Here is a 288,358-nt window from a genome sequence, read left to right on the forward strand (position 1 = left end):
AAAATCCTCTCCTAAACCTAACTTATGGACTAATTACAAAAGCCCATACGAAATTAGGCGGAAAATAATCTAAAACAGGATAAACCACTCGATCGAGTAGAAATAAACCACTCGATCGAGCAACTAATCATCAAACCTCTCGATCGAGTGGAAATAACCCACTCGATCGAGTACTCCTTGCAATGTCTTCTCTTTTGTATACTCGAACTGCTCGATCGAGCAACCTTCAGCATATAAAGCATTCGATCGACTAGAAAACTAGTCGATCGAGCTATTTAGGCACGCTAGACATTGAAACACCTCTCGAAACCAGCTCATGCGTCTTCCAAGTGTTAGATTTCCAAGCTCCGGCTCCTCGTTCTCCATAAATGCATGCAAATGGGACGAATTAAAACTCGATTTAGCTCCTCTTTGGTTAATTTCTGCAAATTACATAAAACGAACCAAAGTAGAATATTCGGGGGTATTTATAGCCAGATGCTACATAAATAGTACAGAAATGCGTGTAAAAATGAGGTAAAAACCCTATATAAAATGCACGCATCAATGCCTATGATAGCTCGCGCATTTATAAAGAAAAGACGAAGAGATGGCATGACAAAAGAATTCTACCTCGGGAGTTTCATGTTGGGTAAAAGGTGCTGCTGTTTAATGCCCGATTGCGATTATTTCTGGCAAGTCAAGTCCAGGGTGGAGTGGTCCTTATACGGTGGTGACGGTGTTATTGCAAATTTGGATCCGTGGAGCTCGAAGATTCCGAAGGAAGTAGGTTCAAGGTGAATGGGCAATATGTGAAACATTATCACGAGGCAAATGAAGCAGACAATCGTGTTGAAGTATTGTACTTCGACGAGCTAGATGCGCCAGTTAATTGATGCCAGAAAGGTCGTGTGAGACCTCTTAAACCTGCGCTCTCCGGGAGGTAACCCGGACTGTTTTATTGTATTTTTGTTGAACTTTTTATTTGCCTTTAGTTTTTTGTTGAACTTTAAACGCTGTTTTGTGCACCCTATGTATTTTCCTTGGTCTTGATGCGTGTTCTGCAGGTACTGTCACTCGATCGAGTAGTTTTTCTACTCGATCGAGCACTTTTGGGATAATATTCACTCGATCGAGTGATATATATACTCGATCGACAAGCTGCAATATCACGTTTACTCGATCGAGTGATTATTTTACTCGATCGAGTCCTTCCAGACACTAGTTCACTCGATCGAGCTATTCCAAGCTACTCGATCGAGTAGTTTTGTCTTTAAGCTACTACTTTACGTCTATTGAGCTGCTGCTTGACTTCCTTTGACCTCCCATGTTCATGGTCGGTTTGGGGAGGTCCCTCTTCATGACGTTTTGTAAGTCTTCCGACTCCACTTATCCTTTTCTCCTTAGTTTACATTTCTTTCCCTATTTTTGGTACAATGAGGGCAATGTACGGTTTGGTTTGGGGAGGTATGCATCCATATCTATGTCTGCATGTTTTATTGCATTTTCGCTTGCTTGCACGTTTCATTATTTTCGCATGCATTGTCGTTTTTAATTCAAAAAAAAATCCACATAAAATTCAAAAATTTTCACGTTTAATTTGAGTCGGAACGTTTGAACTTTGACGCTACATTGAATCCTTTCCTCTGCCTTGCATATTCTTGACATTTAGTTGGCATGATTATGTGCATGATCTACGATTTTTTGTTTCTCTCTTATCTGAATGAATAGACTTGACTCATATATCGGCAAGCTACATTACATTCTGAGGTTAGAGCTTTATAAACTCGTGACATTCATGACCGGTTTCATTTAGGATGTGATTAGTACTCTCTGTAAGGCATGTAACATCAAATTGCATAAGCATGAGTCTAGTCTTCTTAATACCTGTATGCATTCGGTCTGTGGATGGTGACACATGTTAGGAGAGCCAATTCCCTTTTATTCTACCCATGAACCCCACATAGCCAAATTGCCTTTTTGTCCTATTAGCTACATACTATAATTTTTCCTACCCTAGCCGAGCTAGTGATGTGTAGCTGTTTGGAATGCTTTACTGCAGTTTGGTTATTTTTTTATCTGATTTCAGAAGATGATGGAAGAATTGAAGGGAATGAAAGAAAAAATGATGGATGAAAATGAAAAAAAAAAAGAGGAAGAAAAGAATGAAAAAATGGAAATATGAAAAAAGAAAAGAAAAAGAAAGAAAAATCATGTGCGGAGAATTGAGAAATTTGTATAATGATTTTCGCTCCCATGTCTAATTTACATCTTATGGGGAGTTGACAAGCGTTTGGTGTATTGTGAGTTGAGTGCATTGAATTGACACCGTTTTGATTTGTTTTATTGAGTACGAAGTTGGGATGCAGTTCAATATTTGGATTCGTTGTTGCTAGCCTGGCTATTAACCCCACATATCCAAATTCATCTTAGCCCCTTCTTACCCATTACCTCACTTACCCAAATGTAAGTCCTCGGCATGTGTCTTGGTCATTAGTATGGTTGGAATGCATATGTACGGTTGTAGAGACTTTATTCACATTAACTGCATGCATGTTCTTATAGGTCGAGTTAGGTGAGTGTCTTTACTTCTTTCTATCTTTCACATATATACCCACCTTTTGCCTAATTTTGAGTGATGAGCGACTCGTGAGAGTCCGATATCTTTTGAGTCTTGCAAGGTCGACGATTCAGTAAGTTGGAAACATTGATTTAACTCGTTTGCACTTCTCATTTGCCACTTTGTTAGTTGTTGCATTAAACTGGTTTTGGTGGGTGATTTGTAGCTGATACGTTGGTCCCGTTCCACTGTTTATTCTTAGTTGCATTCATAGTTTGCTTGGGGACAAGCAAAGGTTTGGTTTGGGGAGATTTGATGCGTGTATTTTATATAAGGTTTTTACCTCATTTTTACACGCATTTCTGTACTATTTACGTGGCATCTAGCTACAAATACCCCCGAATATTCTACTTTGGTTCGTTTTATGTAAAATTGCAGGAATAAACCAAAGAGGAGCTAAATCGAGCGTAAACTCGTCCCATTTGCATGCATTTATGGAGAACAAGAAGTCGGAGCTTGGAATCTATCATTTTGGAGACGCGTGAGCTGGTTTCGGAAGGTGTCTAATGCCTAAACGTACCAAGATAGCTCGATCGACTACTTTTCTAGTCGATCGAATGCTTTATATACTGAAGGTTACTCGATCGAGCAGTCCCAGTATTCAATCGAGTAGGCATTGTAAGGAGTTACTCGATCGAGTGGTTTATTTCCACTCGATCGAACGGTTTGACGCTAAGTTGCTCGATCGAGTGGTTTATTTCCACTCGATCGAGTGGTTTTACCCGGATAGGAGCTTTTCCGCCTAATTTCGTATGGGCTTTTGTAATTAGGCTATGAATTTGGTTTAAAGGGGATTTTCGTATACTACTTTATACAGTAGATTGCGTAACTCTCTCCTCATTCACTTTTACTCTATCATTTCCTACTGTTTCTTGGATTTTGCTCTCTTTCTACCCTTTTGCTACTCAAATTCGGATTTGTGATCGGTATTATTATTCCTTCTTGATTCCTTAATCTTAATTGTTGCTTTCTTTCTTTCTTTCCTTGATTGCTATCATCTTTACCCTATTCAATTATTAGATTTGTTAGTATGTTTGGTTTCAATTATCTATATGTTGTTGTTGTTAATTCGATGATGATGCATAGCTAATCCCCTTTTGCTAAGACTAAGGGGATCCATGATTATGAAGGGATAGTAATCGATTCATTAGGTTAATGCTGGTGTAGTCTTTGTGTTAATTGCTGCATTTGTCTGTATCTGTCTAATTGAGTCGACGCAATTAGGCATTTAAATCATAGTAAACCTTGACCTGGACCGAAAGGTTGGAAGGGGTGAGACTCGTAGCGAACAATAGGGCACTTTAGTGAGGGCGAAAGCTAAGCTATTTGTGCTTTAGGGCGATCTGAGACCGAAAGGAGATATTCACTGCTCCTCAGACCATACTCGCATTGACCTGAGACTTAGATTACTTGACTGAATGATCATGGTGAACCGTTTGTCTTAGCTGCTTTCCTTATCTGCTTGATCCTTTTTCTCTGCCTTATTTTCTTTCTCACTCTCATTAGTTTAGAACAATACAACTAAAAACCCCCCAATTTGGTTACCGTGACGAACTTAGACAAAGTTGACATTTTCCCATCTCCCTGTGGAGATTGACCCGACTTCCCTAGCTATATTAGTTAGAGCCAGTTGGTTATTTTTTATAGGTATACGATAGCCCTGTCAAAGGCGAAAGTCAAAGTATAGCCATCAGGTCAATCGAAGATTATAACCTGACGACTATGGCGACTCGAGGCGGCTCAAGGGGTCTGAGCCAAGGACCTGTCGTCGGGAACATTTGAGAGTCTGTCGACTATCGGGGGGGAGTCGTTTAAAGTCCATTAGACTACGTAAGGAAGCTCGCCAGCCATAAGAAGAGACCATACCTGAAATTCCTTGAGATTCCTTACTCTGTCGGACTCCAAGGGGAAGGAAAAACGTAAGATTGAAGGATTGAAGGGGGCAGCAGGACGTCGGTAGGAACTGCTGGGAGAAATCTGCTTGGGTCAGTCTTCATACAAACTTCGGAAAAAAACTCGAGATTGATGTTGAACTCCACGTGTTGAGAGGGACGATTGGCTGTCCGGAACTCTCGCTGGGGGAACATAATCGAGGCTGATCTCTACGTGTTGAGAGGGACAATTGGTTGTCCGGAACTCTCGCTGGGGGAACATAACCGAGGCGTGTCAAAACACCTGTCAGAGGGTATTCGCTCGTTGTGGCAAGCGAGGTCTTGATAAAGTACCACAACAGTTCGCAGTTTGCTCGAAAATACGGGTCCGGGTGAAGAATAAACATCAAATGGACCAAATATATGATATATGGTGTTGAGGAAGAGGCGCACCAAAGATGGGCCCACAAATAACGAACTTATAACGAATTTTCGAAAATTGACTTAGAGGGGAACGGAGGAAGAGGCGCAGCAAGAGCTGCGTCTCTTGGAAGAGGCGCAGCACCTACTGCATCCTTTCTTGGATGTGTCCTTGTCTGAGTAAAAACTCGATAAAAATCGTGTTTTATTTATAATTTTCGAAACATAAATCATCAAATACTCTCTCAAATTCCAACCATTTCTTGTCAAAATTTGATCAAAATCTTGCATTTGCCATGACTAATCGAGGTATGTGTATTATTTTTGTATTAATCTTCTGCATTTGAACAATTTGGACCGACAAATTAGGGTTTCCCACCCTAAAAATGTCGAAAATTTGGTGCTTTTCCCCCAAACGATTTTCCCTTGTAAAATTGACTTTGTAAATGGATAATTGGCAGCATAAGGATCATAACCATGTGTTCATTTCAAATTTTCATTGAGTTTTGAACGTTTGAGTGAAATTGTGACGGTCTCACAGCTGAACCGTAAATTGCTTCGAAAATAGCCTTAGGATTGCCCATTTGTGATGAAACTCGATATTTGGGATCCTTGTATGATGGGTAAACTTCTTACCATCTCGGAATTTTGATTTGTGACGGCTTTTTCAGGACACTTTTCTAGGGCATAATCACCGTTATAACGAAATGCTGTCGAAATTCCGACTCGAACCCATGACTAGGCTTCAAATTAGACTTGACTTGACCCATATTACCACATGAGCGGTCGGTTTTTTTGGTAAAATGGCCAAGGATGGCGAGAAAAGAGCGAGTTCGGAGCTTTGAAAGCTTGAAAATCCCCTAATTAAGGCTCGTCGTCACTTGACGCGGCCTAATTACCCTACTCTTGCAGGTGACGAGGCTTCTACGTCAGGGGAGGTCCCATAGACGTAGACACTGTTCTTAACCCTTCTCTTACGCTCGAGGAGGCGTTAGAGGAGTCTTTTGCTGCTGTAGTGGCAGCTGAGGATGAGGTCGTCGAGGAGGAGGCTGTTGAGGAGGAGGCCCCGAGGCGGGCCAATGTCGGACGAGGCGGTCATTAGCTGAGGGAGCACCTGAGTGGGCTGAGAAATGGGATAGCCGACATCTTATCTGGGCAGCGGAGAGTCACCTGTCCTACAGGACGGTGAAGAGCTTGGTAAATCGAATTCACTATTCATTTATTCACCTTCTTTTATTTTCATTTGCTATCCCTTTCCTCTTTCATTCGAGCTAAAGATAGCTCTTGTTTTGAATCAAAATAGAAGGCCGGGAACATCTGGTCTTTCTCGGGTTACACTACGATGATAGAGGCTTACGGGAGACTGTCGGCGGAGGAGCAGACCATCATCGAGCTGGGAGCGTTTGGTGCTTTGCTACGAGCGTGGAGGGATATCAAGGGAAGGAAGATTCGGGCTAACCTTTGCCTGATTCGAGCTTTCCTTGATCGGTTCTGGGACACGACCTCGACCTTTCACATGCCTTTTGGCGAGGTTGGGGTCACGTTGGAGGACTACGGAATGATTTCTGGCTTGCCGTGTGGGACCGAGGCTATGGTGTGGCCGAAGACAGCCATGAGAGTGGACTCGGCTGAGGCTAGGAGCTTGATCGGTTGGAACCTGGCGGCGAAAGCTGCTGCGGTTCCCGGGTTGGTGCTGAGTTCCTACGTCAGGGATTACTTTGCTGGGAAGATCCCGACGGTGGTGACGATCGATGGGAGGGAGAAGGCTCCTCCTCCCTGCACTGCGGAGCAGAGAGCTCGTTTGTGGCTCTGGTGGTTTTTGTCTTCGCTCTACCTCGGAGACAAGGGAGAGAGGCTGTCGATGAAGCTTCTTCCCTTCCTTTCTGACCTGAGTGGCCTAGGTCGTTGGGACTGGGTCACTTCTGGCTTTGCAGTCCTCATTCGCTACATGAGGGCCATGGTTCGTCCGGAGCTGGTGGAGAAGGGGACTTCTCCCCGCCCGTTGGTCCCTGATCGCTTTGGAGGAATGAACCTTCACTTCGTATCATGAAAGATCATTTCCTTTCGTTATCAAATCACGAAAGATCGTCATTGATTACCTTGTTTGCAGGCGTGGGTGTACTCCTACTTTCCGGGCTTCGCGCCCAAGAGGACGGAGCCAGGGGAGAGAGCCTATCCCGTCATGAGGGATTGGGTGATGTGTCGCAAGAAGGGTCAGCGTTCTTCTCACGACGTCTGTCGACGGGATGTGAACGCCTTGCAGCTGAGTGGCATGAGTATCACTTTCCTTTATTTGCTTTCTTATCGCTTTCTTTAGAACTGATTATAAGAATGACCTCTTGTTTGCTTATCTCAGTGGGTGCCCAGGCCTTGGGCGGACTACACTGGTGTCCCTCCTTTCGTGGCTGAGGTCCTTTGACCTAGGAGCTCAAGCCGGTTGCTGCTAAGGACGTCGATGGGTCCTGTGTGGTACTTGGGCGAGCGTTTGACTCGCCAGTGCTCTCGAGATGCCTTGACGGTCTCCATCGATCCCCCTCGGACGATGTTCAGGGAGCCTTCTGATGCTGAGAGGGAGGCTGACTTGGCAAACGTCGGTGGCGACGCTCTCCTTCTTCCTGGTGAGGACTACTCGGCGTTCCTCTACCGGAGGTTGGCGTACTGGCTGGTCGTGGTAAGTACTTCACCTTTCTTTCGATTGGTTTGAAAACATGATGAATGATCATCGATTAATGGAAACCATTTGAATTTTGGTCGAGGTTGAGGCGGCGGGCGTCGAGCCCCCAGCGTACCCCGAGACCCTCGAGTACACTGATGCGACGGGGATGAGGACGATCTCCGAGCTTTGCGACTTTGGCGAGGCGGTGATAGATGCTGGCCTGGACGAGTGGCATCATCTGATTCGGAGGGTAAGTTCCTCAACTTAATTAACTTTTTTGTATAAGAATACATTTCTTTAACTTTGCCAAATCATTGAGAGTCCTTGTTTATTGAAATGCAGGTAGCGCCATCTCGGTTCGTGGCTTTGTGGAGGGTAGCCAACCGGCTACGGGCTACTACCATCGAGGCACTTGCTGGCGGTCGAGGACGTCAGGTATGAAACTTTCGTTTACTTCGTTTTCTAACTTTCTTTATGTTTGAAATGATTGACATGAGCCAATTCTTGTCATTTGCAAAGGGAGCGTGACTTGGAGCGAGAGCTAGCGCAGTCCCGAGAGGAGACAGCTCGCCTGCTGAGGGAGCTAGAGGTCCGCGACGCCGAGATCGCTGCTCTCGAGGCGAGAGTTACTGAGCTAGGCGGCGACCAGCAGTAGTTCATTTGTTTCTCTGTTGCTTTTGTTGTTGGCTGCACTGCATACACTTTTGTACATTTTTAGGACCTTTATTTTGGACTTTCGGACTTTGTTTCGGGCACGAGCCCCCAGTTTGGTGTACATATTTCTTTTTGGTTGTGTATATGACGGCCTGAGTGCCTTTGCTGCTGGGTTGTCTTATTTGTACCTGCAGGTTAGCTTTGAACAGGTTTGGTAGATGACGGTTTATGCCGTCATACTGCCGAAATTTTCATAGAAATTGCACATAAAACACGTATTTGTATACATGGCCTAAATTAGCGCAAGACAAAGACTCAAAAAAATGCAAAAAATTTGCCGAACATGACCGGACGGTAGGGAGGATTACCCCCTAAAAAAATGAAAATGAAAACATATAATTTTGAAATGTGATATGAAACGGGAGTGAAATGATTCCCCAAAAAGAAAAAATTAAAAAGAAAGGGATAAGTTTGAAGAAATAAATAATTAAATTGGTGAAATGATTCCCCAAAAAAGAAACTTAAAAAGAAATGGATAAGTGTGCTGAATTGACGAAAATGCCGATCTCGCCTCGAAATACGTGCCCGTGGAATTAGGAAACTCGAAATACGGTAATTGGACGGAATTGCCAAAAATAATAACCCATACGAATAGGAAATTATGCTTTAAGGAATTAGGAAACATCCAACGCGGAAAATCACAGAAATACAGTTGGGGAAGAGGCGCAGCAGGTGCTGTGCCCTTTCCCTAGTGTGTCCGTCCTGACAGATTTTAGGAAACAGCTTTTAATATAAATATAGACGTCGATGGAGGTTTTATTCACATAATTCTTCCGTCTTTCTTCCGTCTTTTACATAAAAAACTCTCTAATTAATCATACATCATGAATACTTTAGAAATCCGTTTCAAAGAATGGACCAACGAATTCTCAAATGTGGAGAAACACGATATGGGTGCCTACAACTCTGGATCGATTTTGAGCTTGAAGCTAATTAAGGTCGTCAAACCGTTCTTGGATGCTTGTCTTGAGTATTGGGACCCGAACTTCCACGTGTTTGCCTTCCCTGGAGGTGATATCTGTCCGTTTCCCGAAGAAATTGCTGCAATTGGCGGTTGGGACCCAGAACATATGCCTGCTATTCCCTCTACTTCTCAAGGATATAAGAATAAATTTAGGGATTTGCTTGGATTGACAAGAGCTGAGGTTGATCGTCTTGTGACCTCAAAAGGAGTCCGAATGCTTGATTTTATCGATCGATTCATAAATAGGGCAGATCCTTCTATCTCCTATGTGGCGAGGCGTAGGGCATTTGGGTTTTGCTTATTGTATGGTTATATCCTTCAAGGGCATGTTGACGAGGATATGAGAGGTGATCCTCGCTATTTGAGTCTAGTTGAGCAGATGGAGCTGCGCAGGAGCCCAGCTTGCCTATGTTTAGGAGAGATCCTATTGGGGTTAGATAACAGGAAACCCAACCGTGACCTTCCTTATTTAGGAAGTCCCATCATCTTGCAGGTAAAAGAATACAACTTTTCTTTCTTTTCTTTTTCTTTCTTTCTTCTTTTTTTTTTCCTGTTCTTTTTTTTTGTCTTTTTTTTTCGTTTTTTTTGTGTGGGGTGGATACTAATACCTGCTTTGGTAGGTTTAGCTTATGGAGCGTCTTCGATTGATCGAGCCCCCAGTTAATGTTCCTGCTTATCATGCTCGCTCAATTGCAATGAGGACCAGGCTTTACATGGTGGATTTTACAAGGGTTTGCGACTACTGGGAGAATAAATTGAAGAACGAGGATGGACCCCTGATTAGATGGATTGTGCCCTGGTGGCATCTTAAGTCTGTCACTGGAGTATCGTCTCTGGATCCTACCCGATCGGTGTGCATTCCTGGTTTGGAATTCATGATATGCATCTTCCCCGAGAGGCTGATGAGGCAGGTTGGATTAAAGCAGACGATTTTGAGGCTTGACACTCTTCCTCATACTGCCATGGCGCTTACTTCCGAGAGCCGAAGAGAGTGAGCCATCAAATGGGTTCAAAGAAACATGTGGTTCCTAAACTCTTCTGTCAGCGCATTATGGGTGTCAGATTCCTACTTGCAGTGGAGGAAGGCTACTACTCCTGAGGAGCGCGAGAGACTAAGGAAGCGCGAGCCTGTTGACTTCAAGGTTCGTGACGTAGAGAAGGAGAAAGAGAAGCACTTGACCGAGGGAGAGGAAGAAGCCGGATTCCGAGTTATTCATCCGTCGAAGAAACCGAAGACCTCTCCTGTCGTCGAAAAGGTGGTTGATAAGAATAGCAAGGCTAGACCACGAGAGAGACCATTAGTGATTAGATCTGAGATAGCGCAGGAGCGCCCGGCTCATGGTCGAGATAGGAAATATGACAAGAATGACAAAGGCATAGGGAAAATGGAAGAATAGCCCAAGTCTTAGTATTATTTATTATTATTATTATTATTATTATTATTATTGTTTGTAATAAAATGGTGGGGTTTTTAGAATCCTAGCCTATTTTTTTTAGCATTATTTTTATTATGTGGCATACTACTATTATTATGGAAAGAAATAAATAAAAGGTTAATTGGTTATGAAACCGTTGTGATTTTCTTTTATTATTCTTGTCGAATTCCAAATGTATATGCAAATGTCCTTCTATTTACATTTAAGAATAATAGTGGGTTGTATCCTGTGAAGGATTGCCTACGTATTCATTTTTAAAAATATAAAATTAAACCCTTGCGCGTAGTTCAAGTAAATGTAAAAGAATAATTGTTCTAAGCAAGAGCTTGTAATGAACTAGAAAATAAGCATGAGCTTTACTTACTCCTAAAGCACAATTCAATTTATTTGATGATATGAGGATGACGATTTGTCAAAATGCAAGAGCAAGGTGACATAAACTTTATTTCAGCTGGCCAGGGGCCGTTTTTTATTCCGTGCCATAGGAGCGACACGTGGTGTTACGCGAGACGCGTTTTTGTTCCCATTCTAGGCATAGTAACGTTTCAGTTGGTTGAGGTTAGTTGGGTTAGCAAATTCATTCCCATCTAGGTTTGTGATTCTAACCGCACCCCCCGGGAGTATGGACTTGACTAGAAATGGTCCGGCCCAGTTGGGTTTGAACTTTCCTCGTGGATCGACAGGTAAAAGAGCTCTAACTGATTTGAGAACTAAGTCTCCTTCTTTGATGTTTCTTGGCTTAACCCTTTTGTTGAAGGCTCGTTTGATACGTGCCTGATACGTTTGCACATTGTGTAATGCGTGCAATCTTCGTTCATCCAGGAGGATGAGTTCTTCGTATCTATCCTTCTTCCAATCAGCTTCTGGGATTTGACTTTCAAGTAGAATACGCAAGGATGGTATTTCGAGCTTGACTGGTTGCACGGCTTCCATACTGTAAGTCAAATAGAAAGGAGTAGCCCCGGTGGGCGTCCTAACGGATGTGCGATATCCCCACAAGGCAAATGGTATCTTACTTGGCCAATCTCGATAATTGTCAATCATTTTCTTGAGGATTGTGACAACGTTTTTGTTTGCTGCCTCTACTGCACCATTAGTTTGTGGTCTATACGGCGAGGAATGGTGAAGATTTTATGGATTCAAGTACCTAAGAGGGGGAGGGGGTGAATTAGGTACTATTTAAAAATTTTAACTAAACTTAATTGATTTAAGTTAGTTAAATGAAATGATATCTCAAGTATCTAACAAACACCCCTTTTAAATGAAAGTTAAAAGGCGTATTGTTGACCTGACTAGAGGAACAAAGGAGACAGATTTGTTACTAGTTGGCTTTGCAAATGTTGTAAGCAATGACCAAACCGACAAAGATCATCAGATCGTTGTGTTTAAGAACAATGAATGAATTTAACTAAAAATTTCAACTTAATCTTTATTGTTTTAAAGTAAGTTGATTGACAATATGAATGTTAAATGGATACATCAAATAAATTGAATGATTAAGAGTGTATCACAATTCCCAAAGTAAGTTGTTGAAATCAGGAAGCAACAGTTGTTCTGACTGTTACTTGTTTGTCTTAGCAAGTGAAGTAAAAGCTACGACCGAAGTATGTGATATTCAGGATCATTGCTAACTAAAACGTGAATGAAGAACAAATAAGATAAATTGCAGCGGAATTAAAAGCGAAGTGAGATCAACACAATGATTTTTGAATTGGTTCGACAAGAACTCAAGTGCCTACGTCCAATCTACTTTTTATTGGTTGATTTAGTGATCTACTCCGACTACTAATAACCCGTACAATAAAAATAACTCGCAACCTACTCCGGTTGCCACATAAGTTCAAGGACTACTCCGTCCTAGAACTCAACCACTCACAACCTACTCCGGTTGCCATAAGAGTTAGAGGACTACTCCGTCCTAGAAATCAACAACTCACAACCTACTCCGATTGCCACAAGAGTTAAAGGACTACTCTGTCCTAGAACTCAACACTCTAACTTAGAACGTTTGAAAGGATCAAGTTTCCACGGACTGATTCTTTAACAAGAATTGATATGGACAACTTACAAATCAAACGGTTCATAAGTGAGAGAGTTTAATATTTAAAGCAACAGTTGTTATGACTGTAACACTTGAAGACTTTGAAAGCTTTGCAAAATATCAAAACGATTGGAAAACTTGAAAACAATTTTGCAAACTCTGCACTCTAACTAGAATGTTTTCAAACCAAATTTCCTTAGACTGATTCTTAAAAAGAATTGAGAAGGACAACCTATTGGTACAAACGATTTCTAGATGAGAGGGTACGGCACTGTGAAGTAACAGTGATTTCGACTGACTCACTTGAAGACTTAGAAGATTTTTTGCAAAGAAAATTTCGAGTTCTTAAAACTGATTTTGCAAAAATACTTTTGATTTCTCTGAAAAGTATTGCTTTCAAAGTGAGGAGAAGGATTCCTTTTATAGAGAGGGTAAACAAGGTAGGTAAGCTAGGGTTTGTGAGTCAAAGGTCTTCACATGTGATGAAGACCAACTCTTTCCCAAACTTACACAAAAGAGATCACTCTTTTAAAAAGCAAAAGAAGAAAAGAAGGATTTTAATTTATCCAAAATAAGCCTTTGATTTTTCAGAAAACAAAGAGTGGAAAACAAGTCATAAGATGACAAGCTTATACAAAAATGGCATAAAGCAAACTTTGTTTTATAAAAGACCAAGGAAACAAATTTGCACAAAGAAGGAAACAATTTGAATTGATAATTATTTAAACCTTTTGTTATTAGAGACCCAACTCTTTAAAAAAGAATCCGAAAGTTATCATTTAAATCCAAGCTATTTAAAGTGATACAAAAGGATTTTCGAAAAGTGAAACCGAGTTTCAAGTGTTACGGACCAAGGTAACAGTCCAGGCTATTGTTACTTGCAAGAGTAACAGTAGTCTTGACTGTTGTTGTTGCGTTTAAATACTCTACTCCCTAACTTGTATATTAGATAACACAATTGACTCTAAATCTTGGGTAGCAAATTATCAACCATTCTTGACTTTGACATTGATTAATTCTTACTTGAGGAGGGTGCTTTATTCCTGAAATGGTACACTTAGAAACTTGATTAGATTGGGCATGTCATCATCAACAAATAGGTCCTAAAAAATTCCCCCTTTGATGATGACAAGCCCCATGAAATTAATGTTCCCATTGAGTTCCCCCTTAAGTGGTCAGTCCAAGATAAATCATGAGAATAGAAATAAGAGCAATGTAGACTTAAGAAACACACGAAGCCTAGAACAAGATTACTAACATATATAGTCCACCACATAGCAAGAGTTTAATCAATAAGCAAGTAGAAAGAACATGAATTTTCCCTTTTCCCCCTCTTGACATCATCAAAAGGTAAGAGGCTACCTCCGGACACAGAATAATCATGCATGAGACGTCACATGAAAGACAACCATGGTTGCATCATAATAACAAGGTCAACACAAATCAAAGGTTTAAACATGAGTTCAAACACAAAGTTCAACAAGGCTAAACCATAGTTTAATGAGTACACCACCGAATGATAATGAGAGAGGGACAAGAGGTGTAAGGCAAAAGACAAGTTTGAGTATGGGCAAATTCAGGGTGCGGAAGTTTAGTCATCGTTTTTTAGGATAATGAAGAAGATAGCAAAATGGTTGAGGTTTGACAATGAAGGTCTGGGTCACAGTCATATCTACTGTTGCATTTGACTTTGTATATTGAAACCACCAAGGTATGCACGAAATAAGTTCTCAACATGTGATGAAGGAACATCAACTTCTTATATTTTCTTTAGTACACAACATGTGATGAGAGATCATCAACTTCTTATATGTTACTCTCATTTCATGAAAATTCTTGACAAATTTGATCTTGACCTTTGAGCATAGCAACAGTGGCATACACTGTGACTTCCTTTCTATTTTTTCCAAATTTTCGATTTACTTCTTTTCTCAAGACCCTCAATTGCATCTATCTCGTTTCCAATAATTACAATCACTTTGACATTTCGCATATTGCCTTCCCATTTCTTTCCACTTTTTTTTTCTCCAACTTTCCAACCAACTTCAATTTTCAATTTCATCTATCTCCGTTTTTCTAACCAACTTCCCAATCATCTCTTGATGCATATGTAGAACATGTAGTTGTTTGGTTCTTTGTTTCACATAGACCTTTGCAAGATAAGGGAATTGAATGTGAAGGAGTGAGGTCTTTGGGTATTGAAAATGATGGATTGTGAGCAATTTGAAGAGTATAAGAGACATCCATTTGAAGGTGGTTGAAAGGGTTGGTATTCGGATTGATTTGAGAGGGGAGGTGTTCTCATTCAATAGTGTATGTACCATTAAACACAAGACTAGACATGCGGTTGAGTGATTATTAAGCACAAACACGGTTTATCGATTATGGACATAACATGGAATGAATAGACTAGAATAAAAGATAGCAAACCCGTTCTAGTCAATCATATGAGGGATTAGTTGAATTCACACAAAGACTACATGCAATTAATTAAACCAATTTGTAACCTAAGTTTTTCAAATTGTTCTCTTGCAAATGGTTTAGTAAATATGTCGGCAATTTGATCTTCGGTTTTGCAAAAAATAAGTTTAATATTCCCTTTTTCTCGCGATCACGAATAAAATGGTGACGAATCTCAATATGCTTAGTCTTAGAATGTTGAATCGGATTTTTGGAAATATTTATTGCACTCGTATTATCACACATGATGGGAATGGAGTCGTAAATAATTCCAAAGTCAAGAAGTTGTTGTCTTACCCAAAGAAGTTGAGAACAACAATGTGCGGCACTAACATACTCACTTTCGGCCGTTGAAAGAGCCACCGTATTTTGTTTCTTTGAGCCCCATGAAATGAGGCACGGACCCAAGAATGTTGCAATACCGGATGTACTCTTTCGATCTACCGTGCAACCCGCATAATCCGCAACGGAAAAAACCTATAAGGTCAAATGGACAATGTAAGGGGTACCACAAGTAGAGATCTTGTGTTCCAATCAAATACCAAAGAATTCGTTTAACGGCTTTGAAGTGAGATTCTTTCGGATTTTCTTGGAACCTAGCACATAAACAAACGCTAAAAAGAATGTCGGGATGACTTGCGGTTAAATAGAGAAGTGAGCCTATCATACCTCTATACACCTTTTCACTAACATTCTTACCGAGTCCATCTTTGTCCAATTTGGACCCGGCTACCATAGGTGTATCATGAGACTTACCATTAGTCATCCCAAATTTCTTAAGCATTTCCTTAATGTACTTTTGTTGATGGATCATGATTCCATCCTTTGTTTGCTTGATTTGGAGCCCAAGGAAAAATCCTAGCTCACCCATCATGCACATTTCAAACTCCGATTTCATTAGTTCCGAAAAATACACATAAAGGAGTTCATTTGTTGCACCAAATATAATGTCATCAACATATACTTGGACAACCAACAGTTTAGCAGACTGTGACTTTAAAAACAATGTTTTGTCAACGGAGCCTCTTTTAAAACCATTTTCAATAGGAAATTTAGACAATCTATCATACCAACACCTAGGTCCTTTTTTTAAACCATAAAGAGCTTTGTCTAATTTGAAAACATGGTTAGGCAAATCGTTGTCTTTAAAGCCCGGAGGTTGCTCCACAAAGACATCCTCTTCCAAATATTCATTTAAGAAAGCGGTTTTGACATCCATTTGGAAAAGTTTAATGCCTTTGTGAGCCGCAAAAGCTATAAGTAATCGTATGGCTTCAAGTCTAGCTACCGGTGCATAGGTTTCATCGTAATCAATACCCTCTTGTTGGTTATAACCTTGCACCACTAGTCTAGCCTTGTTTCTTACGATTTCTCCCGAGTCATCAAGCTTATTGCGAAAGACCTATCTAGTACCAATGACGGTACGATTAGATTGTCTAGGGACTAAGTGACATACCTCATTCCTCTTGAATTAATCGGGTTATTCTTGCATAGCTATTAACCAGTCAGCATCACTCAGGGCGACTGTCACATTGGCTGGTTCCACTTGAGAGAGAAAAGCATTGTGGGTACAATACTCATCAAGATGGGCAAGATTGTTGAGAGAGGCTCTTGTTCGAATTCCATAATTGAGATCACTTGTGAGATTTGAGAGTGGATGGAAGTTTTGATGTTTCCACTTCTTTGGAACAATGGTTTCTTGTTCCCCCTCAGCAGTGACAGTCTTAGTAACATTTCCTCCTAATTAAAGTGGTCATCCTCAACACTATCCTGAGTTGCTTCATTTCTGGAAGTGGAGGCAACAGTCGTTGGGTCTGTTGCGTCCGGAGAAGAAACAGTGGCAGTAGAGTTACCACGTGTTCCCCCTGGATTGTTGCTTTTATTTGGAGGTCACAGTCCCTGAGGTTGTTGCAGATTAGAACTGGGGACTTCAATGGGGTCTGAATGCTCGCCTGTGGTGACAGTGTCTTCCATTGTTGCTGTTCTGGAGGTGGATGCAACAACGGTTGAGTCTGTTACTGCTTGAGAGGAGGAACAGGTAGTACCAGTGTTACTGACTGTTCCCCCTGAATTGTTGTTGTCATTGGCAGGTAACAGTCCGTCTGTCTGTTGCATGGAAGCGTCATTTGGAGCTTTCTCATCCGCAAACACAAATTCTTTTCTCACAAGACCAATCTCAAATTCATCCTCATCATCTTCATCATCGTCATCCTTATTTTGTACCTGTCCAAGAATGGTAGATTCATCAAATATGTCATGTACACTTTTTGGATTTAAAGGAGCTTCTAACATGTTTGCATCTAGCACATTCATCACATAACTTATCAAATTAAAACTTCATGTTAGGAAAACCTTCAACTAGGTGAAGTCTTCTAAGGGTATTAAGAGTTTTAGCACTAACATGTCCAAATTTTTTGTGCCACAACCAAAAGTCATTTTTCATTACACTTATGCAAGACATAGTATGACCGGATAACATGTTCAAAACGGTTAAGTAAACATCTTTGACACGTCTACCTTCAAGAATCAACTCATGGGTTGTAGTATCAACAATACGACACAAATTAGCACTAAATTCAACAATATTACCCTTATCACAAAGTGGAGAAATACTAAGGAGATTATGCTTCAAACCTTTGACAAGCCGCACGTTGTCGACACAAAGTAACGATGACTTACCAACCTTTCCAATGCCTATTAATTCACCTTTTTTGTTGTCACCAAACGTTACCGTGCCACCATCATAAGCTTTAAGTGAGAGAAATTGGCTTCTATCACTCGTCATGTGACGAGAGCATCCACTATCCAAGTACCAATTGCTGGCGCCTCTCACCAAGCCCTACACAAGATTAGACTTTGAGTTTAGGAACCCAAACAAACTTGGGTCCCCTTTTATGATCAACATATCACACAATGTCTTTCCTAAACCACATTTGATTTACAACTTTAATGTTCTTGTTAATGTCATTATGTCTTTTCTTTCAAGCATTAAAGACATGACCATTCTTACCACAATAGTTGCAAATAATGTATTCGGGAAGACCAACATATTTCTTTCTCCTAAAGTCGGGTTTAGGCTTCAGGATGTAACAGTCGGACTGACTGTTCCATTTAAAACCTAGACCGGTAACCTTATCACATTTTTTGGGCTGATTTGTTGGAAAGTTTAAAACATTTTGGCCACCTTCCCAATTCTTTGAAACATTCTTAGCCTCAACAAGTTCCTTGTTTAGTTCCTCGACTTTGAAGGTGAGATACTTGTTTCTTTCTTTAGAGCTTTCCAGCTCCCTTTTCATTATGTCCTACTCGGATTTAAGCTCCATGAAAGTTTCAGATTTTTGTTGAACATTAAGCTTAAGACACGAGATGCATTTATCTAAGTAAATGATTTTAGAACTAGATGAACTACATTCGGGAGAATTATGTTGAAATTTGACAAATTTTTCGTGAAGCATTCTAATTTCCCTTTTGTAGGCATCTATGTTAACCTTAAGACATTCATTCTCCTTGGATAATTTAGTAACAAGTTCATTTGAGACTTCATTGTTACTGTCAGAGGTGACAGTCTGAGACACTGTTACTTTAGGTTCTTCTACCTCATCAACTAGGTCATTAATGACGCCTTTGAAAACAGATTTTTCTTTTAAAAGTTCATCATTCTTTTCAACTTCTATAGACAATCTTTTTTCCACTATGAAGTCATGAGTGTGAGCATTGAGTTTCGACACAAGGTATCCAATTCTTTCTTTAGAATCCTCATACTTAGATGTCATTTTATCAAGACGTTTGTTTAGATCAACGAATTCTTCGGATCTTTTGTAAGCATTAGACTTAGAAGTGCTACATTCGGGCATACCCTTTTTGAAAAAGGCAAGCTTTTCATGAAGAACTTCTATTTCTTTCTTATGATCACATAATTCAATTTTAAGACGCTCCTCTTCATTGACAAAATGTTTGACATGTTCATTTGACTTAGCTAGATCTTTGTTGGAAGCAACATTTTTAGATACTGTTTCTCTTAAGTCAATTATCTCAACCACTAGGTCATCCGATTCATTTTTGAGAACATCTTTGTCCTTCAAAAGGTCATCACGTTCCTTGGTTAGCAAGGAAACTTGCATCACCAAGGTGGTGTTGACATTTTCAAGGTCAGAGACATCCGTGGGGATCATTTTAAGACACTCAAGTTCTTTAGTCAATTGTTTGTTCAATTTGTTGACTCTTTTTACTTCATCATATGCCTCAGAAGTGACAGTGACACTCTCTGTTGCTTTCAGTTCATTTTTAAGGTTAAAGTTTTCTTGTGCAATTTCTTCAATTTCGTCTTGCATGATATCAAGCTTATCATTTTGTGAACGACACTTATCAAAGAGTTTGTCAAGAAGCTTACATACCTTTTCTTTTGAGTAAGATCTAACCTTGGCTTTTAGATGTTTTACCTCATTGTCGGAGTCCGAGTCGGAATCATCGGGGTGAGCCATGAGACATCTAAGATGTTCAATTTTAGAAGTTTTTGAGACTTTGTCCTTGAGATGACTTGTAAGACACATTTCAGACTCTAGTTGCTCCTCGATGAGTTCCTCATCTTCCTCGGAGTCGGACATTCCCCAAATAGCACTTATGACTCTATGTTTGTAGTCCTTTTTAACTTTATCTTGTTTTTCCTTTGATTTGATTTCATCCCACGTGGGACATTCTTTAATTTGGTGAGTTTTATCACCACACTTAAAGCATCCCACGGTGGAACTAGGTCGTTTCTTAGGAAAGCATTTTTTCGAGTAATTATTATTGAACCTTTTATTTTCTTGACCATTTACTAACCCGACTAGATTCCTTGAGAACATAGCAAGCTCGTCTTCCTCCTCGTCTTCTCCATCGCTTGGAGAGGACGTGAGAGCGAGACTCCTTCCCTTTGAAGACTCACTAGAATGTTTGTCGAGATTGAACTCGTGAGCCATTAGTGATCCCATTAGTTCATGAGGAGATAGGGTTGACAAATCTTTGGCTTCCTCTATATCGGTAACTTTGGGTTGCCACTTAGAGGTGAGACTACGAAGGATTTTCCGAATGATGTCCTCGGACTCGAAATCCCTTCCTAGACTTTTTAGCTCATTAATAATACAAGAAAAACGTGAAGAAAAGCTATTTATGGACTCATCCTTTGACATTCTAAACATCTCATATTGTTGCATGAGAAGGTCAATACGGTGTTTTCTAACTCTAAGTCCCCTCATAAGCAAGTACAAGAGAATCCCAAATAGATTTTGCCGTAGGACATCCAGAGATTCGACTAACTTCCCCCTCACCAACACAACGTTGAAGAATCGACATTGCCTTGGAGTTATTTTCGGCAAGTTTGAAATCATTTTCATTGTAATTTCTTTCCTCTTTGGTTTTGGTAAAACCGGTTAACATGTCGGTTTCCACAATAACAAGAGGTCCATTTTGGATGATGGTCCAACATTGATAGTCTATACTTTTGATGTAATGTTCCATTTTGAGTTTCCACCATCCAAAATTCTCACCAGTAAAGACCGGGATCTTGGAGTGTTTTTCGGAATCCATTACCTAAGAATCAAACTCTAAGGCGATTAGCCTTGATCAAGAGCACGAGGCTCTGATACCAATTGAAGAGTTTATGGATTCAAGTACCTAAGAGGGGGAGGGGGTGAATTAGGTACTATTTAAAAATTTTAACTAAACTTAATTGATTTAAATTAGTTAAATGAAATGATATCTCAAGTATCTAACAAACACCCCTTTTAAATGAAAGTTAAAAGGCGTATTGTTGACCTAACTAGAGGAACAGTGAGACAGACTGTAATTAGTTGGCTTTGCAAATGTTGTAAGCAAAAGACCAAACCGACAGTATCGCAGACTGTTGTGTTTAAGAACAATGAATGAATTTAACTAAAAATTTCAACTTAATCTTTATTGTTTTAAAGTAAGTTGATTGACAATATGAATGTTAAATGGATACATCAAATAAATTGAATGATTAAGAGTATATCACGATTCCCAAAGTAAGTTGTTGAAATCAGGAAGCGACAATTGTTCTGACTGTTACTTGTTTGTCTTAGCAAGTGAAGTAAAAGCTACAGACCAGAAGTAACAGTATTCAGGACTGTTGCTAACTAAAACGTGAATGAAGAACAAATAAGATAAATTGTAGTGGAATTAAAAGCGAAGTGAGTTCAACACAATGATTTTTGAATTGGTTCGGCAAGAACTCAAGTGCCTACGTCCAATCTACTTTTTATTGATTGATTTAGTGATCTACTCCGACTACTAAAAGCCCGTACAATAAAAAGAACTCGCAACCTACTCCGGTTGCCACATAAGTTCAAGGACTACTCCGTCCTAGAACTCAACCACTCACAACCTACTCCGGTTGCCACAAGAGTTAGAGGACTACTCCGTCCTAGAAATAAACAACTCACAACCTACTCCGGTTGCCACAAGAGTTAAAGGACTACTCCGTCCTAGAACTCAACACTCTAACTTAGAACGTTTACAAGGATCAAATTTCCACGGACTGATTCTTTACCAAGAATTGATATGGACAACTTACAAGATCAAACGGTTCATAAGTGAGAGAGTTTAATATTTAAAGCAACAGTTGTTATGACTGTAACACTTGAAGACTTTGAAAGCTTTGCAAAATCTCAAAACGATTTGAAAACTGGAAAACAATTTTGCAAACTTTGCACTCTAACTAGAATGTTTTCAAACCAAATTTCCTTAAACTGATTCTTAAAAAGAATTGAGATGGACAACCTATTGGTACAAATGATTTATAGATGAGAGGGTACGGCACTGTGAAGTAACAGTGTTTTCGACTGACGCACTTGAAGACTTAGAAGATTTTTTGCAAAGAAAATTTCGAGTTCTTAAAAACCGATTTTGCAAAAATACTTTTGATTTCTCTGAAAAGTCTTGCTTTCAAAGTGAGGATAAGGGTTCCTTTTATAGAGAGGGTAAACAAGGTAGGTAAGCTAGGGTTTGTGAGTCAAAGGTCTTCACATGTGATGAAGACCAACTCTTTCCCAAACTTACATAAAAGAGAGCACTCTTTTAAAAAGCAAAAGAAGAAAAGAAGGTTTGTAATTTATCCAAAATAAGCCTTTGATTTTTCAGAAAACAAAGAGTGGAAAACAAGTCATAAGATGACAAGCTTATACAAAAATGGCATAAAGCGAACTTTGTTTTATAAAAGACCAAGGAAACAAATTTGCACAAAGAAGGAAACAATTTGAATTGATAATTATTTAAACCTTTTGTTTTTAGAGACCCGACTCTTTAAAAAAGAATCTGAAAGTTATCATTTAAATCCAAGCTATTTAAAGTGATAAAAAGGATTTTCGAAAAGTGAAACCGAGTTTCAAGTGTTACGGACCAAGGTAACAGTCCAGGCTATTGTTACTTGCAAGAGTAATAGTAGTCTTGACTGTTGTTGTCGCGTTTAAATACTCTACTCCCTAACTTGTACATTAGATGACACAATTGACTCTAAATCTTGGGTCAAATTATCAACCATTCTTGACTTTGACATTGATTAATTCTTGCTTGAGGAGGGTGCTTTATTCCTGAAATGGTACACTTAGAAACACAATTAGATTGGGCATGTCATCATCCACAAATAGGTCCTAACAAATGGTGATGTTTGATTTTGTACTTAGCTAGAAATTACTCAGTCTCAGCCTGGAAATGTGACCCATTGTCACTGATGATCTCATGTGGGCAACCGTATCGACAGATGATATTGGTTTGTATGAATTTTGCCACGTTCTTGGCTGTGAGACTAGTATAAGAAGCCGCTTCTACCCATTTGGTAAAATAGTCGATAGCCACCAAAATAAAACAGTGACCTCCTGTTCCGGCAGGGGTGATCTTTCCGATGATGTCGATTCCCCAAGCAGAAAATGGCCAAGGAGATGTCATGGTTTAGAGTAGTGAAGGAGGGGCGTGTTGCACATTCTCGAAGATTTGGCAGTTATGACAATGTCTGACATACGTGATGCAATCAGATTCTATTGTGGTCCAATAATACCCCAAACGCGTGATTTTCTTTGCCATCATTGGTCCACTCATGTGAGGGCCACATTCTCCATCATTTACTTCTTCCATCACTTTCCGTGCCTGTGAATGATCAAGGCAACACAGGACTACACCAAGAGGTGTTATTTTATATAATTCTCCTTGCATGAGGATGTATTGGGAGGCTAGTAAGCGTATAGCACGTTGTCCCCTTTTGTCCATGTCTGGTGGATAGGTGCCATTGAGTTTGAAGTTCAGAATTGCTTGGAACCAAGGTTCCTCTTGGCTTTCTTCTTCATCTGTAATTTGGTGCACATAAGCTGGTTCTGACCGTCGTTCGATGCATACATGCATTTCTACCATATCATCCGGCATATTAATCAAAGATGCAAGTTTTGCAAGAGCATTTGCAAATTGATTCTTTTCTCGAGGTAGGTGTAGGTATGTTACTTGATCGAAGAATTGGGAAACTTGGTCTATCCTGGCTTGATACGGTGGTAGGCTTTCACTTTGAATTTTCCAAGATCCCGTAATTTGGTTGATGATCAAAGATGAATCTCCATGTACCCGAAGATTTTTGATGCCTAGACCTACCGCTGCTTGTAGTCCAATGAGGCAAGCCTCATATTCTGCCGCATTATTTGTCACCTTGAAGTCGAGTTTGACAGAGAGTGGTGTATGCTCGCCTTCAGGAGAAATGAGCAACACTCCTATTCCAAATCCTCTTAAGTTCGACGCTCCATCAAGATAAAGGTTCCATGAGTCTACATCTGTTTGGAGTATATCCTCGTCCGGAAACGACCAGGTGTCTATTGCTTGTGCATCATTGATGGGATTTTCTGCGAAGAACTCGTCGACAGCGCGCCCTTTTATAACTTTCAGAGGTACATACTTGAGATCAAACTCTGAGAGCATCAAAGTCCATCTCGCTAGGCGTCCATTGAGAACAGGTTTTTCGAAGAGGTATTTGACAGGATCCATTTTGGAGTATATTTTGACGGAGTAGCTAAGCATGTAATGGCGTAGCTTCTTTGTTGCCCACACAAGATCGAGGCATGTCTTCTCGAGTGGTGTGTACTTGCACTCATACTTCAAGAACTTCTTACTAAGGTAGTAGATAGCCCTTTCTTCTTTTCCCACAGTCCGGGCCAGCATGGCACCCATGGCTGTTTCAGTTACTGTGAGATATAAACCAAGAGGTTGATCTCGTTGGGGTGGCATGAGCACTGGTGGCTTGGCTAGTATCTCCTTGATTCGGTCGAATGCCTTTTGACAGTCATCATCCCACATGGTGTGATCCGTTTTCTTTAGCTTTTTGAAGATAGGTTTACAGATCATGGTGAGTTTCATTATGAATCGACTTATGTACTGCACCTTACCCAAGAATCCTCTAACCTCCTTCTTTGTTTGAGGTTGCGGCATTTCGATTAGAGCTTTGATCTTGGAAGGGTCTATTTCTATCCCTCGTTGGCTAACGACATATCCCAGGAGTTTGCCGGATGTTACCCCAAATGCACATTTCTGTGGATTGAGTCTCATGTTGTACTTTCGTAGTCTTAAGAAGAATTTGCGAAGGTTCTCTATGTGCCCCTCTCTATCCTTGTACTTGACAATCATATCATCTACGTATACCTCAACTTCTTTATGCATCATGTCACGTAGTAGTGTAGTTGCGGTGCGTTGATATGTAGCTCCGGCATTGATTAACCCAAATGGCATAACCATGTAGCAATAGGTGCCCCATTGAGTGACGAAGGCGGTTTTGTGCATATCTTCTATGGCCATCTTGATCTGATTATACCCTGCATATCCATCCATGAAGGATAGCAACGCGTGATCCACTGTATTATCCACCAATATGTCGATATGTGGTAGAGGAAAGTCGTCCTTAGGACTTGCTTTCTTTAAGTCTCTGAAATCAACACAAACACGGATTCTCCCATCTTTCTTGGGTACGGTTACTATGTTGGCTATCCAGTATGAGTATTCAGATACTTTGATGAACCCGGCTTTGAATTGCCTATCAACTTCTTCTTTGATCTTAAGAGCCCATTCTGTCCTCATTCGACGAAGCTTCTGTTTCACGGGTTTGAAACCTATTTTGATTGGTATTCTGTGTTTTGCGATATCCTTGTCGATCCCTGGCATGTCTTTGTAGGACCAATTAAAAACGTCCTTGAACACGTGTAGGAGGTCTATAAAACTGGCCCTTTCGGCGGGGCTCAAAGTTGTCCCTATCTTAAGTTCTTGGGGTTCTAGTTCGGTTCCCACGTTGATGGGTTTGATGTTTTCTATAACTGGTCCCCCTTCCCCCTCTTGTAGTATTTCTTTGGCTATGTAAGGAGGTATTTCGATTGAGTCTGGGTCTGGGTCATCCTCATTATCATCGTAAACAGAATTGCATTTAGAATAACACAAAGAGTAAGTAGAACCTGATTTATTCATATTAAAATTTAAAAAGAGTTGAAACAAAGAGGTCATCTGTTCAGTAGTCAGTGGCGGTAAAGGGACAGCTGTTGGGACATTTCCCGAACTACTGTTACTACTCGATGCTAAGCTAGGAGGAACAAGGGGAGTGGGAGTGACGACAGGAGGAGACTCTCTAGGGACTTCTCTAGACTCTGACTCGGACTCCGACTCTGACTCTGACTCAAATTCATCGTCTTCTGGTTCTCCTTTGAACATCTCTCCTTCTCTAGTGGTTAGCTTGAAGAGTCTTCCTTGGTTGTTCGTCCACTTGATCGATTTTCTCCATCCTTTCTGTTGATTCGAACTAGTTTCTGTGATCAATGCGGTAGGGTTGAAGTGATCGTCTTGAAGTATCATGGTAATGATCTCATCCTGCGCGGCTCTAACAAACCGATCTTCTCCAAATAGTAAGCTAACAGCTTTTTCGTCTAAGCAAGGTGCTTGCGAGTCTTGACGGTAGGAATCGTTTATGTGGGAATAAATTAGCAATCGTGAAAGATCTCGATTCCAGCCAGTTGCTTTCCTATGTAGTGCCAAGGCTCGGGAAACCCATGAAAGAGTTCTTGACTCCCTTCTCTAACGAAGTATCCATTTAGGGTAGGGAGGTAGGGCCGCATTTGGATTCCCACATTCTTGCGGTTTTGGAATTGAGTTAGCATTTCCAGGGCTTCCTCCTTGGTGGGTTTGTATCCTAATCCTAGTGGTATCCTTTGTGAGTTACCTTCTTTGTAAGGTGCAAAGGTATTTCTTTAGACAGGATTCAATGGCATTCTCGGGAAGTATCCCTGAGATTTGAGTATGTGGTTGACCACTAAATTAGAGTAGGGATCAAAATACAAAGGTGCCAACTCACTCTCTACAAGGTTTATGTTATGGAAGCCCCCAAGCTCATATACTGGATCTGCAAGTACTTGGTTGCTTGACCTCTTTTCTATTACTGCCTTGATGGGTGACGAAGTGATCGTCACTAGTTTACCATCTAGTGGGATCTTGATTTTCTGGTGGAGGGTGGATGTTACCGCTTTGGAAGCGTGAATCCAAGGTCTTCCCAGAAGTATTTTGAAGGATGCTTCAAGGTCCACTATTTGGAAGTTAACTTTTCGTTCAATTGGCCCTATGGCTATGGTAAGGTTAACTAGTCCTACCACTTTTCGTCGTGTACCATCATATTCGCGAACACCTTGGTTGGTAGGGGTCCAATTTGACTCTTTCATGCCTAATTTGTACGCTGTTTTTAATGGTATGACGTTGACTGCCGAGCCATCATCTACCAAAGTCATTGGTACATTCTTCTTAAAGCAAATGACAGTAATGTATAGAGCCAAGTTGTGACTTGCGCCGAAAGGTGGCAAATCCTCATCCGAGAAAGTAACAGGGTTACTTAGCTTATGCGAATCTTGGAAGACCAAGTTGACTACGTCATCGGGTGTAGAGTTAGGTGCCACGTTTAATTTGGCCAAAGCTTGCAGTAAAGCTTGGCGATGTGGGAACGAGCTTGCAACTAGTTGCCAGACTGAAAGATCAGCCTTTCTCTTCTGTAGTTGCTTTAGTAAATGGTCAGTAGAGGTATCGTCGTTATCATTTGGCGTGACGACGTTGGTATTGGTGATTGGACCATTTGCTATGGGACCATTTTGGGAAATGTTTTGATATGGACGCCCCGAACGAGTAAGGTGGTCTGTATCTTGGTCCTCACTATTTTGGACTATCTCCTCACTGACTTTGACTAGGTAGTGTTCGGTGAGGTATTCATCTTCATCATCGTCGGCCCATACTCCATTGACAGTAGCAAGTTCTCTCAACCTCATGATTTCGGCCTCCAATTGGATGATTTGGTTGATTAGTTCATCAACCACGGCTATTACTTCTTGCATTCTAGCATTTTGAGAGAGATTTAGTGGTGCACGTTCTTTGGGTGTTGTATTTGGATCACGCAGGGTTTCTATGATACTTTCTAATTCTGAGACTTGCCTATTCACACTCTTTGCCCATGCGAGAAAGTCGGTGATAGTAGGGGAAATGGTGGAGTAGTTCCCTTCATCTTCTTTTGCATGGATCTCATCTTCGACAGGAGAAATGAGGTGTGAACAATCTAAGGTAGATTCTTCACTTATAATCATCAGAATTCCAAGAGGATTCTGCGTATTGTGAGGCTTGCCTCCAGGCGGTATTGGTAGGCGACCGTCTTCAATCATGTCTTGAAGTACATGTTTTAGCTTGTAACATTTTTCTGTATCATGTCCCTTACCTCTATGATATTCGCAGTACGAATTCTCGTCCCAGGACTTGGATTTCTTTTCTGGTCAGGTGTAGGCCCTATGGGTTGAAGCTTACCCTGTTTCATCAATCTCTTTAGAGCAGTGAAGTATGTATCCCCAATATTTGTGAACTTTCTTTGTGGGATACTCTTCTTTGATGGTTCGAGAAGGTTAACCTCATCAGTCTTGCTAGTAGAGCCGTATGAACGACTTGTTGAGCCTTGATATTCACGAGCTATCGTTTTGGACAAGAGTCCTTTACGGATGTCATCTTCGATCCTTGTCCCTAGTACAGTTAAGTCTTTCAAGGTCTTAATGTTTTGGTACCTCAAATGATTTGCATAAATGGGCTTTAAATTGTCCACGAATTTTTCCACGTGGGTAGCTTCATCTGGACGTTCGACAAGTTGGGTACTAGTCTTCCTCCACCTACTTAGGAAGTCGGTGAAGCCTTCTTTATCATTTTGGATAAGAACCTCTAAGGTGCGCATATTGACTTGGATTTCAGCATTATCCGCATATTTCTTAGCAAACTCGATCGCGGCATCATCCCAGGTGGCAATCTTCTTGTGTTCTAGGGAATAGAACCATTGCTTAGGAATGGTGTCAAGAGATGAAGGAAAGATCCTTACGAACATCTCGAGTTTAATTCCTTTGATAGACATATAATCCTTGAAAGCACGGATAAGGTTCAAAGGGTTTTCGTGCCCCTTAAATTTCGGGATATCCGTCATGTTTAAGTTGGTTGGCAATTTGGAACTCACGGCCTCATACTTGCGATTGTTTTCCCTATAGATATCATCCCCTTTGAGGTAAATCAGTTGTTCCTCCAAGTATTGGAGTCGTTTTTCACTTGAGTCGGACCTATGGGAGGGTTGACCTCTTTTGCTCCCACAAACGGTGGTGGATTTTCATTCGCGAAGTCATTCACAAAATCATGAGGCACTTCATTTTCTGCAGGAGGCAACCTAGTTTCTACAGCAACAATTCGTCCCTCGATCATGTTGAGGCGATTATACACTTGGTCTTGGCTAGGTTGGAGATGAGTTAACGCGGCTAGGATTAGACCATTACCATTCGGTGGTTGTCCATTGACACTTGCGTGACTAGTGCTAGGCATCTTGAAAAATTGGATAAGAGATCGACGACGAATCAAAACACGATCGACCATTCCAAAGACACTTACTTAAAGAAAAGGTTCGACTTGCGAAGTGGGAGTGTGCCACTTGTGTCAAGTGAGGTTTGAATAAATGACAAAGTTTGGAAATGTTGGTCCTAGTCAACTATAGTGTAGTTGTAGGAGTGGACTCGAAGTGAGGTTTTGAAATGGGCTTGAAGCCCGAATTTTGACTTGACAATTGGATGAGTTTCGACTAGTTTTGCGCTAAATTTGGCCTATTTTCGAAAATTTACATTTTAAAAGAGGTTTTGATTTTACAAAATTCGTCATGGTTTCGTTTAGAAAATGGTGATCACATATAATACAAGCATTACAACAGGCATTATAACGGGATGCTGAGTGCATTTAAAAGGGTTTTGGTTTAAAGGGTGGGTTGCCATACCGAACAACCAAACAGGAGTAAGGCCGGTTCCTAGTCCATTTCCTCAAGTAGTGAAAGCCCTTGATACAAACAGGAGTAAGCATCATGGTATGGTTGACATCAATCGTTATCTATCCTTAGGCCCAAATAAGAATTTGGACCGTCTCGACGGGCCGATTGGTCGAATGGGTTGGGTTGGGCCTAGGAAGGCCGAATAAACGATCTAGAAGGACCGAGTTATGAAAACCGACAATTGTCTTGTACAAACAATTCCCTAACCTAGTTCAAGTTTCACCCTTGGCTACACGTAAGTGTATTAATCCCCAGCGGAGTCGCCAAACTGTGGACGCGGGCCCACGGGGGTGTCGCTCGGGTAGAAAGCAAGCAAGCTTTGCATTTGTGGAGTAGCCACCAATTTATTGTGGAAAATTGGAAACCGTTCGAATACCTCATGCCATGTCAAGACACAAAGTAATGACATGAACACTAAGAACTCGCTACCCTTAGCATTCTATGTCTAGAATGACTCTCGTGGATGCCAATGAACACGGATGTTCACAGAGATCTGGAGTAAGGGGTGAGGGTACGTATTAGGAAGCTCTTTTGATCGAACACCTAATCCCGCCCGCCTCGATAGCGGCCTCTACTAATGATTAGGGAAGTCATCTATACTTGATATGTTGTCGATTATATGCATGCAATGCAACATCCATTAGATTAATCCTAGCATGTGAATTAATACTAAGTCGGTAAACATGTAATTTAACATGCATTATTGTCGAGGTAGAAATTTAAGGTTGGTTACATGTGAAAACATACAAACAAACGATAATCAAGAATACAAGAAAATACAATAATTGAAATTACAATAATTACAATAGTTAATTGATTTACGTCGAAAATACACTTAAAACGGATAATTTGAGAAAAGAATAGAAAATAAATTAGCGAACAGATTAGCAGCGATATTACAATTAATAGTTAATTAATACGTAAACTAATAACTAGGTCAAAGCAACAACGGAAGGTCAGAGACATAATTCAACCCGGAACAGGCGCAGCAGAGCTGCGTTCTTTGAAAGAGGCGCAGCAGTTGCTGCGTCTGTTCCTGACCTGAATTCTGGCTGTGAAGCCGAAACTGCGTGTTGTTAATATTCATTGGTGAGTTTAATGCTCGATTATAATATTTGTCTCAGATAGAAGTGATTTAACAGATCGTTTACATGTGAATTGGTCATAAAAACAATAAAACATGAATAAGGGCTAATTAGAACATATTAATTACAAGACTAATGATAAGATTAATAATGAATTAAATAAACTAATTAGGTTAACTAGATTATTAATGACGAAATAATGATGATAATGATAAATAACAGATGCAAATATACCAAAGATGGATTTCAGAGGATCAATATTGATGAATCGAACCTCTAAAAACCCGAATTGATTTTAATGACGAAAACCCGCAAATATGAATTATAAGGGATTTTAAGTCGGGAATTTAATGATGATAAATTATTAATGATATTATATGCCAAGATTAATATGTGAATGAAATAAGAACAAACAAAGACAAAACAATAAATAATGACGAAAATAACGAGAAGACGAAGGAAGAAGAAGGAGAGCAGAGGCTGGCGGCCTCGGGAAGAGGCGGCAGCAGTCTTGCGTCCCTTCGAAGAGGAGTAGCAGTTGCTACGCTCCTTCTCGACGTCTGTCTCCCGTTAATTCGTAAAAAAGGTTTGAATAAAGGTTTTGTAAATCGGTTTTGAATATACTTTCGACGTAAACCTTACAATAATGATTACAAAAATAAAAACAATAATAAAATATGGGATTTACACCCTCAGACTTAGATGTTTGACGAAACGAGATTAACTAAGTTAACGTTTAGTGATGCTTGACTCGAATGTACGACGAAAGTGCCCTCTAAGAGGAAATTAAACAAGATTGATTAAGTTGATTGAGGTGGAGTTGGTCAAATTGGTCGGTCATGCAAAACGAGGCTGGTACTCAGAAGGATTCGAACTTACGTGGTCGAAAGTTCAAGCATGTAGACGCCAAAAAGCAAGAGCGTGGTCTTAGAATGCAAAGGGAGAAGAAAAGGGCGGACACTCGCGTGAAAAATATGAGGAACGAAGGTCCCTATTTATACTAATCACACGGAGGAATTAGGGTTTCGGTGAAACTTTGAAAGTAAATCTCGAAAATATTTGAAAATACGCAGAAAGGAGCTGGGGAAGAGGCGCAGCAGCCACTGCGTCTCTTGGAAGAGGCGCAGCACCTGCTGCGCCCTTTCCCCAATGGTTTCCTCCTGCGGAAGAAAGATTACCGCATTTCTATTATGGAATTGCGGTTTGATCTTGATTTCCTTATTATTTATAAAATAATTTCGGGATATAATTTACGAAAGATTAAAATATTGAAAATATGGAATAGAAATATCCGGAACATTCCAGAATATTCTGACTCGGCATTTTTAAATGGTTATTAGAAAATGGAGACGGTTTTTTACCTGGACTTCAAATATACTCTAATTACTGTCAAAACGATCGTAATGGTGCGTAGATGACGACTAAGGGGTTGACACTAGTTTTTGAGCTATCACTTGATGATAAACTTACGAACTGTCATAAATCATTCCGTGTACCCAATATGCGGCCCAATCATCACCGGGTGGTTTGCGGGAGGTGCAGAAATGAGGTATCTACATTAAGACACGCCTTTGTTAATACATTTATATCCCCAACGACAGTTCATGACAGCCAATGCACTTCTCAAGAAGCGGAGAATGTTTGAAAGCAGATACAAGCAGATCCCCCAAGAATGACTCAATCCTGATAGAGTCATCCATATGTTTCCCCAGCAATATTTTGTAGTGTTGCTCATGCCGATCAAGATGTTCCTAGTCATCAATATATACTTCTCCAACAACATTTTCAGTGTTGTTGTTGACAATAAGAACATTATATGTTTCCCCAGGCGAGATTTTGTTGCCGTTCACAGCTCACGAATTTCTCAGAAGCAGAGTTCGCTTGAAGACCGACGCAAGCAGATTCTCCAGCAGTTCTCCCGACGTCCTGCTGACCCCCTTTCAAAAACTTCAGACCTTTCAGATAATCTTTTATCTTTCAGGTAATCCTTTAGCCTTCAGACACCCGAGTCATCTTCAGACCCAAAGTTTCGCCAAAACGCCTTCAGTCCCGTTTCACCAGGTAAATTCTCAGGTATGATTTCTTCTTATGGCTGGCGAGTTTCGTTAGGTAGTCTAATGGAATTTAAACGACCCTCCCCGATAGTCGACAGACTGTAAAATATTCCCGACGATAGGTCCTTGGTTCAGACCCCTTGAGCCGCCTCGCGTCACCGTAGTCATCAGGTTGTAATCTTTGATTGACCTGATGGCTATACTTTGACTTCCGCCATGTCCAAGCCTCAGTCAAAGTGAGGGCTCTGTAGATACCTCATTTCTAAACCTTCCGCCAACCACCAAGTGATGATTGGGCCGCATGTTTGGTACGCGGAACGATTTATGACAGTCTATAAGTTTATCATCAGGTGATAGCTCAAACACTTATGTCTACCTCTTGCTCGTTATCTACGCGCCGATACGGTCGTTTTGACAGTAATTAGAGTTCATTTGGAGTCCGGGTCAAAACCGCTTCATTTTCTAAAAAACCGTTTAAAATGCCGAGTCGGAATGTTCTAGAATATTCCAGATATTTATTCCTAATTAAATTTTATATCTTTTGGTAAAATATCTCCCATATATCATATTTTACGGAATAAGGAAGTAGAGATCTACCGCAATTCCATAATAGAAACGCGGAAATCTTTCTTCCGGAGGAGGAAACCTGTGGGGAAATGACGCAGCAGGTGCTGCGCCTCTTGGAAGGACCGCAGCAGCTGCTGCACCTCTTCTCCAGCCCATTTTGGGTGTTTACGGAATATTTCCGTGATTTCTTTCCAAAGTTTGTGTCATTCCAAAACTCTTCACATTTTTTGGTATAAATAGAGACCTGCAGTCTCCATATTTTTCACGCGAGTGTCCGCCCTTCTCTTCTCCCTTTGCATTCTAGACCTTGCTCTAAGCTTTCGACGCCTACATGCTTGATCAATCAACCACGTAAGCTCAGATTATTCTGAGTATCATTCACGTTGCATGACCGACCAATTTGACCACTACACATCAATCAATTAATCTAAAATCCTCCAACGAGGGCACTTTCTACATACATTTGAGTCGAGCAATCACCAACGTTAACTTAGTTAATCTCGTTTCATCAAACATGTAAGTCTGAGGGTGTAAATCCGATCTTTATTTATTGTATTTTATTTTCGTACCCATTAATGTAAGGTTTACGTCAAAAGTATATTTAAAACCGACTTCGAAAAACCCTTTTTAAAACTGTTTTTACGCAATAGCGGATACCAGACGTCGAGAAGAAACGTAGCAGCAGCTGCGCCTCTTCGAAGGGTCGCACCATCTGCTAGGCCTCTTCCAGAGGCTGCCGCTGCTCCTTCTCTTCTTCTTCTTCCTCGTGTTTTCTGTTGTTTCGTTCCTATTCGTCTTATTTTCTTGTTTTCTTCCGTTCCTCAATACATAAACCATGTTTTAATAATTCCTTTAAATTATAGCGTTTTATTTCGACTTAAATCCCTTATAACTCAATATTTGTAGGTTTTCTTCATTAAATCAAACCCGGATTTTAGAAACTCGATTTGTCCATATCAAGTTTATGGGATTCGTCTTTGGTACATAATTTCCTTATTTGGTTTTGGCTTATCAGTTCAATTTCAAACTCTTTTCAAGATCGTCCCCTTTGTATTTCCGACATCAAAAATAAATCCGATTTGTTCTAACTCGTTTTAATTCGTTTTAATCCGTTTTTATCGTTTTTATGACGGTTCCAGATGTAATTAACGTGCTAAATCACTTACACTTCAGTATAAATATCAATAATTAATCGTAAACACGCCAATGAACATTAACAGACCACGGTTCTGATTTCACGGACAGAGCTCAACTCAAGAACAGACGCAGGAATAGTTGCACCTCTTCCAAGGGAAGTAGCAGATGCTGCGCCTGTTCTGAGATGATTTCTTTCCCTGAACTTCTTTTCTCGCTTTGACGTAGCCTTTAATTACGTGTTAAATTAACTAATAATCATAATATCACCCTTAATCTGACCTATTTTGTTACTTTAATTTCTAACCTTTTATTTTCCTTTCTTTTTATCTTCAAAATTCCGTTTTAAGTGTACTTTTGACGTTAATCAATTAAATCATTGTAATCAGTTGTAACCTTTTATTATTGTTTTCGTTTATCGTATTCATTGTTTATGTATGGTTTATTTGCTTGTCTCTCACATGTAATCAATTCTAAATCCCGATTCGACATTAATAATTGCCTAAATTATTTGTTCATCGACATAGTTTAATTCACATGCTAGGATTAATCTGTGGATGTTGCATTGCATGCATATAATCGATGACATATCAAATATGAACGATTTTCCTAATCAATAGTAGAGGCCGCTATCGAGGCGGGCGGGATTAGGTGTTCAGTAAAAGGACTTCCTAATACGTACCCTCACCCTTTACTCCAGATCTCTGTGAACATCCATGTTCATTGGCATCCATGAGGGTCATTCTAGACATAGAATGCTAAGGGTAACGAGTTCTTAGTGTTCATATCACTACTTTATGTCTTGACATGACACGAGTATTCGAACGGTTCCAATTTTCCATAAAAATATGTGGCGCCTCCACAAATGTAGGCTTATTCAACCTTTCACTGGTTTCAATGCCTCACAAATCGGTAACGGCCCATGACGTGCTTTGGCTATCCAAGGTTCCGTGGGAGAAGTGCCGCCGCCTTAAACATACACAACGCGCGGGTGGCCCATGTCCACAATAATAAGATTGGATCTCCTACTTACTACATACTTCACACGTGATCTATATGGTATCTAGGGTTTTATGGTAAAGATCTTAAATAAATATTTGTTAGAGATATTTTATCTCCTTATATTTATTTTATATCTTTTATCTAAGATATTGTTGGATTAGAATAGGAAAAAGATAAATCTTATTCCTTCCTTAATCTACACGAGATATTCACCATATCTAGGGTTTAGGTAAAGATCTTAGGTAAAATATTTATTAAAGATATTTTATCTCCTTATATTTATTCCATATCTTTTTCTAAGATATTATTAGAATAAATAAATGGATTAAGATCTTTTTCTTGATTGAATAAGAATCATGGTAAATCAAAATAATATTTGTTGGCGATTTCTTATTTCCTTATATTATTTTTATTTTATTCTTTCTTATCTTCAAAGATTTTATGAGTTGTAAATGATTAAATAAAATCTAACCTAATTCCTTCCTTGTACAACAATCCACACGACATCTAGGGTTTCTTAGATGAAAACCTAGATCTCCTCTCTACTATAAATACTACACATAATAATTCATTTAAAATAATTTTCAATATTTGAACAAAACATCCTTTGCAAACGTTTATAATTTTATTATTCTTTTTGCAAGTTAAAATTGTTTTTGAAAAGTCGTGTGCTATATTATATTGCAATTATTTCTAAGTATCGTCATAAGATAATAGCGCTTAAATACTATTTTTTACTCGTTCATAATGTGAACACTAGAAGAACAATCAAGCATTTTCTTAGTAACTTAAGATAGTCAAATCGAATATCTAGTGATATTCAAATCGAGTTATAACTAGAGTTAGTTATACGAGTGGGTTGATAATTTTGTAATCCAGAGAAAGGTACTAAAATTATTAATCGAGAATAGTGGACGTAGGCTTCGACGTGTGTTTTGAACCACTTCAAATATCGTGTGTCCTTGCAATTTTCTTTATCGTTCATTTCATTACGTTTATAATCGTTTAGTTAATTAGTTAAAGTTTAATCAAACTTTAAATAATTAATTACTTAGATATAAAATAAAAAGTGGGCATAAGTTTTTAAATACTCAATGCACACCCCCCCCCCCGCCTCGAGTATTTCGACTTGGATAGACTCTTCACTATGCCATTTTGCATGTGGTATCCAACTTTTTAAGTTTGTGCACATGGTACTCTTATACTTTGATTTTCAAGTAGGAGGTGCTCTTTTTATCGTTCTTAAAATTTTCAATTGAGCATAAATCGTAGACCGAAATCGAATTGACCAATATTTTTAAAAAATTATTATCTATTCGAGATCTATAATTTTACAAAACGAAAAACGGTCATTCGATAATTTAAGATTGAAATTGTGGTCGATTTAAGATTCTCGGGAAAAAACCCTATAAAATGTCAGTCGACAATTTTTTTTTTTTTTATCTCAAATCGTAGATTCTGACAAGATAATCATTTAAGAACAAAAAAAATTGCCGATTTCGAATTTCGGCGTGGAAGTTACGCTCAATTAAATTTTTTTATAACGACAAAAACGGCATATTATGCATGAAAATGAAATGTGGAGGGTACAATGTGCACAAACTTAAAGTATTAGGTACCATGTGAAAAGTGCCAATGTTAAGGGGTACCACGTAAATTTTCCGTTTATTTTAATATAAGAAACCGGTTTTTGGAGGGAATGGTTTCAAATACTAAAATAAGACACCAATTTTGCTTATCACCGGTCTCTCTTATTAGAGAAACCTGTTAGGAAATCCAACCGGTCTCTTACAAATGGTCTCTTATCACCTTTTTGTAGTAGTGTGGGTAAGTGGTATTAACATCCCAATGTCATTTGGTTGCATTAGAACATGAATTGGGAAGGTTATTGGTTGATTTGTTGGTTTAATAGATAATACACATGTGTATTCTTGTTATATGATGGCTTATTATTGTGTGGAAAGACATATTGACATATTGTGCATATTTGGTTATTTATGGATGTTGGAGGAGACGGTTGGAGGAGTTAGATGTGTTGTGTTGGGTTGTTGAGGAGACGTAATGTAATACCTCGTAGTTTCTAAGATGTTTACTCGACCGAGTAGACCGAGTGAAATGAGTATAACCAATACTAGACTTAGTGGAGTTGTTATAACGTCTGCCTATAAAGGGTCGTCTTAAAACTGTCATAACTTGAGATCTAGAGATGCTATTGATGTGATTCCAATTGGAGGTGATAGCTTGTTCTCTTAAGATTCCAAAGGTAGGTCACACGTTCAAAATGACCAAGAAACGAGTAAGATATGACTGTTTTATGAAAACTGGTCATTGTTGATAACTGTGTCGCACTCGACCGAGTGAGGTTCACTCGACCGAGTGGACTCGCCACTCGATCGAGTGATGCTTTTCAGAACACAGGATTAAACCCTTTATTCCCTAACCTTAAAATCACTTCTATCTTCTTCCTTATCTCTCCAAACTCCCCCCCTTCTCTCTAAAACCCTCACAAACACCATATTAGGGGATTCAAGCTTGGTTTAGTGGATTGCTCACCTCCTCTTGATTTTTAAGTTAAGATCTACCCTTTTCTAGTCTTATGAACCCTAACTTTTTGGGGTTTTCAATTGGGTTGATTAATTAGCAATTAGTATGTACTTATGGGTAATTAGAGGGTAATAATAAGGGGTATTGTATTGTATAATAGATTAGGATGTATTATGATAGTTGTTATGTGATTATTGTAAGATGAGACGGTTTTATGAGATGGATTCTTGTTGTCTTGGATTGGCTTATGGAGTATGATAAAAGGTAGGTTAATCCTACTCGGTTTCAATAATGTGGTCATTACATATGTTGTGGTTAGTGTTATAATTAGTGTCACATAATTAGAGTAATTGCATTATAACATATTTAGTGGATAATAGCATCATTAAGGAGATAAGTATGTTGGTTGGATTGCATTATAACATGATATTGGTCAAGTTGATTGGATGAGTCGGTAATTGGTCTATTATATGGTATCTTCCATTTATTATATTGTCTTGTTTGTCAGATGACATGGTGGATTACTTGTTGTTATAGAGACGTGAGTGATACCCGTCGTTGTGAGTACCAAAAATAAATTTATAATTTCCTATTAGAACTAACCTAGGCTAGTGGTAACAGGGTCGAACCACAAAGGAGGCGAATGTAATTTCTAGTTGTCTAATTCAGTCTAAGGTAACAAGTGTGGGGGTTGATTTGAATTGGTCTATAGCTAAGGCAGTAAAAGAAATATAAACTAATGAAATATAAGATATCAAATATAAAGAAGGGTACTAGGATGGTCGGTTCACTATAGTTTCGGCGGCAGCAAACTAAGTCGGTCTAAATCAAGCACATGAGGCGGGAAACAAGAGGTCCTCTCGGTCCACTCTTTACAGATAGCATCTTTCGATCTCGCTATAAGTCCCTAATATCACTAATATTGACTCTCGTTCTGAAAAGTGACTTAATATCTAAACTTTACCTATCTTTCGATCTCAGCATAGTTTAGTCGTCTTAATTGGTGATCTAACAACTGTCCCTATCTCTCGATCTAATGGGTCAGTCGTATATTAAGCATTCAACTAGTCGCATGCATTAGATTCGTCAAATACAACATTTAAAACAATTAAAACGAAGGTAAACCTCACGTGGTCAGTCGATCGACCAAGTATGTCAGTCGATCGACTGACACGCGATTCAAGCCGTGTTCATTCTATTGCCGCCTACACTATAATTCCCCTACATCCTAGCACAAATAAATTAGCTACCCATACTAAGAATGATAACAACAATAAGATTGACTATTAAATCTACTGAATTCATGATTGATACGGAAAGATAAATAAATAACATAAAACAATAAAATTGGCTTCAGGAGATCTAACTTAGCAATTCTATACTACGAATGAAAACTAAAAACGAAATATCAGAATAGAAGAATACCGCGTATAGGAATTGTAGAGGAAAGATCAAACCCGATTGCAAAAGTAAACTTTATTGATGAAAGAATAAACTAAAACTAATCTATTGAATGGTATGTATAGAACTTGATGAATAAAACTGGATGCCAAAACTGAAACCTAAAGCTACGTTATATAGGAATATAACATCACACTTATTCCTAAACCTAAGAATACCTTGGGCTTTCTAATTCTCGATCTTTTATTTTGCGTCAGACCCGTTGTTCAGTCGATCGACCATAAGCATCAGTCGATCGACCAACAGCTCTGTACAAAATTGCATTCTGACGATTCCTACAGCGCGCACCGATCTTAAAACAGCTGCCATTTCTTCGTTACTTGGTCAAATCAGGCGTTCTATGCGGCGTTGGAAAGCTAAGAGGATAAGCTTTCATCTCCAATTGAAATCACTCGATTATCTGCTCTAAAACTCGAGATATAGCCATCTGAAGCAGGCTGCAATTATGTGAAGTGCTTCTTTGCTTGTTAAACTCGTACGCACCCATGCTTTTGCTATCTTTAGGCCTTGAAACGTGCACCAACCTCATTCCTCGAGTCACTACTCCATGTCAAATGCAATGCTAAGTACTTAGGGACGGATTTGGCTTGATTTCTACTCATTTCCGCATAAATCTGCAATATTACATAAAAATACGAAAGTAGACAAAATGGGGCAAATAGTAGCATAAACTACATAAATGAGCTCTGAAATGCGTGTAAAATAGGGCGTAAAACAACATATTTAGGACACGAATCAAACTTCTCCAAACCAAACCCTTGCTTGTCCCCAAGCAAGAACTAGACTCGATCTAAAGGAACGAGTTCAAGCTTAGAGCGAAATGCAATTGAATAGCCTAAACCAATTTAATGCAATAACCAACAATCAATTAGCAAATGAATCATGCAAACGAGTTATGGAGTCGTTAAAAACATGCTGAACCGTCAACTATAGAGACTTATCAAATTGGACTCTCACGGGTCGCTCAAATCACTCAAATAAGCACAAGTGAATAATGTAAAGATAGAAAGAATTCATTTTGTAGTGACACTCACCTAACTACGACCTATAAGAACATGCCTGCAATCTAATATGAAAGTAATCTCTACAACCGTACATATACATTCCAACGAAACAAATGACCATGACACATGCCGAGGTAAATATGGATATGTGAGGTAATGGGTAAGAAGAGGCAAAGATAATTATGGGAGTGTGGAGGTACAGGTGATCAAGCTAGTACCTAACAAAACCATATGACAACATCCACTTCTTGCTCATAATCAATAATGAAACCCGGTGCAAATGATTAGCACTAATCTCGCAATCTCCATAATAATAAATCAATCAACTCCCCATACGATATAAATAATACATGGGAGCAAAAATCGCCAAATAATAAGAACTTTGACTTATGCGAATTGATTTCTTTCTTCTTCTTCTCGGGTTGCAGTCGATCGACCAAGATGGGCAGTCAATCGACTGCCTCAAACAGTACAGAACTCTTTTTTTTTTCTTTTCTTTTTCGAATCATTTTTTCATCTTTTTTTTTCTTTTCTATTTATTTCTTTCCTTCTTTTCATTTTCCCAACAACATCTCAAACATGAGCATATGCCACCAAAAATGAAGTAACAATCCCGAAAACAAAACTACTAGCTTGACAAGGGCAGACTATATGTAGGATGTAGTAATGGGACAAAAAGGCTATTTTTGGCAGTGTGGAGCTTATGGGAAAAAATGAATAAAGGAAAACCTCTACCACATGTGTCAACTAACCACAGACCGAATGCATACAGGTATTAAGCAGATTAAGTTCATATTTATGCATATTGATATAACATGTCTCATAAGGAGTACTACTCACATTCCTAAATAAACCGGTCATAGATGTCACCAGTTATAGGCTCTAAATCTCAGAAATATGATGTAGTTTGCCAATATTCTAAGTCAAGTCTCAAGTTCAGCAAATATTTAACGAAAACTCGTAGACTATGCATATATGATTCTACTAATAACATGCCAATTAGCAAGGCTTAGGCATAAACAGCTGCAAATGCAATGTCATCATTGAAATACTACCGTTCCGACTCGACCTATATGCTAAATAAACGTGCAATTTGTTTGAATTTTTGAATTTTTTTCAATTTTTTTGGATTTTCTGTATATATGGATGAAATGAAATAAACAATGCAAAACAAAAATATAAACGTGAAACAGAAATGCAATAAAACTTATGCAAATGCGACGCAAAACCCTTCCCCAAACCAAATCACACAATGTCCCCATTGTGCAAAATCATGTAATGAAATAAAAGAGAAACGGGAATTTGCGATAAAATTAAATAAATAAGACATGAAAAGAAAGTAAGGAACTCACAAGACTTTAAGCGCAGCAAAGGAAACCTCCCCAAACCAGCGTGAGCTAGGAGGTTTCAGTAGCCAGCAGTGCTACTAATAAGGTACCTGAAAAGACAACAAAACCCACGCATAAAACCGAGACGACAATTTTAAAGCGGTAAATATGTGCACAAATGATAAAATTTAGAAGAAATAATTAATTAGACGGAAAATAAAGTGGAGTAGAAAACTCCCTTAAGTCCGCATATCGACCAAACACAGCAGGGGAGAGGTCGTGAATAGGTAAAGCAGCGTCCCTGGTCGATCGACCACAAGGGGCAGTCGATCGACCACCGTCTCAGGAACAGTAGCTCCTGGAAAGTGCAACTCAGTCGATCGACCAATGTAGCCAGTCGATCGACTGAAAAATACTGCTGTACTCCTTATTTCTTCGTATTTGCTCAATTACTTGAGCTAATGAGGTCTAAAAACCTGCAAGTGCACAATAATACGCGCCCAAAACTGCGCAAAACCCAGAATAAAGTCTAAAGTACTTAAAAATCCTAAGCAAACAAGATAAATGCGAAGTTTCGCGCACACAAAAGCAATAAAAAAAAATGTCTTAACAAAAGCAAATAAAATGAAGTTTATAAAGAGCTCGATCAACTAATAGTTGATCAAGAAAGACCACGGTATGGCCCACTTCGTCGGCTTCTGGCTACTAGAGGTAGCCTCAACGGTGCTTATTTGAGCAGCTGCACCCTTCTTAGCTTCCACGTCCGTATGGCTCAACGGATCAACATTCTCATCATCTCCCCAGTCAAGGATCTCTTCGGGCTTGTCAGAATCCAAATCAGACTCTCTGGCTTTGACCGGCTCGTCATCAACTACCTCATCAATTCCATAGCTCAGGCAACCCAGACCTCCTCTTTGAATGATCGGCTTCTTTGCTGCGGAAGCAACAAGCGGCTCGCCCTTCCCCAAACCAGCTCCTGCAATGTCTAAAGCAACAGAATCTTCCTCCTTTTTGCTCCCAGCCTGGGGCGGTGGTGTTAACACAGGAGTAGTAATAGAAACAGGCAATTCAGGAAGCACAAAGTACGATTTCTTGTCAGAAACTGTATTGCAAGTCACAGGCCACATGGGGTCCTTTTTCTTAGCTTTACTGGGCAAAGACAATAGAATGCTTTCCCACTTTAAAAGTCAAGGTACCTAGACCGACATCTATGACTGCACCCGGCGGTGTGCGAGAAATGGCGTACCCAAAATAATGGGAATATGAGCATCCTCGGGCATGTCAAGGACAACAAAGTCAACAGGGAAGAAAAACTTCCCTATTTGGACAGGGATGTCCTCTAGGACTCCTATGGGTTGGACCGCAGAGCGATCGGCCATCTGGACGGTCATATCTGTCACTGCGAACCTAGTCAATTTGAGCTTCCTAGCTAGACTTAAAGGCATGACGCTTATACTAGCTCCTAAGTCACATAATGCCTTCTCAATAGAGAAGGTACCTATATTGCAAGGAACAGAAAAGCTACCCGGATCCTCTAGCTTAGGGGCGCGATTGCAGAGACAAGTAAGAGCAAGACTCTTTGGTTAAAGCGACCGTGTGCACATGTTCAAGCGACTTTTTCTTAGACAGGAGTTGTTTCATAAACTTAGTGTATGCAGGCACTTGGTTGACCAACTCAAGGAAAGGTACTTGCACATTCAAACTACGGATAACCTTTTCAAATTTATTGAAAGATACCTGTTCTTTTGTTGGCACTAGTCTCTCCGGATATGGGGGTCGTAAGAAGTACCTTAGCCCTCTCCTCTAAATCGCGCGTGCAGGTATCCGTGGACTTAGGCTGAAAGTCCATCACCTTCTCCTTGTTGAAGCTTGACCCCTCTTGGACCGTCGCAAATGTGAGCCATTTACCGTCATCGATCGAACCGGAGCCGGGATCGACCCATCAAAGATTTTCGGTCGGCCCTAACACCTTTCGGAGCTGTCGTGCCCGAAACAAATAGTCCCTTAAGTTATCGGGCATCGGAGGACGCACAATCTCGCTTATCGCTGATAATCTTGGTCGATCGACCACTATCCTCGTCGATCGACCAAGGTGCACATTCGAAAGGCTCTTTGTAACCCGCATATGAGTCGATCGCCGGGTGTATCGGTCGATCGATTTGGTATACAGTAGACGCTGTTTCTTTGATTTATTCGTTGAAGCTCTCTTTTGACTTGTTTCCGGCTCATCTTTTTCAACGGCGTCTCGACCATGGCGGGACCCTCAAGGGTGGACCCACTCCTCAAAGTGATGGCATTTAAGGTCTCCTTTTGGTCAGTTTGAGTTGGTAAGTGTCCGGGAGCTCGAGTGGTACTCTTACTAGCCAATTGAGCAATTTGGCTCTCTAGTAGCTTCATCCCGGCCTCTCTTGCTTGGGACTCCTTCAGCAACAAGTTCTTGAACTCAGCAAAATCAGAATTATGGGATTGTTGTTGCTGCTGCGGCACATAAGGAGGTTTTTGATATTGTTGTTGCTTTTGATGAAGGGGCACATAGGGTTGCTGCTGCTGTGGTGGAGGTTGAGTCGGGTTCAAGACATTCTGGCTACTCCATCTCAAGTTGGGGTGGACATTCGGCTCATTGTACGTGTTTGTCTGCCTATAGTGTTGAAAGGCAGCACAAGACTCAAAGGGACTAGGGCAATTCTTCGAAACGTGTCCCTCAGCTCCACACCTTTCGCAGACGAAAGGACCGTCTGACACAGCATTTACTTGATAAATACCCCCCTTTGAAGCTCCTCCTAGTTCATACTTGTCAAATCTCGCAGTAAGAGCTTCAAGCGCAGCAACAGAGGAAGATTCAAAAATGACTCTCCTCCGGTTCCCCTGGAATTCCCATACTCGGCCTTGTGGGTGGCTAGATCGTCAATGATCTTCCACCCTTTGTTGCTCCCAAGTTCTCAAACAAATCGGCCATTGGTCGCATGACATCCAAAATAGCCCTCGATCGTCGTAAACATGACCCATTATAGAAATGATTGCATAAGCTCCATTTTTCGAAACCATGATGCGGTATGGTTCGCACCAACTTCTTAAAACGGACCCATGCTTCGTGGAAGTTTTCGTCCGGCCCTTGTTTAAAGCTCGTGATTTGAGCTCTAATAGCAATCGTCTTTGAAGCAGAAAAGTACTTCTTGTAGAATGCCAATGCCAAGGAATTCCAGTCGGTGATCCCATGAACGGTTCGGTCCAGATCTCTATACCACTCCCTTGCAGCATCACGAAGGGAGAAGATGAACATGGTCTCCTTGATCTGGTCTTGGGTCACGCCAACTGGTGGGGGTATGGAACAGCAGTAGTCAATAAATGTTTCCATGTGCTTAGCTGCATCTTCATTTCACTACTACAAATGAGCACTTGGGCCACGGCTAAATTTGTGGCGCAAGTATTAAATTTACGTGGCTAAATCATTTTGCCACGGGAATACCTTCCGTGGCGCAAGTGGCCGTGGCAAAGGGATAGCCACGGGAATAACAAGAACGTGGCTATTATTGAATTTTTGGCCACGGATTCTCTCGTGGCTAATAACTCCCGTGGCCAAAGAAATTTTCCGTGGCGAAAAAATAATTCCCGTGGCAAATAATATATATAAAAATTAAATAAATAAAACGTAAAATAATTTATTTATTTTTCACAATGGGTATTTTATCATATATATTTAACCGTGACAATCTAGGTAATTGTTTCGCTAGTTAACTTGATTCATTTGAACGTTATTTCGTTTCACGAGTCATGCATTTGTGAGCATCGGAGAGGCTTCCCAGGAGGTCACCCATCCCAACACTACTCTCACCTGAGCACGCTTAACCGTAGAGTTATTTTGATGTGCCACCGAAATTGAATGTTACCTTTGTTGATATAATTAGCACTTTGAATCCTTTTAAGTTTATTTTTTTTCTTTCAAATCTTACCTTTAGTACTATTTAATTACATAAATGTTACATGTTTTACAATTTTTGCGGGAAAAATATTATTTTGGCCGAAACAATTAAATTTTCGACATTAACCTCCTGATTAATGATTTTGACATCATTTTTTTGCCCAAGTCAGTAAACCATTTTCTCCAAAAAGTAAAATTAATTGTGTTTTCCTAACATTTTTTTATTTCTTTTGTTTATCGACATACTTATTTTCATTTCCCGTGTACTCATTTTTTCGTATATTTTTCTTCGCAAATTCTATTGTATAACCGTTGTACCTGCGATATGAAAAATGAGACCATTTTTTGGTAAAATAATGACCGCATTTTTATAATTAAAGGGCTTTTTTCCCCAAAGTGATCACTATTAACCAAAAAATAGTCACTTTTTTACCCAAAAACCACGAAAAAGATTATTGTACAAAAGAATCGCTTATTTTCCTAAACTGATTTCTCTTTGTTATGATTTATCGTTTTTTTCTTAAAATTTTCACATTATTTGCACATGTGACTTTAAATTATTATAATTTATATATTTTTCGTGTGATGCGCTCATTTTCAATGAAAAAAATCTCCCAATTTTTTTCTCGGCAAGTTAAATTTTACGTAAATTTTTCACGGTACCCTCGAATTTTGACAGATTACATATGATACCCTTTTTTTAAAGTTTTTACATATGGTACCCCTGTATTTACGTTTTTCAGTCTCAGAATAACCTTTGACAAACTTCCGTCATAACGCCGATACTCATATGCCTTGTGACGCCTTTTTTTGTTATCTAATTCTAATACACTATCAATTCATCATCTAATAATACCTAAATCCTTATTTTGTCTAATAAACTAACATTTAGTACCTAAATAATATAACAATAACAACATAACATACACAATTACTCATCAAATTATTTATAGAGTGTGACGTTATGACGAAATTTCCCCAATGAGTATGCGGGAATGAAAAAGGTAAACACAAGGGCAACATATGTAGAAACTTAAAATAAGGGGTACCATGCGTAATCTGGCAAAGTTCGAGGGTACCATGGGAAATTTCCGTAAATTTTATATCAAATTCAAATTTTTCTATAAATATCCTACAAATAAAGTTGGAAATAAAATTTTGAATGAAATAGTTTAACAATATATTAATTTTGGATTTTCAAAGATAGATGGTAAATAACTTTTTTATTCAATTTGATATGCTATATCTTTAAATGTGATACGATCAATTAAGATTGTTATTCAAGATTATAAAGTTTAATTTAAAAAAGTAAAAGAAATTCACGACTTTAATAAACATAGTATATATTAAAACAATTTTTTTAAATTATCAATATTTTGAAAAACCTACAAAACATAAATGTGATCTGTAAAAAATCAAAAAATTAGACGATAAACTTTCTTTGCTTGCATATAAGTTTATAAACTTTTAAAATTTCTTATTAAAGTAAATAAAACAATAAAAAATATTAATTAAATTAATCAAAGTGTTTCTAAATTTTTATATTCAAATGTATTTTCATATTATTATATTTGATTAAATTTCATTCGGATTTAAGTCGGAAAAGATACTCGCCACGGGTGTTTGTTTGTTCGTGGCTAAAAAAATATTTGCCACGGAACAATTCGTGACTAAATAAAATTTCGCCACGGGTGTGACATAGGCCGTGGCTAAAATGATTATTTGCCATGGGTGTAGCCTAATTCGTGGCGGAAGTGACTTTTTGCCACGGAAAAAGTTATTCCGTGGCATAAATTTTTTTCCAAAATAATGAATAAGTTTTTCCCGTGGCTAAGCAAAATTTAGCCACGAATTATGAGTTCCCGTGGCATAATTCGTGGCGCAAGTGATGATTTGTTGTAGTGTTTGCAGCTCCCCCGAACTGGTTTCTCTCAACCATATTAATGTATGAAGGCTTTGGTTCGAACTTCGGCATCTCCGGTAATTCGAACCCCTTATATAAGTTTTCGGTTGTCGACTCGGAATGACTAGCTATACTTGCTTCCTCGGCCATGACCGGAATTTGGAGAAGTGACTGTCTTGGGTGAAGAAGTGGAAACGGGTGAAGAATGTGGGTCTTCCTCGAAAAGCTCGTTCTCGTAATAGCTTGACAGAGTACTCGGCTCTTCCTCTGTCGGTAATACCCTTTGTGATCGTCTCAACTCGCGCAAAGATTTCTCTATCTCGGGATCGAATGGTACTAGTTTACCACCCCGTGACTGCGCATAAGAAGAAACTACGAAAGAATATAAGAAAAGTTTAAGGAACGGATGTCCCTTAAACTAAGAAAGACTAAAATTAAAACAACTAAAAATTAGAACTATTGCCGCCCAAACATGCGCCAAAATTTGATACCCGTCGTTGTGAGTACCAAAAATAAATTTATAATTTCTGTTAGAACTAACCTAGGCTAGTGGTAGCAGGTCGAACCACAAAGGAGGCGAATGTAATTTCTATTTGTCTAATTGAGTCTAAGGTAACAAGTGTGGGGGTTGATTTGAATTGGTCTATAGCTAAGGCAGTAAAAGAAATATAAACTAATGAAATATATGAAATCAAATATAAAGAAGGGTACTAGGATGGTCGGTTCACTATAGTTTCGGCGGCAGCAAACTAAGTCGGTCTAAATCAAGCACATGAGGCGGGAAACAAGAGGTCCTCTCGGTCCACTCTTTATAGATAGCATCTTTCGATCTCGCTATAAGTCCCTAATATCACTAATATTGACTCTCGTTCTGAAAAGTGACTTAATATCTAAACTTTACCTATCTTTCGATCTCAGCATAGTTTAGTCGTCTTAATTGGTGATCTAACAACTGTCCCTATCTCTCGATCTAATGGGTCAGTCGTATATTAAGCATTCAACTAGTCGCATGCATTAGATTCGTCAAATACAACATTTAAAACAATTAAAACGAAGGTAAACCTCACGTGGTCGGGTCGATCGACCAAGTATGTCGATCGATCGACACGCGATTCGGCCGTGTTCATTCTATTGCCGCCTACACTATAATTCCCCTACATCCTAGCACAAATAAATTAGCTACCCATACTAAGAATGATAACAACAATAAGATTGACTATTAAATCTACTGAATTCATGATTGATACGGAAAGATAAATAAATAACATAAAACAATAAAATTGGCTTCAGGAGATCTAACTTAGCAATTCTATACTACGAATGAAAACTAAAAACGAAATATCAGAATAGAAGAATACCGCGTATAGGAATTGTAGAGGAAAGATCAAACCCGATTGCAAAAGTAAACTTTATTGATGAAAGAATAAACTAAAACTAATCTATTGAATGGTATGTATAGAACTTGATGAATAAAACTGGATGCCAAAACTGAAACCTAAAGCTACGTTATATAGGAATATAACGTCACACTTATTCCTAAACCTAAGAATACCTTGGGCTTTCTAATTCTCGATCTTTTATTTTGCGTCAGACCCGTTGTTCAGTCGATCGACCATAAGCATCGGTCGATCGACCCGGTATTTGTCTGCATGCATTCGACGATTCCCTACGAGGCGCACCGATCTTAAAACATTTTGCCATTTCTTCGTTACTTGGTCAAATCAGGCGTTCTACGTGACGTTGGAAAGCTAAGAGGATAAGCTTTCATCTTCAATTGAAATCACTCGATTATCTGCTCTAGAACTCGAGATATAGCCATCTGAAGCAGGCTACAATTATGTGAAGTGCTTCTTTGCTTGTTAAACTCGTACGCACCCATGCTTTTGCTATCTTTAGGCCTTGAAACGTGCACCAAGCTCATTCCTCGAGTCACTACTCCATGTCAAATGCAATGCTAAGTACTTAGGGACAGATTTGGCTTGATTTCTACTCATTTCCGCATAAATCTGCAATATTACATAAAAATACGAAAGTAGACAAAATGGGGCAAATAGTAGCATAAACTACATAAATGAGCTCTGAAATGCGTGTAAAATAGGGCGTATAACAACATATTTAGGACACGAATCAGTGAGGTGGTTGGGAGACCGTCTCACGCTCGAGTCGCCTCTTGGAGTATCCCACTCCAAGAGGGATGTGCACATTAATGGCTTGAGTTACAGAGGGACTCGTGTGGTTGAGACACGACGTCTGGCAGGGAATCCGGTTGCCTTCCGGACCGGTACGTCCGGGCGTGTCCCGGTACCTGTTTGTGGTTGTTGGTATGTTTGGACGTGTCCGTGCAGTGTGGTTGTCGGTATGTCAGGCGTGTCCCGATGCGTGGTGGTGGTAATTTGATAGTGTGTCATCCATATCATAATCATGTTGCATATTCACACACTCGAGTCTGTCACACTTTATTTGTTGAAGCTGACGTTTGTGTGTCTTTGTCATTGTCACCTATTTCTGTTGGGGTGGCCTGTGTCGATCCATTTGATATCCTTTGGTCATATGGGGAGCAGGTTAAGTACAGGTTATTTGGATAGCACGCGGAAGACGGGATGAGCTTGATGAGTCACGAGACGAGTCTAGTTGATTAGAAGAATATATATGTCATGAGGTGTACTTTCATTCATTTGTTTACATTTATGTAATAATTAAACATTATGTTTTTTTACAAAATGTTCTTTTATCGAAGTTTTGAAACACTACCTCGGGAAACTCAGATGGTAACGCTCCAATTATCTTGGCCCGGATTGTTGGGGTGTTACAAAGTGGTATCAGAGCGACGATTTTGGAACCTAAACCAATGAACCAAAATGAATTTAGGAGCGACTAATAAAATGAACCCGACATGAGTACAATAGGAGGTCGGTTTTGGGTGAGAAGGATCCCTCATTTCAAAACTAGATCCTATTGTTTTGGTTGGTCACTACGTGGGTGGCTATGAGTCGGGAAACGTGAAGTGAAATGTTGTTTGATTTCATATGTGTAATGTTAATTTGGCAAGTTATCGTATGACGTGGTTTTGTATATGTTGATACGAGTTCATAGATTTCTTGTCTTGCTTGATATAACCTTTCATTGGCATATGATAATATGTGATAGTTGAAATGATGCAATAGAAATGTGTACTTGGATGAGGTGTAATTGATATGAGTAGAGGATCGTTTCATGTGAAATGCATTTACTTGTATGAGCGTTGCGTGCTTAAATATGATGAGTTTTGAAGCTATAATTTGCATAATTAATAGGATTCTTACATGATGTAGTTATTCATATAGTACAGGTTAATATGTGAAAATTGGATGAAAAGAGTAATGTGTATAACATGTTTTGAAAATGGTTGTTACGTGTTGGTTTGTGAGGGGCAATAACCCCGTCTTTTAGCATTTCAATACCGCATAAATGTTTTGATTTCACTAATGATATAGTTAGAGCAAGATTAGTAATAGTTGATAGTAAAGTGGTCACTAGTGTAAGAAGTAATCGCTAGTCGGAAATTGCAAACCATATAGAGGTACCCAGCCGAGTACGGGCTAGTACTCGACCGAGTACCAGTCACTCGACCGAGTGGACCAATTTACAGAAACTTGAAAATTTATGGAAGTGAGTCACTCGACCGAGTGGAGAACGCACTCGACCGAGTGCCAACTTCTAGGTTGTGAATTTCGCATAAATTGTGTTATTTCCTTATTTTATCTCTTTATTCCTCCATTTAAAATCATTTTTCTTATAAGACTTCATTGTTGATTGTTTATTGCTCGAATTCAAATTTTTACTCTAATTTTTAGCCCCTTAAATTGGCTAATTTCATCTTGCAAGTGACGCTTTCTTTCCTCTTATTCTTCCAATTTGGTTTTGTATAAATCTATGTTAATCCCTTCAAATTTTGTCAATTAATGACACATTTTGTTCGATTTAAGGTATTAATCACCTTTTTCGATATTTACGATGTCAAATATGAAATTTCATGATGAATTTTTACCCAAAATTTCTTTTATGAACTCGAAACTATATGTTCTTGAGTCAATAATTCGATTTTATATTTGTTATTTGGTTAATTGTTTAACAAGGACCAATAGTTTGGTTGTTGTTTCTAACTTTTGTCGTATCTTTGAAAGTTTGTCTTGAAAATCGTGTTCCAAAATTTTCGAAACTTTAATGTTCATTCTTAAAATTGAGTTTTCGTGTTTGAAACTTAGTTCAATTTACTAATAAGGCACATCTTTGTTAGTAATGGCATGTATCATTTTGAATCGAAAGTTCATTTTTAAAATGTTGCCCAAAATGTTTTGAAATTTCATCTCAAAAGGAATAATTTCGGTTGTGCTCTCAATTGTGACGTAATTGTTTGTTGGTACTTGGTCTTTGTTGATGTAGTATCGAGTTGATCCAAATGTTGTTTAACAATGTTGGGTATGTTCTTAGAATCTGAAAATTTCATTTTTTTAAAATTTTCTCGATTTGATTGAGTAATAAGACTTCAATTTTGTTAATAATACTATGCATTGCCTTAATTTGGGAATCTTATCTCAAAATTTTGCTAAATTTGTTTTTATATACCATATGGTATATGATTAAATTTTAAATCTTCATATTTAAAACATGGTTTGCTTGTCTCGTAGTGTTGCAATCTTCGTTAATAGTGTGATGTTTGCTTATATATATATATATATATATATATATATATATATATATATATATATATATATATATATATATATATATATATATAGAATTAGGATCACATGAGTCCACCCTAACTATTTGAGTCCGTGAGTCCTAATAACAACCGTTAGATCAAAGACAACAACGGCAGAGATCATTCACACAATACTAAGGGTATTTTTGTCATTTAACAACTTATTATAAATACTCTTAAAATCATTCAATCAGTCATTCTAATTCATTCACTTTCTCTCTCTACTCTCTCTCTCTCTCTCTCTCTCTTCCGACGCCCAGTTTCTTATTCCGTGATCTTCTTCTCGGCTCGTGACCTAATCTTCTCCGTCAACTTTTTTGTTCTCAATCACGCTATACAATTTGATTTTCTTCATCATGTCTACCACTTGCAATGTGATAAGGTATTATTCATAGTCCTTGTTATTAGAAATTTTCAGTTTCAATTATATACACTTTAGCATGTTTTGATTATCAATATATGTATTTCGTTCTAATGGATGCATTGCTATCATCATTGTGGTTTTAATTAAGGTATTCTTATCATCTTTCTTCACTTTATTTGATGAATTGTTATCATCTATTGGTGTACGTATGATTTGACCATTATTATTATTATTATTATTGTTTTTTCTCTTCTTTTCGCATTATTATGATTCTTATGCTATTTTAATTGATGTTTTTTTCTTCTATTTCTCGTTTAACCAAGTTTTCATCCAAGTATGAATTATCTTCATTATTTTTCGTTTCCTAATTACATGTTATTCTTTACCTAATTAATGTAAATTAGTATCAGATCTCATTCTTAATAGTATCGCACAGTGAAATGTCTTTTGCAATACATGAATATTTAACTAATTAATTAATGTAAATTAGTATCACATGTTGTTCTAAATAGTATCACATGTTATTCTAAATAGTATCACACTCAGCGTTCGAGTCCTGGCATGGCAGAAAGTCTTTTTAAGTCTGGGATTTTTTTGGGGTTAATTGAGTCTTTTAATTTCCAGAATTCTGTTTTTTTTGTTGGTTTACGTTGTCTGAAAGAACCATCCCGATAGTCATATATTGGGAAAGTTTAAGTCAACAGTTGAAACTCGAGGACACCATGATTATTGTTATTCTGCTTTGTGGTCCTTGATTAATAAGAACTGACAAGTAGCAAGTTACATGATTGACTTGAGAAGATGAAGATAATGTTTGATAAGGTTGTCTTTGTTTCTAAGCTTTAAAAACTCATGTTGGGTTTTGAAGTGAGAAAAAGTGGTTTGTCTTTTTGTCTTTCATTTTAATCAACTAGTTTTTTTTGTTTTGAGACATTACGAGATATTGAGAAGCTGAGAGGAAAAGTGGACTATACTAAAAGATCATCAAGGCTTTGGGTTAAGGCCATTAGGTACTCTGTACTAGGTAGAATCGGTGATGGGAGTACATTGCCATAGAGATGAGGGAGGTCATTCGTTTGTGTGATGTTGTGTAATGTTGTAAAATTCTTGTAAAATTCTGCAAACCACTGTAAGGTGTTGCTCTAAATGTTGTAATCTGATGTCTTTGTTGTAAAGTGTTGATGCTTTGCATAAAAAAATCGCAACATGTTGCTCTAAATGCTTTAATATGGTGTTTTATTTGTAAAATGTCGCTTCTTTGCGGTAAAATGATGTAAAATGTTGTTGTAAATGCTGTAATATGATGTGTTTTTTTGTATTTCCTTTTGTCTGAAAGATGATACTAAGATGATGTTTTGTACTATGTTTTCTTTTTTGCAGATTTCTTCGCTTTTGGAGGTTACTTAAGAGTATGTGTACATGGTGACGAAGTCTATAGTCCATCATCAATTGACCAATTTCTTTATTCTTAGATATCGTTCTAAGCGGTTATAATTTTGTATTATATTTCCCTTTTGAGCTGGCACGAAAATATCATAGTAACAATATTTATAGTTGTATCAGGATTTACCATTTTTTATAATATTAAATAAATAAGATATATATGTTTTCTAAAGTATTTCATTTTTCGGTATATAATATCACACGATTGTTTTAACAATTTCACAAGTTGTAGTAACCAATATCACACTTAATTAGTAACAATATCACCTTTCATGGCCCAATATCAAATGACTAAGAACAATACTACACTATTAGTTTAACAATATCACAAGATATAGTAAACAATATCACAGTTTATAAGAAACAATATCAAATGATTTGGTAAACATATCATACTATTTGGCTTAAAAATATCACAAGTCGTGTAAACAATATCGCACTTTATAAGAAACAATATCACACTCTCGACTTAAAAATATCACCTGAACATGATAAAAATATCATTCTTTATACGAAACAATTTATTGTGTTAATAATATCAAATGATTTGGTAAACAATATCCACTTCTATATTGTGTTAATAATATCACACTCTAATATTAACAATATCATCATAGATCTATCTTTATTTGCCATTTTCCAAACAGTTATACTTCCTCCCTTCCATTTTGATTTTTCCCACTTCTCTAATATATGTGAGGAGTATTTTATTAAAATGGGAAAATCATAGTGGAATGGAATAAGTAAGAAACAATATAAAGACACAATGGCATCATACTTCAGCAGAAACAATATAACATTCACAAGGAATCTTGAAACTCTCTAACTTTTTACCATTGAGAAACAATATCACAAAGATATAAGATAAAATATCATTCTTTGATTCTAAACAATATCACAAAATACCAGCAACAACACTAATTTGACAACTACATTAGTTTACTATCCTTCCAAAATTACATCAATCAATGCATATTCAATTAATTTTTTCTGTCAACACAATCTTAGTATGCAATTTAATTCATTTCTCTTCCTCAACCTTTACCATTTCTTCTACCCTTCCCTATACCTCTTCCTCTACCACTTGCAAAAATCTTACATTGTCTTGTTGTCTTCTCCTCTTGTCCATGATAAGCATCTTGGCCACGATCAACACCAATATAAATGAAACGCAAATAAATCTCAGTTAGTATAGTTTAGAAAATTTGTTCATTTTCTCATTTTACCATCATTTTGACCTCATCTATAAATCAAACGCAGAGTTTAACCTCATTGATTTTGGTATGAGTATTTTTAAGCAAGTGTGAGTTTTTTCATTTTGTTCTAACATTGTGATATATGCATAAAAAAATTAGTAAAATATTAGCATAAATAAATTTATTGAATCATAAATATATATTATTTCAATCCTTATTAGGATGGTTGAATATCACTGATGCTCACATTCAATATCAAGGTTTACTAACAATATCACAGTTTTTTTCTCGGTAACTAAACATTACAAAAGACATGTTGTATAACCAAGAGCAAAACACAACTCCTCTTTAGGTTTTTCTAGTTCTCTCAATTAAGAGAAATGTTAGCATTTGTAATCATTTTGCCCAATAACATTCAGAAGATTCATAGTAGTTGTCTTTATGATCTTTGATAACAACACATAAGATTTAAAAGCTTAATATTATTAAGGCAACTATTGACATTTTTTATCCTTTGCCACTGATATCCAAAAACTTGAAAGTAGTTTTTGAGAATTAAACAAAATTAAACCCTAGGTATCATAACTAAACATAAAAACATATAATAAACAATTACAAAATTCAATTAATTATACAACCATTAACAAAGAATATTGTACAACATCACAACTATTAGTTCGATTTTTGTCATTTAATCTTATTAAATTCATCAAATTCAACATCTATACAATTATTTCGAACAAAATCGACATGTATAATCAATTTAATAGCATATAAGTATTAGAAAAATCGCATAAATTAAAAAAAAAATGAGAAACGAATATACCTTTATGATTTTTGAGAGAAATCTTGTGCGATAATTCATTGTAGTGATCGAATTAATCTAGAAAGTTGAAATCCAGTTCAATTCCGCTGAAATTTAACGCATTTTTGTTGATTATAACGAATTTTAAAGTGAATTTTATGAGATTTTGAGTGATGGCCATCTCGTTTATGATTTTGGTAAAAAGAATTTAGAGAGAGAAAGTGTGATTTAGGGGAAGTTTGAGGGTGTTTTGTTTGGTTTTAATTGGGACCAACGTGGCTCAATCTCAGCGCTTCATTATTTTTAGATCTTACATTTGTTATTGGGACTCATGGACTCAAATATATGATTTGGACTCACCGAATCCCGCCTATATATATATATATATATATATATATATATATATATATATATATATATATATATATATATAGTGATAAGATCATTTGAGTCCATGTCTTACACTTGAGTCCATAAGTCCTCCTTATAGCCATTGGATGAGGAAGATGGAGGGTTGAGATTGGAAGCAAAAAAAGGATGGTTAATGTCTAATTAAACACTTCCCCTCTCTACTTTACTAATCCATACTAATTAAATTTTAATCCACTATATAAGATTTATTTTTCCACCAACTTCTCTCTCATTCACACAATTCACTTCTCTACTCCCTCTCTAAAACCCAAATTAATTCAAAACCCAAATAATTCTCTCATCCAAAAAAACCCAAATAATTCAAAATCTAAAAAATAAAAAAAATTCCCTCCATTTTACCACCACCGTGACCTCACCACCCCACTACCGCCTCCTTCCACCTCGCACCTCGCACCACAAACACCACCCACAACCGACACCACCTCACCCATCGCCACCACCAATCACCTCCTCGGCTCCTCCGCCTCCCTCCTCCTCGTCGCCCACAACACCACCACCACCTCACCCATCGCCACCACCAATCACCTCCTCGGCTCCTCCGCCTCCCTCCTCCTCTCGCCGCCCACAACACCACCTCACCCATCGCCACCACCCATAACAAACAACACCACTCACGGCAACCACACCCCTCACGACCACCAGACACTCACGGCCTCCCTCCTCCGTCTTTCAATTCCAGATCTCTTTTTTTTTTTTTTTTTTTTTTTTTTTTTTTTTTTTTTTTTTTTTTTCTTCAGTTTTGTTCGTTTGTGTGTGTGTTTTGGTTTGTGTGTGTTTTGGTTTGTCTGTCGTTTTTTTTTGCTTTTTCTGATTTTTTTTTTCTTTTGTTTTTAGGTTTGTCGGTTTTTTTTTTTTTTTTCCGATTTTTTTTTCTTTTTTTTTTCGATTTTTTTTTTCTTTTGTTTTTACATGTTTTGTTTTTTTTCATTATGAACTAGATATTTAAAATTTTTAGATCTCACATAATATCTAGTTTTAAAAATTTCAGATCTTAAAGTTTTGTTGTTGTTGTGAATTGTTATTATAAATTATATTATATTTTGATGTTAATATTAAATCTACTAAATATGAAATATTTTCTTTATATTTTTTTCCTTAGTTCTTATTTTTATTTTGTGAGATATTTTTATTTTAGTTTTAGATGTACAAAATAGATCTAAGATTATTTGTTGATTTTAATCTTAGATATATTTAAAATATAGTCTTATTTTTAAGGTATTACACTTTTTCCATTAAAATTACACTTTTTTTTATTAAAATAACACTTTTTTCGGCTAGAATAACACTTTTTTCGGCTAGAATAACACTTTTTTCGGCTAGAATAACACTTTTTTCTGCTAGAATAACACTTTTTTCGACTAAAATTACACTTTTTCTGCTAAAATTACACTTTTTGTTGTTGTTAGAATTACACCTTTTTCGGTTAAAATCACACTTTCCTCCATTAAAATTACTTTTTTTCGTTAAAATTATACTTTTTTTTGCTAGAATAACACTTTTTTGGCTAAAATTACACTTTTTGTTGTTAGAATTACACTTTTTCTGTTAAAATTACACTTTTTTTTGCTAGAATAACATTGTTTTCGGTTAAAATTACACTTTTTGTTGTTAGAATAACACTTTTTCATTAAAATTGTACTTTTTTTTGCTAGAATAACACTTTTTTGGCTAAAATTACACTTTTTGTTGTTAGAATTACACTTTTTGTTGTTAGAATTACACTTTTTTCTATTAAAATTATACTTTTTTTTTGCTAGAATAACACTTTTTCGGCTAAAATTACACTTTTTGTTGTTAGAATTACACTTTTTGTTGTTAGAATTACACTATTTTCTGTTAGAATTACACTTAACTCTATTGGACTAATGTTACACTCTCATTGGACTTGGTCATATTCTCATATTCTCATTGGACTAATGTTACATTCTCAATGGACTAAAATTACATTCTCAGTGGACTAAAATTATACTTTTCTGGACTAAAATTACACTTTTCTGGACTAAATTTACATTCTCCTTGACAAAAAATAACAATCTTATTGGACTAAAATTACACTTACCTGGACTAAAATAACACTTTTTGTCATTAGAATAACACTCGTAAAATGCTAAATTACAATAACTTGTGATAAAATGACAAAAATTCAAAATATTATTCGTTAAAATCACTCGAAAAAAATTGAAGTTAAACTTGTAAAACGCTAAATTCTCGAAAATATTTCTTAAAATTACACTTTTTGCTGTTAGAATTACACTCGTAAAATCCTAAAATGTCGAAAACTTATCTCGAAAAAAAAAAAAAAAAAACGAAACAGTCGAAAACTTGTCTCGAAAAAAAAAAACGAAAAAAATACCGAAACAGGAAAAATGTTAACAAAATTTTCATAAACTTTGAAGTATAAGACAAAATATGGTGTTAATTGTGTATGATAATGAATTAGTGAATGTATTATTAAAACTAGAGAGAGAAGTGAATTAATTAGTGTTAAGTGTGTTTTTTGCTTTCAATCTCAACCTTCCACCATGCATGATCCAAGGGTTGTGGGAGGGACTTATGGACTCAAAAAAAAAAAAGGGACTTAGAAGAACTTTGCTATATATATATATATATATATATATATATATATATATATATATATATATATATATATATATATATATATATATATATATATATATATATATATATATATATATGAGCGATTCTAGTAAGTCCACCTAAAAATTGAGTCCATAAGTCCTTATCTATGCCATTTGATCTTGGAGATGCATGGTTGAGATTGAAACACAAAAATCACACTTAACACTAATTAATTGCATTTTCTCTCTCTAGACTTAATTAAACATACACTAATCTATTATCCCACTCACTTAAAACTAATCTTTGTTCTTCTTATGTTTTTAACTTTTTACAAAATTTATGACACTTTTACAAGTATAACTTCTGTGTTATACGAGTATAACTTTAATCCAAAATAGTATAACTTTATACTAAAATGTGATTTTGACGAATATTTTTTACTTTTTGTAATTTTAAGACAAATTTACGACATTTCAGTATTTTTTTGAGTATAACTTCTGTGTTATACGAGTATAACTTTAATCCAAAATAGTATAACTTTATACTAAAATGTGATTTTGACGAATATTTTTTACTTTTTGTAATTTTAAGACAAATTTTCGACATTTCAGTATTTTTTTGAGTATAACTTCAATGTTTTACAAGTATAACTTTAATCCAAAATAGTGTAACTTTATACTAAAAAGGGATTTTGATGGATATTTTTTTGACTTTTTGTATTTTTACGACAAGTTTACAACATTTCATTATTTTTAGAGTGTAACTTTTGTGTTTTACGAGTATAACTTTAGCCAAATTTATGCAACTTTAGTTCTTTTTGATAAATTAATGGAATTTATTTAATTTTAAGTCAAGTTTATATAATTTAGTCTTATTGTATTTTTAGTCAATTTTGTATAACCTTTGTCCAAAATTGTATAACTTTAGTCCAAAATTGTGTAACTTTAGTCCAAAATTATAACTTTAGTTCATATTTAAATTCATATTTGAAACCAACACAATAAGAAGACGAGATTGAAGTTGCACATAATGTCACTGAAGTTACGCATAATGGGCATTGAAGTTGCACATAATACCACTGAAGTTGTGCATAATAGACATTTTTTTAATACTTCATATTTAATAAATTTTAAGATTAAATCAACAAATTATATATATATATATATATATATATATATATATATATATATATATATAAACTATGATCTCACCAAAAAAAAATATATATATAAACTATGATATGGAAAGAAAATAACAAAAAGATCTTAAAATGTCATGATTCGCCAAAAAAAAAAATAACAATGAAAAAAAAAATTGTTACTAAAATTTCAAAAGTAGATCTGAAAAATTCAAAATGATAGTATAACTTTTATAGTATAACAAATTGAGTAGTATAAAACAGATCTGTAACTTTTATATTTTATGAGTATAACTTTAGCTCATAATGATATAACTTTTGTGCTAAATAGTATAACTTTAATATTTGAAGGGTATAACTTTAGTAAATATGAAAAAACAATAGGAGATCAAAGTGTGTTTTTAATCAATAAAACCAACTTGATCTCTAGATAATGAATCTAAACTATACGATATTAAAAAAAATTAACTAAAAAACAAATCTGAAAAATCAAAAAAACTTTTTTTAAGGGTGTAACTTTCGTCATAAATAGTATAACTTTAGTTGTAAAAAGTATAACTTTAGTCGTAAATAGTGTAACTTTAGTCGTAAATAGTATAACTTTAGTAGTAAAGAGTATAACTTTAGTCAACAACACCACACAACATTCATCCTCATCATCATTTTAAAAGGAATTTAACAAAAAAGACAGGGATATGAAAATTTAACAAAACACAAGTAAATAACAAAAAAAAGAGAAAATAGCAAAAAAAAGCCACCTTTTAAAATAAAACAAATAAACGGATGAGTCATGCATTAAGTTCAATACTAGCATTTATCCTCATCATTTTAATGTTTTAATGGTATAACTTTAGTCGGAAAATAGCAAAAAAAAGCCACCTTTTAAAATAAAAAGCCACCTCATTGCCGCCATCTCAGCCCCGATAACAACACGGTCGTTGTTTTTAAAAGAAAGATCGGTGGCGGCGCCAGGAACCCCACCACCAACCAAACCCGATACACCCACCTCACCAAACCCGACACACCCACCTCACCAAACCACCTCACCAACCTCACGCAACAACCCGACACACTCTTAACCTCGACACACCCCTAACCCACCAAACCCGACACACCTCTATCCACGACAACCTCACGCAACAACTCCGGTGACACGGCTATCGTATACCCTGTCAAAGATAAACCTAACGGTCTCAACTAAAAATGTGAAGGAAAAGTAGATCTATATACTTACATATTCATATATGTTATAATTTAATTTGTCATAAAATTAAAGATTGATCTTATGCATGCAAACATTAATTAAAGAGATGGAAAAATCTATTTCTCACCATGTGATTTTCGGATATTTGGGCACTAGTAAGGTCACCTACCTTACTTAGTTCTTGAGCTTTCCTTATGGATGAACAAGATTCAAGTATAGAATCCCTCCCAAAAGCATATACCCAAGGAATACTCATAATAACTAATATTATTTAGATCTAGTAATAATATTAGTTTTGCTATAAAATGATACAAAATAAATTTTATTTTGGCTCTTGAATCACTCGGTCAAGAGGGAGTAAATGTGAGATTTTATTTCTCTAGAAAAATCACATATTGTAGAGATTGTTTATTTTCTTACTCTAGAAAATTATGTTGGTGAAAAGAATGAATAATAATGTGAAAGAGAAAAGCTCTTCTCTCTTTCTTGTGGGATGGTCGAAAATGAGCATTGGGTAGTATGCCCAATGCCTTTTGTTTTTGCTTTTCTAAAAAGCTTGTAGGGTTACATGGCTAGAGATTAGGCTTTAATAATTATGTTTTCTCTTATTAAAATAATCAACATAATTATTCCACTAATACTCCTTCTAATTTTCGGTACATACAAGATAAAATGGAAGGTCCATTTTATTTTGTCATTTGTCAATTGTGACATATGTGATATGTTACTTGACATGTGAATTTGTAATGTATTTATAACATAATAAAAATCAACATACTCATAAAATATGTCATTTACAAAATCGACTAGTAATTCGTAATTACTCGTACCAAAACTGTTCCCGAATTATAAACTACAACATTCTCGTATTTATAATAATTTATTCATTCCGTTTCAATTGTTTCTTGTAAACAATAATTTCATCTAAGTAATAAAACAATTCGATTACTTAGACCGTGTCTCATTTAATCATATTTACAATAAGATACGTAAATTATACTCACAAAATCATCCGTCAATTTTAAGCAATTTAATTAACTCGTATCGGTATAAGATTAATTAAATAATCAATTAAGAGTATTTCCCTATAGGTATGACCTAAGGGGATCAACTGATCACCACCGTCGCACGACAGTAATGTCAAACTCTAGTCAGCCAATCATTACCGATATGTGTGGACCAGTTGACTGTAAAATATTACATCCCACATGTATTCTTAAAATGAGATTTAATAATGATATTTAAATCATGTGATCGCACTATTGTTGAGGACACATTTCCCAACAATCTCCCACTTGTCCTCGACAAGTGTGCGTCACCAATTCTCTTGTCCTATTACTATCTCCCACTCAATGCAAGGTGTCTTTCAGGTCGTACTTGCAAGTGATCATATTGAGAGTGGTTTCCTCGATCTGGAGAATAACTGTTTGACCGGATTTATCCACTCTGGATACCTTCCGAGCGTGGCCACGCATTTCCAGTTCATTACTCCTCGAGTGGCCCTGAGATATTGTTATAACCCTGACAAAGGGGTGGACAATTCCTATCGCACTCATTCCCTTCGACTAGCCACAGCCATCATAACCCAAAATATGCCCATTTGACCCCATTTACGAAGGTCGTAGTAACACAAATCAAAGTTAATCTGAAACTGTGCCATCTTAGGCGAATAGTCTTTAGTCAAAAGAATCGACTCATTTGAATACTATAATAGCTCTCGCCACGACCAGGCTATATAAATTTGCCAGAACTCTATAAGCGGTCATAAGGCCCGACAAAATGTTCCTAACAGTCTGCCTATGTGATCGACTAGTCATCTCACATGACTCTATGGCACTTGAACTTGCCATCAATCGCATCACACTCTAGTCACTTCGAGACGTCACCTCATACAAGTGACTATGGGCGAATACAAGGCTAATCCGTGTTCACTTTAACGGGGTTCAATGTTGTCTCTACAACCCGTTTGGATGTAACAAAGTATAAAGGAGCTTTTAAAGTAAAAACTCGAACGACAAATGCGATTATCACGTATGAATAGTCAATGCCTGATTACTATTTCATATTCTATAATCTAATTTGATCTTGAATGTAGTTATTCATCTCAATTTAATTGAAATGACATGACTCATCATGTTAAGCCTATGAGAAGGCTTTGGTTAGTAGGTTTTATCAATTTCTTGTACCTTACTCAACCTTACTACATACTCGTTTTCCTTTGTAATGTATACATTTGCATCACAAAACTTTCTGAGTACGTGTCGAGATCCAATCAAGACATAGGTCCTCTAGCCTAAGAATAGCTCCCAATGTTTTCACAGTGTGCGGGACCCATCCCTCTTGCACATCCCATGATTGCAAGTGTACTCAATTTCCGTTATAAATATCTCTCATTGTTCTTTATTGCCTAGAACGATTCTAGAAAATCTACTTCTTAATTAACATAGCCGCAATGGTATCTTAACCATCCTAATGTGTTTTGATTATGGTTTTGTCGGAAACCATGCGCAATCTCAATTGTCAATTGTCACTTGTGTAACACCCTTACACAAAATTGCATCATAAACACTTTGCTTTACTTCCTTAATGCTTCTGCAAGCACTTAAGGGTAATCTTTATAGCTTACTAGGTAAAGATTACTTAAATTCGATTTTGAAAACAATTCATCATACTCAAAGTATATGAAGTGTTATACATCATTACTCATTTAATTGATCCGGCAGCGGAAGCAAATAGAATCAATCAAATATGTTCAAATTAATTGAACTAGTCATGAATCTTATCAACATAAGACTTCTTATTGACGCTAATATCATGTGGTCTTATCTTCATAAATCCGTATATTAAAGATGTATCATAATACTCCAAAAGTCTTAAATCATTCGTAATGATCAATATGTCATCCACATATAAGACTAACAAAATTTCCGTAACTCCCACTAAACTCCATGTATAAACACAACTTCTCGACTTATCGAGAAAAGTTTTATAACATGATCAAAACATTGATTCCAACTCATTGATGTCCTACTTAAGATTCTCTCTTAAGTTTCACATTATCTTAGGATTGCAAGAATCTACTAAACTCGAGACATGTATTGAATACATTCCTTCTAATTGAAGAAGTGAGTTTTAGATTCACTCGCTATGTATTTCATAATAATGAAACACAATCCCTAAGAAGATCCAAATAGACTTAAGCATTTCAACTGGTGCAAAACCCTTTGCAACCAATCAAACTTTGAAATCTGTCTTTATTAGTGCAAAACCCTTTGTCACTGATCAAGCCTTTTGTTTCGGATTTTCATGGCTCTAAGCCTTGTATTGAGTTGTGACTTAAACACTCTTATGTATGTCATATGTTCATTACTTTCTAGAAGTAATCAATCTTGAATCAAACAATTTCTTTTGTAAGTTATAAGCTCTTTACTTTCTGAAAAGTAGCATGAATTCATCATTTTTAACAAGTGACGAATTTAACCTCCTAGGTTTTGAAGAAACAATGTCTTACACAAAACGTCTCATGTAGCCAAGAAAGACCAGTTTCTTGCGACATAACATTCTCTGTGGCATTCTTTGTGGCTCTTGAATAATTTCTCCCACTCTGTCTTCTAGAAATAAACTTGTATTTTAGAAAGACAGCTTCACGAGCCGCAAACCCGTCGTACTCGTGATAATTGAAAAAGGGAAAAATGAGCATTTGTTTCTTGTGAAAACTTACAAATATGGTACCCTTACCATTTCATATCTCATATGATTCGATTTAGTGGAAAATTAATTTAGACAAAAATGATAAAATCCCCAAAAGGATCAAGTAACTCAAAGTAACTTGATTGAAGTCCAAACCATATCGAATAGCGTTTGATTTCTTATCCAACCACACATTATTCCATAATGCGTGCTAAGAGAGATTATCTTGTGATACTATATCACATTTCCTTTGGCTTATATCAAAGTCTTCACTTTGATAATCCCATCACGACTAAATCGTGCTTCTTCGAACTTTTGAACTTCTTCAAAAATTTCCCTATTTACCTTATTAAGTGAACACAATAGTGTCAACCTAAATCGTTGGTAAAAGAAAATGGTTAACCTATTTTGGATCAATGATTTACAACCTCGATTTCCTTTTTCAACCAAAAAGGCACGAGACATCTTGCTTTGAATACAAGATACGCATATACCATTAAGAATCTGATGGTTTCAAGAGTACTCGATAACTCTTTGCGTTTATCATTCCAAAATTTAAGGTTTAATCTTGGGTTACCAATTTTTGAGTCTTGCATCATCTTCATGATATATCATTCTAGTTTGGTTTAGAATATAATCACCTTGATAATGGGCTAGCCATACATCAATTTGTGGTGTATAGGGTCACAAAAGTGAAACCTCTTTTGTATCTTAACAAGTTTATATTCTCATTTAGAGTTTATGTACTTAATAGTCACAATTAAGTATAACTCCAAATCCAAAAACTAGATTGAGTACACAATTACTCTATCTCTCGTCATTATTGATGCTAATCGTCATATTCTAATCATCTTATGTGTCGAAAACAATGATGAAAACCTCCACTGGTTTCTAATATTGACGAAGTAGTACTAGCAAAATTTATGTTTAATCAAATAAACATTTAAAGAAGAAGGTCCCATTAGATGTCCCACAACTAACTTGTTAATTCTTCAATAATTTGGGGTAGTTTCCTTTCTTGTGTCCAACATTTAAGACAATGGAAACTTTATCGGTCGGGATTGATAGGTTTAGTATCGTCATTCTCAATAACTTTACTTTTAACATTACCTTGTATCAATTCCATTATTATCTTTACTTCTTGATCCTCGTCCTCATCTTAACGGTTTAAGAGAATGCTCCCACTCATTTCAATGAGTCTTTGCTTTGAGAAGCAAAATTGAATTCATGAAGATTACTCTTCATTTGTTCGTTTTAGTCTTAAAACTTTCATAGAAGTGGTTGCGTTATTTTGGTCAATTACGAATTCTTACAAATCTAATTACCAAAACAATTTATCGCTTCAAAGTACTTAATTCAATTAAGTATATGAAAAATAATCCATTGTAAGTAGATGTGTTAGTCAAGAATCAAAAACCTGTTTGATAATGAATAACTTTAATTTATACTCTTTACAAGAGATCCTTAGCAATGGATAAAACGAGGTTTTTAGAAGAAAAATTCAAATTTTGTCTTTAGTTACGATGTTTTAATGGAGATTTGAATCAAAAATCGAAATGATATCGTATATGAATTGTGGTAAAGAAATAGAACAATATAATAACGGAATAGGGGAAAACTTTCACAATTATCGTTTAATTAATACTTGTAAATAACAAGTAAAGCATTTACATAGTGACCACTACCCAACTATGATAAATGATTCCAAGATCCAAATTCATATTAACTTGGGGACGGTAGGGCCGATTCATCCCTTATCAATATAACTCGGTGGATTAACGTTTTAATCGATTCTACTTTTAGAACTCTTGGTCGATAAAATTACATTAACTTTTATCTTTAGCCCAAAACACATCCGACAAGGGCACGGTAGGGCCGATACATCCCTTATCAAAAACTTTTGTTGAGTTCAACCCAAATTTCGAATAAATGTGTCCATGATCCAAATCCACATCAACTTGGGCACGGTAGGGCGGATTCATCCCTCATCAACATGAATTCGGTGGATAGACATTTATCACCCACTTCCCCTACGTAACAAGGTTTGTACCCCGGTAGGGCCGAGTGCACTCCCTCGCCAAATAGGTTTTCATGGTTTCTACTATTTGGTAAGGCTAAGTCTCAATTGTTTGTTTTAGCGAGAGGTCGTGTCAATTTATTATCTATCACGTTTTAAGTGAACTAAAGCGGTGAACTACGATAATTGTAATTGACACGGTCGATAAACTCGATGAGATGAGGATGCATGTTTTTAGTTATGGCGATTTAGCGATGCATGTGACATAAAAATAAAATGCAAGCATAAAATAAATAAATCCTAGTATGGCCTTCCTAAAATAGAAAAACTATTTAACTATTACAAATTCGAAAACCAACTCCATTGGTCCCTTGAACTTCGGTTGTGGCACGTATCTCGAGGTAACACCGTCTTTATGTATCGCCATCTAGAAGAAATCCGTCTTTCGGAACTCTGAAATAAATAAATTACATAATAAATTACATAATTTCCTATTATACATTTGTAACTAAAATAAAATAAATCTATTAAATTACAAAACGGTGATACGAGATCACAATAAAATTACAACCGAATCGAGATTCCCATACATTTCGGGAAATACCAATTAAAAACTAAGGCCATACTAAGCAAAATTACATAATTCAAAAATTACATAAATTAAATTATGACAATCATAAAGAAAATGCAGCATTATAATATGTATGAACATGCTCAATTTTATGCTAAATCGCCTTTAATTTGCCAATATCGTATATTACTCGGTTTTTTTGATTTGCGTGATTTCAACATTTTATAATCACAAAAATTACATAAATTCATATTTTTGCATAAGTTAATTACCCTAACCTCTTAGGACTCAAAATTTAGTCTTCACTAATTATTTGACCATAATTAACTCATATTTCTAAAAATTGTTCATTTATGGACTAAAATTTCAAAAATAAGCTATAAACTTCAAATAAATCACAAAATTTCAAATAAATTCAAAATTTGAAATTTAAACTCATGAACATTCTGGAAAACTACCATGACACTCATAATGTTCAAAAACTTAGGTTAAAAATTTCGACATTTTTCCGGAAAAACAATGTTGCGGTTTATCGGTTTTTAACAAAATAATCATAAAAACATGAGAAAAATTATATTCATTAACTTTTCAATTTTAGATCTGAAAAAGATAATAAAATGCAACATTTGATGTTTTTCCTTAAGTCATAGAGTATTTTTTATCAATATTTCACTAATAAAGTCACTATTCATGCCATTTTTCTTCAAAAATCCATAAATCATGCAAAAAGACTTCACTATAGCCCATTATTTTAAACACATCTTGTAAAATTGCATGTGACATCATACTAAATTTCTATGACCAGATTCGAAATTTATCTCATATTAACCTATTTTTCACTTAAAACCGAATTTAATAATGAAAAATCCATTTTTCGAGCATAACAAGTCCAAAAATTATGAAAATTTACAGGTTATCTCAAAATAATATATGTGACAACATATCCAAAAATAACTGAAAAATTCGAAGTATAGCTAATTTTAGACCGAAAATGACATTTTTACTCATAAAATCATATTTAAATGCCATTATTGTATAATATGAACAATAAAAATCCGTAAATTAACCAAAAATATCCTAAAACATTTTAGGATCAGAAATATTAACATGCATGGATTAATTTCGTGATATCTCATAATAACACAAATTTTACAAGTTTTATATGTTATTCTTATAACTCGGAAAAACTTTTAACCGATTTGCATGCAAACAACCTTGGCTCATGATACCGATTGAAGGAAAAGTAGATCTATATACTTACATATTCATATATGTTATAATTTAATTTGTCATAAAATTAAAGATTGATCTTATGCATGCAAACATTAATTAAAGAGATGGAAAAATCTATTTCTCACCATGTGATTTTCGGATATTTGGGCACTAGTAAGGTCACCTACCTTACTTAGTTCTTGAGCTTTCCTTATGGATGAACAAGATTCAAGTATAGAATCCCTCCCAAAAGCATATACCCAAGGAATACTCATAATAACTAATATTATTTAGATCTAGTAATAATATTAGTTTTGCTATAAAATGATACAAAATAAATTGTATTTTGGCTCTTGAATCACTCGGTCAAGAGGGAGTAAATGTGAGATTTTATTTCTCTAGAAAAATCACATATTGTAGAGATTGTTTATTTTCTTACTCTAGAAAATTATGTTAGTGAAAAGAATGAATAATAATGTGAAAGAGAAAAGCTCTTCTCTCTTTCTTGTGGGATGGCCGAAAATGAGCATTGGGTAGTATGCCCAATGCCTTTTGTTTTTGCTTTTCTAAAAAGCTTGTAGGGTTACATGGCTAGAGATTAGGCTTTAATAATTATGTTTTCTCTTATTAAAATAATCAACATAATTATTCCACTAATACTCCTTCTAATTTTCGGTACATACAAGATAAAATGGAAGGTCCATTTTATTTTGTCATTTGTCAATTGTGACATATGTGATATGTTACTTGACATGTGAATTTGTAATGTATTTATAACATATTAAAAATCAACATACTCATAAAATATGTCATTTACAAAATCGACTAGTAATTCGTAATTACTCGTACCAAAAATGTTCCCGAATTATAAACTACAACATTCTGTATTTATAATAATTTATTCATTCCGTTTCAATTGTTTCTTGTAAACAATAATTTCATCTAAGTAATAAAACAATTCGATTACTTAGACCGTGTCTCATTTAATCATATTTACAATAAGATACGTAAATTATACTCACAAAATCATCCGTCAATTTTAAGCAATTTAATTAACTCGTATCGGTATACGATTAATTAAATAATCAATTAAGAGTATTTCCCTATAGGTATGACCTAAGGGGATCAACTGATCACCACCGTCGCACGACAGTAATGTCAAACTCTAGTCAGCCAATCATTACCGATATGTGTGGACCAGTTAACTGTAAAATATTACATCCCACATGTATTCTTAAAATGAGATTTAATAATGATATTTAAATCATGTGATCGCACTATTGTTGAGGACACATTTCCCAACAAAATGTAGTAGAGGCAGTCGAGTATCGAATCCACAGGGAGGCGGTGCAATTATCAGTTGCCTAATTCTAATCTTAAGGTAACAAATGGGGGTTGTTTGAATTGGTTGCTAAACTACGAGGTTTAACGGAAGAGAAAAAGAGATAAAAGCAGTAAAAGCAAGAAATAAGTTTAAACTATCAAGAGAGAAGGGACATGTCGGGAATTCGGTTCACTACGGTAGTCTAGTGACTCATCTGTAAATGATTCAGACGAATTATATGCGAGACGGATGTTGAAAGGTCCTTTCGGTCCACTTTCTATCCTAAATGGTGACGAATCTCAATATGCTTAGTCTTAGAATGTTGAATCGGATTTTTGGAAATATTTATTACACTCGTATTATCACACATGATGGGAACGGAGTCGTAAATAATTCCAAAGTCAAGAAGTTGTTGTCTTACCCAAAGAAGTTGAGAACAACAATGTGCGGCACTAACATACTCACTTTCGGCCGTTGAAAGAGCCACCGTATTTTGTTTCTTTGAGCCCCATGAAATGAGGCACGGACCCAAGAATGTTGCAATACCGGATGTACTCTTTCGATCTACCGTGCAACCCGCATAATCCGTATCGGAAAAACCTATAAGGTCAAATGGACAATGTAAGGGGTACCACAAGTAGAGATCTTGTGTTCCAATCAAATACCAAAGAATTCGTTTAACGGCTTTGAAGTGAGATTCTTTCGGATTTGCTTGGAACCTAGCACATAAACAAACGCTAAAAAGAATGTCGGGATGACTTGCGGTTAAATAGAGAAGTGAGCCTATCATACCTCTATACACCTTTTCACTAACATTCTTACCGAGTTCATCTTTGTCCAATTTGGACCCGGCTACCATAGGTGTATCATGAGACTTACCATTAGTCATCCCAAATTTCTTAAGCATTTCCTTAATGTACTTTTGTTGATGGATCATGATTCCATCCTTTGTTTGCTTGATTTGGAGCCCAAGGAAAAATCCTAGCTCACCCATCATGCACATTTCAAACTCCGATTTCATTAGTTCCGAAAAATACACATAAAGGAGTTCATTTGTTGCACCAAATATAATGTCATCAACATATACTTGGACAACCAACATTTTAGCAGACGGTGACTTTAAAAACAATGTTTTGTCAACGGAGCCTCTTTTAAAACCATTTTCAATAAGAAATTTAGACAATCTATCATACAAACACCTAGGTGCTTTTTTTAAACCATAAAGAGCTTTGTCTAATTTGAAAACATGGTTAGGCAAATCGTTGTCTTTAAAGCCCGGAGGTTGCTCCACAAAGACATCCTCTTCCAAATATTCATTTAAGAAAGCGGTTTTGACATCCATTTGGAAAAGTTTAATGCCTTTGTGAGCCGCAAAAGCTATAAGTAATCGTATGGCTTCAAGTCTAGCTACCGGTGCATAGGTTTCATCGTAATCAATACCCTCTTGTTGGTTATAACCTTGCACCACTAGTCTAGCCTTGTTTCTTACGATTTCTCCCGAGTCATCAAGCTTATTGCGAAAGACCTATCTAGTACCAATGACGGTACGATTAGATTGTCTAGGGACTAAGTGACATACCTCATTCCTCTTGAATTAATCGGGTTATTCTTGCATAGCTATTAACGATCAAGCATCGATCGGCGATCATTGTCACATTTGGTTCCACTTGAGAGAGAAAAGCATTGTGGGTACAATACTCATCAAGATGGGCAAGATTGTTGAGAGAGGCTCTTGTTCGAATTCCATAATTGAGATCACTTGTGAGATTTGAGAGTGGATGGAAGTTTTGATGTTTCCACTTCTTTGGAACAATGGTTTCTTGTTCCCCCTATAGCGATGTGAGACTTAGTAACAGATTTCCTCCTAATTAAAGTGGTCATCCTCAACACTATCCTGAGTTGCTTCATTTACGGAAGTGGAGGCAACAAATCGTTAGATCATTGCGTCCGGAGAAGAAATAGTGGCGAGAGAGTTACCACGTGTTCCCCCGGATTGTTGCTTTTATTTGGAGGTCACGAGTCCCCGAGGTTGTTGCAGATTAGAACTGGGGACTTCAATGGGGTCGAATGCTCGCCTTTGTGGTGACAAAGTGTCTTCCATTGTTTTGTTACGGGAGGTGGATCTTTGTTGGGAAATGTGTCCTCAACAATAGTGCGATCACATGATTTGAATATCATTATTAAATCTCATTTTAAGAATACAATTGGGAAGTAATATTATTGTTTGTCAACTGGTCAACATATATCGGTAATGATTGGTGACTAGAGTTTGACATTACTGTCGTGTGACGGTGGTGATCAGTTGACCCCCTAGGTCATACCTAAAGGGCAATACTCTTAATTGATTATTTAATTAATCGTATAATGTTGCGAGTTAATTAAATTACTTGAAAATTGACGGACGATTTTGGAAGTAAAATTTACGTATCAAATTGAAATGTGATTAAATGAGATACGGTCTGAGTAATTGAATTGTATCATTACTCGGATGAAATTATTGTTTAAAGAAACAATCGGAATTGAATGATTTATTATAAATACAATCTGTTGTGATTTATAAATTGGTAAAATATTTTGGCACAAGTAATTATGATATTACTAAGTCGATTTTTGTATGTGACGTATTTTTATTAATACGTTGATTTTTAATATGTTAAAAATACATAACAAATTTATATCACATATGACATGTGACATATTGACAATTGACAAAAATAATATGGATACCATATTAACATATGTGCCGAAAATAAGAGGAGGTTTAAGCTAATATTGTGGTTGTTTTACTAAGTGGTAAACACAATCATTACATGCTTTAGTAGCCATGCAAGCCTACTAAACATTGTGAAGACAAATGTATGCATGCATTGGCTCCCCTCCCACTCACCCTTGGTCCGGTTTTTAAGAGGGAAAAAACTAATTGTTTTTTCCCCTTAATTTACCTCTTAGACTATAATGTTAGAATCAATCATTCATTCAACTATTCATCTAAAAATAAGAGAGTTTTAGAGAGATAAAATACTCCCAAAATTCCTCTCCTCTACACGGTTTTAGGAGCTTAAAACCAAAATAATTTTGGTTCAATTTTCACTACATTAATATTATACTAGTACTTATAATATTAATTAGATTAAGTGTTAAGCCTTGGGTATAAAGCTTAGGGAGAGATCTTATACTTAGATCTTGTTCATCCATAAGGAAAGCTCAAGAACAAAAGAAAAGGAGATTTCTTTTGTGCCTATTAAACCGAAATACCCATTGTAAGGATGTGATTTCTCTTCTATTTATATTTTGTTTGCATGCATAAAATCCGTTTTAATTTTATGACAAATTAGTTTAGACATATATGAGTATGTTATTAATGTATATGAATCTACATTTCCTTCAATCGGTATCATGAGCCACGGTTGTTTGCATGCAAATTGGTTAAAAGTTTTTCCGAGTTATATGAATAACAAAATAAAACTTGTAAAATTTGTGTTATTATGATATATCACGAAATTATTACATGCATGTTAATATTTCTGGTCCTAAAGTGTTTTAGGATATTTAGGTTAATTTTTCGGATTTTTATTGTTCATAATTTACAATAATGGCATTTAAATGTGATTTTATGAGTAAAAATGTCATTTTTGGTCTAAAAATAGCTATACTTCGAATTTTAACTTGGTTTTTGGATATGTTGTCACATATATTATTTTGAGATAACCTGTAAATTTTCATAATTTTTGGACTTGTTATGCTCGAAAAATGAATTTTTCTTTATTAAATTCGGATTTAAGTGAAAAATAGGTTAATATGAGTTAAATTTCGAATCTGGTCATAGAAAATTAATATGTTGTCACATGCAATTTTACAAGATGTGTGTAAAATAATTGGCTATAAAGAAGTCTTTTTGCATGATTTATGAATTTTTGATGAAAAATGGCATAAATAGTGACATTATTAGTGAAAATTAATAAAAACATAATCTATGACTTAAGAAAAACGTCTAATGTTGCATTTTAATATATTTTTCAGATCTAAAATTGAAAAGTTGATGAAAATAATTTTTCCATGTTTTTATGATTATTTTATTAAAAACCGATAAACCGCAACATTGTTTTTCCGGAAAAATTTCGAAATTTTTAACCTAAGATTTTGAACATTATGAGTGTCATGGAATTTTTCCAGAATGTTCATGAATTTAAATTTCAAATTTTGAATTTATTTGAAATTTTTAGATTTATTTGAAGTTTAATAGCTTATTTTTGTATTTTTGGTCCAATTATGAACAACTTTGTAAATAAAAGTTAATTATGGTCAAATTACTAGTGGAGACTATATTTTGAGTCCTAAGAGGTTAGGGTAATTAACTTATGCATAAATATGAGTTTATGCATTTTTGTGATTATAAAATGTTGGAATCACGCAAATCCGTAAAAACCGAGTAATATACGATATTGGCTAATTAAAAGGCGATTTAGCATAAAATTGAGCATGTTCATACATATTATAATGCTGCATTTTTCCTTTATGATTGTCATAATTTTAATTTATGTAATTTTGAAATTATGTAATTTTACTTAGTATGGCCTTAGATTTTAATTGGTATTTCCCGAAATGTATGGGAATATCGATTCGGTTGTAATTTTTATTGTGATCTCGTATCACCGTTTTGTAATTTAATAGATTTATTTTATTTTTAGTTACAAATGTATAATAGGAAATTATGTAATTTATTATGTAATTTTATTCATTAGGAGTTCAAAAGACGGATTACTTCAAGAATGGCGATACATAAAGACGGTGTTACCTCGAGATGCGTGCCACAACCGAAGTTCAAGGGACCAATGGAGTTGGTTTCCGAATTTGTAATAGATTAATAGTTTTTCTATTTTAGGAAAGGCCATACTAGGATTCATTTATCTTTATGCTTGCATTTTATTTTATGTCGCATGCATCGCTAAATCGCCATAACTAAAACATGCATTGTTATTTTATCGAGTTTATCGACCGTGTCAAATATGATTATCGTAGTTCACCGCTTTAGTTCACTTAAAACGTGATAGATAATAATTTGACATGACCTCTCGCTAAAACAATTAATTGAGACATAGCCTTGCCAAAGAGTAGAAACCATGAAAACCTATTTCGTGAGGGAGTGCACTCGGCCACACCGGGGTACAAACCTTGTTACGTAGGGGAAGTGGGTGATGAATGTTAATCCACCGAATTCATGTTGATGAGGGATGTATCCGCCCCACCGTGCCCAAGTTAATGTGGGTTTGGATCATGGACATATTTATTCGAAATTTGGATTGAACTCAACAAAAGTATTTGATAAGGGATGTATCGGCCCCACCGTGCCCTTGTCGATGTGTTTTGGGCTATAGATAATTGTTAATGTAATATTATCGACCAAGAGTTCTAAAAGTAGAATCGATTAAACGTTAATCCACCGAGTTATATTGATAAAGGATGTATCGGCCCCACCGTGCCTAAGTCGATATGAATTTGGGTCTTGGAATCATTTATTATAGTTGGGTAGAGGTCACTATATAAATGTTCATATCTTGTTAAAATTGCAAGTATGATTTAAAAAGACAAATGTTAATATTTCCTTTCCTCCATATTTGTAGTGCATTACAATGAATCCAACAAATGCTACCGCACCAATTACTATTGAGTCATATCACCATGTTCTTGACGACGTATGCTCCAACAATAATTTCGATACAACTAGAGAACTTCATTTCGGGATAGGTTCGGATGGAAACCTTAATTTCATCACCTCTTCTAAACCACCCACTACTACTAGACCTCATGTGAGTCCGTCTCAGGAAGACTACCTCATGCAAGCTATAGGGTCTTTGTCTCTGGAAGATAAAGATGCCAAAGCTAGTGGGAGCTCTAGCAATCAAGTTCTTGCTACAAAGAGCAAAAGGTTCAAGAAGAAAGGAAAGAAAATCAAAAACTTCAAGCAAGTTAATGATGAGTGCCATTATTGCTATGGCATGGGACATTGGCTTAGGAATTGCCCTATGTATTTGCGAAATATAAGGGAAGGACTCATTACTCCAAAAGGTACAATTCCTAAAGAAATTTATGTTATTGATATAAATTATACTTCCACTACGACATGGGTACTAGATACCGGTTGTGGTTCTCACCTTTGTAATCATTTACAGGGTTTAAGAGATGTGGAGAGGCTTAGCAAGGGAGATGTGGATCTACGCCTTGGAAATGGAGCTCGGGTAGCGGCCGAATCCAAGGGAACTTATGTTTTAGCTTTGCCAAATGGATTTGAGTTGTATTTGCATAATTGTTTTTATGTACCTACACTCTCTAAAAACATTATTTCAATCGCCATGCTAGACGTGGACGGTTTTTGTTTTGCCATTAAGAACAATTGTTGTACTATTTCTAGGAATGATTTGGTTATTGGCCAAGCTACTTCCATCAATGGCATTTACATTTTAGAGACCTCAAAACCGACAAGAGATATTTATAACATTCAATCAAAGAAACTCAAAACAAGTGACCCAAGTGAAGCGTTCATTTGGCATTGTCGATTAGGTCACATAAACGAGAATCGCATCAAAAGATTAATTTCGACTAATGTGATTACACCATTTGATTATCAATCATATGGTACATGCGAATATTGCCTACTTGGCAAAATGACTCGTAATCCTTTTAGTGGTAAAGGGACACGAGCTAGTGAACTATTAGGACTCATACACACCGATGTATGCGGACCAATGAGTATCACCGCTCGTGGTAATTATGACTACTTCATAACCTTCACCGATGATTTAAGTAGATATGGGTATATCTATTTAATTAAACATAAGAGTGAAGCGTTTGAGAAATTCAAGGAATTTCAAAACGAAGTAGAGAACCAATTGAATAAAAGGATTAAGGCACTACGATCCGATCGTGGTGGTGAATACCTTAGCCTTGAATTTGATTCACACTTGAAAAGTCGTGGTATTATATCACAACTTTCTCCACCCGGAACACCTCAACTTAATGGTGTTGCCGAAAGGAGAAATCGAACCTTACTTGATATGGTTCGATCCATGATGAGTCAAACCGAGTTACCGAACTCGTTTTGGGGATTTGCGATACAAACCGCAATTCGATCTTTGAATAATAGTCCCACAAAGTCCCTTTGAAAAGACTCCATGTGAGATGTGGACGGGTAAGATCCCAAATATATCCTATATGAAGATTTGGGGATGTGATGCTTACGTCAAAACTAAGAACGACAACAAGCTTGCCCCAAGATCCAAAAAATGCATCTTTGTAGGTTACCCTCGACCTCTCGAGGATATTACATCTACAAACCTCAAGATCATAAAGTGTTTGTGTCTTGCGAGGCTGTCTTCTTAGAAAAGGAATTTATTTCTAAGAGACATAGTGGGAGAAATTTTGAACTTGATGAAGTTCAAGAGCCACAAACCGAATTAGAGACGCAAGAAGATGTTCCTTCGTCGTCTAACGCGGTTGTACCTCCTCCACTAAGAAGGACGGGCCGAGTTATTCGCCATCCCGATCGATATGTGGGACTTATCGAAGAAGATGGAACACTCGATGTGTTGCTTATGGAAAGTGACGAGCCCGCCACCTACAAGGCCGCAATCTCTAGTCCTAATTCCACCTTATGGCTTGAAGCCATGAAGTCCGAAATGGATTCTATGCTTGAAAACCAAGTTTGGGACTTGGTAGATTTGCCTAAAGGGGCAAGACCCCTCCAATGCAAATGGATATTCAAGGTAAAAAATGGCATAGAAGGACATGACGATGTCTACAAAGCTAGGCTAGTGGCAAAAGGATTTACCCAAGTCCAAGGTCTCCATTATGATGAGACCTTCGCCCCCGTAGCCATGCTAAGATCCATACGGATTTTGTTAGCGATCGCCGCATTTCATGATTATGAAATTTGGCAAATGGATGTCAAAACCGCTTTTCTAAATGGGCATTTAGAAGAAGAGGTGTACATGATACAACCCGAAGGTTTTGTTGATTCTAAAAATCCTAACAAAGTGTGCAAGCTTAAGAGATCCATTTATGGTCTTAAGCAAGCATCAAGAAGTTGGAACCATCGATTCAATGATGTAATAAAGGAAAATGGTTTCACTCGAAATGTTGAGGAACCATGTTTATACATGAAATTTAGTGGGAGCAATGTTGTGTTCCTAATCTTGTATGTCGATGACATACTACTCATTGGAAATGATATTCCAATGTTGTCTTGAGTTAAGAAGTGGTTAGGTAACCACTTCCAAATGAAGGATTTAGGAGAGGCACAACGCATATTAGGTATCCGGATCTATAGAGATAGATCCAAGAGGATATTGGCACTAAGTCAGGAGTCTTATGTTGATAAGATTCTTCGACGATTCAGCATGGACAAATCCAAAAGGGGTTTGGTACCTATGGTAACCGGAACGATATTGAGCAAGACTCAATCTCCCTCCGAGCCCCATGATGTTGAACGCATGAAGTTGATCCCTTATGCTTCCATTGTTGGATCAATCATGTACGCCATGATATGCACACGTCCAGATGTCTCGTATGCCTTGAGCATGACGAGTAGATATCAAGGAAATCCAGTGAGAGTCACTGGATAGCCGTCAAGAACATCCTTAAGTACTTGAGAAGAACTAAGGACTCTATCCTTGTGTTTGGAGGAGACACCGAGTTGCGTGTTACAGGATACACGGACTCAAGTTTTCAAAGAGATAGAGATGACATGAAATCACAAGCTGGTTTTGTTTTCATGCTCAATGGTGGTGCCGTGTTTGGAGAAGCTTCAAGGAAGTCAGAATCGCGGATTCGACAACGGAGGAGAGTACATAGAGTACATAGCAAAGAAGGCTGCCAAGGAAGCTATGTGGATCAAGCAATTCACGGAAGGTCTAAAAGTAGTACCTACCGCCGATGATCCCATCACACTCTATTGTGATAATAGTGGGACGATCTTCCAAGCTAAGGAGCCAAAGTCTAGTAATAGATCTAGACATGTACTTAGAAAGTATCATGTAATAAGAGATTTCATTGAAAGAAAGGAAATTGCGATTTGTAAGGTTGGGACGGATGACAACATTGCCGATCCGCTCACCAAGCCTTTATCGCAGGCTAAGCATGATGGACATGTTACGTCCATGGGACTTAAACGTGTACCAAATTTTTGTTAGATTTTGAAATGAAATAAAAGTGTTGTTTTTGTTCATGTTCATAATCACATTTGTCTTTTATCTTTAATTTATACTTTGTTACATCCAAACGGGTTGTGGAGACAATTGAACCCGTTAAAGTGAACACGGATTAACATAGTATTTGCCCATAGTCACTTGTATGAGGTGACGTCTCGAAGTGACTAGAGTGTGAGGCGATTGATGGCAAGTTCAAGTGCCATAGAGTCATATGAGATGACTAGTCGATCACATAGGCGGACTGTTAGGAACACTTTGTCGGGCCTTATGACCGCTTATAGAGTTCTGGAAAATTTATATAGCCTGGTCGTGGCGAGAGTGCTATAGTATTCGAATGAGTCGATTCTTTTGACTAAAGACTATTCGCCTAAGATGGCACAGTTTCAGAATAACTTTGATTTGTGTTACTACGACCTTCGTAAATGGGGTCAAATGGGCATATTTTGGGTTATGATGGCTGTGGCTAGTCGAAGGGAATGAGTGCGATAGGAATTGTCCACCCCTTGTCAGGGTTATAACAATATCTCAGGGCCACTCGAGGAGTAATGAACTGGAAATGCGTGGCCACGCTCGGAAGGTATCTAGAGTGGATAAATCCGGTCAATCAGTTATTCTCCGGATCGAGGAAACCACTCTCGATATGATCACTTGCAAGTACGACCGAAAGACACCTTGCATTGAGTGGGAGATAGTAATAGGACAAGAGAATTGGTGACGCACACTTGTCGAGGACAAGTGGGAGATTGTTGGGAAATGTGTCCTCAACAATAGTGCGATCACATGATTTGAATATCATTATTAAATCTCATTTTAAGAATACAATTGGGAAGTAATATTATTCTTGTCAATTGGTCAACATATATCGGTAATGATTGGTGACTAGAGTTTGACATTCTTTGTCGTGTGACGGTGGTGATCGATTGACCCCTAGGTCATACCTAAAGGGCAATACTCTTAATTGATTATTTAATTAATCGTATAATGTTGCGAGTTAATTAAATTACTTGAAAATTGACGGACGATTTTGGAAGTAAAATTTACGTATCAAATTGAAATGTGATTAAATGAGATACGGTCTGAGTAATTGAATTGTATCATTACTCGGATGAGATTATTGTTTAAAGAAACAATCGGAATTGAATGATTTATTATAAATACAATCTGTTGTGATTTATAAATTGGTAAAATATTTTGGCACAAGTAATTATGATATTACTAAGTCGATTTTTGTATGTGACGTATTTTTATTAATACGTTGATTTTTAATATGTTAAAAATACATAACAAATTTATATCACATATGACATGTGACATATTGACAATTGACAAAAATAATATGGATACCATATTAACATATGTGCCGAAAATAAGAGGAGGTTTAAGCTAATATTGTGGTTGTTTTATTAAGTGGTAAACACAATCATTACATGCTTTAGTAGCCATGCAAGCCTACTAAACATTGTGAAGACAAATGTATGCATGCATTGGCTCCCCTCCCACTCACCCTTGGTCCGGTTTTTAAGAGGGAAAAAACTAATTGTTTTTTTCCCCTTAATTTACCTCTTAGACTATAATGTTAGAATCAATCATTCATTCAACTATTCATCTAAAAATAAGAGAGTTTTAGAGAGATAAAATACTCCCAAAATTCCTCTCCTCTACACGGTTTTAGGAGCTTAAAACCAAAATAATTTTGGTTCAATTTTCACTACATTAATATTATACTAGTACTTATAATATTAATTAGATTAAGTGTTAAGCCTTGGGTATAAAGCTTAGGGAGAGATCTTATACTTAGATCTTGTTCATCCATAAGGAAAGCTCAAGAACAAAAGAAAAGGAGATTTCTTTTGTGCCCTATTAAACCGAAATACCCATTGTAAGGATGTGATTTCTCTTCTATTTATATTTTGTTTGCATGCATAAAATCCGTTTTAATTTTATGACAAATTAGTTTAGACATATATGAGTATGTTATTAATGTATATGAATCTACATTTCCTTCAGATGCAACAACGGTTGAGTGCATATCGCTTGAGAGGAGGAGCAGGTATTATCGGTGTTCTTGTTGTTCCCCCGAATTGTTGTTGTCATTGGCAGGTAACAGTCCGTCTGTCTGTTGCATGGAAGCGTCATTTGGAGCTTTCTCATCCGCAAACACAAAGTCTTTTCTCACAAGACCAATCTCAAATTCATCCTCATCATCTTCATCATCGTCATCCTTATTTTGTACCTGTCCAAGAATGGTAGATTCATCAAATATGTCATGTACACTTTTTGGATTTAAAGGAGCTTCTAACATGTTTGCATCTAGCACATTCATCACATAACTTATCAAATTAAAACTTCACGTTAGGAAAACCTTCAACTAGGTGAAGTCTTCTAAGGGTATTAAGAGTTTTAGCACTAACATGTCCAAATCTTTTGTGCCACAACCAAAAGTAATTTTTCATTACACTTATGCAAGACATAGTATGACCGGATAGCATGTTCAAAACGGTTAAGTAAACATCTTTGACACGTCTACCTTCAAGAATCAACTCATGGGTTGTAGTATCAACAATACGACACAAATTAGCACTAAATTCAACAATATTACCCTTATCACAAAGTGGAGAAATACTAAGGAGATTATGCTTCAAACCTTTGACAAGCCGCACGTTGTCGACACAAAGTAACGATGACTTACCAACCTTTCCAATGCCTATTACTTCACCTTTTTTGTTGTCACCAAACGTTACCGTGCCACCATCATAAGCTTTAAGTGAGAGAAATTGGCTTCTATCACTCGTCATGTGACGAGAGCATCCACTATCCAAGTACCAATTGCTGGCGCCTCTCACCAAGCCCTACACAAGATTAGACTTTGAGTTTAGGAACCCAAACAAACTTGGGTCCCCTTTTATGATCAACATATCTCATAATGTCTTTCCTAATCCACATTTGATTTACAACTTTAATGTTCTTGTTAATGTCATTATGTCTTTTCTTTCAAGCATTAAAGACATGACCATTCTTACCACAATAGTTGCAAATAATGTATTCGGGAAGACCAACATATTTCTTTCTCCTAAAGTCGGGTTTAGGCTTCAGGATGTAACAGTCGGACTGACTGTTCCATTTAAAACCTAGACCGGCAACCTTATCACATTTTTTGGGCTGATTTGTTGGAAAGTTTAAAACATTTTGGCCACCTTCCCAATTCTTTGAAACATTCTTAGCCTCAACAAGTTCCTTGTTTAGTTCCTCGACTTTGAAGGTGAGATATTTGTTTCTTTCTTTAGAGCTTTCAAGCTCCCTTTTCATTATGTCCTACTCGGATTTAAGCTCCATGAAAGTTTCAGATTTTTGTTGAACATTAAGCTTAAGACACGAGATGCATTTATCTAGGTAATGATTTTAGAACTAGATGAACTACATTCGGGAGAATCATGTTGAAATTTGACAAATTTTTCGTGAAGCATTCTAATTTCCCTTTTGTAGGCATCTATGTTAACCTTAAGACATTCATTCTCCTTGGATAATTTAGTAACAAGTTCATTTGAGACTTCATTGTTACTGTCAGAGGTGACAGTCTGAGACACTGTTACTTTAGGTTCTTCTACCTCATCAACTAGGTCATTAATGACGCCTTTGAAAACAGATTTTTCTTTTAAAAGTTCATCATTCTTTTCAACTTCTATAGGCAATCTTTTTTCCACTATGAAGTCATGAGTGTGAGCATTGAGTTTCGACACAAGGTATCCAATTCTTTCTTTAGAATCCTCATACATAGATGTCATTTTATCAAGACGTTTGTTTAGATCAACGAATTCTTCGGATCTTTTGTAAGCATTAGACTTAGAAGTGCTACATTCGGGCATACCCTTTTTGAAAAAGGCAAGCTTTTCATGAAGAACTTCTATTTCTTTCTTATGATCACATAATTCAATTTTAAGACGCTCCTCTTCATTGACAAAATGTTTGACATGTTCATTTGACTTAGCTAGATCTTTGTTGGAAGCAACGGTTTTAGATCTTGTTTCTCTTAAGTCAATTATCTCAACCACTAGGTCATCCAATTCATTTTTGAGAACATCTTTGTCCTTCAAAAGGTCATCACGTTCCGTGGTTAGCAAGGAAACTTGCATCACCAAGGTGGTGTTGACATTTTCAAGGTCAGAGACATCCGTGGGGATCATTTTAAGACACTCAAGTTCTTTAGTCAATTGTTTGTTCAATTTGTTGACTCTTTTTACTTCATCATATGCCTCAGAAGTGACAGTGACACTCTCTGTTGCTTTCAGTTCATTTTTAAGGTTAAAGTTTTCTTGTGCAATTTCTTCAATTTCGTCTTGCATGATATCAAGCTTATCATTTTGTGAACGACACTTATCAAAGAGTTTGTCAAGAAGCTTACATACCTTTTCTTTTGAGTAAGATCTAACCTTGGCTTTTAGATGTTTTACCTCATTGTCGGAGTCCGAGTCGGAATCATCGGGGTGAGCCATGAGACATCTAAGATGTTCAATTTTAGAAGTTTTTGAGACTTTGTCCTTGAGATGACTTGTAAGACACATTTCAGACTCTAGTTGCTCCTCGATGAGTTCCTCATCTTCCTCGGAGTCGGACATTCCCCAAATAGCGCTTATGACTCTATGTTTGTAGTCCTTTTTAACTTTATCTTGTTTTTCCTTTGATTTGATTTCATCCCACGTGGGACATTCTTTAATTTGGTGAGTTTTATCACCACACTTAAAGCATCCCACGGTGGAACTAGGTCGTTTCTTAGGAAAGCGTTTTTTCGAGTAATTATTATTGAACCTTTTATTTTCTTGACCATTTACTAACCCGACTAGATTCCTTGAGAACATAGCAAGCTCGTCTTCCTCCTCGTCTTCTCCATCGCTTGGAGAGGACGTGAGAGCGAGACTCCTTCCCTTTGAAGACTCACTAGAATGTTTGTCGAGATTGAACTCGTGAGCCATTAGTGATCCCATTAGTTCATGAGGAGATAGGGTTGACAAATCTTTGGCTTCCTCTATAGCGGTAACTTTGGGTTGCCACTTAGAGGTGAGACTACGAAGGATTTTCCGAATGATGTCCTCGGACTCGAAATCCCTTCCTAGACTTTTTAGCTCATTAATAATACAAGAAAAACGTGAAGAAAAGCTATTTATGGACTCATCCTTTGACATTCTAAACATCTCATATTGTTGCATGAGAAGGTCAATACGGTGTTTTCTAACTTCGGAAGTCCCCTCATAAGCAAGTACAAGAGAATCCCAAATAGATTTTGCCGTAGGACATCCAGAGATTCGACTAACTTCCCCCTCACCAACACAACGTTGAAGAATCGACATTGCCTTGGAGTTATTTTCGGCAAGTTTGAAATCATTTTCATTGTAATTTCATTCCTCTTTGGTTTTGGTGAAACCGGTTAACATGTCGGTTTCCACAATAACAAGAGGTCCATTTTGGATGATGGTCCAACATTGATAGTCTATACTTTTGATGTAATGTTCCATTTTGAGTTTCCACCATCCAAAATTCTCACCGGTAAAAAGAGGGATCTTGGAGTGTTTTTGGAATCCATTACCCAAGAATCAAACTCTAAGGCGATTAGCCTTGATCAAGAGCACGAGGCTCTAATACCAATTGAAGAGTTTATGGATTCAAGTACCTAAGAGGGGGAGGGGGTGAATTAGGTACTATTTAAAAATTTTAACTAAACTTAATTGATTTAAATTAGTTAAATGAAATGATATCTCAAGTATCTAACAAACACCCCTTTTAAATGAAAGTTAAAAGGCGTATTGTTGACCTAACTAGAGGAACAGTGAGATAGACTGTTATTAGTTGGCTTTGCAAATGTTGTAAGCAAAAGACCAAACCGACAAAGATTATCATGCGAAATTTGTTGTGTTTAAGAACAATGAATGAATTTAACTAAAAATTTCAACTTAATCTTTATTGTTTTAAAGTAAGTTGATTGACAATATGAATGTTAAATGGATACATCAAATAAATGGAATGATTAAGAGTATATCACGATTCCCAAAGTAAGTTTTTGAAATCAGGAAGCGACAGTTGTTCTGACTGTTATTTGTTTGTCTTAGCAAGTGAAGTAAAAGCTACGGACCGAAAGTGTGATTCAGGATCACAGTTGCTAACTAAAACGTGAATGAAGAACAAATAAGATAAATTGCAGTGGAATTAAAAGCGAAGTGAGATCAACACAATGATTTTTGAATTGGTTCGGCAAGAACTCAAGTGCCTACGTCCAATCTACTTTTTATTGATTGATTTAGTGATCTACTCCGACTACTAAAAACCCGTACAATAAAAAGAACTCGCAACCTACTCCGGTTGCCACATAAGTTCAAGGACTACTCCGTCCTAGAACTCAACCACTCACAACCTACTCCGGTTGCCACAAGAGTTAGAGGACTACTCCGTCCTAGAATTCAACAACTCACAACCTACTCCGGTTGCCACAAGAGTTAAAGGACTACTCCGTCCTAGAACTCAACACTCTAACTTAGAACGTGTACAAGGATCAAGTTTCCACTGACCGATTCTTTACCAAGAATTGATATGGACAACTTACAAGATCAAACGGTTCATAAGTGAGAGAGTTTAATATTTAAAGCAATGATTGTTATGTTGTAACACTTGAAGACTTTGAAAGCTTTGCAAAATCTCAAAACGATTTGAAAAGCGGAAAACAATTTTGCAAACTCTGCACTCTAACTAGAATGTTTTCAAACCAAGTTTCCTTAAACTGATTCTTAAAAAGAATTGAGATGGAGAACCTATTGGTACAAATGATTTATAGATGAGAGGGTGCAGCCTTTGTGAAGTGTGATGATTTCGATCGACGCACTTGAAGACTTAGAAGATTTTTGCAAAGAAAATTTGAGTTCTTAAAAAGCGATTTTGTTGGAGCCGGTGTCCTCCAGTTAGTGCGGATAACGTTATTGCACGTACACTTGTACGGACAAGTGGGAGCTTGTTGGGGCTGGTGTCCTCTACAGTTAGTGCAATGACATATAAATCTCTAAAACGATCAAAGGGTATACTTTTGTATTATTATCAGTTGGTCCACGTTTATCAATAACGGTTGGCTTGCTAGATAAGCTTGACGTTATTGTCATACAGATGGCGGTGATCAACTGGTCCCTAAAAGTCACACCTATAGGATACGTTTGAGAGATATGACAATATGAAAATACAGTCATGTGATGCCTATTTTGACTAAGCAGTTAGTCGGAGTTATTGACTAATAATTAGTCAAACGCGATGTTGAGATAATTATTTAATACGGATTAAATAATAATGGCTAAAGTGAATTAAGCAGTTAATTCATAAATTGAATATAAACGATTATATTTAATTAATGTATATTGAATTAATTAATTATACAATATTGTCATTGTCGGACAAGTATTAATATATCGACTGAGTCATGTTACTAGTTGATATTTTAATAACCGATAACCGATGACGATTTATAATAAAATCCCGTCATATACATTTTAGCATTTTGAGTCGGACCACGAGTTAAAAATAAGGAGAAAGTGAAAGCCCACTCTCTCCCTCATACTCGGTTTGGCCGAATCAACAAAAGGGGAGGACTCTCTCCTTTTGACCTAATCTTTTGTCATTTTTGCACAAAAATTAGGGTTTCGGAGCAATTTTCTCTGAAATTCTAGATCTCTCATCAAAAACCTCACAATAACTCTCTCAATATTGCAAGGCAATTAGAGAGTACTTTCTAGCACAAGGGGCATAGTCTCAGACGGTCTTGGGTGCAACGATTAGGAAGAAATCTATATTGATTTCTGTTCTTAGGCCGTATTCACAAAGGACCCGAGGTTGATTCTTATACCTTTATCGTTTCTCTTGTATTTTTCGTTTATGACAATAATCACATGTTAAAGATACGTTATAGTCCTAAAATTTAAGGGAATTTTACGGATATTTCCCTACAAGTGGTATCAGAGCGAGGCCACGTAAATTTTTCATTGTGTTTTTCATTAAACGATTTGAAACGATCTTGTTTTGCCTTGAAAACCGTGCCATGTATACACGGTTGTTGTTTAATAATAAAAAAAAAAAAAAAAAAAAAACCGTTCGGATTTTTTTTTGTTCTTCACTACTGTTTTTTATTTTTTTGCATTGGAAGTCGTGCCACACACTTTTACCATCACGATCGATCTCAATCGTCTGACTTTGTTTTTCGATTTGTTCTTTGCATATTGTTATTTTAAACGATAATCATAGCAATATGTTAAAGATTTGTCAATTGTAATTTTTGTTTTAATACGGATTATGTTCAAATTGCAATTGGTTTTTGTCAAACCGATTTTGTTTGGCCTGTTTTTGCTCACGGCATGAGCCATTGAAAAAAATTTTTTTTTTTGGGAAGCTCTCGGTCAGGCCGTGAGAAAAAGAAAGAAAAAAAAAAATTTGTTTTTTTGTGTTTTTTTTTCTCTCGGCAATTGCAGATAAAATAAAAAAAAAAAAAAATTTCGGTATTTTTGGCCATAACATGTACATTATACGGATGTTGTACACTCGCTTGATAGTGAAACGGTTCACTCACGTACCATTTAGTTATTTTAAAGCGATTTAAAGTAACGGAGTATCATGAATTAAAATTAAGTTGATAGAAGCGGTTTTGTCACATAATTTTAATTGTTAAAAGGTGGTTTGGATAAATTTAACATAATTACGGAATTATGTCACGAATAAATTTTGTTTTAGTTGATGCATTTTATTTATCGTTACTTTTGAATGCCTTGAATGTTTTATTACGTTTTTATTTTTACAAACGGTTGTAACTTAGTGTAGCCTTAGTAGAAGGTGTTACCGTAATGATGGAACACGGTCTTGGTTGTATTTTGAGATCTCGCATCTCCGTTTTGGTTTTTCCTTGTAATTACAGTTTTTTTATTTAGAATGTAAATAGGTTTATATTTTGTAAATTTTAAATTGTAATTTTGAGAAGACCAAAGATGGAGAATCGGATGCTCACTCCCGCTACATGGATCAAGATGGAACATCAAGACAAGCTTCTCGGGTCCAACGGTGGATTCCAAAGTTGTATTATGTTCTTTTTACTAGGATAGGCCACACTAGGAATTTTTATTTACGTTTTGCATTCTTTTATTTATTTTATCGTAACGATAGTTTGCATCATATTCCGCCTAAAACCAAACCACCTAATAATTGCATGAAAACTGACTCATATAGAGGTTACGCGTTAGTTTTCTTTGATATACAGATATCACACGTTTTTCATAAGCCATCACATAAATTAATTCATTCACGTAATGCTAGTTTTTCGTTCACTTAAAATGAATTAAAACTAAGTTGATGGGATCTTCCTCGTATAACCAAAAATTGAGAATAGTCTGTATAGGTCAAACTCCAATGAATCCCTTCTTCGTCGGTAGGCATAATATGACCCCTTCTACGTCGGGTAAGTTGGAACTGATTGACCTATTTTATCTCAACACTATGGTCACTCGTACGATCCTGTGATTATGGTGGACTATAGATAGGATTTACGGAAATCTATCGACCAAGAGTTCTAACGGTAGAACTAGCTAAACAGTTGGCTTATCAATTTACGGAAATTGAGTCTTGGGATCACTTGTATTATTCTTGAGGGAGATCAATTATGCAAGTGCAATGAGTCTACACGTTAAAATGAATTTTAAATAGACTTAAATCACCTCGATGAGTTGCTTATTTCGTTTTGTTTTTCCCTTCTTTTTCAGTGTAGATCACGATCATTTAAACTGCTAATAACAAAATGGCTGGCCGTGCTGACGACCCAATGCCAAGTGTCACATTGGACCGTGAGTCCTGGCTTCAGATCTTCATGGATCAGATGAATCAGTCTACTCGACTGAAGAATGATGGATCAAACTTCGCGGACTGGGAGGCGGCATTACGGAATGCTGCCATTGCTGACGGGAAGCTCAAATATCTGACTGAGCCCATCCCGCCAAACCCAGGCCCCACGGCTGGAATTAACGAGATCGACAAGTATAACGATTTCGCCATGGAAGCGGGTGCGATAAAGAACGTACTCATTTTTGCAATGGAACCCAATTTGCAGAAACGCTTCATAGCCCAAGGTGCGAACAAGATTTTCACCACGCTCACTAAGGAATTCTCGAAAGCACCGAGAATCGTGACCTATGAGCATACCTGTCGCTTCTTTGAGGCGAAACTCCAGAATGGCCAACCGGTTAGCCCACACATTCTCACCATGATTGAGAATGTCGAGAAACTGGAGGCGCTTGATTGTAAAATCAGCGAGAACATTGTGATTGACCGCATGCTTCATTCACTCCACGATGGTTTTGCGCTCTTTAGAGCAAATTACTATATGAATGATTTGAAGAAAAGTCCTCATGCACTACACTCCCTTCTCGTATAGACCGAGAAGGACATGAAGTTTAGTGGGAGCCTGAAACAGGATGTTCTCGTTGTGTCAAACAAGGGCAAGGGTAAGGGCAAAGTTCAGCCAGACCTAGCAGTAGGTAAGCCGAAGTTTAAGAAGTCGGGATCAGGTAAGAGTGGGCCTGGTGAGTCGAGCACCTCATCAGGCGCGACAAAGAGAAAGACCGGTAACATGGAATGCCATCATTTCCACAAGACTGGGCATTGGAGGCGTACATGTCCTGTTTACCATGAGGACATAAAAGCAGGTCGCGTTAAACCTGTTGGTATGTCTTCTTCTTCTTCTTCTACTTTTATTCATATGATTGAGATTAACCACGCAAGTTACGGAACTTGGGTACTAGATACTGGTTGTGGTTCTCATCTGTGTAATCATGTGCAGGGGCTCCGAAACATCGAACCCCTCGTAAAGGGTGAGGTGGACCTGCGTGTCGGGAATGGAGCACGAGTGGCTGCCGTCTCGAGGGGAACATACGTGATCCAGCTTCCTAGCGGATTTGAGTTATTTTTATATAACTGCTATTATGTACCCAGTCTTTCTAAAAACATTATTTGGTTTCGCACTTGACAAACTTGGTTTTTCATTTGTAATAGAGAATAATAGTTGCATTTTCTCATTACACGATATGATTTATGGCAAGGCAGTCTCTTTGAACGGAATTTATGTTTTAGATCAGACCACCGAAATATTGCACGTAATGAATAAGAAGTTAAAGGTTGGTGACAAAGATCAAACGTATCTATGGCACTGCCGTATGGGACACATTAATGAGAAACGCGTTAAACAGCCTATACAGAATGGAGCTATCTCGGCCTTTGATTTTCAATCATTTGGCACGTGTGAATCATGTCTCATTGGTAAGATGACTAGAATTTCCTTCAAAGGTGTTGGAATGCGCGCTGCTGACCTATTAGGACTCATACATACGGATGTGTGTGGACCTATGTCAATCACCGCACTAGAAGGCTATAGGTATTTCATCACTTTCACGGACGATTTAAGTAGATATGGCTATGTCTACTTAATGAAGCACAAAAGTGAATCCTTTGAGAAATTCAAAGAATACTAGAATCGGGTATGAGAACCAACTGGGTAGAAAGATTAAAACACTACGATCGGGACCGTGGTGGCGAGTATCTTTCTCACGAGTTTGATCAACACCTTAAGGACTGTGGGATTGCCTTACAGTTAACTCCACCTGGAACACCTCAGTTGAATGGTGTGTCCGAACGGAGAAATCGAACTCTACTTGATATGGTTCGATCCATGATGAGTCACACCGTGTTGCCTGATTCATTGTGGGGTTATGCTCTTCTGTTAGCTGCTCTAATACTTAACCGAAGTCCGTCTAAAGCTGTTGACAAGACTCCATATGAACTATGGAAGGGAACGGTCCCTAACTTGTCCTTTATACGGGTTTGGGGCTGCGAGGCTTATGTCAAGTGGAGACACGAGGATAAGCTCGGCCCGCGATCGGTCAAGGCATACTTTATAGGTTATCCTAAAGGAAAACTTGGTCATTACTTCTATTCGCCAACCGAACAACGTGTATTTGTTGCGGCTAGTGCGACATTCTTAGAGAAGGAATTTCTCGAGAATGCAAAGAGTAATAGAACCTTCGAGCATCGGAGATTCAGAACCAAATACCGAGCAACCATTGGAGGAACCAGTTCCTTCAATCCCGGCTGCGGTGAATATTCCTGAGGAACCTAGGAGGTCGGGAAGAGTCTCTATTCCTCCGGACAGATACATTGGTATGGTCGAGGAACATGACATAGATGACATTCTACTCTTAACGAGTAGTGAACCCGCAACCTATAAAGGTGCCATGACTAGTTATGACTCAAAGCTATGGCTTGAGGCTATGCAATCCGAGATGGACTCCATGTATGAGAACAACGTATGGGATCTTGTTGACTTGCCTGCTAAGGTTCGTCCCCTTCAATGCAAATGGCTTTACAAGATAAAGCATTCTGTGGAAGGTCAACAAGATATCTATAAAGCACGACTAGTTGCTAAAGGTTTCACCCAAGTGCCAGGTTTGCATTACGATGAAATTTTTGCACCCGTAGTCATGCTGCGTTCCATTCGGATTATCTTAGCGATTGCCGCTTTTCATGACTATGAAATTTGGCAGATGGATGTGAAAACCGCCTTCTTAAACGGTTATTTGGAGGAAGAGTTGTACATGGTACAACCCGAAGGTTTCATCGATCCTGAACATCCTAAGAAAGTGTGCAAGCTTAAGCGTTCCATTTATGGACTTAAGTAAGCTTCTCGGAGTTGGAATCATCGTTTCGACCAAGTGATAAAAGAAAATGGATTTACTCGATCGGTCGAGGAACCATGTCTATATATCAAGTCGAGTGGGAGCAAGATTGTCTTCCTAATATTGTATGTCGATGACATACTCCTGATTGGGAATGACATACCTCTCTTAACTTCGGTAAAAGTATGGTTGAAGAACCATTTCCAGATGAAAGATCTGGGTGAGGCACAAAGAATTTTGGGCATCCGTATCTATCGAGATAGATCACGTCGGATGTTATCTCTCAGTCAGGAGTCTTACATAGACAAGATCCTAGAGAGATTCAGCATGACTAACTCCAAAAAGGGGTTTCTTCCTATGGCTCCAGGGGTGCATTTGAGCAAGTCTCAGGCACCAGAGACACCGGAAGAGAAAGAGCGCATGACACGGATTCCTTATGCCTCGCTATAGGATCAATCATGTATGCCATGATATGCACACGTCCGGACGTGGCATATGCATTGAGTATGACAAGTCGATTCCAACAAAGCATCCGGTGAATCACATTGGATGGTGTCAAGAACATTCTTAAGTACCTACGGAGGACTAAAGATTGGGCATTGACTTATGGAGGCGAACAAAAGCTATGCGCAACCGGTTACTCAGATGCTAGCTTCCAAACGGATCGAGATGACTCGAAATCTCTGTCTGGATTCGTTTTTACTCTTAATGGCGCTGATCGGTGGAAGAGTTCCAAACAAAGTGTTACAGATTCTACGATCGAGTCCGAGTACTATGCCGCGTACGAAGGCTGCAAAGGAAGCGATATGGATGCGTCGGTTCTTACAAGGACTATCGTAGTGCCTAGTTCGAATGACCCGATCACCATCTATTGCGACAATAGAGGTGCCATCTTCAAGGCTAAGGAGCCTAAGTCTAGCAACAAGTCTAGACATGTACAACGGAAAGCTCATCTAATCCGAGATTACGTGGAGCAAAAGGAGGTAGTGATAGAAAAGATTGCTACAGATGATAATATAGCAGATCCTCTCACTAAACCATTACGACAAGATAAGCATGAAGGGCATGTTAATTCCATGGGAATTAAACGTGTTCCTGAATTGTAGTACTCTTTTATGGATTAGATTCATTCTCTTTTGTACTCTATACGACATCATCGTTTTGATATTTATATATTTTGTTTTTCATGTGGATTTGTACGACAATTTTGAACACCACAAATTGAACTGAACAAACATTATATTTTTGGTCCTTAATTGCCCACGTGAGTGATAACTCGGCAATTATTTTGTGACGTTGGTTGATGATGGGTTCAACGAGCCATAAGTCAAACGGTTGGTGACCAATCACGGAGGCGAGTTATACGAGATATCTCGTAGGACACAATTGTTACAACGACGTGGAGTCCTAAATGTTTTATAACATTCGGTGCCAGGTCGTGGATAGGACCTCCATGGTGATCCTAAGAGTCGATTCTTTTGACTATCGTTGTCTCTTGAGATTAAGGCGATTTTAGGTGACTTTGGTTTCTTTCTCACGGTCATCCGTAACAGGGGCCAAGTAGATTTTTACGGGTGATTTCATCTTTGTGCTTAAATCGGCGGGAGTCGAGTTGAAGGAAATATTCGGCCTTTATCGGGTACTCGATATTTCTCGGGGCCACTCGAGGAGTCATGAATCGAAATGCATGGCCATGCTCGAATGCGGATTCGTTTTATCAGTTAAGTTACTCTCTAGTCGGGGAAACCACTCTTGATACAGATCGATTGTAAAATACGACCTTTGCGGATCAGGATCTGCAAATTGTTTTACATTGAGTGGGAGAAATTTTAAATGGATATGAGAATCGGTTATCGCACATACACTTGTACGGACAAGTGGGAGTTTGTTGGAGCCGGTGTCCTCCAGTTAGTGCGGATAACGTTATTGCACGTACACTTGTACGGACAAGTGGGAGCTTGTTGGGGCTGGTGTCCTCTACTGTTAGTGCAATGACATATAAATCTATAAAAGGATCAAAGGGTATACTTTTGTATTTGATGAAGAGTGTCGTCGTGGCTCTCAATCAAACACATTTATAATACTCAACAAACAACTAGTTAGCGGTAAGTCGAGGTCGATCCATGGGACGGTGTGCTTTGGGTTCTAAGTCTATCTATCTCAAATTATGCTAGTGTCACGATTGATTTGGGGTTTGTAGTTGTGTCTAGACTAATGCAAACAATAAAGTAAAGCAAGCAATAAAGGGAAAGATGTAAACAAATGATTAAAAGTGCTAGGATATCATGGGGTCATGGGGGATTCATGGTGTTGATCATACAAACATGTTTACAAAGTTGCAAGCAATTAATGTTGTGGAGGAACCGAGTTGGGTTATATCTTACGGTTCTTAGGAAGAGTTGGGTCCCGGAGCCGAATCGATTAGATTGTACAACACCTACAAGTCGACTTACTTTCCTCCTAATCAACTTCTATGCATGGTCTAACAAGACTCGAGTTGGTTTATGTCTTACAAGTCAAGTTGAGTAGATAAGAGATGGTTTTAAATGCAAGGATTCATAGGCTTGGCATTTCATCAAACACAACATGTGCATAAAGTTGACATCACAACAAGCAAGCAATTTAATCATGTGAACATATTAGATTAAGCATGAATCAATCCCATGTTTGTTTCCCCCAATTACCCACTAATCCTAGCTAAGTAACTACTCACTCATTATCATGGGAAACATGTCATTAATGGTGTCAATCATCACAACAAGTATAAACATGATAATAGAATGAAGAAATGAACAATAAAGATTAAAGAGTAAAGGAATTATACCAACTCAAGATGATCCAAATAATAAAGCAAGAATAATAGGAGAAACTTGATTGATTGATGGAAGGTTGTCAATCTCCCAATAATAACCCAATAATCTTCAATTACCCAATAATAAACTTGAATAATAAGCTTGAACAATAATTAAAGAGAGATTAATGTGTAATTTGTGGAAAGATTAAAGAGTAATCTATTCTAATCTACTCCTAATCTAATCTAAAGAAGGATTTTCTACTCTAAAACAACATAAAGAGCTCCCTAATGAAAAACCTCTTCCTTTTGATTATTACAAATGGGTTATTTATAGTGGAAATTAGAGAGGATGCATTAGGGTTAACTAAGGGCTAAACTAGTAATTACACTTTTTAAGTTGAGCAAGGAGCCTCCGGGATTGTCCGAGAGAAGGGCTTCTTCATTTCGTGGCTTGAAGAACGAAAGCTGTCTTTGTCTTTGTGATCCGTGCGGCCGGGAGTCGGGACGGCCGGATTCAGTAAGTGGATCCGAGCGGATTCGGGGAATCCGGGCGGATTCAAGCGGGCAATCCGAGCGGATTAGAGAGCGGGACGCTCGGATTGTGGTGATGAGACGGACGGATTTCGGACAATCCGTTCGGATTGTTCTTCACATGATGGTTCTTCTTCGTTTCTTCCCTTTTTGCTCATTTCCATTTTATTCTTTCGAGATTGGTCTTTAGTCCTTGCTTCCTCTTCATACTAGTCCATCTATTATCGTCAAGTAGCTTCCAAATGTGCACGAAAGACGGGAATTTCCGCCTCATTTATCTCCTTTTCTACAAAACATATGAAATGCGATAGAAAAGCAAATAGGAAGGTTTTGATGGATAAAATGGCCAAAGAATGTTATAATAGTATGCAAAATAGGCTCAATTAGGGGACTAAATGTGCGCAAATAATGTTCACATCAGTATTATTATCAGTTGGTCCACGTTTATCAATAACGGTTGGCTTGCTAGATAAGTTTGACGTTATTGTCATACAGATGGCGGTGATCAACTGGTCCCTAAAATAAAGTCACACCTATAGGATACGTTTGAGAGATGTGACAATATGAAAATACAGTCATGTTGATGCCTATTTTGACTAAGCAGTTAGTCGGAGTTATTGACTAATAATTAGTCAAACGCGATGTTGAGATAATTATTTAATACGGATTAAATAATAATGGCTAAAGTGAATTAAGCAGTTAATTCATAAATTGAATATAAACGATTATATTTAATTAATGTATATTGAATTAATTAATTATACAATATTGTCATTGTCGGACAAGTATTAATATATCGACTGAGTCATGTTACTAGTTGATATTTTAATAACCGATAACCGATGACGATTTATAATAAAATCCCGTCATATACATTTTAGCATTTTGAGTCGGACCACGAGTTAAAAATAAGGAGAAAGTGAAAGCCCACTCTCTCCCTCATACTCGGTTTGGCCGAATCAACAAAAGGGGAGGACTCTCTCCTTTTGACCTAATCTTTTGTCATTTTTGCACAAAAATTAGGGTTTTGAGCAATTTTCTCTGAAATTCTAGATCTCTCATCAAAAACCTCACAATAACTCTCTCAATATTGCAAGGCAATTAGAGAGTACTTTCTAGCACAAGGGGCATAGTCTCAGACGGTCTTGGGTGCAACGATTAGGAGGAAATCTATATTGATTTCTGTTCTTAGGCCGTATTCACAAAGGACCCGAGGTTGATTCTTATACCTTTATCGTTTCTCTTGTATTTTTCGTTTATGACAATAATCACATGTTAAAGATACGTTATAGTCCTAAAATTTAAGGGAATTTTACGGATATTTCCCTACAGATTTTGCAAAAATACTTTTGATTTCTCTGAAAAGTCTTGCTTTCAAAGTGAGGAGAAGGGTTCCTTTTATAAAGAGGGTAAACAAGGTAGGTAAGCTAGGGTTTGTGAGTCAAAGGTCTTCACATGTGATGAAGACCAACTCTTTCCCAAACTTACATAAAAGAGAGCACTCTTTTAAAAAGCAAAAGAAGAAAAGAAGGTTTGTAATTTATCCAAAATAAGCCTTTGATTTTTCAGAAAACAAAGAGTGGAAAACAAGTCATAAGATGACAAGCTTATACAAAAATGGCATAAAGCGAACTTTGTTTTATAAAAGACCAAGGAAACAAATTTGCACAAAGAAGGAAACAATTTGAATTGATAATTATTTAAACCTTTTGTTTTTAGAGACCCAACTCTTTAAAAAAGAATCTGAAAGTTATCATTTAAATCCAAGCTATTTAAAGTGATAAAAAGGATTTTCGAAAAGTGAAACCGAGTTTCAAGTGTTACGGACCAAGGTAACAGTCCAGGCTATTGTTACTTGCAAGATTAATAGTAGTCTTGACTGTTGTTGTCGCGTTTAAATACTCTACTCCCTAACTTGTACATTAGATGACACAATTGACTCTAAATCTTGGGTCAAATTATCAACCATTCTTGACTTTGACATTGATTAATTCTTGCTTGTGGAGGGTGCTTTATTCCTGAAATGGTACACTTAGAAACACAATTAGATTGGGCATGTCATCATCAACAAATAGGTCCTAACAAATGGTGATGTTTGATTTTGTACTTAGCTAGAAATTGCTCAGTCTCAGCCTGGAAATGTGACCCATTGTCACTGATGATCTCATGTGGGCAACCGTATCGACAGATGATATTGGTTTGTATGAATTTTGCCACATTCTTGGCTGTGAGACTAGTATAAGAAGCCGCTTCTACCCATTTGGTAAAATAGTCGATAGCCACCAAAATAAAACAATGACCTCCTGTTCCGGCTGGGGTGATCTTTCCGATGATGTCGATTCCCCAAGCAGAAAATGGCCAAGGAGATGTCATGGTGTAGAGTAGTGAAGGAGGGGCGTGTTGCACATTCTCGAAGATTTGGCAGTTATGACAATGTCTGACATACTTGATGCAATCAGATTCTATTGTGGTCCAATAATACCCCAAACGCGTGATTTTCTTTGCCATCATTGGTCCACTCATGTGAGGGCCACATTCTCCATCATTTACTTCTTCCATCACTTTCCGTGCCTGTGAATGATCAAGGCAACACAGGACTACACCAAGAGGTGTTATTTTATATAATTCTCCTTGCATGAGGATGTATTAGGAGGCTAGTAAGCGTATAACACGTTGTCCCATTTTGTCCATGTCTGGTGGATAGGTGCCATTGAGTTTGAAGTTCAGAATTGCTTGGAACCAAGGTTCCTCTTGGCTTTCTTCTTCATCTGTAATTTGGTGCACATAAGCTGGTTCTGACCGTCGTTCGATGCATTCAGGCATTTCTACCATATCATCCGACATATTAATCAAAGATGCAAGTTTTGCAAGAGCATTTGCAAATTGATTCTCTTCTCGAGGTAGGTGTAGGTATGTTACTTGATCGAAGAATTGGGCAACTTGGTCTATCCTGGCTTGATACGGTGGTAGGCTTTCACTCTGAATTTTCCAAGATCCCGTAATTTGGTTGATGATCAAAGATGAATCTCCATGTACCCGAAGATTTTTGATGCCTAGACCTACCGCTGCTTGTAGTCCAATGAGGCAAGCCTCATATTCTGCCGCATTATTTGTCACCTTGAAGTCGAGTTTTGAGAGTGGTGTATGCTCGCCTTCAGGATAAATGAGCAACACTCCTATTCCAAATCCTCTTAAGTTCGACGCTCCATCAAGATAAAGGTCCCATGAGTCTACATCTGTTTGGAGTATATCCTCGTCCGGAAACGACCAGGTGTCTATTGCTTGTGCATCATTGATGGGATTTTCTGCGAAGAACTCGGCGACAGCGCGCCCTTTTATAACTTTCAGAGGTACATACTTGAGATCGAACTCTGAGAGCATCAAAGTCCATCTCGCTAGGCGTCCATTGAGAAACGGGTTTTCGAAGAGGTATTTGTGGGGATCCATTTTGAAGTATATTTTGACGGAGTAGCTAAGCATGTAATGGCGTAGCTTCTTTGTTGCCCACACAAGATCGAGGCATGTCTTCTCGAGTGGTGTGTACTTGCACTCATACTTCAAGAACTTCTTACTAAGGTAGTAGATAGCCCTTTCTTCTTTTCCCACAGTCCGGGCCAGCATGGCACCCATGGCTGTTTCAGTTACTGTGAGATATAAACCAAGAGGTTGATCTCGTTAGGGTGGCATGAGCACTGGTGGCTTGGCTAGTATCTCCTTGATTCGGTCGAATGCCTTTTGACAGTCATCATCCCACATGGTGTGATCCGTTTTCTTTAGCTTTTTGAAGATAGGTTTACAGATCATGGTGAGTTTCATTATGAATCGACTTATGTACTGCACCTTACCCAGGAATCCTCTAACCTCCTTCTTTGTTTGAGGTTGCGGCATTTCGATTAGAGCTTTGATCTTGGATGGGTCTATTTCTATCCCTCGTTGGCTAACTACATATCCCAGGAGTTTGCCGGATGTTACCCCAAATGCACATTTACGTGGATTGAGTCTCATGTTGTACTTTCGTAGTCTTAAGAAGAATTTGCGAAGGTTCTCAATGTGCCCCTCTCTATCTTTGGACTTGACAATCATATCATCTACGTATACCTCAACTTCTTTATGCATCATGTCATGTAGTAGTGTAGTTGCTGTGCGTTGATATGTAGCTCCGGCATTGATTAACCCAAATGGCATAACCATGTAGCAATAGGTGCCCCATTGAGTGACGAAGGCGGTTTTGTGCATGTCTTCTATGGCCATCTTGATCTGATTATACCCTGCATATCCATCCATAAAGGATAGCAACGCGTGATCCGCTGTATTATCCACCAATATGTCGATATGTGGTAGAGGAAAGTCGTCCTTGGGACTTGCTTTCTTTAAGTCTCTGAAATCAACACAAACACGGATTCTCCCATCTTTCTTGGGTACGGTTACTATGTTGGCTATCCAAAGTATGAGTATTCGAGATACTTTGATGAACCCGGCTTTGAATTGCCTATCAACTTCTTCTTTGATCTTAAGAGCCCATTCTGTCCTCATTCGACGAAGCTTCTGTTTCACGGGTTTGAAACCTATTTTGATTGGTATTCTGTGTTTTGCGATATCCTTGTCGATCCCTGGCATGTCTTTGTAGGACCAATTAAAAACGTCCTTGAACACGTGTAGGAGGTCCATAAAACTGGCCCTTTCGGCGGGGCTCAAAGTTGTCCCTATCTTAAGTTCTTGGGGTTCTAGTTCGGTTCCCACGTTGATGGGTTTGATGTTTTCTATAACTGGTCCCCCTTCCCCCTCTTGTAGTATTTCTTTGGCTATGTAAGGAGGTATTTCGATTGAGTCCGGGTGCGGGTCATCCTCATTATCATCGTAAATGCAATTGCATTTAGAATAACACAAAGAGTAAGTAGAACCGATTTATTCATATTAAAATTTAAAAAGAGTTGAAACAAAGAGGTCATCTGTTCAGTAGTCAGTGGCGGTAAAGGGACAGCTGTTGGGACATTTCCCGAACTACTGTTACTACTCGATGCTAAGCTAGGAGGAACAAGGGGAGTGGGAGTGACGACAGGAGGAGACTCTCTAGGGACTTCTCTAGACTCTGACTCGGACTCCGACTCTGACTCTGACTCAAATTCATCGTCTTCTGGTTCTCCTTTGAACATCTCTCCTTCTCTAGTGGTTAGCTTGAAGAGTCTTCCTTGGTTGTTCGTCCACTTGATCGATTTTCTCCATCCTTTCTGTTGATTCGAACTAGTTTCTGTGATCAATGCGGTAGGGTTGAAGTGATCGTCTTGAAGTATCATGGTAATGATCGCATCCTGCGCGGCTCTAACAAACCGATCTTCTCCAAATAGTAAGCTAACAGCTTTTTCGTCTAAGCAAGGTGCTTGCGAGTCTTGACGGTAGGAATCGTTTATGTGGGAATAAATTAGCAATCGTGAAAGATCTCGATTCCAGCCAGTTGCTTTCCTATGTAGTGCCAAGGCTCGGGAAACCCATGAAAGAGTTCTTGACTCCCTTCTCTAACGAAGTATCCATTTAGGGTAGGGAGGTAGGGCCGCATTTGGATTCCCACATTCTTGCGGTTTTGGAATTGAGTTAGCATTTCCAGGGCTTCCTCCTTGGTGGGTTTGTATCCTAATCCTAGTGGTATCCTTTGTGAGTTACCTTCTTTGTAAGGTGCAAAGGTATTTCTTTAGACAGGATTCAATGGCATTCTCGGGAAGTATCCCTGAGATTTGAGTATGTGGTTGACCACTAAATTAGAGTAGGGATCAAAATACAAAGGTGCCAACTCACTCTCTACAAGGTTTATGTTATGGAAGCCCCCAAGCTCATATACTGGATCTGCAAGTACTTGGTTGCTTGACCTCTTTTCTATTACTGCCTTGATGGGTGACGAAGTGATCGTCACTAGTTTACCATCTAGTGGGATCTTGATTTTCTGGTGGAGGGTGGATGTTACCGCTTTGGAAGCGTGAATCCAAGGTCTTCCCAGAAGTATTTTGAAGGATGCTTCAAGGTCCACTATTTGGAAGTTAACTTTTCGTTCAATTGGCCCTATGGCTATGGTAAGGTTAACTAGTCCTACCACTTTTCGTCGTGTACCATCATATTCGCGAACACCTTGGTTGATAGGGGTCCAATCTGACTCTTTCATACCTAATTTGTACGCTGTTTTTAATGGTATGACGTTGACTGCCGAGCCATCATCTACCAAAGTCATTGGTACATTCTTCTTAAAGCAAATGACAGTAATGTATAGAGCCAAGTTGTGACTTGCGCCGAAAGGTGGCAAATCCTCATCCGAGAAAGTAACAGGGTTACTTAGCTTATGCGAATCTTGGAAGACCAAGTTGACTACGTCATCGGGTGTAGAGTTAAGTGCCACGTTTAATTTGGCCAAAGCTTGCAGTAAAGCTTGGCGATGTGGGAACGAGCTTGCAACTAGTTGCCAGACTGAAAGATCAGCCTTTCTCTTCTGTAGTTGCTTTAGTAAATGGTCAGTAGAGGTATCGTCGTTATCATTTGGCGTGACGACGTTGGTATTGGTGATTGGACCATTTGCTATGGGACCATTTTGGGAAATGTTTTGATATGGACGCCCCGAACGAGTAAGGTGGTCTGTATCTTGGTCCTCACTATTTTGGACTATCTCCTCACTGACTTTGACTAGGTAGTGTTCGGTGAGGTATTCATCTTCATCATCGTCGGCCCATACTCCATTGACAGTAGCAAGTTCTCTCAACCTCATGATTTCGGCCTCCAATTGGATGATTTGGTTGATTAGTTCATCAACCACGGCTATTACTTCTTGCATTCTAGCATTTCGAGAGAGATTTAGTGGTGCACGTTCTTTGGGTGTTGTATTTGGATCACGCAGGGTTTCTATGATACTTTCTAATTCTGAGACTTGCCTATTCACACTCTTTGCCCATGCGAGAAAGTCGGTGATAGTAGGGGAAATGGTGGAGTAGTTCCCTTCATCTTCTTTTGCATGGATCTCATCTTCGACAGGAGAAATGAGGTGTGAACAATCTAAGGTAGATTCTTCACTTATAATCATCGAAATTCCAAGAGGATTTCGCGTATTGTGAGGCTTGCCTCCAGGCGGTATTGGTAGGCGACCGTCTTCAATCATGTCTTGAAGTACATGTTTTAGCTTGTAACATTTTTCTGTATCATGTCCCTTACCTCTATGATATTCGCAGTACGAATTCTCGTCCCAGGACTTGGATTTCTTTTCTGGTCAGGTGTAGGCCCTATGGGTTGAAGCTTACCCTGTTTCATCAATCTCTTTAGAGCAGTGAAGTATGTATCCCCAATATTTGTGAACTTTCTTTGTGGGATACTCTTCTTTGATGGTTCGAGAAGGTTAACCTCATCAGTCTTGCTAGTAGAGCCGTATGAACGACTTGTTGAGCCTTGATATTCACGAGCTATCGTTTTGGACAAGAGTCCTTTACGGATGTCATCTTCGATCCTTGTCCCTAGTACAGTTAAGTCTTTCAAGGTCTTAATGTTTTGGTACCTCAAATGATTTGCATAAATGGGCTTTAAATTGTCCACGAATTTTTCCACGTGGGTAGCTTCATCTGGACGTTCGACAAGTTGGGTACTAGTCTTCCTCCACCTACTTAGGAAGTCGGTGAAGCCTTCTTTATCATTTTGGATAAGAACCTCTAAGGTGCGCATATTGACTTGGATTTCAGCATTATCCGCATATTTCTTAGCAAACTCGATCGCGGCATCATCCCAGGTGGCAATCTTCTTGTGTTCTAGGGAATAGAACCATTGCTTAGGAATGGTGTCAAGAGATGAAGGAAAGATCCTTACGAACATCTCGAGTTTAATTCCTTTGATAGACATATAATCCTTGAAAGCACGGATAAGGTTCAAAGGGTTTTCGTGCCCCTTAAATTTCGGGATATCCGTCATGTTTAAGTTGGTTGGCAATTTGGAACTCACGGCCTCATACTTGCGATTGTTTTCCCTATAGATATCATCCCCTTTGAGGTAAATCAGTTGTTCCTCCAAGTATTGGAGTCGTTTTTCACTTGATCGGACCTATGGGAGGGTTGACCTCTTTTGCTCCCACAAACGGTGGTGGATTTTCATTCGCGAAGTCATTCACAAAATCATGAGGCACTTCATTTTCTGCAGGAGGCAACCTAGTTTCTACAGCAACAATTCGTCCCTCGATCATGTTGAGGCGATTATACACTTGGTCTTGGCTAGGTTGGAGATGAGTTAACGCGGCTAGGATTAGACCATTACCATTCGGTGGTTGTCCATTGACACTTGCGTGACTAGTGCCAGGCATCTTGAAAAATTGGATAAGAGATCGACGACGAATCAAAACACGATCGACCATTCCAGCACACTTACTTAAAGAAAAGGTTCGACTTGCGAAGTGGGAGTGTGCCACTTGTGTCAAGTGAGGTTTGAATAAATGACAAAGTTTGGAAATGTTGGTCCTAGTCAACTATAGTGTAGTTGTAGGAGTGGACTCGAAGTGAGGTTTTGAAATGGGCTTCGAAGCCCGAATTTTGACTTGACAATTGGACAGAGTTTCGACTAGTTTTGCGCTAAATTTGGCCTATTTTCGAAAATTTACATTTTAAAAGAGGTTTTGATTTTACAAAATTCGTCATGGTTTCGTTTAGAAAATGGTGATCACATATAATACAAGCATTACAACAGGCATTATAACGGGATGCTGAGTGCATTTAAAAGGGTTTTGGTTTAAAGGGTGGGTTGCCATACCGAACAACCAAACAGGAGTAAGGCCGGTTCCTAGTCCATTTCCTCAAGTAGTGAAAGCCCTTGATACAAACAGGAGTAAGCATCATGGTATGGTTGACATCAATCGCTATCTATCCTTAGGCCCAAATAAGAATTTGGACCGTCTCGACGGGCCGATTGGTCGAATGGGTTGGGTTGGGCCTAGGAAGGCCGAATAAACGATCTAGAAGGACCGAGTTATGAAAACCGACAATTGTCTTGTACAAACAATTCCCTAACCTAGTTCAAGTTTCACCCTTGGCTACACGTAAGTGTATTAATCCCCAGCGGAGTCGCCAAACTGTGGACGCGGGCCCACGGGGGTGTCGCTCGGGTAGAAAGCGAGCAAGCTTTGCATTTGTGGAGTAGCCACCAATTTATTGTGGAAAATTGGAAACCGTTCGAATACCTCATGCCATGTCAAGACACAAAGTAATGACATGAACACTAAGAACTCGCTACCCTTAACATTCTATGTCTAGAATGACTCTCGTGGATGCCAATGAACACGGATGTTCACAGAGATCTGGAGTAAGGGGTGAGGGTACGTATTAGGAAGCTCTTTTGATCGAACACCTAATCCCGCCCGCCTCGATAGCGGCCTCTACTAATGATTAGGGAAGTCATCTATACTTGATATGTTGTCGATTATATGCATGCAATGCAACATCCATTAGATTAATCCTAGCATGTGAATTAATACTAAGTCGGTAAACATGTAATTTAACATGCATTATTGTCGAGGTAGAAATTTAAGGTTGGTTACATGTGAAAACATACAAACAAACGATAATCAAGAATACAAGAAAATACAATAATTGAAATTACAATAATTACAATAGTTAATTGATTTACGTCGAAAATACACTTAAAACGGATAATTTGAGAAAAGAATAGAAAATAAATTAGCGAACAGATTAGCAGCGATATTACAATTAATAGTTAATTAATACGTAAACTAATAACTAGGTCAAAGCAACAACGGAAGGTCAGAGACATAATTCAACCGGGAAAGTAGCGGCGAGAGCTGCGTTCTTTGAAAAGAGCGCGCAGATTCTTTGCGTCTGTTCTGACCTGAATTAAGTCGTGAAGCCGAAAGCTGCGTGTTGTTAATATTCATTGGTGAGTTTAATGCTCGATTATAATATTTGTCTCAGATAGAAGTGATTTAACAGATCGTTTACATGTGAATTGGTCATAAAAACAATAAAACATGAATAAGGGCTAATTAGAACATATTAATTACAAGACTAATGATAAGATTAATAATGAATTAAATAAACTAATTAGGTTAACTAGATTATTAATGACGAAATAATGATGATAATGATAAATAACAGATGCAAATATACCAAAGATGGATTTCAGAGGATCAATATTGATGAATCGAACCTCTAAAAACCCGAATTGATTTTAATGACGAAAACCCGCAAATATGAATTATAAGGGATTTTAAGTCGGGAATTTAATGATGATAAATTATTAATGATATTATATGCCAAGATTAATATGTGAATGAAATAAGAACAAACAAAGACAAAACAATAAATAACAGACGAAAATAACAGAAGACGAAGGAAGAAGAAGGAGAGCAGGAACTGCGGCAGCCTCAGGAAGAGGCGCAGCAGGTGCTGCGTCCCTTCGAAGAGGAGTAGCAGTTGCTACGCTCCTTCTCGACGTCTGTCTCCCGTTAATTCGTAAAAAAGGTTTGAATAAAGGTTTTGTAAATCGGTTTTGAATATACTTTCGACGTAAACCTTACAATAATGATTACAAAAATAAAAACAATAATAAAATATGGGATTTACACCCTCAGACTTAGATGTTTGACGAAACGAGATTAACTAAGTTAACGTTTAGTGATGCTTGACTCGAATGTACGACGAAAGTGCCCTCTAAGAGGAAATTAAACAAGATTGATTAAGTTGATTGAGGTGGAGTTGGTCAAATTGGTCAGTCATGCAAAACGAGGCTGGTACTCAGAAGGATTCGAACTTACGTGGTCGAAAGTTCAAGCATGTAGACGCCAAAAAGCAAGAGCGTGGTCTTAGAATGCAAAGGGAGAAGAAAAGGGCGGACACTCGCGTGAAAAATATGAGGAACGAAGGTCCCTATTTATACTAATCACACGGAGGAATTAGGGTTTCGGTGAAACTTTGAAAGAAAATCTCGAAAATATTTGAAAATACGCGAGAAAAGAGTGGGGAAGAGGCGCGGCGACCATGCTGCGTCTCTTGGAAGAGGCGCAGCACCTGCTGCGCCCTTTCCCCAATGGTTTCCTCCTGCGGAAGAAAGATTACCGCATTTCTATTATGGAATTGCGGTTTGATCTTGATTTCCTTATTATTTATAAAATAATTTCGGGATATAATTTACGAAAGATTAAAATATTGAAAATATGGAATAGAAATATCCGGAACATTCCAGAATATTCTGACTCGGCATTTTTAAATGGTTATTAGAAAATGGAGACGGTTTTTTACCTGGACTTCAAATATACTCTAATTACTGTCAAAACGATCGTAATGGCGCGTAGATGACGACTAAGGGGTTGACACAAGTTTTTGAGCTACCACTTGATGATAAACTTACGAACTGTCATAAATCATTCCGTGTACCCAATATGCGGCCCAATCATCACCGGGTGGTTTGCGGGAGGTGCAGAAATGAGGTATCTACATTAAGACACGCCTTTGTTAATACATTTATATCCCCAACGACAGTTCATGACAGCCAATGCACTTCTCAAGAAGCGGAGAATGTTTGAAAGCGGATCTGGCAGATCCCCAAGAATGACTCAATCCACGATAGAGTCATCCATATGTTTCCCCAGCAATATTTTGTAGTGTTGCTCATGCCGATCAAGATGTTCCTAGTCATCAATATATACTTCTCCAACAACATTTTCAGTGTTGTTGTTGACAATAAGGACATTATATGTTTCCCCAGGCGAGATTTTGTTGCCGTTCACAGCTCACGAATTTCTCAGAAGCAGAGTTCGCTTGAAGACCGACGCAAGCAGATTCTCCAGCAGTTCTCCCGACGTCCTGCTGACCCCCTTTCAAAAACTTCAGACCTTTCAGATAATCTTTTATCTTTCAGGTAATCCTTTAGCCTTCAGACACCCGAGTCATCTTCAGACCCAAAGTTTCGCCAAAACGCCTTCAGTCCCGTTTCACCAGGTAAATTCTCAGGTATGATTTCTTCTTATGGCTGGCGAGTTTCGTTAGGTATTCTAATGGAATTTAAACGACCCTCCCGATAGTCGACGGTGTAAAATATTCGACGATAGGTCCTTGGTTCGAGACCCCTTGAGCCGCCTCGCGTCACCGTAGTCATCGGGTTGTAATCTTTGATTGACCTGATGGCTATACTGACTTCCGCCATGTCCAAGCCTCGGTCAAAGTGAGGGCTCGTAGATACCTCATTTCTAAACCTTCCGCCAACCACCAAGTGATGATTCGGCCGCATGTTTGGTACAGCGGGCGATTTATGACAGTCCATAAGTTTATCATCAGGTGATAGCTCAAACACTTATGTCTACCTCTTGCTCGTTATCTACGCGCCGATACGGTCGTTTTGTGATAATTAGAGTTCATTTGAGTCGGGTCAAAACCGCTTCATTTTCTAAAAAACCGTTTAAAATGCCGAGTCGGAATGTTCTAGAATATTCAAGATATTTATTCCATAATTAAATTTTATATCTTTTGGTAAAATATCTCCCATATATCATATTTTACGGAATAAGGAAGTAGAGATCTACCGCAATTCCATAATAGAAACGCGGAAATCTTTCTTGAGGAGGGAAACTGTGGGGAAATGACGCGACGGAGTCTTTGCGCCTCTTGGAAGGACGCGGCAATTTTGCACCTCTTCTCAGCCCATTTTGGGTGTTTACGGAATATTTCCGTGATTTCTTTCCAAAGTTTGTGTCATTCCAAAACTCTTCACATTTTTGGTATAAATAGAGACTGCGAGTCTCCATATTTTTCACGCGAGTGTCCGCCCTTCTCTTCTCCCTTTGCATTCTAGACCTTGCTCTAAGCTTTCGACGCCTACATGCTTGATCAATCAACCACGTAAGCTCAGATTATTCTGAGTATCATTCACGTTGCATGACCGACCAATTTGACCACTACACATCAATCAATTAATCTAAAATCCTCCAACGAGGGCACTTTCTACATACATTTGAGTCGAGCAATCACCAACGTTAACTTAGTTAATCTCGTTTCATCAAACATGTAAGTCTGAGGGTGTAAATCCGATCTTTATTTATTGTATTTTATTTTCGTACCCATTAATGTAAGGTTTACGTCAAAAGTATATTTAAAACCGACTTCGAAAAACCCTTTTTAAAACTGTTTTTACGCAATAGCGGATACCAGACGTCGAGAAGAAACGTAGCAGCAGCTGCGCCTCTTCGAAGGGTCGCACCATCTGCTAGGCCTCTTCCAGAGGCTGCCGCTGCTCCTGCTCTTCTTCTTCTTCCTCGTGTTTTCCTGTTGTTTCGTTCCTATTCGTCTTATTTTCTTGTTTTCTTCCGTTCCTCAATACATAAACCATGTTTTAATAATTCCTTTAAATTATAGCGTTTTATTTCGACTTAAATCCCTTATAACTCAATATTTGTAGGTTTTCTTCATTAAATCAAACCCGGATTTTAGAAACTCGATTTGTCCATATCAAGTTTATGGGATTCGTCTTTGGTACATAATTTCCTTATTTGGTTTTGGCTTATCAGTTCAATTTCAAACTCTTTTCAAGATCGTCCCCTTTGTATTTCCGACATCAAAAATAAATCCGATTTGTTCTAACTCGTTTTAATTCGTTTTAATCCGTTTTTATCGTTTTTATGACGGTTCCAGATGTAATTAACGTGCTAAATCACTTACACTTCAGTATAAATATCAATAATTAATCGTAAACACGCCAATGAACATTAACGGACCACGGTTCGATTTCACGGATGAGCTCAACTCAAACAGGAGACGGGAATAGTTGCACCTCTTCCAAGGAAGTAGCAGATCTTGCTTTGTTGCGAGATGATTTATTTCCCTGAACTTCTTTTCTCGCTTTGACGTAGCCTTTAATTACGTGTTAAATTAACTAATAATCATAATATCACCCTTAATCTGACCTATTTTGTTACTTTAATTTCTAACCTTTTATTTTCCTTTCTTTTTATCTTCAAAATTCCGTTTTAAGTGTACTTTTGACGTTAATCAATTAAATCATTGTAATCGATTTGTAACCTTTTATTATTGTTTTCGTTTATCGTATTCATTGTTTATGTATGGTTTATTTGCTTGTCTCTCACATGTAATCAATTCTAAATCCCGATTCGACATTAATAATTGCCTAAATTATTTGTTCATCGACATAGTTTAATTCACATGCTAGGATTAATCTGTGGATGTTGCATTGCATGCATATAATCGATGACATATCAAATATGAACGATTTTCCTAATCAATAGTAGAGGCCGCTATCGAGGCGGGCGGGATTAGGTGTTCAGTAAAAGGACTTCCTAATACGTACCCTCACCCTTTACTCCAGATCTCTGTGAACATCCATGTTCATTGGCATCCATGAGGGTCATTCTAGACATAGAATGCTAAGGGTAACGAGTTCTTAGTGTTCATATCACTACTTTATGTCTTGACATGACACGAGTATTCGAACGGTTCCAATTTTCCATAAAAATATGTGGCGCCTCCACAAATGTAGGCTTATTCAACCTTTCACCGGTTTCAATGCCTCACAAATCGGTAACGGCCCATGACGTGCTTTGGCTATCCAAGGTTCCGTGGGAGAAGTGCCGCCGCCTTAAACATACACAACGCGCGGGTGGCCCATGTCCACAATAATAAGATTGGATCTCCTACTTACTACATACTTCACACGTGATCTATATGGTATCTAGGGTTTTATGGTAAAGATCTTAAATAAATATTTGTTAGAGATATTTTATCTCATTATATTTATTTTATATCTTTTATCTAAGATATTGTTGGATTAGAATAGGAAAAAGATAAATCTTATTCCTTCCTTAATCTACACGAGATATTCACCATATCTAGGGTTTAGGTAAAGATCTTAGGTAAAATATTTATTAAAGATATTTTATCTCCTTATATTTATTCCATATCTTTTTCTAAGATATTATTAGAATAAATAAATGGATTAAGATCTTTTTCTTGATTGAATAAGAATCATGGTAAATCAAAATAATATTTGTTGGCGATTTCTTATTTCCTTATATTATTTTTATTTTATTCTTTCTTATCTTCAAAGATTTTATGAGTTGTAAATGATTAAATAAAATCTAACCTAATTCCTTCCTTGTACAACAATCCACACGACATCTAGGGTTTCTTAGATGAAAACCTAGATCTCCTCTCTACTATAAATACTACACATAATAATTCATTTAAAATAATTTTCAATATTTGAACAAAACATCCTTTGCAAACGTTTATAATTTTATTATTCTTTTTGCAAGTTAAAATTGTTTTTGAAAAGTCGTGTGCTATATTATATTGCAATTATTTCTAAGTATCGTCATAAGATAATAGCGCTTAAATACTATTTTTTACTCGTTCATAATGTGAACACTAGAAGAACAATCAAGCATTTTCTTAGTAACTTAAGATAGTCAAATCGAATATCTAGTGATATTCAAATCGAGTTATAACTAGAGTTAGTTATACGAGTGGGTTGATAATTTTGTAATCCAGAGAAAGGTACTAAAATTATTAATCGAGAATAGTGGACGTAGGCTTCGACGTGTGAAGCTGAACCACTTCAAATATCGTGTGTCCTTGCAATTTTCTTTATCGTTCATTTCATTACGTTTATAATCGTTTAGTTAATTAGTTAAAGTTTAATCAAACTTTAAATAATTAATTACTTAGATATAAAATAAAAAGTGGGCATAAGTTTTTAAATACTCAATGCACACCCCCCCCCGCCTCGAGTATTTCGACTTGGATAGACTCTTCACTATGCCATTTTGCATGTGGTATCCAACTTTTTAAGTTTGTGCACATGGTACTCTTATACTTTGATTTTCAAGTAGGAGGTGCTCTTTTTATCGTTCTTAAAATTTTCAATTGAGCATAAATCGTAGACCAGAAATCAGAATTGACCAATATTTTTAAAAAAATTATTATCTATTCGAGATCTATAATTTTACAAAACGAAAAACGGTCATTCGATAATTTAAGATTGAAATTGTGGTCGATTTAAGATTCTCGGGAAAAAACCCTATAAAATGTCAGTCGACAATTTTTTTTTTTTTTATCTCAAATCGTAGATTCTGACAAGATAATCATTTAAGAACAAAAAAAATTGCCGATTTCGAATTTCGGCGTGGAAGTTACGCTCAATTAAATTTTTTTATAACGACAAAAACGGCATATTATGCATGAAAATGAAATGTGGAGGGTACAATGTGCACAAACTTAAAGTATTAGGTACCATGTGAAAAGTGCCAATGTTAAGGGGTACCACGTAAATTTTCCGTTTATTTTAATATAAGAAACCGGTTTTTGGAGGGAATGGTTTCAAATACTAAAATAAGACACCAATTTTGCTTATCACCGGTCTCTCTTATTAGAGAAACCATTAGGAAATCAACCTAGGTCTCTTACAAATGGTCTCTTATCACCTTTTTGTAGTAGTGTGGGTAAGTGGTATTAACATCCCAATGTCATTTGGTTGCATTAGAACATGAATTGGGAAGGTTATTGGTTGATTTGTTGGTTTAATAGATAATAGACATGTGTATTCTTGTTATATGATGGCTTATTATTGTGTGGAAAGACATATTGACATATTGTGCATATTTGGTTATTTATGGATGTTGGAGGAGACGGTTGGAGGAGTTAGATGTGTTGTGTTGGGTTGTTGAGGAGACGTAATGTAATACCTCGTAGTTTCTAAGATGTTTACTCGACCGAGTAGACCGAGTGAAATGAGTATAACCAATACTAGACTTAGTGGAGTTGTTATAACGTCTGCCTATAAAGGGTCGTCTTAAAACTGTCATAACTTGAGATCTAGAGATTCTATTGATGTGATTCCAATTGGAAGTGATAGCTTGTTCTCTTAAGATTCCAAAGGTAGGTCACACGTTCAAAATGACCAAGAAACGAGTAAGATATGACTGTTTTATGAAAACTGGTCATTGTTGATAACTGTGTCGCACTCGACCGAGTGAGGTTCACTCGACCGAGTGGACTCGCCACTCGATCGAGTGATGCTTTTCAGAACACAGGATTAAACCCTTTATTCCCTAACCTTAAAATCACTTCTATCTTCTTCCTTATCTCTCCAAACTCCCCCCCTTCTCTCTAAAACCCTCACAAACACCATATTAGGGGATTCAAGCTTGGTTTAGTGGATTGCTCACCTCCTCTTGATTTTTAAGTTAAGATCTACCCTTTTCTAGTCTTATGAACCCTAACTTTTTGGGGTTTTCCATTGGGTTGATTAATTAGCAATTAGTATGTACTTATGGGTAATTAGAGGGTAATAATAAGGGGTATTGTATTGTATAATAGATTAGGATGTATTATGATAGTTGTTATGTGATTATTGTAAGATGAGACGGTTTTATGAGATGGATTCTTGTTGTCTTGGATTGGCTTATGGAGTATGATAAAAGGTAGGTTAATCCTACTCGGTTTCAATAATGTGGTCATTACATATGTTGTGGTTAGTGTTATAATTAGTGTCACATAATTAGAGTAATTGCATTATAACATATTTAGTGGATAATAGCATCATTAAGGAGATAAGTATGTTGGTTGGATTGCATTATAACATGATATTGGTCAAGTTGATTGGATGAGTCGGTAATTGGTCTATTATATGGTATCTTCCATTTATTATATTGTCTTGTTTGTCAGATGACATGGTGGATTACTTGTTGTTATGGAGACGTGAGTGATACCCGTCGTTGTGAGTACCAAAAATAAATTTATAATTTCCTATTAGAACTAACCTAGGCTAGTGGTAACAGGGTCGAACCACAAAGGAGGCGAATGTAATTTCTAGTTGTCTAATTCAGTCTAAGGTAACAAGTGTGGGGGTTGATTTGAATTGGTCTATAGCTAAGGCAGTAAAAGAAATATAAACTAATGAAATATAAGAAATCAAATATAAAGAAGGGTACTAGGATGGTCGGTTCACTATAGTTTCGGCGGCAGCAAACTAAGTCGGTCTAAATCAAGCACATGAGGCGGGAAACAAGAGGTCCTCTCGGTCCACTCTTTCTGAGATAGCATCTTTCGATCTCGCTATAAGTCCCTAATATCACTAATATTGACTCTCGTTCTGAAAAGTGACTTAATATCTAAACTTTACCTATCTTTCGATCTCAAAGATAGTTTAGTCGTCTTAATTGGTGATCTAACAACCTGTCCCTATCTCTCGATCTAATGGGTGGTCGTATATTAAGCATTCAACTAGTCGCATGCATTAGATTCGTCAAATACAACATTTAAAACAATTAAAACGAAGGTAAACCTCACGTGGTGGTCGATCGACCAAGTATGTCAGTCGATCGACTGACACGCGATTCAAGCCGTGTTCATTCTATTGCCGCCTACACTATAATTCCCCTACATCCTAGCACAAATAAATTAGCTACCCATACTAAGAATGATAACAACAATAAGATTGACTATTAAATCTACTGAATTCATGATTGATACGGAAAGATAAATAAATAACATAAAACAATAAAATTGGCTTCAGGAGATCTAACTTAGCAATTCTATACTACGAATGAAAACTAAAAACGAAATATCAGAATAGAAGAATACCGCGTATAGGAATTGTAGAGGAAAGATCAAACCCGATTGCAAAAGTAAACTTTATTGATGAAAGAATAAACTAAAACTAATCTATTGGATGGTATGTATAGAACTTGATGAATAAAACTGGATGCCAAAACTGAAACCTAAAGCTACGTTATATAGGAATATAACGTCACACTTATTCCTAAACCTAAGAATACCTTGGGCTTTCTAATTCTCGATCTTTTATTTTGCGTCAGACCCGTTGTTCAGTCGATCGACCATAAGCATCAGTCGATCGACCAACAGCTCTGTAAAAAATTGCATTCTGACGATTCCTACATCGCGCACCGATCTTAAAACAGCTGCCATTTCTTCGTTACTTGGTCAAATCAGGCGTTCTATGTGGCGTTGGAAAGCTAAGAGGATAAGCTTTCATTTCCAATTGAAATCACTCGATTATCTGCTCTAAAACTCGAGATATAGCCATCTGAAGCAGGCTGCAATTATGTGAAGTGCTTCTTTGCTTGTTAAACTCGTACGCACCCATGCTTTTGCTATCTTTAGGCCTTGAAACGTGCACCAACCTCATTCCTCGAGTCACTACTCCATGTCAAATGCAATGCTAAGTACTTAGGGACGGATTTGGCTTGATTTCTACTCATTTCCGCATAAATCTGCAATATTACATAAAAATACGAAAGTAGAGAAAATGGGGCAAATAGTAGCATAAACTACATAAATGAGCTCTGAAATGCGTGTAAAATAGGGCGTAAAACAACATATTTAGGACACGAATCAAACTTCTCCAAACCAAACCCTTGCTTGTCCCCAAGCAAGAACTAGACTCGATCTAAAGGAACGAGTTCAAGCTTAGAGCGAAATGCAATTGAATAGCCTAAACCAATTTAATGCAATAACCAACAATCAATTAGCAAATGAATCATGCAAACGAGTTATGGAGTCGTTAAAAACATGCTGAACCGTCAACTATAGAGACTTATCAAATTGGACTCTCACGGGTCGCTCAAATCACTCAAATAAGCACAAGTGAATAATGTAAAGATAGAAAGAATTCATTTTGTAGTGACACTCACCTAACTACGACCTATAAGAACATGCCTGCAATCTAATATGAAAGTAATCTCTACAACCGTACATATGCATTCCAACGAAACAAATGACCATGACACATGCCGAGGTAAATATGGATATGTGAGGTAATGGGTAAGAAAGAGGCAAAGATAATTATGGGAGTGTGGAGGTACAGTGATCAAGCTAGTACCTAACAAAACCATATGACAACATCCACTTCTTGCTCATAATCAATAATGAAACCCGGTGCAAATGATTAGCACTAATCTCGCAATCTCCATAATAATAAATCAATCAACTCCCCATACGATATAAATAATACGTGGGAGCAAAAATCGCCAAATAATAAGAACTTTGACTTATGCGAATTGATTTCTTTCTTTTTCTTCTCGGGTTGCAGTCGATCGACCAAGATGGGCAGTCGATCGACTGCCTCAAACAATCTGAGAACTCTTTTTTTTTCTTTTCTTTTTCGAATCATTTTTTCATCTTTTTTTTTCTTTTCTATTTATTTCTTTCCTTCTTTTCATTTTCCCAACAACATCTCAAACATGAGCATATGCCACCAAAAATGAAGTAACAATCCCGAAAACAAAACTACTAGCTTGACAAGGCGAGGACTATATGTAGGATGTAGTAATGGGACAAAAAGGCTATTTTTGGCGGTGTGGAGCTTATGGGAAAAAATGAATAAAGGAAAACCTCTACCACATGTGTCAACTAACCACGAGACAGAATGCATACGGTATTAAGCGAGATTAAGTTCATATTTATGCATATTGATATAACATGTCTCATAAGGAGTACTACTCACATTCCTAAATAAACCGGTCATAGATGTCACCAGTTATAGGCTCTATATCTCAGAAATATGATGTAGTTTGCCAATATTCTAAGTCAAGTCTCAAGTTCAGCAAATATTTAACGAAAACTCGTAGACTATGCATATATGATTCTACTAATAACATGCCAATTAGCAAGGCTTAGGCATAAACAGCTGCAAATGCAATGTCATCATTGAAATACTACCGTTCCGACTAAACCTATATGCTAAAATAAACGTGCAATTTTTTTGAATTTTTGAATTTTTTCAATTTTTTGGAATTTGTATATATGGATGAAATGAAATAAACAATGCAAAACAAAAATATAAACGTGAAACAGAAATGCAATAAAACTTATGCAAATGCGGACTTGCAAAACCCTTCCCCAAACCAAATCACACAATGTCCCCATTGTGCAAAATCATGTAATGAAATAAAAGAGAAACGGGAATTTGCGATAAAATTAAATAAATAAGACATGAAAAGAAAGTAAGGAACTCACAAGACTTTAAGCGCAAAGGAAACCTCCCAAACCAGCGTGAGCTAGGAGGTTTCAGAGTAGCGGCGATGCTACTAATAAGGTACTGAAAAGACAACAAAACCCACGCATAAAACCGAGACGACAATTTTAAAGCGGTAAATATGTGCACAAATGATAAAATTTAGAAGAAATAATTAATTAGACGGAAAATAAAGTGGAGTAGAAAACTCCCTTAAGTCCGCATATCGACCAAACACAACGAGGGGGAGAGGTCGTGAATAGGTAAACGGCGTCCCTGGTCGATCGACCACAAGGGGCGTCGATCGACCACCGTCTCAGGAACAGTAGCTCCTGGAAAGTGCAACTCAGTCGATCGACCAATGTAGCCAGTCGATCAACTGAAAAATACTGCTGTACTCCTTATTTCTTCGTATTTGCTCAATTACTTGAGCTAATGAGGTCTAAAAACCTGCAAGTGCACAATAATACGTGCCCAAAACTGCGCAAAACCCAGAATAAAGTCTAAAGTACTTAAAAATCCTAAGCAAACAAGATAAATGCGAAGTTTCGCGCACACAAAAGCAATAAAAAAAATGTCTTAACAAAAGCAAATAAAATGAAGTTTATAAAGAGCTCGATCAACTAATAGTTGATCAAGAAAGACCACGGTATGGCCCACTTCGTCGGGCACGGCTACTAGAGGTAGCCTCAGCGGTGCTTATTTGAGCATTTGCACCCTTCTTAGCTTCCACGTCCGTATGGCTCAACGGATCAACATTCTCATCATCTCCCAAGTCAAGGATCTCTTCGGGCTTGTCGAATCCAAATCGACTCTCGGCTTTGACCGGCTCGTCATCAACTACCTCATCAATTCCATAGCTCGAGCAACCAGACCTCCTCTTTGAATGATCGGCTTCTTTGCAGCGGAAGCAACAAGCGGCTCGCCCTTCCCCAAACCAGCTCCTGCAATGTCTAAAGCAACAGAATCTTCCTCCTTTTTGCTCCCAGCCTGGGGCGGTGGTGTTAACACAGGAGTAGTAATAGAAACAGGCAATTCAGGAAGCACAAAGTACGATTTCTTGTCAGAAACTGTATTGCAAGTCACAGGCCACATGGGGTCCTTTTTCTTAGCCGGCTGGGCAAAGACAATAGAATGCTTTCCCACTTTAAAAGTCAAGGTACCTAGACCGACATCTATGATCGCACCGGCGGTGTGCGGAAATGGCGTACCCAAAATAATGGGAATATGAGCATCCTCAGGCATGTCAAGGACAACAAAGTCAACAGGGAAGAAAAACTTCCCTATTTGGACAGGGATGTCCTCTAGGACTCCTATGGGTTGGACCGCAGAGCGATCGGCCATCTGGACGGTCATATCTGTCACTGCGAACCTAGTCAATTTGAGCTTCCTAGCTAGACTTAAAGGCATGACGCTTATACTAGCTCCTAAGTCACATAATGCCTTCTCAATAGAGAAGGTACCTATATTGCAAGGAACAGAAAAGCTACCCGGATCCTCTAGCTTATGGGGCGCAGTGTGAGACAAGTAAGAGCAAGACTCTTTGGTTAAAGCGACCGTGTGCACATGTTCAAGCGACTTTTTCTTAGACAGGAGTTGTTTCATAAACTTAGTGTATGCAGGCACTTGGTTGACCAACTCAAGGAAAGGTACTTGCACATTCAAACTACGGATAACCTTTTCAAATTTATTGAAAGATACCTGTTCTTTTGTTGGCACTAGTCTCTCCGGATATGGGGCTGTAAGAAGTACCTTAGCCCTCTCCTCTAAATCGCGCGTGCCGGTATCCGTGGACTTAGGCTGAAAGTCCATCACCTTCTCCTTGTTGAAGCTTGACCCCTCTTCAGACCGTCGCAAATGTGAGCCATTTACCGTCATCGGATCGAACTTCGGAGCCGGGACTGACCCATCAGCACTCGGGTCTGGCCCTAACACCTTCGGAGCTGTCGTGCCCCGAAACAAATAGTCCCTTAAGTTATCGGGCATCGGAGGACGCACAATCTCGCTATCAGCAGTAATCTTGGTCGATCGACCACTATCCTCAGTCGATCGACCAAGGTGCACAGTTCCAGAAGCTGCTGTAACCCGCATATGAGTCGATCGACCGGGTGTATCAGTCGATCGACTGGTATACCTGGTAGACGCCTGTTTCTTTGATTTATTCGTTGAAGCTCTCTTTTGACTTGTTTCCGGCTCATCTTTTTCAACAGCGTCCTCGACCATGGCAGGACCCTCAAGGGTGGACCCACTCCTCAAAGTGATGGCATTTAAGGTCTCCTTTTGGTCAGTTTGAGTTGGTAAGTGTCCGGGAGCTCGAGTGGTACTCTTACTAGCCAATTGAGCAATTTGGCTCTCTAGTAGCTTCATCCCGGCCTCTCTTGCTTGGGACTCCTTCAGCAACAAGTTCTTGAACTCAGCAAAATCAGAATTATGGGATTGTTGTTGCTGCTGCGGCACATAAGGAGGTTTTTGATATTGTTGTTGCTTTTGATGAAGGGGCACATAGGGTTGCTGCTGCTGTGGTGGAGGTTGAGTCGGGTTCAAGACATTCTGGCTACTCCATCTCAAGTTGGGGTGGACATTCGGCTCATTGTACGTGTTTGTCTGCCTATAGTGTTGAAAGGCAGCACAAGACTCAAAGGGACTAGGGCAATTCTTCGAAACGTGTCCCTCAGCTCCACACCTTTCGCAGACGAAAGGACCGTCGACACAAAGATTTACTTGATAAATACCCCCTTTGAAGCTCCTCCTAGTTCATACTTGTCAAATCTCGCGCAAGAGCTTCAAGCGCAGCAACAGAGGAAGATTCAGCAACTCTCCTCTGGTTCCCTCTGGAATTCCCATACTCAGCCTTGTGGGTGGCTAGATCGTCAATGATCTTCCACCCTTTGTTGCTCCCAAGTTCTCAGCAAATCGGCCATTGGCTGCAGCATCCAAAATAGCCCTCTGATCGTCGTACAGCCCATTATAGAAATGATTGCATAAGCTCCATTTTTCGAAACCATGATGCGGTATGGTTCGCACCAACTTCTTAAAACGGACCCATGCTTCGTGGAAGCCCTTGTTTAAAGCTCGTGATTTGAGCTTCATCGTCTTTGAAGCAGAAAAGTACTTCTTGTAGAATGCCAATGCCAAGGAATTCTAGTCGGTGATCCCATGAACGGCTCGGTCCAGATCTCTATACCACTCCCTTGCAACATCACGAAGGAGAAGATGAACATGGTCTTGGTCTTGGGTCACGCCAATCGGGTGGGGGTATCTCAATAAATGTTTCCATGTGCTTAGCGCATCTTCATTTCACTACTACAAATGAGCACTTGGGCCTTTGCTAAATTTGTGGCGCAAGTATTAAATTTACGTGGCTAAATCATTTTGCCACGGGAATACCTTGGTGGCTAAGTGGCCGTGGCAAAGGGATAGCCACGGGAATAACAAGAACGTGGCTATTATTGAATTTTTGGCCACGGATTCTCTCGTGGCTAATAACTCCCGTGGCCAAAGAAATTTTCCGTATAAAAAATAATTCCGTGGCAAATAATATATATAAAAATTAAATAAATAAAACGTAAAATAATTTATTTATTTTTCACAATGGGTATTTTATCATATACTTTAACCGTGACAATCTAGGTAATTGTTTCGCTAGTTAACTTGATTCATTTGAACGTTATTTCGTTTCACGAGTCATGCATTTGTGAGCATCGGAGAGGCTTCCCAGGAGGTCACCCATCCCAACACTACTCTCACCTGAGCACGCTTAACCGTAGAGTTATTTTGATGTGCCACCGAAATTGAATGTTACCTTTGTTGATATAATTAGCACTTTGAATCCTTTTAAGTTTATTTTTTTCTTTCAAATCTTACCTTTAGTACTATTTAATTACATAAATGTTACATGTTTTACAATTTTTTGTGGGAAAAACATTATTTTGGCCGAAACAATTAAATTTTCGACATTAACCTCCCGATTAATGATTTTGACATCATTTTTTTGCCCAAGTGAGAACCATTTTCTCCAAAAAGTAAAATTAATTGTGTTTTCCTAACATTTTTTTATTTCTTTTGTTTATCGACATACTTATTTTCATTTCCCGTGTACTCATTTTTTCGTATATTTTTCTTCGCAAATTCTATCAGGTATAACCTTGTACTGCGATATGAAAAATGAGACCATTTTTTGGTAAAATAATGACCGCATTTTTATAATTAAAGGGCTTTTTTCCCCAAAGTGATCACTATTAACCAAAAAATAGTCACTTTTTTACCCAAAAACCACGAAAAAGATTATTGTACAAAAGAATCGCTTATTTTCCTAAACTGATTTCTCTTTGTTATGATTTATCGTTTTTTTCTTAAAATTTTCACATTATTTGCACATGTGACTTTAAATTATTATAATTTATATATTTTTCTGTGTGATGCGCTCATTTTCAATGAAAAAAAATCTCCCAATTTTTTTTCTCAGCAAGTTAAATTTTACGTAAATTTTTCATACCTCTTAATTTTGACAGATTACATATGATACCCTTTTTTTAAAGTTTTTACATATGGTACCCCTGTATTTACGTTTTTCAGTCTCAGAATAACCTTTGACAAACTTCCGTCATAACGCCGATACTCATATGCCTTGTGACGCCTTTTTTTGTTATCTAATTCTAATACACTATCAATTCATCATCTAATAATACCTAAATCCTTATTTTGTCTAATAAACTAACATTTAGTACCTAAATAATATAACAATAACAACATAACATACACAATTACTCATCAAATTATTTATAGGAGTAACGACGGTGAAATTTCCCAATGAGTATCGGGAATGAAAAGGTAAACACAAGGGCAACATATGTAGAAACTTAAAATAAGGGGTACCATGCGTAATCCGCAAAGTTCGAGGGTACCATGGGAAATTTCCGTAAATTTTATATCAAATTCAAATTTTCTATAAATATCCTACAAATAAAGTTGGAAATAAAATTTTGAATGAAATAGTTTAACAATATATTAATTTTGGATTTTCAAAGATAGATGGTAAATAACTTTTTTATTCAATTTGATATGCTATATCTTTAAATGTGATACGATCAATTAAGATTGTTATTCAAGATTATAAAGTTTAATTTAAAAAAGTAAAAGAAATTCACGACTTTAATAAACATAGTATATATTAAAACAATTTTTTTAAATTATCAATATTTTGAAAAACCTACAAAACATAAATGTGATCTGTAAAAAATCAAAAAATTAGACGATAAACTTTCTTTGCTTGCATATAAGTTTATAAACTTTTAAAATTTCTTATTAAAGTAAATAAAACAATAAAAATATTAATTAAATTAATCAAAGTGTTTCTAAATTTTTATATTCAAATGTATTTTCATATTATTATATTTGATTAAATTTCATTCGGATTTAAGTCGGAAAAGATACTGCCAGGTGTTTGTTTGTTCGTGGCTAAAAAAATATTTGCCACGGAACAATTCGTGACTAAATAAAACCCACGGGTGTGACATAGGCCGTGGCTAAAATGATTATTTGCCATGGGTGTAGCCTAATTCGTGGCGGAAGTGACTTTTTGCCACGGAAAAAGTTATTCCGTGGCATAAATTTTTTTCCAAAATAATGAATAAGTTTTTCCCGTGGCTAAGCAAAATTTAGCCACGAATTATGAGTTCCCGTGGCATAATTCGTGGCGCAAGTGATGATTTGTTGTAGTGTTTGCAGCTCCCCCGAACTGGTTTCTCTCAACCATATTAATGTATGAAGGCTTTGGTTCGAACTTCCTGGCATCTCCTGGTAATTCGAACCCCTTATATAAGTTTTCAGTTGTCGACTCAGAATGACTAGCTATACTTGCTTCCTCGGCCATGACTGGAATTTCTGGAGAAGTGACTGTCTTGGCTGAAGAAGTGGAAACGGGTGAAGAATGTGGGTCTTCCTCGAAAAGCTCGTTCTCGTAATAGCTTGACAGAGTACTCAGCTCTTCCTCTTTCGGTAATACCCTTTGTGATCGTCTCAACTCGCGCAAAGATTTCTCTATCTCAGGATCGAATGGTACTAGTTTACCACCCTGTGACCTGCGCATAAGAAGAAACTACAGAAAGAATATAAGAAAAGTTTAAGGAACGGATGTCCCTTAAACTAAGAAAGACTAAAATTAAAACAACTAAAAATTAGAACTATTGCCTCCCCGGCAACGGCGCCAAAATTTGATACCCGTCGTTGTGAGTACCAAAAATAAATTTATAATTTCCTGTTAGAACTAACCTAGGCTAGTGGTAACAGGGTCGAACCACAAAGGAGGCGAATGTAATTTCTAGCTGTCTAATTCAGTCTAAGGTAACAAGTGTGGGGGTTGATTTGAATTGGTCTATAGCTAAGGCAGTAAAAGAAATATAAACTAATGAAATATATGAAATCAAATATAAAGAAGGGTACTAGGATGGTCGGTTCACTATAGTTTCAAGGCAAACAAACTAAGTCGGTCTAAATCAAGCACATGAGGCGGGAAACAAGAGGTCCTCTCGGTCCACTCTTTACAGATAGCATCTTTCGATCTCGCTATAAGTCCCTAATATCACTAATATTGACTCTCGTTCTGAAAAGTGACTTAATATCTAAACTTTACCTATCTTTCGATCTCAGCATAGTTTAGTCGTCTTAATTGGTGATCTAACAACTGTCCCTATCTCTCGATCTAATGGGTCAGTCGTATATTAAGCATTCAACTAGTCGCATGCATTAGATTCGTCAAATACAACATTTAAAACAATTAAAACGAAGGTAAACCTCACGTGGTCAGTCGATCGACCAAGTATGTCAGTCGATCGACTGACACGCGATTCAGGCCGTGTTCATTCTATTGCCGCCTACACTATAATTCCCCTACATCCTAGCACAAATAAATTAGCTACCCATACTAAGAATGATAACAACAATAAGATTGACTATTAAATCTACTGAATTCATGATTGATACGGAAAGATAAATAAATAACATAAAACAATAAAATTGGCTTCAGGAGATCTAACTTAGCAATTCTATACTACGAATGAAAACTAAAAACGAAATATCAGAATAGAAGAATACCGCGTATAGGAATTGTAGAGGAAAGATCAAACCCGATTGCAAAAGTAAACTTTATTGATGAAAGAATAAACTAAAACTAATCTATTGAATGGTATGTATAGAACTTGATGAATAAAACTGGATGCCAAAACTGAAACCTAAAGCTACGTTATATAGGAATATAACGTCACACTTATTCCTAAACCTAAGAATACCTTGGGCTTTCTAATTCTCGATCTTTTATTTTGCGTCAGACCCGTTGTTCAGTCGATCGACCATAAGCATCAGTCGATCGACCAACAGCGCTGTACAGAATTGCATTCTGACGATTCCTACAGCGCGCACCGATCTTAAAACAGCTGCCATTTCTTCGTTACTTGGTCAAATCAGGCGTTCTACGTGACGTTGGAAAGCTAAGAGGATAAGCTTTCATCTTCAATTGAAATCACTCGATTATCTGCTCTAGAACTCGAGATATAGCCATCTGAAGCAGGCTACAATTATGTGAAGTGCTTCTTTGCTTGTTAAACTCGTACGCACCCATGCTTTTGCTATCTTTAGGCCTTGAAACGTGCACCAAGCTCATTCCTCGAGTCACTACTCCATGTCAAATGCAATGCTAAGTACTTAGGGACAGATTTGGCTTGATTTCTACTCATTTCCGCATAAATCTGCAATATTACATAAAAATACGAAAGTAGACAAAATGGGGCAAATAGTAGCATAAACTACATAAATGAGCTCTGAAATGCGTGTAAAATAGGGCGTATAACAACATATTTAGGACACGAATCAGTGAGGTGGTTGGGAGACCGTCTCACGCTCGAGTCGCCTCTTGGAGTATCCCACTCCAAGAGGGATGTGCACATTAATGGCTTGAGTTACAGAGGGACTCGTGTGGTTGAGACACGACGTCTGGCAGGGAATCCGGTTGCCTTCCGGACCCGGTACGTCTGGGCGTGTCCCGGTACCTGTTTGTGGTTGTTGGTATGTTTGGACGTGTCCCGGTACCAGTGTGGTTGTCGGTATGTCTGGGCGTGTCCCAGTACCGTGGTGGTGGTAATTTGATAGTGTGTCATCCATATCATAATCATGTTGCATATTCACACACTCGAGTCTGTCACACTTTATTTGTTGAAGCTGACGTTTGTGTGTCTTTGTCATTGTCACCTATTTCTGTTGGGGTGGCCTGTGTCGATCCATTTGATATCCTTTGGTCATATGGGGAGCAGGTTAAGTACAGGTTATTTGGATAGCACGCGGAAGACGGGATGAGCTTGATGAGTCACGAGACGAGTCTAGTTGATTAGAAGAATATATATGTCATGAGGTGTACTTTCATTCATTTGTTTACATTTATGTAATAATTAAACATTATGTTTTTTTACAAAATGTTCTTTTATCGAAGTTTTGAAACACTACCTCGGGAAACTCAGATGGTAACGCTCCAATTATCTTGGCCCGGATTGTTGGGGTGTTACAAAGTGGTATCAGAGCGACGATTTTGGAACCTAAACCAATGAACCAAAATGAATTTAGGAGCGACTAATAAAATGAACCCGACATGAGTACAATAGGAGGTCGGTTTTGGGTGAGAAGGATCCCTCATTTCAAAACTAGATCCTATTGTTTTGGTTGGTCACTACGTGGGTGGCTATGAGTCGGGAAACGTGAAGTGAAATATTGTTTGATTTCATATGTGTAATGTTAATTTGGCAAGTTATCGTATGACGTGGTTTTGTATATGTTGATACGAGTTCATAGATTTCTTGTCTTGCTTGATATAACCTTTCATTGGCATATGATAATATGTGATAGTTGAAATGATGCAATAGAAATGTGTACTTGGATGAGGTGTATTTGATATGAGTAGAGGATCGTTTCATGTGAAATGCATTTACTTGTATGAGCGTTGCGTGCTTAAATATGATGAGTTTTGAAGCTATAATTTGCATAATTGATAGGATTCTTACATGATGTAGTTATTCATATAGTACAGGTTAATATGTGAAAATTGGATGAAAAGAGTAATGTGTATAACATGTTTTGAAAATGGTTGTTACGTGTTGGTTTGTGAGGGGCAATAACCCCGTCTTTTAGCATTTCAATACCGCATAAATGTTTTGATTTCACTAATGCTATAGTTAGAGCAAGATTAGTAATAGTTGATAGTAAAGTGGTCACTAGTGTAAGAAGTAATCGCTAGTCGGAAATTGCAAACCATATAGAGGTACCCAGCCGAGTACGGGCTAGTACTCGACCGAGTACCAGTCACTCGACCGAGTACCAGTCACTCGACCGAGTGGACCAATTTACAGAAACTTGAAAATTTATGGAAGTGAGTCACTCGACCGAGTGGAGAACGCACTCGACCGAGTGGACTCAGTACTCGACCGAGTGCCAACTTCTAGGTTGTGAATTTCGCATAAATTGTGTTATTTCCTTATTTTATCTCTTTATTCCTCCATTTAAAATCATTTTTCTTATAAGACTTCATTGTTGATTGTTTATTGCTCGAATTCAAATTTTTACTCTAATTTTTAGCCCCTTAAATTGGCTAATTTCATCTTGCAAGTGACGCTTTCTTTCCTCTTATTCTTCCAATTTGGTTTTGTATAAATCTATGTTAATCCCTTCAAATTTTGTCAATTAATGACACATTTTGTTCGATTTAAGGTATTAATCACCTTTTTCGATATTTACGATGTCAAATATGAAATTTCATGATGAATTTTTACCCAAAATTTCTTTTATGAACTCGAAACTATATGTTCTTGAGTCAATAATTCGATTTTATATTTGTTATTTGGTTAATTGTTTAACAAGGACCAATAGTTTGGTTGTTGTTTCTAACTTTTGTCGTATCTTTGAAAGTTTGTCTTGAAAATCGTGTTCCAAAATTTTCGAAACTTTAATGTTCATTCTTAAAATTGAGTTTTCGTGTTTGAAACTTAGTTCAATTTACTAATAAGGCACATCTTTGTTAGTAATGGCATGTATCATTTTGAATCGAAAGTTCATTTTTAAAATGTTGCCCAAAATGTTTTGAAATTTCATCTCAAAAGGAATAATTTCGGTTGTGCTCTCAATTGTGACGTAATTGTTTGTTGGTACTTGGTCTTTGTTGATGTAGTATCGAGTTGATCCAAATGTTGTTTAACAATGTTGGGTATGTTCTTAGAATCTGAAAATTTCATTTTTTTAAAATTTTCTCGATTTGATTGAGTAATAAGACTTCAATTTTGTTAATAATACTATACATTGCCTTAATTTGGGAATCTTATCTCAAAATTTTGCTAAATTTGTTTTTATATACCATATGGTATATGATTAAATTTTAAATCTTCATATTTAAAACATGGTTTGCTTGTCTCGTAGTGTTGCAATCTTCGTTAATAGTGTGATGTTTACTTATATATATATATATGTGTGTATATATATATATATATATATATATATATATATATATATATATATATATATATATATATATATATATATATATATATATATAGAATTAGGATCACATGAGTCCACCCTAACTATTTGAGTCCGTGAGTCCTAATAACAACCGTTAGATCAAAGACAACAACGGCAGAGATCATTCACACAATACTAAGGGTATTTTTGTCATTTAACAACTTATTATAAATACTCTTAAAATCATTCAATCAGTCATTCTAATTCATTCACTTTCTCTCTCTACTCTCTCTCTCTCTCTCTCTCTCTCTTCCGACGCCCAGTTTCTTATTCCGTGATCTTCTTCTCGGCTCGTGACCTAATCTTCTCCGTCAACTTTTTTGTTCTCAATCACGCTATACAATTTGATTTTCTTCATCATGTCTACCACTTGCAATGTGATAAGGTATTATTCATAGTCCTTGTTATTAGAAATTTTCAGTTTCAATTATATACACTTTAGCATGTTTTGATTATCAATATATGTATTTCGTTCTAATGGATGCATTGCTATCATCTGTTGTGGTTTTAATTAAGGTATTCTTATCATCTTTCTTCACTTTATTTGATGAATTGTTATCATCTATTGGTGTACGTATGATTTGACCATTATTATTATTATTATTATTGTTTTTTCTCTTCTTTTCGCATTATTATGATTCTTATGCTATTTTAATTGATGTTTTTTTCTTCTATTTCTCGTTTAACCAAGTTTTCATCCAAGTATGAATTATCTTCATTATTTTCCGTTTCCTAATTACATGTTATTCTTTACCTAATTAATGTAAATTAGTATCAGATCTCATTCTTAATAGTATCGCATGTGAAATGTCTTTTGCAATACATGAATATTTAACTAATTAATTAATGTAAATTAGTATCACATGTTGTTCTAAATAGTATCACATGTTATTCTAAATAGTATCACACTCAGCGTTCGAGTCCTGGCATGGCAGAAAGTCTTTTTAAGTCTGGGATTTTTTTGGGGTTAATTGAGTCTTTTAATTTCCAGAATTCTGTTTTTTTTGTTGGTTTACGTTGTCTGAAAGAACCATCCCGATAGTCATATATTGGGAAAGTTTAAGTCAACAGTTGAAACTCGAGGACACCATGATTATTGTTACTGCTGTGGTCCTTGATTAATAAGAACTGACAAGTAGCAAGTTACATGATTGACTTGAGAAGATGAAGATAATGTTTGATAAGGTTGTCTTTGTTTCTAAGCTTTAAAAACTCATGTTGGGTTTTGAAGTGAGAAAAAGTGGTTTGTCTTTTTGTCTTTCATTTTAATCAACTAGTTTTTTTTGTTTTGAGACATTACGAGATATTGAGAAGCTGAGAGGAAAAGTGGACTATACTAAAAGATCATCAAGGCTTTGGGTTAAGGCCATTAGGTACTCTGTACTAGGTAGAATCGGTGATGGGAGTACATTGCCATAGAGATGAGGGAGGTCATTCGTTTGTGTGATGTTGTGTAATGTTGTAAATTACTGTAAAATTCTGCAAACCACTGTAAGGTGTTGCTCTAAATGTTGTAATACAGTGTCTTTGTTGTAAAGTGTTGATGCTTTGCAGTAAAATGCTGCAACATGTTGCTCTAAATGCTTTAATATGGTGTTTTCGCTGTAAAATGTCGCTTCTTTGCAGTAAAATGATGTAAAATGTTGTTGTAAATGCTGTAATATGATGTGTTTTTTTGTATTTCCTTTTGTCTGAAAGATGATACTAAGATGATGTTTTGTACTATGTTTTCTTTTTTGCAGATTTCTTCGCTTTTGGAGGTTACTTAAGAGTATGTGTACATGGTGACGAAGTCTATAGTCCATCATCAATTGACCAATTTCTTTATTCTTAGATATCGTTCTAAGCGGTTATAATTTTGTATTATATTTCCCTTTTGAGCTGGCACGAAAATATCATAGTAACAATATTTATAGTTGTATCAGGATTTACCATTTTTTATAATATTAAATAAATAAGATATATATGTTTTCTAAAGTATTTCATTTTTCGGTATATAATATCACACGATTGTTTTAACAATTTCACAAGTTGTAGTAACCAATATCACACTTAATTAGTAACAATATCACCTTTCATGGCCCAATATCAAATGACTAAGAACAATACCACACTATTAGTTTAACAATATCACAAGATATAGTAAACAATATCACAGTTTATAAGAAACAATATCAAATGATTTGGTAAACATATCATACTACTGGCTTAAAAATATCACAAGTCGTGTAAACAATATCGCACTTTATAAGAAACAATATCACACTACTGACTTAAAAATATCACTGAACATGATAAAAAATATCATTCTTTATACGAAACAATTTATTGTGTTAATAATATCAAATGATTTGGTAAACAATATCCACTTCTATATTGTGTTAATAATATCACACTCTAATATTAACAATATCATCATAGATCTATCTTTATTTGCCATTTTCCAAACAGTTATACTTCCTCCCTTCCATTTTGATTTTTCCCACTTCTCTAATATATGTGAGGAGTATTTTATTAAAATGGGAAAATCATAGTGGAATGGAATAAGTAAGAAACAATATAAAGACACAATGGCATCATACTTCAGCAGAAACAATATAACATTCACAAGGAATCTTGAAACTCTCTAACTTTTTACCATTGAGAAACAATATCACAGCATATAAGATAAAATATCATTGCTGATTCTAAACAATATCACAAAATACCAGCAACAACACTAATTTGACAACTACATTAGTTTACTATCCTTCCAAAATTACATCAATCAATGCATATTCAATTAATTTTTTCTGTCAACACAATCTTAGTATGCAATTTAATTCATTTCTCTTCCTCAACCTTTACCATTTCTTCTACCCTTCCCTATACCTCTTCCTCTACCACTTGCAAAAATCTTACATTGTCTTGTTGTCTTCTCCTCTTGTCCATGATAAGCATCTTGGCCACGATCAACACCAATATAAATGAAACGCAAATAAATCTCAGTTAGTATAGTTTAGAAAATTTGTTCATTTTCTCATTTTACCATCATTTTGACCTCATCTATAAATCAAACGCAGAGTTTAACCTCATTGATTTTGGTATGAGTATTTTTAAGCAAGTGTGAGTTTTTTCATTTTGTTCTAACATTGTGATATATGCATAAAAAAATTAGTAAAATATTAGCATAAATAAATTTATTGAATCATAAATATATATTATTTCAATCCTTATTAGGATGGTTGAATATCACTGATGCTCACATTCAATATCAAGGTTTACTAACAATATCACAGTTTTTTTCTCGGTAACTAAACATTACAAAAGACATGTTGTATAACCAAGAGCAAAACACAACTCCTCTTTAGGTTTTTCTAGTTCTCTCAATTAAGAGAAATGTTAGCATTTGTAATCATTTTGCCCAATAACATTCAGAAGATTCATAGTAGTTGTCTTTATGATCTTTGATAACAACACATAAGATTTAAAAGCTTAATATTATTAAGGCAACTATTGACATTTTTTATCCTTTGCACATCGATATCCAAAAACTTGAAAGTAGTTTTTGAGAATTAAACAAAATTAAACCCTAGGTATCATAACTAAACATAAAAACATATAATAAACAATTACAAAATTCAATTAATTATACAACCATTAACAAAGAATATTGTACAACATCACAACTATTAGTTCGATTTTTGTCATTTAATCTTATTAAATTCATCAAATTCAACATCTATACAATTATTTCGAACAAAATCGACATGTATAATCAATTTAATAGCATATAAGTATTAGAAAAATCGCATAAATTAAAAAAAAAATGAGAAACGAATATACCTTTATGATTTTTGAGAGAAATCTTGTGCGATAATTCATTGTAGTGATCGAATTAATCTAGAAAGTTGAAATCCAGTTCAATTCCGCTGAAATTTAACGCATTTTTGTTGATTATAACGAATTTTAAAGTGAATTTTATGAGATTTTGAGTGATGGCCATCTCGTTTATGATTTTGGTAAAAAGAATTTAGAGAGAGAAAGTGTGATTTGGGGGAAGTTTGAGGGTGTTTTGTTTGGTTTTAATTGGGACCAACGTGGCTCAATCTCAGCGCTTCATTATTTTTAGATCTTACGGCTGTTATTGGGACTCATGGACTCAAATATATGACTGGACTCACCGAATCCCGCCTATATATATATATATATATATATATATATATATATATATATATATATATATATATATATATATAGTGATAAGATCATTTGAGTCCATGTCTTACACTTGAGTCCATAAGTCCTCCTTATAGCCATTGGATGAGGAAGATGGAGGGTTGAGATTGGAAGCAAAAAAAGGATGGTTAATGTCTAATTAAACACTTCCCCTCTCTACTTTACTAATCCATACTAATTAAATTTTAATCCACTATATAAGATTTATTTTTCCACCAACTTCTCTCTCATTCACACAATTCACTTCTCTACTCCCTCTCTAAAACCCAAATTAATTCAAAACCCAAATAATTCTCTCATCCAAAAAAACCCAAATAATTCAAAATCTAAAAAATAAAAAAAATTCCCTCCATTTTACCACCACCGTGACCTCACCACCCCACTACCGCCTCCTTCCACCTCGCACCTCGCACCACAAACACCACCCACAACCGACACCACCTCACCCATCGCCACCACCAATCACCTCCTCGGCTCCTCCGCCTCCCTCCTCCTACTGTCGCCCACAACACCACCACCACCTCACCCATCGCCACCACCAATCACCTCCTCGGCTCCTCCGCCTCCCTCCTCCTACTGTCGCCCACAACACCACCTCACCCATCGCCACCACCCATAACAAACAACACCACTCACGGCAACCACACCCCTCACGACCACCAGACACTCACGGCCTCCCTCCTCCGTCTTTCAATTCCAGATCTCTTTTTTTTTTTTTTTTTTTTTTTTTTTTTTTTTTTTCTTCAGTTTTGTTCGTTTGTGTGTGTGTTTTGGTTTGTGTGTGTTTTGGTTTGTCTGTCGTTTTTTTTTGCTTTTTCTGATTTTTTTTTTCTTTTGTTTTTAGGTTTGTCAGTCGTTTTTTTTTTTTGTTTTTCTGATTTTTTTTTTCTTTTGTTTTTTCTGATTTTTTTTTCTTTTGTTTTTACATGTTTTGTTTTTTTTTCATTATGAACTAGATATTTAAAATTTTTAGATCTCACATAATATCTAGTTTTAAAAATTTCAGATCTTAAAGTTTTGTTGTTGTTGTGAATTGTTATTATAAATTATATTATATTTTGATGTTAATATTAAATCTACTAAATATGAAATATTTTCTTTATATTTTTTTTCTTAGTTCTTATTTTTATTTTGTGAGATATTTTTATTTTAGTTTTAGATGTACAAAATAGATCTAAGATTATTTGTTGATTTTAATCTTAGATATATTTAAAATATAGTCTTATTTTTAAGGTATTACACTTTTTCCATTAAAATTACACTTTTTTTTTTATTAAAATAACACTTTTTTCGGCTAGAATAACACTTTTTTTCGGCTAGAATAAACACTTTTTTCGCTAGAATAACACTTTTTTCGACTAAAATTACACTTTTTCTGCTAAAATTACACTTTTTGTTGTTGTTAGAATTACACCTTTTTCTGTTAAAATCACACTTCCCTCCATTAAAATTACACTTTTTTCTGTTAAAATTATACTTTTTTTTGCTAGAATAACACTTTTTTCGGCTAAAATTACACTTTTAGTTGTTAGAATTACACTTTTTTCTGTTAAAATTACACTTTTTTTTGCTAGAATAACATTGTTTTCGGCTAAAATTACACTTTTTGTTGTTAGAATAACACTTTTTTCTGTTAAAATTGTACTTTTTTTTTGCTAGAATAACACTTTTTTCGGCTAAAATTACACTTTTTGTTGTTAGAATTACACTTTTTGTTGTTAGAATTACACTTTTTTCTGTTAAAATTGTACTTTTTTTTTGCTAGAATAACACTTTTTTCGGCTAAAATTACACTTTTTGTTGTTAGAATTACACTTTTTGTTGTTAGAATTACACTATTTTCTGTTAGAATTACACTTAGCTCTATTGGACTAATGTTACACTCTCATTGGACTTGGTCATATTCTCATATTCTCATTGGACTAATGTTACATTCTCAATGGACTAAAATTACATTCTCAGTGGACTGAAATTATACTTTTCTGGACTAAAATTACACTTTTCTGGACTAAATTTACATTCTCCTTGACAAAAAATAACAATCTTATTGGACTAAAATTACACTTACCTGGACTAAAATAACACTTTTTGTCATTAGAATAACACTCGTAAAATGCTAAATTACAATAACTTGTGATAAAATGACAAAAATTCAAATTATTATTCGTTAAAATCACTCGAAAAAAATTGAAGTTAAACTTGTAAAACGCTAAATTCTCGAAAATATTTCTTAAAATTACACTTTTTGCTGTTAGAATTACACTCGTAAAATCCTAAAATGTCGAAAACTTATCTCGAAAAAAAAAAAAACGAAACAGTCGAAAACTTGTCTCGAAAAAAAAAACGAAAAAAATACCGAAACAGGAAAAATGTTAACAAAATTTTCATAAACTTTGAAGTATAAGACAAAATATGGTGTTAATTGTGTATGATAATGAATTAGTGAATGTATTATTAAAACTAGAGAGAGAAGTGAATTAATTAGTGTTAAGTGTGTTTTTTGCTTTCAATCTCAACCTTCCACCATGCATGATCCAAGGGTTGTGGGAGGGACTTATGGACTCAAAAAAAAAAAAAGGGACTTAGAAGAACTTTGCTCTATATATATATATATATATATATATATATATATATATATATATATATATATATATATATATATATATATATGGGTTAATTGATAAACACTACCAACTTAAGTCCTCCTTTTCATAATCACTACCAACTTAAAAAAAGTTCCAAAATCACTACCAACATATTCACTCCGACTTACTATCAATACCAAATGGCCGGAAAATCTCATTAAACTTGTGATTTTCAAATTTCCCTCCTAAAATATAATTTTTATTCCCAAACTACCCCTACCCTTCCCCCTCCCCCTCTTGTTAATTACACATCCCCGTCAGACCACCACCACGGTGCACGACACCAGTTCAGACCACCACGGTGCACGACGCCAAGCGTCTCATGCCCCCCTCTCCGTCCTTCTCTGTACACAAGTAGTTCGGCCCTTCACCTTACCAGCACGAACCTGCTCGATTCCATGGCAGCAGCTCCGAGCCCAATACCGTCGTGCTCCCTGCATCCTAGGCGACAACCACGACCATGCCCAAACCATCGATAAAAATGGTAAGCAACAACACTCATATCCGTTAAACACTTGAGATTCCCGCCATTTTTAGCAAATTAAATTGGCACCCAAATCTGCAATAATCTTCATTAAATTGTGCAAATATCAAGATTAGTTTCACCATGGTATGAGATTTCGCCATTCTGCTCAACACCGCCGTGCCACTGCATACCAAGCAACAACCACGCCCATGCCCATATTCCCACCACCGTGCGGCAATCGAGCAGCAGGTGGGACCTCCCTTCACGACGCAGCAATAGCAGCCACGGCACGGAACTCGACTTGGGCTCCTAACCTAGTGTACTGGGCGTTTGTAGATGCCATTCTTTGCATCTATGGATTCCGTATCAAATTTGCCACCTATATTCTCATGTGTTATACGGAGTATCTATTATTAGTCCCCTTATTTATTAATCTTACGGAATAAGTTCTTATCTAGGCAAGTTGATTGTTTAATTTACAAGAGAAGGAGAGGGAGGGGGAGGGGTAGTTTGGGAATAAAAACAATATTTTAGGAGGGAAATTTGAAAATCACAAGTTTAATGAGGTTTTCCGGGCATTTGGTATTGATAGTAAGTCGGAGTGAATATGTTGGTAGTGATTTTGGAACTTTTTTTAAGTTGGAAGTGATTATGAAAAGGAGGACTTAAGTTGGTAGTGTTTATCAATTAACCCTATATATATATATATATATATGAGAGCAGTTCTAGTAAGTCCACCTAAAGAATTGAGTCCATAAGTCCTTATCTATGCCATTTGATCTTGGAGATGCATGGTTGAGATTGAAACACAAAAATCACACTTAACACTAATTAATTGCATTTTCTCTCTCTAGACTTAATTAAACATACACTAATCTATTATCCCACTCACTTAAAACTAATCTTTGTTCTTCTTATGTTTTTAACTTTTTACAAAATTTATGACACTTTTACAAGTATAACTTCTGTGTTATACGAGTATAACTTTAATCCAAAATAGTATAACTTTATACTAAAATGTGATTTTGACGAATATTTTTTACTTTTTGTAATTTTAAGACAAATTTTCGACATTTCAGTATTTTTTTTGAGTATAACTTCAATGTTTTACAAGTATAACTTTAATCCAAAATAGTATAACTTTATACTAAAAAGGGATTTTGATGGATATTTTTTTGACTTTTTGTATTTTTACGACAAGTTTACGACATTTCAGTATTTTTAGAGTGTAACTTTTGTGTTTTACGAGTATAACTTTAGCCAAATTTATGCAACTTTAGTTCTTTTTGATAAATTAATGGAATTTATTTAATTTTAAGTCAAGTTTATATAATTTAGTCTTATTGTATTTTTAGTCAATTTTGTATAACCTTTGTCCAAAATTGTATAACTTTAGTCCAAAATTGTGTAACTTTAGTCCAAAATTATAACTTTAGTTCATATTTAAATTCATATTTGAAACCAACACAATAAGAAGACGAGATTGAAGTTGCACATAATGTCACTGAAGTTGCGCATAATGGGCATTGAAGTTGCACATAATACCACTGAAGTTGTGCATAATAGACATTTTTTTAATACTTCATATTTAATAAATTTTAAGATTAAATCAACAAATTATATATATATATATATATATATATATATATATATATATATATAAACTATGATCTCACCAAAAAAAAATATATATATAAACTATGATATGGAAAGAAAATAACAAAAAGATCTTAAAATGTCATGATTCGCCAAAAAAAAAAATAACAATGAAAAAAAAAATTGTTACTAAAATTTCAAAAGTAGATCTGAAAAATTCAAAATGATAGTATAACTTTTATAGTATAACAAATTGAGTAGTATAAAACAGATCTGTAACTTTTATATTTTATGAGTATAACTTTAGCTCATAATGATATAACTTTTGTGCTAAATAGTATAACTTTAATATTTGAAGGGTATAACTTTAGTAAATATGAAAAAACAATAGGAGATCAAAGTGTGTTTTTAATCAATAAAACCAACTTGATCTCTAGATAATGAATCTAAACTATACGATATTAAAAAAAATTAACTAAAAAACAAATCTGAAAAATCAAAAAAACTTTTTTTAAGGGTGTAACTTTCGTCATAAATAGTATAACTTTAGTTGTAAAAAGTATAACTTTAGTCGTAAATAGTGTAACTTTAGTCGTAAATAGTATAACTTTAGTAGTAAAGAGTATAACTTTAGTCAACAACACCACACAACATTCATCCTCATCATCATTTTAAAAGGAATTTAACAAAAAAGACAGGGATATGAAAATTTAACAAAACACAAGTAAATAACAAAAAAAAGAGAAAATAGCAAAAAAAAGCCACCTTTTAAAATAAAACAAATAAACGGATGAGTCATGCATTAAGTTCAATACTAGCATTTATCCTCATCATTTTAATGTTTTAATGGTATAACTTTAGTCGAAAAATAGCAAAAAAAAGCCACCTTTTAAAATAAAAAGCCACCTCATTGCCGCCATCTCAGCCCCGATAACAACACAGTCGTTGTTTTTTAAAAGAAAGATCTGGTGGCGGCAGCCAGGAACCCCACCACCAACCAAACCCGATACACCCACCTCACCAAACCCGACACACCCACCTCACCAAACCACCTCACCAACCTCACGCAACAACCCGACACACTCTTAACCTCGACACACCCCTAACCCACCAAACCCGACACACCTCTATCCACGACAACCTCACGCAACAACTCCGGTGACACGGCTATCGTATACCCTGTCAAAGATAAACCTAACGGTCTCAACTAAAAATGTGAAGGAAAAGTAGATCTATATACTTACATATTCATATATGTTATAATTTAATTTGTCATAAAATTAAAGATTGATCTTATGCATGCAAACATTAATTAAAGAGATGGAAAAATCTATTTCTCACCATGTGATTTTCGGATATTTGGGCACTAGTAAGGTCACCTACCTTACTTAGTTCTTGAGCTTTCCTTATGGATGAACAAGATTCAAGTATAGAATCCCTCCCAAAAGCATATACCCAAGGAATACTCATAATAACTAATATTATTTAGATCTAGTAATAATATTAGTTTTGCTATAAAATGATACAAAATAAATTTTATTTTGGCTCTTGAATCACTCGGTCAAGAGGGAGTAAATGTGAGATTTTATTTCTCTAGAAAAATCACATATTGTAGAGATTGTTTATTTTCTTACTCTAGAAAATTATGTTGGTGAAAAGAATGAATAATAATGTGAAAGAGAAAAGCTCTTCTCTCTTTCTTGTGGGATGGTCGAAAATGAGCATTGGGTAGTATGCCCAATGCCTTTTGTTTTTGCTTTTCTAAAAAGCTTGTAGGGTTACATGGCTAGAAATTAGGCTTTAATAATTATGTTTTCTCTTATTAAAATAATCAACATAATTATTCCACTAATACTCCTTCTAATTTTCGGTACATACAAGATAAAATGGAAGGTCCATTTTATTTTGTCATTTGTCAATTGTGACATATGTGATATGTTACTTGACATGTGAATTTGTAATGTATTTATAACATAATAAAAATCAACATACTCATAAAATATGTCATTTACAAAATCGACTAGTAATTCGTAATTACTCGTACTCAAAATCGTTCCCGAATTATAAACTACAACATTCTCGTATTTATAATAATTTATTCATTCCGTTTCAATTGTTTCTTGTAAACAATAATTTCATCTAAGTAATAAAACAATTCGATTACTTAGACCGTGTCTCATTTAATCATATTTACAATAAGATACGTAAATTATACTCACAAAATCATCCGTCAATTTTAAGCAATTTAATTAACTCGATCGGTATACGATTAATTAAATAATCAATTAAGAGTATTTCCCTATAGGTATGACCTAAGGGGATCAATCGATCACCACCGCCGCACGACAAGTAATGTCAAACTCTAGTCACCAATCATTACCGATATGTGTGGACCAGTTGACTGTAAAATATTACATCCCACATGTATTCTTAAAATGAGATTTAATAATGATATTTAAATCATGTGATCGCACTATTGTTGAGGACACATTTCCCAACAATCTCCCACTTGTCCTCGACAAGTGTGCGTCACCAATTCTCTTGTCCTATTACTATCTCCCACTCAATGCAAGGTGTCTTTCAGGTCGTACTTGCAAGTGATCATATCGAGAGTGGTTTCCTCGATCTGGAGAATAACTGTTTGACCGGATTTATCCACTCTGGATACCTTCCGAGCGTGGCCACGCATTTCCAGTTCATTACTCCTCGAGTGGCCCTGAGATATTGTTATAACCCTGACAAAGGGGTGGACAATTCCTATCGCACTCATTCCCTTCGACTAGCCACAGCCATCATAACCCAAAATATGCCCATTTGACCCCATTTACGAAGGTCGTAGTAACACAAATCAAAGTTAATCAAATCGTGCCATCTTAGGCGAATAGTCTTTAGTCAAAAGAATCGACTCATTTGAATACTATAATAGCTCTCGCCACGACCAGGCTATATAAATTTGCCATAACTCTATAAGCGGTCATAAGGCCCGACAAAATGTTCCTAACAGATCGCTTATGTGATCGACTAGTCATCTCACATGACTCTATGGCACTTGAACTTGCCATCAATCGCATCACACTCTAGTCACTTCGAGACGTCACCTCATACAAGTGACTATGGGCGAATACAAGGCTAATCCGTGTTCACTTTAACGGGGTTCAATGTTGTCTCTACAACCCGTTTGGATGTAACAAAGTATAAAGGAGCTTTTAAAGTAAAAACTCGAACGACAAATGCGATTATCACGTATGAATAGTCAATGCCTGATTACTATTTCATATTCTATAATCTAATTTGATCTTGAATGTAGTTATTCATCTCAATTTAATTGAAATGACATGACTCATCATGTTAAGCCTATGAGAAGGCTTTGGTTAGTAGGTTTTATCAATTTCTTGTACCTTACTCAACCTTACTACATACTCGTTTTCCTTTGTAATGTATACATTTGCATCACAAAACTTTCTGAGTACGTGTCGAGATCCAATCAAGACATAGGTCCTCTAGCCTAAGAATAGCTCCCAATGTTTTCACAAAGGTGCGGGACCCATCCCTCTTGCACATCCCATGATTGCAAGTGTACTCAATTTCCGTTATAAATATCTCTCATTGTTCTTTATTGCCTAGAACGATTCTAGAAAATCTACTTCTTAATTAACATAGCCGCAATGGTATCTTAACCATCCTAATGTGTTTTGATTATGGTTTTGTCGGAAACCATGCGCAATCTCAATTGTCAATTGTCACTTGTGTAACACCCTTACACAAAATTGCATCATAAACACTTTGCTTTACTTCCTTAATGCTTCTGCAAGCACTTAAGGGTAATCTTTATAGCTTACTAGGTAAAGATTACTTAAATTCGATTTTGAAAACAATTCATCATACTCAAAGTATATGAAGTGTTATACATCATTACTCATTTAATTGATCCCAGCGGAAGCTAAGCAAATAGAATCAATCAAATATGTTCAAATTAATTGAACTAGTCATGAATCTTATCAACATAAGACTTCTTATTGACGCTAATATCATGTGGTCTTATCTTCATAAATCCGTATATTAAAGATGTATCATAATACTCCAAAAGTCTTAAATCATTCGTAATGATCAATATGTCATCCACATATAAGACTAACAAAATTTCCGTAACTCCCACTAAACTCCATGTATAAACACAACTTCTCGACTTATCGAGAAAAGTTTTATAACATGATCAAAACATTGATTCCAACTCATTGATGTCCTACTTAAGATTCTCTCTTAATTTCACATTATCTTAGGATTGCAAGAATCTACTAAACTCGAGACATGTATTGAATACATTCCTTCTAATTGAAGAAGTGAGTTTTAGATTCACTCGCTATGTATTTCATAATAATGAAACACAATCCCTAAGAAGATCCAAATAGACTTAAGCATTTCAACTGGTGCAAAACCCTTTGCAACCAATCAAACTTTGAAATCTGTCTTTATTAGTGCAAAACCCTTTGTCACTGATCAAGCCTTTTGTTTCGGATTTTCATGGCTCTAAGCCTTGTATTGAGTTGTGACTTAAACACTCTTATGTATGTCATATGTTCATTACTTTCTAGAAGTAATCAATCTTGAATCAAACAATTTCTTTTGTAAGTTATAAGCTCTTTACTTTCTAAAAGTAGCATGAATTCATCATTTTTAACAAGTGACGAATTTAACCTCCTAGGTTTTGAAGAAACAATGTCTTACACAAAACGTCTCATGTAGCCAAGAAAGACCAGTTTCTTGCGACATAACATTCTCTGTGGCATTCTTTGTGGCTCTTGAATAATTTCTCCCACTATGTCTTCTAGAAATAAACTTGTATTTTAGAAAGACAGATTCACGAGCCGCAAAACCCGTTGTACTCGTGATAATTGAAAGGGAAAATGAGCATTTGTTTCTTGTGAAAACTTACAAATATGGTACCCTTACCATTTCATATCTCATATGATTCGATTTAGTGGAAAATTAATTTAGACAAAAATGATAAAATCCCCAAAAGGATCAAGTAACTCAAAGTAACTTGATTGAAGTCCAAACTATATCGAATAGCGTTTGATTTCTTATCCAACCACACATTATTCCATAATGCGTGCTAAGAGAGATTATCTTGTGATACTATATCACATTTCCTTTGGCTTATATCAAAGTCTTCACTTTGATAATCCCATCACGACTAAATCGTGCTTCTTCGAACTTTTGAACTTCTTCAAAAATTTCCCTATTTACCTTATTAAGTGAACACAATAGTGTCAACCTAAATCGTTGGTAAAAGAAAATGGTTAACCTATTTTGGATCAATGATTTACAACCTCGATTTCCTTTTTCAACCAAAAAGGCACGAGACATCTTGCTTTGAATACAAGATACGCATATACCATTAAGAATCTGATGGTTTCAAGAGTACTCGATAACTCTTTGCGTTTATCATTCCAAAATTTAAGGTTTAATCTTGGGTTACCAATTTTTGAGTCTTGCATCATCTTCATGATATATCATTCTAGTTTGGTTTAGAATATAATCACCTTGATAATGGGCTAGCCATACATCAATTTGTGGTGTATAGGGTCACAAAAGTGAAACCTCTTTTGTATCTTAACAAGTTTATATTCTCATTTAGAGTTTATGTACTTAATAGTCACAATTAAGTATAACTCCAAATCCAAAAACTAGATTGAGTACACAATTACTCTATCTCTCGTCATTATTGATGCTAATCGTCATATTCTAATCATCTTATGTGTCGAAAACAATGATGAAAACCTCCACTGGTTTCTAATATTGACGAAGTAGTACTAGCAAAATTTATGTTTAATCAAATAAACATTTAAAGAAGAAGGTCCCATTAGATGTCCCACAACTAACTTGTTAATTCTTCAATAATTTGGGGTAGTTTCCTTTCTTGTGTCCAACATTTAAGACAATGGAAACTTTATCGGTCGGGATTGATAGGTTTAGTATCGTCATTCTCAATAACTTTACTTTTAACATTACCTTGTATCAATTCCATTATTATCTTTACTTCTTGATCCTCGTCCTCATCTTAACGGTTTAAGAGAATGCTCCCACTCATTTCAATGAGTCTTTGCTTTGAGAAGCAAAATTGAATTCATGAAGATTACTCTTCATTTGTTCGTTTTAGTCTTAAAACTTTCATAGAAGTGGTTGCGTTATTTTGGTCAATTACTTAATTCTTACAAATCTAATTACCAAAACAATTTATCGCTTCAAAGTACTTAATTCAATTAAGTATATGAAAAATAATCCATTGTAAGTAGATGTGTTAGTCAAGAATCAAAACCTGTTTGATAATGAATAACTTTAATCTATACTCTTTACAAGAGATCCTTAGCAATGGATAAAACGAGGTTTTTAGAAGAAAAATTCAAATTTTGTCTTTAGTTACGATGTTTTAATGGAGATTTGAATCAAAAATCGAAATGATATCGTATATGAATTGTGGTAAAGAAATAGAACAATATAATAACGGAATAGGGGAAAACTTTCACATTTATCGTTTAATTAATACTTGTAAATAACAAGTAAAGCATTTACATAGTGACCACTACCCAACTATGATAAATGATTCCAAGATCCAAATTCATATTAACTTGGGGACGGTAGGGCCGATTCATCCCTTATCAATATAACTCGGTGGATTAACGTTTTAATCGATTCTACTTTTAGAACTCTTGGTCGATAAAATTACATTAACTTTTATCTTTAGCCCAAAACACATCCGACAAGGGCACGGTAGGGCCGATACATCCCTTATCAAAAACTTTTGTTGAGTTCAACCCAAATTTCGAATAAATGTGTCCATGATCCAAATCCACATCAACTTGGGCACGGTAGGGCCGATTCATCCCTCATCAATATGAATTCGGTGGATAGACATTTATCACCCACTTCCCCTACGTAACAAGGTTTGTACCCCGGTAGGGCCGAGTGCACTCCCTCGCCAAATAGGTTTTCATGGTTTCTACTATTTGGTAAGGCTAAGTCTCAATTGTTTGTTTTAGCGAGAGGTCGTGTCAATTTATTATCTATCACGTTTTAAGTGAACTAAAGCGGTGAACTACGATAATTGTAATTGACACGGTCGATAAACTCGATGAGATGAGGATGCATGTTTTTAGTTATGGCGATTTAGCGATGCATGTGACATAAAAATAAAATGCAAGCATAAAATAAATAAATCCTAGTATGGCCTTCCTAAAATAGAAAAACTATTTAACTATTACAAATTCGAAAACCAACTCCATTGGTCCCTTGAACTTCGGTTGTGGCACGCATCTCGAGGTAACACCGTCTTTATGTATCGCCATCTAGAAGAAATCCGTCTTTCAGAACTCTGAAATAAATAAATTACATAATAAATTACATAATTTCCTATTATACATTTGTAACTAAAATAAAATAAATCTATTAAATTACAAAACGGTGATACGAGATCACAATAAAATTACAACCGAATCGAGATTCCCATACATTTCGGGAAATACCAATTAAAAACTAAGGCCATACTAAGCAAAATTACATAATTCAAAAATTACATAAATTAAATTATGACAATCATAAAGAAAATGCAGCATTATAATATGTATGAACATGCTCAATTTTATGCTAAATCGCCTTTAATTTGCCAATATCGTATATTACTCGGTTTTTACGGATTTGCGTGATTTCAACATTTTATAATCACAAAAATTACATAAATTCATATTTTTGCATAAGTTAATTACCCTAACCTCTTAGGACTCAAAATTTAGTCTTCACTAATTATTTGACCATAATTAACTCATATTTCTAAAAATTGTTCATTTATGGACTAAAATTTCAAAAATAAGCTATAAACTTCAAATAAATCACAAAATTTCAAATAAATTCAAAATTTGAAATTTAAACTCATGAACATTCTGGAAAACTACCATGACACTCATAATGTTCAAAAACTTAGGTTAAAAATTTCGACATTTTTCCGGAAAAACAATGTTGCGGTTTATCGGTTTTTAACAAAATAATCATAAAAACATGAGAAAAATTATATTCATTAACTTTTCAATTTTAGATCTGAAAAAGATAATAAAATGCAACATTTGATGTTTTTCCTTAAGTCATAGAGTATTTTTTATCAATATTTCACTAATAAAGTCACTATTCATGCCATTTTTCTTCAAAAATCCATAAATCATGCAAAAAGACTTCACTATAGCCCATTATTTTAAACACATCTTGTAAAATTGCATGTGACATCATACTAAATTTCTATGACCAGATTCGAAATTTATCTCATATTAACCTATTTTTCACTTAAAACCGAATTTAATAATGAAAAATCCATTTTTCGAGCATAACAAGTCCAAAAATTATGAAAATTTACAGGTTATCTCAAAATAATATATGTGACAACATATCCAAAAATAACTGAAACATTCGAAGTATAGCTAATTTTAGACCGAAAATGACATTTTTACTCATAAAATCATATTTAAATGCCATTATTGTATAATATGAACAATAAAAATCCGTAAATTAACCAAAAATATCCTAAAACATTTTAGGATCAGAAATATTAACATGCATGGATTAATTTCGTGATATCTCATAATAACACAAATTTTACAAGTTTTATATGTTATTCTTATAACTCGGAAAAACTTTTAACCGATTTGCATGCAAACAACCTTGGCTCATGATACCGATTGAAGGAAAAGTAGATCTATATACTTACATATTCATATATGTTATAATTTAATTTGTCATAAAATTAAAGATTGATCTTATGCATGCAAACATTAATTAAAGAGATGGAAAAATCTATTTCTCACCATGTGATTTTCGGATATTTGGGCACTAGTAAGGTCACCTACCTTACTTAGTTCTTGAGCTTTCCTTATGGATGAACAAGATTCAAGTATAGAATCCCTCCCAAAAGCATATACCCAAGGAATACTCATAATAACTAATATTATTTAGATCTAGTAATAATATTAGTTTTGCTATAAAATGATACAAAATAAATTGTATTTTGGCTCTTGAATCACTCGGTCAAGAGGGAGTAAATGTGAGATTTTATTTCTCTAGAAAAATCACATATTGTAGAGATTGTTTATTTTCTTACTCTAGAAAATTATGTTAGTGAAAAGAATGAATAATAATGTGAAAGAGAAAAGCTCTTCTCTCTTTCTTGTGGGATGGCCGAAAATGAGCATTGGGTAGTATGCCCAATGCCTTCTGTTTTTGCTTTTCTAAAAAGCTTGTAGGGTTACATGGCTAGAGATTAGGCTTTAATAATTATGTTTTCTCTTATTAAAATAATCAACATAATTATTCCACTAATACTCCTTCTAATTTTCGGTACATACAAGATAAAATGGAAGGTCCATTTTATTTTGTCATTTGTCAATTGTGACATATGTGATATGTTACTTGACATGTGAATTTGTAATGTATTTATAACATATTAAAAATCAACATACTCATAAAATATGTCATTTACAAAATCGACTAGTAATTCGTAATTACTCGTACCAAAAATGTTCCCGAATTATAAACTACAACATTCTGTATTTATAATAATTTATTCATTCCGTTTCAATTGTTTCTTGTAAACAATAATTTCATCTAAGTAATAAAACAATTCGATTACTTAGACCGTGTCTCATTTAATCATATTTACAATAAGATACGTAAATTATACTCACAAAATCATCCGTCAATTTTAAGCAATTTAATTAACTCGTATCGGTATACGATTAATTAAATAATCAATTAAGAGTATTTCCCTATAGGTATGACCTAAGGGGATCAATCGATCACCACCGCCGCACGACAAAGAATGTCAAACTCTAGTCACCAATCATTACCGATATGTGTGGACCAGGTTGACTGTAAAATATTACATCCCACATGTATTCTTAAAATGAGATTTAATAATGATATTTAAATCATGTGATCGCACTATTGTTGAGGACACATTTCCCAACAAAATGTAGTAGAGGCAGTCGAGTATCGAATCCACAGGGAGGCGGTGCAATTATCAGTTGCCTAATTCTAATCTTAAGGTAACAAATGGGGGTTGTTTGAATTGGTTGCTAAACTACGAGGTTTAACGGAAGAGAAAAAGAGATAAAAGCAAAGAAAAAGCAAGAAATAAGTTTAAACTATCAAGAGAGAAGGGACATGTCGGGAATTCGGTTCACTACGGTAGTCTAGTGACTCATCTGTAAATGATTCAGGCATTTAATTATATGCGAGACGGATGTTGAAAGGTCCTTTCGGTCCACTTTCTATCCTAAATGGTGACGAATCTCAATATGCTTAGTCTTAGAATGTTGAATCGGATTTTTGGAAATATTTATTGCACTCGTATTATCACACATGATGGGAACGGAGTCGTAAATAATTCCAAAGTCAAGAAGTTGTTGTCTTACCCAAAGAAGTTGAGAACAACAATGTGCGGCACTAACATACTCACTTTCGGCCGTTGAAAGAGCCACCGTATTTTGTTTCTTTGAGCCCCATGAAATGAGGCACGGACCCAAGAATGTTGCAATACCGGATGTACTCTTTCGATCTACCGTGCAACCCGCATAATCCGTATCGGAAAAACCTATAAGGTCAAATGGACAATGTAAGGGGTACCACAAGTAGAGATCTTGTGTTCCAATCAAATACCAAAGAATTCGTTTAACGGCTTTGAAGTGAGATTCTTTCGGATTTGCTTGGAACCTAGCACATAAACAAACGCTAAAAAGAATGTCGGGATGACTTGCGGTTAAATAGAGAAGTGAGCCTATCATACCTCTATACACCTTTTCACTAACATTCTTACCGAGTTCATCTTTGTCCAATTTGGACCCGGCTACCATAGGTGTATCATGAGACTTACCATTAGTCATCCCAAATTTCTTAAGCATTTCCTTAATGTACTTTTGTTGATGGATCATGATTCCATCCTTTGTTTGCTTGATTTGGAGCCCAAGGAAAATCCTAGCTCACCCATCATGCACATTTCAAACTCCGATTTCATTAGTTCCGAAAAATACACATAAAGGAGTTCATTTGTTGCACCAAATATAATGTCATCAACATATACTTGGACAACCAACATTTTAGCAGACTGTGACTTTAAAAACAATGTTTTGTCAACGGAGCCTCTTTTAAAACCATTTTCAATAAGAAATTTAGACAATCTATCATACCAACACCTAGGTGCTTTTTTTAAACCATAAAGAGCTTTGTCTAATTTGAAAACATGGTTAGGCAAATCGTTGTCTTTAAAGCCCGGAGGTTGCTCCACAAAGACATCCTCTTCCAAATATTCATTTAAGAAAGCGGTTTTGACATCCATTTGGAAAAGTTTAATGCCTTTGTGAGCCGCAAAAGCTATAAGTAATCGTATGGCTTCAAGTCTAGCTACCGGTGCATAGGTTTCATCGTAATCAATACCCTCTTGTTGGTTATAACCTTGCACCACTAGTCTAGCCTTGTTTCTTACGATTTCTCCCGAGTCATCAAGCTTATTGAGAAAGACCTATCTAGTACCAATGACGGTACGATTAGATTGTCTAGGGACTAAGTGACATACCTCATTCCTCTTGAATTAATCGGGTTATTCTTGCATAGCTATTAACCAGTCAGCATCAGTCAGGGCGACTGTCACATTGGCTGGTTCCACTTGAGAGAGAAAAGCATTGTGGGTACAATACTCATCAAGATGGGCAAGATTGTTGAGAGAGGCTCTTGTTCGAATTCCATAATTGAGATCACTTGTGAGATTTGAGAGTGGATGGAAGTTTTGATGTTTCCACTTCTTTGGAACAATGGTTTCTTGTTCCCCCTCGGCAGTGACAGTCTTAGTAACAGTTTCCTCCTAATTAAAGTGGTCATCCTCAACACTATCCTGAGTTGCTTCATTTCTGGAAGTGGAGGCAACAGTCGTTGGGTCTGTTGCGTCCGGAGAAGAAATAGTGGCAGTAGAGTTACCACGTGTTCCCCCTGGATTGTTGCTTTTATTTGGAGGTCACAGTCCCTGAGGTTGTTGCAGATTAGAACTGGGGACTTCAATGGGGTCTGAATGCTCGCCTGTGGTGACAGTGTCTTCCATTGTTGCTGTTCTGGAGGTGGATGCTGTTGGGAAATGTGTCCTCAACAATAGTGCGATCACATGATTTGAATATCATTATTAAATCTCATTTTAAGAATACAATTGGGAAGTAATATTGTTACTGTCAACTGGTCAACATATATCGGTAATGATTGGCTGACTAGAGTTTGACATTACTGTCGTGTGACGGTGGTGATCAGTTGACCCCCTAGGTCATACCTAAAGGGCAATACTCTTAATTGATTATTTAATTAATCGTATAATGTTGCGAGTTAATTAAATTACTTGAAAATTGACGGACGATTTTGGAAGTAAAATTTACGTATCAAATTGAAATGTGATTAAATGAGATACGGTCTGAGTAATTGAATTGTATCATTACTCGGATGAAATTATTGTTTAAAGAAACAATCGGAATTGAATGATTTATTATAAATACAATCTGTTGTGATTTATAAATTGGTAAAATATTTTGGCACAAGTAATTATGATATTACTAAGTCGATTTTTGTATGTGACGTATTTTTATTAATACGTTGATTTTTAATATGTTAAAAATACATAACAAATTTATATCACATATGACATGTGACATATTGACAATTGACAAAAATAATATGGATACCATATTAACATATGTGCCGAAAATAAGAGGAGGTTTAAGCTAATATTGTGGTTGTTTTATTAAGTGGTAAACACAATCATTACATGCTTTAGTAGCCATGCAAGCCTACTAAACATTGTGAAGACAAATGTATGCATGCATTGGCTCCCCTCCCACTCACCCTTGGTCCGGTTTTTAAGAGGGAAAAAACTAATTGTTTTTTTCCCCTTAATTTACCTCTTAGACTATAATGTTAGAATCAATCATTCATTCAACTATTCATCTAAAAATAAGAGAGTTTTAGAGAGATAAAATACTCCCAAAATTCCTCTCCTCTACACGGTTTTAGGAGCTTAAAACCAAAATAATTTTGGTTCAATTTTCACTACATTAATATTATACTAGTACTTATAATATTAATTAGATTAAGTGTTAAGCCTTGGGTATAAAGCTTAGGAAGAGATCTTATACTTAGATCTTGTTCATCCATAAGGAAAGCTCAAGAACAAAAGAAAAGGAGATTTCTTTTGTGCCCTATTAAACCGAAATACCCATTGTAAGGATGTGATTTCTCTTCTATTTATATTTTGTTTGCATGCATAAAATCCGTTTTAATTTTATGACAAATTAGTTTAGACATATATGAGTATGTTATTAATGTATATGAATCTACATTTCCTTCAATCGGTATCATGAGCCACGGTTGTTTGCATGCAAATTGGTTAAAAGTTTTTCCGAGTTATATGAATAACAAAATAAAACTTGTAAAGTTTGTGTTATTATGATATATCACGAAATTATTACATGCATGTTAATATTTCTGGTCCTAAAGTGTTTTAGGATATTTAGGTTAATTTTTCGGATTTTTATTGTTCATAATTTACAATAATGGCATTTAAATGTGATTTTATGAGTAAAAATGTCATTTTTGGTCTAAAAATAGCTATACTTCGAATTTTCAATTGGTTTTTGGATATGTTGTCACATATATTATTTTGAGATAACCTGTAAATTTTCATAATTTTTGGACTTGTTATGCTCGAAAAATGAATTTTTCTTTATTAAATTCGGATTTAAGTGAAAAATAGGTTAATATGAGTTAAATTTCGAATCTGGTCATAGAAAATTAATATGTTGTCACATGCAATTTTACAAGATGTGTGTAAAATAATTGGCTATAAAGAAGTCTTTTTGCATGATTTATGAATTTTTGATGAAAAATGGCATAAATAGTGACATTATTAGTGAAAATTAATAAAAACATAATCTATGACTTAAGAAAAACGTCTAATGTTGCATTTTAATATATTTTTCAGATCTAAAATTGAAAAGTTGATGAAAATAATTTTTCCATGTTTTTATGATTATTTTATTAAAAACCGATAAACCGCAACATTGTTTTTCCGGAAAAATTTCGAAATTTTTAACCTAAGATTTTGAACATTATGAGTGTCATGGAATTTTTCCAGAATGTTCATGAATTTAAATTTCAAATTTTGAATTTATTTGAAATTTTTAGATTTATTTGAAGTTTAATAGCTTATTTTTGTATTTTTGGTCCAATTATGAACAACTTTGTAAATAAAAGTTAATTATGGTCAAATTACTAGTGGAGACTATATTTTGAGTCCTAAGAGGTTAGGGTAATTAACTTATGCATAAATATGAGTTTATGCATTTTTGTGATTATAAAATGTTGGAATCACGCAAATCCGTAAAAACCGAGTAATATACGATATTGGCTAATTAAAAGGCGATTTAGCATAAAATTGAGCATGTTCATACATATTATAATGCTGCATTTTTCCTTTATGATTGTCATAATTTTAATTTATGTAATTTTGAAATTATGTAATTTTACTTAGTATGGCCTTAGATTTTAATTGGTATTTCCCGAAATGTATGGGAATATCGATTCGGTTGTAATTTTTATTGTGATCTCGTATCACCGTTTTGTAATTTAATAGATTTATTTTATTTTTAGTTACAAATGTATAATAGGAAATTATGTAATTTATTATGTAATTTTATTCATTCCGGAGTTCCAAAAGACGGATTACTTCAAGAATGGCGATACATAAAGACGGTGTTACCTCGAGATGCGTGCCACAACCGAAGTTCAAGGGACCAATGGAGTTGGTTTCCGAATTTGTAATAGATTAATAGTTTTTCTATTTTAGGAAAGGCCATACTAGGATTCATTTATCTTTATGCTTGCATTTTATTTTATGTCGCATGCATCGCTAAATCGCCATAACTAAAACATGCATTGTTATTTTATCGAGTTTATCGACCGTGTCAAATATGATTATCGTAGTTCACCGCTTTAGTTCACTTAAAACGTGATAGATAATAATTTGACATGACCTCTCGCTAAAACAATTAATTGAGACATAGCCTTGCCAAAGAGTAGAAACCATGAAAACCTATTTCGTGAGGGAGTGCACTCGGCCACACCGGGGTACAAACCTTGTTACGTAGGGGAAGTGGGTGATGAATGTTAATCCACCGAATTCATGTTGATGAGGGATGTATCCGCCCCACCGTGCCCAAGTTAATGTGGGTTTGGATCATGGACACATTTATTCGAAATTTGGATTGAACTCAACAAAAGTATTTGATAAGGGATGTATCGGCCCCACCGTGCCCTTGTCGATGTGTTTTGGGCTATAGATAATTGTTAATATAATATTATCGACCAAGAGTTCTAAAAGTAGAATCGATTAAACGTTAATCCACCGAGTTATATTGATAAAGGATGTATCGCCCCCACCGTGCCTAAGTCAATATGAATTTGGGTCTTGGAATCATTTATTATAGTTGGGTAGAGGTCACTATATAAATGTTCATATCTTGTTAAAATTGCAAGTATGATTTAAAAAGACAAATGTTAATATTTCCTTTCCTCCATATTTGTAGTGCATTACAATGAATCCAACAAATGCTACCGCACCAATTACTATTGAGTCATATCACCATGTTCTTGACGACGTATGCTCCAACAATAATTTCGATACAACTAGAGAACTTCATTTCGGGATAGGTTCGGATGGAAACCTTAATTTCATCACCTCTTCTAAACCACCCACTACTACTAGACCTCGTGTGAGTCCGTCTCAGGAAGACTACCTCATGCAAGCTATAGGGTCTTTGTCTCTGGAAGATAAAGATGCCAAAGCTAGTGGGAGCTCTAGCAATCAAGTTCTTGCTACAAAGAGCAAAAGGTTCAAGAAGAAAGGAAAGAAAATCAAAAACTTCAAGCAAGTTAATGATGAGTGCCATTATTGCTATGGCATGGGACATTGGCTTAGGAATTGCCCTATGTATTTGCGAAATATAAGGGAAGGACTCATTACTCCAAAAGGTACAATTCCTAAAGAAATTTATGTTATTGATATAAATTATACTTCCACTACGACATGGGTACTAGATACCGGTTGTGGTTCTCACCTTTGTAATCATTTAAGGTGGTTTAAGAGATGTGGAGAGGCTTAGCAAGGAGATGTGGATCTACGCCTTGGAAATGGAGCTCGGGTAGCGGCCGAATCCAAGGGAACTTATGTTTTAGCTTTGCCAAATGGATTTGAGTTGTATTTGCATAATTGTTTTTATGTACCTACACTCTCTAAAAACATTATTTCAATCGCCATGCTAGACGTGGACGGTTTTTGTTTTGCCATTAAGAACAATTGTTGTACTATTTCTAGGAATGATTTGGTTATTGGCCAAGCTACTTCCATCAATGGCATTTACATTTTAGAGACCTCAAAACCGACAAGAGATATTTATAACATTCAATCAAAGAAACTCAAAACAAGTGACCCAAGTGAAGCGTTCATTTGGCATTGTCGATTAGGTCACATAAACGAGAATCGCATCAAAAGATTAATTTCGACTAATGTGATTACACCATTTGATTATCAATCATATGGTACATGCGAATATTGCCTACTTGGCAAAATGACTCGTAATCCTTTTAGTGGTAAAGGGACACGAGCTAGTGAACTATTAGGACTCATACACACCGATGTATGCGGACCAATGAGTATCACCGCTCGTGGTAATTATGACTACTTCATAACCTTCACCGATGATTTAAGTAGATATGGGTATATCTATTTAATTAAACATAAGAGTGAAGCGTTTGAGAAATTCAAGGAATTTCAAAACGAAGTAGAGAACCAATTGAATAAAAGGATTAAGGCACTACGATCCGATCGTGGTGGTGAATACCTTAGCCTTGAATTTGATTCACACTTGAAAAGTCGTGGTATTATATCACAACTTTCTCCACCCGGAACACCTCAACTTAATGGTGTTGCCGAAAGGAGAAATCGAACCTTACTTGATATGGTTCGATCCATGATGAGTCAAACCGAGTTACCGAACTCGTTTTGGGGATTTGCGATACAAACCGCAATTCGATCTTTGAATAATAGTCCCACAAAGTCCACTGAAAAGACTCCATGTGAGATGTGGACGGGTAAGATCCCAAATATATCCTATATGAAGATTTGGGGATGTGATGCTTACGTCAAAACTAAGAACGACAACAAGCTTGCCCCAAGATCCGAAAAATGCACCTTTGTAGGTTACCCCTCGACCTCTCGAGGATATTACTTCTACAAACCTCAAGATCATAAAGTGTTTGTGTCTTGCGAGGCTGTCTTCTTAGAAAAGGAATTTATTTCTAAGAGACATAGTGGGAGAAATTTTGAACTTGATGAAGTTCAAGAGCCACAAACCGAATTAGAGACGCAAGAAGATGTTCCTTCGTCGTCTAACGCGGTTGTACCTCCTCCACTAAGAAGGACGGGCCGAGTTATTCGCCATCCCGATCGATATGTGGGACTTATCGAGGAAGATGGAACACTCGATGTGTTGCTTATGGAAAGTGACGAGCCCGCCACCTACAAGGCCGCAATCTCTAGTCCTAATTCCACCTTATGGCTTGAAGCCATGAAGTCCGAAATGGATTCTATGCTTGAAAACCAAGTTTGGGACTTGGTAGATTTGACTAAAGGGGCAAGACCCCTCCAATGCAAATGGATATTCAAGGTCAAAAATGGCATAGAAGGACATGACGATGTCTACAAAGCTAGGCTAGTGGCAAAAGGATTTACCCAAGTCCAAGGTCTCCATTATGATGAGACCTTCGCCCCCGTAGCCATGCTAAGATCCATACGGATTTTGTTAGCGATCGCCGCATTTCATGATTATGAAATTTGGCAAATGGATGTCAAAACCGCTTTTCTAAATGGGCATTTAGAAGAAGAGGTGTACATGATACAACCCGAAGGTTTTGTTGATTCTAAAAATCCTAACAAAGTGTGCAAGCTTAAGAGATCCATTTATGGTCTTAAGCAAGCATCAAGAAGTTGGAACCATCGATTCAATGATGTAATAAAGGAAAATGGTTTCACTCGAAATGTTGAGGAACCATGTTTATACATGAAATTTAGTGGGAGCAATGTTGTGTTCCTAATCTTGTATGTCGATGACATACTACTCATTGGAAATGATATTCCAATGTTGTCTTGATTAAGAAGTGGTTAGGTAACCACTTCCAAATGAAGGATTTAGGAGAGGCACAACGCATATTAGGTATCCGGATCTATAGAGATAGATCCAAGAGGATATTGGCACTAAGTCGAGAATCTTATGTTGATAAGATTCTTCGACGATTCAGCATGGACAAATCCAAAAGGGGTTTGGTACCTATGGTAACCGGAACGATATTGAGCAAGACTCAATCTCCCTCCGAGCCCCATGATGTTGAACGCATGAAGTTGATCCCTTATGCTTCCGCTGTTGGATCAATCATGTATGCCATGATATGCACACGTCCTGATGTCTCGTATGCCTTGAGCATGACGAGTAGATATCAAGGAAATCCAGGTGAGAGTCACTGGATTGCTGTCAAGAACATCCTTAAGTACTTGAGAAGAACTAAGGACTCTATCCTTGTGTTTGGAGGAGACACTGAGTTGCGTGTTACAGGATACACGGACTCAAGTTTTCAAACAGATAGAGATGACATGAAATCACAAGCTGGTTTTGTTTTCATGCTCAATGGTGGTGCCGTAAGCTGGAGAAGCTTCAAGGAAGTCAGAATCGCGGATTCGACAACGGAGGTGAGTACAGTACATAGCAAGATCGAAGCTGCCAAGGAAGCTATGTGGATCAAGCAATTCACGGAAGGTCTAAAAGTAGTACCTACCGCCGATGATCCCATCACTCTCTATTGTGATAATAGTGGGACGATCTTCCAAGCTAAGGAGCCAAAGTCTAGTAATAGATCTAGACATGTACTTAGAAAGTATCATGTAATAAGAGATTTCATTGAAAGAAAGGAAATTGCGATTTGTAAGGTTGGGACGGATGACAACATTGCCGATCCGCTCACCAAGCCTTTATCGCAGGCTAAGCATGATGGACATGTTACGTCCATGGGACTTAAACGTGTACCAAATTTTTGTTAGATTTTGAAATGAAATAAAAGTGTTGTTTTTGTTCATGTTCATAATCACATTTGTCTTTTATCTTTAATTTATACTTTGTTACATCCAAACGGGTTGTGGAGACAATTGAACCCCGTTAAAGTGAACACGGATTAACATAGTATTTGCCCATAGTCACTTGTATGAGGTGACGTCTCGAAGTGACTAGAGTGTGAGGCGATTGATGGCAAGTTCAAGTGCCATAGAGTCATATGAGATGACTAGTCGATCACATAGGCAGATTGTTAGGAACATTTTGTCGGGCCTTATGACCGCTTATAGAGTTCTGCAAATTTATATAGCCTGGTCGTGGCGAGAGTCGCTATAGTATTCGAATGAGTCGATTCTTTTGACTAAAGACTATTCGCCTAAGATGGCACAGATTTAGATTAACTTTGATTTGTGTTACTACGACCTTCGTAAATGGGGTCAAATGGGCATATTTTGGGTTATGATGGTGTGGCTAGTCGAAGGGAATGAGTGCGATAGGAATTGTCCACCCCTTTGTCAGGGTTATAACAATATCTCGGGGCCACTCGAGGAGTAATGAATTGGAAATGCGTGGCCACGCTCGGAAGGTATCTAGAGTGGATAAATCCGGTCAATCGCTTATTCTCCGGATCGAGGAAACCACTCTCGATATGATCACTTGCAAGTACGACCCGAAAGACACCTTGCATTGAGTGGGAGATAGTAATAGGACAAGAGAATTGGTGACGCACACTTGTCGAGGACAAGTGGGAGATTGTTGGGAAATGTGTCCTCAACAATAGTGCGATCACATGATTTGAATATCATTATTAAATCTCATTTTAAGAATACAATTGGGAAGTAATATTGTTATCACAATCGGTCAACATATATCGGTAATGATTGGCCGACTAGAGTTTGACATTACTGTCGTGTGACGGTGGTGATCGATTGACCCCTAGGTCATACCTAAAGGGCAATACTCTTAATTGATTATTTAATTAATCGTATAATGTTGCGAGTTAATTAAATTACTTGAAAATTGACGGACGATTTTGAAGTAAAATTTACGTATCAAATTGAAATGTGATTAAATGAGATACGGTCCGAGTAATTGAATTGTATCATTACTCGGATGAAATTATTGTTTAAAGAAACAATCGGAATTGAATGATTTATTATAAATACAATCTGTTGTGATTTATAAATTGGTAAAATATTTTGGCACAAGTAATTATGATATTACTAAGTCGATTTTTGTATGTGACGTATTTTTATTAATACGTTGATTTTTAATATGTTAAAAATACATAACAAATTTATATCACATATGACATGTGATATATTGACAATTGACAAAAATAATATGGATACCATATTAACATATGTGCCGAAAATAAGAGGAGGTTTAAGCTAATATTGTGGTTGTTTTATTAAGTGGTAAACACAATCATTACATGCTTTAGTAGCCATGCAAGCCTACTAAACATTGTGAAGACAAATGTATGCATGCATTGGCTCCCCTCCCACTCACCCTTGGTCCGGTTTTTAAGAGGGAAAAACTAATTGTTTTTCCCCTTAATTTACCTCTTAGACTATAATGTTAGAATCAATCATTCATTCAACTATTCATCTAAAAATAAGAGAGTTTTAGAGAGATAAAATACTCCCAAAATTCCTCTCCTCTACACGGTTTTAGGAGCTTAAAACCAAAATAATTTTGGTTCAATTTTCACTACATTAATATTATACTAGTACTTATAATATTAATTAGATTAAGTGTTAAGCCTTGGGTATAAAGCTTAGGGAGAGATCTTATACTTAGATCTTGTTCATCCATAAGGAAAGCTCAAGAACAAAAGAAAAGGAGATTTCTTTTGTGCCCTATTAAACCGAAATACCCATTGTAAGGATGTGATTTCTCTTCTATTTATATTTTGTTTGCATGCATAAAATCCGTTTTAATTTTATGACAAATTAGTTTAGACATATATGAGTATGTTATTAATGTATATGAATCTACATTTCCTTCAGATGCAACAACGGTTGAGTCTGTTACTGCTTGAGAGGAGGAACAGGTATTATCAGTGTTACTGACTGTTCCCCCTGAATTGTTGTTGTCATTGGCAGGTAACAGTCCGTCTGTCTGTTGCATAGAAGCGTCATTTGGAGCTTTCTCATCCGCAAACACAAAGTCTTTTCTCACAAGACCAATCTCAAATTCATCCTCATCATCTTCATCATCGTCATCCTTATTTTGTACCTGTCCAAGAATGGTAGATTCATCAAATATGTCATGTACACTTTTTGGATTTAAAGGAGCTTCTAACATGTTTGCATCTAGCACATTCATCACATAACTTATCAAATTAAAACTTCACGTTAGGAAAACCTTCAACTAGGTGAAGTCTTCTAAGGGTATTAAGAGTTTTAGCACTAACATGTCCAAATCTTTTGTGCCACAACCAAAAGTAATTTTTCATTACACTTATGCAAGACATAGTATGACCGGATAGCATGTTCAAAACGGTTAAGTAAACATCTTTGACACGTCTACCTTCAAGAATCAACTCATGGGTTGTAGTATCAACAATACGACACAAATTAGCACTAAATTCAACAATATTACCCTTATCACAAAGTGGAGAAATACTAAGGAGATTATGCTTCAAACCTTTGACAAGCCGCACGTTGTCGACACAAAGTAACGATGACTTACCAACCTTTCCAATGCCTATTACTTCACCTTTTTTGTTGTCACCAAACGTTACCGTGCCATCATCATAAGCTTTAAGTGAGAGAAATTGGCTTCTATCACTCGTCATGTGACGAGAGCATCCACTATCCAAGTACCAATTGCTGGCGCCTCTCACCAAGCCCTACACAAGATTAGACTTTGAGTTTAGGAACCCAAACAAACTTGGGTCCCCTTTTATGATCAACATATCTCATAATGTCTTTCCTAATCCACATTTGATTTACAACTTTAATGTTCTTGTTAATGTCATTATGTCTTTTCTTTCAAGCATTAAAGACATGACCATTCTTACCACAATAGTTGCAAATAATGTATTCGGGAAGACCAACATATTTCTTTCTCCTAAAGTCGGGTTTAGGCTTCAGGATGTAACAATGGACCGATTGTTCCATTTAAAACCTAGACCGCAACCTTATCACATTTTTGGGCTGATTTGTTGGAAAGTTTAAAACATTTTGGCCACCTTCCCAATTCTTTGAAACATTCTTAGCCTCAACAAGTTCCTTGTTTAGTTCCTCGACTTTGAAGGTGAGATACTTGTTTCTTTCTTTAGAGCTTTCAAGCTCCCTTTTCATTATGTCCTACTCGGATTTAAGCTCCATGAAAGTTTCAGATTTTTGGTGAACATTAAGCTTAAGACACGAGATGCATTTATCTAGGTAAATGATTTTAGAACTAGATGAACTACATTCGGGAGAATCATGTTGAAATTTGACAAATTTTTCGTGAAGCATTCTAATTTCCCTTTTGTAGGCATCTATGTTAACCTTAAGACATTCATTCTCCTTGGATAATTTAGTGACAAGTTCATTTGAGACTTCATTGTTACTGTCAGAGGTGACAGTCTGAGACACTGTTACTTTAGGTTCTTCTACCTCATCAACTAGGTCATTAATGACGCCTTTGAAAACAGATTTTGCTTTTAAAAGTTCATCATTCTTTTCAACTTCTATAGGCAATCTTTTTTCCACTATGAAGTCATGAGTGTGAGCATTGAGTTTCGACACAAGGTATCCAATTCTTTCTTTAGAATCCTCATACATAGATGTCATTTTATCAAGACGTTTGTTTAGATCAACGAATTCTTCGGATCTTTTGTAAGCATTAGACTTAGAAGTGCTACATTCGGGCATACCCTTTTTGAAAAAGGCAAGCTTTTCATGAAGAACTTCTATTTCTTTCTTATGATCACATAATTCAATTTTAAGACGCTCCTCTTCATTGACAAAATGTTTGACATGTTCATTTGACTTAGCTAGATCTTTGTTGGAAGCAACGGTTTTAGATACTGTTTCTCTTAAGTCAATTATCTCAACCACTAGGTCATCCAATTCATTTTTGAGAACATCTTTGTCCTTCAAAAGGTCATCACGTTCCGTGGTTAGCAAGGAAACTTGCATCACCAAGGTGGTGTTGACATTTTCAAGGTCAGAGACATCCGTGGGGATCATTTTAAGACACTCAAGTTCTTTAGTCAATTGTTTGTTCAATTTGTTGACTCTTTTTACTTCATCATATGCCTCAGAAGTGACAGTGACACTCTCTGTTGCTTTCAGTTCATTTTTAAGGTTAAAGTTTTCTTGTGCAATTTCTTCAATTTCGTCTTGCATGATATCAAGCTTATCATTTTGTGAACGACACTTATCAAAGAGTTTGTCAAGAAGCTTACATACCTTTTCTTTTGAGTAAGATCTAACCTTGGCTTTTAGATGTTTTACCTCATTGTCGGAGTCCGAGTCGGAATCATCGGGGTGAGCCATGAGACATCTAAGATGTTCAATTTTAGAAGTTTTTGAGACTTTGTCCTTGAGATGACTTGTAAGACACATTTCAGACTCTAGTTGCTCCTCGATGAGTTCCTCATCTTCCTCGGAGTCGGACATTCCCCAAATAGCGCTTATGACTCTATGTTTGTAGTCCTTTTTAACTTTATCTTGTTTTTCCTTTGATTTGATTTCATCCCACGTGGGACATTCTTTAATTTGGTGAGTTTTATCACCACACTTAAAGCATCCCACGGTGGAACTAGGTCGTTTCTTAGGAAAGCGTTTTTTCGAGTAATTATTATTGAACCTTTTATTTTCTTGACCATTTACTAACCCGACTAGATTCCTTGAGAACATAGCAAGCTCGTCTTCCTCCTCGTCTTCTCCATCGCTTGGAGAGGACGTGAGAGCGAGACTCCTTCCCTTTGAAGACTCACTAGAATGTTTGTCGAGATTGAACTCGTGAGCCATTAGTGATCCCATTAGTTCATGAGGAGATAGGGTTGACAAATCTTTGGCTTCCTCTATAGCGGTAACTTTGGGTTGCCACTTAGAGGTGAGACTACGAAGGATTTTCCGAATGATGTCCTCGGACTCGAAATCCCTTCCTAGACTTTTTAGCTCATTAATAATACAAGAAAAAACGTGAAGAAAAGCTATTTATGGACTCATCCTTTGACATTCTAAACATCTCATATTGTTGCATGAGAAGGTCAATACGGTGTTTTCTAACTTCGGAAGTCCCCTCATAAGCAAGTACAAGAGAATCCCAAATAGATTTTGCCGTAGGACATCCAGAGATTCGACTAACTTCCCCCTCACCAACACAACGTTGAAGAATCGACATTGCCTTGGAGTTATTTTCGGCAAGTTTGAAATCATTTTCATTGTAATTTCATTCCTCTTTGGTTTTGGTGAAACCGGTTAACATGTCGGTTTCCACAATAACAAGAGGTCCATTTTGGATGATGGTCCAACATTGATAGTCTATACTTTTGATGTAATGTTCCATTTTGAGTTTCCACCATCCAAAATTCTCACCAGTAAAGACCGGGATCTTGGAGTGTTTTTCGGAATCCATTACCCAAGAATCAAACTCTAAGGCGATTAGCCTTGATCAAGAGCACGAGGCTCTGATACCAATTGAAGAGTTTATGGATTCAAGTACCTAAGAGGGGGAGGGGGTGAATTAGGTACTATTTAAAAATTTTAACTAAACTTAATTGATTTAAATTAGTTAAATGAAATGATATCTCAAGTATCTAACAAACACCCCTTTTAAATGAAAGTTAAAAGGCGTATTGTTGACCTAACTAGAGGAACAGTGAGATAGACTGTTATTAGTTGGCTTTGCAAATGTTGTAAGCAAAAGACCAAACCGACAGTATCGCAGACTGTTGTGTTTAAGAACAATGAATGAATTTAACTAAAAATTTCAACTTAATCTTTATTGTTTTAAAGTAAGTTGATTGACAATATGAATGTTAAATGGATACATCAAATAAATGGAATGATTAAGAGTATATCACGATTCCCAAAGTAAGTTTTTGAAATCAGGAAGCGACAGTTGTTCTGACTGTTATTTGTTTGTCTTAGCAAGTGAAGTAAAAGCTACAGACCAGAAGTAACAGTATTCAGGACTGTTGCTAACTAAAACGTGAATGAAGAACAAATAAGATAAATTGCAGTGGAATTAAAAGCGAAGTGAGATCAACACAATGATTTTTGAATTGGTTCGGCAAGAACTCAAGTGCCTACGTCCAATCTACTTTTTATTGATTGATTTAGTGATCTACTCCGACTACTAAAAACCCGTACAATAAAAAGAACTCGCAACCTACTCCGGTTGCCACATAAGTTCAAGGACTACTCCGTCCTAGAACTCAACCACTCACAACCTACTCCGGTTGCCACAAGAGTTAGAGGACTACTCCGTCCTAGAATTCAACAACTCACAACCTACTCCGGTTGCCACAAGAGTTAAAGGACTACTCCGTCCTAGAACTCAACACTCTAACTTAGAACGTGTACAAGGATCAAGTTTCCACGGACTGATTCTTTACCAAGAATTGATATGGACAACTTACAAGATCAAACGGTTCATAAGTGAGAGAGTTTAATATTTAAAGCAACAGTTGTTATGACTGTAACACTTGAAGACTTTGAAAGCTTTGCAAAATCTCAAAACGATTTGAAAACTGGAAAACAATTTTGCAAACTCTGCACTCTAACTAGAATGTTTTCAAACCAAGTTTCCTTAAACTGATTCTTAAAAAGAATTGAGATGGAGAACCTATTGGTACAAATGATTTATAGATGAGAGGGTACGGCACTGTGAAGTAACAGTGATTTCGACTGACGCACTTGAAGACTTAGAAGATTTTTTGCAAAGAAAATTTCGAGTTCTTAAAAACTGATTTTGTTGGAGCCGGTGTCCTCCAGTTAGTGCGGATAACGTTATTGCACGTACACTTGTACGGACAAGTGGGAGCTTGTTGGGGCTGGTGTCCTCTACAGTTAGTGCAATGACATATAAATCTCTAAAACGATCAAAGGGTATACTTTTGTATTATTATCAGTTGGTCCACGTTTATCAATAACGGTTGGCTTGCTAGATAAGCTTGACGTTATTGTCATACAGATGGCGGTGATCAACTGGTCCCTAAAAGTCACACCTATAGGATACGTTTGAGAGATATGACAGTATGAAAATACAGTCATGTTGATGCCTATTTTGACTAAGCAGTTAGTCGGAGTTATTGACTAATAATTAGTCAAACGCGATGTTGAGATAATTATTTAATACGGATTAAATAATAATGGCTAAAGTGAATTAAGCAGTTAATTCATAAATTGAATATAAACGATTATATTTAATTAATGTATATTGAATTAATTAATTATACAATATTGTCATTGTCGGACAAGTATTAATATATCGACTGAGTCATGTTACTAGTTGATATTTTAATAACCGATAACCGATGACGATTTATAATAAAATCCCGTCATATACATTTTAGCATTTTGAGTCGGACCACGAGTTAAAAATAAGGAGAAAGTGAAAGCCCACTCTCTCCCTCATACTCGGTTTGGCCGAATCAACAAAAGGGGAGGACTCTCTCCTTTTGACCTAATCTTTTGTCATTTTTGCACAAAAATTAGGGTTTCGGAGCAATTTTCTCTGAAATTCTAGATCTCTCATCAAAAACCTCACAATAACTCTCTCAATATTGCAAGGCAATTAGAGAGTACTTTCTAGCACAAGGGGCATAGTCTCAGACGGTCTTGGGTGCAACGATTAGGAAGAAATCTATATTGATTTCTGTTCTTAGGCCGTATTCACAAAGGACCCGAGGTTGATTCTTATACCTTTATCGTTTCTCTTGTATTTTTCGTTTATGACAATAATCACATGTTAAAGATACGTTATAGTCCTAAAATTTAAGGGAATTTTACGGATATTTCCCTACAAGTGGTATCAGAGCGAGGCCACGTAAATTTTTCATTGTGTTTTTCATTAAACGATTTGAAACGATCTTGTTTTGCCTTGAAAACCGTGCCATGTATACACGGTTGTTGTTTAATAATAAAAAAAAAAAAAAAAAAAAAACCGTTCGGATTTTTTTTGTTCTTCACGGCTGTTTTTTATTTTTTTGCATTGGAAGTCGTGCCACACGGCTTACTGCTGATCAGTCTCAATCGTCTGACTTTGTTTTTCGATTTGTTCTTTGCATATTGTTATTTTAAACGATAATCATAGCAATATGTTAAAGATTTGTCAATTGTAATTTTTGTTTTAATACGGATTATGTTCAAATTGCAATTGGTTTTTGTCAAACCGATTTTGTTTGGCCTGTTTTTGCTCACGGCATGAGCCATTGAAAAAAAATTTTTTTTTTGGGAAGCTCTCGGTCAGGCCGTGAGAAAAAGAAAGAAAAAAAAAAATTTGTTTTTTTGTGTTTTTTTTTCTCTCGGCAATTGCAGATAAAATAAAAAAAAAAAAAAAATTTCGGTATTTTTGGCCATAACATGTACATTATACGGATGTTGTACACTCGCTTGATAGTGAAACGGTTCACTCACGTACCATTTAGTTATTTTAAAGCGATTTAAAGTAACGGAGTATCATGAATTAAAATTAAGTTGATAGAAGCGGTTTTGTCACATAATTTTAATTGTTAAAAGGTGGTTTGGATAAATTTAACATAATTACGGAATTATGTCACGAATAAATTTTGTTTTAGTTGATGCATTTTATTTATCGTTACTTTTGAATGCCTTGAATGTTTTATTACGTTTTTATTTTTACAAACGGTTGTAACTTAGTGTAGCCTTAGTAGAAGGTGTTACCGTAATGATGGAACACGGTCTTGGTTGTATTTTGAGATCTCGCATCTCCGTTTTGGTTTTTCCTTGTAATTACAGTTTTTATTTACAATGTAAATAGGTTTATATTTTGTAAATTTTAAATTGTAATTTTGAGAAGACCAAAGATGGAGAATCGGATGCTCACTCCCGCTACATGGATCAAGATGGAACATCAAGACAAGCTTCTCGGGTCCAACGGTGGATTCCAAAGTTGTATTATGTTCTTTTTACTAGGATAGGCCACACTAGGAATTTTTATTTACGTTTTGCATTCTTTTATTTATTTTATCGTAACGATAGTTTGCATCATATTCCGCCTAAAACCAAACCACCTAATAATTGCATGAAAACTGACTCATATAGAGGTTACGCGTTAGTTTTCTTTGATATACAGATATCACACGTTTTTCATAAGCCATCACATAAATTAATTCATTCACGTAATGCTAGTTTTTCGTTCACTTAAAATGAATTAAAACTAAGTTGATGGGATCTTCCTCGTATAACCAAAAATTGAGAATAGTCTGTATAGGTCAAACTCCAATGAATCCCTTCTTCGTCGGTAGGCATAATATGACCCCTTCTACGTCGGGTAAGTTGGAACTGATTGACCTATTTTATCTCAACACTATGGTCACTCGTACGATCCTGTGATTATGGTGGACTATAGATAGGATTTACGGAAATCTATCGACCAAGAGTTCTAACGGTAGAACTAGCTAAACAGTTGGCTTATCAATTTACGGAAATTGAGTCTTGGGATCACTTGTATTATTCTTGAGGGAGATCAATTATGCAAGTGCAATGAGTCTACACGTTAAAATGAATTTTAAATAGACTTAAATCACCTCGATGAGTTGCTTATTTCGTTTTGTTTTTCCCTTCTTTTTCAGTGTAGATCACGATCATTTAAACTGCTAATAACAAAATGGTGGCCGTCTTTGACGACCCAATGCCAAGTGTCACATTGGACCGTGAGTCCCGGCTTCGATCTTCATGGATCGATGAATCGATCTACTCGATGAAGAATGATGGATCAAACTTCGCGGATCGGGAGGCGGCATTACGGAATCGCCATTGCGACGGGAAGCTCAAATATCGATCGAGCCCATCCCGCCAAACCCAGGCCCCACGGCTGGAATTAACGAGATCGACAAGTATAACGATTTCGCCATGGAAGCGGGTGCGATAAAGAACGTACTCATTTTTGCAATGGAACCCAATTTGCAGAAACGCTTCATAGCCCAAGGTGCAAACAAGATTTTCACCACGCTCACTAAGGAATTCTCGAAAGCACCGAGAATCGTGACCTATGAGCATACCTGTCGCTTCTTTGAGGCGAAACTCCAGAAGGGCCAACCGGTTAGCCCACACATTCTCAGCATGATTGAGAATGTCGAGAAACTGGAGGCGCTTGATTGTAAAATCAGCGAGAACATTGTGATTGACCGCATGCTTCATTCACTCCACGATGGTTTTGCGCTCTTTAGAGCAAATTACTATATGAATGATTTGAAGAAAAGTCCTCATGCACTACACTCCCTTCTCGTATAGACCGAGAAGGACATGAAGTTTAGTGGGAGCCTGAAACAGGATGTTCTCGTTGTGTCAAACAAGGGCAAGGGTAAGGGCAAAGTTCATGGACCTAGCAAAGAGGTGTCAAGTTTAAGAAGTCGGGATCAGGTAAGAGTGGGCCTGGTGAGTCGAGCACCTCATCAGGCGCGACAAAGAGAAAGACCGGTAACATGGAATGCCATCATTGCCACAAGACTGGGCATTGGAGGCGTACATGTCCTGTTTACCATGAGGACATAAAAGCAGGTCGCGTTAAACTGTTGGTATGTCTTCTTCTTCTTCTTCTACTTTTATTCATATGATTGAGATTAACCACGCAAGTTACGGAACTTGGGTACTAGATACTGGTTGTGGTTCTCATCTGTGTAATCATGTGCAGGGGCTCCGAAACATCGAACCCCTCGTAAAGGGTGAGGTGGACCTGCGTGTCGGGAATGGAGCACGAGTGGCTGCCGTCTCGAGGGGAACATACGTGATCCGCTTCCTAGCGGATTTGAGTTATTTTTATATAACCGCTATTATGTACCCAGTCTTTCTAAAAACATTATTTCGCCGCACTTGACAAACTTGGTTTTTCATTTGTAATAGAGAATAATAGTTGCATTTTCTCATTACACGATATGATTTATGGCAAGGCAGTCTCTTTGAACGGAATTTATGTTTTAGATCAGACCACCGAAATATTGCACGTAATGAATAAGAAGTTAAAGGTTGGTGACAAAGATCAAACGTATCTATGGCACTGCCGTATGGGACACATTAATGAGAAACGCGTTAAACAGCCCATACAGAATGGAGCTATCTCGGCCTTTGATTTTCAATCATTTGGCACGTGTGAATCATGTCTCATTGGTAAGATGACTAGAATTTCCTTCAAAGGTGTTGGAATGCGCGCTGCTGACCTATTAGGACTCATACATACGGATGTGTGTGGACCTATGTCAATCACCGCACGAGAAGGCTATAGGTATTTTATCACTTTCACGGACGATTTAAGTAGATATGGCTATGTCTACTTAATGAAGCACAAAAGTGAATCCTTTGAGAAATTCAAAGAATACTAGAATCGGGTACAGAACCAACTGGGTAGAATGATTAAAACACTACGATCAGACCGTGGTGGCGAGTATCTTTCTCACGAGTTTGATCAACACCTTAAGGACTGTGGGATTGCCTTACAGTTAACTCCACCTGGAACACCTCAGTTGAATGGTGTGTCCGAACGGAGAAATCGAACTCTACTTGATATGGTTCGATCCATGATGAGTCACACCGTGTTGCCTGATTCATTGTGGGGTTATGCTCTTCTGTTAGCTGCTCTAATACTTAACCGAAGTCCGTCTAAAGCTGTTGACAAGACTCCATATGAACTATGGAAGGGAACGGTCCCTAACTTGTCCTTTATACGGGTTTGGGGCTGCGAGGCTTATGTCAAGTGGAGACACGAGGATAAGCTCGGCCCGCGATCGGTCAAGACATACTTTATAGGTTATCCTAAAGGAAAACTTGGTCATTACTTCTATTCGCCAACCGAACAACGTGTATTTGTTGCGGCTAGTGCGACATTCTTAGAGAAGGAATTTCTCGAGAATGCAAAGAGTAATAGAACCTTCGAGCTGTCGGAGATTCCAGAACCAAATACCGAGCAACCATTGGAGGAACCAGTTCCTTCAATCCCGGCTGCGGTGAATATTCCTGAGGAACCTAGGAGGTCGGGAAGAGTCTCTATTCCTCCCATTGATACATTGGTATGGTCGAGGAACATGACATAGATGACATTCTACTCTTAACGAGTAGTGAACCCGCAACCTATAAAAGTGCCATGACTAGTTCTGACTCAAAGCTATGGCTTGAGGCCATGCAATCCGAGATGGACTCCATGTATGAGAACAACGTATGGGATCTTGTTGACTTGCCTGCTAAGGTTCGTCCCCTTCAATGCAAATGGCTTTACAAGATAAAGCATTCTGTGGAAGGTCAACAAGATATCTATAAAGCACGACTAGTTGCTAAAGGTTTCACCCAAGTGCCAGGTTTGCACTACGATGAAATTTTTGCACCCGTAGTCATCTTTGCGTTCCATTCGAATTATCTTAGCGATTGCCGCTTTTCATGACTATGAAATTTGGCAGATGGATGTGAAAACCGCCTTCTTAAACGGTTATTTGGAGGAAGAGTTGTACATGGTACAACCCGAAGGTTTCATCGATCCTGAACATCCTAAGAAAGTGTGCAAGCTTAAGCGTTCCATTTATGGACTTAAGTAAGCTTCTCGGAGTTGGAATCATCGTTTCGACCAAGTGATAAAAGAAAATGGATTTACTCGATCGGTCGAGGAACCATGTCTATATATCAAGTCGAGTGGGAGCAAGATTGTCTTCCTAATATTGTATGTCGATGACATACTCATGATTGGGAATGACATACCTCTCTTAACTTCGGTAAAAGTATGGTTGAAGAACCATTTCCGGATGAAAGATCTGGGTGAGGCACAAAGAATTTTGGGCATCCGTATCTATCGAGATAGATCACGTCGGATGTTATCTCTCGGCCAGAGTCTTACATAGACAAGATCCTAGAGAGATTCAAAGATGACTAACTCCAAAAGGGGTTTCTTCCTATGGCTCCAGGGGTGCATTTGAGCAAGTCTCAGGCACCAGAGACACCGGAAGAGAAAGAGCGCATGACACAGATTCCTTATGCCTCGGCAATAGGATCAATCATGTATGCCATGATATGCACACGTCCGGACGTGGCATATGCATTGAGTATGACAAGTCGATTCCAACAAAGATCCAGGTGAATCACATTGGATGGTGTCAAGAACATTCTTAAGTACCTACGGAGGACTAAAGATTGGGCATTGACTTATGGAGGCGAACAAAAGCTATGCGCAACCGGTTCCGCAGATGCTAGCTTCCAAACGGATCGAGATGACTCGAAATCTCTGTCTGGATTCGTTTTTACTCTTAATGCGCTAGCATCGGTGGAAGAGTTCCAAACAAAGTGTTACACAGATTCTACGATCGAGTCCGAGTACTATGCCGCGTCCGAAGCCGCAAAGGAAGCGATATGGATGCGTCGTTCTTACAAGGACTATCTCGTAGTGCCTAGTTCGAATGACCCGATCACCATCTATTGCCACAATAGAGGTGCCATCTCCCAAGCTAAGGAGCCTAAGTCTAGCAACAAGTCTAGACATGTACAACGGAAAGCTCATCTAATCCGAGATTACGTGGAGCAAAAGGAGGTAGTGATAGAAAAGATTGCTACAGATGATAATATAGCAGATCCTCTCACTAAACCATTACGACAAGATAAGCATGAAGGGCATGTTAATTCCATGGGAATTAAACGTGTTCCTGAATTGTAGTACTCTTTTATGGATTAGATTCATTCTCTTTTGTACTCTATACGACATCATCGTTTTGATATTTATATATTTTGTTTTTCATGTGGATTTGTACGACAATTTTGAACACCACAAATTGAACTGAACAAACATTATATTTTTGGTCCTTAATTGCCCACGTGAGCTGATAACTCTGGCAATTATTTTGTGACGTTGGTTGATGATGGGTTCAACGAGCCATAAGTCAAACGGTTGACTGACCAATCACAGAGGCGAGTTATACAGATATCTCGTAGGACACAATTGTTACAACGACGTGGAGTCCTAAATGTTTTATAACATTCGGTGCCAGGTCGTGGATAGGACCTCCATGGTGATCCTAAGAGTCGATTCTTTTGACTATCGACTGTCTCTTGAGATTAAGGCAGATTTTAGGTGACTTTGGTTTCTTTCTCACGGTCATCCGTAAAGGGGGCCAAGTAGATTTTTTCTCGGGTGATTTCATGCCGTGCTTAAATCAGGAGTCGAGTTGAAGGAAATATTCAGCCTTTATCGTGTACTCGATATTTCTCGGGGCCACTCGAGGAGTCAGAATCGAAATGCATGGCCATGCTCGAATGCGGATTCGTTTTATCAATTAAGTTACTCTCTAGTCGGGGAAACCACTCTTGATACGGATCGATTGTAAAATACGACCTTTGCGGATCGGGATCGCAAATTGTTTTACATTGAGTGGGAGAAATTTTAAATGGATATGAGAATCGGTTATCGCACATACACTTGTACGGACAAGTGGGAGTTTGTTGGAGCCGGTGTCCTCCAGTTAGTGCGGATAACGTTATTGCACGTACACTTGTACGGACAAGTGGGAGCTTGTTGGGGCTGGTGTCCTCTACTGTTAGTGCAATGACATATAAATCTCTAAAAGGATCAAAGGGTATACTTTTGTATTATTATCAGTTAGTCCACGTTTATCAATAACGGTTGGCTTGCTAGATAAGTTTGACGTTATTGTCATACAGATGGCGGTGATCAACTGGTCCCTAAAATAAAGTCACACCTATAGGATACGTTTGAGAGATGTGACAATATGAAAATACAGTCATGTTGATGCCTATTTTGACTAAGCAGTTAGTCGGAGTTATTGACTAATAATTAGTCAAACGCGATGTTGAGATAATTATTTAATACGGATTAAATAATAATGGCTAAAGTGAATTAAGCGATTAATTCGTAAATTGAATATAAACGATTATATTTAATTAATGTATATTGAATTAATTAATTATACAATATTGTCATTGTCGGACAAGTATTAATATATCGACTGAGTCATGTTACTAGTTGATATTTTAATAACCGATAACCGATGACGATTTATAATAAAATCCCGTCATATACATTTTAGCATTTTGAGTCGGACCACGAGTTAAAAATAAGGAGAAAGTGAAAGCCCACTCTCTCCCTCATACTCGGTTTGGCCGAATCAACAAAAGGGGAGGACTCTCTCCTTTTGACCTAATCTTTTGTCATTTTTGCACAAAAATTAGGGTTTCAGAGCAATTTTCTCTGAAATTCTAGATCTCTCATCAAAAACCTCACAATAACTCTCTCAATATTGCAAGGCAATTAGAGAGTACTTTCTAGCACAAGGGGCATAGTCTCAGACGGTCTTGGGTGCAACGATTAGGAGGAAATCTATATTGATTTCTGTTCTTAGGCCGTATTCACAAAGGACCCGAGGTTGATTCTTATACCTTTATCGTTTCTCTTGTATTTTTCGTTTATGACAATAATCACATGTTAAAGATACGTTATAGTCCTAAAATTTAAGGGAATTTTACGGATATTTCCCTACAGATTTTGCAAAAATACTTTTGATTTCTCTGAAAAGTCTTGCTTTCAAAGTGAGGAGAAGGGTTCCTTTTATAAAGAGGGTAAACAAGGTAGGTAAGCTAGGGTTTGTGAGTCAAAGGTCTTCACATGTGATGAAGACCAACTCTTTCCCAAACTTACATAAAAGAGAGCACTCTTTTAAAAAGCAAAAGAAGAAAAGAAGGTTTGTAATTTATCCAAAATAAGCCTTTGATTTTTCAGAAAACAAAGAGTGGAAAACAAGTCATAAGATGACAAGCTTATACAAAAATGGCATAAAGCGAACTTTGTTTTATAAAAGACCAAGGAAACAAATTTGCACAAAGAAGGAAACAATTTGAATTGATAATTATTTAAACCTTTTGTTTTTAGAGACCCAACTCTTTAAAAAAGAATCTGAAAGTTATCATTTAAATCCAAGTTATTTAAAGTGATAAAAAGGATTTTCGAAAAGTGAAACCGAGTTTCAAGTGTTACGGACCAAGGTAACAGTCCAGGCTATTGTTACTTGCAAGAGTAATAGTAGTCTTAACTGTTGTTGTCGCGTTTAAATACTCTACTCCCTAACTTGTACATTAGATGACACAATTGACTCTAAATCTTGGGTCAAATTATCAACCATTCTTGACTTTGACATTGATTAATTCTTGCTTGTGGAGGGTGCTTTATTCCTGAAATGGTACACTTAGAAACACAATTAGATTGGGCATGTCATCATCAACAAATAGGTCCTAACAAATGGTGATGTTTGATTTTGTACTTAGCTAGAAATTGCTCAGTCTCAGCCTGGAAATGTGACCCATTGTCACTGATGATCTCATGTGGGCAACCGTATCGACAGATGATATTGGTTTGTATGAATTTTGCCACGTTCTTGGCTGTGAGACTAGTATAAGAAGCCGCTTCTACCCATTTGGTAAAATAGTCGATAGCCACCAAAATAAAACAATGACCTCCTGTTCCGGCTGGGGTGATCTTTCCGATGATGTCGATTCCCCAAGCAGAAAATGGCCAAGGAGATGTCATGGTGTAGAGTAGTGAAGGAGGGGCGTGTTGCACATTCTCGAAGATTTGGCAGTTATGACAATGTCTGACATACTTGATGCAATCAGATTCTAATGTGGTCCAATAATACCCCAAACGCGTGATTTTCTTTGCCATCATTGGTCCACTCATGTGAGGGCCACATTCTCCATCATTTACTTCTTCCATCACTTTCCGTGCCTGTGAATGATCAAGGCAACACAGGACTACACCAAGAGGTGTTATTTTATATAATTCTCCTTGCATGAGGATGTATTAGGAGGCTAGTAAGCGTATAACACGTTGTCCCCTTTTGTCCATGTCTGGTGGATAGGTGCCATTGAGTTTGAAGTTCAGAATTGCTTGGAACCAAGGTTCCTCTTGGCTTTCTTTTCATCTGTAATTTGGTGCACATAAGCTGGTTCTGACCGTCGTTCGATGCATTCAGGCATTTCTACCATATCATCCGACATATTAATCAAAGATGCAAGTTTTGCAAGAGCATTTGCAAATTGATTCTCTTCTCGAGGTAGGTGTAGGTATGTTACTTGATCGAAGAATTGGGCAACTTGGTCTATCCTGGCTTGATACGGTGGTAGGCTTTCACTCTGAATTTTCCAAGATCCCGTAATTTGGTTGATGATCAAAGATGAATCTCCATGTACCCGAAGATTTTTGATGCCTAGACCTACCGCTGCTTGTAGTCCAATGAGGCAAGCCTCATATTCTGCCGCATTATTTGTCACCTTGAAGTCGAGTTTGACAGAGAGTGGTGTATGCTCGCCTTCAGGAGAAATGAGCAACACTCCTATTCCAAATCCTCTTAAGTTCGACGCTCCATCAAGATAAAGGTCCCATGAGTCTACATCTGTTTGGAGTATATCCTCGTCCGGAAACGACCAGGTGTCTATTGCTTGTGCATCATTGATGGGATTTTCTGCGAAGAACTCGGCGACAGCGCGCCCTTTTATAACTTTCAGAGGTACATACTTGAGATCGAACTCTGAGAGCATCAAAGTCCATCTCGCTAGGCGTCCATTGAGAACAGGTTTTTCGAAGAGGTATTTGACAGGATCCATTTTGAAGTATATTTTGACGGAGTAGCTAAGCATGTAATGACGTAGCTTCTTTGTTGCCCACACAAGATCGAGGCATGTCTTCTCGAGTGGTGTGTACTTGCACTCATACTTCAAGAACTTCTTACTAAGGTAGTAGATAGCCCTTTCTTCTTTTCCCACAGTCCGGGCCAGCATGGCACCCATGGCTGTTTCAGTTACTGTGAGATATAAACCAAGAGGTTGATCTCGTTAGGGTGGCATGAGCACTGGTGGCTTGGCTAGTATCTCCTTGATTCGGTCGAATGCCTTTTGACAGTCATCATCCCACATGGTGTGATCCGTTTTCTTTAGCTTTTTGAAGATAGGTTTACAGATCATGGTGAGTTTCATTATGAATCGACTTATGTACTGCACCTTACCCAGGAATCCTCTAACCTCCTTCTTTGTTTGAGGTTGCGGCATTTCGATTAGAGCTTTGATCTTGGATGGGTCTATTTCTATCCCTCGTTGGCTAACTACATATCCCAGGAGTTTGCCGGATGTTACCCCAAATGCACATTTCTGTGGATTGAGTCTCATGTTGTACTTTCGTAGTCTTAAGAAGAATTTGCGAAGGTTCTCAATGTGCCCCTCTCTATCTTTGGACTTGACAATCATATCATCTACGTATACCTCAACTTCTTTATGCATCATGTCATGTAGTAGTGTAGTTGCTGTGCGTTGATATGTAGCTCCGGCATTGATTAACCCAAATGGCATAACCATGTAGCAATAGGTGCCCCATTGAGTGACGAAGGCGGTTTTGTGCATGTCTTCTATGGCCATCTTGATCTGATTATACCCTGCATATCCATCCATAAAGGATAGCAACGCGTGATCCGCTGTATTATCCACCAATATGTCGATATGTGGTAGAGGAAAGTCGTCCTTGGGACTTGCTTTCTTTAAGTCTCTGAAATCAACACAAACACGGATTCTCCCATCTTTCTTGGGTACGGTTACTATGTTGGCTATCCAGTATGAGTATTCAGATACTTTGATGAACCCGGCTTTGAATTGCCTATCAACTTCTTCTTTGATCTTAAGAGCCCATTCTGTCCTCATTCGACGAAGCTTCTGTTTCACGGGTTTGAAACCTAGTTTGATTGGTATTCTGTGTTTTGCGATATCCTTGTCGATCCCTGGCATGTCTTTGTCGGACCAATTAAAAACGTCCTTGAACTCGTGTAGGAGGTCTATAAAACTGGCCCTTTCGGCGGGGCTCAAAGTTGTTCCTATCCTAAGTTCTTGGGGTTCTAGTTCGGTTCCCACGTTGATGGGTTCGATGTTTTCTATAACTGGTCCCCCTTCCCCCTCTTGTAGTATTTCTTTGGCTATGTAAGGAGGTATTTCGATTGAGTCTGGGTCTGGGTCATCCTCATTATCATCGTAAACAGAATTGCATTTAGAATAACACAAAGAGTAAGTAGAACCTGATTTATTCATATTAAAATTTAAAAAGAGTTGAAACAAAGAGGTCATCTGTTCAGTAGTCAGTGGCGGTAAAGGGACAGCTATTGGGACATTTCCCGAACTACTGTTACTACTCGATGCTAAGCTAGGAGGAACAAGGGGAGTGGGAGTGACGACAGAAGGAGACTCTCTAGGGACTTCTCTAGACTCTGACTCGGACTCCGACTCTGACTCTGACTCAAATTCATCGTCTTCTGGTTCTCCTTTGAACATCTCTCCTTCTCCAGTGGTGAGCTTGAAGAGTCTTCCTTGGTTGTTCGTCCACTTGATCGATTTTCTCCATCCTTTCTGTTGATTCGAACTAGTTTCTGTGATCAATGCGGTAGGGTTGAAGTGATCGTCTTGAAGTATCATGGTAATGATCTCATCCTGCGCGGCTCCAACAAACCGATATTCTCCAAATAGTAAGCTAACAGCTTGTTCGTCTAAGCAAGGTGCTTGCGAGTCTTGACGGTAGGAATCGTTTCTGTGGGAATAAATTAGCAATCGTGAAAGATCTCGATTCCAGCCAGTTGCTTTCCTATGTAGTGCCAAGGCTCGGGAAACCCATGAAAGAGTTCTTGACTCCCTTCTCTAACGAAGTATCCATTTAGGGTAGGGAGGTAGGGCCGCATTTGGATTCCCACATTCTTGCGGTTTTGGAATTGAGTTAGCATTTCCAGGGCTTCCTCCTTGGTGGGTTTGTATCCTAATCCTAGTGGTATCCTTTGTGAGTTACCTTCTTTGTAAGGTGCAAAGGTATTTCTTTAGACAGGATTCAATGGCATTCCCGGGAAGTATCCCTGAGATTTGAGTATGTGGTTGACCACTAAATTAGAGTAGGGATCAAAATACAAAGGTGCCAACTCACTCTCTACAAGGTTTATGTTATGGAAGCCCCCAAGCTCATATCTTTGGATCTGCAAGTACTTGGTTGCTTGACCTCTTTTCTATTATCGCCTTGATGGGTGACGAAGTGATCGTCACTACTTTACCATCTAGTGGGATCTTGATTTTCTGGTGGAGGGTGGATGTTACCGCTTTGGAAGCGTGAATCCAAGGTCTTCCCAGAAGTATTTTGAAGGATGCTTCAAGGTCCACTATTTGGAAGTTAACTTTTCGTTCAATTGGCCCTATGGCTATGGTAAGGTTAACTAGTCCTACCACTTTTCGTCGTGTACCATCATATTCGCGAACACCTTGGTTGGTAGGGGTCCAATCTGACTCTTTCATGCCTAATTTGTACGCTGTTTTTAATGGTATGACGTTGACTGCCGAGCCATCATCTACCAAAGTCATTGGTATATTCTTCTTAAAGCAAATGACAGTAATGTATAGAGCCAAGTTGTGACTTGCGCCGAAAGGTGGCAAATCCTCACCCAAGAAAGTAACAGGGTTACTTAGCTTATGCGAATCTTGGAAGACCAAGTTGACTACGTCATCGGGTGTAGAGTAAGGTGCCACGTTTAATTTGGCCAAAGCTTGCAGTAAAGCTTGGCGATGTGGGAACGAGCTTGCAACTAGTTGCCAGACTGAAAGATCAGCCTTTCTCTTCTGTAGTTGCTTTAGTAAATGGTCAGTAGAGGTATCGTCGTTAACATTTGGCGTGACGACGTTGGTATTGGTGATTGGACCATTTGCTATGGGACCATTTTGGGAAATGTTTTGATATGGACGCCCCGAACGAGTAAGGTGGTCTATATCTTGGTCCTCACTATTTTGGACTATCTCCTCACTGACTTTGACTAGGTAGTGTTCGGTGAGGTATTCATCTTCATCATCTTCGGCCCATACTCCATTGACAGTAGCAAGTTCTCTCAACCTCATGATTTCGGCCTCCAATTGGATGATTTGGTTGATTAGTTCATCAACCACGGCTATTACTTCTTGCATTGTAGCATTTCGAGAGAGATTTAGTGGTGCACTTTCTTTGGGTGTTGTATTTGGATCACGCAGGGTTGCTATGATACTTTCTAATTCTGAGACTTGCCTATTCACACTCTTTGCCCATGTGAGAAAGTCGGTGATAGTAGGGGAAATGGTGGAGTAGTTCCCTTCATCTTCTTTTGCATGGATCTCATCTTCGACAGGAGAAATGAGGTGTGAACAATCTAAGGTAGATTCTTCACTTATAATCATCAGAATTCCAAGAGGATTCTGCGTATTGTTAGGCTTGCCTCCAGGCGGTATTGGTAGGCGACCGTCTTCAATCATGTCTTGAAGTACATGTTTTAGCTTGTAACATTTTTCTGTATCGTGTCCCTTACCTCTATGATATTCGCAGTACGAATTCTCGTCCCAGGACTTGGATTTCTTTTCTGGTCAGGTGTAGGCCCTATGGGTTGAAGCTTACCCTGTTTCATCAATCTCTTTAGAGCATTGGAGTATGTATCCCCAATATTTGTGAACTTTCTTTGTGGGATACTCTTCTTTGATGGTTCGAGAAGGTTAACCTCATCAGTCTTGCTAGTAGAGCCGTAAGAACGACTTGTTGAGCCTTGATATTCACGAGCTATCGTTTTGGACAAGAGTCCTTTACGGATGTCATCTTCGATCCTTGTCCCTAGTACAGTTAAGTCTTTCAAGGTCTTAATGTTTTGGTACCTCAAATGATTTGCATAAATGGGCTTTAAATTGTCCACGAATTTTTCCACGTGGGTAGCTTCATCTGGACGTTCGACAAGTTGGGTACTAGTCTTCCTCCACCTACTTAGGAAGTCGGTGAAGCCTTCTTTATCATTTTGGATAAGAACCTCTAAGGTGCGCATATTGACTTGGATTTCAGCATTATCCGCATATTTCTTAGCAAACTCGATCGCGGCATTATCCCAGGTGGCAATCTTCTTGTGTTCTAGGGAATAGAACCATTGCTTAGGAATGGTGTCAAGAGATGAAGGAAAGATCCTTACGAACATCTCGGGTTTAATTCCTTTGATAGACATATAATCCTTGAAAGCACGGATAAGGTTCAAAGGGTTTTCGTGCCCCTTAAATTTCGGGATATCCGTCATGTTTAAGTTGGTTGGCAATTTGGAACTCACGGCCTCATACTTGCGATTGTTTTCCCTATAGATATCATCCCCTTTGAGGTAAATCAGTTGTTCCTCCAAGTATTGGAGTCGTTTTTCAGCTTCAGTCAGACCTATGGGAGGGTTGACCTCTTTTGCTCCCACAAACGGTGGTGGATTTTCATTCGCGAAGTCATTCACAAAATCATGAGGCACTTCATTTTCTGCAGGAGGCAACCTAGTTTCTACAGCAACAATTCGGCCCTCGATCATGTTGAGGCGATTATACACTTGGTCTTGGCTAGGTTGGAGATGAGTTAACGCGGCTAGGATTAGACCATTACCATTCGGTGGTTGTCCATTGACACTTGCGTGACTAGTGCCGGGCATCTTGAAAAATTGGATAAGAGATCGACGACGAATCAAAACACGATCGACCATTCCAGCACACTTACTTAAAGAAAAGTTTCGACTTGCGAAGTGGGAGTGTGCCACTTGTGTCAAGTGAGGTTTGAATAAATGACAAAGTTTGGAAATGTTGGTCCTAGTCAACTATAGTGTAGTTGTAGGAGTGGACTCGAAGTGAGGTTTTGAAATGGGTTTCGAAGCCCGAATTTTGACTTGACAATTGGACAGAGTTTCGACTAGTTTTGCGCTAAATTTGGCCTATTTTCGAAAATTTACATTTTAAAAGAGGTTTTGATTTTACAAAATTCGTCATGGTTTCGTTTAGAAAATGGTGATCACATATAATACAATCATTACAACAGGCATTATAACGGGATGCTGAGTGCATTTAAAAGGGTTTTGGTTTAAAGGGTGGGTTGCCATACCGAACAACCAAACAGGAGTAAGGCCGGTTTCTAGTCCATTTCCTCAAGTAGTGAAAGCCCTTGATACAAACAGGAGTAAGCATCATGGTATGGTTGACATCAATCGCTATCTATCCTTAGGCCCAAATAAGAATTTGGACCGTCTCGACGGGCCGATTGGTCGAATGGGTTGGGTTGGGCCTAGGAAGGCCGAATAAACGATCTAGGAGGACCGAGTTATGAAAACCGACAATTGTCTTGTACAAACAATTCCCTAACCTTGTTCAAGTTTCACCCTTGGCTACACGTAAGTGTATTAATCCCCAGCGGAGTCGCCAAACTGTGGACGCGGGCCCACGGGGGTGTCGCTCGGGTAGAAAGCGAGCAAGCTTTGCATTTGTGGAGTAGCCACCAATTTATTGTGGAAAATTGGAAACCGTTCGAATACCTCATGCCATGTCAAGACACAAAGTAATGACATGAACACTAAGAACTCGCTACCCTTAGCATTTACGAAAGATTAAAATATTGAAAATATGGAATAGAAATATCCGGAACATTCCAGAATATTCTGACTCGGCATTTTTAAATGGTTATTAGAAAATGGAGACGGTTTTTTACCTGGACTCCAAATATACTCTAATTACTGTCAAAACGATCGTAATGGCGCGTAGATGACGACTAAGGGGTTGACACAAGTTTTTGAGCTATCACTTGATGATAAACTTACGAACTGTCATAAATCATTCCGTGTACCCAACATGCGGCCCAATCATCACCGGGTGGTTTGCGGGAGGTGCAGAAATGAGGTATCTACATTAAGACACGCCTTTGTTAATACATTTATATCCCCAACGAGAGTTCATGACAGCCAATGCACTTCTCAAGAAGCGGAGAATGTTTGAAAGCAGATACAAGCAGATCCCCCAAGAATGACTCAATCCTGACAGAGTCATCCATATGTTTCCCCAGCAATATTTTGTAGTGTTGCTCATGCCGATCAAGATGTTCCTAGTCATCAATATATACTTCTCCAACAACATTTTCAGTGTTGTTGTTGACAATAAGGACATTATATGTTTCCCCAGGCGATATTTTGTTGCCGTTCACAGCTCACGAATTTCTCAGAAGCAGAGTTCGCTTGAAGACCGACGCAAGCAGATTCTCCAGCATTTCTCCCGACGTCCTGCTGACCCCCTTTCAAAAACTTCAGACCTTTCAGATAATCTTTTATCTTTCAGGTAATTCTTTAGCCTTCAGACACCCGAGTCATCTTCAGACCCAAAGTTTCGCCAAAACGCCTTCAGTCCCGTTTCACCAGGTAAATTCTCAGGTATGATTTCTTCTTATGGCTGGCGAGTTTCGTTAGGTATTCTAATGGAATTTAAACGACCCTCCCCGATAGTCGACAGACTATAAAATATTCCCGACGATAGGTCCTTGGTTCAGACCCCTTGAGCCGCCTCGCATCACCGTAGTCATCAGGTTGTAATCTTTGATTGACCTGATGGCTATACTTTGACTTCCGCCATGTCCAAGCCTCAGTCAAAGTGAGGGCTCTGTAGATACCTCATTTCTAAACCTTCCGCCAACCACCAAGTGATGATTGGGCCGCATGTTTGGTACGCGGAACGATTTATGACAGTCCATAAGTTTATCGTCAGGTGATAGCTCAAACACTTATGTCTACCTCTTGCTCGTTATCTACGCACCGATACGGTCTTTTTGACAGTAATTAGAGTTCATTTGGAGTCCGGGTCAAAACCGCTTCATTTTCTAAAAAACCGTTTAAAATGCCGAGTCGGAATGTTCTAGAATATTCCAGATATTTATTCCTAATTAAATTTTATATCTTTTGGTAAAATATCTCCCATATATCATATTTTACGGAATAAGGAAGTAGAGATCTACCGCAATTCCATAATAGAAACGCGGAAATCTTTCTTCCGGAGGAGGAAACCTCTGGGGAAATGACGCAGCAGGTGCTGCGCCTCTTGGAAGGACCGCAGCAGCTGCTGCACCTCTTCTCCAGCCCATTTTGGGTGTTTACGGAATATTTCCGTGATTTCTTTCCAAAGTTTGTGTCATTCAAAAACACTTCACATTTTTTGGTATAAATAGAGACCTGCAGTCTCCATATTTTTCACGCGAGTGTCCGCCCTTCTCTTCTCCCTTTGCATTCTAGACCTTGCTCTAAGCTTTCGACGCCTACATGCTTGATCAATCAACCACGTAAGCTCAGATTATTCTGAGTATCATTCACGTTGCATGACCGACCAATTTGACCACTACACATCAATCAATTAATCTAATATCCTCCAACAAGGGCACTTTCTACATACATTTGAGTCGAGCGATCACCAACGTTAACTTAGTTAATCTCGTTTCATCAAACATGTAAGTCTGAGGGTGTAAATCCGATCTTTATTTATTGTATTTTATTTTCGTACCCATTAATGTAAGGTTTACGTCAAAAGTATATTTAAAACCGACTTCGAAAAACCCTTTTTAAAACTGTTTTTACGCAACAACGGATACCAGACGTCGAGAAGAAACGTAGCAGCAGCTGCGCCTCTTCGAAGGGTCGCACCATCTGCTAGGCCTCTTCCAGAGGCTGCCGCTGCTCCTGCTCTTCTTCTTCTTCCTCGAGTTTTCTGTTGTTTCGTTCCTTTTCGTCTTATTTTCTTGTTTTCTTCCGTTCCTCAATACATAAACAATGTTTTAATAATTCCTTTAAATTATAGCGTTTTATTTCGACTTAAATCCCTTATAACTCGATATTTGTAGGTTTTCTTCATTAAATCAAACCCGGATTTTAGAAACTCGATTTGTCCATATCAAGTTTCTGGGATTCGTCTTTGGTACATAATTTCCTTATTTGGTTTTGGCTTATCAGTTCAATTTCAAACTCTTTTCAAGTTCGTCCCCTTTGTATTTCCGACATCAAAAATAAATCCGATTTGTTCTAACTCGTTTTAATTCTTTTTAATCCGTTTTTATCGTTTTTATGACGGTTCCAGATGTAATTAACGTGCTAAATCACTTCCACTTCAGTATAAATATCAATAATTAATCGTAAACACACCAATGAATATTACAGACCGCGGTTCTGATTTCACGGACAGAGCTCAACTCAAGAACAGACGCAGGAATAGCTGCACCTCTTCCAAGGGAAGTAGCAGATGCTGCGCCTGTTCTGAGATGATTTCTTTCCCTGGACTTCTTTTCTCGCTTTGACGTAGCCTTTAATTACGTGTTAAATTAACTAATAATCATAATATCACCCTTAATCTGACCTATTTTGTTACTTTAATTTCTAACCTTTTATTTTCCTTTCTTTTTATCTTCAAAATTCCGTTTTAAGTGTACTTTTGACGTTAATCAATTAAATCATTGTAATCAGTTGTAACCTTTTATTATTGTTTTCGTTTATCGTATTCATTGTTTATGTATGGTTTATTTGCTTGTCTCTCACATGTAATCAATTCTAAATTCCGATTCGACATTAATAATTGCCTAAATTATTTGTTCATCGACATAGTTTAATTCACATGCTAGGATTAATCTGTGGATGTTGCATTGCATGCATATAATTGATGACATATCAAATATGAACGATTTTCCTAATCAATAGTAGAGGCCGCTATCGAGGCGGGCGGGATTAGGTGTTCAGTAAAAGGACTTCCTAATACGTACCCTCACCCTTACTCCAGATCTCTGTGAACATCCATGTTCATTGGCATCCATGAGGGTCATTCTAGACATAGAATGCTAAGGGTAACGAGTTCTTAGTGTTCATATCACTACTTTATGTCTTGACATGACACGAGTATTCGAACGGTTCCAATTTTCCATAAAAATATGTGGCGCCTCCACAAATGTAGGCTTATTCAACCTTTCACCGGTTTCAATGCCTCACAAATCAGAACGCCCATGACGTGCTTTGGCTATCCAAGGTTCCGTGGGAGAAGTGCCGCCGCCTTAAACATACACAACGCGCGGGTGGCCCATGTCCACAATAATAAGATTGGATCTCCTACTTACTACATACTTCACACGTGATCTATATGGTATCTAGGGTTTTATGGTAAAGATCTTAAATAAATATTTGTTAGAGATATTTTATCTCCTTATATTTATTTTATATCTTTTATCTAAGATATTGTTGGATTAGAATAGGAAAAAGATAAATCTTATTCCTTCCTTAATCTACACGAGATATTCACCATATCTAGGGTTTAGGTAAAGATCTTAGGTAAAATATTTATTAAAGATATTTTATCTCCTTATATTTATTCCATATCTTTTTCTAAGATATTATTAGAATAAATAAATGGATTAAGATCTTTTTCTTGATTGAATAAGAATCATGGTAAATCAAAATAATATTTGTTGGCGATTTCTTATTTCCTTATATTATTTTTATTTTATTCTTTCTTATCTTCAAAGATTTTATGAGTTGTAAATGATTAAATAAAATCTAACCTAATTCCTTCCTTGTACAACAATCCACACGACATCTAGGGTTTCTTAGATGAAAACCTAGATCTCCTCTCTACTATAAATACTACACATAATAATTCATTTAAAATAATTTTCAATATTTGAACAAAACATCCTTTGCAAACGTTTATAATTTTATTATTCTTTTTGCAAGTTAAAATTGTTTTTGAAAAGTCGTGTGCTATATTATATTGCAATTATTTCTAAGTATCGTCATAAGATAATAGCGCTTAAATACTATTTTTTACTCGTTCATAATGTGAACACTAGAAGAACAATCAAGCATTTTCTTAGTAACTTAAGATAGTCAAATCGAATATCTAGTGATATTCAAATCGAGTTATAACTAGAGTTAGTTATACGAGTGGGTTGATAATTTTGTAATCCAGAGAAAGGTACTAAAATTATTAATCGAGAATAGTGGACGTAGGCTTCGACGTGTGAAGCTGAACCACTTCAAATATCGTGTGTCCTTGCAATTTTCTTTATCGTTCATTTCATTACGTTTATAATCGTTTAGTTAATTAGTTAAAGTTTAATCAAACTTTAAATAATTAATTACTTAGATATAAAATAAAAAGTGGGCATAAGTTTTTAAATACTCAATGCACACCCCCCCCCGCCCGAGTATTTCGATTTGGATAGACTCTTCACTTTGCCATTTTGCATGTGGTATCCAACTTTTTAAGTTTGTGCACATGGTACTCTTATACTTTGATTTTCAAGTAGGAGGTGCTCTTTTTATCGTTCTTAAAATTTTCAATTGAGCATAAATCGTAGACCAGAAATCAGAATTGATCAATATTTTTAAAAAAATTATTATCTATTCGAGATCTATAATTTTACAAAACGAAAAACGGTCATTCGATAATTTAAGATTGAAATTGTGGTCGATTTAAGATTCTCGGGAAAAAACCCTATAAAATGTCAGTCGACAATTTTTTTTTTATCTCAAATCGTAGATTCTGACAAGATAATCATTTAAGAACAAAAAAATTGCCGATTTCGAATTTCGGCGTGGAAGTTACGCTCAATTAAATTTTTTTATAACGACAAAAACGGCATATTATGCATGAAAATGAAATGTGGAGGGTACAATGTGCACAAACTTAAAGTATTAGGTACCATGTGAAAAGTGCCAATGTTAAGGGGTACCACGTAAATTTTCCGTTTATTTTAATATAAGAAACCGGTTTTTGGAGGGAATGGTTTCAAATAGTAAAATAAGACACCAATTTTGCTTATCACCGGTCTCTCTTATTAGAGAAACCTATTAGGAAATCCAACCGGTCTCTTACAAATGGTCTCTTATCACCTTTTTGTAGTAGTGTGGGTAAGTGGTATTAACATCCCAATGTCATTTGGTTGCATTAGAACATGAATTGGGAAGGTTATTGGTTGATTTGTTGGTTTAATAGATAATAGACATGTGTATTCTTGTTATATGATGGCTTATTATTGTGTGGAAAGACATATTGACATATTGTGCATATTTGGTTATTTATGGATGTTGGAGGAGACGGTTGGAGGAGTTAGATGTGTTGTGTTGGGTTGTTGAGGAGACGTAATGTAATACCTCGTAGTTTCTAAGATGTTTACTCGACCGAGTAGACCGAGTGAAATGAGTATAACCAATACTAGACTTAGTGGAGTTGTTATAACGTCTGCCTATAAAGGGTCGTCTTAAAACTGTCATAACTTGAGATCTAGAGATGCTATTGATGTGATTCCAATTGGAGGTGATAGCTTGTTCTCTTAAGATTCCAAAGGTAGGTCACACGTTCAAAATGACCAAGAAATGAGTAAGATATGACTGTTTTATGAAAACTGGTCATTGTTGATAACTGTGTCGCACTCAACCGAGTGAGGTTCACTCGACCGAGTGGACTCGCCACTCGATCGAGTGACGCTTTTCAGAACACAGGATTAAACCCTTTATTCCCTAACCTTAAAATCACTTCTATCTTCTTCCTTATCTCTCCAAACTCCCCCCCTTCTCTCTAAAACCCTCACAAACACCATATTAGGGGATTCAAGCTTGGTTTAGTGGATTGCTCACCTCCTCTTGATTTTTAAGTTAAGATCTACCCTTTTCTAGTCTTATGAACCCTAACTTTTTGGGGTTTTCAATTGGGTTGATTAATTAGTAATTAGTATGTACTTATGGGTAATTAGAGGGTAATAATAAGGGGTATTGTATTGTATAATAGATTAGGATGTATTATGATAGTTGTTATGTGATTATTGTAGGATGAGACGGTTTTATGAGATGGATTCTTGTTGTCTTGGATTGGCTTATGGAGTATGATAAAAGGTAGGTTAATCCTACTCGGTTTTAATAATGTGGTCATTACATATGTTGTGGTTAGTGTTATAATTAGTGTCACATAATTAGAGTAATTGCATTATAACATATTTAGTGGATAATAGCATCATTAAAGAGATAAGTATGTTGGTGGGATTGCATTATAACATGATATTGGTCAAGTTGATTGGATGAGTCGGTAATTGGTCTATTATATGGTATCTTCCATTTATTGTATTGTCTTGTTTGTCGGAGGACATGGTGGATTATTTGTTGTTATGGAGACGTGAGTGATACCCGTCGTTGTGAGTACCAAAAATAAATTTATAATTTCCTATTAGAACTAACCTAGGCTAGTGGTAACAGGGTCGAACCACAAAGGAGGCGAATGTAATTTCTAGCTGTCTAATTCAGTCTAAGGTAACAAGTGTGGGGGTTGATTTGAATTGGTCTATAGCTAAGGCAGTAAAAGAAATATAAACTAATGAAATATATGAAATCAAATATAAAGAAGGGTACTAGGATGGTCGGTTCACTATAGTTTCGGCGGCAGCAAACTAAGTCGGTCTAAATCAAGCACATGAGGCGGGAAACAAGAGGTCCTCTCGGTCCACTCTTTACAGATAGCATCTTTCGATCTCGCTATAAGTCCCTAATATCACTAATATTGACTCTCGTTCTGAAAAGTGACTTAATATCTAAACTTTACCTATCTTTCGATCTCAGCATAGTTTAGTCGTCTTAATTGGTGATCTAACAACTGTCCCTATCTCTCGATCTAATGGGTCGGGTCGTATATTAAGCATTCAACTTGTCGCATGCATTAGATTCACAAATACAACATTTAAAACAATTAAAACGAAGGTAAACCTCACGTGGTCAGTCGATCGACCAAGTATGTCAGTCGATCGACTGACACGCGATTCAGGCCGTGTTCATTCTATTGCCGCCTACACTATAATTCCCCTACATCCTAGCACAAATAAATTAGCTACCCATACTAAGAATGATAACAACAATAAGATTGACTATTAAATCTACTGAATTCGTGATTGATACGGAAAGATAAATAAATAACATAAAACAATAAAATTGGCTTCAGGAGATCTAACTTAGCAATTCTATACTACGAATGAAAACTAAAAACGAAATATCAGAATAGAAGAATACCGCGTATAGGAATTGTAGAGGAAAGATCAAACCCGATTGCAAAAGTAAACTTTATTGATGAAAGAATAAACTAAAACTAATCTATTGAATGGTATGTATAGAACTTGATGAATAAAACTGGATGCCAAAACTGAAACCTAAAGCTACGTTATATAGGAATATAACGTCACACTTATTCCTAAGCCTAAGAATACCTTGGGCTTTCTAATTCTCGATCTTTTATTTTGCGTCAGACCCGTTGTTCAGTCGATCGACCATAAGCATCAGTCGATCGATCAACAGCGCTGTACAGAATTGCATTCTGACGATTCCTACAGCGCGCACCGATCTTAAAACAGCTGCCATTTGTTCGTTACTTGGTCAAATAAGGCGTTCTACGCGGCGTTGGAAAGCTAAGAGGATAAGCTTTCATCTCTAATTGAAATCACTCGATTATCTGCTCTAGAACTCGAGATATAGCCATCTGACGCAGGCTGCAATTATGTGAAGTGCTTCTTTGCTTGTTAAACTCGTACGCACCCATGCTTTTGCTATCTTTAGGCCTTGAAACGTGCACCAAGCTCATTCCTCGAGTCATTACTCCATGTCAAATGCAATGCTAAGTACTTAGGGACGGATTTGGCTTGATTTCTACTCATTTCCGCATAAATCTGCAATATTACATAAAAATACGAAAGTAGACAAAATGGGGCAAATAGTAGCATAAACTACATAAATGAGCTCTGAAATGCGTGTAAAATAGGGCGTAAAACAACATATTTAGGACACGAATCAAACTTCCCCAAACCAAACCCTCGCTTGTCCCCAAGCAAGAACTAGACTCGATCTAAAGGAACGAGTTCAAACTCAGAGCGAAATGCAATTGAATAGCCTAAACCAATTTAATGCAATAACCAACAATCAATTAGCAAATGAATCATGCAAACGAGTTATGGAGTCGTTAAAAACATGCTGAACCGTCAACTATAGAGACTTATCAAATTGGACTCTCACGGGTCGCTCAAATCACTCAAATAAGCACAAGTGAATAATGTAAAGATAGAAAGAATTCATTTTGTAGTGACACTCACCTAACTACGACCTATAAGAACATGCCTGCAATCTAATATGAAAGTAATCTCTACAACCGTACATATGCATTCCAACGAAACAAATGACCATGACACATGCCGAGGTAAATATGGATATGTGAGGTAATGGGTAAGAAGAGGCAAAGATAATTATGGGAGTGTGGAGGTACAGGTGATCAAGCTAGTACCTAACAAAACCATATGACAACATCCACTTCTTGCTCATAATCAATAATGAAACCTGGTGCAAATGATTAGCACTAATCTCGCAATCTCCATAATAATAAATCAATCAACTCCCCATACGATATAAATAATACATGGGAGCAAAAATCGCCAAATAATAAGAACTTTGACTTATGCGAATTGATTTCTTTCTTTTTCTTCTCGGGTTGCAGTCGATCGACCAAGATGGGCAGTCGATCGACTGCCTCAAACAGTATAGAACTCTTTTTTTTTCTTTTCTTTTTCGAATCATTTTTTCATCTTTTTTTTTTCTTTTCTATTTATTTCTTTCCTTCTTTTCATCTTCCCAACAACATCTCAAACATGAGCATATGCCACCAAAAATGAAGTAATAATCCCGAAAACTAAACTACTAGCTTGACAAGGGCAGACTATATGTAGGATGTAGTAATGGGACAAAAAGGCTATTTTTGGCAGTGTGGAGCTTATGGGCAAAAATGAATAAAAGAAAACCTCTACCACATGTGTCAACTAACCACAGACCGAATGCATACAGGTATTAAGCAGATTAAGTTTATATTTATGCATATTGATATAACATGTCTCATAAGGAGTACTACTCACATTCCTAAATAAACCGGTCATAGATGTCACCAGTTATAGGCTCTATATCTCAGAAATATGATGTAGTTTGCCAATATTCTAAGTCAAGTCTCAAGTTCAGCAAATATTTAACGAAAACTCGTAGACTATGCATATATGATTCTACTAATAACATGTCAATTAGCAAGGCTTAGGCATAAACAGCTGCAAATGCAATGTCATCATTGAAATACTACCGTTCCGACTCGACCTATATGCTAAATAAACGTGCAATTTGTGTGAATTTTTGAAATTTTTTCAATTTTTTTGGATTTTCTGTATATATGGATGAAATGAAATAAACAATGCAAAACAAAAATATAAACGTGAAACAGAAATGCAATAAAACTTACGCAAATGCGACGCAAAACCTTTCCCCAAACCAAATCACACAATGTCCCCATTGTGCAAAATCATGTAATGAAATAAAAGAGAAACGGGAATTTGCGATAAAATTAAATAAATAAGACATGAAAAGAAAGTAAGGAACTCACAAGACTTTAAGTTACAAAGAAAGGAAACCTCCCCAAACCAGCGTGAGCTAGGAGGTTTCGTGAGCAGCAGATGCTACTAATAAGGTACCTGAAAAGACAACAAAACCCACGCATAAAACCGAGACGACAATTTTAAAGCGGTAAATATGTGCACAAATGATAAAATTTAGAAGAAATAATTAATTAAACGGAAAATAAAGTGGAGTAGAAAACTCCCTTAAGTCCGCATATCGACCAAACACAGCAGGGGAGAGGTCGTGAATAGGTAAAGCAGCGTCCCTGGTCGATCGACCACAAGGGGCAGTCGATCGACCACCGTCTCAGGAACAGTAGCTCCTGGAAAGTGCAACTCAGTCGATCGACCAATGTAGCCAGTCGATCGACTGAAAAATACTGCTGTACTCCTTATTTCTTCGTATTTGCTCAATTACTTGAGCTAATGAGGTCTAAAAACCTGCAAGTGCACAATAATACGCGCCCAAAATCGCAAAACCGAATAAAGTCTAAAGTACTTAAAAATCCTAAGCAAACAAGATAAATGCGAAGTTTCGCGCACACAAAAGCAATAAAAAAAAATGTCTTAACAAAAGCAAATAAAATGAAGTTTATAAAGAGCTCGATCAACTAATAGTTGATCAAGAAAGACCACGGTATGGCCCACTTCACGGCGGCCGGCTACTAGAGGTAGCCTCAACGGTGCTTATTTGAGCAAATTTGCACCCTTCTTAGCTTCCACGTCCGTATGGCTCAACGGATCAACATTCTCATCATCTCCCCAGTCAAGGATCTCTTCGGGCTTGTCAGAATCCAAATCAGACTCTCTGGCTTTGACCGGCTCGTCATCAACTACCTCATCAATTCCATAGCTCAGGCAACCAAGACCTCCTCTTTGAATGATCGGCTTCTTTGCAGCGGAATCAACAAGCGGCTCGCCCTTCCCCAAACCAGCTCCTGCAATGTCTAAAGCAACAGAATCTTTTTCCTTTTTGCTCCCAGCCTGGGGCGGAGGTGTTAACATAGGAGTAGTAATAGAAACAGGCAATTCAGGAAACACAAAGTACGATTTCTTGTCAGAAACTGTATTGCAAGTCACAGGCCACATGGGGTCCTTTTTCTTAGCCGGCTAGGCAAAGACAATAGAATGCTTTCCCACTTTAAAAGTCAAGGTACCTAGACCGACATCTATGATCGCACCGGTGTGCGTAAATGGCCTACCCAAAATAATGGGAATATGAGCATCCTCGGGCATGTCAAGGACAACAAAGTCAACAGGGAAGAAAAACTTCCCTATTTGGACAGGGATGTCCTCTAGGACTCCTATGGGTTGGACCGCAGAGCGATCGGCCATCTGGACGGTCATATCTGTCACTGCGAACCTAGTCAATTTGAGCTTCCTAGCTAGACTTAAAGGCATGACGCTTATACTAGCTCCTAAGTCACATAATGCCTTCTCAATAGAGAAGGTACCTATATTGCAAGGAACAGAAAAGCTACCCGGATCCTCTAGCTTATGGGGCGCAGTGTGAGACAAGTAAGAGCAAGACTCTTTGGTTAAAGCGACCGTGTGCACATGTTCAAGCGACTTTTTCTTAGACAGGAGTTGTTTCATAAACTTAGTGTATGCAGGCACTTGGTTGACCAACTCAAGGAAAGGTACTTGCACATTCAAACTACGGATAACCTTTTCAAATTTATTGAAAGATACCTGTTCTTTTGTTGGCACTAGTCTCTCCGGATATGGGGCTGTAAGAAGTACCTTAGCCCTCTCCTCTAAATCGCGCGTGCAGGTATCCGTGGACTTAGGCTGAAAGTCCATCACCTTCTCCTTGTTGAAGCTTGACCCCTCTTCAGACCGTCGCAAATGTGAGCCATTTACCGTCATCGGATCGAACTGAGCCGGGATCGACCCATCAAAGCACTGGTCCGGCCCTAACACCTTCGGAGTCTGTCGTGCCCCGAAACAAATAGTCCCTTAAGTTATCGGGCATCGGAGGACGAACAATCTCGCTATCGCAGATAATCTTGGTCGATCGACCACCGTCCTCGGTCGATCGACCAAGGTGCACAGATTCCAGAAGCCGTCAGAACCCGCATATGAGTCGATCGACCGGGTGTATCAGTCGATCGACTGATATACCTGGTAGACGCCTGTTTCTTTGATTTATTCGTTGAAGCTCTCTTTTGACTTGTTTCCGGCTCATCTTTTTCAACAGCGTCCTCGACCATGGCAGGACCCTCAAGGGTGGACCCACTCCTCAAAGTGATGGCATTTAAGGTCTCCTTTTGGTCAGTTTGAGTTGGTAAGTGTCCGGGAGCTCGAGTGGTACTCTTACTAGCCAATTGAGCAATTTGGCTCTCTAGTAGCTTCATCCCGGCCTCTCTTGCTTGGGACTCCTTCAGCAACAAGTTCTTGAACTCAGCAAAATCAGAATTATGTGATTGTTGTTGCTGCTGCGGCACATAAGGAGGTTTTTGATATTGTTGTTGCTTTCGATGAGGGGGCACATAGGGTTGCTGCTGCTGTGGTGGAGGTTGAGTCGGGTTCAAGACATTCTGGCTACTCCACCTCAAGTTGGGGTGGACATTAGGCTCATAGTACGTGTTTGTCTGCCTATAGTGTTGAAAGGCAGCACAAGACTCAAAGGGACTAGGGCAATTCTTCGAAACGTGTCCCTCGGCTCCACACCTTTCGCAGACGAAAGGACCGTCTGACACAGCATTTACTTGGTAAATTCCCCTCTTTGAAGCTCCTCCTAGTTCATACTTGTCAAATCTCGCAGTAAGAGCTTCAAGCGCAGCAACAGAGGAAGATTCAGCAGCTCTCCTCTGGTTCCCTCTGGAATTCCCATACTCAGCCTTGTGGGTGGCTAGATCGTCAATGATCTTCCACCCCTTGGTTGCTCCCAAGTTCTCAAAGAAATCGGCCATTGGTCATGCAGATCCAAAATAGCTCTCTGATCGTCGTACAGCCCATTATAGAAATGATTGCACAAGCTCCATTTTTTGAAACCATGGTGCGGTATGGTTCGCACCAACTTCTTAAAACGGACCCATGCTTCGTGGAAGTTTTCGTCCAGCCCTTGTTTAAAGCTCGTGATTTGAGCTCTAATAGCAATCGTCTTTGAAGCAGAAAAGTACTTCTTGTAGAATGCCAATGCCAAGGAATTCCAGTCGGTGATCCCATGAACGGTTCGGTCCAGATCTCTATACCACTCCCTTGCAAAGATCACGAAGGAGAAGATGAACATGGTCTCCTTGATCTGGTCTTGGTCACGCCAGGTGGTGGGGGTATGGAAAGCAGAGTCAATAAATGTTTCCATGTGCTTAGCGCATCTTCATTTGCAGCTCCCCGAATCGGTTTCTCTCAACCATATTAATGTATGAAGGCTTTGGTTCGAACTTCCTGGCATCTCCTGGTAATTCGAACCCCTTATATAAGTTTTCGGTTTGTCGGCTCGTAATGACTAGCTATACTTGCTTCCTCGGCCATGACGGAATTTCGGAGAAGTGACTGCCTCTCTGGGCTGAAGAAGTGGAAACGGGTGAAGAATGTGGGTCTTCCTCGAAAAGCTCGTTCTCGTAATAGCTTGACAGAGTACTCAGCTCTTCCTCTGTCGGTAATACCCTTTGTGATCGTCTCAACTCGCGCAAAGATTTCTCTATCTCAGGATCGAATGGTACTAGTTCACCACCCTGTGACCTGCGCATAAGAAGAAACTACAGAAAGAATATAAGAAAAGTTTAAGGAACGGATGTCCCTTAAACTAAGGAAGACTAAAATTAAAACAACTAATAATTAGAACTATTGCCTCCCCGGCAACGGCGCCAAAATTTAATACCCGTCGTTGTGAGTACCAAAAATAAATTTATAATTTCCTATTAGAACTAACGTAGGCTAGTGGTAACAGGGTCGAACCACAAAGGAGGCGAATGTAATTTCTAGCTGTCTAATTCAGTCTAAGGTAACAAGTGTGGGGGTTGATTTGAATTGGTCTATAGCTAAGGCAGTAAAAGAAATATAAACTAATGAAATATATGAAATCAAATATAAAGAAGGGTACTAGGATGGTCGGTTCACTATAGTTTCAAGGCAAAGAAACTAAGTCGGTCTAAATCAAGCACATGAGGCGGGAAACAAGAGGTCCTCTCGGTCCACTCTTTACAGATAGCATCTTTCGATCTCGCTATAAGTCCCTAATATCACTAATATTGACTCTCGTTCGAAAAAGTGACTTAATATCTAAACTTTACCTATCTTTCGATCTCAAAGATAGTTTAGTCATCTTAATTGGTGATCTAACAACCGCCGCTATCTCTCGATCTAATGGGTCGGGTCGTATATTAAGCATTCAACTAGTCGCATGCATTAGATTCACAAATACAACATTTAAAACAATTAAAACGAAGGTAAACCTCACGTGGTCATCGATCGATCGACACGCGATTCACGCCGTGTTCATTCTATTGCCGCCTACACTATAATTCCCTACATCCTAGCACAAATAAATTAGCTACCCATACTAATAATGATAACAACAATAAGATTGACTATTAAATCTACTGAATTCATGATTGATACGGAAAGATAAATAAATAACATAAAACAATAAAATTGGCTTCAGGAGATCTAACTTAGCAATTCTATACTACGAATGAAAACTAAAACGAAATATCGAATAGAAGAATACCGCGTATAGGAATTGTAGAGGAAAGATCAAACCCGATTGCAAAAGTAAACTTTATTGATGAAAGAATAAACTAAAACTAATCTATTGAATGGTATGTATAGAACTTGATGAATAAAACGGATGCCAAAATCGAAACCTAAAGCTACGTTATATAGGAATATAACGTCACACTTATTCCTAAACCTAAGAATACCTTGGGCTTTCTAATTCTCGATCTTTTATTTTGCGTCAGACCCGTTGTTCAGTCGATCGACCATAAGCATCAATCGATCGACCAACATACTGACATGAATTGCATTCTCGACGATTCCTACAGTGCGCACCGATCTTAAAACAGCTGCCATTTCTTCGTTACTTGGTCAAATCAGGCGTTCTACGCGGCGTTGGAAAGCTAAGAGGATAAGCTTTCATCTTCAATTGAAATCACTCGCTTATCTACTCCAGAACTCGAGATATAGCCATCTGAAGCAGGCTGCAATTATGTGAAGTGCTTATTTGCTAGTTAAACTCGTACGCACCCATGCTTTTGCTATCTTTAGGCCTTGAAACGTGCACCAAGCTCATTCCTCGAGTCACTACTCCATGTCAAATGCAATGCTAAGTACTTAGGGACAGATTTGGCTTGATTTCTACTCATTTCCGCATAAATCTGCAATACTACATAAAAATACGAAAGTAGACAAAATGGGGCAAATAGTAGCATAAACTACATAAATGAGCTCTGAAATGCGTGTAAAATAGGGCGTAAAACAACATATTTAGGACACGAATCAAAGAGGTGGTTGGGAGACCGTCTCACGCTCGAGTCGCCTCTTGGAGCATCCCACTCCAAGAGGGATGGGCACATTAATGGCTTGAGTTACAGAGGGACTCGTGTGGTTGAGACACGACGTCTGGCAGGGAATCCGGTTGCCTTCCGGACCCGGTACGTCTGGGCGTGTCCCGGTACCTGTTTGTGGTTGTTGGTATGTTTGGACGTGTCCCGGTGCAGTGTGGTTGTCGGTATGTCCGGGCGTGTCCCGATCGTGGTGGTGGTAATTTGATAGTGTGTCATCCATATCATAATCATGTTGCATATTCACACACTCGAGTCTGTCACACTTTATTTGTTGAAGCTGACGTTTGTGTGTCTATGTCATTGTCACCTATTTCTGTTGGGGTGGCCTGTGTCGATCCATATGATATCCTTTGGTCATATGGGGAGCAGGTTAAGTACAGGTTATTTGGATAGCACGCGGAAGACGGGATGAGCTTGATGAGTCACGAGACGAGTCTAGTTGATTAGAAGAATATATATGTCATGAGGTGTACTTTCATTCATTTGTTTACATTTATGTAATCATTAAACATTATGTTTTTTTACAAAATGTTCTTTTATCGAAGTTTTGAAACACTACCTCGGGAAACTCAGATGGTAACGCTCCAATTATCTTGGCCCGGATTGTTGGGGTGTTACAAAGTGGTATCAGAGCGACGATTTTGGAACCTAAACCAATGAACCAAAATGAATTTAGGAGCGACTAATAAAATGAACCCGACATGAGTACAATAGGAGGTCGGTTTTGGGTGAGAAGGATCCCTCATTTCAAAACTAGATCCTATTGTTTTGGTTGGTCACTACGTGGGTGGCTATGAGTCGGGAAACGTGAAGTGAAATGTTGTTTGATTTCATATGTGTAATGTTAATTTGGCAAGTTATCGTATGACGTGGTTTTGTATATTTTGATACGAGTTCATAGATTTCTTGTCTTGCTTGATATAACCTTTCATTGGCATATGATAATATGTGATAGTTGAAATGATGCAATAGAAATGTGTACTTGGATGAGGTGTATTTGATATGAGTAGAGGATCGTTTCATGTGAAATGCATTTACTTGTATGAGCGTTGCGTGCTTAAATATGATGAGTTTTGAAGCTATAATTTGCATAATTGATAGGATTCTTACATGATGTAGTTATTCATATAGTACAGGTTAATATGTGAAAATTGGATGAAAAGAGTAATGTGTATAACATGTTTTGAAAATGGTTGTTACGTGTTGGTTTGTGAGGGGCAATAACCCCGTCTTTTAGCATTTCAATACCGCATAAATGTTTGGATTTCACTAATGCTATAGTTAGAGCAAGATTAGTAATAGTTGATAGTAAAGTTGTCGCTAGTGTAAGAAGTAATCGCTAGTCGGAAATTGCAAACCATATAGAGGTACCCAGCCGAGTACGGGCTAGTACTCGACCGAGTACCAGTCACTCGACCGAGTACCAGTCACTCGACCGAGTGGACCAATTTACAGAAACTTGAAAATTTATGGAAGTGAGTCACTCGACCGAGTGGAGAAGGCACTCGACCGAGTGGACTCAGTACTCGACCGAGTGCCAACTTCTAGGTTGTGAATTTCGCATAAATTGTGTTATTTCCTTATTTTATCTCTTTATTCCTCCATTTAAAATCATTTTTCTTATAAGACTTCATTGTTGATTGTTTATTGCTCGAATTCAAATTTTTACTCTAATTTTTAGCCCCTTAAATTGGCTAATTTCATCTTGCAAGTGACGCTTTCTTTCCTCTTATTCTTCCAATTTGGTTTTGTATAAATCTATGTTAATCCCTTCAAATATTGTCAATTAATGACACATTTTGTTCGATTTAAGGTATTAATCACCTTTTTCGATATTTACGATGTCAAATATGAAATTTCATGATGAATTTTTACCCAAAATTTCTTTTATGAACTCGAAACTATATGTTCTTGAGTCAATAATTCGATTTTATATTTGTTATTTGGTTAATTGTTTAACAAGGACCAATAGTTTGGTTGTTGTTTCTAACTTTTGTCGTATCTTTGAAAGTTTGTCTTGAAAATCGTGTTCCAAAATTTTCGAAACTTTAATGTTCATTCTTAAAATTGAGTTTTCGTGTTTGAAACTTAGTTCAATTTACTAATAAGGCACATCTTTGTTAGTAATGGCATGTATCATTTTGAATCAAAAGTTCATTTTTAAAATGTTGCCCAAAATGTTTTGAAATTTCATCTCAAAAGGAATAATTTCGGTTGTGCTCTCAATTGTGACGTAATTGTTTGTTAGTACTTGGACTTTGTTGATGTAGTATCGAGTTGATCCAAATGTTGTTTAACAATGTTGGGTATGTTCTTAGAATCTGAAAATTTCATTTTTTTAAAATTTTCTCGATTTGATTGAGTAATAAGACTTCAATTTTGTTAATAATACTATGCATTGCCTTAATTTGGGAATCTTATCTCAAAATTTTGCTAAATTTGTTTTTATATACCATATGGTATATGATTAAATTTTAAATCTTCATATTTAAAACATGGTTTGCTTGTCTCGTAGTGTTGCAATCTTCGTTAATAGTGTGATGTTTGCTTATATATATATATATATATATATATATATATATATATATATATATATATATATATATATATATATATATATATTATATATATATATATATATATATATATGAGAGCAGTTCTAGTAAGTCCACCTAAAGAATTGAGTCCATAAGTCCTTATCTATACCATTTGATCTTGGAGATGCATGGTTGAGATTGAAACACAAAAATCACACTTAACACTAATTAATTGCATTTTCTCTCTCTAGACATACACTAATCTATTATCCCACTCACTTAAAACTAATCTTTGTTCTTCTTATGGTTTTAACTTTTTACAAAATTTATGACACTTTTACAAGTATAACTTCTATGTTATACGAGTATAACTTTAATCCAAAATAGTATAACTTTATACAAAAATGTGATTTTGACGAATATTTTTTACTTTTTGTAATTTTAAGACAAATTTACGACACTTCAATATTTTTTTGAGTATAACTTTTGTGTTATACGAGTATAACTTTAATCCAAAATAGTATAACTTTATACTAAAATGTGATTTTGACGAATATTTTTTACTTTTTGTAATTTTAAGACAAATTTTCGACATTTTAGTATTTTTTTGAGTATAACTTCAATGTTTTACAAGTATAACTTTAATCCAAAATAGTGTAACTTTATACTAAAAAGGGATTTTGATGGATATTTTTTTTGACTTTTTTTATTTTTACGACAAGTTTACGACATTTCAGTATTTTTAGAGTGTAACTTTTGTGTTTTACGAGTATAACTTTAGCCAAATTTATGCAACTTTAGTTCTTTTTGATAAATTAATAGAATTTATTTAATTTTAAGTCAAGTTTATATAATTTAGTCTTATTGTATTTTTAGTCAATTTTGTATAACCTTTGTCCAAAATTGTATAACTTTAGTCCAAAATTGTGTAACTTTTGTCCAAAATTATAACTTTAGTTCATATTTAAATTCATATTTGAAACCAACACAATAAGAAGACGATATTGAAGTTGCACATATTGCCATTGAAGTTGCACATAATGTCACTGAAGTTGCGCATAATGGGCATTGAAGTTGCACATAATACCACTGAAGTTGTGCATAATAGACATTTTCTTAATACTTCATATTTAATAAATTTTAAGATTAAATCAACAAATTATATATATAAACTATGATATGGAAAGAAAATAACAAAAAGATCTTAAAATGTCATGATTCGCCAAAAAAAAAAAATAACAATGAAAAAAAAAATTGTTACTAAAATTTCAAAAGTAGATCTGAAAAATTCAAAATGATAGTATAACTTTTATAGTATAACAAATTGAGTAGTATAAAACAGATCTGTAACTTTTATATTTTATGAGTTTAACTTTAGCTTATAATGATATAACTTTTGTGCTAAATAGTATAACTTTAATATTTGAAGGGTATAACTTTAGTAAATATGAAAAAACAATAGGAGATCAAAGTGTGTTTTTAATCAATAAAACCAACTTTATCTCTAGATAATGAATCTAAACTATACGATATTAAAAAAATTTAACTAAAAAACAAATCTGAAAAATCAAAAAAACTTTTTTTAAGGGTGTAACTTTCGTCATAAATAGTATAACTTTAGTTTTAAAAAGTATAACTTTAGTCGTAAATAGTGTAACTTTAGTCGTAAATAGTATAACTTTAGTAGTAAAGAGTATAACTTTAGTCAACAACACCACACAACATTCATCCTCATCATCATTTTAAAAGGAATTTAACAAAAAAGACAGGGATCTGAAAATTTAACAAAACACAAGTAAATAACAAAAAAAAGAGAAAATAGCAAAAACAAGCCACCTTTTAAAATAAAACAAATAAACGGATGAGTCATGCATTAAGTTCAATACTAGCATTTATCCTCATGATTTTAATGTTTTAATGGTATAACTTTAGTCGGAAATAGTATAACTGTAATGTTTCAAGGGTATAACTTTAGCAGTAAATAGTGGAACTTTAATCTTTCAATGGTATAACTTTAGTCAAAGATAGTATAACTTTAATGTGTCAAGGGTATAACTTCAGTAAAAAAATTGTATAACTTTAATGAAATACAAAACAAAGATAATCTAAAAAAAATTAACAAAAAAATCTGGAAAAATGTAACTTATAAAAATGAAATCTGAAAAATGTAAATTTAAAAAGAAAATCAAACCAAAACACCACCACCGCAAACACCTCATTGTCGCCATCTCAGCCCCGATAACAACACAGTCGTTGTTTTTTAAAAGAAAGATCTGGTGGCGGCAATCAGGAACCCCACCACCAACCAAACCCGATACACCCACCTCACCAACCTCACGCAACAACCCGACACACTCTTAACCTCGACACACCCCTAACCCACCAAACCCGACACACCTCTATCCACGATAACCTCACGCAACAACCCCGGTGACACGGCTATCGTATACCCTGTCAAAGATTAACCTAACGGTCTCAACTAAAAATGTGAAGGAAAAGTAGATCTATATACTTACATATTCATATATGTTATAATTTAATTTGTCATAAAATTAAAGATTGATCTTATGCATGCAAACATTAATTAAAGAGATGGAAAAATCTATTTCTCACCATGTGATTTTCGGATATTTGGGCACTAGTAAGGTCACCTACCTTACTTAGTTCTTGAGCTTTCCTTATGGATGAACAAGATTCAAGTATAGAATCCCTCCCAAGAGCATATACCCAATGAATACTCATAATAACTAATATTATTTAGATCTAGTAATAATATTAGTTTTGCTATAAAATGATACAAAATAAATTGTATTTTGGCTCTTGAATCACTCGGTCAAGAGGGAGTAAATGTGAGATTTTATTTCTCTAGAAAAATCACATATTGTAGAGATTGTTTATTTTCTTACTCTAGAAAATTATGTTGGTGAAAAGAATGAATAATAATGTGAAAGAGAAAAGCTCTTCTCTCTTTCTTGTGGGATGGCCGAAAATGAGCATTGGGTAGTATGCCCAATGCCTTTTGTTTTTGCTTTTCTAAAAAGCTTGTAGGGTTACATGGCTAGAGATTAGGCTTTAATAATTATGTTTTCTCTTATTAAAATAATCAACATAATTATTCCACTAATACTCCTTCTAATTTTCGGTACATACAAGATAAAATGGAAGGTCCATTTTATTTTGTCATTTGTCAATTGTGACATATGTGATATGTTACTTGACATGTGAATTTGTAATGTATTTATAACATATTAAAAATTAACATACTCATAAAATATGTCATTTACAAAATCGACTAGTAATTCGTAATTACTCGTACCAAAAATGTTCCCGAATTATAAACTACAACATTCTGTATTTATAATAATTTATTCATTCCGTTTCAATTGTTTCTTGTAAACAATAATTTCATCTAAGTAATAAAACAATTCGATTACTTAGACCGTGTCTCATTTAATCATATTTACAATAAGATACGTAAATTATACTCACAAAATCATCCGTCAATTTTAAGCAATTTAATTAACTCAGATCGGTATACGATTAATTAAATAATCAATTAAGAGTATTTCCCTATAGGTATGACCTAAGGGGATCAACTGATCACCACCGTCGCACGACAGTAATGTCAAACTCTAGTCAGCCAATCATTACCGATATGTGTGGACCAATTGACTGTAAAATATTACATCCCACATGTATTCTTAAAATGAGATTTAATAATGATATTTAAATCATGTGATCGCACTATTGTTGAGGACACATTTCCCAACAATCTCCCACTTGTCCTCGACAAGTGTGCGTCACCAATTCTCTTGTCCTATTACTATCTCCCACTCAATGCAAGGTGTCTTTCAGGTCGTACTTGCAAGTGATCATATCGAGAGTGGTTTCCTCGATCTGGAGAATAACTGTTATAACCCTGACAAAGGGGTGGACAATTCCTATCGCACTCATTCCCTTCGACTAGCCACAGCCATCATAACCCAAAATATGCCCATTTGACCCCATTTACGAAGGTCGTAGTAACACAAATCAAAGTTAATCTGAAATTGTGCCATCTTAGGCGAATAGTCTTTAGTCAAAAGAATCGACTCATTTGAATACTATAGTAGCTCTCGCCACGACCAGGCTATATAAATTTGCCAGAACTCTATAAGCGGTCATAAGGCCCGACAAAATGTTCCTAACAGTCTGCCTATGTGATCGACTAGTCATCTCACATGACTCTATGGCACTTGAACTTGCCATCAATCGCATCACACTCTAGTCACTTCGAGACGTCACCTCATACAAGTGACTATGGGCGAATACAATGCTAATCCGTGTTCACTTTAACGGGGTTCAATGTTGTCTCTACAACCCGTTTGGATGTAACAAAGTATAAAGGAGCTTTTAAAGTAAAAACTCGAACGACAAGTGCGATTATCACATATGAATAGTTAATGCCTGATTACTATTTCATATTCTATAATCTAATTTGATCTTGAATGTAGTTATTCATCTCAATTTAATTGAAATGACATGACTCATCATGTTAAGCCTATGAGAAGGCTTTGGTTAGTAGGTTTTATCAATTTCTTGTACCTTACTACATACTCGTTTTCCTTTGTAATGTATACATTTGCATCACAAAACTTTCTGAGTACGTGTCGAGATCCAATCAAGACATAGGTCCTCTAGCCTAAGAATAGCTCCCACTGTTTTCACAGTGTGCGGGACCCATCCCTCTTGCACATCCCATGATTGCAAGTGTACTCAATTTCTGTTATAAATATCTCTCATTGTTCTTTATTGCCTAGAACGATTCTAGAAAATCTACTTCTTAATTAACATAGCCGCAATGGTATCTTAACCATCCTAATGTGTTTTGATTATGGTTTTGTCGGAAACCATGCGCAATCTCAATTGTCAATTGTCACTTGTGTAACACCCTTACACAAAATTGCATCATAAACACTTTGCTTTACTTCCTTAATGCTTTCGTTAAGCACTTAAGGGTAATCTTTATAGCTTACTAGGTAAAGATTACTTAAATTCGATTTTGAAAACAATTCATCATACTCAAAGTATATGAAGTGTTATACATCATTACTCATTTAATTGATCCGGTAGCGGAAGCAAATGGAATCAATCAAATATGTTCAAATTAATTGAACTAGTCATGAATCTTATCAACATAAGACTTCTTATTGACGCTAATATCATGTGGATTTATCTTCATAAATCCATATATTAAAGATGTATCATAATATTCCAAAAGTCTTAAATCATTCGTAATGATCAATATGTCATCCACATATAAGACTAACAAAATTTCCGTAACTCCCACTAAACTCCATGTATAAACACAACTTCTCGACTTATCGAGAAAAGTTTTATAACATGATCAAAACATTGATTCCAACTCATTGATGTCCTACTTAAGATTCTCTCTTAAGTTTCACATTATCTTAGGATTGCAAGAATCTACTAAACTCGAGACATGTATTGAATACATTCCTTCTAATTGAAGAAGTGAGTTTTAGATTCACTCGCTATGTATTTCATAATAATGAAACACAATCCCTAAGAAGATCCAAATAGACTTAAGCATTTCAACTGGTGCAAAACCCTTTGCAACCAATCAAACTTTGAAATCTGTCTTTATTAGTGCAAAACCCTTTGTCACTGATCAAGCCTTTTGTTTCGGATTTTCATGGCTCTAAGCCTTGTATTGAGTTGTGACTTAAACACTCTTATGTAAGTCATATGTTCATTACTTTCTAGAAGTAATCAATCTTGAATTAAACAATTTCTTTTGTAAGTTATAAGCTCTTTACTTTCTGAAAAGTAGCATGAATTCATCATTTTTAACAAGTGACGAATTTAACCTCCTAGGTTTTGAAGAAACAATGTCTTACACAAAACGTCTCATGTAGCCAAGAAAGACCAGTTTCTTGCGACATAACATTCTCTGTGGCATTCTTTGTGGCTCTTGAATAATTTCTCCCACTCTGTCTTCTAGAAATAAACTTGTATTTTAGAAAGACAGCTTCACGAGCCGCAAACCCGTCGTACTCGTGATAATTGAAAAAGGGAAAAATGAGCATTTGTTTCTTGTGAAAACTTACAAACATGGTACCCTTACCATTTCATATCTCATATGATTCGATTTAGTGGAAAATTAATTTAGACAAAAATGATAAAATCCCCGAAAGGATTAAGTAACTCAAATTAACTTGATTGAAGTCCAAACCATATCGAATAGCGTTTGATTTCTTATCCAACCACACATTATTCCATAATGCGTGCTAAGAGAGATTATCTTGTGATACTATATCACATTTCCTTTGGCTTATATCAAAGTCTTCACTTTGATAATCCCATCACGACTAAATCGTGCTTCTTCGAACTTTTGAACTTCTTCAAAAATTTCTCTATTTACCTTATTAAGTGAACACAATAGTGTCAACCTAAATCGTTGCTAAAAGAAAATGGTTAACCTATTTTGGATCAATGATTTACAACCTCGATTTCCTTTTTCAACCAAAAAGGCACGAGACATCTTGCTTTGAATACAAGATACGCATATACCATTAACAATATGATGGTTTCAAGAGTACTCGATAACTCTTTGCGTTTATCATTCCAAAATTTAAGGTTTAATCTTGGGTTACCAATTTTTGAGTCTTGCATCATCTTCATGATATATCATTCTAGTTTGGTTTAGAATATAATCACCTTGATAATGGGCTAGCCATACATCAATTTGTGGTGTATAGGGTCATAAAAGTGAAACCTCTTTTGTATCTTAACAAGTTTATATTCTCATTTAGAGTTTATGTACTTAATAGTCACAATTAAGTATAACTCCAAATCCAAAAACTAGATTGAGTACACAATTACTCTATCTCTCGTCATTATTGATGCTAGTCGTCATATTCTAATCATCTTATGTGTCGAAAACAATGATGAAAACCTCCACTGGTTTCTAATATTGACGAAGTAGTACTAGCAAAATTTATGTTTAATCAAATAAACATTTAAAGAAGAAGGTCCCATTAGATGTCCCACAACTAACTTGTTAATTCTTCAATAATTTGGGGTAGTTTCCTTTCTTGTGTCCAATATTTAAGACAATGGAAACTTTATCGGTCGGGATTGATAGGTTTAGTATCGTCATTCTCAATAACTTTACTTTTAACATTACCTTGTATCAATTCCATTATTATCTTTACTTCTTGATCCTCGTCCTCATCTTAACGGTTTAAGAGAATGCTCCCACTCATTTCAATGAGTCTTTGCTTTGAGAAGCAAAATTGAATTCATGAAGATTACTCTTCATTTGTTCGTTTTAGTCTTAAAACTTTCATAGAAGTGGTTGCGTTATTTTGGTCAATTACGAATTCTTACAAATCTAATTACCAAAACAATTTATCGCTTCAAAGTACTTAATTCAATTAAGTATATGAAAAATAATCCATTGTAAGTAGATGTGTTAGTCAAGAATCAAAAACCTGTTTGATAATGAATAACTTTAATCTATACTCTTTACAAGAGATCCTTAGCAATGGATAAAACGAGGTTTTTAGAAGAAAAATTCAAATTTTGTCTTTAGTTACGATGTTTTAATGGAGATTTGAATCAAAAATCGAAATGATATCGTATATGAATTGTGGTAAAGAAATAGAACAATATAATAACGGAATAGGGGAAAACTTTCACATTTATCGTTTAATTAATACTTGTAAATAAAAAGTAAAGCATTTACATAGTGACCACTACTTAACTATGATAAATGATTCCAAGATCCAAATTCATATTAACTTGGGCACGGTAGGGCCGATTCATCCCTTATCAATATAACTCGGTGGATTAACGTTTTAATCGATTCTACTTTTAGAACTCTTGGTCGATAAAATTACATTAACTTTTATCTTTAGCCCAAAACACATCCGACAAGGGCACGGTAGGGCCGATACATCCCTTATCAAAAACTTTTGTTGAGTTCAACCCAAATTTCGAATAAATGTGTCCATGATCCAAATCCACATCAACTTGGGCACGGTAGGGCCGATTCATCCCTCATCAACATGAATTCGGTGGATAGACATTTATCACCCACTTCCCCTACGTAACAAGGTTTGTACCCCGGTAGGGCCGAGTGCACTCCCTCGCGAAATAGGTTTTCATGGTTTCTACTATTTGGTAAGGCTAAGTCTCAATTGTTTGTTTTAGCGAGAGGTCGTGTCAATTTATTATCTATCACGTTTTAAGTGAACTAAAGCGGTGAACTACGATAATTGTAATTGACACGGTCGATAAACTCGATGAGATGAGGATGCATGTTTTTAGTTATGGCGATTTAGCGATGCATGTGACATAAAAATAAAATGCAAGCATAAAATAAATAAATCCTAGTATGGCCTTCCTAAAATAGAAAAACTATTTAACTATTACAAATTCGGAAACCAACTCCATTGGTCCCTTGAACTTCGGTTGTGGCACGCATCTCGAGGTAACACCGTCTTTATGTATCGCCATCTAGAAGAAATCCGTCTTTCGGAACTCCGAAATAAATAAATTACATAATAAATTACATAATTTCCTATTATACATTTGTAACTAAAATAAAATAAATCTATTAAATTACAAAACGGTGATACGAGATCACAATAAAATTACAACCGAATCGATATTCCCATACATTTCGGGAAATACTAATTAAAAACTAAGGCCATACTAAGCAAAATTACATAATTCAAAAATTACATAAATTAAATTATGACAATCATGAAGAAAATGCAGCATTATAATATGTATGAACATGCTCAATTTTATGCTAAATCGCCTTTAATTTGCCAATATCGTATATTACTCGGTTTTTACGGATTTGCGTGATTTCAACATTTTATAATCACAAAAATTACATAAATTCATATTTATGCATAAGTTAATTACCCTAACCTCTTAGGACTCAAAATTTAGTCCTCACTAATTATTTGACCATAATTAACTCATATTTCTAAAAATTGTTCATTTATGGACTAAAATTTCAAAAATAAGCTATAAACTTCAAATAAATCACAAAATTTCAAATAAATTCAAAATTTGAAATTTAAACTCATGAACATTCTGGAAAAATACCATGACACTCATAATGTTCACAAACTTAGTTTAAAAATTTCGACATTTTTCCGGAAAAACAATGTTGCGGTTTATCGTTTTTTAACAAAATAATCATAAAAACATGAGAAAAATTATATTCATTAACTTTTCAATTTTAGATCTGAAAAAGATAATAAAATGCAACATTTGATATTTTCCTTAAGTCATAGAGTATTTTGTATCAATATTTCACTAATAAAGTCACTATTCATGCCATTTTTCATCAAAAATCCATAAATCATGCAAAAAGACTTCACTATAGCCCATTATTTTACACACATCTTTTAAAATTGGATGTGACATCATACTAAATTTCTATGACCAGATTCGAAATTTATCTCATATTAACCTATTTTTCACTTAAAACCGAATTTAATAATGAAAAATCCATTTTTCGAGCATAACAAGTCCAAAAATTATGAAACTTTACAGGTTATCTCAAAATAATATATGTGACAACATATCCAAAAATCACTGAAAAATTCGAAGTATAGCTAATTTTAGACCGAAAATGACATTTTTACTCATAAAATCATATTTAAATGCCATTATTGTATAATATGAACAATAAAAATCCGTAAATTAACCAAAAATATCCTAAAACATTTTAGGATCAGAAATATTAACATGCATGGATTAATTTCGTGATATCTCATAATAACACAAATTTTACAAGTTTTATATGTTATTCTTATAACTCGGAAAAACTTTTAACCGATTTGCATGCAAACAACCTTGGCTCATGATACCGATTGAAGGAAAAGTAGATCTATATACTTACATATTCATATTTGTTATAATTTAATTTGTCATAAAATTAAAGATTGATCTTATGCATGCAAACATTAATTAAAGAGATGGAAAAATCTATTTCTCACCATGTGATTTTCGGATATTTGGGCACTAGTAAGGTCATCTACCTTACTTAGTTCTTGAGCTTTCCTTATGGATGAACAAGATTCAAGTATAGAATCCCTCCCAAAAGCATATACCCAAGGAATACTCATAATAACTAATATTATTTAGATCTAGTAATAATATTAGTTTTGCTATAAAATGATACAAAATAAATTGTATTTTGGCTCTTGAATCACTCGGTCAACAGGGAGTAAATGTGAGATTTTATTTCTCTAGAAAAATCACATATTGTAGAGATTGTTTATTTTCTTAGTCTAGAAAATTATGTTGGTGAAAAGAATGAATAATAATGTGAAAGAGAAAAGCTCTTCTCTCTTTCTTGTGGGATGGCCGAAAATGAGCATTGGGTAGTATGCCCAATGCCTTTTGTTTTTGCTTTTCTAAAAAGCTTGTAGGGTTACATGGCTAGAGATTAGGCTTTAATAATTATGTTTTCTCTTATTAAAATAATCAACATAATTATTCCACTAATACTCCTTCTAATTTTCTAAGTACATACAAGATAAAATGGAAGGTCCATTTTATTTTGTCATTTGTCAATTGTGACATATGTGATATGTTACTTGACATGTGAATTTGTAATGTATTTATAACATATTAAAAATCAACATACTCAAAAAATATGTCATTTACAAAATCGACTAGTAATTCGTAATTACTCATACCAAAAATGTTCCCGAATTATAAACTACAACATTCTGTATTTATAATAATTTATTCATTCCGTTTCAATTGTTTCTTGTAAACAATAATTTCATCTAAGTAATAAAACAATTCGATTACTTAGACCGTGTCTCATTTAATCATATTTACAATAAGATACGTAAATTATACTCACAAAATCATCCGTCAATTTTAAGCAATTTAATTAACTCGTATCGGTATACGATTAATTAAATAATCAATTAAGAGTATTTCCCTATAGGTATGACCTAAGGGGATCAACTGATCACCACCGTCGCACGACAGTAATGTCAAACTCTAGTCAGCCAATCATTACCGATATGTGTGGACCAGTTGACTGTAAAATATTACATCCCACATGTATTCTTAAAATGAGATTTAATAATGATATTTAAATCATGTGATCGCACTATTGTTGAGGACACATTTCCCAACAAAATGTAGTAGAGGCAGTCGAGTATCGAATCCACAGGGAGGCGGTGCAATTATCAGTTGCCTAATTCTAATCTTAAGGTAACAAATGGGGGTTGTTTGAATTGGTTGCTAAACTACGAGGTTTAACGGAAGAGAAAAAGAGATAAAAGCAGTAAAAGCAAGAAATAAGTTTAAACTATCAAGAGAGAAGGGACATGTCGGGAATTCGGTTTACTACGGTAGTCTAGTGACTCAGCTGTAAATGATTCAGACGAATTATATGGGAGACGGATGTTGAAAGGTCCTTTCGGTCCACTTTCTATCCTAAATTACCACTAACTTAACTTTCATTCTCATTAGGGTAGTCTACTGTTCATAGCAGGCCTATTTAGTCCAATCTTTCGATCTAGGAGTAATTTTAGCCAGATTAAAGGATGACATAGAAGCGTGCACTCAACTAAGTCGAATAAATACAATTAAATTGCTATGGTGACAGGGTCTCACTGTAACACCCCCATATTCAGTGGAGCCTTAACTAGGCCTTCCTTAGGATATAAGGGCGTTACCATCTCGGTTGCCCGAGGATAGCAATAACCAAACGTCGATAAAAGAACTATTAAGTTATATTACAAGCGATTTAAACCAAAATACAATATAAGGGTACATCTCAACAACTATTCACTATGACCGTCATATCTCGCGAGGACTCATCCCTGCCCGGACTCCAGCTATCAACAACATCAACACCTGCTAAGACCGACTGCTCACCATAAGGGATCACGGCAGACACATAACAAACAAACAACCACACAAGGTCATTACTGAGATACGACGCAGCAATAACGACTACAACTATCAACACAATACGATGCTAATAGTCTTACACACAATCACGATAATCCAACATCCTCTCATCGATCGTCCATTGGACGATCCCCCGCGATGGGGGACCGCAGCCATACCCACCAAATCCCCGCTCACCATACTGAGCGATAACCCTGTCCATTAATGTGCACATCCCTTCTGTGGCGGATTCCACAGAAGGCGAAACTAGGGCGTGAAGCCACTCCCGCAAGTGACCCCACTCAGCCGAGGCCACGCCTCGCGAACCATCAACAACGATCACAACCACAAAGACAATACAATTATTAAATCAACGATCACAATACAGCCACAACGTCCGACACACTAGACCATCTACAGAAACTGAGTAGGCGAACCTACCTTTAAGCAACCGCAACCAATCCATGCCGACAACCAACGTGTCCGGCGACCAAGCAAAGCCTATAACCACAATATAATTCTATATTACTAATAAGCAACCCTAACTATGAAGAACAAGGACACCGATGATGATTATGACATACCTATTGGGGAGAAAGCTCAGCAAGAGACCGCTACCCGACACAAGTGACGCCCTCCTAAGGTTCATGGATCTTCAAAAAGGCTTCCATGGAGGTTTTGAGGTGAAGGGGAGGGAAAGAGGCGACTGAATGATAGAAGGAAAGTGGCGGAAGTGATTTGCGGATTTAACAAAACGCGATATAAAACCTCTGAAAACCGGGTACTCGATCGAGTACCCACCATACTCGATCGAGTAGCCCCTACTCGATCGAGTAACCTAGCTACTCGATCGAGTAGCCTCTACTCTATCGAGTACCACTCTTAACACGCAACCCAAGATGACTTCAGCACTTACTTCTAAGACTATTCCCGCTCCCAAGGTCAGTCAACGCTGGTCAAAGGGTCTCTAAAAGGACGGGTATTACAGTCTTCCCCCCTTAAAAAGAACTTCGTCCCCGAAGTTCAACTCACCTCTCCCGCTCATGACACGGAACCAACACGATCTCACCAATCTTCCCGGTCAAACCATTATCTCTTGGAAATACCATCCCCCCCATGTCATCATCATCACCGTCCACATTTATACCTATCGATTTTTACCACTATCATGCAAGCGTTATCACCGTCAACCGTTATTCTATATATATATAAAACATCTAACTCGCAACGCGAATCGCCACTCACGATCACCCAACATACAGTAACCACTATCAAACTATCAATCTAGAACATGTCTCATATCCACTTTCATGTGGTACAACTAATGCCACCATGTTACTCGGCAACGTGATTCAAATACGATTCATCGCACTATAACTATTTCTTCCTGACCGTCTCTTGAAACATACAACCACACTCACTTACAACCACACTCACTTTAAAGAACTAAAGTAATTAAAGCAAAACATAATACCAACAACATTATAAACAAGCAAAACGTTAGTCAAGACAGCCTTTTTATTTCGCGACATCACTCTTCCCCTCTAAAAAGGAACTTCGTCCCCGAAGTTCACCACCCAAATTTCAACGCATATTACTTATTATTTGATTCATGGCATGGGTTAAAACATATTATCTATCGTGGACATTACCCGTTATGTTGGAGCTGTGTCCTCCAGTTAGTGCGGATAACGTCATTGCACACACACTTGTACGGACAAGTGGGAGCTTGTTGGGGCTGGTGTCCTTTACAGTTAGTGCAAGGACTTATAAATCTCTAAAAGGATCAAAGGGCATACTTTTGGTATTATTATCAGTTGATCCACGTTTATCAATAACGGTTGGCTTGCTAGATAAGTTTGACGTTATTGTCATACAGATGGCGGTGATCAACTGGTCCCTAAAAGTCACACCTATAGGATACGTTTGAGAGATGTGACGGTATGAAAATACAGTCATGTAGATGCCAAAAATTGACTAACCAGTTAGTCCGAGTTATTTGACTAATAATTAGTCGAAAATGTGATGTTGAGATATTTTATTTAATACGGATTAAATAATAATGGCTAAGGCGGATTAAGCAGTTAATTCGTAAATTAAATATAAAGCGATTTATATTTGATTAATGTATATTGAATATAATTATACAATATCGTCTTTGTCGGACATGTATTAATAATTCAACTAACCCGTATTATTAGTTGATGCTTTAATAACCGATAACCGATGACGATTTATAATGAAACCGCGTCATATACATTTAGCAATTTGGATTCGGATCACGAGTTTAAATGAAGAGGAAATGGAAAAGCCCATTTCTCCTCTCCTCACTCGGTTTGGCCGAAATTAGGAGAACAAAAGGAGAGCCTCTCCTCTTGTTTAACCTAATCATTATCATTTGGAAAGAAATTAGGGTGTTGAGAAACATTTCTCTCAAAACTTTAGATCTCACATCTAAACAAAACTCACAAAATAATCCTCTCAATATGGCAAGGCAATTAGAGGATTCATTCTAGCACAAGGGCATTTCTCAGACGATCTTGGGTGCAACAATTAGGAGGAGGTCTACTTTGATCTCTCATTGCCGAATTGCACTAGGACCGAAGGTTAATTCTTGTGCTATATCATTGTTCATTGTTTTTCGTTTATGACCATGTTTCACATATTAAATTTACGTTATAATCCTTAAACTTGAAGGGTATTGTTGGGGCTGGTGTCCTTTACAGTTAGTGCAAGGACTTATAAATCTCTAAAAGGATCAAAGGGCATACTTTTGGTATTATTATCAGTTGATCCACGTTTATCAATAACGGTTGGCTTGCTAGATAAGTTTGACATTATTGTCATACAGATGGCGGTGATCAACTGGTCCCTAAAAGTCACACCTATAGGATACGTTTGAGAGATGTGACGGTATGAAAATACAGTCATGTAGATGCCAAAAATTGACTAACCAGTTAGTCCGAGTTATTAGACTAATAATTAGTCGAAAATGTGATGTTGAGATATTTTATTTAATACGGATTAAATAATAATGGCTAAGGCGGATTAAGCAGTTAATTCGTAAATTAAATATAAAGCGATTTATATTTGATTAATGTATATTGAATATAATTATACAATATCGTCTTTGTCGGACATGTATTAATAATTCAACTAACCCGTATTATTAGTTGATGCTTTAATAACCGATAACCGATGACGATTTATAATGAAACCGCGTCATATACATTTAGCAATTTGGATTCGGATCACGAGTTTAAATGAAGAGGAAATGGAAAAGCCCATTTCTCCTCTCCTCACTCGGTTTGGCCGAAATTAGGAGAACAAAAGGAGAGCCTCTCCTCTTGTTTAACCTAATCATTATCATTTGGAAAGAAATTAGGGTTTTGAGAAACATTTCTCTCAAAACTTTAGATCTCACATCTAAACAAAACTCACAAAATAATCCTCTCAATATGGCAAGGCAATTAGAGGATTCATTCTAGCACAAGGGCATTTCTTAGACGATCTTGGGTGCAACAATTAGGAGGAGGTCTACTTTGATCTCTCATTGCCGAATTGCACTAGGACCGAAGGTTAATTCTTGTGCTATATCATTGTTCATTGTTTTTCGTTTATGACCATGTTTCACATATTAAATTTACGTTATAATCCTTAAATTTAAAGGGTCTTATACGGATATTACCCTTCAAGTGGTATCAGAGCGAGGCCACGTAAATTTTCTATGTGTTTTTCATTAAACGGAATTGAATTGATAATTTTTTTTTGCTTAAAATACCGTGCGGCATCAGCCATTTCTTCTCGGCAGAAATTTTTTTTTACGTTTTTCTGTTTTGTGAACCGTGTCTAGTTTACACGGTCATGGTTGTTGTTTTGTCTTGCTTTCGATTTGATCCTCGCATATTGTTTTTGTAATCGATATTCATTGCAATATGTTGAAGATCTATCGATTGTTTTTGTTACATAAAATGCACGGCTGAATTTTGCACGGCTGTTTTTCTCTTTTCTAAAAAACCGTGCCTTGTTCATACTAGGTTATGATCAGACGATGTTTTGTTTTCAATCGTTCATTGCATATTGTTCTTGTAATCGATATTCATAACAATATGTTAAAATTTTGTCAATTGTAATTTGGTTTTAATACGGATTAGTTTACATTTGCAATTGATCTAATTTTTTGACAAATCGACATTGTTTTTGGTTTGTTAAGGCTCACGGCAATGAGCTGTTCAAATTTTTTTTTTGGGCTGTTTTGCTCTCGGTATGAGCTGCTGGTTTTAATAAAAAAAAAAAAAAAAATTTGTTTTTTTTATCCAGCCGTGAATAAGGAAAAGAAAGGAAGGGATTTTTTTTGTTCTTCTATCTTTTCGGCCAATTGTTGCATAATACGGATTTATGCATTCGCTTGATAGTGAAACGGTTCACCCACGAACTATTTGGTTACTTTAAAACGATTTAAAGTAACGGATTATCATGAATTAAAATTAAGTTGATGAAGCGGTTTTGTCACATAATTTTAATTGTTAAAAGGTGGTTTGGAAAATTTAACATAATTACGGAATTATGTCACGAATAAATTTAATTTAGTTGATGCATTTTATTTATCGTTTTTGATTTTTGAATGCTTTTAATTACGTATTTATTTAATTTTGCAAACGGTTGTAACTTAGTGTGGCCTTAGTAGAACGTGTTACCGTAATGATGGAACACGGTCTTGGTTGTATTTTGAGATCTCGTATCTCCTTTTATTTCTTTTAATTACAGTTTTTTATTTAGAATGTAAATAGGTTTATATTTTGTAAATTTTAATTGTAATTTTGAGAAGACTAAAGATGGAGATCGGATGCTCACTCCCGCTGCATGGACAAAGATGGAACATCAAGACAAGCTTTTCGGGTCCAACGATGGATTCCAAAGTTGTATTATGTTCTTTTTACTAGGATAGGCCACACTAGGAATTTTTATTTACGTATTGCATTCATTTATTTATTTTATCGTAACGATAGTATGCATCATATTCCGCCTAAAAACCAAACCACCTAATAATTGCATGAAAACTGACACATATAGAGGTCACGAGTTAGTTTTCTTTGACATTCTCATGTCACACGTTTTAAGCCATCATCTAAATTAATTCATTCACGCGGTTGCTAGTTATTCGTTCACTTAAAATGAATTGAAACTTAGTTGATGGGATCTTCCTCGTATAAACAAAAATTGAGAACGGTCTTTATAGGTCAAACTCCAATGAATCCTTTCTTCGTCGGTAGGCATAATATGACCCCTTCTACGTCGGGTAAGTTGGAACCGATTGACTTATTTTATCTCAACACTATGGTCACTCGTACGATCCTGTGATCATGGTGGACTATAGATAGGATTTACGGAAATCTATCGACCAAGAGTTTTTACGGAAGAACTAGCTAAACAGTTGGCTTATCAATTTACGGAAATTGAGTCTTGGGATCACTTGTATTATTCTTGAGGGAGATCAATTATACAAGTGCAATGAGTCTACACGATTAAAATGAATTTTAATAGACTTAAATCACCTCGATGAGTTGCTTATTTCGTTTTGGTTTTTCTTTCTTTTTCAGTGTAGATCACGTTCACATAAACTGCTAATAACAACATGGCTGGTCACTTGAACGACCCAATGCCAAGTGCCACATTGGACCGTGAGTCCTGGCTTCGGATCTTCATGAATCGGATGAATCGGTCAACTCGATCGAAGAATGATGGATCAAACTTCGCGGATCGGGAGGCAAAGCATTATGGAATGCCGCCGCCGCCGACGGAAGCTCAAATTCCGCTTGAGCCCATGCCGTCAAACCCAGGCCCCACGGCCGGAATTAACGAGATCGACAAGTATAACGATTTCGCCTTGGAAGCGGGTGCGATTAAAAACGTACTCATTTTTGCAATGGAACCCAATTTGCAGAAACGCTTCATAGCCCAAGGTGCAAACAAGATTTTCACCAAGCTCACCAAGGAATTCTCGAAAGCACCGAGAATCGTGACCTATGAGCATACCACTCGCTTCTTTGATGCGAGACTCGAAAGGGCCAACCAAGGTTAGCCCACACATTCTCAGCATGATTGAGAATGTCGAGAAGTTGGAGACGCTTGATTGTAAGATCAGCGAGAACATTGTTATTGACCGCATGCTTCATTCACTCCACGATGGTTTTTCGCAATTTAGAGCGAATTACTATATGAATGATTTGAAGAAAAGTCCCCATGAATTGCACTCCCTTCTCGTACAGACCGAGAAGGACATGAAGTTCAGTGGGAGCATGAAACAGGATGTTCTCGTTGTGTCAAACAAGGGCAAGGGTAAGGGCAAAGTTCAGCCAGGCCTAGCAAAAGAGGCAAACCGAAGTTTAAGAAGTCGGGTTCGGGTAAGAGTGGGCCTGGTGAGTCGAGCACCTCATCAGGCGCGACAAAGAGCAAGAATGAAAACATGGAATGCCATCATTGCCACAAGACTGGGCATTGGAGGCGTACATGTCCTGTTTATCATGAGGACTTAAAGGCAGGTCGTGTTAAACCTGTTGGTATGTCTTCTTCTTCTACTTTTATTCATATGATTGAGATTAACCACGCAAGTTACGGAACTTGGGTACTTGATACCGGTTGTGGTTCTCATCTGTGTAATCATGTGCGGGGGCCCGAAACATCGAACCCCTCGTAAAGGGTGAGGTGGACTGCGTGTCGGGAATGGAGCAAGAGTGGCTACCGTCTCAAAGGGGACATATGTGATCCAGCTTCCTAGCGGATTTGAGTTGTCATTATATGATTGCTATTATGTACCCGATCTTTCGAAAAACATTATTTCGGTTTCGCACTTGACAAACTTGGTTTTTCATTTGTAATAGAGAATAATACTTGCATTTTCTCTTTACACGATATGATTTATGGCAAGGCAGTCTCCATGAACGGAATTTATGTTTTAGATCAGACCACCGAAATATTACACGTAATGAATAAAAAGTTAAAGGTTGGTGACAAAGATCAAACGTATCTATGGCACTGCCGTATGGGACACATAAAGAATGGAGCTATCTCCGCCTTTGATTTTCAATCATTTGGCACGTGTGAATCATGTCTCATCGGTAAGATGACTCGGATTTCCTTCAAAGGTGTTGGAATGCGCGCTGCTGACCTATTAGGACTCATACACACGGATGTATGTGGCCCTATGTCAATCACCGCACGAGAAGGCTATAGGTATTTCATCACTTTCACGGACGATTTAAGTAGATATGGCTATGTCTACTTAATGAAGCACAAAAATGAATCCTTTGAGAAATTCAAGGAATACCAGAATAGGGTACAGAACCTATTGGGTAGAAAGATTAAAACACTGCGTTCGGATCGTGGTGGCGAGTATCTTTCTCACGAGTTTGATCAACACCTTAAAGATCGTTGGATTGCCCTACGTTAACTCCACCTGGAACACCTCAATTTGAATGGTGTGTCCGAACGGAGAAATCGAACACTACTTGATATGGTTCGATCCATGATGAGTCACACCGTGTTGCCTGACTCATTGTGGAGTTATGCTCTTCTGTCAGCTGCTCTAATACTTAACCGAAGTCCGTCTAAAGCTGTTGACAAGACTCCATATGAACTATGGAAGGGAACGGTCCCCAACTTGTCCTTTATACGGGTTTGGGGCTGCGAGGCTTATGTCAAGTGGAGACACGAGGATAAGCTCAGCCCGCGATCGGTCAAGACATACTTTATAGGTTATCCTAAAGGAACACTTGGTCATTACTTCTATTCGCCAACCGAACAATGTGTTTTTGTTGCGGCTAGTGCGACATTCTTAGAGAAGGAATTTCTCGAGAATGCAAAGAGTGATAGAACCTTCGACCTGTCGGAGATTCCAGAACCAAATACCGAGCAACCATTAGAGGAACCAATTCCTTCAATCCCGGCTGCGGTGCATATTCCTGTGGAACCTAGAAGGTCGGGAAGAGTCTCTATTCCTCCAGACAGATACATTGGTATGGTCGAGGGACATGACATAGATGACGTTCTACTCTTAACAAGTAGTGAACCCGCAACCTATAAAGGTGCCATGACTAGTTCCGACTCAAAGCTATGGCTTGAGGCCATGCAATCCGAGATGGACTCTATGTATGAGAACAACGTATGGGATCTTGTTGACTTACCTGCTAAGGTTCGTCCCCTTCAATGCAAATGGCTTTACAAGATAAAGCATTCTGTGGAAGGTCAACAAGATATCTATAAAGCACGACTAGTTGCTAAAGGTTTCACCCAAGTGCCAGGTTTGCACTACGATGAAATTTTTGCACCCGTAGTCATGCTGCGTTCCATTCGGATTATCTTAGCGATTGCCGCTTTTCATGACTATGAAATTTGGCAAATGGATGTGAAAACCGCCTTCTTAAACGGCTTTTTGGAGGAAGAGTTGTACATGGTACAACCCGAAGGTTTCATCGATCCAGAACATCCTAAGAAAGTGTGCAAGCTTAAGCGTTCCATTTATGGACTTAAGCAAGCATCTCGGAGTTGGAATCATCGCTTCGACCAAGTGATTAAAGAGAATGGATTTACTCGATCGGTCGAGGAACCATGTCTTTATATCAAGTCGAGTGGGAGCAAGATTGTCTTCTTAATATTGTATGTCGATGACATACTCCTGATTGGGAATGACATACCTCTCTTAACTTCGGTGAAAGTGTGGTTGAAAAACCATTTCCAGATGAAAGATCTGGGAGAGGCACAAAGAATTCTAGGCATCCGTATCTATCGAGATAGATCACGACGGATGTTATCTCTCGATCAGAGTCTTACATAGACAAAGTCCTTGAGAGATTCAGCATGACTAACTCCAAGAAGGGGTTTCTTCCTATGGCTCCAGGGGTGCATTTGAGCAAGTCTCAGTCACCAGAGACACCGGAAGAGAAAGAGCGCATGACACGGATTCCTTATGCCTCGGCTATAGGATCAATCATGTATGCCATGATATGCACACGTCCGGACGTGGCATATGCATTGAGTATGACAAGTCGATTCCAACAAAGATCCAGGTGAATCACATTGGTTGGTGTCAAGAACATTCTTAAGTACCTACGGAGGACTAAAGATTGGGCATTGACTTATGGAGGCGAACAAAAGCTATGCGCAACCGATTACGCAGATGCTAGCTTCCAAACGGATCGTGATGACTCGAAATCTCAGTCTGGATTCGTTTTTACTCTTAATAGCGCAAGCTGATCACTGGAAGAGTTCCAAACAAACTGTTACTGAGAAGATTCTACGACCGAGTCCGAGTACTATGCCGCGTACGAAGCTACAAAGGAAGCGATATGGATGCGTCAATTCTTACATGGACTATCGATAGTGCCTAGTTCGAATGACCCAATCACCATCTATTGCGACAATAGAGGTGCCATCTTCCAAGCTAAGGAGCCAAAGTCTAGCAACAAGTCTAGACATGTACAACGGAAAGCTCATCTAATCCGAGATTACGTGGAGCAAAAGGAAGTAGTGATAGAAAAGATTGCTACGAGATGATAACATAGAGATCCTCTCACTAAACCATTACGACAAGATAAGCATGAAGGGCATGTTAATTCCATGGGAATTAAACGTGTTCCTAAGTTGTAGTACTCTTTTATGGATTAGATTCATTCTCTTTTGTACTCTATACGACATCATCGTTTTGATATTTTATATATTTTGTTTTTCATGTGGATTTGTACGACAAATTTTGAACACCACAAAGTGAACTGAACAAACATTATATTTTTGGTCCTTAATTGCCCACGTGAGCTGATAACTCAGGGTAATTATTTTGTGACGTTGGTTGATGGTGGGTTCAACGAGCCATAAGTCAACAAAGTTGACCGACCAATCACAGAGGCGATTTATACGGATATCTCGTAGGACACAATTGTGACATCGACGTGGAGTCCTAAATGTTTTACAACATTCGGTGCCCGGTCGTGGATAGGACTTCCATGGTGATCCTAAGAGTCGATTCTTTAGACTATCGACTGTCTCTTGAGACTAAGGCAGATTTTGGGTGACTTTGGTTTCTTTCTCACGGTCATCCGTAACAGGGGGCCAAGTAGATTGTTTCTGGGTCATTTCATGCTGTGCTTAGATCGGAAGGAGTTCGAGTTGAAGGAAATATTCAGCCTTTATCAGGTACTCGATATTTCTCAGGGCCACTCGAGGAGCTGTAACTGAAATGCATGGCCATGCTCGAATACGAATTCGTTTTATCAGTTAAGTTACTCTCTAGTCGGGGAAACCACTCTATATACAGATCGATTGTAAGATACGACCTTTGCGGATCCAGATCTGCAAATTGTTTTACATTGAGTGGGAGAAATTTTAAATGAATATGAGAATCGGTTATCGCACATACACTTGTACGGACAAGTGGGAGTTTGTTGGAGCTGTGTCCTCCAGTTAGTGCGGATAACGTCATTGCACACACACTTGTACGGACAAGTGGGAGCTTGTTGGGGCTGGTATCCTTTACAGTTAGTGCAAGGACTTATAAATCTCTAAAAGGATCAAAGGGCATACTTTTGGTATTATTATCAGTTGATCCACGTTTATCAATAACGGTTGGCTTGCTAGATAAGTTTGACGTTATTGTCATACAGATGGCGGTGATCAACTGGTCCCTAAAAGTCACACCTATAGGATACGTTTGAGAGATGTGACGGTATGAAAATACAGTCATGTAGATGCCAAAAATTGACTAACCAGTTAGTCCGAGTTATTTGACTAATAATTAGTCGAAAATGTGATGTTGAGATATTTTATTTAATACGGATTAAATAATAATGGCTAAGGCGGATTAAGCAGTTAATTCGTAAATTAAATATAAAGCGATTTATATTTGATTAATGTATATTGAATATAATTATACAATATCGTCTTTGTCGGACATGTATTAATAATTCAACTAACCCGTATTATTAGTTGATGCTTTAATAACCGATAATCGATGACGATTTATAATGAAACCGCGTCATATACATTTAGCAATTTGGATTCGGATCACGAGTTTAAATGAAGAGGAAATGGAAAAGCCCATTTCTCCTCTCCTCACTCGGTTTGGCCGAAATTAGGAGAACAAAAGGAGAGCCTCTCCTCTTGTTTAACCTAATCATTATCATTTGGAAAGAAATTAGGGTTTTGAGAAACATTTCTCTCAAAACTTTAGATCTCACATCTAAACAAAACTCACAAAATAATCCTCTCAATATGGCAAGGCAATTAGAGGATTCATTCTAGCACAAGGGCATTTCTCAGACGATCTTGGGTGCAACAATTAGGAGGAGGTCTACTTTGATCTCTCATTGCCGAATTGCACTAGGACCGAAGGTTAATTCTTGTGCTATATCATTGTTCATTGTTTTTCGTTTATGACCATGTTTCACATATTAAATTTACGTTATAATCCTTAAATTTAAAGGGTCTTATACGGATATTACCCTTCACGTTAAGCACAAACTCGTTAATTTAGAATTTATACACAAGCCACCTGAATAACTAGCCGCCGTCTAGCGGGCAAGTTAAAATGGTATGCACAAACTTGTGAGAAGATTTAATTCCGGTAATGGGATGAGGACAAGGCGTATGCAGCATTTAAGCAAAAGAATATATTACCGGTTTATTAATTGGTAACAATATGCGTAGAAAACTCAAGCACGACTTCCAACATAGAGAATTAATGGTTCAACGATGTTACTAAGCACTAACAACCACGTTAAATATGAAACTTGCAATTATAAAACAATTGAACATTTTAAATTTTCGAAAACCTCCTGTAACAGTGCTACTCGATCGAGTGTGTCATGGTACTCGATCGAGTGCCATGCTACTCGATCGAGTGTCTTGACTACTCGATCGAGTAGCTCAAGATCAGAAACTTTTCTCTCTTTTCTTCCTGCAACTACTCGATAGAGTACGAGGTACTCTGTCGAGTACCTACAGGTCAAATCTCTTATAAAACTTGTCGTAAGCTAACACATATATATAGCCATCACATAATCTTGGGTCGAGATGATTTCCCGACCCCTAAAATCACTCCTGCAACATAAGTAAGTAATAAATCCGGCCTTATGGCCCCAATACAAGTCCAGAATCAAGTCTCAACGAAACAACTACTAAAGTCTAACAACACTATTAACCACTAACAACAACTACCATCAACAAGGATAAAGCAAGGAGTATCACTCCTTATGTTGCTGCTGCTGCTCAAACATCACCTCATCATCACCACCAGAAGTACCTGCTCCCGACGACCCGATCCCCGCATCCACTCCTGCTTCTGCTCCTGCTCCTGGGCCCACGTACCATGGAGTCAAGCCACCGTAAGGAAAGGACTGAGGTGCCCCCCACGTCGACTGATCCACCCCGTAGGAATGGAAAACCCCTGAGTAGTCCCCAACTCCACTCCACCAAACCGGATGCGGTCCCTCGGTCCCAATCCCCTGAGCGTACGCCATCTCGTGCACATTCCGGAGTGTCAAGGTGGACGACACTCTCTCCGCCAAGTAGCTGGATCGCGTCTCCGGGGTGTCAAGGTAAGGGTAGCATGGAAAAGGCTGCTGCTGCTGTGGTGCTACCGGCAGTGGCCTAGTCTCCGAGGCCCTCTCCCTCACTCGACGGGGTCCCCTCCCCACTCTGGGTCTCTCCACCACCGCAACTCCCGCATTCTCGCCCTTCGTCGGCTCCGGCATCACCTCGAGGATGGTGTCGTCGATGAGATAGGTCTGCAGCTGGCGGGGTCTATCCTCATCCTCCTCCTCCTCCTCATCGTCGGAGTCCACCGTCACTACCGTCGGCTCCAAGGGCTCCGTCGGTGGGAGGTGCTGAGGAGCTGGAATTTTCATCCAACTCATGCCCCACACCCTCCACGCTAGGCTACCGTCAGCCAAGGTCCTCAACCATTTCAGGTCGAGATAGTAGTCACGATCCATGGTAGGCACTGGGGTAGCTAGAGGCACGTACTCCGAAGAAGCCTCAAAAGAGGTTAGCTTTTCGGCTAACCGGGTGGCGATAGCGCCACAACTCGTGTACCGGGAAGAGGAAGAAGCCATCAAGGCAAGGGCAAGACAAACCATAGAAGGAGCATTAAAGATCACTTTCCCGGCCCGCTCCGGTTGAGGTAAGACATCGAAGTAAGACCTCATGATTATTCAATTTCATCGATATCCTTTCGTCATAGAGGAGGTTCGAAAGGGAACGGAGAAAGACCCTCAAGGTAACATGTCAACGTCATTAATCAAAGCATGTTGCTCGAGGTGGGAGCTTGCTTCCGATCAAGCAAGGCATTAGGCGGCAGACGCCGCACTCAGCCGGGATGTCGGTGATAGAATTCTTGGGAGGTTTGGCCAACCCAAGGTGAGAGGCAACCAAATCCATAGTCAACAGAAAGCTGGTGTTCATTAATCTAAACTCAACAGTCTGGCCCGCTGGGTCATAGTTAAAAGAGCTCATGAACTCCAAAGTAAGAAAAGGGTAGGTATGCTTCCTCAGCCTATACAAACCCGTAAAACCCAAGGTCTCGAAAATGTGACGGACATCCGTCTCAATCTCCAACTCCTCTAACACAGTAGTGTCTATACACCTCGTAGGTCTCATTTTGCGTTTTTGTAAGGCTACAAAACGCTCCCTCTGCTTGAAATCAACAAAAACAACTGAAGGGTATTCGGGAACTGCGGGTACCACAGGTCCACTCCCCTCCCCCATCTCAGGTGGGTTAGCCCTCCCCCGCTTACTTTGGCGGATTCCAAGGTTCAGTCTCGGCATCTGCTTAAGGCATATGTTCAAGCAACTTGTATAAACATGCAAATATTTATTTCATGTAATTTGAATTCACATACCCAACTAAGTACACAATTTCACCAACAAATTTGACATGTGAAGCACATAATTCATGCTATTAACCTCGAATATCACACTACGTGCACACATTCGTCAACGGTTTCCAAATTTTGACATACAAGCTCAGTTTACTACTACTCATAGGCCATAGTTGTGAAAGAAATTTATCATGGTGATTACGTATGCCCAACAAATTCGAATATCTTAGCATGATTCTAAGGTTATTCCAAACACACTTCTAATCACATGTGAGGCATTCTTACTAGTTCATGGACAAATACAACTTAGAACATACCATCATCACCCTTCAATATTATGAACAATAACTCAATTAGAATTTTCAGACGGTCTTTGCAGCTGTGATAATTTTGGCATATTTTCATCAATTATCGTTTCTATTTTCATATTGAAGTTCAACTCATACTTATAATGTCATTCATAACACCAAATTCCAATTATAAATCACGAATTTCCATTTGAGGCACTTTTAAGACGGAGTTTTAAGGCAACTTTTTAAGGGTAAAATCATCAAAATCTATCCTCCAACATGATATAAACAATACTTAAGGCTCAATTCTACCATCTAACCATTGTAAAACAACCAAAAATCGATTTCAATTTTGCAAACCCTAGAAATTTCGGTTTTAACTTTTGCAATTTCCAGTCTAATGTACAGCAATTAATCACCAACGAACATGGAAAGAAGGCATGTGGATCATATTTCAACCGTTAAAAGCAACAATCTATCCATATGAATCGAAAATTTCAGATTTTTATCCCTATTCTAACACATTCAACTCAATAAATCATATAAATTAGGAAGAAAAGCATACCTTGATTGAATAGCAAAGCAAAGAAACGAAATTAAACTAAGAAATCAACCCCAAGAATCACTACTAACCCAAGAGAAAGAGAGGATTTGAAAGGGAATAAGGAATTTGAGAGTAGATTAGGTGTAGGTGTGTCGAAATATAGGGGAAGAAGAATAGGAAATAGAAAGATTAGGGGTTTTAGAAAACCCGTAGGAATCGCCGTACAGTAACCTACTCGATCGAGTGCCTGGGGTACTCGATCGAGTACCACCCTACTCGATCGAGTAGGAGCTAAATCATCGAGTATCTGCAGGAATTTTTTCCACATCCCGACATCATAGCTTCCTAATTAGATCGAGTGAGGTCTACTCAGTTTAGTAACCACCCGCACTCGGTCAAGTATGGTTAAGTACCCAGTCAGAAGTACGACGTAAATCAGAGATACCTGCAAAATAACACCGCGTGTCGATTCCAAACTAAGTTCGGAATTCGGCACTAATTATCACTTCGATCACGTATTACAACCATTGTCGCGCAAAATGCAATCCTTCAACAACTAAGAGACACGTCACACTACGCTATTCAAGTTACCCAACTCGGTTTACCTGTCACCGAGTTATTTATAAACCTACTCGTGCCATCTTATTACACTTAATCTTACTTCACTTGTTACTACTAAACTCGTGTTTACTTCAATTTGGAGCGTATAATTAACATTAATTCTTTCTTTCACTTATCTTATAAATACATACTATTTAAGCAAATTACTCAATCATGTCTTACACTCTATCATAAACAATTCATTCTGCACGAATCAAATAATACGCAGCGGAAAAATTTCAACCAACAAGTAAGGCATAAACGCATTACTATATGCTATGTCTCGAATTATAACCCACTATACTATAACTATCATCATAGCAATTACGTAAACTTTCGTCACATATCTCATAACCATCATATAAGCTCACTAATCATCCAAAGAGCTTCAATAATCTCATCAACAATTACCATAGACGGCCTAATATATCACTAACACACCCCTATTAATTCTAACAAAGACTTAACCGGAGGTAGCTCCGGTACATTTAACATGCATATCACCCATAGACACACGGACTCCACATTCCCATACAAGGTGACTGGCTTAAGTGTCATGGGGCCAAGATTTTGAAATGAGGGCGCCTACTTACCCAAAATCTAGCATCAGCTGGGGCTCCCATTACACATACACCAGGTTCATTTTATTAGACTCCCTACGTTCATTATGTTTATTTGTTACAGGTTCCAAAATCGTCGCTCTGATACCACTTTGTAACACCCCCATATTCAGTGGAGCCTTAACTAGGCCTTCCTTAGGATATAAGGGCGTTACCATCTCGGTTGCCCGAGGATAGCAATAACCAAACGTCGATAAAAGAACTATTAAGTTATATTACAAGCGATTTAAACCAAAATACAATATAAGGGTACATCTCAACAACTATTCACTATGACCGTCATATCTCGCGAGGACTCATCCCTGCCCGGTCTCCAGCTATCAACAACATCAACACCTGCTAAGACCGACTGCTCACCATAAGGGATCACGGCAGACACATAACAAACAAACAACCACACAAGGTCGATCGAGATACGACGCAAAGAATAACGACTACAACTATCAACACAATACGATGCTAACGATCTTACACACAATCACGATAATCCAACATCCTCGTCACATCGATCGTCCACTGGACAGTCCCCGCCAGTGGGGACCGCAGCCGTACCCACCAAATCCCCGCTCACCATACTGAGCGATAACCCTGTCCATTAATGTGCACATCCCTTCTGTGGCGGGTTCCACAGAAGGCGAAACTAGGGCGTGAAGCCACTCCCGCAAGTGACCCCACTCAGCCGAGGCCACGCCTCGCGAACCATCAACAACGATCACAACCACAAAGACAATACAATTATTAAATCAACGATCACAATACAGCCACAACGTCCGACACACTAGACCATCTACAGAAACTGAGTAGGCGAACCTACCTTTAAGCAACCGCAACCAATCCATTGCGACAACCAACGTGTCCAGCAACCAAGCAAAGCCTATAACCACAATATAATTCTATATTACTAACAAGAAACCCTAACTATGAAGAACAAGGACACCGATGATGATTATGACATACCTATTGGGGAGAAAGCTCAGCAAGAGACCGCTACCCGACACAAGTGACGCCCTCCTAAGGTTCATGGATCTTCAAAAGGCTTCCATGGAGGTTTTGAGGTGAAGGGGAGGGAAAGAGGCGACTGAATGATAGAAGGAAAGTGGCGGAAGTGATTTGCGGATTTAACAAAACGCGATATAAAACCCTCGCTGAAAACTGGGTACTCGATCGAGTACCCAACATACTCGATCGAGTAGTCCCCTACTCGATCGAGTAACCTAGCTACTCGATCGAGTAGCCTCTACTCTATCGAGTACCACTCTTAACACGCAACCCAAGATGACTTCAGCACTTACTTCTAAGACTATTCCCGCTCCCAAGGTCAGTCAACGCTGGTCAAAGGGTCCCTAAAAGGACGGGTATTACACTCACAGCTAATTCATCTAATTCATTTACTACATCGTCACATTTCTACCGCAGATCCCCTAATCCCAATATGAAAGGGGTTTAGCTACTCATGTCGCTAATTAAACTAACAGCAATTAAATTCCCAGCAATAAACATTATGAAATAAACAATAAATTGCATAAAAGTAAATTAGGGCAAAGATTAAATGCAACGAAACGAAGAATTAAAGCTAACAAGAGATTTATTATTATTAAAGGGAGAGAAGGGAATTACAATCAAGCGAATCCGGCATAAAGAACACAAAATCCGAGTGAATAAATCCGAAGAACGAGGTTACAGTGAAAGGGGATAAAGCAACGTAACAAAGTTTAACAGTAGTAAGCTTAGATAAAAATAAAAGATAGATAAAAGATGTCTATTAACCTAGTTAACATAGGTTTAAATAGGAAAAGTAATAAGTTTTGCGAAAATAAACAACACACGGGCTGTTTAGAAGCCCATAATAGCGAAACCACTCGATCGAGTGGATTAAAACCACTTGATCGAGCAAAACCTCAACCAAATCTACTCGATCGACCAGAAAGTTACTCGATCGAGTAGATGGTCTTTCTGCAAGTTAAGGATCGAGTATAAAGTGCTCGATCGACCATTCTGGGACGTAGAAACCACTCGATCGAGTGATAAAACAGCTCGATCGAGTACTTTGACTTCATTTCAACTCAAGTCCGCGCCTGAATGCCTCGTAATCCGTGCCATGACGCTTCCAAGCACCGTATCTCACTCTGGAAAATCCCGTCTCCTCTAAATGAATGCAAAAGGGACGAAAAAGAGTACGATTCCACTACTTTCGCGTTCATTTCTACAAAATGGACAAAACGAACCAAAGTAGCCAATTCAGGGCAAAATACCATAAAAACAGTATAAAAATGCATAGAAATACGTGCTGAAATAGGCTAAAAAGACTATACATTAGGCACGAATCAAATCTCCCCAAACCAAACCTTTACTCGCCCTCGAGTAAACTCAAAACTATACACAACCTAATGGAACGGAAATGATAACTCAGAGCTAGCTTAACTTGTCTACTTGAACCTATTTAATGCAACAAAAACTAACAGTTAAAGCTAAGCAGTCAATACGCAAACGAATTATAAGCCGTTCAGAAATATAGCCAACCTATCGACCTTGCAAGACCAACAAAATCGGACTCTCTCGTGGTCACTCTTCTCTCATGAAGCAAAGGGTGAATGTTATATGTAAAACAGAGAAGAAAAGACAGTCACTCACCTAACTGCGACCTACATAGCATGCTTGCAACAAAAATGAGAGACAATTCAAGTACTAATGCACACACTCCAACCAATAATGTCCGTCACAGCCGAGGGCTTACAAATAATATGGGAATAGTGAGATTCAGGTGAGAAAAGGCAAAACATGTTATGGAAATGTGGAGGTAAAAGCGTCAAGCTAGTTCCTAACAGGACCATAGTAAACCATCCGAATCTCAACTGACTGAAAAACTAAGTACAAGTGCCCTTCATTTGGCACACAACTCACTAAACTCAAACACAATCTCCTCAAAAAGATATAGAATAAGAATGGAGGAGTCAGACGGTCACAAAATTTCCTTTTTTTAATACCGTCTGAAAGAACTAACTCAAATAAAACAACTTTTTTTTTTAAAACTTCTTTTCTTTTTCTTCCTGATTCACGTTTCCAGCCTCTTTCTTTTTTCATTTTTTTTTCTTTTCACCTTCACGTTTTTCTCTTTTTTTTTTCATTTTCAATACTTTTTTTTTCTTTCTTCCTTTTCCTCCTTCCTCTATACTTACACCAGCTCCAAAACAAGAAATACGGGTCAAAATGCAACTAGAAAACATACCGCAAAAGAACATACTAACTAGCTTGACTAGGCAGGCTTAGTTTGGGATGTAGCTAATGGGTCAAAAAGGCAAGTTTTGGCTTATGTGGAGCTAAATGGGTGAAAAATATAAGGAAAGGGAAATTTGCAAGCACCTCCCTGCATGTGACACCAACCACAGACCCGAATATGTGCATTTGACGAGAAATTGAATGTCATAAAAGTGCAAAATAGATGAACATGCTATGCAATGAGTACTACTCTCAATTCCTAATGAACTGGTCATGAATGTCACCAGTTATGGCTCTAATATCTCAGAATTTATCAAGTAGTTTGCCAATTTATCAGGTCAAGTCTAAACAGTCAGCTATATTTGAACAGAAACTCGTAGACTGTGCGTATGACAAAGCTAATAACTATCAGAAGAAGTGCAAGGCTCAAATAAAAATGACAAGTTATAGTGCATTATCATCACGGAAATCTACCGTTCCGACTCAACCTATATGCAAAAGTAAACGTGAATTTTTTTGAATTTTTAAGATTTTCTAATTTTTTTGGATTTTTGATTTTTAAATGAAGTAAACAACAATGCAAAGCTGAAAAATAAACGTGAATGCAAAAACAAATGCAAATGCAGACTCAAAAGGATGCAATACCTCTCCCCAAACCAAAACGGACAATGCCCTCGTTGTCCTCCAGCATACACCAGCAGATATATACGGGGGAACGGGAATATACAACCAATAGAAAATAAAAACAATAAATAAAAGGAGACAAAATAAAAGAGTAAGAAGATACATACAAAATACGAACTTCCCCAAACCAGCCGTAAAACCGGGAAGTGAGTAGACCAAGAGCTACTCGTCGTCGTCATCATCTTCTTTGTCACGGATCTCCTCCACCACCCGCACTCGGGTCTCTCTCCTCCTCTCTCCTCCTCTCGCTCCTCAAAGACGAGCTCTCTCCACTACCACCCTCGGGTCCTCGTCCTCCTCCTCCTCGGACACTGGGTACCCCTCAGGTGGGTACCGGAAGAAGGAAGGGTGTGGCCAACCCTCCGGGATCGGTCTGTGTCGCCGCAAGTGGTACTCGTACAGAGGGTGTAAGGCAAGAGCCATGTCCCTCTCCATACGAGCCTGACGCGCTGCAACCTCAAGCAACAAATCAGAATCGCACCCCCTTGGTCCAGGACCGCGGGCGCCACAAAAGGAGGAGGTGGTACGAAAGTAGCCGGTAAGACCGGCTCAGTCTGTGTATGGTCAGTGGGAGCGGGAGTAGGAGTGGTAGTAGTAGTGGGAGTAGGAGTCGGATCGGGAGTAGCCGTGGAAGGCTGGGCACTCCCTGAAGGTGTGGACCCCTCTCCAGTCTCAAGTCGCCGCTTCTTGGCGGCGGGTGCATCAGGAGGTGGTCGAGGCTGAAGTGGAAGGTGAAGGTGAGGTAGTGGTGGCAGACGGGCGCCCTTTACCACAGTAGGTAAGGGCTCAAGACGGGGGAGACTGTCACAAGGTAAGTCTACAGACAAGGAGCCGTCAATCTTCCAAGTCTGGTAGTCTGGGGTCAGCCAATGCTGAGAAAGCATGGCATCCAGACTCAGTAGCCTCTCTCCGTCGAGGTACTGCAGGTCACGAGGCCAAGTGGGGAAAAGGCGACGGGCAAGAATGGTGGCTATGCCACCGCAGGCAATGGTTCCCGTCTCCTTCTTCCCCTGGCTCACAAGGTACTGGGCGGTCAAGTAAGCTATGTTGAAGTTAAAAGGACCCTCACAGTCGATGTTCATGTAACCGCCCAGGATGGAGAGCTCGGTGTTGGTCATGTTGTTCGGCTCCTTTCAACCGAAAATAGTGCTCCCCATCAGTCTAAGGAAACAACGGACAAGGGGAAGGTGAACCTGATGGAGCTTTCGCTCCCTAAAAGTGGTCTGGGCCAGACACCGCCAAAGCTGACGGTAGACCTTCCTCGGGGCAGCAGTCACGCCCGTGGAGGTGAGGTCAAGTAACCTACCAAACTCCCCTAAGGTCCTCTGAAAAGTCCGGTTAAACAACCGGAAAGACACTGAAAGACTATCGGGCTCAGCCTCGTGTGCCCCGGAGGAGAAGGTAAAAGAGCAGAGAAACTCAAGGCTCAGCTCTAAAAAGGTACGGCCCCTCATAGTGATGAGTCCGGCCATCCCCGTGCCCCGTAGTAAAGTACAGACCGACTCGTAAATGCCGAGTCTCGTAAGCGCCGATTCCTCTAGAAATCGGGAAGGAACATGTACACAGCCTAGCAGGTTATAAAATTTCTTGCGATGTAAAGCGTTAACAAAATTTACCTGCGGATAGTCTGGGTGAGGGTCGAGGGAGTCGTCTCCTCGAACCGTGACCGTGCCAGAAGTAGAAGCGGCAGCAGCTGAAGTAGAAGCAGCAGAAGGAGAGGTGACTGGAGCTGGCGTAGAACGAGACTGTCTACGACCCCGGCCTCTGGAACCCGAAGTAGTAGCCCGTCCATAGACGGTGTGTGGGACCAGGGCTGCTCTAAAAGCATTGCGCGGCGTGGCGAGTCCACCACAGAGAGAAGAAGCGTGGGCCGGTGTAGGAGTAGGGCCGTTGTGGTCACCGCCGAAGAAGAACTAGCAAAGCGGTGCTAGGCTGTGGTGGTGACCGTAGAGGAAGTGGCAACTGAATCGAGCTAGCACCGAGCTAGCCGGGAGCGAAACCGTCCCCGCACTGAAACTAGAAACACTGGGGCTGCAGTAGTGACTAAGGCGGAGGCAGTGGCACCAGCAGGGGCCACTGTCTCACTCAAAGACGGGCCAGAAGTGGAGCTGGTAGAAGGGAGAGAACTAGACTCCATCATGTAACAAGGGTAGGGGGCATGATAAGAAAAATAGTGGCTAACAGAGGCTAAAACAGCAGGAAATCGGCATGTTAAACCAGAAAAACTCCCCTACCAGTCGAAAATTTTCGACCTACAGCACATAAATCCAAACAATTCCTCAAACAAGTTTGAATAGCAGCATGTGAATGGCGATAAGGAGGCATAACAGTTAACAACAACAGCATGTAAGTGTCAACTGAGGTTAAGTAAGACAAAGTAGCATGTGAACTCGTATGACAGTCGAAAATTCGACCAAGGCAGCCCTAATCGCGAAAATTCGCGCAATAATCGAATGGAGGCATGTTAAACATGTTAAACATTCTACACTCAGCAGCAATATCGCAACAATGAAGCTACATAGACAAATGACAGCAGCAATAGTCCGTCTGACAGTCGAAGTTTTCGACTGTCCTGAACCAAATCGTGAAAATCGTGTAAAATTTCGAATTAAACATGCAACAACAGCGAGGAATGGGGATTGATCATCAAGTAAGACAAAGAAAGGGCAGCAAAGACAATTAAAGTCGAATAATCGACCAACAATGGATATTCAAACCCTAAATTCAATATTTACCTCATAAAATTCCAAATAATCGAAATTGAAATGCAAAGAGGGTGTAAAAATCACTTACTTGATGATAGGAATCCTACAAACGCAATTAATCTTCAAATAAACAAGCAAGATAAGGCGATTTTCGATCGAAAAAATCGCAAACCCTAAAAGCCTTTTAAAACCGAGAAAACGAACACAGTCAAAGGGGAAATCAAGGGGTTTTGAAAGATTAATTAGCAAACAACAACTTGTAGGAGGCGGATTTGGTTTTGAGCAAGAAAAATGGGGATTTGGGGGAGTTTTGGGTCGCAATTAGGGGTAGGTTAGACGAAAATTGGGGATAAAATGAAATTAGGAACAAAAGAATAGAGTTTAAGGTGAAAACTCCCCGCGTCCTGTTCATTTCATTCGATCGAGTGGTTTTAAACCACTCGATCGAACACTTGGATGCTTCAGCTGCTCGATCGAGTAGAAATCTACTCGATCGAGTAATCCCCTTTATTGCTTTACTCGATCGACTGGAAAAAGTGCTCGATCGACCATATTTTCACTCGATCGAGTACAAAAAGTACTCGATCGAGCTCTTTTCTCGCGTAAGCTCTTTAATTTCGTCATTTCTTCCTTGGAATGCGTAAAACTTCCCCAAACCCGCATAAAAACACATGCAAAAATTTCCCGAAATACCAAATACGCATAAGAACAGTCTATAGTAATAAATCTATGCTAAAAACTGTCTAAAGCTAATTGTCCTAATTAAAAGCGATAAAACAAATTCAATGGAAAATTCAAAAATTATCTATTACAAAGTGTTACACGGGGCATTTCCCCGCTCAATTCCCAATGCAATTCAGTAGCCCCTTGGAGGTCTCCTGACTGGAGGACGTCATCTCAGCAACATTGACTGTCCTCTTCAACTTCCATGAGCATGAATTATCATTTGAAACGGTAGGAGGGGAGTAGTTCGCATCCACATAAGCACGAACCTTCCTCGTCCTTGCTCCTTTATCACCAGCTGTAGCGTCATCATCTCCAATCTGATCGACTTTAATTTCACCACTTCCTTTGACAGCTCCTTCATGGCTTTCATTTGTACCTGCAGCAAGGAAAACAGACGAACTTTCCTCCTTTTCGCTCTCAGTCTGAGGCGGAGGGGTAACAATAGCAGCACAATTCTCCAAATTTTCATCTGGAATGTCAATAATAGGATCAATAGAAGAGAGGGCATTGCAAGGTTGGGCTTGCATGGGAGCTCTCCGGGACTTAGACTGATGAAAAATCAGCTCCTCATCCCCTACCTGGAAAGTCAAAGTCTTCCCCCCGACGTCTATAACTGCACGGGCAGTAGACAAAAATGGTCTCCCTAAAATGATAGGGGTGTGTGCATCTTCGGGGATGTCTAAGACAACAAAATCAACGGGAATAAAGAACTTCCCGATCTGAACAGGTACGTCTTCTACTACACCTAATGGCCGTGATAAGCTACGGTCGGCCATCTGGACAGTCATGTTGGTGCAACTCAGCTTTGTCAGACCAAATCTCTTAGCTAGAGATAACGGTAAGACACTCACTCTAGCGCCTAGATCGCATAACGCGTTATCAATCAAATGGATACCGATATGACAAGGGATCGAAAAACTACACGGATCTGACTGCTTAGGAGGTAACTTATTTTGAAATAGGGCTGACCCCACCTCAGTCAAAGCTACGGTTTCACTATCACTAATAGTCCTCTTACGCGATAAAATTTCTTTCATAAACTTAAGATAAAAGGGTACCTTTGTCAGCAATTCAGTGAACGGCACAGTGACTTCCAAGCTTTTCAGAAGTTCGACAAATTTGCCGAATTGTTGATTGGCCTTTGTATTCTGCAGACGACTCGGGAAGGGAACCGTGATGGGTATCTCGAGTCCCTTGTTTCTCGCTTCCAATGTATCTTCCGGTGCAAGTTCTTTCCGGTGATTCCTCGCTTAAACGAGCACTAGCAGGCTCTCGAACAAGCTTCCCGTCATCAAAACAACTCGATCGACCAATATACCCATTCGATCGAGCAGTTTCTTCGTCAATATCACTCGATCGAGTGGTATTTTCACTCGATCGAGCAACTCCATTTTCTGCTTCACTCGATCGAGTAGAATAACTACTCGATCGGCCAGTCTGTTCTTCCTGTTCACTCGATCGAGTGGAAAAACCACTCGATCGAGCACTTTCGTCCCCAGTTCTGCTCGATCGACCACCTGTAATCAGTCGATCGAGCACTTGCTTTGCCGTGAGCTTATTTTCTTCGACAGAACACTGTTCACCATCAGTTTTAGCCTTCCTCGGGTCTGATTTCAACACTTCCGGTCCCTCATAAGAAAGACCGCTTCTCAAATTTATCAGATTTACCGTCTCATATGGATTCTTCTCATTTTGAGTCGGTAAATGACCCTGCTTTCTCGAGGATTGATTCGCGGCTAGTTGGGCAACTTGAGTTTCAAGTGCCTTAATGGACGCATCTTTCTGTTGATCACTCAGCTGAAACTGCTTTGTAATGGATTGCAACATAGACTTTATCTCACTTATTTCACTCACCCCACCGGAAGATGATGCACCTTGATTAGAAGGAGTGAAAGAAGGAGGCTTCTGAAAGCCTTGTTGATTCTTGTATGGAGGGACATACGGCTGCTGCTGGTGCGGAGGAGGAGTAGGATTGAGCACATTTTGACTACTCCACCTCAAATTGGGATGGACGTTCGGCTCATAATAAGTGTTTGTCTGCTTGTAATGTTGAAAGGCAGCACAAGACTCATAGGAGTTAGGACAATGATCTGAAACATGTCCCTCTCCTCCACATCTCTTACAGACGAAAGGACCGTCTGAAACAGCATTCACATGGCAGATTCCTCCTTTCGAGGCTCCTCCCAACTCATACTTATCGAATCTCGCCGTGAGAGCCTCTAATGCAGCTCTGAGAAGGAGATTCAAAGACTCCTCCTTTGATTCCTCGGAATTCCCATACTCAGCTTTATGGGTGGCTAAGTCATCAATGATCTTCCACCCCTTAGTCTCTCCCATATTCTCAGCAAATCGGCCACTAGCTGCAGCATCCAAGATAGCCCTTTGATCGTCATACAGCCCGTTATAGAACTGATTGTATAGACTCCACTTTTAGAAACCATTGTGCTGAATGGTTCGCACCAACTTCTTGAAACGGACCCATGCCTCATGAAAGTTCTCATCAGGGCCCTGTTTAAAGCTCGTGATCTGAGCTCTAATGGCATTAGTCTTCGAGGCAGAGAAGTACTTCTTGTAAAATGCTAAAGCCAGCGAATTCCAGTCAGTTATCCCATGAGCAGCCCGGTCCAGATCCCTATACCACTCCCTTGCAGCATCGCGGAGTGAGAAAATAAACATGGTTTCTTTTATCTGATCCGGGGTCACGCCAGTTGGTGGGGGTATGGAACAACAATAATCAATGAAAGTCTCCATATGCTTAGCTGCATCTTCATTTGCAGCTCCCCCGAATTGGTTTCTCTCAACCAAATTGATATAGGACGGCTTCGGCTCGAATTTTCTTGCCTCCCCTAGTAATGCAAATCCCTTATAGAGATTCGCAGCTGTCGGCTCAGAGTGACTGGCAATAGTTGCTTCTTCGGCCATTTCTAGAAAGTCCGGAGAAGTGACGGTCTCAGCTGATGAATTAGAAATAGGAGATGAAGGTGGATCCTCCTCAAACAGAGCGTTCTCGTAGTAACTAGACAGAGTACTCAACTCTTCCTCTGTCGGCAATATCCTAGATGATCGCCTCAACTCATGCAAAGTCTTCTCCATCTCAGGATTGATCGGTAGTAGTTCACCACCCTGTGACCTGCGCATAAGAAGAAACTACAAATAGAATATAAGGATAGTTTAAGGAACGGATGCCCCTTAAACTAAAAAATAGACTAAAAATAAAACAACTAATAATTTAAACAATTGCCTCCCCGGCAACGGCGCCAAAATTTGACACGGCTATCGTATACCCTGTCAAAGATAAACCTAACGGTCTCAACTAAAAATGTAGTAGAGGCAGTCGAGTATCGAATCCACAGGGAGGCGGTGAAATTATCAGTTGCCTAATTCTAATCTTAAGGTAACAAATGGGGGTTGTTTGAATTGGTTGCTAAACTACGAGGTTTAACGGAAGAGAAAAAGAGATAAAAGCAGTAAAAGCAAGAAATAAGTTTAAACTATCAAGAGAGAAGGGACATGTCGGGAATTCGGTTCACTACGGTAGTCTAGTGACTCAGCTGTAAATGATTCAGACGAATTATATGCGAGACGGATGTTGAAAGGTCCTTTCGGTCCACTTTCTATCCTAAATTACCACTAACTTAACTTTCATTCTCATTAGGGTAGTCTACTGTTCATAGCAGGCCTATTAGTCCAATCTTTCGATCTAGGAGTAATTTTAGCCAGATTAAAGGATGACATAAAAGCGTGCACTCAACTAAGTCGAATAAATACAATTAAATTGCTATGGTGACAGGGTCTCACAGCTAATTCATCTAATTCATTTACTACATCGTCACATTTCTACCGCAGATCCCCTAATCCCAACATGAAAGGGGTTTAGCTACTCATGTCGCTAATTAAACTAACAAAGAATTAAATTCCCAAAGAATAAACATTATGAAATAAACAATAAATTGCATAAAAGTAAATTAGGGCAAAGATTAAATGCAACGAAACGAAGAATTAAAGCTAACAAGAGATTAATTATTATTAAAGGGAGAGAAAGGAATTACAATCAAGCTAATCCGGCGTAAAGAACACAAAATCCGAGTGAATAAATCCGAAGAACGAGGTTACAGTGAAAGGGGATAAAGCAACGTAACAAAGTTTAACAGTAGTAAGCTTAGATAAAAATAAAAGATAGATAAAAGATGTCTATTAACCTAGTTAACATAGGTTTAAATAGGAAAAGTAATAAGTTTTGCGAAAATAAACAACACACGGGCTGTTTAGAAGCCCTTAATAGCGAAACCACTCGATCGAGTGGATTAAAACCACTCGATCGAGCAAAACCTCAACCAAATTTACTCGATCGACCAGAAAGTTACTCGATCGAGTAGATGGTCTTTCTGCAAGTTAAGGATCGAGTATAAAGTGCTCGATCGACCATTCTGGGACGTAGAAACCACTCGATCGAGTGATAAAACAGCTCGATCGAGTACTTTGACTTCATTTCAGCTCAAGTCCGCGCCTGAATGCCTCGTAATCCGTGCCATGACGCTTCCAAGCACCGTATCTCACTCTGGAAAATCCCGTCTCCTCTAAATGCATGCAAAAGGGACGAAAAAGAGTACGATTCCACTACTTTCGCGTTCATTTCTACAAAATGGACAAAACGAACCAAAGTAGCCAATTCAGGGCAAAATACCATAAAAACAGTATAAAAATGCATAGAAATACGTGCTGAAATAGGCTAAAAAGACTATACATTAGGCACGTATCACCCGGCCTCGACAACCTCCCCAAACACCTCACCACCACCAGATCTCATGTCCTCCTTCCCTGACAATCGTACGCAACCCAGCACGCAACAACCCCGACACCAGAACAATCCCAACACACGCCGCCAACACCGGCCTTCCACCAGCCGTCGACTACCATACCTAGTTTTCGTTTTTTTTGTTTTTTTTTTTAGTATTTTAGATCTCCCTTTGTTTGTTGTAGTGTGTTTTATGGTTGTTGTTGATGAAGGTGTTAGTCGGGGTTATCTTTTGTTTTTCGGATTTGGTGGTTATTGTTTATTGGTGGTGGTAGGTTTTTTTTCAGATCTGGAATTGTTTTGTAGTGGTGATGTCGTGGTGAAAGGAGAGTGGTGGTGGTCGTGGTAGGGATGGCAGGACGGTGGTGTTGGTCGTGGTAGGCTGGTCGTGGTAGGGATGACAAGGAGGTTGGGAGTGAAGAAAGAGAGAGAAAGGAGAAGGGAACTAACGACATGTGAGGATGGAGAGAGAAGAGAAATATAAAGTGTGTGAGGGATTCTGAGTAATGAGGGAAGGGAGTGATTATTTAAGGGGGGGTTTAGTGATTAATTAGGGTGGGTAGAGAGAGAGTGTAATTAAACACCATTTTTTTGCTTTGATCTCATCCATTCAATTTCTATATCTAAGGGCCTCTAAGAGGACTTATGGACTTACTACTAAAGGGTGGACTTACTTGATCCTTCCTCTATATATATATATATATATATATATATATATATATATATATATATATATATATATATATATAGGAATGGGATCATGTGAGGATACACTATCTTTTTGAGGATTGAGGATTTCGTTACAATATCGAGGTTATTCAATACAATATCACAAAGTTATTCGATAAAATATCACAAAAAAAAAAAACACAATTGCAAAAAAAAAAAATTATAATTTTTTTTTTTTTTAAAATTTTTTTTTGGCATAGGTCGATTTTTCGTGATATTGTATTGAAGAACATGTGATATTGTATTCACTAATCCTCAATCCTCAAATATTTAGGAGTTTTCACCGGATCCCGACTCTATATATATATATATATATATATATATATATATATATATATATATATATATATATATATATATATATAGAAGAAGGATCAAGTGAGTCCACCAAAATCCATTGAGTCCATAAGTCCTCTTTAGGACCCTTAAAAAGATGGGATGAGGGGCTGAGATTGAAGGGAAAAAAGGAAGGGATTAGTGGAAAAAGGAGGGATTAATGCTAATGTAAGACACTCTCTCTCACTACCTCACTAATCAACCCTTAATTTCACTATATAACCTTTCTTTTTCCACCCACTTCTCTCTCCTATCACACAAATATCATTCCACCAAATAAAATCAAAACCTCCCAATAATCCTCTCACTAAAACCCAAATAAAATCAAAACACAAAAAAAAAACCCACTTCCGTCTCACACCAACCACCACCATCGTCTTTCATCCTCTTTCAACGCACCACCTCCACCACCCCGTCTGCCGCCATCCAGACCCATCATCCAACCTCGCCCGCTCCTCCTTCTCCGTCCACCACCTTACCACCCTCGCCCACAACCACCATCAACCCGCTGGCCACGACCCACCACGACCCACCTCACACTAACCTCCCTCTCGCAACCCGCAGCACACCTCTACCCGCACCACATCGATACAACCCGCGCCTCACGCCAGTCCCATGCCTCACCACCACCACCACGACCCGCTCTCCACCATCAACAACACCCGCTGCCGCTAGATCTGACCACAACCCGCAGCCTCCTCTCTTCTTCTTCAGTTTTCTTTTTTCAGATTTAGGTGGTTGCGGATCCACCACCACCGCACAACCCGCACCACCATGCCAGATCCGCACCTTTTCAATCCACCACCACCTCACGCCTGCCGAGTGCAGCCTCCCTGCTCATCTCTTTTTTTTTGTGCAGATTTCGTTTGCTTCCTCTAATTTTTTTAATTTATATTTCGTTTTTTCTCCTTTTTTTTTTAAATCTCGTCTTTTAAAAATTCGTGAGTTTTCTTTTTTTTTTCAGATTTGAGAAAACTTGTGTTTGTGCGTGATTTTGTTATTGTGCGTGATTTTGTTATTGCGTGATTTTGTTTCTTTTTTTTTATTGTTTGATTTTTGTTTTTAGCTTTTAAAATTTTCAGATCTGTTTTTTTTTTTTTTTAAATTGAAAGGTTGTGGTGGTGTTATTGTTGATGAGGAAATGGGTTATTGTTACCACCCTTTCTAATTTCATTTTCTAATCATTTTCCATGGTTTGTTGGGTAGATCTAATAAATATATAGTAGATTTTTGAAAAAAAATCGTATTATCATGATTTTTATTCTAGATCTAATAAATATATTTATTATACTCATATTTTTTTACATTTACAATCGTACTTTTTTACATTACACTCATATTTCTTTACATTTACACGCATTTTTCAGATTTACACTCATATTTCTTTACATTTACACTCATATTTCTTTACAATTACACTCGTATTTCTTTACATTTACACTCATAATTTTTACATTTACACTTGTATTTCCTCACATTTACACTCATTTTTATTTAAGTTTACACTTGTATCTCCTCACATTTACACTCGTATTTCTCTTAAATTTACACTTGTATTTCTTTACATTTACACTCGTTAAAATTATATAAATTTGCACTCGTATTTTTTGTGGATATGAGTTGGTGGGGAAGGACGATGATGGTGGCGTTTTTTGGTAGTCGGACTAAAGTTTTACTCGTAAAGGACAAAGTTACACTTGTAAAGGACCAAATTCACACTCAAAGGACAAAAGTTACACTCTAAAACCTTCAAATTGACAAAAAAAAATCAAATTTACACTCTTAAAATGTTACATTTACACTCGTAAAACATCAAATTTACACTTGTAAAATGTTAAAATTATATAAATTCAAAATCTCCGTCACAAAAAATCAAATTTACACTCTTAAAATGTTACATTTACACTCTTAAAACATCAAATTTACACTTGTAAAATGTTAAAATTATATAAATTCAAAATTTCCGTCTGAAAAAATCAAATTTACACTCTTAAAATGTTACATTTACACTCGTAAAACATCACATTTACACTTGTAAAATGTTAAAATTATATAAATTCAAAATTTCCGTCACAAACAATCAAATTTACACTCTTAAAATGTTACATTTACACTCGTAAAACATCACATTTACACTTGTAAAATGTTAAAATTATATAAATTCAAAATTTCCGTCACAAAAAATGAAATTTACACTCTTAAAATGTTACATTTACACTCGTAAAACATCACATTTACACTTGTAAAATGTTAAAATTATATAAATTCAAAATTTCCGTCACAAAAAATCAAATTTACACTCTTAAAATGTTACATTTACACTCGTAAAACATCACATTTACACTTGTAAAACTCATACAACATTACATTTACACTTCAAATCAAACTCAAAACCGATTAATTAGGGGCTAGAGAGAGAAAGAAAAATTAATTAGTGTATAGAAATTTGATTAATGGTAATTTTTTTTTGGTAATTTTCAATCTCAACCACCCATCTCAATCCAACCATCCACATTTTTTACCTTTTCTTTTTAATAGCCCTTAATCAAATTCATCTCAATCATCCATTGAGTCCATCCAAGAGGGACTTATGGACTCAATGACACATGTTGGACTCATTAGAACTCTTCCCCCCCCCCTCTCTCTCTCTCTCTCTCTCTCTCTCTCTCTCTCTCTATATATATATATATATATATATATATATATATATATATATATATATATATATATATATATATATATATATATATATATATATATATATATATATATATATATATGTCAATGCCTTGTTTACCTTCCGGGTTGTATGGTCTTGATGAGTAAAGCCGTGTAGACATATATGGTTATGTTGGAAAAAATGTGTAATGGGAGTGAGTCGATGAGTTTATGAGGAAAAGGGGGGGGGGGACTAATAATGTGAAAGGAGTGAATAGAGTATCTTGAGAGTTAGGAGCGGGAGACATGGGTTTGGTAAGTTGCTCAATGGATGTGGATTTGAGCCAAGTAGAGAGTTACATGTATGATGTGCTAGTGATTAAATTGGAATTGGTTAAATAGTGATTGTGAGTAAAGGACTAGTGAATGGAAATGGGTGTTTATAAGCATATGTTACCCATGTGGACTATAAATTTAGTGATATGAGAACGTAACATGACTATTGACTTTTGAAGAAGCAATCTTTCATGCTAAGTAGTGTTGTTTTGTGCTTAAGGAGCTATTATTTTGGTAATCCAAAGTCATGAGTGCGTTTAGTAGATTAAAAGGAGACTTTGGGTGTGATTTTATATATGATTTATGTCGAAAATTGGGATTACAAGAAGGTGACTTAGCTTGCGTAAGGAGTCTTGAATTGAGTAAGAGGATTGTGTGAGGTAAATTGTGGATAATGAGTGATGTGTGATCTAAGTTGAATATCTGTTGAGTGTTTGAAATTATGGATAGTGAATGAAGTTGAGTTGCATACTAAGGAATAGTGTTGTTAAGCATAACTTGGAAACTATTGTTGATTGATGATTGAGATATATGATGGTGGACTTAGTGATACCCGTCGTTGTGAGTACCAAAAATAAGATTTATAATTTCCTATTAAGACTAACCTAGGCTAGTGGTAACAGGGTCGAACCACAAGGAGGCAGACGTAATTTCTAGCTGGCTAATTCTAGTCTAAGGTAACGAGTGTAGGGGTTGAGTTGAATTGGTCTATAGCTAAGAGTAAATAAAGACAATAAACTAGAAAGACGGATTAAACAGATAAAGAGGGGGTACTAGGATGGTCGGTTCATTATAGCTTCAAGGCAAAGATACTAAGTCGGTCTGAATCAAACACATGTGAGGCGGGAAAACAAGAGGTCCTCTCGGTCCCTCTTAACGAGATAGCATCTTTCGATCTCGCTATAAGTCCCTAATATCACTAATACCGACTCTCGTCCTGAAAAGTGACTAACGGTCTAAACTATACCTATCTTTCGATCTCAAAGACAGTTTAGTCATTTTGATTGGTGGTCTAACAACGCCCCTATCTTTCGATCTAATGGGTCAGTTATAAATTAAGCATCTAACTGGTCGCATGCATTCGATTCGTTAAATACAACATTAAAATCAATTAAAACGAAAGGGTAACCTCACGTGGTCGATCGATCGACCGGGTATGGCGGTCGATCGATCGACTCGCTAATTCAGTCCAAAACAATACTATGCCGCCACGCTATAATTCGCCTACATCCTAGCACAATTAATCTAGCTACTCATGGTATTGATAAAAACAACAATAACAATACGAACTAATGAATTCATGCTTGAAGTATTCAAATAACAAATAGCGATAAACGATAATTGGCTTTGGATACTAACTAGCAATTCTATACTAACAATGAAATAAGGATAAATCGAAATAAGGCAGAAGAATACCGAGATTGCAGAAGAACGATTGAAAATAAGAACGAAAATTCCAATGCTAATCAATATTCCAAACCCTAATTATAAAACTAAATTTTACTGTGTAAAACTTTTGTAAAATCGGGATCAAAACTCAATCCTTATTCTGATGTTCTAGGTTACGTTATATAGCCAACATACGTAACAACTTATTATCAAAACCTAAACATAATGGGCTTGCGCTTCCTCGGTCTTTTAATTCTCGTCTGGGATAGCAGATTGGTCGATCGAGTGAAGGTAGTGGTCGATCGACTGATCCTCAGTGTACAGTAGCTTCTGGAACCCGCATATTGGTCGATCGACTGAAGGTAGTGGTCGATCGACTGCTATAGCTGCTACTTAACTTCTATAATCTCGTGGATTTGTCCTTTGGGCCTCAAAAAGCGCACCAAGCTCGTTCCTTAAGTGGATACTTCACGACAAATGCAATGCTGGATACTCGGGGATGGATTTAGCTCCATTTCCGCTGAATTCTTCACATTTCTGCAATAAAGTACAAAAACACGAAAGTAGACGGAAATAGGGGAAATGGTAGCTTAAACTACACGAATGAGCTCTGAAATGCGTGTAAAATGAGGTGTAAAAAATCATATAAAAGACACGCATCAAACTTCCCCAAACCACACCCTTGCTTGTCCCCAAGAAAGAACTAAACTCGATCTAATGGAACGGGTTCAATCTCAAAGCGAATTACAACATGTAAAGCCTAAACCAATTTAATGCATCAACCAACAATCAATTAGCAAATGGATCATGCAAACGAGTTATGAAGTCGTTAAAAACTATGCTGAACCGTCGACTATAGAGACTTATCAAATTGGACTCTCACGGGTCGCTCAAATCACTCAAAAGCACAGGTGAATATATGTAAGATAGAAAGAAGTAATTTTGTAAAGACTCTCACCTAACTACGTCCTATAAGAACATGCCTGCAATCTAATATGAAAGTAATCTCTATAACCGTACATATGCATTCCAACCAACAAATGACCATGACACATGCCGAGGTATATATGGGATATGTGAGGTATGGGTAAGAAGAGGCAAAACATTTTATGGAAAAGTGGAGGTACAGGTGATCAAGCTAGTACCAAAACGGAACCATATGGCAACATCCTTCTTCTTGCTCAAAAACAAATGAAACGGTGCTATAGCAAGCACAAATCTCACAATCTCCAGGTATAAAAGTAGTCAACTAACTCCCCATAGGATACTAATGCAACATGGGAGCAAAAATCGCCAAAAGATAAGGATTATGAATTATGCGAATTGATTCTCTCTTTTTCTTCTCGGGTTGCAGTCGATCGACCAAGATGGGCAGTCGATCGACTGCCTCAAACAGTACAGAACTCTTTTTTTTTTCTTTCGAATCATTTTTTCTCTTTTTTTTTTCCTATTTCTTTCTTTCCTTCTTTTCATCTTCCCAACAACATCTCAAACATGAGCATATGCCACCAAAAACGAAGTAACAATCCCGAGAACTAAACTACTAGCCAGGCTAAATGTGGGATGTGGTTAACGGGACAAAAAGGCTGTTTTTGGCAGTGTGGAGCTTATGGGCATAATGAATAAAGGAAAACCTCTACCACATGTGTCAACAAACCACAAACCGAATGCATACATGTATTAAGCAGATTAAGTTCATATTTATGCACATTGATATAACATGTCTCATAAGGAGTACTATTCACATTCCTAAATAAACCGGTCATAGATGTCACCAGTTATAGACTCTAAATCTCAGAAATATGATGTAGTTTGCCAAAAATCTAAGTCAAGTCTCAAGTTCAGCAAATAATTTAACGAAAACTCGTAGACTATGCATATATGATTCTACTAATAACATGTTAATTAGCAAGGCTTTTGCATAAACAAATGCAAATGCAATGTCATCATGGAAATACTACCGTTCCGACTCAACCTATATGCTAAAATAAACGTGCTTTTTTTGAAAAAATTGAAATTTTTCAATTTTTTTGAATTTTTGTGTATATAAAGGAAAAATTAAATAAACAATGCAAACTGAAATAATAAACGTGAATGCAAAAACATATGAAATGCAACGCAAAACCCTTCCCCAAACCAAATCGCACAATGTCCCCATTGTGCAAAATCATGTAAAGAAATAAACAAGGAAAACGGGAATTAGCGAGAAATAAACAAATAAAAATGACATGAAGTGGAACTCGGGGACTCACAAGACTTTAAGCGCAGCAAAGGAAACCTCCCCAAACCAGCGTGAGCTAGGATGTTTCAGTAGCCAGCAGTGCTACTAATGAGTACCTGAAAGGACAAACAAAATACCACGCATAAAATCGAGAAAGACAATTTTGAAGCGGTAAAATTGTGCATAATTGAGAAAATGGAAGAAATAAATAAATGACGGAAGATAAAGTGGAGCAGAAAACTCCCTTAAGTCCGCAAATCGACCAAACATAGCAGGAGAGAGGTCGTAAGCAGGTACAGCAGTGCATGGTGGTCGATCGACCACCCCACTCAGTCGATCGACCAAGTGAACAGGAACAGAAGCTCCTGGAAACCGCAGACCAGTCGATCGACCAACCAGACCAGTCGATCGACTGGAAATACTGCTGTAACTTCTTAATTCTTCGTATTTGCTCAATTAATTGAGCTAAAGAGGTCTAAAAACCTGCAAATGCACAATAATACGGGCCCAAAATTGCGCAAAACCCAAAATAAAGTCTAAAGCATATAAAATCCTAAGCAAGCAAAATAAAATGCGAAGTTTCGCGCACACAAAAGCAATAAAAAGTGTCTAACAAAAGCAAATAAAAAGTTTGGAAAACATGTGATCAACTATTAGTTAATCAAGAACGGCCATGGAATGGCCCACTTCGTCGGCTTCTGGCTACTAGAGGTAGCCTCAACGGTGCTTATCTTGTCAGTTGCACCCTTCATAGCTTCCACGTCCGTATGGCTCAACGGATCAACACCTTTATCATCTCCCCAGTCAATGATCTCTTCAGACTCGTCAGAATCCAAATCGGACTTTCTTGCCTTGACCGGCTCGTCATCAACTTCCTCATCAGTGGTATAGCTAAGGCAACCAAGACCTCCTCGTGAAACGATTGGCTTCTTTGCGGCTGGAGTGACTTGCAGCTCTTCCTTCCCCAAACCGGCTCCTGCAATATCAGAAATAGACAAATCTTCCTCCAATTTGCTCCCAATCTGGGGCGGAGGGGTTACAACAGGAATAGAGATAGGCATATCCGGAAGCACAAAGTACGATTTCTTGTCAGAAACTGTATTACAAGTCACATGCCACATGGGGTCCTTTTTCTTAGATGGCTGGGCAAAGACAATAGAATGCTTGCCCACTTTAAAAGTCAAGGTTCCTAAACCGACATCTATGACTGCACCAGCAGTGTGCAGAAATGGCCGACCCAAAATAATGGGAATATGTGCATCCTCAGGCATGTCAAGGACGACAAAGTCAACGGGGAAGAAAAACTTCCCTATTTGGACAGGAATGTCCTCTAAGACTCCTATTGGCTGGACCGCAGATCGGTCAGCCATCTGTACTGTCATATCTGTCACTGCGAACCTAGTCAATTTGAGCTTCCTAGCTAGACTTAAAGGCATGACACTTATACTAGCTCCTAAGTCACATAATGCCTTCTCAATAGAGAAGGTACCTATATTGCAAGGAACAGAAAAGCTACCCGGGTCCTCTAGCTTATGGGGTGCAGTATGAGACAAATAAGAGCATGACTCCTTGGTTAATGCGACAGTATGGACATTTTCAAGTGACTTTTTCTTAGACAGGATTTGTTTCATAAATTTAGTATAGGCAGGCACTTGATTGACCAACTCAAGGAAAGGAACTTGTACATTCAAACTACGAATAACCTTTTCAAATTTATTGAAAGATACCTGTTCCTTTGTCGGCACTAGACTCTCTGGATACGGGGCTGAGAGAAGTACCTTAGCCCTCTCCTCTAAGACTCGCATGCCGGCATCCGTGGACTTAGGCTGAAAGTCCACCACCTTCTCCATATTGAAGCTTGAACCCTCCTCAGACCGTCTCAAATGTGAGCCATTAACCGTCATCGGATCGAACTTCGGAGCCGGGACTGACCCATCAGCACTCGGGTCTTTCCCCAATATTTTCGGGACTGCCGAACCCCGGAACAAATGGTCTCTCAAATTGTCGGGCATCGGAGGACGAAAAATCTCGTTATCAGCAGCAATCTCAATCGATCGACCAGTGATGTCAGTCGATCGAGTGGGATGAACAGGACCAGAAGCTTCTGTAACCCGCACTTCAGTCGATCGACCGGGTATGTCAGTCGATCGACTGATATACCTGGTAGACGCCTTTTTCTTTCCTTTGCTCGTTCCAACTTTGTTTTGACTCGGTTTTGCCTCATCTTTCGCAGTGGCATCCTCGACCATAGCAGGCCCCTCCAGGGTAGACCCACTCCTCAAAGTTATGGCGTTTAGGGTCTCTTTCTGGTCAATTTCAGTCGGTAAGTGTCCCCGGCAACGGCGCCAAAATTTGATACCCGTCGTTGTGAGTACCAAAAATAAGATTTATAATTTCCTATTAAGACTAACCTAGGCTAGTGGTAACAGGGTCGAACCACAAGGAGGCAGACGTAATTTCTAGCTGGCTAATTCTAGTCTAAGGTAACGAGTGTAGGGGTTGAGTTGAATTGGTCTATAGCTAAGAGTAAATAAAGACAATAAACTAAAAAGACGGATTAAACAGATAAAGAGGGGGTACTAGGATGGTCGGTTCATTATAGCTTCGGCGGCAGCATACTAAGTCGGTCTGAATCAAACACATGTGAGGCGGGAAAACAAGAGGTCCTCTCGGTCCACTCTTAACAGATAGCATCTTTCGATCTCGCTATAAGTCCCTAATATCACTAATACTGAATCTCGTCCTGAAAAGTGACTAACGGTCTAAACTATACCTATCTTTCGATCTCAGCACAGTTTAGTCATTTTGATTGGTGGTCTAACAACTGTCCTTATCTTTCGATCTAATGGGTCAGTTATAAATTAAGCATCTAACTGGTCGCATGCATTCGATTCGTTAAATACAACATTAAAATCAATTAAAACGAAAGGGTAACCTCACGTGGTCAGTCGATCGACCGGGTATGGCGGTCGATCGACTGACCTGCTAATTCAGTCCAAAACAATACTATGCCGCCTACGCTATAATTCGCCTACATCCTAGCACAATTAATCTAGCTACTCATGGTACTGATAAAAACAACAATAATAATACGAACTAATGAATTCATGCTTGAAGTATTCAAATAACAAATAGCGATAAACGATAATTGGCTTTGGATACTAACTAGCAATTCTATACTAACAATGAAATAAGGATAAATCGAAATAAGGCAGAAGAATACCGAGATTGCAGAAGAACGATTGAAAATAAGAACGAAAATTCCAATGCTAATCAATATTCCAAACCCTAATTATAAAACTAAATATTACTGTGTAAAACTTTTGTAAAATCGGGATCAAAACTCAATCCTTATTCTGATGTTCTAGGTTACGTTATATAGCCAACATACGTAACAACTTATTATCAAAACCTAAACATAATGGGCTTGCGCTTCCTCGGTCTTTTAATTCTCGTCTGGGATAGCAGATTGGTCGATCGACTGAAGGTAGTGGTCGATCGACTGATCCTCAGTGTACAGTAGCCTCTGGAACCCGCATATTGGTCGATCGACTGAAGGTAGTGGTCGATCGACTGCTATAGCTGCTACTTAACTTCTATAATCTCGTGGATTTGTCCTTTGGGCCTCAAAAAGCGCACCAAGCTCGTTCCTTAAGTGGATACTTCACGAAAAATGCAATGCTGGATACTCGGGGATGGATTTAGCTCAATTTCCGCTGAATTCTTCACATTTCTGCAATAAAGTACAAAAACACGAAAGTAGACGGAAATAGGGGAAATGGTAGCTTAAACTACACGAATGAGCTCTGAAATGCGTGTAAAATGAGGTGTAAAACATCATATAAAAGACACGCATCACTTAGTATTACCAAGCTTGGTTTTCACGGTTATGAGAGTCAGAGTGTGATATGTAAAGCATGTGGGCTCAATTGTGTCGTTAAGGTATCCGTATTCCTTGTGTTATGTAGTATGGCCGCTTAAGCAAAGTGTGTATGCATGGAGTGTGAAAGTAGTAGGGTGATTTTGGCATATGAATGGTAATATAGATGTTGTTTGTAAAGTTGCCTCCCAATCGTCAGGTGAAACACCCACGGTGTACATCGTGACCTTGTTGTAGTGCCTAATTGAGTGATGAAATAGGGAAGCTTGGAAACGAGTTTGAGAATGAAAACCTCATGCCTAGGTGACACTCGGCCGAGTGCACCATGTACTCGACCGAGTGGTCGCCTACTCGGTCGAGTGGCCTCCTATACTCGACCAAGTGGTCTGCTTTGACCCTTGTTTTGTTCATACTTGACCCAAATATTGGGTCTATACCCTTATATCGCGGTTTTTGTTAGTTGACTCGTGTTGGATGAACATGTGAACCTTACATGAGTGATATTTTGCGAATTATTTACGTTTGACCATATTGGGTAGTTTTGCTATTTAAGAGTGAAATTCAAATTAAAGTGGTAATTGACATGTATAATTAGATGACAAGAATGATATCATAATCTTGTTTGATTTTGTGTTAATTGAGGTGATTTTATTTTTATTGTGTACAAGTAAGATGAAAATGCAAGTTATGTGTCACATAGTGGTCGTCGCATGATAGTGATTGAGATCTCCTGTACGAGCGGAAGTATTAATGAGGAATGGGAACGGATATGGAAACACATGTGTGATCACATGGTTGATTTGACGCGGTATATGCGTGACACGATGTCCGGAAATGGGGATGTTGAATATGGTTGAGTCACATAACGAGAATTTGCATTATTTGAGTATTTCTTGTAGTCCGCATATTCGTGATTGATGTGCATACATGTGAAAGCGTGAGATTTGATGTGATATAGATATGTAATAATAATCGACTTATACACCGTGATATATACGTATACTTATAACCGACTTGAGTTGGGAATTAGTTATGGGATTATAGATGGGAATTGTGGGTTTGACCTGGCGCTTAACCTTTGGGAGGCTTGTAGGTAGGGGGCCCTTAAAGAGGCTTCTAGAGTGCGATTATAGCAATGACATAAGACAATATGAGACTTTATAATGGAGTTGCAATAGGTAAGAGATAGTGTTGAACCTGGAACATAGTTATTCGTGGAATTTAGTAACGAGTGTATGAGATCATTATGAGGTTTGGTGGCTGAACTTCGGGTCGAATTTCTCTTTTAGGGGGAGTGGATGTAATAATTCGGAAATTTAGGAAATAGAAAGTACAGAATGTGAGAAGTAGTGAGAATTGAGTGAAGAACTTTGGGATGAGTGTGATGTTTAGAAAGAGCATATACGGTTGATAAACATGTGAGGTGCGAGAGAATGCATGAGATTTGAGGAAATGAGAGAGTGAGGTGAACTTCGGGGACAAAGTTCTTTTTAAGGAGGGAAGATTGTAATACCTCGTAGTTTCTAAGGTGTTCACTCGACCGAGTAGACCGAGTGGACCGAGTATCACCAATACTAAACTTAGTGGAGTTGTTATAACGTCCGCCTATAGAAGGGTCATCTTAAAACTGTCATAACTTGAGATCTAGACATGCTATTGATGTGATTCTAATTGGAGGTGATAGCTTGTTCTCTTACGATTCCAAAGGTAGGTCACACGCCCAAAATGACCACGAAACGAGTGAGATTTACTGTTTTACAAAAACTGATCATTGCTGAGAACTGTGTCACACTCGACTGAGTGAGGTTCACTCGACCGAGTGAGGTTCATGCGACCGAGTGGACCGGCACTCGACCGAGTGGACTCGCCACTCTATTGAGTGACGCTGTTCAGAAGACGAGATTAAACCCTTTCTTCCCTAACCTTAAAATCATTTCTATCTTCTTCCTTATCTCTCCAAACTCTCTCCCTTCTCACTAAAACCCTCACAAACACCATATTAGGGGATTCAAGTTTGGTTTAGTGGATTGGTTACCTTCCTCTTGATTTTTAAGTTAAGATCTACCCTTTTCTAGTCTTATGAACCCTAACTTTTGGGGGTTTTCAATTGGGTTGATTAATTAGCAATTAGTATGTGTTTATGGGTAATTAGAGGGTAATAATAAGGGTTTTTGTATTGTATAATAGATTAGGATGTATTATGATAGTTGTTATATGATTATTGTAGGATGAGACGGTTTTATGAGATGGATTCTTGTTGTCTTGGATTAGCTTATGTAGTATGCTAAAAGGTAGGTTAATCCTACTCGGTTTCAATAATGTGGTAACTACATATGTTGGGGTTAGTGTTGTAATTAATGTCACATAATTAGAATAATTGCATTATAACATGTTTAATGTATAATAACATCATTAAGGAGATAAGTATGTTGGTTGGATTGCATTATAACATGATATTGGTCAAGTTGATTGGATGAGTCGGTAATTGGTCTATTATATGGTATCTTGCATTTATTGTATTGTCTTGTTTGTCGGAGGATATGGTGAATTACTTGTTGTTATGGAGACGTGAGGCGGCTGGGAGACCGTATCACGCTCGAGTCGCCTCTTGGAGCTTCCCACTCCAAGAGGGATGTGCACATTAATGACTTGAGTTACGGAGGGACTCGGGTGGTTGAGACACGACGTCTGGTAGGGGATCCGGTTGGGTTCCGGACCCGGTACGTCTGGGCGTTTCCCAGTACCTGTTTGTGGTTGTTGGTATGTCTGGGCGTATCCCGGTACCGTGGTGGTGGTAATTTGATAGTGTGTCATCCATATCATAATCATGTTGCATATTCACACACTCGGGAGACGAGACGAGCTTGATGAGTCACGAGACGAGTCTAGTTGATTAGAAGAGTATAGATGTCATGAGTTGTAATTTCACTCATTTGTTTACGTTTATGTAATCACTAAACATTATGTTTGTTTATAAAATGTTCTTTTATCGAAATTTTGAAACACTACCTCGGGAAACCGAGATGGTAACGCTCCAATTATCTTGGCACGGATAGTTGGGGTGTTACACGTAAGACGGGTCAGGAGACCATTTTACGCTTGGGTCGCCTCTTAGAGCTTCCTACTCCAAGAGGAATCTACACGTTCATGACTTGAGTATGGAGAGACTCGTGTGGTGTCACGTGGTCTGGTAGGGGTTCAATTAGCGCCCAGGCTCGCTGTAATACTACGGTTTTCTGGTCTTAACTTACTCGACCGAGAAGGCCATACTCAGTCTATTAAGTCGTCGATTACTTTTAGACAGGCTACTATTTTGGGTGCACTCGGCCGAGTTGTGAGGAACGCGGCCGAGTAGGTCATACTCGGCTGAGTACCTCAGGTACTCGACCGAGTACCTAACCTGACGGGTTGTTTTTCCGCAATTTGACTAAGATAATTGGAGAAATATATATAAGACGTGTTATCAGTTTTAATCATTTTATAATCAGTTCTTAATCACATTTCTAAAACTCTAAACTTGTAGATACCTCATTTCTACACCTCCCGCCAACTACCCAGTGATGATTGGGCCGCATGTTTGATACGCGGAACGATTTTATGACAGTCCATAAGTTCATCGACAAGTGATAGCTCAAACACTCGACTCAACCCCTTGGTTGTCATCTACGCGCCGATACGGTCGTTTTGACAGTAATTAGAGTACATTTGGAGTCCGGGTAAGAAACCGCTTCATTTTCTAAAAACCGTTTAAATGCCAAGTCGTAATATTCCGGAATGTTCTAGAATTCTCTGGATATTTATTCCTAATTTAAATTAATATTTATAAGTAAATATCTTCCGTATTTTGTGTTTTATGGAATAAGAAAGTATAGATCTAATGAAATTCCATAATAAAATGTGAAAATCTTTGTTGCTGAGGAGGAAACCTCTTAGGAAAGGACGCAGCAGGTGTTGCGCCTCTTCGAAGGATCGCAGTGGCTGCTGCGCCTCTTCTCCAGCCCTATTTTCACGCTTTTTAGAATATTTTCGTGATTTGTTTCCATATCCGTGTCATTCCTAAACTCTTTCATGTGTTTAGTATAAATAGAGACCTTCGGCCTCCATATTTGGCACGCGACTGTTCCGCCCATTCTTTCTCACTCTTTCAATTCTAGACTACGCTATTGCTTTCGACGCCTACATACTTGATCAATCGACCACATAAGCTCAGATCATTCTGAGTCCCAGTCACGTTGCATAGACCGACCAATTTGACCAACTCCACTTTTAATCAATCTAATCAATCTTTTAAATCCTTTAACGAGGGCACTTTTCATGCATATTCGAGTCGAGCAATCACTAACGTTAACTTTAGTCAATCTCGTTTCGTCAAACAAGTAAGTCTGAGGGTGTAAAATCCCATTTTATTAGTGTATCTTTTATTTTGTATCAATTATTGTAGATTTATATCAAGAGCACGTTCAAAAAATAATTTAAAATCCATCTTTTAAAACCGTATTTATAAAACAGCGGAGGTCAGACGTCGAGCGAAACGCAGCAGCAGCTACGCCTCTTCAAAGGGCCGCAGGATCTGCTGCGCCTCTTCCAGAGGCTGCTCGCTGCTTCTGCTCTTCTTCTTCTTCCTCGACTTTCTGCAACTTTTCCTTTTCTCTTATTCTTTCGTTCTTTTTTTTGTTGCTTCAGTATATAAATCGTGTAATTTTAACGAATTCCCTTTTTAATTACAATGCTTAATTCGTCCCTAATCCCGAGAAATTCAATACTTGCGGGTTTTCGCCGTTTTAATTCAAATCGATTCTTCTGGGTTTCGCCTTGTTCATTTCGAGGTTCTGAAAGTCCTAATTTGATACATAAGTTTTCTTTTTTGTCCAGTTTCTAACCTCAAGTTTCGTTCTTTTTGTATTTCCGATACGAATTCATCATAATTATGTAAACCTTTGTAAATTCTCGTTTTTATTCGCTTTATGACCTGTCCAGATGCATGAAATCAATTAAAGCACTTCAATTCGAGTTTAACATTGATAACCCATCCTAAATATACCACCAAACGATAATGATATTGTGATTCTGACTTCACAGCCAGAACCCAACTCAAGAACAGACGAATGAAGTGTTGCGCCTCTTCCAGAGGACGCAGCAGATGCTGCGCCTGTTCTGGGTTGGCTTATGTCCCTGAACTCTTTCTCGCTTTGACGTAGTTTCTAATTACGGTTTAAATCAACTATTATCCATATTATCATCTCTAATCTAACGTATTTTCATATTTTAATTCCAATTTTATTTTCCTTTTATTTTCTACTTTGAAATCCCGTCTTTGAGCGTGCTTTTGACATAGATCAAATAATCCTTGTAATTCCTGTATTTTTAATTATTTTAATTCATTTATCGTAATTATTATTTTGTATGATTTATTTACTTGGTTTTCACATGTATTGAATCTAACATTTACTTCGACCACATTGTTTGCTAAAACACGTGTTAACTGACATAGTCCAATTTCACGTGCTAGGATTAATATGTGTCTGTTGCATTGCATGCGTTACATCGACGACATATCAAATATGAATAATTTCCCTTATCATTAATAGAGGCCGCTATTGAGGCGCGCAGGATTATGTGTTCAAATAAAAGTGCTTCCTAATACGTACCCTCACCCCTTACTCAAGATCTCTGTGAACATCCGTGTTCATTAGCATCACGAGAGTCATTATAGACATCGAATGCTAAGGGTAACGAGTTCTTAGTGTTCATGTCATTACTTTGTGTCTTGACGTGGCATGAGGTATTCAAACAGTTTCCAATTTTTCTATAATAAATTGGTGGCGACTCCACAAATGCAGGCTCATTCAACCTTTCACCGGTTTCAACGCCTCACAAATCGGTAACGGCCCATGACGTGCTTTGGCAAACCAAGGTTCAATGGGAGAAATGCCGCTGCTTCGAAAGCAACGCGCGGGTGCGCGCGGCACGGGTGGCCCATGTCCACAGTTTGGCGACTCCGCTGGGGATGATACACTTACGTGTTACCGAGGGTGAAACTTGAACAAGGTTAGGGAATAGTTTATACGAGACAGTTGTCGATTTTCATTACTCGACCATCTTAGGTCGTTTCATTTGGTCTTCCTAGGCCCTATACCAACCCATTAGACCAATCGTCCCATCTGGACGGTCCAAATTTTTATCTGGGCCTAAAGATGGATAGCGATTGACGTCAACCATACCACGGTACATACTCATGTTTGTATCGAGAGCTTTCACTACTCGAGGGAATGGACTAGGATCGGACCTTACTCATGTTTGGCACGGACCTCTCCACAGACCAGGGTTTGATTGCTTGGTATGGCGACCCACCTTTTCAAGCCAAAACCCTTTAAATGCAGTCAGCATACTGTTATAATGCGCATATGTATGTTTGTATCATATACATGATCACCATTTGTAAACAAAACCATGACGAAATTTTGTAAAATAAAATCCATTTTAAAATGTAAACATTTTTTTAAAAAAATGGCCTAAAACAACGCAAAATAAGCTGAAACTCTGTCCAAATGTCGAGTCAAAACATCGGGCCTCAAACCCATTTCAAAACTCAAATCGAGTCAACACTCCTACAACTACACTATGGTTGTCTAGGACAAACATTTCAAAATTTGTCACATTCAAATCTCACTTGACACAGTGGCACACGCCCACTTCACGAGTCGAGTCTTTTCAAGTAAGTGTGAAAAAATGGTCGATCGTGTTTTGATTCGTCATCAATTTCTTATCCTCAGTCCAAAATGATGGGAACTAGTCATGGAAGCGTTAATGGTCAACCCGAACCATCCGTAAATGGTAACGATCAAATCCTAGCTGCACTCCTTCGTCTCTAGACAAGCCAAGACCAAGCTTATGATCGCCTTAACGCCATCGAAGGCCGTATTGTTGCTGTGGAAGCTAGACTTCGTCCTTCAGAGGATCCTATTCCCAACGCGCTCATGCGCGAAAATCCTTCACCCTTTGAACAACCAGAAGTCAATCTTCCACCAGGTCCTACTGAAGCTGAAAAGCGACTCTAGTATTTGGAGGAGCAACTAATGTATCTCAAGCGAGATGATATCGATAGGGAAAACAGTCGCAAATATGAGGCAGTAAATGATCAACTGCCAACTAACTTCAACATGACTGACATCCCGAAGTTTAAGGGGTATGAAAACCCTTTGAATCATATTCGTGCATTCAAAGATTATATGTCTATCAAAGGCATTAAGCCAAAGATGTTCTTAAGGATCTTTCCTTCATCTCTTGATACTATTCCTAAGCAATGGCTCTACTTCTTGGATCACAAGAAAATTGCTACTTGGGACGATGCTGCAATTGATTTTACCAAACAGTACGCAAATAATGCTGAAATTCAAGTCAATATGCGCACTCTAGAGGTTCTTACCCAAAGTGAGAAAGACGGTTTCACTTATTTCCTAAGTAGGTGGAGAAAGACTAGCACGCAACTCGTCGAACACCCAGACAAAGCTACTCTTGTTGAAAAGTTTGTGGATAATTTAAGGCCAATCTATGCGAACCACCTAAGGTACCAAAACATAAAGTCTTTCAAAGACTTAATTGTACTAGGAACAAGAATTGAAGACGACATCCTTAAAGGACTCTTGTCCAAAACGATAGGTCGTGGATATCAAGGCACAACGAGTCGTTCCTATGGCTCCACTAGCAAGACTGATGAAGTCAACCTTGTCGAATCGTCTACTAAGAAGAATAACCCACAGAGCAAGTTCACCAACGTTGGTGACTCATACTCCAATGCTCTAAAAAGACTGATGAAGCAAGGCAAACTCCAACCAATAGAACCTACACCTGACCCAGAGAAGAAGTCTAGGTTCTGGGATGAGAATGCCTACTGCGAGTACCATAGAGACAAAGGGCATGATATAGAGAATTGTTTCAAATTAAAGCATGCCATTCAGGATATGATTGAAGATGGGTGCTTGCCAATACCTCCTGCAAGCAAGCCTAACAATACTTAGAATCCTCTTAGAATTCTGATGATCACGGATTAAGAATCCACCTTGGATTGTTCGCACCTCATCTCTCCAGCTGAAGATGAGGTCAATGCACTAGAAAATGAGGAGAGTTATTCCACCATCTCCCCCACTATCGCTGATTTTGTCGCATGGGCAAAGGGTGTAAGTGGACAAGTTTCAGAACTAGAAGCTACAGTGGCATCTGATAGAAAAGTAGATCTATATACTAACATATTCATATATGTTTTATTTTAATTTGGTCATAAAATTAAAAGGTGATCTTATGCATGCAAACAAAAGTAAATATAAAGAAGAAATCATCATCTTACATTGAAGATTTCGGTTTTATGGGCACCAACAAGATCTCCTTCTTGTTAGTTCTTGAGCATTCCAAATAATGGATGAACAAAGATTCAAGTATAGAATCTCTCCCAAAAGTGAATACCCAAGGAAACCTCTCAATAACAAATATTATTATGATCTAGTAATAATATATGTTTTACTATAAAATTGACACAAAATAAATTGTATTTTTCCTCTTGAATATTTCGGTCAAGAGGGAGCATTTTATGAGGTTTATTTCTCTAGAATTTTTATAAGATTGTAGAGAATATGCATTTTTCTTACACTAGAAAAATGAAAGATGTGAATGAATGAATTGTAGAGGGAACACTCTCTCTTTTCTTGGTGAAACCGGTTGGAGGAGTATATGTGCCCAATGCATGGGCAAGTTTTTCTACCCAAGAAAATGATAGGCATGCAAGGCTAGTAGTTAGCTTTCATGATGGTGTTTTCCACTTAAAACAATTTACACAATTTCTCCACTAACTCCCTCCATAATTTCGGCACTTTCATTATAAAATGGATGGTCCATTTTATTTTATCATTTGTCAATTTTGTCACATGTAACATGTTACATGACATGTCACAATGTAATGTATTTTTAACATATTAAAAATCAACATACTCATAAAATATGTCATTTACAAAATCGACTAGTAATTCGTAATTACTTGTACCAAAAGTGTTTCCGAATTATAAACTACAACATTCTGTATTTATAATAATTTATTCATTCCGTTTCAATTGTTTCCGTAAACAATAATTTCATCTAAGTAATAAAACAATTCGATTACTTAGACCGTGTCTCATTTAATCACATTATAATAAGATACGTTAATTATACTCACAAAATCATCCGTCAATTTTAAGCAATTTAATTAACTCGTATCGGCATACGATTAATTAAATAATCAATTAAGAGTATTTCCCTATAGGTATGACCTAAGGGGATCAACTGATCACCACCGTCGCACGACAGTAATGTCAAACTCTAGTCAGCCAATCATTACCGATATGTGTGGACCAGTTGACTGTAAAATATTACATCCCACATGTATTCTTAAAATGAGATTTAATAATGATATTTAAATCATGTGATCGCACTATTGTTGAGGACACATTTCCCAATAGCATCCCTACGCAATCCCAACACTATACCTAGGGTAGACATACCAGTAGTTCCAATCTTATCTCAAGGATCCACAATGCAAAAAGTAATAGCAGTAACCGACAGTCTAGTCGATCAAATAATCAGCCTAGAGGCTGAAATCATAAGCTTGAGAGAGCTCAGTATCATCAATGGAATATGGACGGATGACGACGAAGATGTTTACCTCAAAGAACATCCTCTAGTTAAGGCTAATGAAGATCAAGATGTAGACCACCTTACTCGCTCGGGACGTCCATACCAAAATGTCACTCAAGGATAAACGAGTGGTCCAGTTATTAATGGTCCAACTGCTAACACCAACGTCGTCACACCAAATGATGGCGAAGATACATCTGCTGAACATCTATTGAAGCAACTTCAAAAGACAAAGGCTGATCTTTCAGTTTGGCAACAAGTTGCGAGTTCATTTCCTCATCGCCAGGCTTTATTGCAAGTATTGGCTAAATTGAACATAGCACATGACTCTACACCCGACGACGTCGTCAACCTAGTCTTCCAAGACTCAGTCAAGCTAAGTAACCCAGTTACTTTCTCAGATGAGGTCTTGCCTCCCTTTGGCGTCACTCATAACCTCGATCTATACATCACAGTCACATGCTTGAAGAAAAACGTACCATTGACTTTGGTGGATGATGGCTCCGCAGTCAAATGTCATACCACTAAAGACAGCATACAAGTTAGGCATGAAAGAATCAGACTGGACTCATACTAACCAAGGCGTTCGAGCATACGATGGAATGCGACGTAAAGTAGTGGGGCTAATTAACCTTACTGTGGCCACTGGGCCAATCGAGCGAAAGGTTAGTTTTCAAATATTGGACATAGAGGCATCTTTCAATATACTTCTAGGAAGGCCCTGGATCCACACTTCCAAAGTAGTGACGTCCACCTTACACCAAAAGATCAAGATCCCTCTAGATGGCAAGGTAGTGACGATCACTTCGTCACCTATCAGGGCCGTAATAGAGAAAATGTCAAGCAACCAAATAGTTACGGATCCAGTGTACGAGCTTGGAGGATTTCAAATCATAAACCTTATAGAGAGCGAGCCAGCTCCCCTATACTTCAACCCATACTCCAACATGGTGGTCAACCACATACTCAAATGCAAGGGATACTTCCCAGGAATGCCACTAAACCCCATCAGAGAGAATACCTTTGCACCTTTTAAGGAAGGTAACTCCCAAAGGATACCACTAGGCTTGGGGTACAAACCCATGAAGGCCGAAACCCTTGAAATGCTTGCTCAGGTTCAGATTCGCAAAAGTAAAGGAGTCCAAATACAACCCTACCTCCCTACACTAAATGGGTACTTTGTCAGAGAAGGGAATTGTGAATATTTTCATGGATTTCCCGAACCTTGGAGATACAGAGACATTCAACTAGCTAGAATCGAGATCTTCCACGATTGCTACTTCATTCCTCCAAAAACGGTTCCTACCGTCAAAACTCCTCAGACACCTTGTCTCGACGAATAGGCTGTTAGCCTTCTATTTGGAGAGGATCGATTCGTCAAGGCAGCGCAGGATGAGATCATTATCATGATACTTCAAGACGACCATTTTAACCCTACAACATTGATCACTGACACCAGCTCAAATCAGCAGAAAGGATGGAGAAAGTTGATCAAGTGGACAAACAATAAAGGAAAACTCTTCAAGGTCACTACTGGAGAAGGAGAGATGTTCAAAGGAGAACCCGAAGACGATGAATTCGAGTCAGAGTCGGAATCAGAGTCGGAGTCGGATTCTAAGTCTAGAGAAGTCGCTAGAGAGTCTCCTCCTGTCGTCACTACTCACCCTTTCGTTTCTCCTAGCATAGTATTACCTAGTAACAGTAGTTTGGGGAATGTCCCAGCAACTGTCCCTTTACTGCAACTGACAACTACGCAGATGGCTTCCTTGTTTCAGCTGTTTTCCAACTTTAATATGAATAAATCTGATTTTGCTTACTCCTTGTGTTATTCTTAATGCAATTCTATTTACGATGATAATGAGGATGATCCTGACCCAAACTCAATCGAATTACCTCCCTATATCATTAAAGAAATACTAGAAGAGGAGGAAGGGGGTACAAGTTATAGAAAACACCGAACCTATCAACGTAGGAACGGAATTAGAACCCCAAGAACTTAGGATAGGGACGACCCTAAACCCAACTAAAAGGGCCAGTTTTATCGACATCCTACACGAGTTCAAAGACATCTTCGCTTGGTCTTATAAAGACATTCTAGGGATCGACATGGATATTGCAGAACATCGTATTCCAATCAAGCCAGGTTTCAAACCTGTAAAGCAGAAGCTTCGTCGGATGAGGACAGAGTGGGCTCTAAAGATTAAAGAAGACGTCGATAAGCAATTCAAAGCCGGATTCATCAAAGTTTCCGAGTATTCAGATTGGGTGGCTAATATAGTCTCCGTACCCAAAGAGGATGGGCGAATCCGGGTTTGTGTTTATTTCAGAGACTTGAACAAAGTGAGTCCTAAAGATGACTTCCCTCTACCACACATCGATATATTGGTAGATAATACAGCAGATCACGCATTGTTATCCTTCATGGACGGATATGCATGATATAACCAACTCAAAATGGCCAGAGAAGATATTGCGTAAGACAGCCTTCGTCACTCACGGGGGCATATACTGCTATACTGTTATGCCATTCGAGCTAATCAATGCTGGGCTACGTACCAACGCACTGCGACTACTTTGCTACATGACATGATGCATAAAGAGGTGGAGGTGTACGTGGATGATATGATCGTCAAATATAAGGATAGAAAAGGGCACATCGCTAACCTTCGCAAGTTCTTCCTCAGATTGCGCAAATACAACATGAGGCTCAATCCTCAGAAATGTGCATTCGGAGTAACGTCAGGTAAGCTTCTGGGATATGTTGTCAGCTAGAGGGGAATAGAAATTGATCTATCCAAGATCAAGGCCTTAATTAAGATGCCACAACCCCAAACAGAAAAAGAGGTTAGAGGATTTCTGGGCAAAGTGCAGTACATAAGTCGATTCATATCAAAACTCACTATGATATGTGAACCTATCTTCAAAAAGCTCACGAAAACGGATCATACCATATGGGACGATGATTGTCAAAAGGCATTTGACATGATAAAGGAGATATTGGTCAAGCCACCAGTGCTAATGCCTCCCTAACAAGATCAACCTCATGGTTTATATCTGACAGTTACCGAAACAGCCATGGGGGCTATGTTCGCACAGACTGTTGGAAAAGAAGAAAGAGTTATCTACTACCTTAGTAGGAAGTTCTTCGAGTACGAGAGTAAGTATACACCTCTCGAGACGACATGCCTCGCTCTTGTGTGGGAAACAAAGAAGCTACGCCATTACATGCTTAGCTATTCAATCAAAGTGTATTCTAAAATGGATCCCGTCAAATACCTCTTCGAGAAACCCGTCCTCAATGGACGCTTGGCTAGATGGACCCTAATGCTCTCAGAGCTCGATCTCAAATACGTACCTTTGAAAGTCATAAAGGGGCGTGCCGTGGCCGAATTCTTCGTAGATAATTCTATCAACGATACTCAAGTAATAGACATGTGGTCTTTTCCAGATGAGGATATTTTACAAACCAGTATGGATTCTTGGGATCTTTACTTCGATGGGGCATCAAATTTGAGAGGATTAGGAATAGGAGTAATGCTCATTTCTCTTAAAGGCGAGCATACACCACTTTCTGTCAAACTCGACTTCGAGGTGACAAATAACGCAGCAGAGTATGAAGCTTGCCTCATTGGTCTACAAGCAGCAATAAGTTTAGGCATCAAGAATCTTTGAGTTCATGGGGACTCATCTTTAATCATTAACCAAATCACTGGCTCCTGGAAAATTCGAAGTTAAAGTCTAGCACCCTATCAGGCTAGGATAGATCAGTTTGCTCAATTCTTCGATCAGGTTACTTATTTACACCTGCCTCGTAAAGAAAATCAGTTTGCGGACGCTCTTGCAAAACTCGCATCCTTGATTAGTATGCCAGACAACATGGTTGAAATGCCTTTGTGCATCAAACGGCAGTCAGAGCCAACCTACAGATGAAGAGGAAAACCAAGGGGAACTTTGGTTCCAGGCCATTCTAAATTTCAAGCTTAATGGTACATATTCACCAAATATGGATAAGAAGGGACAACGCGTCATACGCCTACTTGCCTCTCAATACCTCCTCATGCAGGGAGCATTATATAAAAGAACACCACTTGGTGTCCTCTTGCGTTGCCTTGATCATTGATGTGACTCATATTTAAGCACATTTAGTCCCCGAATTAACCTCGTTCCCATGCTTTCTAGCATATATTAGGGTTATTTATTATCTTTAGTTTCCCATTTTGCATATTCTTTGAGGTTTTGTGTCCTTGGCAGGAGAGGATTGCTAGCTTAGCATTTATGGAGCAAAATGGAGCTAAATGGATCGCATCTAATAACCAAGCATCGAAGAGGAGACCAACACTAGAATCCTAAGCAAATAAATCAAGTGAAATGGGCAATGATGAAATATCCGTGCGTCCCTAAGACAGTACCCACGGATTGTTAGGGAGCCAAGAATAAGAGAAGAACCCTGACCCAGGATCCGAGCGTCCCGAGCTCAAGTCGCGCGTACCAGATCCTGGATCCGAGCGTCCCGATGTCAGACCGAGCGGATCGCCTTACAGGACCAAGCGTACTTAAAACCAGGACGCGCGGATTTCCTTGGGAATTGCTACATGATCCGCGCATGTCCCTCGGGAGTTGCAAATTATCAAGCTTCTCTTAGGGTCTTAATCGTCATTTAAGCCCTTAATAACCCTAATCCTTGTACTTAATTTTAGTATAAATACCCTATTGTACTACCTAGATTAGCATCTTATCATAATCAATCTCTTAGTTTAGTCCTAATCAAAGTTGTAATACACATTTCAATATTAATCACATCTTAATCTTTCATTAATCTCTCAATTGTTCTTAGTTTTAGTTGGGTAATTAGAAGATTATTTGGGGTTTATTGGAAGATTGACAACCTTCCATCAATCATCAAGTTTACATCTATTATTCTTTGCTTTATTTGGATCATCTCAAGTAGGTATAATCCCTTTTACCTTTGCTTAATTATTGTTAATCACATCATTTGTTCATCATGTTTTGCTTTGTTAGTATGATTTACAACCTTATTAGCTTGCTAAACTTGATCTTGAGTGAGTAATCCTTTAGCTAGGGCTAATGGGGAATTAGGGGAATCAATCATGGGATTAGATCTATGCTTAAATTAATATGCTTTCTTAATTAATTGCTTGCTTGTTGTGATTTCAACCTATGCACATGTTATGTTTGATGAAATGCTAGACTATGAAACCTTGTATTTTTTACCCATCTCTTATCTTTTCAATGAGGCTTGTAAGATATAAACCAACTCAAGCCTTATTAGACCATGCATAGAGTTGAATAGGAAGAGACTAAGTCGACTTGTAGGTGTTGTAAAGTCTTGATCGACTCGGCTCCGGGACCTAAATCTTCCTAGGGATTGTAAGATATACACTAACTCGATCCTATCACAACAATAAGTTGCTTGTACTTATTTGAAAGCATGTTCGTATGATCTATTTCCATGAATCCCTTATGAACCCATGACACCCCAGTGCGTTTAATCAATTGTTTACAAACCCTCTTTAATTGCTTTACTTTGTTTTCATTAATTTACAGTCATCTTGTTGCTTAGTTTAGACCACATCTCATCTCAACCCAAATTTGTGACACCCTAAGATATAACTGTTGGAGTTAGTGTCCTCCAGAATAGTGCATTTACATAATAAATCTCATTAATGGAATATCATCAGATATTTAATTATTTGATCCTCGTCAGTTGATTAACGTAAATCGATAACGGTTGGCTGACTAGAGTTTGACGTTATTGTCGTGAGACGGCGGTGATCAATCGACCCCTTTTCGGTCACACCTATAGGAACGAACCCCAATAGACAACTAATTAATTGTATGAGATACAATTTATTTAGTCCCTTGATTTGTAGACTAAAAGGTTAGTCAATTATTTTAAGAGAGAATTCGAGTTGCGAACTCGAGGAACGGCAGTTATTATTTAATTATGTGATAATTGAATAATAAATTTTGGGAGACGGGTTTTAGTTAATTAATTGTTAATTCACTAAAATTGTACTAATTGATTAATGTGATTAATATTAGTACGTAAATAATATGTGTAGTGGTACACGTATATTTACGGAGTGATTTGGACGAATTAATTATGGAAGCATTTAAACATGAAACGATGTTTAAAATAAAATTACACGTATTTGTGCGACAAATATAAGAACCAATATGGACCCGTAAATGGGCAAGTGGACCGTGTAAAATAGAGTAGTGGATGATTAGGAACATAATCATTCCACCTTACTTTATATACTACCATAAGTTATCTTATATAGATTTTGCATGTGATGTAAGATTAAATAATATAAGACAATTTGTCCACTCCAACACTCCACCCTCCCACCGGTTTTCCCCCCATATACACTCAAGATGTTTGCTCATTTTTACACACAACATCACTTGAACATCTTTGCATGTGTATCTTTTCTCTCTAAAAATAATAGAGCATTCTCTTACTAAGATTGTTAGTATACAAAAATTAATATTTACTAAGAGAGTTAGTAATATTAAAATATTATCAAGGGTATAATTTTAACAAGTTTCTAGTTAAATACTTGTTAGAATTTTTTGGTTGAGTTCTTGGGTGCATCTTGAAGGAGATCTTCTCTTTGAAGATTTGTAAGGAGGATCATCCATTTGTTATAAGCTCAAGATCAAACTAGAAAGGTGATCTAGTTTGTGCCCTTATTACCATAAAATCAATGTAAGGAAATTGTTTTTCCTTAAACTTTCATTTTTATGCTTTTATATTTGCATGCATGTTACATAGATCATCAACATGATAAATTATGAGATAATTTAATTTTTATTAGAGAGTCTAATATGGATCTATGATCTTTTAAGTGGTATCAGAGCTTAGGCTTGTAATTTGCATGTTGATTTTAAGCATTTTAATGAATTATGAGATAATTTATAAAACTCAAAAATTGTGTTAGAAGAGGTTTTAGCACGAAATTTTTGGGACATGCATACCTACTGATCTCAAAAGATTTGTGGTTAAGTTTGGTGATTTATGGAGTAATTTTGCTATTTTTAATGATTTTTGGTAGAAAACCGAGTCAAAATGCCGTATTTTAGTTAAAATTTGACTAAAAATAGTTAAAAGTTGATTCGGTGCTTTATGGTATTTCATGCATATTTTCTACTGATTGTATGCAAAAGGTTGAAGGTTGGTTCGAATTTTTTGCATGTTTATTGATTTTATGAGATAAAAGTCGATAAAAGTGAAATTAATTAATCATAATTTCGAAACAATTGATTATGTCTATGATAAATTTATGTACATTTAAAAATATTATTTAAATGTTAAAAGTAAATTTTAATTTGTGTTTTCACCTTGTTTTGATGTTTATTGGTTTTAGTGGTTAAAAACCGATAAATATCGATCTTTTTCATCATAAAATTTATCCGGAATTTTTGGACAATTTTTCTGAAATTTTGGTGTTCTTGGGAGTGTTCCAGAATACCCAAAATTTTTGTTTCAATTTTTTGGGTAATTTTTCAATTATTTTGAATTTTTACTTAAATATTATGATTTTACCGATTAAATTAGCAAAATATCACCAAATCAAACTAATTATTCATCATAAAATTAGTGAGGACTAATTTTGAGGTTCAAAACAGTTTGGACAATTAGTTTAGACTTAAATGAGATTTAAGAGTTAGTTATTGATTTTTACATGTTAAAAATCGATTAAATCCACAAAAACCGAGATGGATACCAACGATTGATAGATAGGGCGATTTTGGCATGATTTTACAGCATTTTAAGCATATTTATTTAAGTTGAATGAATGATGGTCATTTATTTAAAGTATTTATCTTGTTGTACCTAGTATGGCCTAGTTTAATTTTAATCGTTATTACCCGAAATGAATGGGAATATCGATTTGTTTATAATTAAATACGATCTCGTATCGTCGGTTTGTAATTAATTAATAGTTTTATTTATTTTATTAATTAATGTATAATAGGAATAGCTATGTAATTCAATTGTAATAGTTATTTTACCGGCGTTTCCAAAAGACGGATTACATCAAGACGGAGTCTATTTTTGGAAGGTGTTCCAAATCCCACAAGGAAGAGCCACTTTTGGAATGAAGAGGCAAGGGACCAAGGAGTTGGTTTCCGAAATGTAATAGACTAGTTTTAATTAACTAGGTGGCCATACTAGGATTTATTCATATGCTTACTTGTTTGCTTGTTTTATTTTCGCGCATGCCAAAATCGCCACTCACATGCATTTTTTATTTTTCGCGGTTGTCAATTCACGTCATTTACATTCACCGAATTAATTCACTTATAAGGAATTTATGACTAAATTGACAAGATCTCTCACATAACTAAAATTGAGATTAGCCTTACCAATTAGTAACACCTATGAATCTCTTGTTCATTAGAGCCACGCTCGCCCAAGCGGGGTGTTCTCTTTTTACCTTGGGTAAGTAGGGTGGTAAACGGTTATCACACGCTAAAATTGGTTGGACTCAACGGGATATAAGACGGTCTTGTGTTCCGGGGCTAGTAGATGGATTTAAGGAAATTCGTCGACCAAGAGTTCTAGAGGTAGAATTAGTCAACGTGACTTACCGAATTTACACAATTATGGGATGTTTCGCCCAAGCGATGCTCTTTTTTTTTTTTAATATTTGGGTCTTGGAATCATTTATATAATTTAGTGGGAGATCATTATATAAATGCTAAAACTTGTTAAACATGTTTTCACAAGTAAATTTTTAAACAATGGATGTTAATTTTTCCTTTTTGTTGTAGCATTTTAATTCGCAATGGCAACTTCATCAACTCCATCGACTACTTCACTAGGCAAAGATTCATGGCTAAGGTCCGTAATGGACAAATGTATCTTAAAAGATGACGGTAGTAACTTTCTTGAATGGGAATCCAACATCAAAAGTGCCGCGTTGTCCGACAATGTGCTCACTTACTTGACCGATGCTCCTCCTATCGAGCCCGGTGCAAGGGCTTCATCGGCTGTGCGGACCGCCTATGATGACCATGTGAGGATGTCGAATGATATCAAGAATGTGTTGATATGGTCAATGTCCCCAAAGCTCAAGCTATCATGCATTTCTTTAAATGCGTACGAGATATTCACTCGTATGATCACTATGTTTTCACAAACACCTAAAGTTCGTCAATACGATGTGGCGGCACGCTTCTTTGAAGCTAAGCATGAGAGGGGCCAAAAGGTTGGTCCCCATGTACTCAAAATGGTCGAATATGTTGACATCCTAGAGCGTCTAGGGTGTAAGATTCCTAAGACTCTTGTGGTGGATCGTATCCTCCACTCACTTCCCACCAAGTTTGCCCACTTTAGGGTAAACTACAATATGAATGACATGGATAAGAGTTACCATGAAATTCATGCACTCCTCACCCAAGCGGAGAGGGATATGGAAGCTAGTGGGAGTGAAAAAGGAGATGTTTTAACCATGAAGTTAAAGATCATGTCCCTTGGAATCAAGAAAGGAAAAGGGAAGGAAAAGTCCCAATTCAATAAATCGTCAAAGAAACATGACAAGGGAAAGGGGAAGGCCGTTGAGAATGGCAATCCCAAGGAAAAAAGTGTCAAACTCTACGAGGCCGAATGTTTCCATTGTAATGAGAAGGGGCATTATAGGAGGAGTTGTCCCAAATACTTGGAGGATCTCAAGGAAGGGCGTGTGACGCCTATTGGTATGATTTCCTCTCTCTATGTGATAGACGTTAATTATGCTTGTACTTCCACTTGGGTACTTGATACCGGATGTGGCTCTCACCTTTGTAATCATTTGCAGGGTTTAAGGGACGTGCAAGCACTAGCAAAAGGTGATGTGGATCTCCGCATGGGCAATGGAGCTAGAGTAGCCGCCGTTTCCGTGGGGACCTATGTGCTCAATTTAGCTAGTGGTTTAGAGTTGTATTTAAATAAGTGTTATTTTGTACCAACTTTAACTAGGAACATCATCTCCATTTCCGCGTTAGACGCGGAAGGCTTTTGTTTTATGATTAAGGACAAGTGTTGTACTTTTTCTTTTAATGATGTGGTTTATGGCAAGGCCATTTCAATTGGAGGCATTTATGTTTTAAATGATGTTAATGACGTTTATCATGTGGAAACTAAAAAGCTCAAAACGGGTGATCCAAACGAATCCTACCTTTGGCATTGTCGTTTAGGCCACATAAACGAAAGACGCATTAAGAGACTTACTTCATCAAAAGTGCTCAAACCATTTGGTTTTGAATCTTATGGTACATGCGAGTCTTGCCTTTTAGGCAAGATGACTCGTGCACCTTTTGCGGGAAAAGGGACACGAGCTAGTGAGGTTTTGGTTCTCATACATACGGATATGTGTGGACCATTAACCATCACCACTAGAGGAGTTTTTCACTACTTCATTACTTTTACTGATGACTTAAGTAGATATGGGTATGTCTACTTAATGAAGAACAAGAGTGAAGCCTTTAAAAAGTTCAAAGAGTTCCAAAATGATGTAGAGAACCAATTGGATAAAAAGATTAAGACCCTACGGTCCGACCGTGGTGGTGAGTATCTAAATATTAAATTTGATTCACACCTAAAAGATTGTGGTATAGTATCACAATGGACTCCTCCTTGTACACCTCAATTAAATGGTGTGGCCGAAAGGAGAAACTGAACTTTACTTGATATGGTTTGGTCAATGATGAGTCTAACTGAGCTTCCTAGTTCATTTTGGGGTTTTCCCCTCTTGTCTGCAGTATTTTCACTAAATCGAAGCCCGACTAAAGCAGCCGATAAGACTCCATATGAGATATGGACAGGGAAAGTCCCTCATTTATCATTCATGCATATTTGGGGTTGCGAAGCGTACGTTAAGATCTAGTCTGACAATAAGCTTGCACCCAAGTCTGACAAATGTCTTTTTGTAGGATATCCAAGGGAAACACGTGGCTATTACTTCTCCAATAAACACGAGAACAAAGTGTTTGTGGCTCGTGATGCTGTCTTCCTAGAAAAGGAATTTATTTCTAGGAGACAGAGTGGGAGAAAATTTGAACTTGAAGAAGTTCGAGAGCCACAAACCGAGAATGAGGTAGAGGAGAACGTGGAGGATAGCATTCCCTCTTCCTCTGAAACGGTAATAGTTCCTAGAAAGTCAAGTAGGATTTCTAATCCACCTGATCGCTACCTTGGTAACATCGAAGAAGATGGTGTTTTGTTCCTTTTGGAAAGTGATGAACCCACTACCTACAAATCGGCCATGTCTAGTCCCGACTCCTCGCTTTGGCTCGAAGCCATGCGGTCCGAAATGGATTCCATGTATGAGAACCAAGTATGGGACTTGGTGTATTTACCTGAGGGAGTGCGACGCCTTCACTGTAAATGGATATATAAAATTAAGCTCGGCGTGGATAAACATGTGGATGTTTACAAAGCTAGATTGGTGGCAAAAGGTTTCACCCAAGTTCATGGTTTACACTATGATGAAACCTTCGCTCCAGTCGCTATGCTTCGGTCCATTAGGATAATCTTAGCGGTTGCCGCATTTCATGATTATGAGATTTGGGAAATGGATGTCAAAACCGCCTTCCTGAATGGGATTCTAGAAGAAGAGGTGTACATGATACAACCAAAAGGTTTTTTGGATACATCTAACCCTAAGAAGGTGTGTAAGCTCAAGAAGTCCATTTATGGTCTTAAGCAAGCATCTAGGAGTTGGAATCATCGCTTTGATCATGTTATTAAACAATACGGTTTCACTAGAAATGTGGAAGAATCGTGTTTATACATGAAGTTTAGTGGGAGTAAGGTTGCATTCCTTGTCCTATATGTGGATGACATATTGCTCATTGGGAATGATGTTCCATCACTCACTTCCGTTAAGGAGTGGCTAGGGAAACACTTCCAAATGAAGGACTTGGGAGAGGCACAATGAATCTTGGGTATCCGGATCTATAGGGATAGGTCCAAGAGGATACTAGCATTGAGTCAAGAAGCTTATATTGACAAAGTTCTTGACTGTTCAATATGAAAGACTCCAAGAGAGGATTTCTACCTATGGGCCAAGGGATTACTTTGAGCAAGTCACAGTCTCCCTCCACCCCTAAGGAAATCGAACACATGAAGACCGTCCCTTATGCTTCCGCTGTTGGGTCTATCATGTATGATATGATTTGCACTCATCCCGACGTTGCGTATGCCTTGAGCATGACAAGTCGTTATCAAGCTAAGCCTGGTGAGAGTCACTGGATAGCCGTAAAGAACATCCTTAAGTACTTGAGAAGGACTAAGGATTCGTTCTTAGTGTTTGGAGGAGAAACTGAGTTGCGTGTAAGAGGTTACACGGACGCAAGTTTGCAAACCGATCGGGATGACATGAAATCCCAATCCGGCTATGTGTTTATGCTAAATAGAGGAGCTGTTTGCTGGAAGAGCTTCAAGCAAAGCGTTACCACGGATTCTATAACAGAGGCTGAGTACCTTGCAGCGTCTGAGGCTGCGAAGGAAGCTGTTTGGATTAGGCAATTCATGGAGGGACTAGGAGTAGTACATTCCGCCAAAGATCCTATCACTCTATATTGTGATAACAGTGGAGCTATTTTTCAAGCCAAAGAGCCGAAGTCTAGTAACAAATCTAGACACATTGAAAGGAAATACCATGTAATTAGAGATTATGTGGAAAGGAAGGAAATTGACATTTGTAAGGTTGGGACAGACGATATTATTGCTGATCCTTTAACCAAGCCTTTATCAAAGGCTAAGCATGATGGTCATGTCGTCGCTATGGGATTGAGACGAGTACCAGATTTTCTTTAGATTATGGATATGTAATAATTGGATAGTGTATCTCTTATTATATATATGATAATCACATTCATTATTTTCGCATTCATTCTTTTATGAATCTTTTATTTAGTGTGACTAAATTTTAATACCTTGTTTATCTGAATAAGTTGTGGAGATAATGTTGAACACTATTCAAGTGAATAAGATGAACATTGTATTTTGTCCCTAGTCACTTAATGAGGTGACGTCTCGGAGTGACTAGATTGTAAGTCGATTGATGGTTGTTCAACACCATAAGGTCATATGTGATGACTGGTCGATTACATAGGCAGAGTGTGTGACACTTTGCCGAACAGTTACCATTTAGAGAGTCCCTAAGTTCTATTATAGACGCCTGGTCGTGGCGGGGATCTCTAAGATGTTATAATGAGTCGATTCTTTGACTGGAGACTATTATCTGAGCAAGTGCAGTTTTCAAGTGACTTTGGTTTTTGTCCTAGGTCGTGCCGTGAAAGGAGGCCAAAAGGGCATTTACTAGGTCATGGTGATCTGTATTGTGCAATAGGATAGATAGGGCATACAGGAATTGTCCACCCACGTTGGGTAAACTATATCTCAAGGCCACTCGAGGAGTTAATGACTACAAATGCGTGGCCACGCTCGGAAGTAATCTTAGAGAGATTTTTCCGGTCAGGTAGTCACACTCCCGATCGAGAAAACCACTCGCGATATGTTCATGTGCAAGTGCGACCTGAAAGACACCTTGCATTGAGTGTGAGATTAAAACGGACAAGAGAATTGGTAGCGCACACCTTGTGTCGGACAAGTGGGAGATTGTTGGAGTTAGTGTCCTCCACAATAGTGCATTTACATAATAAATCTCATTAATGGAATATCATCATATATTTAATTATTTGATCCTCGTCAGTTGATTAACGTAAATCGATAACGGTTGGCTGACTAGAGTTTGACGTTATTGTCGTAAGACGGCGGTGATCAACTGACCCCTTTCGGTCACACCTATAGGAACGAACCCCAATAGACAACTAATTAATTGTATGAGATACAATTTATTTAGTCCCTTGATTTGTAGACTAAAAGGTTAGTCAATTATTTTAAGAGAGAATTCGAGTTGCGAACTCGAGGAACGACAGTTATTATTTAATTATGTGATAATTGAATAATAAATTTTGGGAGACGGGTTTTAGTTAATTAATTGTTAATTCACTAAAATTGTACTAATTGATTAATGTGATTAATATTAGTACGTAAATAATATGTGTAGTGGTACACGTATATTTACGGAGTGATTTGGACGAATTAATTATGGAAGCATTTAAACATGAAACGATGTTTAAAATAAAATTACACGTATTTGTGCGACAAATATAAGAACCAATATGGACCCGTAAATGGGCAAGTGGACCGTGTAAAATAGAGTAGTGGATGATTAGGAACATAATCATTCCACCTTACTTTATATACTACCATAAGTTATCTTATATAGATTTTGCATGTAATGTAAGATTAAATAATATAAGACAATTTGTCCACTCCAACACTCCACCCTCCCACCGGTTTTCCCCCCATATACACTCAAGATGTTTGCTCATTTTTACACACAACATCACTTGAACATCTTTGCATGTGTATCTTTTCTCTCTAAAAATAATACAGCATTCTCTTACTAAGATTGTTAGTATACAAAAATTAATAATTACTAAGAGAGTTAGTAATATTAAAATATTATCAAGGGTATAATTTTAACAAGTTTCTAGTTAAATACTGCGGAAAAAAGATTTCCGCGTTTCTATTATGGAATTGCGGTTTGATCTTGGTTTCCTTATTATTTATAAAATAATTTCGGGATATAATTTACCAAAGATTAAAAGATTGAAAATATGGAATAAAATATCCGGAACATTCCAAAATACTCTGACTCGGCATTTTTAAACGGTTTATTAAAAATGAAGACGGTTTTTTGACCCGGACTCTAAATGTACTCTAACTACTGTCAAAACGACCGTAATGGCGCGTAGATGACGACCAAGGGGTTGACACAGTGTTTGAGCTATCACTTGACGATAAACTTACGAACTATCATAAATTGTTCCGTGTACCAAACATGCGGCCCAATCATCACCGGGTGGCTTGCGGGAGGTGCAGAAATGAGGTATCTACAGAGCCCCCACTTTGACTGAGACTTGGACAAGGCGAAAGTCAAATTATAGCCATCAGGTCAATCGAAGATTACAACCTGACAACTATGGCGACGCGAGGCGGCTCAAGGGGTCTGAACCAAGGACCTGTCGTCGGGAACATTTTAGAGTCTGTCGACTATCGGGGAGGGTCGTTTAAAGTCCATTAGACTACGTGAGGAGGCTCGCCAGCCATAAGAAGACACCATACCTGAGATTCCTTGAGACTCCTTACTCTGTCGGACTCCAAGGGGAAACAAAACGTAATATTTGAAGGGTAGCAGGACGTCGGTAGGAACTGCTGGGAGAAATCTGCTTGGGTCGGTCTTCAAACAAACTAGGAAAAAACTCGAGATTGATGTTGAACTCCACGTGTTGAGAGGGACGATTGGCTATCCAGAACTCTCGCTGGGGGAACATAATCGAGGCTGATCTCCACGTGTTGAGAGGGACAATTGGTTGTCCGGAACTCTCGCTGGGGGAACTTAACCGAGGCGTGTTAAAACACCTGTCAGAGGGTATTCGCTCATTGTGGTAAGCGAGGTCTTGATAAAGTACCGCGACAGTTCGCAGTTTGCTCGAAAATATGGGTCCGGGTGAAGATTAAACGTCAAATGGATCAAATATATGATATATGGTGTTAAGGAAGAGGCGCACCAAAGATGGGCCCACAAATAACGAACTTATAACGAATTTTCAAAAATTGACTTGGAGGGGAACGAAGGAAGAGGTGCAGCAAGAGCTGCGTCTCTTGGAAGAGGCGCAGCACCTGCTGCGTCCTTTCCTGGATGTGTCCCTGTCTGAGTAAAAACTCGATAAAAATCGTGTTTTATTCATACTTTTCGAAACATAAATCATCAAATAATCTCTTTAATTCCAACCATTTCTCGCCAAAATTTGATCAAAATCTTGCATTTGCCATGACTAATCGAGGTATGTGTATTATTTTTGCATTAATCTTCTGCATTTGAACAATTTGGACCGACAAATTAGGGTTTCCAACCCTAAAAATGTCGAAAATTTGGGGCTTTTCCCCCAAACAATTTTGCCTTGTAAAATTGACTTTGTAAATGGATAATTGGCAGTATAAGGATCATAACCATGTGTTCATTTTGAATTTTCATTGAGTTTTGAGCATTTGAGTGAAATTGTGACGGTCTCACATCTGAACCGTAAATTGCTTCGAAAATAGCCTTAGGATTGCCCATTTGTGATGAAACTCGATATTTGGAATCCTTGTATGATGGGTAAACTTCCTACCATTTCGGATTTTTGATTTGTGACGGCTTTTTCAGGACACTTTTCTAGGGCATAATCACCGTTATAACGAAATGATGTCGAACGTCCGACTCGAACCCATGACTAGGCTTAAACTTAGACTTGACTTGACCCATATTACAACATGAGCGGTCGGGTTTTTTGGAAAATGGCCAAAGACGGCGTGAAAAGAGCGATTTCAGAGCTTTGAAGGCTCGAAAATCCCCTAATTAAGGCTCGTCGTCACTTGACGCGGCCTAATTTACTTTAATTTTGCAGGTGATGAGGCTTCTACGTCAGGGAGAGGTCCCATGGACGTGGACATTGTTCTTAACCCTTCTCGTATGCTCGAGGAGGCGTTAAAGGAGGCTTTTGCTGCTGTAGTGGCGGCCGCTGAGGACGAGGTCGTTGAGGAGGAGGTTGTTCAGGAGGAGGCCCTGAGGCAGGTCAATGTTGGACGAGGCGGTCATCAGCTGAGGGGAGCACCCAAGTGGGCTGAGAGAAGGGATAGCCGAAATCTCATCTGGGCAGCAGAGAGTCACTTGTCCTGCAGGACGGTGAACATCTTGGTAAATCGAATTCACCATTCTTTTATTCACCTTCTTTTATTTTCATTTGCTATCCCTTTCCTCTTTCATTCGAGCTAAAGATAGCTCTCGCTTTGAATCAAAATAGGAGGCCGGGAACATCAGGTCTTTCTCGAGTTACACTACGATGATGGAGGCTTACAGGAGACTGTCGGCAGAGGAGCAGACCATCATCGAGCGGGGAGCGTTTGGTGCTTTGGTATGAGCGTGGAGGGACATCAAGGGAAGGACGATTCGGGCTAATCTTTGCCTGATTCGAGCTTTCCTTGATCGGTTCTGGGACACGACCTCGACCTTTAATATGCCTTTTGGCGAGGTTGGGGTCACGTTGGAGGATTACGGCATGATTTCTGGCTTGCCGTGTGGGACCGAGGCTGTGGTGTGGCCGGAGACAGACATGAGAGTGGACTCGGCTGAGGCTAGGAGCTTGATCGGTTGGAACCTGGCGGCGAAAGCTGCTGCGGTTCCCGAGCTGGTGCCGAGTTCCTACGTCAGGGATTACTTTGCTGGCAAGGTCCCGACGGTGGTGACGATCGATGGGAGGGAGACGGCTCCTCCTCCCTGTACAGCGGAGCAGAGAGCTCGTTTGTGGCTCTGGTGGTTTTTGTCTTTGCTCTACCTCAGAGACAAGGGAGAGAGGTTGTCGACGAAGCTTCTTCCCTTCCTTTCTGACCTGAGTGGCCTAGGTCGTTGGGACTGGGTAACTGCTGGTTTTGCGGTCCTCATTCGCTACATGACGGCCATGGTTCGTCCTGAGTTAGTGGAGAAGGGGACTTCTCCTGCCACTGTTGGTCCTGGACTGCTGCTGGAGGTATGAACCTTCATTTCGTATCATGAAAGATCATTTCTTTTTCTCATCGAAACACGAAAGATCGTTATTAAATATCTTGTTTGCAGGCGTGGGTGTACTCCTACTTTCCGGGCTTCGAACCCAAGAGGACGGGGTCAGGGGAGAGAGCTTATCCCGTTGTGAGGGATTGGGTGATGTGTCGCAAAAAGAGTCAGCGTTCTTCTCACGACGTCTGTCGACGGGATGTGAACGCCCTGCAGCTGAGTGGCGTGAGTATCACTTTCCTTTATTTGCTTTCTCATCGCTTCCTTTTAGAACTGATCATAAGAGTGACCTCTTGTTTGCTTATCTCAGTGGGTGCCCAGGCCTTGGGTGGACTACACTGGCGTCCCTCCTTTTGTGGCTGACGTTCTTCGACCCAGGAGCTCGAGTCGGTTGCTGCTGAGGACTTCGATGGGTCCCGTGTGGTACTTGGGTGAGCGTGTGGCACGCTAGTGCTCTCGAGATGCCTTTACGGTCCCCATCGACCCTCCTCGGACGATGTTCAGGGAGCCTTCTGATGCTGAGAGGGAGGCTGACTTGGCAGACGTCGGTGGTGACGCTCTCCTTCTGCATGGCGAGGACTACTCCGCGTTCCTCTACCGGAGGTTGGCGTACTGGCCGGTTGTGGTGAGTGCTTCACTTTTCTTTCGAGTGGCTTGAAAACAAGATGAATGATCATCGATTAATGGAAACGATTTGAATTTTGCAGGAGGTTGAGGCGGCGGGCGTCGAGCCCCCATCGTACCCCGAGACCCTCGAGTACACTGATGCGGCGGGGATGACGACGATCTCCGAGCTTCGCGACTTCGGCGAGGCGGTGACAGATGCTGGCCTGGACGAGTGCAGCATCTGATTCGGAGGGTAAGTTCCCCAACTTAATTAGCTTTTGCATAAGAATACATTTGTTTAATTCCTGTCCAATCATTGAGAATCATTATTTATTGAAATGCAGGTAGCACCATCTCGATTCGTGGCTTTGTGGAGGGTAGCCAACCGGCTACGGGCTACTGCCGTCGAGGCACTTGCTGGCGGTCGAGGACGTCAGGTATGAACCTTCCGTTTACTTCGTTTTCTAACTTTCTTTATGTTTGAAATGATTGACATGAGCCAATTCTTGTCATTTGCAGAGGAAGCGTGACTTGGAGCGAGAGCTAGCGCAGTCCCGAGAGGAGACAGCTCGCCTGCTGAGGGAGCTAGAGGTCCGCGACGCCGAGATCCCTGCTCTCGAGGCGAGAGTTACTGAGCTAGGCGGCGACCAGTAGTAGTTCGTTTTTTTTCTGTTGTTTTTGTTGTTGGACTTTCGGACTTTGTTTCGGGCACGAGCCCCCAGTTTGGTGTACATATCTCTTTTTGGTTGTATATATGACGGCTTGAGTGCCTTTCCTGCTGGGTTGTCTTGTTTGTACCTGCAGGTTAGCGTTGAACAGGTTTGGAAGATGACGGTTTATGCCGTCATACTGCCGAAATTTACATAGAAATTGCACATAAAACACGTATTTGTACACATGGCCTAAATTAGCGCAAGACAAAGACTCGAAAAAAAAATGCAAAAAAAAATTTGCCTCACATGACCGGCGGTAGGGAGGGTTACCCCCTAAAAAAAATGAAAATGAAAACATATAAGTTTGAAATGTGATATGAAACGGGAGTGAAATGATTCCCCAAAAAGGAAAAAAAAAATTAAAAAGAAATGGATAAGTTTGAAGAAATAAATAATTAAATTGGTGAAATGATTCCCCAAAAAAGAAAATTAAAAAGAAATGGATAAGTGTGCTGAATTGACGAAAATGCCGATCTCGCCTCGAAATACGTGACCGTGGAATTAGGAAACTCGAAATACGGTAATTAGACGGAATTGCCAAAAATAAATAATAACCCACACGAATAGGAAATTATGCTTTAAGGAATTAGGAAAGATTCAACGGGGAAAATCACAGAAATACAGTTGAGGAAGAGGCGCAGCATGAGCTGCGTCCCTTTGAAGAGGCGCAGCAGGTGCTGCGCCCTTTCCCCAGTGTGTCCGTCCTGGCAAATTTTAGGAAACAGCTTTTAGTATAAATATAGACGTCGATGGAGGTTTTATTCACATAATTCTTCCGTCTTTCTTCCGTCTATTACATGAAAGCTCTCTAATTAATCATACATCATGAATACTTTAGAAATCCGTCTCAAAGAATGGACCAACGAATTTTAAAATGTGGAGAAACACGATATGGGTGCCTACAACTTTGGATCGATTTTGAGCTTGAAGCTAATTAAGGTCGTCAAACCGTTCTTGGATGCTTGTCTTTAGTATTGGGACCCGAACTTCCACGTGTTTGCCTTCCCTGAAGGTGATATCTGTCCGTTTCCTGAAGAAATTGCTGCAATTGGCGGTTAGGACCCAGAACATATGCCTGTTATTCCCTCTACTTCTCAAGGATATAAGAATAAATTTAGGGATTTGCTTGTTTTGACAAGAGCTGAGGTTGATCGCCTTGTGACCTCAAAAGGAGTCTGAATGCTTGATTTTATCGATCGATTCATAAATAGGGCAGACCCTTCTATCTCCTATGTGGCGAGGCGTAGGGCATTTGGGTTTTGCCTATTGCATGGTTATGTCCTTCAAGGGCATGTTAATGAGGATATGAGAGGTGATCCTCGCTATTTGAGCCTAGTTGAGCAGATGGAGCTGCACAGGAGCCTAGCTTGCCTATGTTTAGGAGAGATCCTATTGGGGTTAGATAACAGGAAAGCCAACCGCAACCTTCCTTATTTAGGAAGTCCCATCATCTTGCAGGTAAAAGAATACAACTTTTTCTTTTTCTTTTTGTTTTTCTTCTTCTTTTTCGTTCTTTTTTCGTTTTTGTTTTTTTGATACTAATACCTGCTTTGGTAGGTTTGGCTTATGGAGCGTCTTCGACTGATCGAGCCCCCAGTTAATGTTCCTGCTTATCATGCTCACTCAATTGCAATGAGGACTAGGCTTTACATGGTGGATTTTACTAGGGTTTGCAACTACCGGGAGAATAAATTGAAGAACGAGGATGGACCCCTGATTAGATGGATTGTACCCTGGTGGCATCTTAAGTCTGTCACTGGAGTATCGTCTCTGGATCCTACCCGATCGGTGCGCATTCTTGGTTTGGAATTCATGATATGCATATTCCCTGAGAGGCTGATGAGGCAGGTTGGATTGAAGCAGACGATTCCGAGGCTTGACACTGTTCCTCAGACTGCCATGGCGCTTACTACCGAGAGTTGAAGAGAGTGGGCCATCAAATGGGCTCAAAGAAACATGTGGTTTCTAAACTCTTCTGTCAGCGCATTATAGGTATCAGATTCCTACTTGCATTGGAGGAAGGCTACTACTCCTAAAGAGCGTGAGAGACTAAGGAAGCGCGAGCCTGTTGACTACAAGGTTCGTGACGTAGAGAAGGAGAAAGAGAAGCACTTGACCGAGGGAGAGGAAGAAGCCGGATTCCGAGTTGTTCATCCGTCGAAGAAACCGAAGACCTCTCCTGTCGTCGAAAAGGTGGTTGATAAGAATGGCAAAGCTAGACCATGAGAGAGACCATTGGTGATTAGATCTGAGATAGTGCAGGAGCGCCCGGCTCGTGGTCGAGATAGGAAATATGACAAGAATGACAAAGGCAAAGGGAAAATGGAAGAATAGCCTAAGTCTTTGTATTATTTATTATTATTATTATTGTTTGTAATAAAAAAGGTGGGGTTTTTAGAATCCTAGCCTATTAATTTTAGCATTATTTTTATTATGTGGCATACTATTGTTATTATGGAAAGAAATGAATAAAAGATTAATTGGTTATGCAACCATTGTGGTTTTCTTTTATTATTCTTGTCGAATTCCAAATGCATATACAAATGTCCTTCTATTTACATTTGAAAAATAATAGTGGGTTTTATCCTGTGAAGGATTGCATACGTATTCCTTTTTAAAAAAATGAAATCAAACCCTTGCGCGTAGTTCAAGCAAATGTAAAAGAATAATTGTTCTAAGCAAGAGCTTGTAATGAACTAGAAAATAAGCATGAGCTTTACTTACTCCTAAAGCACAATTCAGTTTATTTGATAATATCAGGATGACGATTTGTCAAAATTTAAGAGCAAGGTGACATAAACTTTATTTCAGCTGGCCAGGGGCCGTTTTTTTTATTCCGTGCCACAGAAGCGACACGTGGTGTTACGCGAGGCGCGTTTTTGTTCTTATTCTAGGCATAGTAACGTTTCAGTTGGTCGAGGTTAGTTGGGTTTGCAAATTCATTCCCATCTAGGTCTGTGATTCTAACCGCACCCCCAGGAGTATGGACTTGACTAGAAATAGTCTGGCCCAGTTGGGTTTGAACTTTCCTCGTGGAACGACAGGTAAAAGAGCTCTAACTGATTTGAGAACTAAGTCTCCCTCTTTGATGTTTCTTGGCTTAACCCTTTTGTTGAAGGCTCATTTGATACGTGCCTGATACGTTTGCACATTATATAATGCGCGCAATCTTCATTCATCCAGGAGGATGAGTTCTTCATATCTATCCTTCTTCCAATCGGCTTCTGGGATTATACTTTCGAGTAGAATACGCAAGGATGGTATTTCGAGCTCGACTGGTTGCACGACTTCCATACCGTAGGTCAAATAGAAAGGAGTAGCCCCAGTGGGCGTCCTAAGGGATGTGTGATATCCCCACAAGGCAAATGGTATCTTACTTGGCCAATCTCGATAATTGTCAATCATTTTCTTGAGGATTGTGACAACGTTTTTGTTTGCTGCCTCTACTACACCATTAGTTTGTGGTCTATACGGCGAGGAATGGTGATGTTTGATTTTGTACTTAGCTAGCAATTGCTCAGTCTCAGCCTGGAAATGTGACCCATTGTCACTGATGATCTCATGTGGGCAACCGTATCGACAGATGATATTGGTTTGTATGAATTTTGCCACGTTCTTGGCTGTGAGACTAGTATAAGAAGCCGCTTCAACCAATTTGGTAAAATAGTCGATAGCCACCAAAATGAAACAGTGACCTCCTGTTCCGGCTGGGGTGATCTTTCCGATAACGTCGATTCCCCAAGCAGAAAATGGCCAAGGAGATGTCATGGTGTAGAGTAGTGAAGGAGGGACGTGTTGCACATTCCCGAAGATTTGGCCGTTATGATAATGTCTGACATACTTGATGCAATCGAATTCCATGGTGGTCCAATAATACCCCAAACGCGTGATTTTCTTTGCCATCATTGGTCCACTCATGTGAGGGCCACATTCTTTATCATGGACTTCTTCTATCACTTTCTGTGCATGTGAATGATCAAGGCAACGCAGGATTACACCAAGAGGTGTTCTTTTATATAATTATCCTTGCATGAGGACGTATTGGGAGGCTAGTAAGCGTATAGCACGTTGTCCTGTTTTGTCCATGTCTGGTGGATAGGTGCCGTTGAGTTTGAAGTTCAGAATTGCTTGGAACCAAGGTTCCTCTGGGCTTTCTTATTCATCTGTAATTTGGTGCACATAAGCTAGTTCTGACCGTCGTTCGATGCATAAAGGCATTTCTACCATATTATCCGGCATATTAATCAAAGATGCGAGTTTTGCAAGAGCATCTGCAAATTGATTCTCTTCTCGAGGTAGGTGTAGGTACATTACTTGATCGAAGAATTGGGCAACTTGGTCTATCCTGGCTTGATACGGTGCTAGGCTTTCACTCCGAATTTTCCAAGATCCCGTAATTTATTTGATGATCAAAGATGAATCTCCATGTACCCGAAGATTCTTAATGCTTAAATCTACTGCTGCTTGTAGTCCAATGAGGCAAGCCTCATATTCTGCCGCATTATTTTTCACCTCGAAGTCGAGTTTGACAGAGAGTGGTGTATGCTCGCCTTCAGGAGAAATGAGTTACACTCCTATTCTAAATCCTCTTAAGTTCAACGCTCCATAAAAATATAGGTCCCAGGAGTCTACATCTGTTTGGAGTATATCCTCGTCCGGAAACGACCAGGTGTCTATGGCTTGTGCATCATTGATGGGATTTTCTGCGAAGAACTCGGCGACAGCGTGCCCCTTTATAACTTTCAGAGGTACATACTTGAGATCGAACTCTGAGAGCATCAAAGTCCATCTCGCTAGGCGTCCATTGAGAACAGGTTTTTTGAAGAGGTATTTGACAGGATCCATTTGGGAGTATATTTTGATGAAGTAGCTAAGCATTTATTGGCGTAGCTTCTTCGTTGCCCACACAAGAGCAAGGCATGTCTTCTCGAGTGGTGTGTACTTGAACTCATACTCCAAGAACTTCTTACTAAGGTAGTAGATAGCCCTTTCTTCTTTTCCCACCGTTTGGGCCAGCATGGCACCCATGGCTGTTTCAGTTACTGTGAGATATAAACCAAGAGGTTCATCTCGTTGCGGTGGCATGAGCACTGGTGGTTTGGCTAGTATCTCCTTGATTCGGTCGAATGCCTTTTGACAGTCATCATCCCACATGGTGTAATCCGTTTTCTTTAGCTTTTTGAAGATAGGTTCACAGATCATGGTGAGTTTCGATATGAATCGACTTATGTATTGCACCTTGCCCAAGAATTCTCTAACTTCCTTCTCTGTTTGAGGTTGCGGCATTTCGATTAGAGCTTTAATCTTGGAAGGGTCTATTTTTATCCCTCGTTGGCTAACGACATATCCCAGGAGTTTGCCGGATGTTACCCCAAATGCACATTTCTGTGGATTGAGTCTCATGTTGTACTTTCGTAATCTTGAGAAGAATTTGCGAAGGTTCGCAATATGCCCCTCTATATCTTTGGACTTGACAATCATGTCATCTACGTATACCTCAACTTCTTTATGCATCATGTCATGTAGTAGTGTAGTTGCGGTGCGTTGATATGTAGCTCCGGCATTGATTAACCCAAACGGCATAACCGTGTAGCAGTAGGTGCCCCATTGAGTGATGAAGGCGGTTTTGTGCATGTCCTCTATGGCCATCTTGATCTGATTATACCATGTATATCCATCCATGAAGGATAGCAACGCGTGATCCGCTGTATTATCCACCAATATATCGATATGTGGTAAAGGAAAGTCGTCCTTGGGACTCGCTTTGTTTAACTCTCTGAAATCAACACAAACACGGATTCTCCCATCCTTCTTGGGTACGGGTACTATATTGGCTACCCAGTCTGAGTATTCGGATACTTTGATAAACCCGGATTTGAATTGCTTATCGACTTCTTCTTTGATCTTAAGAGCCCATTCTGTCCTTATTCAACGAAGCTTCTGTTTTACGGGTTTGAAACCTGGTTTGATTGGGATTCTGTGCTCTGCGATATCCCTGTCGATCCCTGGCATGTCTGTGTAGGACCAAGCAAAAACGTCCTTGAACTCGTGTAGGAGGTTTATAAAACTGGCCCTTTCGGCGGGGCCCAAGGTCATCCTTATCCTAAGTTCTTGGGGTTCTAGTTCGGTTCCTATGTTGATGGGTTCGGTGTTTTCTATAACCTGTCCCCTTCCCCCTCTTGTAGTATTTCTTTGGCTATATAAGGAGGTATTTCGATTGAGTCTGGGTCTGGGTCATCCTCATTATCATCGTAAATAGAATTGCATTCAGAATAACACAAAGAGTAAGCAGAACCTGATTTATTCATATTAAAATTTGAAAAGAGTTGAAACAAAGAGGCCATCTGTTCAGTAGTCAGTGGCGGTAAAGGGACAGCTGTTGGGACATTTCCCGGATTGCTATTACTACTTGATGCTAAGCTAGGAGGAACAAGGGAAGTGGGAGTGACGACAGGAGGAGACTCTCTAGGGACTTCTCTAGACTCCGACTCGGACTCGGACTCTGACTCTGACTCGAATTCATCGTCTTCTGGTATTCCTTTGAACATCTCTCCTTCTCCAGTGGTGAGCTTGAAGAGTCTTCCTTGGTTGTTCGTCCACTTGATCGATTTTCTCCATCCTTTCTGTTGATTCGAACTAGTTTCTGTGATCAATGCGGTAGGGTTGAAGTGATCGTCTTGAAGTATCATGGTAATGATCTCGTCCTGCGCGGCTCTAACAAACCGATCTTCTCCAAATAGTAAGCTAACAGCTTGTTCGTCTAAGCAAGGTGCTTGACGAGTCTTGACGGTAGGAACCATTTCTGTGGGAATAAAGTAGAAATCGTGAAAGATCTCGATTCCAGCTAGTTGCTTTCCTATGTAGTGCCAAGGCTCGGGAAACCCGTGAAAGCGTTCTTGGCTTCCTTCTCTAACAAAGTCTCCATTTAGGGTAGGGAGGTAGGGCCGCATTTGGATTCCCACATTCGTGCGGTTTTGGAATTGAGTGAGCATTTCTTGGGCTTCCTCTTTGGTGGGGTTGTATCCTAGTCCTAGTGGTATCCTTTGCGAGTTGCCTTCTTTGTAAGGTGCAAAGGTATTTCTTTGGACAGGATTTAATGGCATTCCCGGGAAGTATCCCTGAGATTTGAGTATGTGGTTGACCACTAAATTAGAGTAGGGATCGAAATATAGAGGTGCCTACTCACTCTCTACAAGGTTTATGTTATGGAAGCCCCCAAGCTCATGTACTGGATCTGCAAGTACTTGGTTGCTTGACCTCTTTTCTATTACCGCCTTGATGGGTGACGAAGTGAGCGTCACCACTTTACCATCTAGTGGGATCTTGATTTTCTGGTGGAGGGTGGATGTTACCGCTTTGGAAGCGTGAATCCAAGGTCTTCCCAGAAGTATGTTGAAGGATGCTTCAATGTCCACTATTTGGAATTTAACCTTTCGTTCAATTGGCCATGTGGCTATGGTGAGGTTAACTAGTCCTACCACTTTTCGTCGTGTACCATCATATGCACGAACACCTTGGTTGGTAGGGGTCCAATATGACTCTTTCATGCCTAATTTGTACGCTGTTTTTAATGGTATGACGTTGACTGCCGAGCCATCATCTACCAAAGTCATTGGCATATTCTTCTTTAAGCAAATGACAATAATGTATAGAGCCAAGTTGTGACTAGCGCCGAAAGGTAGCAAATCTTCATCTGAGAAAGTAACAGGGTTACTTAGCTTATGCGAATCATGGAAGACCAAGTTGACTACGTCGTCGGGTGTGGAGTTATGTGCCACGTTTAATTTGGCCAAAGCTTGCAGTAAAGCTTGGCGATGTGGGAAGGAGCTTGCAACTAGTTGCCAGACTGAAAGATCAGCCTTTGTCTTCTGTAGTTGCTTTAGTAAATGGTCAGTAGAGGTATGTTCGTTATCATTTGGCGTGACAACGTTAGTATTGGTGATTGGACCATTTGCTATGGGACCATTTTGAGAAATGTTTTGATATGGACGCCCCGAACGAGTAAGGTGGTCTATATCTTGGTCCTCACTATTTTGGACTATCTCCTCACTGACTTTGACTAGGTAGTGTTCGGTGAGGTATTCATCTTCATCATCGTCGGCCCATACTCCATTGACAGTAGCAAGCTCTCTCAACCTCATGATTTCGGCCTCCAATTGGATGATTTAGTCGATTAATTCATCAACCACAGCTATTACTTCTTGCATTGTATCATTTTTAGAGAGATTTAGTGGCGCACGTTCTTTGGGTGTGATACTTGGATTACGTAGGGTTGCCACTACACTTTCTAATTCTGAGACTTGCCTATTCACACTCTTTGCCCATGCGATAAAGTCGGTGATATTAGGGGAAATGGTGGAGTAGCTCCCTTCATCTTCTATTGCATGGATCTCATCTTCGACTGGAGAAATGAGGTGTGAACAATCTAAGGTAGATTCTTCACTTGTAATTATCAGAACTCCAAGAGGATTCTGAGTATTGTTAGGCTTACCTCCAGGCGGTATTGGTAGGCGACCGTCTTCAATCATGTCTTGAAGTACATGTTTTGGCTTGTAACATTTTTCTGTATCGTGTCCCTTACCTCTATGATATTCGCAGTACGAATTCTCGTCCTAGGACTTGGATTTCTTTTCTGGTTCAGGTGTAGGCCCTATGGGTTGAAGCTTACCCTGTTTCATTAATCTCTTTAGAGCATTGGAGTATGTATCCCCAATATTTGTGAACTTTCTTTGTGGGATGCTCTTCTTTGATGGTTCGAGAAGGTTAACCTCATCAGTCTTGCTAGTAGAGCCGTAAGAACGACTTGTTGAGCCTTGATATCCACGACCTACCGTTTTGGACAAGAGTCCTTTACGGATGTCGTCTTCGATCCTTGTCCCTAGTACAGTTAAGTCTTTGAAGGTCTTAATGTTTTGGTACCTTAAATGATTTGCATAAATAGGCTTCAAGTTGTCCACGAATTTTTCCACGAGGGTAGCGTCATCTGGATGCTCGACAAGTTGGGTACTAGTCTTCCTCCACCTACTTAGGAAGTCGGTGAAGCCTTCTTTATCATTTTGGGTAAGAACCTCTAAGGTGCGCATATTGGCTTGGATTTCAGCATTATCCGCATATTGCTTAGCGAACTCGATCGCGGCATCATCCCAGGTGGCAATCTTTTTGTGTTCTAGGGAATAGAACCATTGCTTAGGAATGGTGTCAAGAGATGAAGGAAAGATCCTTAAGAACATCTCGGGTTTAATGCCTTTGATAGACATATAATCCTTGAAAGCAAGGATATGGTTCAAAGGGTTTTCGTGCCCCTTGAATTTCGGGATATCCGTCATGTTGAAGTTGGTTGGCAATTTGGAACTCACGGCCTCATACTTGCGATTTTTTTCCCTATAGATATCATCCCCTTTGAGGTACATTAGTTGTTCCTCCAAATATTGGAGTCGTTTTTCACCTTCAGTCAGACCTACGGGAGGGTTGACCTCTTGTGCTCCCACAAAAGGGGGTGGATTTTCATTCGCGAAGTCATTCACAAAATCATGAGGCACTTCATTTTCTGTAGGAGGCAACCTAGCTTCTACAGCAACAATTCGGCCCTCGATCGTGTTAAGGCGATTATACACTTGGTCTTGGCTAGCTTGGAGACGGGTTAACGCGGCTAGGATTAGATCATTACCATTCGGTGGTTGTCCATTGACACTTGCGTAACTAGTTCCAGGCATCTTGAAAAACTGGATAAGAGATCGACGATGAATAAAAACACGATCGACCATTCTAGCACACTTACTCAAAGAAAAGGTTCGACTTGCGAAGTGGGAGTGTGCCACTTGTGTCAAGTGAGGTTTGAAGAAATGACAAAGTTTGGAAATGTTGGTCCTAGTCAACTATAGTGTAGTTGTAGGAGTGGACTCGAAGTGAGGTTTTGAAATGGGCTTCGAAGCCCGAATTTTGACTCAACAGAGTTTCGACTAGTTTTGCGCTAAATTTGGCCTATTTTCGAAAATTTACATTTTAAAAGAGGTTTTGATTTTACAAAATTCATCATGGTTTCGTTTAGAAAATGGTGATCACATATAATACAAGCATTTATACAGGCATTATAACGGGATGCTGAGTGCATTTAAAAGGGTTTTGGTTTAAAGGGTGGGTTGCCATACCGAACAATCAAACCCGGGGTCTGTGGAGAGGCTCGTACCAAACAGGAGTAAGGCTGATTCCTAGTCCATTTCCTCGAGTAGTGAAAGCCCTTGATACAAACATGAGTAAGCATCATGGTGTGATTGACGTCAATCGCTATCCATCCTTAGGCCCAAATAAGAATTTGGAACGTCTAGATTGGACGATTGGTCGAATGGGTTGGGTTGGGCCTAGGAAGGCCGAATAAACGATCTAGGAAGACCGAGTTATGAAAACCGACAACTGTCTTGTACAAACTATTCCCTAACCTTGTTCAAGTTTTACCCTTGGCTACAAGTAAGTGTATTATTTCCCCAGCGGAGTTGCCAAACTGTGGACGTGGGCCCACGGGGGTCGCTCGGGTAGAAAGCGAGTAAGCTTTGCATTTGCGGAGTCGCCACCAATTTATTGTGGAAAATTGAAAACCATTCGAATACCTCGTGCCATGTCAAGACACAAAGTAGTGACATGAACACCAAGAACTCGTTACCCTTAGCATTCTATGTCTAGAATGACTCTCGTGGATGCCAATGAACACGGATGTTCACAGAGATCTGGAGTAAGGGGTGAGGGTACGTATTAGGAAGATCTTTTGATCGAACACCTAATCTCGCCCGCCTCGATAGCGGCCTCTACTAATGATTAGGGAAAATCGTCTATACTCGATATGTTGAAGGTTATATGCATGCAATGCAACATCCATTAGATTAATCCTAGCATGTGAATTAATACTAAGTCGGTAGACACGTAGTTTAACATACATTAATGTCGAGGTAGAAATTTAGGTTAATTGCATGTGAGAGCATATAAACAATATGGTAAAGAAATACAATAAAGAAAATTACAATAATTACAACGGATTAATTGATTTACGTTTGACAAAATATCCTTCTTACCAAATGGCGTCTTCCTAGCAAGGTTTCAGTCTGAAGAAATGAAAAATGCAGTTTTAGGGAGTGGCCACTTCTTATTTGATAATAAACCACTTATCCTCAAACCCTGGCAGCCTGATGTTGAGCTTATTAAGGAAGAGGTTAAATCAGTCCCTGCCTGGATCAGAATGCACAAACTTCCTCTAAAGTTTTGGGGTAAGAGTCTTCCTAAAATAGCACCTCTAGTGGGTACCTATGTTAAAAGTGATGCAGCCACTGAGCAAAAAACCAGACTAGGTTTTGCACGAGTCATGGTTGAATTGAAATTAGGGCAGAATTTTCCTAACTCTATTAAGTTTATGGATGAGAAGAGTAATATGGTCAATATTACAATTGAATATG

This window comes from Silene latifolia, chromosome 6 (genome assembly GCF_048544455.1).
Source record: "Silene latifolia isolate original U9 population chromosome 6, ASM4854445v1, whole genome shotgun sequence".
NCBI classification, from domain to species: Eukaryota; Viridiplantae; Streptophyta; class Magnoliopsida; order Caryophyllales; family Caryophyllaceae; genus Silene; species Silene latifolia.